This window comes from Ranitomeya imitator, chromosome 6 (genome assembly GCF_032444005.1).
Source record: "Ranitomeya imitator isolate aRanImi1 chromosome 6, aRanImi1.pri, whole genome shotgun sequence".
Taxonomy (NCBI): domain Eukaryota; kingdom Metazoa; phylum Chordata; class Amphibia; order Anura; family Dendrobatidae; genus Ranitomeya; species Ranitomeya imitator.
In genome coordinates, this window is record NC_091287.1 from 146,814,095 (window position 1) to 147,060,062 (window position 245,968).

The window sequence follows — 245,968 nt, forward strand, 5'->3', positions numbered from 1 at the left end:
AATTCCCTTTTCACGAAAGAAAGTGATTTCAGCAAAATCCATTTGTGAAGTGAATCAGTATTCTTGTCTGAGCCAGATTCTTCCACATTTTATTATTCTGCACGCCTCATGCCAGGGGCAGCTTTGTGCACTTATATACTGGCTAGCACTGAATCTAAGTCAAGATTTAAGAGCTCAACAAACTATCAAGGGTTAGGATGTCTAATTCAGTGAAATCCGCTTTGAGGATTACATCTAATGGCAAGTAGTGCTCAGAATAACAACTGACCTGAGCGATCCTAGTTAGTAAGGAAGAGATGGTTAAATACATATGCCACACTGTGGATGATATACTGTAGAAGATAAATTAATATATCAGTCATATGGCAAAAAATATGTATTTTATCTGAGCGAGCTAACTGGTAACTCTACCAACAAAAGGCTACCAATATTCTCAGAAATCCAGCCGTGGAAACTGCGCCGGGCCCTTCAGTTCCTACCCAAAATATCTTCCAGTATGTTCTCACTGAGCAGAAATGCTGTGGATTTTCCAGGCTGAAAATCTTCATAGTATTACAAACAAATGCCCAACGAAAGATTTAAAAAAATGTGACCCAGGGCATGGAGAAGTGAAGACAAAATAATCACTTAAAGCAGGACTGTCAGCACAGTAACCTACAGACAGTGTCAGGTCGGCGCCGTTATACTGATTGAAATTATAACTTGGTTGATGAAATCCATCCTGTGGTTGTTGTTTAATCTTTATTTTCAGTTTTTCTTTAATGATATGCTTGTGTTATTTATGTGGTGCTCTGATTAGGTATTCACCAGTATGGCTTCTGTCAGGTCATAGATCCTTCAGTGAGATGCCTCCTATTTTACATAATGAATATATGGCAACAATTAAGAGACCACCAAATCAAAACCCTGCATGGGCAGCCCAATCTCCAGACCTGAACCCCACTGAAAACCTCTGGAATGTAATCAAGAGGATGATGGATAGTCACAAGCCATCAAACAAGTAAGATCGGCTTACATTTTTGCGCCAGCAGCAGTGTGAAAGTGGTGGAAAGCATGCCAAGATGCATGAAAGCTGTGATTATAAATCATGGTTATTCCACAAAATATTGATTTCTGAACTCTTCCTGAGTTAAAACATTAGTATTGTTGTTTCCAAATGATTATGAATTATTTTTAATTTTAACCATTTCTCCTTTTCAGAAACAAATACAAAATGTATTGCTTGGAAACTCGGAGACAAGTTTTATAGAATAAAAGAACAAATTTACATTTTACTCAAAAATATACCTATTAGTGATGACCGAATATACTCGTTGCTCCGGTGTCCTCCGAGTATTTGTAAGTACTTGGAGATTTAGTTTTCAGCTCCCCAGCTGGATGATTTACATCTGATAGCCAGCATAAGTACATGTGGGGGTTGTCTGGTTGCTAGAGAATCCCCACATGTAACCAAGCTGGCTAACCGATGTAAATCATTCAGCTGTGGCGCTGAAAACTAAATCTCCAAGCACTTACAAATACTCGGAGGTCACCCGAGCATGCTTGAGAAATCTCGAGTACCGTATTCATTTTTGAGGTAGCTTAGACATGTTATGTGCTAATAATACATTTAACAATTATCACTTATTGGTTGAGATTTTATTGAGCATCATATGATCTGTCCTGATGGGTTGTTGAGTATTGCAAACCATCCTATCATCACCTTCTCCAACGTGCCGTGATGAAGCATGGCGAAACACACATTGGAGTGGAGAGACACATGGCCTAACCTTCATTTATTACCACAACTTGTAATTACTACTATTAGGCGACATTCACACATTTAATATTTGGTCTGTATTTTTACATCAGTATTTGTAAGCCAAAACAAGGAGAGGACCAATCATAGGAAAAGTATAATAGAAACACGTCACCACTTCTGTATTTACCACCCACTCTTGGTTTTAGCTTACAAATACTAAGGTAAAACACTGACTAAATTCTGAATATGTGTACTTGGCCTTATGACAACGATACTATCTGTACTCTATACTTTATCACTATTCATATAATAAAACATGTGTATAATGCTTTAATGTTCACTGTTTTAAAAGATGAGGACTACACAGATCTTGCCATTTGCTCTGTTGATATGCTTGATATGTTTGAGTATGTTGTGGAGACACGGGGGGTGGCCCACTCCGCAAGTGGAAACATGTGGACCAGGGATCGTTCCACTGAATGCCTGCTCTCCTTTTACCATGGGCGTAATGCTACTCAGACAACACAGAATGAGAGTAAAACAGTGTGGCAATGCTTTATTGAACCATAAACCAGGCAGATAACATGTAGAACAGTCCCAGCACAGTATGTCTATGTAGTTTTCCATTTGGCAAGGCTCTGTGTGCTTTCAGTTGTCTTTATACCTCTTTGTATATTTAATACAATCATTTTTTAAGGGATTCTGTTGTCTTTACTTCTCTATACCCTGGGCCGAGCCTCTCTGACCTTTCCTGGCGCCTGCGCACTGCAGTACTTTGCCCTGCCCTCAACATGACAGACAAAGTACGCCTGCGCCGTGGCAGGAAGACCAGAAGAGGACATCATCGTATGAAGATAGGAGGCGCCGGACTGGATCGCGACGCCCATCGGACCGGACTGCAGCGGGAAAGCCCCTGGATGAGTATAATATAACCTGTTTTTCTTACCTTTCAGGTTACATCGGGGGCATATCTACAGCATTACAGAATGCTGCAGATAAGCCCCTGATGCCGGTGGCCTTATCTCATTTACGATTTTTGGGGTGACAGATTCCCTTTAATAATTATGGTAATCCTAATTGTCCTAAATCAGGAAAGGTTTAATCTGATTTCATGTCTGCTATTGAGAAAAACATGCATATGTGTCTTTTTATATAATGTATGTAAACTTCTGGTTTCAACTGTACATCTCTTTGTTGTGTCTTAAAAGTGTACAATACACTTCATGTGTGATCTGTAAGTGTGCCCCCCATACTGCCCTATTAAGATCCATGCTTGGATCATCTGATCATACATGAATTCTGCACTTTCGAGAGGATTGGATGCTGACCAACAACCGTGGCAGGACATCTCTTCCAGGGAACAAAGGGGCATTTTAAAATCCAACATGGCTGACCCATTTTTCCCAACCAGATGGCTGCTATATGACATTCGGAAAGAATAGGGATGAGGGTTTCTTCTGTATTTAGCTTTTATATCAATCACTGCACACGTCAAACCAGTCTTTAAAATAAATGAAATCACTAAACCTCTACACACAAACAATCAAGATATTAGATTTCTCTTTTGTAGGGGAGCAATACTACATATGAATTGTGAACATCTCTACACTACTCCCTCTAGTGGTTGAAGTGAAGATCTGTAATTTTTCCTCAATCAGGCGCAAACACACCTTCCTATGTAGATGGTCCATTCTTCAGCAAGATCTTTACTACAGCACCAATTCTGGTTATCAGATAAACAGTTCAAAGGCAACCTGTCCGCTGATTCGTGTTGCTTAAACCATGGGTAGCATGAATGAAAGACTGACTCTGTTATTGCCGCCAGGTATATCTCACTCAAACACTGCATCGTTTTAGAGAAAACATCTGAAAAGGGAGGGCAGTTTTTTACTTTAATTTTTTTGCGCTGCTCCTCTAAATATCCAGTTTTTTACTTATTCATTTTAAATCCACCATACGGTTCCAGAGATATGGGCTTTTATTTAGTCCTAATTTTTATGGTCTTTGTCAAGAGGGTGTGGCTTCCTGGATTCTCTGTGGGCGCACAAGAGGTTGCAAAAAAAATGGCCAGAGCTTCCAAACAGAGAAAAGCCAATGTGAACAGGCGCAAGCTGCTACACAGTCCTGCTCATCGTCATTGGCACCTCTTCATTTGTTTAATAGACTGTACAATATCTTCAGAAATAAATGGAAATGTACCAGAGTTCTATTCACAGGATTTTGTAATTAGTGGTCCAAAGTAACACAACAATAAAACATTGTTTTTCAACTTACATGTTGCAATTTCAAAGAAGAAACAGAACAAACAGCATGTGCAGCAATAAAGGCCCCCCAATTAACACTTGGTTGCACACCCTTTGGCATTTATGACAGTCTCCGTCTCTAGTAGCCATCTATAAGCTTCTTGCACTTCTCAGCTGGTATTTTCTCCCACTCTTCCTTCATAGTTTGTTCAAGCTCTTGAATGTTTGCAGGGTTCTTTTTCCCAATGGCAGATTTCAGCTCACCCCTAAAATTCTCAATAGGAATTTGGTCAGGACTAAGGTTGATCGAATAGCTTAGGATAAATGCTTATCCAAATAGCTATAGGGTTTACTGAATAGCTGCCACGGATACCTGGAGTGCTCCCGATAATCAGCTGTTCGGCGCCGCAGCTGCATTTGTCGATGCTGTGAGTCACAACACATGCATGGAGAGCCCAACAAACAGGCAGCTATTTGGTGAGCGATATAGCTATTCAGATAAGTAATTATCTGACACTATTCGATCAACCCTAGTCGGGACTCATTGTTGGCCATTTTAAAACAGTCCATTTTTTCTTTTTTAAGCATTCCCCTGTACTTTTGGATGTGTGCTTTGGGTCATTATTTTGCTGGAGGACCCATGATCTTCGACTTAAACCAAGTTTTCTTACACTGGGTAGGACACATCGCTTTAAAATCTATTACTAATTATCTCATTGCATGATTCCTGTGATACAGTCAAGGTCTCCAGTACCAGACACAGAAAAGCAACCCCACAGGATTATGGATTCTCCATCATGCTTAACTGTTAGTATGGCGTTGCTTTCCTTATAAGCTTCATTGCGCTGTCTGTAAACAACCTGCTGCTTTGCATGGCAAAAAATCTCAATTTTTGTTTCATGTGTCCACAGAACATTTTCCCAGAAAGATTGTGGTTTGTCAACGTACTCTTTGGCAAAGATCAATAGTTCCTTTTTATGTCTTTTCTTCAGCAATGGTTTCTTCCTTGTCCTTCACCCGTAAAGCTCTGCTTGGTTTAGTGTGTGGCATATGGTAATTATTGATACCATGACCCCACACTGTTCCAGGTTGGCCTTCAGGTCTTTGGATGTTTGACGTGGTGTTTTTTCCATTTGCACCAACCTTTGAAGACATCTCATCAGTTTTCTTCTTTCCCCAACATCCAGGGAGGTTCTTGATGGTTCCATGCTTGGCAAACATCTTAAGAACATTGCGCACTTTTGAAACTGGGATACCAAACTCTTTGGAGATGGCCTTATACTCTGAAAGTCTTGTGTTTGCAAATAATAGCATGATGTCCTCAGACAGCTCCGTTGTCTTTACCATTGTGACAAAGGAACAGGGCCTACCATGTGGCTTTTTAAAACACTGAAGTCATCATTCATTGGCTAATTCATGTCACATGGGCACCAACAATTAATCACAGGTGATTCTCATTTGTGATATACCATAGGCGAGTCAAAATGTGTTTCCATACTAATTTACTATTTTTACTGTAAAGGGTGCCAATACCAGTGTCACAGCAAGCTTTTCTATTTTTCAATAACAATGAGCAGGACTGTAACTGCATAATATACAAACCAAAGAATACAGCAGCCTCTATAAGGCAGGGGTCACATTTGCGTTCGGGGGCTTTGTGGAGGGCTGCTTACTTCCTCCATTAAGCTCCACCTACTTCCGCATACTTCTGTATGCATCCCGCGTACCTATCTTTAACATTGGGTACGCAGGACATGCGGATGTATGCGGATGCATTGTTTTGACACGCCCGCCGACTAAACAAGACGCAACTTGTTGCATTCCCCGTGTTGTCGGCGGGCGAGTTAAAATGCATCCGCATACATCTGCATGTCCTGCGTACCCAATGTTAAAGATAGGTACGCAGATGCATGCAGAAGTATGGGGAAGTAGGTGGAGCTTAATGGAGGAAGTACAAAGCCCTCCACAAAGCCCCCAAACGCAGATGTGAACTTAGCCTAAGTGATAAGATGTATGCAAAAATTGAATATAGCATTACTGCTATATATATATAGAATATACTTAGAAAAATGAAGGTACATAGCACATAAATTTTCCACTTCACCAGAGCTAATCACCACGAAAAGGTCTCCTTCCTTTGACATTTTTAATTAATTCTGGATCCTACCTTCTCTTTAAATTTGTAGGCTCTTAGGGTGGTTTCACACTTGCGTTTTTGTCTGCAGCGTTTTTTGCACAAAAAAAGCATGCATTTTTCCCCCTATATTTAACATTGAAAACGCATGCGTTTTTTTGTGTACGCGTTTGGTCGCGTTTTCAATCGCATGCGTTTTTTTACTGCATGCGTTCATTTTCAAAAATGCAACTTGTAGTATTTTTGAGAGGCGTTTTTTGGACACAAAAAAACGCATGCTTTTTTTGGGTAAAAAAGCACATTGGAGTCAATGGGAACGCATGCGTTTTTTTGTGCATGCGTTAAAAATGCATGCGTTTTTAAAAAAAAAAAACATAAAAACACACTGATAAACCACCCCACCCCATAAAATTGATAAAAGGGATCCTACCCCTAACCCTACCCCTAATCCCTTTAAGGGTAGGGTTAGGGGTAGGGTTAGGATCCCTTTAGGGTTAAGGTTAGGATCCCTTTAGGGTTAGGATCCCTTTAGGGTTAGGGTTAGGATCCCTACCCCTAACTCTTTCTGTTTATAGTGGGTTTTTTACTTTATTTTGATGATTGGCAGCTGTCACAAATTTATCTGCATGCGTTTAAAAAACGCAAACGCATGAAAAAACGCATGAAAAAACGCATGTAAACACATCAAAACGCCGCTTTTTTTCACCACATGCAAAAACGCATGCGTCAAAAAAACGCAGCGTTTGCACGCGTTTACATGCGTTTTTTCACCATGCGTTTTTTTTTTAAAACGCATGTGTTTTGAAATGCAAGTGTGAAACCAGCCTTAGCTACAAATAAAAATTAGATTTAGGATCTCAAAGAAAGGCCACCTTGCAATAGCTGATTAGCTTTCATGAATTGGCCAATTTATGCGCTCAGTACCTTCATTTTTATAAGTACATTTTATACAGCAGGAATGCAGTTCAAATTTCACATATTCAATGTTTGCATATATCTTGCAAGAGACTGGTCCTCAGTGGCTTCGCCCTACTATCTTGTCTCCGTGGACACACACTTAGAAGCACTGCCTCTTGGACTACTAATTATAATTGCATAATACCCGGCCTGCTTTTTAAAGTACGCTTTCTCTGAAATGTTTTAGAGTACGGCCGGAACTAAACAGGAACATTAATTGTGGTATATGTTGTGTGACCAAAGTAGACTAGGTGTCGCTGCTGAATACAAGTGAATGGGGTCGTGTTGCGGACTCCTGGCTACTGAGTATGCGACAAAGAAGTAGGATTTCGTGTTGCAATTTCAGTGACCTTGGGGTCGCAACTCAACTCACTTTTATAGCACTGTGATGCAGCAGCCACTCCCAGCAAACTTTGGCCATGACACGTATTGCGCTGTCAATGTCGCCATGTAGTCCCAGCTTAAAACACACATGACTACATGCCTATGGTTTGAGCTATATGTTTCAGATGACAGGTTACGGTTAAGGCTACTCAGTAACTCATTGTTAAAAAGAAATAAATCAAAGACACATTTGGTTGTCTTTTTTTAGTGTATGTATTTTTCTTTTTCTATGGCATATAAATGTAAATTTCCGCAAATTTGTGGCCCGATTTATATAAAAAATACCCCAAATAAATATATCATTTGCATTAAGTAGTACACAAACTTAAATTAAAAAGGATCTTTACCTTTACACCATTGCTTTTTCTTTTCTTCCCCAGAGAGGTATTGAAAGATGCCTTGTGAATAAATAAGTGCACTTCCCTGCTATGAAGTGACTCCTGAAGGAAACGTTTCCAAAATAGGCAATGTCCAGTTAGAAATCAGCAAACATTGCTTAAGGCAGAAAACTGTTCCAACGTTCCTAATACCCATTTCAGGAAAGGAAAAACTACTTAAAAAACTCCCCAAAAAACTGTTTTCTGAACCAGTTTCTGTATGAAATATTGTGTTTTTTGAACACCTCAAAAAACTTTGCATGAGCAAACCCCTAAAGGTCTCCATGAAGGATCATTTTCAGCCCTAGAAGCAACACGGTACCATAACAGGCAGAGAAACTACCTGAAACTGTGAAGGAAGACAATACTGTAAGGACAACCCATAGCAAACTACTTTATGTGCGTTGTCTGTGTGATACAGATTCCGAATAAGATCATGGACCTTGTACAAAAATCCATTGAAAATGTATGGCAACCCAAGAGAAAGCAATATATTTATACTGAACATCAGACGCTGGAAAGAAAATAGGTGTGGATTGGTAATTGTCATGATTTTCTCTTCAAATCTATTGATCTTCATTTTTGTTAAACTACAATAAACTTTTAATTTGGATTATTTCTTATTATTTGATGCATTTCCTTAATACAAAACACTGATCCTCCATCAGACATACTTGTGAAAAGCTTTGCGCTATCTTCCATGTCTGTATGATCCAATCCAAGTCTATCAATATGAATTGGGCCCTACTAATGGCAGAAAATGGCCTCCAAGTTTCTTACAAATATATATGTGCCGAATCAGTCATATTTAAGGAGTTGTTAAAATAATACCTTTATATTCCTTAAAAAATTATATAAAATGCACTAATCTACCGTATTTTTCGGACTATAAGACTCATTGGACCACAAGACACACCTAGGTTTTAGAGGAGGAAATTAGAAAAAAAATTCCTGGTATATATAGTCCCCCTCATTCCTATCCTGGTATGCATGGCCTCCTCGGTCCTCTCCTGGTAGGCATGGCAGCCTTATCACTATCCTGGTAGGCATGGTCTCCTCATCCCTATCCTGGTAAGCATGGTCCTCCATCTCCATCCTGGTAGTCATAGCCCCCATAAAAAACATAAAAAAAACCCATAAACCATTATACTTGCCTTCCCTGAATTCCCTCGCAGCGTCTTGTTCCGATGCCAGCAGCTGATTGGCTTGTAAGCAGTGCATGGCAGTGACATCATGTGCTTCTTACATGCCAAGGACAGCTGCTAGAATACTCACTGCTACCCATGCAGGGACTATGTGCCTGGAGAGCAGTGACTATTCATTTCTCTTTAATTGCGAGCACAGTGTTAGCTGCAGATGCTGGCTTCCTGCAGCTGCCGAGCTTTCACATGTGCCCGCTACTAAAGTGAATGAATACTCACTGCATTCTACTCCTATGGGAGTAGAGAGCAGTGAATATTCATTCTGTTAAGTATGGGAAACACGTGATTGTCCAGTCACTGTGAGAATCCGACTGCTGAAGCTAACAACATGACCGCAATTAAAGAGAAATTAATATTTACTGCTTTCATTCATTTCTCTTTAGCAACAGGCAGTTAGCCTCAGCCGCCGGCCCCTGCCTCCTGTGACTCACTGCGCTGCCGCTTCCACACATCCCCACCACAACCAGAGCAGGTACATCTGGACTATAAGACACCCCCCCTTCATTTTCCTCCACATTACAGGTGAAAAAAAAAGTGCGTCTTATAGTACTAAAAATACGGCAATTTTATTTCCAGACGTGGTTTGTCATCAGCTATCAGTGCAGACCCTGGTCCTGGCAGCACCACAGCTCCGACAAATTACAGGCACAGTAACGTCTGCTGTGTCACAAACTAGGCCGGAAATTGGGCTACTCACCCAAGGATCAATAGGATCGATGGTTCCCTGCAGCCATTCAGTGGCCACTTCACTGTCCCCTCCTTCAGACATATCACAAACATCTGGAGGAAGTTAAAGAGTATCAGCTCTCATGTCCTACTGATGTAAGGCCTGGTTCACATTAGCGTTTGAGTCTGCAGCGTGGTGCTGTGGACTTCTTTCCTTAAGCTCAGCCTACTTCCACATGCGTCCTGTGTACCTATCTGTAACATTGGGTACGCAGGGACATGCGTTGTATGCGGATGCGTCCATGTGCGTCGTTTTGATGTGCCTGCCGAACGCAACATGTTGCATTTTCTTGCGTTCAGCGGGCATGTCAAACGACGCTTGTGGACGCATCCGCATACAATGCATGTCCCTGCGTACCCAATGTTAAAGATAGGTACGCAGGACGCATACGGAAGTAGGCGGAGCTTAAGGAAAGAAGACCGCAGCACCATGCTGCGGACTCAAACGCTAATGTGAACTTAGCCTAAGTCATTTGTCTGAAGGTGGGGGACAGTGAAGCCAGCGAGCACACTGCTGGAACGACACTGGCACTGGAGGCGAGTAATTATTTTAATGGGGGGCAAACATATAAACTGTGAAAGATTTGTAAAGGCCGAAGTCTGATTGTGCCTGGACAAGGTCTGCACATACCACAGTTACAGGGCAGGGGAGGAAACAAAATAGTATACATACAGGAGAGCATGGGATCGCAGCTGCTGCTTTCTGTGAGGTAAAACATATGTGTTTTTTAAGCAATCAGGGAAATGTTTTACCTGACAAAAAGAATCAGCTGTGATACTGTACTGTCCTGTCTGTATACTCTCGTTTCCACCCCTGCCCAGGAGATCTGCTATGATCAGACCATGTCCCTGTACGGTTAGACAGACATTACACAGTACATAGCAGGGTCACATTGATTATTTCAGCCCAGGAACATTTTTTTAAGCATCCAATTGTGGAACTTATTTTTATCCTGAGATCTATTCATTAAAATGTATTTTCATCATAGAAAATCCCCTTTAAGCCTAAATATAGCATTCAAATCATGAAGGTGTTTTTGCTAGTTTTCTGATATAAAACACTATCAAAGGTCAAACATATTGCACAATTTTTAGTTGATTAAGAATTTTGCACCTTTTGATGTAATTACGCCAGTCCAGGCCAGCTTTGACAAAGTGGGCAGAGTTGGTAAAGGACTTTGAGAGTCCTGCACAACGAACGCATCAAAATTGACACCATCAAATATCCCCAGAACGATACTCCAAACCTTGGTGGCTGTTGCAAAATATGTCTAATTTCTTAAAGTGGCGTGGGCCTCTTAATGAATTAGGGGCATCTTACACAAGCAGTCACGGTAACTAAGATGCACATACAAAACACCAGTCTTGATACATCTGGCTCAAAGGTTTTAAATCAAGCTAATATATTAGATGGGATATTAACAGTGGCTTGCAAAAGTATTCACCCCTTGGCTATTTTTTACCATTTTGTTACATTACAACCTTTGTTTAAATATTTTTGTTATCCGATTTGTGTGTGATGCATTAGCACTAAATAATCTAGGTTGGTTAAGTGAAGTGAGAAAAATATAGGCATAAATTAAATTTATGGGATCAAAAAACTAAAAATTGGCATGTGCATATGTATTCACCCCTTTTGCTAAGAAGCCCTTAACATTTTCTGCAGCAAGCAATTACCTTAAGTCACATCCTTAGTGAAAGGAAGTCCTCCTGTGTGCAATCTGTGAGTCACATGGTCTGTCAGTATATACACACCTTTTCTGAAAGGCAACAGAAGCTGTAACACCATTAAGCAAGAGGCACCACTAACCAAACACCATGAAGGCCAAGGAGTTCTCCAAACAAGTCAGGGACAAAGTTGTTGAGAAGCACAAGTCAGGGTTGGATTATAAAAAAAATATTCCAATCTTTGATGATCACCTGGAGCACCATCAGATCAATTTTCAAATGGAAAGAACATGGTACCACAACAAGCCTGCCAAGAGAGGGCCACCCACCAAACTCTCAACTCGGGGAAGGAGTGCATTAATCAGAGAGGCAACACAAGACCAAAGGTAATCCTGAAAGAGCTGCAGAGTTCCCAGGCAGAGACTGGAGTATATGTCCATAATAAGCTGTACACTCCATAAAGTTGGCCTTTATGAAAAATTGGGCAGAAAAAAAGCCTTTACTTACACACAAAAACTGTAAGGCTCATTTTGAGTTTGCCAAAAGACATGTGGGAGACTCCCCAAATGTATGAACGAATGTGCTCTGGTCAAATGAGACCAAAATTTAACATTTTGGCCACCACAGGGAAATGCTATTTCTGGCACCAAAAAACACAGCTCATTACACCAAGAACACCATCCCCATAACGAAACATGGTGGTGGCACCATCATGCTATGGTGATATTTTTCAGCAGCAGGGACAGGTAAAATAGTCCAAATTGAAGGGAAGATGGATGGTGCGAAATACAGAGACATTCTTGAGTATTAGTCTGTGATTTGAGACTGGGACGGATATTTACCTAAAGCATACTGCTAAAGCAACACTCGAGTGGTTTAAGGAGAAACGTGTAAATGTTTTGGATTGGCCTTGTTAAGGCCCAGACCTTAATCAAATTGAGAATCAGCGGTTAGACTTGGAGATTACTGTTCACTAGAGGAAACCATCTATCTTGAAGGAGCTGGAGCAGTTTTGCCTTGAGGAATGGGCAAAAATTCCAGTGGCAAGAGGTGGAAAGCTCATAGAGACGTATCCAAAGCGACTTACAGCTGTAACTACAGCAAAAGGAGGCTCTGCAAAGTACTGACTTGAGGGGGTGAATAGTTTTTCACACTGAAGTTTTCAGTTATTTTGTCCGATTTGTTTTTTGTTTCACAAAAATAAGAAAACAAAAAAAACAAAAAAAAAAAAAATCAAATTCCAGGTTGTGAATTGCCAACGAGAGTGAATACTTCTGCAAGCCAATGGAAGAACAAAAAATTAGGAACTCGTCCTGAGACATTACACAGTCATCTTATAATTTTTTTTTTCTAAATTTGTTTTCCAAATACTTTGTACAATAAAAAACTTAAGTTGGTTTGTATGACACAACACAAATTGTTCTTAATCTCCTTTTGTGTAATTTGTCCTTTTTTCCCATAGCGAACCATTCCATTTTATTTGAATAAAAAAAAATTAGGAACTTCTCGGGTAATACAAAGATGATACAGACTAAGCACTTTTTTTGCAAACATTTATTTGGTTAAATCTCTGCCAAACGTAATCACCCGTAAAATGCATTGTTTTGAAAAGATGAATTTTCCCACATGGACTTTTAGGCACAAAGAGGTTAATTGGCTTATGTATTATAAATTACCACCTCAGACTATATCCATCAAGAGTTTTCTACCTCAGTTATTTCTAATTCTCTTATTTTATTAATCTACAGAAGTTCAATGAGCCTTAAACACCCTACCGAGCATGCTGGGTCGGCGTGCTCCATTAGGCCATTACTTACATATCGCTGAATCATTTCCTCCCAGCGCTCTATGAATCCTTTAATACAACTGAAAAATTAAATTATACTTCACCAGCTAGAACTAGTCTACAAGATGCCATCAAACAGAGCACAAAACATGTATTGCGGCAGATCTCTCGACTATGTACAAAACCCCAGGCCACTTCACTGCTGACAGAAAATCGGAGAAAGCCGAGCTTCAAGTGCCAAAGCCTAATTTTGTGCGAGCTGAGTGGCGAAGTGTGCGGAAAGTCACAGCTTTTACTTTGTGGGCTACAAAGACTAAACAGCAATACAAAGCACTTTAGAAATAGCAGAGGTAATGAAAATCTTGGGTTAAGAGACGTTCAACCTTTGCCATGTAGATCTGAAATTATATTGCACTGCACCACCATGAGAGAACATAAAAACTTGTTCTCAGTTGTGGCATTAGTTCGATAAAATAATCACTAGTTGCCAGCAAAATTTAAAAAAAAAAATTCACCTTGTTAAAAGAGTAAATAAATGTATGATTATTTTGCGTTTTTCAGTCAAACTATTCAGAATTAGGAAGGATTCCCTGCAGTATCCTAAAGAAATTCATCCATCCCAATAATACACTCAGAAACACAATTGTACTATGGATTTCAAGCCAGCAAGAAAACAAATCTGAAAAATCTCCCCATTTTAGGTCTCATAATAATGTTGCCTGGGTCATTTTTTGTGTCAATTACATTTGTTTTCCGTTTTTGACTATAAAGAATAGTAAGAGTAAAATTATATGAACAGCGATGCGTTCTGTAGCTGTAAAACCATCCATTACGGTGGAAGGTCCAACATATTTCCTTCACTGTAAGGCTACGTTCACACTAGCGTTATGCTAGTGTGCGTCGGGTTAGCGTCGGGCGACGCAGCGGCGATGCACGCGTCATGCGCCCCTATATTTATCATGGGGGACGCATGCGTTTTTGTTTGTTGCGTTGTGCGACACATGCGTCTTTTTTGCCGCAAGCGTCGGACCAAGAAAACGCAACAAGTTGCATTTTTCTTGTGTCCGATTTTCGGCAAAAAACGACGCATGCGTCGCAAAACGCAGCGTTTTTGCATGCGTTTTGCCGCGTTTTTGCGTGCGTTCTGCGTTGCGTCGCCGACGCAGCGGCGCACAACGCTAGTGTGAACGTAGCCTAATTCTTCCTCAAAAAATCAACCATAGGTAAAACGTATGGCAAACTCATCTCTTTTAAGCATAAAGGATTAGAGCTTTTTTTTATGGGTTTTCTTCAAACATTCGCTATAATTTTTTGTTTTTACATACAACTTTTGAAATATTTTGGCTACAAATCCCAATCTAGGGTTCTATGGACACAAACTACAATCAATTTTCTGAAATTTTGTTGAGATTGGGATAATAGATCAGCCTTAAGGCTCCTTTTCACTTGCGAGAAATACGTGCGAGTCTCGCATGTTAAAACCAAGTTCTGGTGCCGGCACTCCAGAGCGGAGCGTGCGGCTCCATGTATTGCTATGCAGCCGCACGCTCCGCTCCTAAGTGCCGGCGCCAGAGCTTGGTTTTAACATGCGAGACACGCACGTATTTCTCGCAAATGAAAAGGAGCCCTTAGAGTTGGGATGGTTAGCTGTCATTCTCGCATTATGCAAGGGTTAATCTGACTTTAGGGCTCGTGCACAAAGCCACAGTACAGTGCCGTTTTGAAAGGAACCATAAGGGGCCATGGGAGCTCCTTGAGGCTTCTACTGTGGGCTTGATTTCATACTAAAGCAAATGAGGTTTCTTTTATGGTAGGATCTGTAATAATCAGTCAGAACAATTTATGCTATATGACAAAGGACTACAGATGTATGGTGGCTTTAGGAAGAACATCTCCATAAACATGACGCCTCATAGAACATGAGTACTTGGGTTGTAATCTTGGGTTTACGATCTGCAAACACGATATAAGGCTTTACTATATACTTACTGTGAAAGCAAGCAAGATGCTTGACAAGGTAAACATTATGGTCTCGATTTATTATTGAATATGAGCCTTTTTGTCCTCTCCACCTGTTTTTTTTATCTGGTTCATTTCATACGGGTCTGTTTTGGGTTCTTTTACTGGTGGACATTATAGGCACGATTCTCGTTTTTCAAATGTTTAAGGCTAACTCATTGAAAAAGTCACATTTTTTTGACCAAACGTACTTCAGTCCCTCTCTGGAGTAATTTCATATACACCTGAAATTTTTGAGCAAATTTTTCAAACTTTTTGTTGCTACACACAGGTGATTTGATCATCGCCTACGTAGAGCAGAGGCAATCAGGTTATTGTAGCTTCTGGTCTCCCATAGAGACTATTGAAGCAAGTGAAAAGTTAAAAAAAATGTTTTTAAAAATATAATAAAAATATATAAAAGTTCAACTCACCCCCATTCAAAATAAAATTGTAAAAAAATAAATAAAATACACATATTTGGCATCACCGCGTTCAGAATCACCCGATTTATCAAGCTATAAAAATAATCAGTTCAGTAAACAGCATAGCGAAAAAAAAGTTAAAACGCCAGAATTACGTTTTTTGGTCGCTGCAAGATTGAATTAAAATGCAATAACGGGCGAACAAAACATCGTATCCACACCAAAATGGTATCATTAAAAACGTCAGCTTGGCACACAAAAAATAAGCCCTCACCCGACCCAAGATCACAAAAAATGGAGACCCTACAGATCTCGGAATATGATTAAGTGTTTTTTTTTTTTTTAAAACAAACTTTGGAAATTTTTTTCACCATTTAAATAAAAAACCTATACATGTTTGGACTCTCTGAACTCGTAATGACATGGAGAATCATAATAGGTCAGTTTTAGCATTTGGTGAACATGGTAAAAAAAAATTCCCAAAAACAGATGTGGAATTGCACTGTTTTTCATTTTTTTGCAATTTCACCGCACTTGGAATTTTTTTTTCCCATTTTCGAGTACATGATATGGTAAAATCAATGGTGTCGTTCAAAAGTACAACTTGTCCCCCAGAAAAGAAGCCCTCCCATGGCCATATTGGCGGAAAAATAAAAGAGTTATGGCTCTGGGAAAGAGGGGAGCGAAAAACAAACACGAGTTAGGCTGCCGTCACACTAGCAGTATTTGGTCAGTATTTTACATCAGTATTTATAAGCCAAAACCAGGAGTGGAACAATCAGTGGAAAAGTATAATAGAAACATATGCACCACTTCTGCATTTATCACCCACTCCTGGTTTTGGCTTACAAATACTGATGTAAAATACTGACCAAATACTGAGAGTGTGACGGCAGCCTTACTGGGATTTGCTGCTGGAGGTCAGTCCTGACAATATTGCTTTATCTTTTCGGCCAAATCAATGCAATGTAGGATGCGCGTCTTCTCCACCGTGAGCTCCTCCTGGGATACTTGGCCCAGAAGTTTTTTTGCAAACAGGTTCTGATCCTGCATAAACGGCCCGACAGCAGCACGAGGGGCTGGAGGCAAGGTGTCCATCATACCAGACTTAAATGAAAATTTGACTTTTTTCTCACGCTTCAAGCCTGGAGCCCTTTCTTCAATCCATGTGAGTGGTCTGCAGAAACCAACAGAGCATTTTATTAACGCAAAAGACTTTATATATGCATATATACATACACACACAGACTCCTTTCCCCTGCAATAAGTTTATTGAATATCTACATATTTTTATAGATCGGGCCTCCCTATTTATTAAAGAGAACCTGTCACTTGATACATGCAGGCTGGTCTGTGGACAGCACAGTTTAGAGAAGAAGTAGCTGAGCGGAGTAATAATGTACAGTTAGGGCCAGAAATATTTGGACAGTGACACAAGTTTTGTTATTTTAGCTGTTTACAAAAACATGTTCAGAAATACAATTATATATATAATATGGGCTGAAAGTGCACACTCCCAGCTGCAATATGATAGTTTCCACATCCAAATCGGAGAAAGGGTTTAGGAATCATAGCTCTGTAATGCATAGCGTCCTCTTTTTCAAGGGACCAAAAGTAATTGGACAATGGACTCTAAGGGCTGCAATTAACTCTGAAGGCGTCTCCCTCGTTAACCTGTAATCAATGAAGTAGTTAAAAGGTCAGGGGTGGATTCCAGGTGTGTGGTTTTGCATTTGGAAGCTGTTGCTGTGAGCAGACAACATGCGGTCAAAGGAACTCTCAATTGAGGTGAAGCAGAACATCCTGAGGCTGAAAAAAAAGAAAAAATCCATCAGAGAGATAGCAGACATGCTTGGAGTAGCAAAATCAACAGTTGGGTACATTCTGAGAAAAAAGGAATTGACTGGTGAGCCTGGGAACTCAAAAAGGCCTGGGCGTCCACGGATGACAACAGTGGTGGATGATCGCCGCATACTTAATTTGGTGAAGAAGAACCCGTTCACAACATCAACTGAAGTCCAGAACACTCTCAGTGAAGTAGGTGTATCTGTCTCTAAGTCAACAGTAAAGAGAAGACTCCATGACAGTAAATACAAAGGGTTCACATCTAGATGCAAACCATTCATCAATAACAAAAATAGACAGGCCAGAGTTAAATTTGCAGAAAAACACCTCAAGAAGCCAGCTCAGTTCTGGAAAAGTATTCTATGGACAGATGAGACAAAGATCAACCTGTACCAGAATGATGGGAAGAAAAAAGTTTGGAGAAGAAAGGGAACGGCACATGATCCAAGGCACACCACATCCTCTGTAAAACATGGTGGAGGCAACGTGATGGCATGGGCATGCATGGCTTTCAATGGCACTGGGTCACTTGTGTTTATTGATGACATAAGAGCAGACAAGAGTAGCCGGATGAATTCTGAAGTGTACCGGGATATACTTTCAGCCCAGATTCAGCCAAATGCTGCAAAGTTGATTGGACGGCGCTTCATAGTACAGATGGACAATGACCCCAAGCATACAGCCAAAGCTACCCAGGAGTTCATGAGTGCCAAAAAGTGGAACATTCTGCAATGGCCAAGTCAATCTCCAGATCTAAACCCAATTGAGCATGCATTTCACTTGCTCAAATCCAGACTTAAGACGGAAAGACCCAAAAACAAGCAAGACCTGAAGGCTGCGGCTGTAAAGGTCTGGCAAAGCATTAAGAAGGAGGAAACCCAGCGTTTGGTGATGTCCATGGGTTCCAGACTTAAGGCAGTGATTGCCTCCAAAGGATTTGCAACAAAATATTGAAAATAAAAAAATTTTGTTTGGGTTATGTTTATTTGTCCAATTACTTTTGACCTCCTAAAATGTGGAGTGTTTGTAAAGAAATGTGTACAATTCCTACATTTTCTATCAGATATTTTTGTTCAACCCTTCAAATTAAACGTTACAATCTGCACTTGAATTCTGTTGTAGAGGTTTCATTTCAAATCCAATGTGGTGGCATGCAGAGCCCAACTCGCGAAAATTGTGTCACTGTCCAAATATTTCTGGCCCTAACTGTATATAGGTTTGTTTTAAAAGATTCAGCATAACTTGTACTGTAGGTAGGACCACCCACTGCACTCTTCTGCATACAAACAACAGGGACTTCAATGAATGAAAAAAAAAAATCTCACAAAAGTATATACCAATTTGATCAGCTCCTCCTGCCTTATAATATCTGGCCTGCAAATCAGATACCATTCACCAACATGAAATTTTACATTGATGCCCTATCCTAAGTATAGGGCATCTGTGTGTCATCGGCCGGGGTCCGGCACTCAATCAGCTGTTATCAGTGCCAGCGTACCATATTTTTCGGACTAGTAAAAAACTGGAAGAAAATAAAAGCGCAATAGGGTCTTATCTACTATATAATTGTCTAAGGGTCACTTCCGTCTGTCTGTCTGTCTTTCTGTCTGTCACGGATATTCATTTGTCGCGGCCTCTGTCTGTCATGGAAATGCAAGTCGCTGATTGGTCGTGGCAAAACGCCCATGACCATTGCCACGACCAATCAGCGACGGCCATAGTCTGGCAGTGAAATGGCCGCTGCTTTACTGCCCTGCAGTCAGCGCTGAGCGATCACACAACAGGGTTAATGGACCGCGGTGTAACGCACTTCATTAACACAGCTATTAACCCTGTGTGACCAACTTTTCACTATTGATGCTGCGTATGCAGCATCAATAGTAAAAAGAGCTAATGTTACAAATAATAATAATAAAAGGTTATTCTCACCCTCCGACGTTCCGGTGCCAAGGATGCTATGCGAGAAGGACCTGCCATGACGTCATGGTCATGTGACCGCGACGTCATCACAGGTCCTGCGCTCATACCAACGCTGGAACCGGAAGCTGCCGCGTGACCGCACACAGGCGCCAGGACTTCAAGGGCCCTTCGGAAGGTGAGTATATGTTTTTTTTTTTATTTTAAGTTTTTTTTTAACCACGCATATAGTGCCCACATTGCTATATACTACGTGGGCTGTGTTACATACTGCGTGGGCTGTGTTATATACTACATCTCTGCTATATTCTATATAGCTGTGCAATATACAACGTGACTGTGCAATATACTACGTGCTGTGTTATATACTACGTAGCTGTGCAATATACTATGTGGCTGTGTTGGTTCTGTTATATACTAAGTCAACTGTGCAATATACTACGTGGCTCTGTTATATACTACGTGGCTGTGTAATATACTACGTAGCTATGCAATATACTACGTGCCTCTACAATATACTACGTGGCTATGTTATATACTACGTGGCTCTGCTATATACTATGTGCCTGTGCAATATACTACGTGGCTCTACAATATACTACGTGGCTATGTTATATACTACGTGGCTATGTTATATACTACGTGGCTTACCAATATACTACATACAGTGGGGCAAAAAAGTATTTAGTCAGTCAGCAATAGTGCAAGTTCCACCACTTAAAAAGATGAGAGGCGTATGTAATTTACATCATAGGTAGACCTCAACTATGGGAGACAAACTGAGAAAAAAAAATCCAGAAAATCACATTGTCTGTTTTTTTAACATTTTATTTGCATGTTATGGTGGAAAATAAGTATTTGGTCAGAAACAAAATTTCATCTCAATACTTTGTAATATATCCTTTGTTGGCAATGACAGAGGTCAAACGTTTTCTGTAAGTCTTCACAAGGTTGCCACACACTGTTGTTGGTATGTTGGCCCATTCCTCCATGCAGATCTCCTCTAGAGCAGTGATGTTTTTGGCTTTTCGCTTGGCAACACGGACTTTCAACTCCCTCCAAAGGTTTTCTATAGGGTTGAGATCTGGAGACTGGCTAGGCCACTCAGGGACCTTGAAATGCTTCTTACGAAGCCACTCCTTCGTTGCCCTGGCGGTGTGCTTTGGATCATTGTCATGTTGAAAGACCCAGCCACGTTTCATCTTCAATGCCTTTGCTGATGGAAGGAGGTTTGCACTCAAAATCTCACGATACATGGCCCCATTCATTCTTTCATGTACCCGGATCAGTCGTCCTGGCCCCTTTGCAGAGAAACAGCCCCAAAGCATGATGTTTCCACCACCATGCTTTACAGTAGGTATGGTGTTTGATGGATGCAACTCAGTATTCTTTTTCCTCCAAACACGACAAGTTGTGTTTCTACCAAACAGTTCCAGTTTGGTTTCATCAGACCATAGGACATTCTCCCAAAACTCCTCTGGATCATCCAAATGCTCTCTAGCAAACTTCAGACGGGCCCGGACATGTACTGGCTTAAGCAGTGGGACACGTCTGGCACTGCAGGATCTGAGTCCATGGTGGCGTAGTGTGTTACTTATGGTAGGCCTTGTTACATTGGTCCCAGCTCTCTGCAGTTCATTCACTAGGTCCCCCCGCGTGGTTCTGGGATTTTTGCTCACCGTTCTTGTGATCATTCTGACCCCACGGGGTGGGATTTTGCGTGGAGCCACAGATCGAGGGAGATTATCAGTGGTCTTGTATGTCTTCCATTTTCTAATTATTGCTCCCACTGTTGATTTCTTCACTCCAAGCTGGTTGGCTATTGCAGATTCAGTCTTCCCAGCCTGGTGCAGGGCTACAATTTTGTTTCTGGTGTCCTTTGACAGTTTTTTGGTCTTCACCATAGTGGAGTTTGAAGTCAGACTGTTTGAGGGTGTGCACAGGTGTCTTTTAATACTGATAACAAGTTTAAACAGGTGCCATTACTACAGGTAATGAGTGGAGGAAAGAGGAGACTCTTAAAGAAGAAGTTACAGGTCTGTGAGAGCCAGAAATCTTGATTGTTTGTTTCTGACCAAATACTTATTTTCCACCATAATATGCAAAAAAAATGATAAAAAAACAGACAATGTGATTTTCTGGATTTTTTTTTCTCAGTTTGTCTCCCATAGTTGAGGTCTACCTATGATGTAAATTACAGACGCCTCTCATCTTTTTAAGTGGTGGAACTTGCACTATTGCTGACTGACTAAATACTTTTTTGCCCCACTGTACCTGTGCAATACACTATGTGGCTCTGTTATATACTACGTGGCTGTGTTATATACTACGTAGCTCTGCTATATACTACGTACGCTGTGTTACATACTACATAGCTCTGTTATAAACTACGTAGCTATGTTAGATACTACGTCGGTTGTGTTATATACTACATCACTGTGCAATATAGTACGTAGCCTGTGCTGTATACTACCTACATATTCTAGAATACCCGATACGTTAGAATCGGGCCACCATCTAGTCTGGGTATAAGGAGATAAATTCTATTCAAATTTACTCACTAGATCGAGCCCTTACACAGGCTCATAGTAATGTAAGCTGCTGCAGATCTACCAGTCTCCTCGTGACCAACCAAAGTGAAAAAAATGGGATGAAAGGGTAGATTCTTCTCTGCGCTGCTTAACAGATAGAAAATCCAAAAAATAGGTAATTCAATGAAAGAGTGGCTTTATTCAACGCACTTCGAAACAACAAGGCTCCTTCATCAGGATGCCACACGGAATGTACCTAGTTCCGTGTGGTATCCTGATGAAGGAGCCTTGTTGCTCCAAAACGCGTTGAATAAAGCCACTCTTTCATTGAATTACCTATTTTTGGATTTTCTATCTGTTAAGTGGCACAAAAAACAATCTACCCTTTCATCCCATATTTTTTTTATATTTTTCGGACTATAAGATGCACCTTGGTTTTAAGAGGGGGAAATTAGAAAAAAAAGATTGAAGCAAAAAATGTGGTCAATTCTATACTAATATCCCTTATCCTGGTATGCATGGCCCACTCATCCCCTATCCTGGTATACATGACCCCCTCCTCCCCCCCTATCCTGGTATGCACGACCCCCTAGTACAAATGGCCCCCTCATCCCGATCCTGCTATCCTGGTAAGCATGGTCCCCCTCATCCTTATCCTGATATGCATGGCCTCCTCATCCCTATCCTGGAATATATGGTCCCCTCATCCCTTTCCTGGTATGCATGGCCTCCTCTTCCCTATCTTAGTATGCACGACCCCCTCATCCCTATCCTAGTACGCATGGCCCCCTCATCCCGATCCTGCTATCCTGGAAAGCATGGTCCCCCTCATCCCTATCCTGATATGCATGGCCTCCTCATCCCTATTCTGGAATATATGGTCCCCTCATCCCTTTCCTGGTATGCTTGGCCCCCTCATCCCTATCCTGGTATGCACGGCCTCCTCATCCCCATCCTGGTATGCACGGCCTCCTCATCCCCATCCTGGTATGCATGGCCTCCTCATCCCTATCCTGGAAAATATGGCCACCTCATCCCTATCGTGGTATGCATGGCCTCCTCATCTCTATCCTGGAATGCATGGCCTCCTCATCCCCATCCTGGTAGGCATGGCCCCCTCATCCCCATCCTGGTAGGCATGGCCCCCTCATCCCCATCCTGGTAGGCATCGCCCCCTCATCCCCATCCTGGCAGGCATGGCCCCTTCATCCCCATCCTGGCAGGCATGGCCCCCTCATCCCCATCCTGGCAGGCATGGCCCCCTCATCCCCTATCCTGGTAGGCATGGCCCCCTCATCCCCATCCTGGTAGGCATGGCCCCCTCATCCCCATCCTGGTAGGCATGGCCCCCTCATCCCCATCCTGGCAGGCATGGCCCCCTCATCCCCATCCTGGCAGGCATGGCCCCCTCATCCCCATCCTGGTATGCATGGCCCCCTCATCCCCTATCTTGGTATGCATGGCCCCCTCATCCCCATCCTGGTAGGCATGGCCCCCTCATCCCCATCCTGGCAGGCATGGCCCCCTCATCCCCATCCTGGCAGGCATGGCCCCCTCATCCCCATCCTGGTATGCATGGCCCCCTCATCCCCTATCTTGGTATGCATGGCCCCCTCATCCCCATCCTGGTAGGCATGGCCCCCTCATCCCCATCCTGGTAGGCATGGCCCCCTCATCCCCATCCTGGTAGGCATGGCCCCCTCATCCCCATCCTGGTAGGCATGGCCCCCTCATCCCCATCCTGGTAGGCATGGCCCCCTCATCCCCATCCTGGTAGGCATGGCCTCCTCATCCCCATTCTGCTAGGCATGGCCCCCTCATTCCTATCCTGGTAGGCATGACCCCCTCATCCCTATCCTGGTATGCAGTGCCCCCATCTCCGTTCTGGTATGATTGGCTACAACAGCCTAAAAAACAGCAGAAATGACCCACACTATTCATTGCCCCAAAATATGTGTAACTTCCACTATGCTATGGAGTCAAGAAGACGCACGCACTGTTCCAATTAGTGGCACACAAAGAGGCGCCCATTCCAGCATAGGGATGAAGGACTGGCACTAGGCAATAAGTGAAACAAGTCATACAATGACTGGACACTCACCGATTATCTGCAGTAGTGAAATTTGCAGTCAGCTTGGAGTAGTTTTCCTCTTTATTCTCTTCTTTCTTGGCTGATGTAACAGATAAAGGTCCAAAAAGATCAACCAGCCATGTTATCCTGGCAATGCCACTGAAGGAGGGGAACCCAAACTTCTGTTCATCTAGATGCGCGCCTAAACAGAGGAAAAGTGATGGTCAAAAACACTTTATTAAGGGGAGAGAAAATCCTTTTTAACTTTTTGAGATCCATATTAAATAATTACATCCTGTAAGTCTACAGTAAGCCATGTACTGTATGCAGCATGAAGGGATGGAGCATGGTGGGCTTTTATAACATTGCAGCAATGATATGGTCACACTGAGCACTAATGCACATTTTCTCTAATTTCCCCTTAAACAGAAATCACCTATCACGTAAAAGTGGCCATTATTTGCTCTTGTTTTATTCACACCGTTCTCATGAATATTCACCTTTTATTATTTTTTTACCTGCCATATGGTTCCAGAGATCTGGGTCTCTTTATGCTAATGTTTATGGTCTTCACAAAGGGGCCTGGTTCACAGGGTAATTATGCAAAGGAGCCAAAAGACACCCCCCCCCCAGGAAATCCAATGAGCCATGACCCCTTGTACAGACCATAAAAATTATCACTAAAAAATAGAACCATATCTCTGACACCATATGGCAGATTAGAACAGAAAAAAGCTGAATACTCAGGGGCGCAATGGTAGTCAAGTAAGAGCGAAAGCTGGCCACTTTGAACCTGACAGATCCCCCCTTAAAGTATTTGACCTTAAAAAAATATGTTTTTTTCTAACAATAAAATAACATTCTTTTATTTTTATGATGAAAAAGACCAAAAAGGTCAGAAACTGCCTTGAACAGTACTGAACGAGATCAGATAGGCTGTTTCTAATTGAGTCCTTGTATAAAATCGGCAGAGAATCTTTCCCTTGCTTTTAAAAAAAAGATTTTATTTTCCCAGGCCAGCTATCATAAAATCTGGGGTAGATAAATCGAGTACCCCCCGACTGCCTAGACTACATTTCCTTCAGATTGGCCCTTTATCATCTCAAATCCATTTCTTGGGGGCCTCGGACACTCGACAGGATCACAGTAGAAGCAGCTGATTTTTTCCTCTTGTGCTATTATTGGATTTGTTTGCACTTAGATCTGTTTAATTTACGACCTCATTGTACAAAACTTCTGTGCACTGCATATGATACGTTAACAGTACGGTGGCTCAGTGGTTAGCATTGCAGTATTGCAGTGCTGGAGTCTTGGGTTCAAATCCCACCAAGGACAACATCTGCCAGGAGTTTGTATGTTCTCCCCGTGTTTGCGTGGGTTTCCTCCGGTCACTCCAGTTTCCTCCTACCTTCCAAAGACATACTGATAGGGAATTTAGATTGTGAGCTCCATCGGGGACAGCAATGATAATGTATGTAAAGTACTGTGGAATATGTTAGTGCTATATAAATAAAGAGATTATTATTATTATCCTTCTACATTATTTCAAAACACTGTTTTTCGGTGATTCCTTTGTATCTCCGTTCATACTGCACCCACACAAATGATACACCATTTGAAAGGTAAACTTTCCCCCTTCAGCAAGAAAATAGCCAAACAAACCACACATCCACGATGTTATCATAAAATACATTTTAAACATTCATTTTCATAAAACTGCAGTAAGGAAAAATGACCTGCAGGTGGCACCACACTACCCCAAAGCACAATACCACAAGGCTGAAACAAACCCTAACATTTGCCTTGGGGGGGCTTTTCAGCTTGCCGAACTCTTTGCCCAGCAGATTTCAGGTAGGTACATATAAAATATTTGCTACATATGTGGAAGTAGAATAAAAGTAAAACTTTACCTGTTTAAGACTTCAGCTTTAAAACTGAAGATATAAATGAATGCAACCTAAAAGGGACCGGACAGGTTCTGAACCATCAGATTTTCCGTATTATTGGACGGTCATTGAAAAGTCTATCTTCCTTCTAAGGTTGCAGTTTATTGGTGACCTGGAGTCACCTCTGGTTCCAAGTTAAAAAAAAACTGCAGCGTTGACATAACTCAGATTGTACATTGTTTCCCGATGGGAGAGATTGGTGGAAACAACCTTGCAAAAATTGGAAAAAAAATCCAACCGTAGGGAGAAAAAAAAAAAAAAGGTAAAATAATCTGCAGATATTACTTTTTTTTTTTTTAGAGGGATATTCCCAATTATTATACAATGGTGTAAATAACCTCAGTGGGGTCAATACTCCATCATTTTTACTGTCAAAGTGGCACTGCTGTACAGGGAGCTGCTCCATTCACATACATGGGGCTGTGTTGCACTTCCCTACACTGCAGATAGATGGCAGTGCTGCTGTGGAGGGGGAAAAAATGCTGCTGCCCCTGTTCTTTTGCAAGGTCCTGACAATCAGACCCCTTCTGATCAGTAAGTAAAATACCATTATGTTTAATGTTGGGGGATCTCCTTTAGGCTGGAGTCACACACAACGTATGAAAAAATCAGTCCGTTTTACACGGACGAGAATTGCAGAAATGTTCCCTGAACAGTGATCCGTATGTTATCCATCTGCATTTTCTCGCATGTAAGCAAGATTATCTCGCCGGCTTCCAAAATGGACATATAATGGATCCATGGGCTCAAATATTCATGAAAACACATTATATATATATATATATATATATATATATATATATATATATATATATATATATATATATATATACACATACAGGGTGGAGCGCGGTAATTTGCTGATTTGGGAATGAAATTAAAAAATTATGATCATTAGAAAAATGTATTTTATATTTTAATTATACTGAACAGTAATGGAATTTTTAAATTACATGGTTTTAAATAGTGTATCTGGCAAATGTCGACCTTCGCTATACACACTGCTGCATACGTTTTCTGAAGTTTTCATGAACTCTAACAAGCATGTCCACTGGTATTCTGCCAATTTCAGCTTCAATATTGTTCCTTAGGTCTTCCAAGGTGTTGGGACGGTTGATATACACCTTAGACTTCAGGTAACCCCAAAGGAAAAAAATCGCATGGGGCTAAATCTGGTGAGCGTGCTGGCCAGTTCACATCTCCCCTCAAAGAGATAAGCCGTCCAGGAAACATTTGCCTCAAACAATTCATGGTAACCCTCGCTGTGTGTGCAGTGGCACCATCCTGTTGGAACCATGTATCCTCTAGTTCCATTGCCTCAAGAGCCGGCTGAAAATAATCCTGTATCATAGACAAATACCGTTCGGAGTTCACAGCTATGGCACGACCATTATCCTGAAAAAAGTAAGGACCAATGATGCAACGTCTTGAAATGCCAAGAGCAAATGATTGCTTCCGAGCAGAGCGTTTCGGAGATTGCAGTACTGCTGCTCTAACTCTCTCGATGTTTTGTGGTGTTGTAATCCTTCTCTCAGGTCCTCTTCGTACACATGACACATTCCCTGCTGTTCTGAATGCATTCACCCAATTTACAATTGATTGCCGTCCAGGAACACGTCCGCGTGGAGGAACAGCGAATTGTAAACGAAAAGCACGCTGCACTGCAATGATCGAGTGGGCATTTGAAAAATACGCTTCAACACAAAATGACCTCTCCTCACGTGTCCACTGCATGATGGCAACTGAAAGGCAGAGGAATACAAATCTCCCATCAGCCACTGTAAGCCACACCCACTCTCCCCTCTCTTCGACCGACAGTGCCGCCACAGCATGCAGTGCAAAAAAGCAAATTACCGCGCTCCACCCTGTATATGTATATGTATATGTATATATATATATATATATATATATATATACATATATACATATATACATATATACATATACACACACACACTAGATGGTGACCCGATTCTAACACATCGGGTATCCTAGAATATATATGTAGTTCCTTTATGAAGTTTTCAGGATAATGCAATTTATTCACAGGATTCAGCCGGCCGGCCGCGACCAATTAGCGAAGCGTGGTTCAAATTTGGCGCCAATTCGCGGGCGGACTGCGCCTGTCGCTGATTGTTCGCGGCCGGGCGTGACGAATCAGTGAAGCCAGGGCCGGCTCCAGGTTTTTGAGTTCCCCGGGCTAAAGAGTCTCAGTGGGCCCTCCTCTTTAACACATATAGCGTATAGTACAGCCACGTAGTATATAGCACAGCCACGTAGAATATAACACAGCCACGTAATATATTGCCCAGCCACGTAGTATATAGCACAGCCCAGGTTTTTGAGGGCCCCAGGTGAAAGAGTCTCAGTGGACCCTCCTCTTTAACACATACCACGATTCATGATGCACAGATACAGCAGAGAAATATAGCACAGCCAAGTAGCGTATAACACAGCCCACATAGTATATAGCACAGCCCACGTAGTATATAGCACAACCACGTAGTATATAACACAGCCATGTAGTATATTGCCCAGCCACGTAGTATATAGCACAGCCCACGTAGTAAATAACAGACATGTAGTATATTGCCCAGCCACGTAGTATATTGCCCAGCCACGTAGTATATTGCCCAGCCATGTAGTATATTGCCCAGCCACGTAGTATATAGCACAGAGCCACGTAGTATATAGCACAGAGCCACGTAGTATATAGCACAGAGCCACGTAGTATATTGCCCAGCCACGTAGTATATTGCCCAGCCACGTAGTATATTGCCTAGCCACGTAGTATATTGCCCAGCCACGTAGTATATAGCAGGCACGTAGATTATTGCCCAGCCACGTAGTATATTGCCCAGCCACGTAGTATATTGCCCAGCCACGTAGTATATTGCCCAGCCATGTAGTATATTGCCCAGCCACGTAGTATATAGCACAGAGCCACGTAGTATATAGCACAGAGCCACGTAGTATATTGCCCAGCCACGTAGTATATTGCCCAGCCACGTAGTATATTGCCCAGCCATGTAGTATATTGCCCAGCCACGTAGTATATAGCACAGAGCCACGTAGTATATAGCACAGAGCCACGTAGTATATAGCACAGAGCCACGTAGTATATTGCCCAGCCACGTAGTATATAGCAGGCACGTAGATTATTGCCCAGCCACGTAGTATATTGCCCAGCCACGTAGTATATTGCCCAGCCATGTAGTATATTGCCCAGCCACGTAGTATATAGCACAGAGCCACGTAGTATATAGCACAGAGCCACGTAGTATATAGCACAGAGCCACGTAGTATATTGCCCAGCCACGTAGTATATTGCCCAGCCACGTAGTATATTGCCTAGCCACGTAGTATATTGCCCAGCCACGTAGTATATAGCAGGCACGTAGATTATTGCCCAGCCACGTAGTATATTGCCCAGCCACGTAATATATAGCACAGTCACGTCGTATATAGCACAGAGACGTAGTATATAACACTGCCCATGCAGTATATAACCCAGGCAACGTAGTATAGAGCACAGCAATGTAGTATATTGCCCAGCCACGTAATATATACCACAGCCACATAATATATAGCACAGCCACGTAGTACATAGCACAGCCCACATAGAATACAGCACAGAGATGTAGTATATAACACAGCCTACGCAGTATCTAACACAGCCCACATAGTATATAGCAATGTGGCACCATATCCCTGTTAAAAAAAGAATTAAAATAAAAAATAATTGTATACTCACCCTCAGTCGGTCCCAGCCCAGGCATTTACCGATGCTCCTCGCGACGTTCTGGTCCCAAGAGTGCATTGCGGTCTCGCGAGATGATGACGTAGCAGTCTCGTGAGACCGCTACGTCATCATCTCGTGAGACCGCAATGCATGGACCGGTCACCGGAGAGTCGCGAGGAGCGGGAAAGGCGACGGAAGGTGAGAATATAATGATTTTTTATTTTTTTTATTATTTTTAACATTAGATCTTTTTACTATTGATGCTGCATAGGCAGCATCAATAGTAAAAAGTTGGTCACACAGGGTTAATAGCAGCGTTAACGGAGTGCGTTACACCACGGCCCGTTAACGCTGCCATTAACCCTGTGTGAACGCTGACTGGAGGGGAGTATGGAGCGGGCACTGACGGCAGGGGAGTAGGGAGCGGCCATTTTGCCGCCAGACTGTGCCCGTTGCTGATTGGTCGTGGCCGTTTTGCCGCGACCAATCAGCGACTTGGGATTTCCGTTACAGACGGACAGACAGACAAACAGAAAGACGGAAGTGACCCTTAGATAATTATTTAGTAGATAGATAGAGATATATATATATATATATATATATATATATATATATATATATCTCCCTCGATATATGTCAGTGACACACATACAGTACCTCTCTGTGTTCATCGTCTCATTAAATACATTTATATTTGCCAAGCTTGATTTTCCTGAAATTGCCTGCGTCCTCGACAACCAATGTGCGAAAATTTTGCACGGGCCAACTAGTTTTTAATATTATTATCTTCTTTGTATGCTGATCTATCCTAGAGATTCACTGTATATGATGTCTCCTTCAGAGTGCCATGTAAAAGTTTGGGCACCCCTGGTCAAAATTACCGTACTGTTATTGCGAACAGTTCATCAAGTTGAACATGAAATGATCTCTAAAAGCCTTGCAGCGCTGGAGTCTTGGGTTCAAATCCCACCAAGGACAACATCTGCAAGGAGTTTGTATGTTCTCCCCGTGTTTGCGTGGGTTTCCTCCGGGTTTCTCCAGTTTCCTCCCACACTCGAACGACATACTGATAGGGAATTTGGATTGTGAGCCCTACTGGGGACAGTGATGATAATGTATGTAAAGGACTGTAAATAAGATCATCCTATATAAGCAGGGCATAATAAATAAATAATAAATAAAAGGTCTCAAATTAAAGTAGAAAACCAAAAAACTGACACAAGACCTAAAACAATGAATTTTTAATATAATAATTAAAAAGTAAAAAATATATCATAAAGACCAGTAGGAAGGATCCTACGGAAAAAACAGGGTCTCTGGTATCAATGAAAAAATGCCAGAATAATGCAATGCAAATATACAGGAAAAGACTAGAATTACACAGAAGCACAACAAAATACAGCATAATCAAGATTATCTGTTGCTGACCAAAAAGAAAGGACTAAATAAACGGACTAGTCGCTAGCAAAATATACCATGCCCCCTGAAGAAGGAGTTTGGCCGAAACGCGCGTTGGGGTAGGCGTTTGACCCCGGGAGGAGTCTGTACACTGCGCTCTACTTAGAGGTAACATATTATCTGGTGCCTATGTCTTCTCTTATGTTCTAGCGCCACTTGTTTATTATACACAGGGCTCTGATAGCTATACTCTATTTATACTGTGGATCTGTGTCCCTGTGTATAGATGGCGCCTATATGTATTGCCATATGACATTAGGCTCAGATTTATAATATTGTCAGCTGTTTGGATATTTTTATGACTCCGTCCCGGTTTCATACGCCTGTGTAACATCTTAGTCGGTGCAGCGTTCCCGTACACCGGGTTGCACCTTTGTCTTACCTGTTCCATGATTGTCCCACTATGATGTTTTATCATTAATAAAGATTTTTCATATTTTGTATCACATGGATTTTAAGGTTGTTTTTTCGGGCCCTTGTGACCCATGTTCAGGAAAAGACTAGGGAAGATAGACGTGCCTGTCCCTCAAAAATTCCCTTCCTGACAGCGGAGGTTGGCACCCTGGGATACGATGTGGCGCCCCCGCTCAACGTCGACTGACCCTGCAATCCCTAAAAGGGGATCCCTCAAAAAAAGCCACCACCAACAATAACACCACAAAAAAAGAAAAACACAACAAGTGAAAAAGTGAAAAATAAAATACCTGTGCTGCTATAGGCTGACTGAAAGAGCGCTGATAGCTCAATAAGGTTGATATATATAGACTCTGGCATATAATGTGAGCTAAAGATGTACACTGAGAGGAGAGGAAAAAAAACAAAAAAAAATACAGTGCTATGTAAAGATATTTGAACACTGTAGAACCTCTCAAAAACATGTAATGGTGATACTACAGCAGTAGCAGTAATATAAGGGTATCCATAACCGGTCCTTCCACAGTTTCAGGATATACCGACAAAAGGTCACTGCTATAGAGTAAAACAGTATCGCTCAAGTACAGGACACCAAATACAGAGGGTCAGAAAAAGGCAGCCTCTAAAATTGTTGGTATTCTTGCCGTGCCCATAGAGTTCTTATAAAGCCAAATCAATAATGTAGTGGCTCTTATTCACTCAGTTTAAACATAACGTTCTTCTAGAGCATAACAAATAGTGCAATAGCTCTTTATTAGCTCAATATGGACACAGTAGGTGCTTAGATGAAAGTGGAAGTAAGTAAATTATAAATAAATATTTAACCTAGTGGCATCACCGCCAGAAACAAACAAAAAGGATACATAAGGAGATGTTATTAGCTTACTCCCAATGGGGTGACAATACTCAATAATATCACCAGCAGACCTATGAGTGTCGAGAGGTAGAGATATTCTCGTATCTCGTTTTAGAGAGCACACCTTGTCAGCCTCAAATCAATTGTGCTGTATGTTCAGATGTATATCGGTATTCAGGAGTTACGGATACAGTTTAAGCATATCTTATAGTACGATCACTCTTACCCGACTTAATTGAGTGGTGTCAGGTACTTATATGGATGTATATGTAAATATCACAGATACAGATTTAATGAACTGCTGGCATTACCGCCAAACAAGATATAGATATAAAGAAGTTGGTACAATTACCATACTTTTCAAAGCTCATATAGAACATCCCTCTTCCAGAGTTAGGCAAATCCCTTAGATACAATATACAGGTTTATTAAGCCACATATAACATAGTAACATAGTTAGTAAGGCCGAAAAAAGACATTTGTCCATCCAGTTCAGCCTATATTCCATCATAATAAATCCCCAGATCTACGTCCTTCTACAGAACCTAATTGTATGATACAATATTGTTCTGCTCCAGGAAGACATCCAGGCCTCTCTTGAACCCCTTGACTGAGTTCACCATCACCACCTCCTCAGGCAAGCAATTCCAGATTCTCACTGCCCTAACAGTAAAGAATCCTCTTCTATGTTGGTGGAAAAACCTTCTCTCCTCCAGACGCAAAGAATGCCCCCTTGTGCCCGTCACCTTCCTTGGTATAAACAGATCCTCAGCGAGATATTTGTATTGTCCCCTTATATACTTATACATGGTTATTAGATCGCCCCTCAGTCGTCTTTTTTCTAGAATAAATAATCCTAATTTCGCTAATTTATCTGGGTATTGTAGTTCTCCCATTCCCTTTATTAATTTTGTTGCCCTCCTTTGTACTCTCTCTAGTTCCATTATATCCTTCCTGAGCACCGGTGCCCAAAACTGGACACAGTACTCCATGTGCGGTCTAACTAGGGATTTGTACAGAGGCAGTATAATGCTCTCATCATGTGTATCCAGACCTCTTTTAATGCACCCCATGATCCTGTTTGCCTTGGCAGCTGCTGCCTGGCACTGGCTGCTCCAGGTAAGTTTATCATTAACTAGGATCCCCAAGTCCTTCTCCCTATGAGCGTCATTATAGAGGGAGACGTCCTTGCCAGAGTGCAGGATAGGGCATAAAGACCAGAAATAAACACGCACAGAGGAATATTTACTGTGTCAAAGAAGAGCGCCCTAAACAGATAGAGCTATACATATACCCCCAACAAACATGATCGCCACAAGCCCCACAGTAAGATACACAGTGGTCAGGCGCTGTTGGGGCACTGTTAAAACAATGTGAGCGCCGCACGCGGTCCGGATAAGGCCTTATCCGGACCGCGTGCGGCGCTCACATTGTCTGCTGCCTCCGTGCCCATTGATGGCAGTCCCCTGATGAGCCCCTTTGGACAGCCTTATGGGGCGAAACGCGTAGGGATGAGACATCTGTCTCCACGAGATAAGTGTTTGTTCATTTATACCTTTGTGCTGCGAGGCTGATGGAGTGTGTACTCCCCTTCTTTTTTGTTACTTGCACAGGATATGGGCTACTAGACACAATGTTTTAACAGTGCCCCAACAGCGCCTGACCACTGTGTATCTTACTGTGGGGCTTGTGGCGATCATGTTTGTTGGGGTATATGTATAGCTCTATCTGTTTAGGGCGCTCTTCTTTGACACAGTAAATATTCCTCTGTGCGTGTTTATTTCTGGTCTTTATGCCCTATCCTGCACTCTGGCAAGGACGTCTCCCTCTATAATGACGCTCATATGTGGCTATTAATAAACCTGTATATTGTATCTCAGGGCTTTGCCTAACTCTGGAAGAGGGACGTTCTATATGAGCTTTGAAAAGTATGGTAATTGTACCAACTTCTTTATATCTATATCTTGTTTGGCGGTAATGCCAGCAGTTCATTAAATCTGTATCTGTGATATTTACATATACATCCATATAAGTACCTGACACCACTCAATTAAGTCGGGTAAGAGTGATCGTACTATAAGATATGCTTAAACTGTATCCGTAACTCCTGAATACCGATATACATCTGAACATACAGCACAATTGATTTGAGGCTGACAAGGTGTGCTCTCTAAAACGAGATACGAGAATATCTCTACCTCTCGACACTCATAGGTCTGCTGGTGATATTATTGAGTATTGTCACCCCATTGGGAGTAAGCTAATAACATCTCCTTATGTATCCTTTTTGTTTGTTTCTGGCGGTGATGCCACTAGGTTAAATATTTATTTATAATTTACTTACTTCCACTTTCATCTAAGCACCTACTGTGTCCATATTGAGCTAATAAAGAGCTATTGCACTATTTGTTATGCTCTAGAAGAACGTTATGTTTAAACTGAGTGAATAAGAGCCACTACATTATTGATTTGGCTTTATAAGAACTCTATGGGCACGGCAAGAATACCAACAATTTTAGAGGCTGCCTTTTTCTGACCCTCTGTATTTGGTGTCCTGTACTTGAGCGATACTGTTTTACTCTATAGCAGTGACCTTTTGTCGGTATATCCTGAAACTGTGGAAGGACCGGTTATGGATACCCTTATATTACTGCTACTGCTGTAGTATCACCATTACATGTTTTTGAGAGGTTCTACAGTGTTCAAATATCTTTACATAGCACTGTATTTTTTTTTGTTTTTTTTCCTCTCCTCTCAGTGTACATCTTTAGCTCACATTATATGCCAGAGTCTATATATATCAACCTTATTGAGCTATCAGCGCTCTTTCAGTCAGCCTATAGCAGCACAGGTATTTTATTTTTCACTTTTTCACTTGTTGTGTTTTTCTTTTTTTGTGGTGTTATTGTTGGTGGTGGCTTTTTTTGAGGGATCCCCTTTTAGGGATTGCAGGGTCAGTCGACGTTGAGCGGGGGCGCCACATCGTATCCCAGGGTGCCAACCTCCGCTGTCAGGAAGGGAATTTTTGAGGGACAGGCACGTCTATCTTCCCTAGTCTTTTCCTGTATATTTGCATTGCATTATTCTGGCATTTTTTCATTGATACCAGAGACCCTGTTTTTTCCGTAGGATCCTTCCTACTGGTCTTTATGATATATTTTTTACTTTTTAATTATTATATAAAAAATTCATTGTTTTAGGTCTTGTGTCAGTTTTTTGGTTTTCTTTCTTAATAATAGACCTTGGTTATTGCTATTTTGGTTTTTTCTCAAATTAAAGTAGACAAACATCCTTTGTATGTTAGGTGGAAAAAAATATTGTCATCTTTTACATTTGAAAAATTACAAAAATAAAAATGGGCCAATGCAAAAGTTTGAGCACCCTTGGAAATTTGTTTGCTCACATAACTTTGATCAAGGTTTTAGACCTCAATTAGCCTGTTAGGGATATAGCTTGTTCGCCATCATAGTTAGGAAACGCCATGTGATGCAAACTTCCCAGCTTTATAAAAATCCAACCTCCTCTAACCTTGTGCCAAAAAATAGCAGCCATGGGTTCTTCTAAGCAGCTGCCTAGCACTATGAAAATGAAAAGAGTAGAGGCCCACAAAGCAGGGGAAGGCTGTAAGAAGATAGCAAAGAATTGTCAAGTTGCCCTTCCCTCAGTTTAAAATGTAATTAAGAAATGGCAGCTAACAGGAACAGTGGAGGTCAAGATAAAGTCTGTAATACCAAGAAAAATGTCTGTGATGGCTGCTCGCATGAGTGCTAGAGAGGCAAATCAGAACCCCCGCTTGACTGCAAAAGACCCTCAGAAAGATTTAGCAGACTCTGGAGTTGTGGTACATTGTTCTACTGGTCAGAGACACCTGCACAAATATGGCCTTCACGGTAGTCATCAGTATGGAAAACATCTAAACAAAAGCTGATGCATTTTGGAAACATGTCCTGTGGACCGATGAGGTTAAAATAGAGCATTTGAACACAATGATCATAAGGTATGTGTGAGAAAAAAGGGCACAGAATTTCAGAAAAAGAACATCTCGCCAACCATTAAGCATGGGGGTGGAGCAATCATGCACTGGGGTTGTGTTGCAACCAAAGACACGGGGAACATTTCACGGGTAAAGGGAACAATGGATTCACTGAAGCTTCAACAAATTCTTGATGTACGGTAAATGTAACAGCAGCTGTAAAAAAAAAGTTGAAGTTGAAAATAGGAAGGCCTCAACATATGGATAATGACCGTAAGCACATGTCAAAATCCACAATAGACTACCTAAAAAGGTGCAAGCTGAAAATTTTACAATGGCCCTCACAGTCCCCTGATCTAAACACTATTGAAAATCTGTTGATAGACCTCAAAATAGCAGTGCATGCAAGACGACCCAGGAATCTCACACAACTGGAAGAATGTTCCAAGGAATAATGAATGAAAATCCCTCAAACAAGAATTGATAAACTCTTGGCTGGCTAAAAAAAAAAAAAAACATTTGCAAGCTGCAATACTTTCAAAAGGGGGTGCTACTAGGTACTAACCATGAAGACACAAAAGAGAATAGTAAAACCAAAAACACTCAGTTTGAAAAAATGTTGCAGTAATCCGCAAGTGCTAGTAAAAGATGTAAAAAACAGGGTATTTGGTTGATACGTTTTTTGCAAAAAATGTATACTAAGCTGCTCTACCAATCTTCACGGTATACCCTTATCAGAGCAGTCCTAACTAATGTATGCAATCCCTATCTGATGTATTTAAAAACCTGATCATCTGTATATAACCTGTGTGAACAGGGTTCAGAGAGGAAAAATCCATGTGTGCATACAGGGTAGAACAGCTTTTGTGCAGATAGCCCAAGAGGAGTGTGGAACTCCCCAGTCTTGTAGACACAAGAGAACAATTATGGAAACAGGAACACATGGGCTACTTGCACAGTGAACAAGTCTGTATGATCATGTTCACACACCACCAAGAAACCTGAAGACACAAAAGAGAATAGTAAAACCAAAAACACTCAGTTTGAAAAAATGTTGCAGTAATCCGCAAGTGCTAGTAAAAGATGTAAAAAACAGGGTATTTGGTTGATAAGTTTTTTGCAAAAAATGTATACTAAGCTGCTCCACCAAACGTCAAGGTATACCCTGTTGTGAATTCTGTGGTCAAGCTCCCTCCTGTGGTCACAAGTGGTACTTCGGCTGATTCTGTCTTTGGGCTTCCGTTGGTGGATGTGAGTGGTACTGCGGCTTCTGAGTTTCCTTCCTCAGGTGATGAGGTTAAGTCGTTAGGTGCTGCTCTATTTAACTCCACCTAGTGCTTTGATCCTGGCCTCCAGTCAATGTTCTAGTATTGGTCTTGCTTCCTCCTGGATCGTTCCTGTGGCCTGTCTGCTCAGCATAAGCTAAGTTCTGCTTGTGTTCTTTTGTTTGCTATATTTTCTGTCCAGCTTGCTATATTGGTTTTTCTTGCTTGCTGGAAGCTCTGAGACGCAGAGGGAGCACCTCCGTACCGTTAGTCGGTGCGGAGGGTCTTTTTGCCCCTCTGTGTGGTTGTTTGTAGGTTTTTGTGTTGACCGCAAAGCTATCTTTCCTATCTATTCAGTAAGTCGGGCCTCACTTTGCTAAATCTATTTCATCTCTGTGTTTGTATTTTCATCTTACTCACAGTCATTATATGTGGGGGGCTGCCTTTTCCTTTGGGGAATTTCTCTGAGGCAAGGTAGGCTTATTTTTCTATCTTCAGGTATACCGTGAAGATTGGTAGAGCAGCTTAGTATACATTTTTTGCAAAAAACGTATCAACCAAATACCCTGTTTTTTACATCTTTTACTAGCACTTGCGGATTACTGCAACATTTTTTCAAACTGAGTGTTTTTGGTTTTACTATTCTCTTTTGTGTCTTCAGGTTTCTTGGTGGTGTGTGAACATGATCATACAGACTTGTTCACTGTGCAAGTAGCCCATGTGTTCCTGTTTCCATAATTGTTCTCTTGTGTCTACAAGACTGGGGAGTTCCACACTCCTCTTGGGCTATCTGCACAAAAGCTGTTCTACCCTGTATGCACACATGGATTTTTCCTCTCTGAACCCTGTTCACACAGGTTATATACAGATGATCAGGTTTTTAAATACATCAGATAGGGATTGCATACATTAGTTAGGACTGCTCTGATAAGGGTATACCGTGAAGATTGGTAGAGCAGCTTAGTATACATTTTTTGCAAAAAACGTATCAACCAAATACCCTGTTTTTTACATCTTTTACTAGCACTTGCGGATTACTGCAACATTTTTTCAAACTGAGTGTTTTTGGTTTTACTATTCTCTTTTGTGTCTTCAGGTTTCTTGGTGGTGTGTGAACATGATCATACAAACTTGTTCACTGTGCAAGTAGCCCATGTGTTCCTGTCTAGGTACTAACCATGCAGGGTGCCAAACCTTTTGCATTGACCCATATTCCTTTTTGTAATTTTTACAATTTGAAAAATTACAATTTTTTTTGGCCTAAAATAGAAAGGAAATGTGTCATATTCAACTTTAAGGGTATGTTCACACGTTCCTGATTTCCATCCTTTTTTTTTTCAGGACTGTTTTTTAAAAAAAACTGCAGCTCTTGGCAGAAAACGCAGGTCCTTTTTTTGTCCTTTTTTGATGCGTTTTTTGATCCTTTTTTTATGCAGTTTTCTATGCAGTTAAAATGGCTGAAAATACCCTAACCCTACCCCTAACCGTACCCCTAACCCTACCCCTATTCTAACCTTAGTGGAAAAAAAAAAAAAAAAATTCTTAATTTTTTTTAATTGTCCCTACCTATGGGGGTGACAAAGGGGGAAGGGGGGGTGTCATTTACTATTTTTTTTTATTTTGATCACTGAGATAGGTTATATCTCAGTGATCAAAATGCACTTTGGAACGAATCTGCCGGCCGGCAGATTCGGCGGGCGCACTGCGCATGCGCCCGCCATTTTGCAAGATGGCGGCGCCCAGGGAGAAGACAGCCGGACGGACACCGGGACGCCGGGTAAGTATAAGGGGGGGAGATTAGGGCACGGGGGGGGCATCGGAGCACTAGGGGGGGCATCGGAGCACGGGGCGGTGGGATTGGAGCACGGGGGGGCGGCCACACTCCGCCCACGCACTTCCGCCCGCTTCCCCGCACTTCCTGCTGCAGCGGTTCTGCACCACAAACCGCAGTAAAACCCGCAGATATTTGTTTCATCTGCGGGTTTTACTGCGGGTTTGACCTCACAATGGAGGTCAATGGGTGCAGAACCGCTGCGGCTCCGAAAAAAGAAGTGACATGGTACTTCTTTTTTCCCGCAGCTATTCAGCGCGGTTTTTTTTTTTAATTTTCCGCATTGTCGGCACAGCAGTTCCTGTTTTCCATAGGGTACAATGTAATGTACCCTGCATGGAAAACAGCTGCGGACCCGCAGCGGGAAAATCGCGGCAATTCCGCATGAAAAAAAGGATCGTGTGAACATGGCCTTAGCCTTTTAGACATCATTTCATCTTCAACTTGTTTAAGTTTTCACAACAGTTAATCTGACCAGGGGTGCCCAAACTTTTACATGCCACTGTATGTGTTGTAGTGTAAGCGTATTTCATCCTTCTTCATCATGTAATTTCCTAATAAACTTTATTTCTGAATAAAAAAAAACAAAAGCTAAGGTAATGCATCCACACATCTTACACCTCACAAATCATTTAAAATCCCTTAGAGATGGGCAGAAACCAGGTTATTTCCTTAAAGCGAACCTATCACCAGGTTTAGCCGATATAAGATACGGCCACTGCCTTTCAGGGCTTATCTACAGCATTCTATAATGATAAACCCCCGATCCGAGCTGAAAGATAAGAAAAATAAGTTTAAATATACTCACCGGGGGCGGTCCGGTCCGATGGGTGTCGCAGGTCTGGCGCCTCCCATCTTCTTGCGATGCCGTCCTCCTGCTTGCGTCATGGCTCCCCGGCACCGCGCTCCTGCGCAGGCGTACTTATCTGCCCTGTTGGGGGCAGAGAAAAGTACTGCAGTGTGCAGGTGCCGGGAAAGGTCAGAAAGGCCAAGCGCCTGCGCACTGAAGTACTTTGCTCTGCCCTCAGCAGGGCAGATAAGTACACCTGCGCAGGAGCACGGTGTCGGGGAGAGACAAAGCAAGCATGATGGAGTCATCGCAAGAAGATGGAAGGCGTTGGACGTGGACCTGCAACACCCATCGGACCGGACCGCCCTGCAGGTGAGTATAATAAAAGTTATTTTCCTTATCTTTCAGGTCGGATCGGGGGCTTATCTATAGCATTAGAGAATGCTGTAGATAACCCCTGAAAGGCAGTGGCCGTATCTTATATTGGCCAAACCTGGTGACAGGTGTGCTTTATTATAGGCCTCAACACTTCTAGCATAAATCTTAGCCTAACGCTTGATCTCTGAGCTGGGCACAATAATGCATAAAGATCAAGTAGGTTTCGCACCCCATAGACAAGCTTCAAATAATATACAAAAGGTTTCTCATCTTTTGTACTATGAAAAAAACACTAATTAGATGCAATGTTTTTGTTTCTTGACATTAAAAAAAGCCTTTGAATCATCTCATGGACCTACCGTACTTAATTGCGGTGCTGCAGAGATGGAACTGCCCTGAACATTTCCAATAGTGGATTTACGCCCTATACAGTCACCCCAACAGCTCAGATGCACTATAACTGTTTTTAAGAATGCCTTTTCCATCAAGAGCGGCACACGCCAAGGTTGTCCCTTCTCCCCACTACTCTTCCTACTTGTAATTGAACCCAACAGTCAGCCTTCGCCTCAACCCAAATATCCAAGGAATAGAAATTGCATTAATCTCTCATAAACTAATATCTTCAGACGACATTATGCTTTTACTCACCTCTCCTCAAACTTCCTGTCCTACTTCAAACTATCTAGCTTCGAACAAATATCTGGCCTAGAGGTTAACCAATCAAAATCTCAAGCCCTGAATATCTCCCGCCCGCTCTTATAATAGCACAATTAACAAAACACTATTTTCCGGTGATCCACAAATCAACTTTATTACCTTGGTGTAACCTTGAATCCCTCTTCACAGCAATTTACTCTCAAGCTGCTGCGTAAAGTCCCCTCACGTCTTCAAATGTGGGGAAATCTGGACCAAATATTCACAATTCCTTATCTTTTTCTGTACGAAGCCGGGATGGCCGGCGTCTGCGCAGTGTGGCACCGAAGTCAGCGCGTGTGCATACATAGGGTCTTTACCAAAATGGAGCAGGATATCACGTGTGGACTCCGGCACCACTTTATTGAAGAATTCTACTACAACGTCAGCGTAGCAATGCGCACTCGGCGGACATCGCCATTATCTCTATGGCCGACGCATGTTCCCTGCTATGTTAACGTTGTAATAGGTTACTTCCAGAAAATGTAGTCAGCGAGTGTGCATACCGTGATCTAAGGCGTCATTTTCTTGAAAACATTGTTTATGGAACTTTGTAGACACAGTCCTAAAAAAAAATGGCACCGGATAGCGCAGTATTGGCACGTGCTGACTTCGGCGACATTTTATCGAAGTATTGTACTACATAATTAAACATACTGTAGTACTGAGCACGCCTACACTCTGGCGCAATTTTAATTCTAATACGCCAGGAGAGGAATACATAGACAACACCCGACCTACAAAGTCCAGGCACGGTGCGACAAAATTACAAATAAAAGGGGGGAAAGCACCCAGGGGAGTAAGACATGCATAAGACCCCTATCACAAACTCCCGCAGAAACAACCGCTACAGAATAACACCAAAAATGGGATTTGCAAAAAAGTTTTTGCACACTAAAAAATAATGTTTTCAGCTAATACTTTAATAAAATTTAAAAAATGCTCACCACCTGGGTGTAGAATGGGTTCAATAGCTAGTTTCTTTGATATTCCTAGCGACTAAGCAAACTATAACCTCAGCTTGGAGAAAAAGGGACTAGACTTCACGGAAGTTAAAAGGCGATTAGCTATAATTACAGATAATGTATCTAAATTCAAGAGAATCTGGTTACCTTGGTCAGTATATTCCAACTGCAGGCTTCCATCAATCCTGATTCCAGTTAATAAATGCTCATCTAAAAAACTGAACTGGTGTCCCCATCAGACTTCACCTCCCTCATCTCACCTCCCTTCTATCTCGCATCCGGCATTCTCCCCTACTGTTCTATTCTCCGTGTTTTTACTCAGTCTTCTATATTGTTATATACTTAAGTATTAAGTGACTTAATTTTGTTGAATCAAAAAAAAAAAAAGATAATCATATAAAGGCAGACCTAACCTTTAGTATTTTATTCTGCACCATATAGACGGAACATATAACTTACGGGTGTGCTCCCTCCTATCTACTGTTCTGCCTCTGTAAGTACATGAAGCACGGTATGAACAGTACCATTTGTCACTCCCAAATCGGACATTTCTAGTTCTGATTACCAGTGAAATGCAGGACGCCCTCCACCAGTTCTTTGCCTTCTACTTCTCTTTTTAGCTGCTTGAATTCTTCGGTAAGAAGCTCAATATGTTCCACATGTAAGACTTTACCTGCAGGACACAGGAAAGGAAAAAACACAGTTAATCCTAATCCCACATTAAAACTAAATATCAGACCTGTTATATGAAAAAGCAGATTCAATTCTTAGCAATTTAATAAAACTGTATGAGTCCACTCCAGAGAGGCCCTTCTCAATAAGACTCCCTGCCCAGTTGGGTGCGTTATTGCTCAGACACCACCAAGTCTGCGAAACAGCAACCACAGGGGATGACACCCTACAGTGACTTTTACAACAAGACCCAGGTCTGTGTATGGGATCTGTTTGGAGACAGAAGTCTATTTTATCGGCCCACTTGCATGCAGTGTAGTGTGGCATTCTATATAGATGTGGTGCTTATGGGGGTCAGGGCCACTGGGGTTTAGCCTTACAACAGGGGTACTGATCGGCTTCTTCCCCTGTTGGAGCTGTGTTATAGTGGTTAGAATAGATGCCTGATCTAGTGCCAAATTTCAAGCAGTCATGTCTCTGTGGTCAAAGATCCTTACATTGCACTGACCTGGAGGCTTGGTCTAGCAGCATGATGGGGATCTGTGGTCCCGTTCGGTCAGGTCACGGGGCTAATAATTGGACAAGCATGGAGTTACAATGTCTGAGTGCCCATAAGCCAGGTATATACAGAATTATACACTAGAATACCTGTCTTCTTCCCATAATAGAATGTGAAGTCCATTAATAATCCAGAAATATAGGAAATGCTCCACTACTAGGACAGCCCCTTCTTAAACTAAATATTTGACTGCGAGAAAATCAACCTATACTAGCCTCTCGTGCAGGCTATATTCCAGTTGTGTCAGCACTCGCGGTCCCAGGATTTGATGCGGTGCAATGACATGTGGGTCCCGGTGCCCAATCAGTGCTGGCGCCACTGTCTCCACCTTAGTACGAACTGAACATGAAGAGGACGTCCAGGCTGCAGCTGATCTCGACTTCCTCTTCACATTCATTTCGACAGGAGATGAGCACAGTGACGCCAGCGCTTATACAGGGCATGGCATCATGTGTCATTCCACCATATCACAGTCCTGGGACCGCGAGTGCAGACACCGCTGGAACAGAGCCAAAACGGGAGGAGAGTATAGGTTTGTATATTTTATCGGGTCCGAACATTTAGTATAAGAAGTGAGTTGCAGTTGTTCTAGTAGTGGACAATCCCCTTACATAATGAAATGTTGGCATGCCCTACAATACATAGTAACAACAGAAACAATAGGATTAAAGAAACAATACTAAAATATTTATCTCATGTCTAATGAAACTGCAAAAGAATGAATGTATGTATGAATGTATGTAAGAATGTATGAAGGACAGCGAGCACTGTTACACTAATCCACCGATTACCTTTCTGCTCGGCCAACTGCCACAACTCATGAGCCGCTTGTGCAGACAGGGCCATGGGATACTCCACAAGAACATGCTTGCCGGCCTCCAGGAAACTCCTTCAAAAAGTAAAAATGAAACAAAATTACTGTTAAGTAATAAATATATCGCCTTGCTTTTCTGTAGTGCCATCATGAGTGAGATGAAACACGCAATGATAATTACAATATAAAAACTTTTAATAAAAAAACACATAAAATATCTACTATACAAATCCAAATCAACGCTCTATTGAAAATTAGATTTATCTGCAAAAATTTACAAACTTTTTGCTACTTGCAATAAAACAATGAAAAAAGAACAATTTAATAAACAATATAATAAATGGTTTCTCCAAAATTTACCACAAAATGCCACTGGGGAAGCAGATTGTCAAAAACTCTTGAGTGACTGCAAATTACCTGCCACAAGATCTGGTGGTGGTAAGCACTGAGCTTTTAGTTTGCACAGTAAGATACCTACTAACTAACTAATTATTCTGTAGATCTCCATGGCTGGACTCCTTCGTATACACCTGTACTGACCAAAAATAGAAAGCTCTGCTCTAAGTCACCTCTATCATGCTCAAAACCATATAAACAAGCCACAGATGTTTGGGAATTGTGCTGGTTGGAACTATTCAGGCATATACCGTAGATTAGTGGTATGTCTTGAGGAGGAAAAGTCAAACCTTTGGCAGAAAAAAACCCACTGTTCCTACAGTGAAGCATGGTGGTGTCTCAGTGATGTCTGGGGCTGCTTTGCTTCCTCCTGTAGCATGTGATGGCAAATGGATTACATTATCAGGAAATCCTAAAAAAATGTAATTCCTTCTGTGAGGAAGCAATAGCTTTGGTGTCATTGGACCTTCCAACAGTTCAATGACCAAACATATCTCAAAGTCTGTCAAGTTTTGCTCTCAGAAGTCCTGGGAGATTCTAGAGTGGTCGTCAATCGCCTGACTAGAACCCCACAGAAAATCAATTATGGGATTTGAAGAATATTTGTGAACCCAAAAATATTAGGGAATGCCATTGCCCATAAGGAAATGCCTCAGAAAAGTTGCCAGAAGCTAGTGTCTACTTTGAGAAAGAGCTATGTGCGTGTAACAGCCGTAGGCACATTACCTGCTGAGTGGGGTTCTTTTTGTATACATCTAGAACCTTGCAAAGAAAAACAGTTTTATCATACTATGTGATAAGAGCCAATCTACCTCATGTCACATTTGAACGCTTTCATACATTGTGAACCACACGTGTGAATACCGTCTCTATTCCAGAAGAGGTTCATCCTGTCTTTGGTAATGCAGAACTTATTTTCGACTATATGGACTTTCTGAAGCTGGTGTCTAGCATCACGTTTACCACAGGTAACAACAGCCAATGGGGCTTTATGAAGTACAGACGCTTCTCACGAAGGGGTTGAATCATTCTGAGACTGCAGTAGTAACAGTGGCATTTTGTGTTGAGTTTGAAGAAACCTCTTGTGATATCAGTTGTGTTGAGCAGTAAAATTGCCCTTATATCATTGGTTTACTGCAAACAGCAGAAAGATTGGACATTTTGCAAGGAAACCTAATTTGCAATGGCGGTTGCATCGTTTTGGTGCAACTTTTTGTAGCAATAAATAATGTAATTTACTTTTAGAACCAATATCTGACATTTTCTTCCATTTTTTAACCAGCTGACCACATTAATCAGAAGCGTTGTCATAGATCTGTAAATTAATGTATTTGACCTCCAGATGCCACTGCCTTGTGCTGCCAAGTACAAAGTGGGGGCAAATAACTGCACAATTTTTCAGGCTACTCCTCAGTATTACCACCAACTTGTGTGCATGTTCGCTCTCACTGGGGAACAAGACTTTAACCAAAGTGGTACCAGCATTATGGATCCCTGCCACAAGTCCTAAGCAGTATTATTAATACACACACTTGTTATTAATCTGTAAGCCAAAATCACTAGTGGAACAATACTGATGTAAAATACTGAACGTGTGAATGTGGCCTTACTAGTATACCTTGTTTTACCGAATAGAAAAGGGCGGATTGCTGCGTCTTCCTACAGAGCAGTGCGTCATGGTATACATTGTACGTGGGACCCATACCCATAGCCACGCACTATATGTATACCATGTATGCTACTGTGAATAGGCACGGAGTGAATACATTTCACCAACACTTATACACAGTACAGCAAACTATCAGGACCTAAGAGATTTGTGCCATTGATGTATGTAATCATTAAAGAGCACTGAGGCTATAAAAATACTTTGTCCCCTATTCTATAAAAATAATCTTTTATTAGATCAGTCTTCAACCATGTTCACAAAGAATGGACGTTTGATAGCCTGGAAGGACAGAAAGTGTAAGTGCACACTGAATAGCAGTAATCTATGTACCGCCTGGCTGTTACATTGTGCGGTATTCAGTGGTTTATGCAATGTCAGTATTGAATATAGATGCCGAGGAGCCAATACTTGGCAAGAACATCAAGGGCCAATGACCAGTGCTCAGTCTGCAGTGCAGCCAGCAGATGAAGCCTCATTAGACCCGTGGATAAAAAGAAACAGAAGCTCAGCTGCCGACTGATGGGGGTCCGATTCCTGGGACACCCCTCCCCCCCCACTGACTGCACAAAATACCGCTCTACAGAGCACAGTTGTTTTATGCAGTGGTGAATGAGCTTAATACTAAGTCTATGGGTCCGTCACTCCATCTCACAGGGCGGTGAATGGACTTAGACTTACTATTGAGCCCATACACCGCTCTGTGAGCATGCTGCATGCCAAAGCTGTGTTCTGAGTCATCAGTGGGGGTCTCTGGATCTGGACCCTCACCGACCCTTGTAGTGACTATTTTATACATAAAAAAATAGTATGACACTCACACCTTAAACAGATGTTATAACCAGTGGCTTTCCTGCTTTGTGCACTGCAGGCATCCAGCATTAATCAATGACTCATCTGAGTAATGCTGGCCATATTCAGTAGGTGGCTATCGGCCAAACCCACGCTCAGCGGAAGGCTCTCACTCTCCGACCTCTTATAAACGTGCACTCTTGGTTCAGCTGAAAGTAAATGTGTTTCAGCAGAAAGAAGGAAGAAAACTGCTGCCAGAGTCCATTATGGATGGCTTATCTCTACAGGAACAAAAGGACAGGGCAGCTTCATATCCTCAAACCCTATACCGATAGGCTGAAAAAGGGGGTACCATATAGCAAACAAAACCAAAGAGAAAAACACCCCTAAAAAATACTTTTATTAATGATAATTACACACCAATATATGTTAAATACATCCAATTGGAGATACAGTAATAACTAGGGAATCAAGGTAGTGGTCTTCTGAGGGGTGGAGGATGAAAAACGATGAAAAAAATAGGTGAAATAATATACCTAAAACTCCCCCTAGTAGGCCCTAGAATCTGATGGCCTACCTAACAGCAGAGGTTGGCACCCTAATATTGCGATGTGGCGCCCCCGCTCAACGACGGCTCTTCCTTCAATCCCTATTCTATACAAAGGACATGCAAAGCAGAATAACAGAAGTACACTTGGGTTCAGATGGATCCAGTGCATCTGGGTCAGGTTAAGCTCATCTAGCCTCTATACCAGGGGTGAGGAATCTTTTTTCTACCAAGGGCCATTTGGATATTCATACCATCCTTCGGGGGCCGTACAAACTCTGCCCACAAAGTACATCCTGACTGTGGCACTGGTTTCAGTAGGTAATCTTTCACTGCATGCCCTTCAGTGTTCAGTAGTGAACACTGCGTGTGTGTGCTAACAGAACAAGAAGAAATTAATGAGCTGGTTGTAATCTAAATACACCTCCCTGCACAAGAATGCGGTCCCTGAGAATCTGCCCGGGGGCCTGATAAAAGGTCATCGAGAGCCGTAAATGGCCCTGGGGCATGAGGTTCCCCACCCCTGCTCTAGACATATGGGTCTCTATTGATAGTTACACACAGCCTAGGTCTCCGCTAGTGTGGCCTAGTTGAATGAAGAATCTTGGCTTGTTTAATAAATGACAGCCTGTAATACAGACGAACAATCTACTAGTACTAGTCTGACAATCAATATAAAAAGAACCACTGTTGCATGGAGGTCAAAATTTCAATGTAGCAAAAAGGCTATATTCTCAGCCTACTCAGATAATGCTTATAAGGAGGCAAAAAAGCACAGACAAGTAGGATAATACCCCATCAGATAAAGTGCAGATGTGCTCAAAACAGTTCATAGCTCAAAAGCTAAAGGAGGATTTAGCTTTTCTGTGCGCAGCGTATGATCCACATAGATCCGTATGCGTACATATCTTTAACATGGGGACATGCGTTTGCATGCATTCGTTTGATCAAGATGAATCCCTTATCCCAGCTATAGAAATAAACTCATCCTGGACCCGACGCATTTCTCCCCCATCCGTATTACCTTGGGGGTTCATCAGGAGACTTGCATGGTGAAGACACCTAAATAGGTATGAATGCTGAGGACAGGTATCTGTCTGCCCACCCCAGGATGATTCCGTTGCTTCGGGTGTCAGGTCCCGGAATTCTTAAATAACAGGGAACCTGTGCTGATTACCCACCTGATAGAACCCGGTGTGTCAAGACGCTCCAAGCAAGTCAGTGTACCAAACACCTTCGGTCTGACAAAACAGCCAGCCGAAAAATGAAGAGATCCAGGTTAAGTCTGTAGCTTGATGTTCAAATAGTTTATCCTCTGAACATATCCTCTTGAGATGCAAGGATTGCCCAATGGGGATTCCCCTAATAGTTGATTTGAGGTGGGACGAATCCTCTTGTAACAGTGCATTAGTAGCCATGGGCTTCCTGAATACATCGGTACATCGGTATCAATAGAGACCCATATGTCTAGAGGCTAGATGAGCTTAACCTGACACAGATGCACTGGATCCATCTGGACCCAAGTGTACTTCTGTTATTCTGTTTTCTGTGTCCTCTGTATAGAATAGTGATTGCTAGGGATTGAAGGGAGAGCGTCTGCTGTTAGGTAGGCCATCAGATCTTAGGGCCTACCAGGGGGAGCGTTGGGTATATTATTTGCACCCATTTTTCATCCTCCACCCTTCATAAGACCGCTACCTTAATTCCCTAGTCATTATCTGTAATCGGATGTTTTTAACATATATTGGTGTGTAATTATCATTAATAAAAGTATTGCTTAGGGGTGTTTTTCTCTTTGGTTTAGTCAGCTTCTTAGCTTCAGCAGCAGGAGAATGGTGTACATCTCTGTGTGCACATTGCCACTACTTTAGTAGTTGCTGGAGTAAGATTTGTCGCTCGTCATGAATTTGGCAAGTAGTCATCGCCATGCCCGTGCCACCCCAGCTCAAACCATTTTGGCAAAGCTGAGAGAAACTGGAATAAAAATGCCAAAAGTCATAAGTTGTCGGTGCAATAATGAATTGTGCCTAAAATTTGAAACTTTTCAAAGCTTTTATGCCAGATGAAATGCCAAAATGCTAAACTACTTTTTCTCTTCAGTATTTACACAAGAAAATCCCATGACAGACGACATGATCAGGGGTGCTAGGAATTATCCAATAAATGTCACCTGCTCAACCCAGCAGGAAGTACAGCACCGCCTCAAAATCACTAAATTTGACAAACATCCGGGGCTCGGATGGTATCACTCCTAAGTACTGCAAGAATTAAGTACAGTTGTAGACAGACGATTATTTTTGATATTCACAAATTCTATAATATCAAGGTCTGTACCACAGGACTGGCGTATAGCAAATGTGGTGCCAATATTCAAAAAGGGACAAAATCTGAGCCTGGAAAGCTTAACCTCTACTGTGGGTAAAATCCTGGAGGGTATTCTAAGGGACGCTATGCTGGAGTATCTCAAAGACAATAGCCTCATGACCCAATATCAACATGAGTTTATGGAGGATCTGTCTTGTCAAACTAATCTGATCAGCTTTTACGAGGAGGTAAGTTTAAGGCTGGACCAGTGGACTTTGTCTACATGGACTTTTCAAAGATAGTGTGCCACACAAAAGGTTGGCTTAAAAAATGAAAAAAATGGGACTTTGGCAAAATGTGTAACTGGGTTAACAACTATCTCAGTGTTGGCATCTGCACGAAATTGCAACTTGTTGCGTTCGGCGCAGGTCGTCGCACCATCAAAACGACGCATGCGGCGGCATCCGCATACAGCGGCATGGCCTGTGTACCCAATGTTAAAGATAGGGTGCGTACGCCGCATGCAGCCATAGGCGGAGCTGAAGGAAGAGGTGCGGCAGTGGGCAGAGCTTCAAGGAGGATGTCCGCATCCCTCCGCAGCCAGGCTAAACGCTAGTGTGAAACTAGCCTAAGAAGGATATAGCTGAACTAGGAAGCAGAGAAAAGCAACCATGGTTATTATGGGAATGGGTGGGCCTCACGGCCCCCGACAGATCAAGTTTTCAGGATTTCCTTAGTATTGCACAGGTGAGAGATTGTGTGGCAATGTGTGATTCCTTAAGAATTCCATCACCTGTGTAATACTAATGAAGTCCTGAAAACACTATGTGTGGTGGGCCGACAGGACTGGAGTTTTGAAAACACTGGTCTGGATCAACATGTTCGGCTATAGGTTGAAGGTGATGGACTGAAGTCCACCTTCAACCTTAAGGCCGGCGTCACACTTGCGAGTTTTACGGACGTAAGAGCGCAGAAACTACGTCCGTAAAACTCGCAAAAAATATGGCACAATTATTCTCTATGCCCCTGCTCCTATCTGCCGTATTTTACTGATCAGTATTATATGGCTTTCTACGGCCGTAGAAAATCGCAGCATGCTGCGCTTGTCACCGTATTGCGCAAATAAAACGTCAATGAAAGTCTATGGAAGCCCCAAAAATACAGATTACACACGGACCAGCAGTGTGACTTGCGAGAAATACGCAGCGCTGTTAGAGAGAAAAGCCGGCAATTCAGTGCGGTGTACAGTAAAATCACACTGACAGCTGACATTAGAATAGGTAGAATAAATGTGTACACATAGAATAGGAATATATATATATACACACAGTTAGGGCCAGAAATATTTGGACAGTGACACAAGTTTTGTTATTTTAGCTGTTTACAAAAACATGTTCAGAAATACAATTATATATATAATATGGGCTGAAAGTGCACACTCCCAGCTGCAATATGATAGTTTCCACATCCAAATCGGAGAAAGGGTTTAGGAATCATAGCTCTGTAATGCATAGCGTCCTCTTTTTCAAGGGACCAAAAGTAATTGGACAATGGACTCTAAGGGCTGCAATTAACTCTGAAGGCGTCTCCCTCGTTAACCTGTAATCAATGAAGTAGTTAAAAGGTCAGGGGTGGATTCCAGGTGTGTGGTTTTGCATTTGGAAGCTGTTGCTGTGAGCAGACAACATGCGGTCAAAGGAACTCTCAATTGAGGTGAAGCAGAACATCCTGAGGCTGAAAAAAAAGAAAAAATCCATCAGAGAGATAGCAGACATGCTTGGAGTAGCAAAATCAACAGTTGGGTACATTCTGAGAAAAAAGGAATTGACTGGTGAGCTTGGGAACTCAAAAAGGCCTGGGCGTCCACGGATGACAACAGTGGTGGATGATCGCCGCATACTTAATTTGGTGAAGAGGAACCCGTTCACAACATCAATTGAAGTCCAGAACACTCTCAGTGAAGTAGGTGTATCTGTCTCTAAGTCAACAGTAAAGAGAAGACTCCATGACAGTAAATACAAAGGGTTCACATCTAGATGCAAACCATTCATCAATACCAAAAATAGACAGGCCAGAGTTAAATTTGCAGAAAAACACCTCAAGAAGCCAGCTCAGTTCTGGAAAAGTATTCTATGGACAGATGAGACAAAGATCAACCTGTACCAGAATGATGGGAAGAAAAAAGTTTGGAGAAGAAAGGGAACGGCACATGATCCAAGGCACACCACATCCTCTGTAAAACATGGTGGAGGCAACGTGATGGCATGGGCATGCATGGCTTTCAATGGCACTGGGTCACTTGTGTTTATTGATGACATAAGAGCAGACAAGAGTAGCCGGATGAATTCTGAAGTGTACCGGGATATACTTTCAGCCCAGATTCAGCCAAATGCTGCAAAGTTGATTGGACGGCGCTTCATAGTACAGATGGACAATGACCCCAAGCATACAGCCAAAGCTACCCAGGAGTTCATGAGTGCCAAAAAGTGGAACATTCTGCAATGGCCAAGTCAATCTCCAGATCTAAACCCAATTGAGCATGCATTTCACTTGCTCAAATCCAGACTTAAGACGGAAAGACCCACAAACAAGCAAGACCTGAAGGCTGCGGCTGTAAAGGCCTGGCAAAGCATTAAGAAGGAGGAAACCCAGCGTTTGGTGATGTCCATGGGTTCCAGACTTAAGGCAGTGATTGCCTCCAAAGGATTTGCAACAAAATATTGAAAATAAAAATATTTTGTTTGGGTTATGTTTATTTGTCCAATTACTTTTGACCTCCTAAAATGTGGAGTGTTTGTAAAGAAATGTGTACAATTCCTACATTTTCTATCAGATATTTTTGTTCAACCCTTCAAATTAAACGTTACAATCTGCACTTGAATTCTGTTGTAGAGGTTTCATTTCAAATCCAATGTGGTGGCATGCAGAGCCCAACTCGCGAAAATTGTGTCACTGTCCAAATATTTCTGGCCCTAACTGTATATATATATATATATATGTCAGTGAGACACATATATGTATATATATTATTATTTCATCCAGCGCGATATAGCAGAAAGCCGGTAATTCAATTACCGGCTTTTGCTATCTCCTTCCTAAACCCGACATGATATGAGACATGGTTTACATACAGTAAACCATCTCATATCCCAATTTTTTTTGCATATTCCACACTACTAATGTCAGTAGTGTGTCTATGCAAAATTTGGCCGTTCTAGCTAGTAAATTAAGGGGTTAAATGGCGGAAAAAATTGGCGTGGGCTCTCGCACTATTTTCTCCGCCAGAGTAGCAAAGCCAGTGACTGAGGGCAGATATTAATAGCCTGGAGAGGGTCCATGGTTATTGGCCCCCCCCTGGCTAAAAACACCTGCCCCCAGCCACCCCAGAAAAGGCACATCTGGAAGATGCACCGATTCTGGCACTTGGCCACTCTCTTCCCATTCCCGTGTAGCTGTGGGATATGGGGTAATGAAGGGTTAATGCCACCTTGCTATTGTAAGGTGACATTAAGCCAAATTAATAATGGAGAGGCGTCAATTATGACACCTATCCATTATTAATCCAATACTAGTAAAGGGTTAAAAAAAAAAACACACACACATTATTAAAAATTAATTTAATGAAAAAATCACAAAGGTTGTTGTATTAATTTATTCTACTCTCAATCCACTCACTGAAGACCCTCGATCTGTAAATCAAAAAAAAAATAATAAACCAAGAATATATATACCTTCCTAGGATCTGTAAGGTCTAACGATGTAAATCCATCTGAAGGGGTTCAAATATTTTGCAGGCAGGAGTTCGGCTAATGCAATGCTACTCCTGCCTGCAAAACCCCAGCGAATGAAGGTAAAGTAGGTCAATGACCTATATTTAGCTTCATTTGCGGTGAGGCGCCCTCTGCTGGCTGTTCCTAGATCGTGGGAACTTTCCTAGAAAGCTCCCTGGCTCGAGTTCATATGAGGACAACCAGCAGAGGGCGCCTCTTATGATCTCGAGCCTGGGTGACTGCTGATAGAGGAAGAGGCTGCGGCACCGAAGACAGCTGTGACAGGCAGAGGGAGCCGAACGTCGGGACCAGGTAAGTATGTAATATTCACCTGTCCGCGTTCCAGCCGCCGCTCCATCTTCCCGGCGCCGCTCCATCTTCCCGGCATCTGCGCTCTGACTGTTCAGGTCAGAGGGCGCGATGACGCATATAGTGTGCGCGGCGCCCTCTGCCTGATCAGTCAGAGCGGAGAGAGACGCCGGGACCGGACGCTGGGAGCTGCAATCAAGAAAGGTGAGTATGTGTTTTTTTTTTTTTATTGCAGCAGCGGCGGCACAGATTTATACCGAGCATCTATGGGGCAGTATGGACGGTGCAGAGCACTATATGGGGCAGATATGGAGCAATATGAACGGTGCAGAGCACTATATGGGCCGGATATGGGGCAATATGAACAGTGCAGAGCACTATATGGGGCAGATATGGGGCAATATGAACGGTGCAGAGCACTATATGGGGCAGATATGGGGCAATATGAACGGTGCAGAGCACTATATGGGGCAGATATGGGGCAATATGAACAGTGCAGAGCACTATATGGGGCAGATATGGGGCAATATGGACAGTGCAGAGCACTATATGGGGCAGATATGGGGCAATATGAACGGTGCAGAGCACTATATGGGGCAGATATGGGGCAATATGAACAGTGCAGAGCACGATATGGGGCAATATGAACAGTGCAGAGCACTATATGGGGCAGATATGGGGCAATAATGATCTATTTTTATTTTTGAAATTCACCGGTAAATGCTGCATTTCCACCCTAGGCTTATACTCGAGTCAATAAGTTTTCCCAGTTTTTTGTGGCAAAATTAGGGGGGTCGGCTTATACTCGAGTATATACGGTGTGTATATATATATATATATATATATATATATATATATATATATATATATATATATATATATATATATATATATATACATACAGTATATATGTTTTTTTTTTTTTTTACACATGGATCCCTTGTATAGCCGTATGTCGGTTTTGCAAGCCTGCGATAAAAACACGCATTACGGCTGCCATACGGATTACATACGGAGGATGCCATGCGCAAAAAACGGTGACACACCCTGCCTACGGAGGAGATACGGACCACTATTTTCGGGACTTTGCAGCGTATTACGGCCGTAATATACGGACCGTATTTTCATACGCTGTGTGTGACGCCGGCCTAAAACTATGAATACTTGATGAATCGGGCTCTTAGCCTAAGCCAGCCATAGGCTAGCATAGATTTGTACTAGAATTTCCACTTTCTGGAGTGGACTGTAGTAAATTTTCTGGGCCATGCATGCCCCCTCCTTCTACTAAGCTCCAACTAATTTTTAGAAAATTGCCAGAAGAAGTGGTAAAATACTAAGAAGTCATAAATTATACTGTAAATATGGTCCGCACCATAATTTGAATCTTTATGGCAGAAAACTGGGGCAGAGGCAATGATAAATTCCCTTCATTTTATTTGTATCTGTTGTTCATTGCATGCCATAATAAAAAAAAAAAAAAAACAAGGTCCTTTTTTTTTTAACACGATTTTGATGTTGTTCTGACGGAACGGAGGTAACAAAATGTAGCCAAGCAAACTGCACCATTTCATTTATCCCAAGCAACTGTGGCTGCCACAAATAGACAGCCATTCCATCTCAACTATGACTGGGAAGACCCTCGGGGAGCTTTCACAATGTGTTCTGTGTCCCCATCGGGGCATAGGTCAGAACTCCTCTGCAAAACGGGGTCCGACGTATGCACCGAAGGGCCATAGACTGTAATGATGCAGACAGAGTGAACGTGCACCCTGAAGTGCATAATTTTCATGTATATGCCTACAGGAGGTGGACACACAGGTGTAGCAGACTGCGTCTGAGTGTCCCCCTCCTGTAGGCATACAGTCCCAAAAATGATGCACGTCAGAGCCACATTCGCTTTGTCTGCATCATTACAGTCTATGGCCCTGTTGATGGATACGTCTGGACCCTGTTTTGCAGGGGGGTTCGGACATATGCCCTGACGGGGACAACACAATGTGAAGGCTCAACCATTTGCTGGCTTTCTGTAAAAGCCAGCTCTAATCTGGATCGTCGATTCTGGCTATATGTAGAACAGTTAATCTGATTACCTGATGCTTTGCTCATGGTTCTTATTGTCAGTACAAATAAACGCAGCATCAACCTCATTGCTCTGCAGCGCCTCCTCCAGGCTGACTTGCTTCACACCATTGAAGTGACCAAGATCCCTCCTGAGGGAGGAAGAAAATAATCATTAAAGCATATTGTAAGGCCCCTTTCACACATCAGTTTTTTGCCGTCAGTCACAATCCATTGGCTCAACAGATCCGACGCAGATTGTGAAAAACTGATGCGACGGATTCGTTTTTTGGACTCATCTGACTAGCGGATGTGGCTGATTGGATCGGAGCATGCTCAGTTAGAAAAAAATGGAATCCGTTGCCGGATTCCGTCATTTGATTGATCCGGCGCCATAGGCTTCCATTCTAGCAAACGACGGACGGCGACGGATCCGTCGCTGTCCATTTTTTCGACGGACGCAAAAAACTTTACTTTGTCCGTTGTCTCCGGCCACCGGACAAACAATTTTCGACGGATGAAACGTGAGGCCATCCGTCGCAAATACAAGTCTTACGAGAAAAAAACAAATCCGGCGGCATCAGTCGCTGGATTCGTTTTTTTTTTTCAAAATTCGTCGGATTGCGACTGATGACAAAAAAAGATATGTGAAAAGGGCCTAAGCTAAAACATATTACTGCCTAGACAAGGGCTGCTGCAGTACATAGGATCCGGCACTAGCAATTACTATACTCACCGAGACACAAAGCCTTGAAGTTTCAGACTTTCTGAATGGCTGGACTGCAGAGGGCTTAGGAGGTCCCTGACCCTCACAGAGCCGGCAATGCCAATTCCGACAACTACTGCACCAAACATTGCAACGGTCTAAAAAAAATAAAAATAATAATGTCAGTCACAATATATTGTTCTCCCCAAATATTCTGCAATGCAGATAAATAAATGATCTGTCTTTTAATCTATGTCTTATGTGTAGATTTAAATATACACACAAATATATAAGGACATACACTTATTGGGCAGCAAGGTGGCTCAGTAGTTAGCTTTGCAGCACTGGGGTCCTGGGTTCAAATCCCACCAAGGACAACATCTGCAAGGAGTTTGTATGTTCTCCCCGTGTTTGCGAGGGTTTCCTCTGGGTTCCTCCTACACTTCAAACACATGATAGGGAATCTAGATTGTGAGCCCCAATGGGGACAGTGCTGATAATGTCTGAAAAGCATTATAGAATATGATGGAGCTCTAATAAATAAAAAAAATTACAATGTAACAGAAGTGACCTAGGCACCAATAGTTTTCTCCTCTAGATGGCGCTCTCGCTCTTCCAATGTACTGCAGCCCTGCCTATAATATTCTGTCTGAATACAACTAGGATCTTACCAAAATGATAGGTGCTACATAAGAAAATAACATTTGGATGACAATAGACAACTAGAGCAATCGAAAAACGGGATTCATTCCATAATAACAGGAGGTAGAAGGGCTGTTCTCAGCAGAAAGGTTTCTGAGATAATGTCAAACTTCCTAATTTCACTTTTATTTATCACGTGATGGATGGCAACCGGTCAACTAGTGCAAACTCCGGGACTGATTCACATTCAGGACCAAGAGATTAGATACAACAGCAACGTTATTAGCAGCTGGGGGTTCAACCTCTTGGGGCAATACCGATCCTGAATACGGGGGTGAGCCTGCACAGCGGCCCCTCGGGCACCCAGATATGTGGGACAAGTGCAACAAAGCACCATTCAAGTGAAGAGTTAATGCCAGTGCTGCTGTGAGGGGAAAAGAAGCGGGCAGATAAGTGTTGGTCCCAGTTCAGACAGTCGTGTTTCACGGTCTCCTGATAGGGTATGTGTCCACGGTCAGGATTGCATCAGGATTTGGTTAGGGTCTTACGCAGGTAAAATCTGCACCAAATCTGCACCTGAGGTCACTGGCAGGTCACCTGCGTTTTTCATGCGTTGTTTGAGCATTGTAAGGACATGCTGCGTTCTCAAAAGACGCGCCCATGTCCATTTACGTGGGTCTGCCTCAGGCGTCTTTTAACGCATAGTGGAGACGGGATTTCATGAAATCTCCTCCACTATGCTGTAACATCTGAACGCTGCGTGGTTAACGCTGCGGCTCTACGCAGCATCAAACACACAGCGTTTCCTGAACGTGGAAACATACCCTTACATACATGATCTTGAAAGTTGGGGTGAGGAGATATGGGGTCAGTCAGGTCTTTGCAGTCAATATGTGGACTGAAATATGGTCATCGGAACCTGGCCCTAGTCCAAGAGGTCCCACACCGATCATAAAGTGAGGTCATCACTGGATAAAAGGAGAAAGCACTTATTACAGCATTTTCGGGAACTGCGGTTCTATGGATGTATAGAGATGTATTTCTCGCTCTTCATGAAGCTAGCAGACATTTCTCATTGAACCACCTATTTGCACTTGATAAGTACGAGCACATAAAGGACATGTTTTGCTGGTTACCTCTGAAGACAGCCTACAAGCTTGTCTACACAGATTCCTGACCACTAAGACTTAGGCTACTTTCACACTTGCGTTTTTAGCAATCCGCCGCAATCCGTCATTTTGGGCAAAAAAAACAGATCCTGCAAATGTGCCCGCAGGATGCATTTTTTGCCCATAGACTTATATTGCCATGTTTTGGCGGACCGTCGGCACGAAAAAACAATCAATGTAACGTTTTTTCGTACGTCGCATCTGCCATTTTCTACCTTGCATGCGCGGCCGGAACTCCGCCCCCTCCTCCCCGGACTTTAGAATGCGCAGCGGATGCTTCGAAAAACTGCATCCGCTGCCCAAGTCGTGGCACATTTTCACAATGTGCATCTTGTACGTCGGCCCAACGCTTAGCGACGGACCCGTACCGACGCTAGTGTGAAATTAGCTTAAGCTCCTTTTAAAAAAGTTTCAGAGCACCAGAACAAGTCAGCTGTTAAAAGAAAAAAAAAAGGGGGGTTCGGTATCATTAGCCAGTTTCTCTCAGTGGGAAATGGCTAACAAAAAAAAAACTTCCAAGACTTCTTAGGTCTCTTCCTTTGTTATACCATGCCCCCTTAGTAACCATCAGACCCACGCAATGTGAATTGCGAGTCCCAATGGTTACGATGGTACCCTGAGGTCATGTGATGACCCCAGGGTACGGTGGCCTGTGAGATCCAGCAAAAAGCTGACTCTTAGGCCATGTTCACACGTCACGGTTTTTACCGCAGATCCGCAGCGTTTTTGACGCTGCGGATCTGCAGCAGTTTCCCATGCGGTTTACAATACCATGTAAACCTATGGAAAACCAAATCCGCAGTGCACATGCTGTGGAAAAAAACGCGCTGAAACGCAGCGTTGTTTTTTCCGCAGCATGTAAATTCTTTGTGCAGATCTGCAGCGTTTATGCACCCATTGACTTGTATTGAGTCGGGCACATCCACAGCAAAACCGCAGATGTAAAAAAGATCTGCAGTTTTGCTGCGGGTGAAACGCTGCAGATCGGGAGGGGGAGTGTGTGGGCGGAGACTGTGCGTGTCTGTGTGTGCGGGTGGGGTCTGTGCGGGCTGTCGGGGGTCTGTGCGGGCTTGTCGTGGGTCTCTGCGGGCCTCTCGGGGGTCTGTGCGGGCTGTCGGGGGTCTGTGCGGGCCTGTCGGGGTCTGTGCGGGCCTCTCGGCGGTCTGTGCGGGCCTCTCGGCGGTTTGTGCGGGCCTGCCGGGGGTCTGTGCGGGCCTCTCGGGAGTCTGTGCGGGGCTCTAGGGGGGTCTGTGTGTGCGTGTGCAGGCATCGTCCGATGGGACTACAAGTCCCATCGGGCTATGCCTGCTACAGTGACAGTGATTGACACATTAGCTAATGATGGGACAGTAGTAGTCCCATCATCCGGCTAATGTGTTGAATGTAAAAAAAAAAACACAAACATATAACATACAACATATAACAGAACATACAACATATAACAGAACATATAACATATCACAGAACATACAACATATAACATACAACATATAACAAAACATACAACAGATAATATATAACATACAACATATAACAGAACATACAACATATAACAGAACATATAACATCACAGAACATACAACATATAACAGAACATACAACATATAACATACAACATATAACAAAACATACAACAGATAATATATAACATACAACATATAACAGAACATACAACATATAACAGAACATACAACATAACATACAACATACAATACATACATACAGTACATTCATACATTACATACAATACACACATATAGACATACAGTACATACAACATAGACTACCTACTCACCATCACCTTGATCCCCAAAGCCACTGTCACCTGTAAAAAATATTAAAATAATAAACAAACAAAATACTCCCTGATCTGCAGAAATCCAATTAAAACGAGTGCCCCACGATCTCCCGTGGAAAACAGCAGCATCAGCTGATGTGACCGCTCTCCAGGGGCTCCAGGAACACAATGACGGGAGGTATCCTTCTGCATTGTATTCCTCTGCCATTGTAGAAAATAGTCCCTAGTCTCACTTGTGGCACTGCTGTGTGAGAAAGTTCCCACGCAGCATTGCCATAAAGTGAGAGAGTGAACTAAGGTAACCTCAGTGATGCACTGCAGGAGCCATTGTGTCCTGTCAGTGTGTCACTGGAAGCCTATAGAACAGTGACATCACCCGATGTCACTGTTCTATAGGGGAGATCGTCGTGGGACACTCGTAATTAAATTGGACTGCGGCGGACAGGGAGTATATGGTTTATTTATTTTTAATTTTTTACAGGCAATCGAGTATGGTAAGTATGGTTAAATTAAGAATATTAAAATACTTTTTTCTGGCTGTGTCTTTATTTTGTTTTTAACTCTTTCACTACTCTAGGATTAATAATGGATAGGTGTCTTATTGACGCATCTCCATTATTAACCGGGCTTAATGTCACCTTACAATTGCAAGGTGACATTAACCCCTTATTACCCTATATCCCAACGCTACTCGGGAGTGGGAAGAGAGGGGCTAAGTGACGGAATTGGCGCTCACACATGTGCCATTTCTGGGGCGGCTGCGGGCTGGTATTTGTAGCTGGGGAGGGCCAATATCCATGGCCCCTCTTTAGGCTATGAATATCAGCCTGCAGCTGTCTGCGTAGCCTTTCTGGCTATAAAATATAGGGGACCCCACGTAATTTTTTTTGGGGGGTCCCCCTATTTTAATAGCCAGTAAAGGCTACGCAGACAGCTGCGGGCTGATATTCATAGCCTGGGAGGGGTCATGGGTATTAACCCCTTCCAAGGCTACAAATATTGGCCCCCGGCCGTCGGCTTTCCCCCTCTGGCGCAGAAAATTGCGTGGGAGCCCACGCCATTTTTCCCCGCTTTTTTTTAATTAAACGTTCATTAAGAAACATAGGCCTTGCTATTATATATCTATGGATATATCCATAGATAAATCTATCTAAACATGGATATCTATGGATATATGTATAGATAGATAACTATGGCTATATCTATAGATATAACTATGGCTATATCGATCTATAGATATATTCATAGATATATCTCTAGATACATAGATATATCTATCTGGCTACTTTCACACATCAGGTTTTTGCTGTCAGGCACAATCCGTCGGATCCGTTTTTTCTCATAGAGTTGTATTAGCGCCGGATTGCACCTGATGGCCTCAAGTGCATTTTTCCATTGAAATCATGCACATCTTCCATTCTCTCTCTCAAAAAAAAAAAATGATCAGTTGCATCAGTTTTTCACTATTTGCAACGGATCAGTTTTTCAAAAATTTGCCGGATCCTGCCTGATGGATAGATGTAGATAGATATATTGATAGTTAGGCTACTTTCACACATCAGTTTGTTTCCGTCAGGCAGGAACGGGCGAATTTTTGAAAAAACGGATCCGTTGCAAATAGTGAAAAACTGATCCGTTTTTATTGTTTTTTTTAAAGAGAGAGCGAGAGAGAGAACGGAAAATGTGCATGATTTCAATGGAAAAAATGCATGAGAAACCGGATTCGGAGGCCGGATTCATCATTTCACATCTCAGTATCATACGTTTTTCGCCGGATCCGTCGCTATGCGTTTTTTCGCTGGACAGAAAAAAACTTTCCTCTGCACGTTTTCTCCGTCCGCCGGAAACAGTGTTTTTTTATGGATCCGGTAAAAAACAGATGAAGCGTGTGACCATCAGGCGCTAATACAACTCTATGAGAAAAAAAATGGATCTGTTTTTTTCAAAACTCGCCGGATTATGCCTGACGGCAAACACCTGATGTGTGAAAGTAGCTTAACTATCCATATATCTATCTACATCTATCCATAGATATATCTACATCTATCTATCTATCTACATCTATCTACATCTATCTATGTGTATAATGGAGTGTGGGTTGGACAAATGTAAAAGAGGAGGTTGGACAAGACATGACAAATCTTTTTTTTTTCTGTTCAATAATACACCTTTATTTAGCTTTCAAAAAACGCATACAAAACCGCATTAAAACCGCGCAAAAAACGCACCTGCGTTTTCTGCCAAGAGCTGCGGATTTCGTGCAGAAAAATCCGCAGGCAAATCTGCAACATGTACACATACCCTTACAGGCTGAGTCACTGACTGTCCGTGAGACACTGACAGTATCATACAATGCTGTACATGTGTACAGTGTATGAGACCAGTGATCAAAGTAGAAATTATGCATGTCCCACATGGAAAAAGTGAAAAAAAAAAAAAAAGGAAAATAAAATATGTAAAAGAAACACAAAAATGTACACACAAAAAAAGAAATCAGTTTCGCCACTGAAAACACAGCATTTCTGATAAAAAAAAAAAAAGAAAAAAAAAAATGTACACATAGTTGGTATCACCGAGACCAAAACAACCAGCTCTATAAAACGGGCATGTTATTTATTCCATTTGGCGAACGCGGTAAAAAATAAAATAAAAAAAAAGCCAAAAATGATGCTTTTTCCATCATAGTGATTCACAAAAAAGTGAATAAAAAGCAATCAAGTTATATGTGAAAAAAATGATACAAATGAAAACTCCAAACCATCCTGCAAAAAACAAGCACTAATATGGCTCATTCGGCAAAAAAATTAAGTGACAGCTCTCTATAAGACGTGAAAACAAATTAATTTTGCTAAAATATTGTTTTTAGTGTGTAAAAATGGCAAATCATAAAAAAAACTATATACGGTAAATCTGGTATCGCTGTAATCGCACCAACCCAACAAATAAATTGGTCTTATCACTTCTACAGCGCCAAAACAAAAACAATAACTGAATTGCTGGTTTTTGTTCATTATGTCTGAAAAATCTGAATTAAAAGCGATTAAAAAAATATTATGCACCCCAATCTGGTACCATAAAAATCTGCAATTCGTCCTACAAAAAATAAGCCCTCCTATAGCAGTATTCACCAAAAAAAAAAGTTACAGCTCACAGAATATGGCAACATGAAAAAACACTTTTTAATTAAAAAAAAAAACAAGAAAAAGATTGGAGCGCACTTACCCAGGCAAAATAGTCACCACTTTATTAGGACTTTGTACAAAAAGCAGGGAAGGGGGTGGACAAAGATCGGACGACGGCCGTTTCGTGCAAAGTGGCACTTCAACGGGTCCCCACTTTATTAGGACTTTGTACAAAAAGCAGGGAAGGGGGTGGACAAAGATCGGACGACGGCCGTTTCGTGCAAAGTGGCACTTCAACGGGTCCTCCTGGACCCGTTGAAGTGCCACTTTGCACGAAACGGCCGTCGTCCGATCTTTGTCCACCCCCTTCCCTGCTTTTTGTACAAAGTCCTAATAAAGTGGTGACTATTTTACCTGGGTAAGTGCGCTCCAATCTTTTTCTTGTTTTTTTCTTCATGAACTCTGTATGCTTTTGTTGGATGCAGCACCCCGTTGGTAATGTTAAAGGATATTATCAGCCATACATGCCCAGTATATGTGGTTTAAGGTGTTGTGCACTTTGGGGTCAGCTAATCGCAGCAGTGCGGAAGTAGAACTTTCTTTTACTTCAAGACTTTTTAATTAAAAAAAGCATTTTTATTGTGATAGCAGCAAAACCTATAAAAAACACTATATAAATCTGATATCTCTGTAATCGCACTAACCCAAAGAATAAATCCGGCTCATCACTTATAGCGCACTGTGAGCCAAAATAAAAATAAGAACTATTCTTGTACTTCTGTCTATTTGTTCATTCTACCTCCCAAAAATCAGAATAAGGCTCGACTCACATTTATCCTGCGCTCTCCGCTTACGTCGGGGTTTCCGTGTAAATTCCCCAATAACGCAATTCATACAAAACTAAATACGGAACCACCCACTTATGAGGCAGATGGAGTCAGTTTGGTCCAGCGGTGTCCCAACATTTTAGGCGTCTTTTTAGCGCACAAGTGTGGGCGATCACCGATCTGTCTGTGCAAGACTAAAAAGATGGAGACTAAGGCTACTTTCACACTAGCGTTGTGTGACGTACGTCGCAATGCGTCGTTTTGGAGAAAAAACGCATCCTGAAAATTTGCCCGCAGGATGCGTTTTTCTCCATAGAATTGCATTAGCGACGCATTGCGACGTATGCCCACACGTCGCATCCGTTGTGCGACGGATGCGTCGTGTTTTGGCAGACTGTCGGCACAAAAAAAGTTACATGTAACTTTTTTTGTGCGACGTGTCCGCCATTTCTGACCGCGCATGCGCGGCCGGATCTAGGCCCCCTCCTCCCCGGACATTACAATGGGGCAGCGGATGCGTTGAAAAACTGCATCCGCTGCCCCCTTTGTTCATTTTTTCACAACGTGCGTCGGTACGTCGGCCCGACGCATTGCGATGGGCCCGTACCGACGCAAGTGTGAAAGTAGCCGAACAGAGCAGATGCTAAATGGACTCCAAAGTGTTCATCTATCTCATGGTGGGTGGTTCCCTCGGAGGTTTCATCCAAATCACAGTTGTGTGGTATTTACATGGAAACCCCCACATAAGTGCTCAGCGTAGAACACAAGATTGTCATCCAGCCTTATACTGGAAGCGATCAAATAAATATAATTTATCCCAAAATGTTACCAATAAAACCCCTAATTTATCCTGCACAACACCAGCCTCCACTCAAGTTCGTCATCAGTCACTGGAACTATAAGGGATCCCACGTTAATGGTAGAACAAAGGCTCTGGAAAAGCAACATGGCTCCTGCCCCCTCAAATAAAATCCAGTAAATTTTGTGCTCCCAAATCCAAATGCCACCTCCTGAGCCCCACTGTGCCTAAACTACAGTAATCGCCACGTTTGGCATTATTGTAATGGAGAAAAGGCACTTAATTTACATGAACGTATTGCCAGAAGCACTGGGCACAATGTGGCACTACACTGTATTGGGCACAATATGTGGGTACTAGACTGGCAGATTTGCAGTTCTCCAGAATAAAGCTCAGAGTAGATGTTACAAAATGGTCATTGCAGCCATAGATGAATTCATTGAGAGTTGAAGTGTCTACAATGGGGTCACTTTTATTTTTTTTCCTGCTGTTCTGGCACCTTCGGGTCTCTGCAAATGTCGCCCTCAAACTATTCTAGAAAAATCTGTGCTCCAAAATCCAAATAGCGCTCCTTCCTTCTCAGTAATTTCTGACAACATATTGTATATACAGTGGGGCAAAAAAGTATTTAGTCAGTCAGCAATAGTGCAAGTTCCACCACTTAAAAAGATGAGAGGCGTCTGTAATTTACATCATAGGTAGACCTCAACTATGGGAGACAAACTGAGAAAAAAAAATCCAGAAAATCACATTGTCTGTTTTTTTAACATTTTATTTGCATATTATGGTGGAAAATAAGTATTTGGTCAGAAACAAAATTTCATCTCAATACTTTGTAATATATCCTTTGTTGGCAATGACAGAGGTCAAACGTTTTCTGTAAGTCTTCACAAGGTTGCCAAACACTGTTGTTGGTATGTTGGCCCATTCCTCCATGCAGATCTCCTCTAGAGCAGTGATGTTTTTGGCTTTTCGCTTGGCAACACGGACTTTCAACTCCCTCCAAAGGTTTTCTAAAGGGTTGAGATCTGGAGACTGGCTAGGCTACTCCAGGACCTTGAAATGCTTCTTACGAAGCCACTCCTTCGTTGCCCTGGCGGTGTGCTTTGGATCATTGTCATGTTGAAAGACCCAGCCACATTTCATCTTCAATGCCCTTGCTGATGGAAGGAGGTATGCACTCAAAATCTCACGATACATGGCCCCATTCATTCTTTCATGTACCCTGATCAGTCGTCCTGGCCCCTTTGCAGAGAAACAGCCCCAAAGCATGATGTTTCCACCACCATGCTTTACAGTAGGTATGGTGTTTGATGGATGCAATTCAGTATTCTTTTTCCTCCAAACACGACAAGTTGTGTTTCTACCAAACAGTTCCAGTTTGGTTTCATCAGACCATAGGACATTCTCCCAAAACTCCTCTGGATCATCCAAATGCTCTCTAGCAATCTTCAGACGGGCCCGGACATGTACTGGCTTAAGCAGTGGGACACGTCTGGCACTGCAGGATCTGAGTCCATGGTGGCGTAGTGTGTTACTTATGGTAGGCCTTGTTACATTGGTCCCAGCTCTCTGCAGTTCATTCACTAGGTCCCCCCGCGTGGTTCTGGGATTTTTGCTCACCGTTCTTGTGATCATTCTGACCCCACGGGGTGGGATTTTGCGTGGAGCCCCAGATCGAGGGAGATTATCAGTGGTCTTGTATGTCTTCCATTTTCTAATTATTGCTCCCACTGTTGATTTCTTCACTCCAAGCTGGTTGGCTATTGCAGATTCAGTCTTCCCGGCCTGGTGCAGGGCTACAATTTTGTTTCTGGTGTCCTTTGACAGCTCTTTGGTCTTCACCATAGTGGAGTTTGGAGTCAGACTGTTTGAGGGTGTGCACAGGTGTCTTTTTATACTGATAACAAGTTTAAACAGGTGCCATTACTACAGGTAATGAGTGGAGGAAAGAGGAGACTCTTAAAGAAGAAGTTACAGATCTGTGAGAGCCAGAAATCTTGATTGTTTGTTTCTGACCAAATACTTATTTTCCACCATAATATGCAAAAAAAATGATAAAAAAACAGACAATGTGATTTTCTGGATTTTTTTTTTCTCAGTTTGTCTCCCATAGTTGAGGTCTACCTATGATGTAAATTACAGACGCCTCTCATCTTTTTAAGTGGTGGAACTTGCACTATTGCTGACTGACTAAATACTTTTTTGCCCCACTGTATATACACGCTATATACAATCAGGTGCATCATTACATCTCTTGCCTCCTTTGTGTAGTGGGCCCATCCATCTATTGGATGACATTTTCATTGACCTAATAAAGTTATGAATTTTTACATTATTGGTTCCTTATGTACAATTTTTTTCTCAGTGTATTTATAAAGTTATTTAACTTCTTATGCAGCTATATTCTACATATATGGAGCTGAATTATGAAAACTTTTATGCCAGAAAAGTGGACGGGACTTGCGCAAAAAAGTTGCAGCTTTTGGGTTGAGCTGTGGAGGAGCCGGATCATGGCCATGTCTGCCCATCAAAGATGACAATGCTTTGTATGCCAGAAATGCTAGCTTGGTCTAGGTTTGGAGTGCACAGAGGCGCAAGCCACTCAGGAGGGGTGACAAATTCATTAATTGGCATGTGCCTTTTAATGAATTTGGCGCTATGCCAGTCTTCTGAATCTTCTGTATTAATCCCAATCCAATAACATACTCCACACCCCATCAGTATTTTGAACCAGTGTTTTTATCATGGGGGTCTGCTGCATCCTTCAGTATATTAGAATAGTGATTAGGTATTTATAAGGGACTCACAAGATAATGAGGACCCCCTCCAACCACCGTCAGAGCTCTTGTCCATGGCGCACAGTTGTCCACTTTTCTCCTAGATTATTGGTCAGCAGGGATGTACAGTGGAGCAGAGGATCAGGTGATGTCAAAGGGAAACGTGGAAACAATCATGCACGAGTCTCTATGGAATTATATACAGCTAGTGGGTGAAAATGAAAGCACCATGTACCAAAACTGCCGACATAGGCTCTTTTTTTAATCAGCAACTGAGTGATGACCAAAACAACATGGCTGGTGAAGATAAAGAAAAGTATTCGACACACCCTGAAACATATCGCTTTAACCTTATCCATTTAGTTTTCACATCTTAAACCTAGAAGTGCACAAGGTGTTCATACACTTAAAGAACACACATTTGGCATATTCACTTTCATGCTGTATTAAAGGCATGTGTTCTAGATATCTATTAAGCCTGGCCATTAATTTCTGTAAGTTCTTTATATGCAAGTTTTCAGCCTGGAGGATGTGGGATAAGAACTTATAGGGTTGCCTAAAGGGCAAAATTACCCGGAAGTTGGATTTTTCTGGTTTTGTGAAGGAGTATCCATTTTAATTTAATAAATCAATAGTAAAAATTAAAAATAGGCAACTTTATAATGTGGCTTATCAGAGAAATTTGCTTATTTCACCTCCAGATTAATTTTTCACTGAATTCATGGGGGAAATATGTAGAATGTATATTCAGTGAAGACAGATTTTTAATATTACTGAGATAGGAGATTACGACTGGTGCTTTTAAAATTCTATGGAGCGGAGGAGGAGCTAGAGACAGATACAGACATTCTCCTGCAAGTTCTCCAGAAACAACAGTTACAGTTCTCCATAGAACCTTAGGAGCACCAACTACCATCTACTACGTCAGTTAAGGGAAAATAAGTGTTCACTCAAAAGACTTTGCCTGTCAATTGAGATTGATTGTTTAGCCCAGGATGATAGAGGCACATTTGTCTCATAAGAATATTTCAGCTTCTTATTTTCACGTGTTATATCGATTTATGAAAAAAAAAGTGGCAGTGCTGCAGATCTGCTCGATGGAGGCAATGGCCCTTGCGGCCCAGGAGACCAACATGGCTCTTGTGGAGTGAGCACTAAACTTCTCTAGAGGTCAATATGCTTCACAAATAGGTTTCTTAATCCAGTTGGTTATGGTACTCTTCAAATACTTTCTTCAGTTGTTTTGTCCACAATATTGGATAAAGAGATTCTTTCCTCCCGCACTGTGTCTGTTGGAGATGATGAAGAATAGTTCTCCATACGTCTAACAAATGAAATTCATTTTCTCTGTAGTTTGCTGGATCCTGGAGGGAAAATTATATCCCGAGTAGAGATCTGATGTCACTTTTGGTAAAAAAAAAAATAAAAAAAAATATGGGTCTAAATGGAACACAATTCCATCTTCTGGGATCCTCAGACATGGTTTTCTGATTGATAGAGCCTGTAGTTCACTAACTGTTCTTGCTGTTATGGCTACGTGAAAAGCTGCCTTCCAGGATAGCTTATTTAAATTCACTGAGGCTATTGGCTCAAAAGAAGGCAGAGTTAGACCCTTGAGAACAATATTTAGGTCCCAAGATGGGATTTTGTTAGCCCTTCTTGGGTGTTTCCAGGAAGCTGTGGTCGTGCATCTTTTTATTCACCAATGATTTGCTAAATTCTGATGAAAAAAAAAAAACTTAAGGCTGACACCTGAACTTTGAGGGTACCCGGTTTTAAGCCTCTTTCCAGACCATCCTGTAAGAAATCCAACATTCTTGCTATGTCTGAATGAAACAGATCTGGAGAAAAAAAAAGCCATAACAGGAAATAAAAAGTCTTCCATATTTTCCCATTAGTTATCGGTTTTCTGCTCTTCTACAGAGGGACAGTGGATCTTATGAATTCCATCTTGAATCTTCTATAGGCGATATACTTATCCTCTAGTCTCCTCTGGGTTTCTTTATTAGAAATAAGAGAAAATAATGACCTTTGCCGTGCTCCATCTCTGGCACTTGTGAGAGAACGCCTGACATCTGAAGATCTTGAAGTCCGTATATCAGAACCTCTTGTAACGAGATGTAGGGGAGATTATTCTTAAATTATGTGGAGAGTAGGCAGAGAACTCGATATTTACTCCTTCCCTGATGAATTCCAGGATTATTTGGTCTGAGGAAATTATCTGTCACTGCAAAACAATTTGAGATTCTGCCCCGAACATGCCTGTTGTCATTGTCTATCTTGGCGGTAGCTTTGAAAAATGTTCTTACCACTTCCTCCTTTGGGGTAGCTCCAGCATACAGTCTTCCCCTTCCCTCTGTACTGCAGAGTTTGGGCCTGTGGTGGACGAAAGGATCTTTGCCTCAGGACCTTCGGCTCAAGCAGTGATGTCTTTTTATGAGAGATGCCTTTTCAAATAGTTCATCTAGAGCAGAACTTCCCCTGACGAAGCGGTCTGCTGTACCGCGATACGCGTTGGGATCTCCTTCCTTTCGATCCCGTTCCAGATCTGGCTGCTGGGTTACCATCCTCATTATAGGTGATTTACGGGTAACCGGGTACTTACTGCTCCCCTCTTGCGGGTGCTGCGGCGCACTAGGCTCTTCTGGCATTTAGGTTTGCCTGCGGGCAGTATGGGGGTTGCAGGCATATCAGGCCTGTTTTGGTTATTGTGCTAGTATCTGTACCTTATCAATTCTTTGGCAGAGATTGTAACCTATTTTTCCCACCCCATTTTGGGGTAGTGTGCTGTGCATCCTGTTTCTAGCATCATTACGTGCATCCATACTTTGCCTGGCCTCCGCGGCAGTCACATTCATATTAGGCTATTTATAGCTGGTGGGGTACCCTTCTTGTTTATGCAGCCATTATCTGTACACATGTATATACATTTCGGACGGGTCTGATGGGGGAGATGTTGTTTTTTGTATTTTTTAAATGTTTTTAATTATTGTGTCACCAATAAAGTTGTTCTTTTTTTGATATCTACTATGGGTGGTGTGCAGAATGTTCTTTAGTGGCTTCTTTTTCTTTTGTTGGTACCATATTGCTGTTAGCCACTTCTTTTGCACCCCCACTATTTTATATATTGATGTTTATATAGTGTAGTGCGCCAGCCTTTTTGGGTTAACATCTAGAGCAGACCTGAACATGTATTCACCTTGAAAGGGAATGCAGCAAAGTTTGGCTTTGGATACATCTTCATTGGACATTTTCAGTCAAAGGGCCCGTTTTGTTGTGTTTGATAAGACCAAGTTCCTAGCAGCTACCCTGACCGACTCTTGAGGCATCTGTTAGGAACGCCGTAGCCTTCTGAAGGAGAGGTAAAGACACTAGTACATCTTCTCTGGGAGTGCCCATGCTCTGGTGACTGAAGTTGATTCAACAATCTGAACAAATATCTTGCCACACAGGTGGATGCTACATTTGTTAATTATGCCACCGACGGTTCCCAAGTTTTCTCTCAAAGGGCAATCCATCTTCCGATCCATTTGGTCTTTCAGTACGGAAGAATCCTCAAATGGAGTTGTTTTTCTAGCCACAGTAGCAACGTGGATATCCATCTTGGGAATTTTAGACCAAGCTAGCTCTTCTAACGAAAATCTTCCTTTTAGTCCACCCAGATTAACCAAACGCTTTTCTGGGAACTCCCATTCATTTAAAATTAAATTTTGTATATTGTCATGAACTAGGAACACCATCTTTTTTTATTTCAATCCCCCAAACATTTCACTTGGACTGTTAGGGGCATCTCTTCCTTGACTTCCATTGTATTTCTTACTGCTGTCAGGAGTTCCTCCATGTCTTCAGCAGAAAAATATTTTTTGTTCCCCTGGTCAAAGCTTTGTTGTGTTTAATTTTTCATTCTTCCTCCAGCCAAGCTTCAGAGATGGATGCATAAGTTTCTTCAGAGTCTGAACTCTTCTCTAAACTGATCTTTCTCTTTTTGGTCACAGGAGGTGTGTTATGAATAGGTAATTCAGAACCACAATGGACCTTGAAGTTCAGAGCACACAAGTGACCTGACAAAAACCACAAAACATAGGACGAGCTCTGAGACGTGGGAACTCTGCTGACCGCAATCCCTAAACCTATCAAACCACACTAGAGGTAGCCGTGGATTGCGCCTAATGCTCCCTATGCAACTCGGCACAGCCTGAGAAACTAGCTAGCCTGAAGATAGAAAAATAAGCCTACCTTGCCTCAGAGAAATTCCCCAAAGGAAAAGGCAGCCCCCCACATATAATGACTGTGAGTTAAGATGAAAATACAAACACAGAGATGAAATAGATTTAGCAAAGTGAGGCCCGACTTACTGAATAGACCGAGGATAGGAAAGATAGCTTTGCGGTCAACACAAAAACCTACAAACAACCACGCAGAGGGGCAAAAAGACCCTCCGCACCGACTAACGGTACGGAGGTGCTCCCTCTGCGTCTCAGAGCTTCCAGCAAGCAAGCAAAACCAAAAAAGCAAGCTGGACAGAAAATATAGCAACAAAAGTAACACAAGCAGAACTTAGCTTATGCTGAGCAGACAGGCCACAGGAACGATCCAGGAGGAAGCAAGACCAATACTAGAACATTGACTGGATGCCAGGATCAAAGCACTAGGTGGAGTTAAATAGAGCAGCACCTAACGACTTAACCTCATCACCTGAGGAAGGAAACTCAGAAGCCGCAGTACCACTCGTGACCACAGGAGGGAGCTTGATCACAGAATTCACAACAGAGTTGCTAGAGAACCCGATTGAGAGAAGGTGGTTAGAGAAGCCTGAATTTCGTGACGTACCATCCCCTTAACTCGTGTATTAGAAATGTTTTTTCATCCCTCACAATCTTTTCTGTGCATTCCTAACACAATTCCATTTTATGAGTGCTTTTTATTACAAATGGAACATCTACGGCTCAAAGTTTTAGATCTCGGTTTGGGTGTAGGATCCTTGTCCTCCTGATAGGTAAGAAGGCGGTAATAACCAAATTCTACTGCCCAAAATGAGGCACCTGCCCCAGGATTACTTACTGGGTCCACCCTCGGCTCAGCAGATGCAGATCCTAGAGAAGATGCACCCTCCATGGATATAAGAGATTGATCTTACCTTACCTTCTTGTCAGGGTCACTTACAGGGAAGTGACAGTTACCCAGTGTGTTAGCTATCCTTCGGTTGTGACTCCTTCCCTTCCTGAAGAATCCCCAGCTGATTCCAATGTGGAGGACTCCCTGAACGCATTGGTATCTTCCCGCTGATTCACTGTTTTTCCTGCCAGGAAGGCTGGAAAACGGTCTGCGTTCCACGGTGTAACGCAACCGGAAGTGACATCAATTGAAGGGGACCGGAATGACAAGGAAGTAGGACAGAGGCTGGGGAGCTACGGAAAGATCCCAGCCCACCTCCGATCAGTATTACCCAGAGGCGCAGGAGAACAGAGGGGTCTAGATCCTAGCAACACAGAAGCAGATGAAGAGGAAGGCAGCACAATCAACCTCACTGCTCAGCAGGTATTCTTTGCGCCCCAAAGTCTGCTGACCGCAGAACACCAGGATGAGGATAGGAGGTGGGGAAAGGATATTTAACCTTGGTGTTTCCTGTCTCTATTAGGGCAGGTAGACAATGTCCATAATGTTGTACTGTCGTGGAGGGTGAGGGGAGGAGAAAAAAACAAAAACACAGTAAATAGAGTCATACTCAACTGCATCTGGAAATAAAAATACAACTGACTAAGAATAAAAAAAAAAAAAAAGTCAATGCTACAGAGAAATGTTTACTAAAGAGATCACCCCAGCTTTCTGATCTAATATTGGAAACACCAGGGATGCTGGGGTAGGATGTGGATGCTCATATTGCTGTTCAGCCGGTTTTTCTGATGCAATATGGAGACACCAGCAGTGCTAAGGTAAGAAGAGGCTGCTCACACTGCTGGCCACCCTGTCTTTCTGATCAAATACTGGAGACACCGGCAGTGCTGAGGTAAGAAGAGGCTGCTAACACTGCTGGCCACCCTGTCTTTATGATCCAATACTAGGACAGGGTCCTGTCAGTGTCACAATATGTGGCGATATTAATTCTATAGTGGTTACCTCCCTAGACAAGACAAAATGTGATTAGCCAATTAAAAGTATTTAGAAATGAATTCAATATGAGTTATTTTTTTACTATTCCCAGAGTATCTACTATATAATTGTCTAAGGGTCACTTCCGTTCTTCTGTCTGTCACGGATATTCATTGGTCGCGGCCTCTGTCTGTCATGGAAATCCAAGTCGCTGATTGGTCATGGCAAAACGCCCACAACCATTGCCACGACCAATCAGCGACGGGCACAGTCCACCGGCAAAATGGCTGCTCCTTCCTCCCCGCAGTCAGTGCCCGCTCCATACTCCCCTCCAGTCAGCCCTCACACAGGGTTAATGGCAGCGTTAATGGACCGCAGTGTAACGCACTCCATTAACGCAGCTATCAACCCTGTGTGACCAAATTTTTACTATGGATGCTGCGTATGCAGCATCCATAGTAAAACGATCTAATGTTAAAAATAATAATAAAATAAAAGGTTATTCTCACCCTCCGACGTGCGTGCTGTCCTTGGCAGTGCAAGCGGCAGGTTCCGGTTCCAAAGATGCTATGCGAGAAGGACCTTCCATGACGTCACGGGCATGTGACCGCGACGTCATCACAGGTCCTGCGCTCATACCAACCCTGCGACCGGAAGCTGCCGCGTGCACCGCACACCGGCGCCAGGATTTCAATTGGCCTTCGGATGGTGAGTATATGTTTATTTTTTATTTTAAGTCTTTTTTTAACCACTCATATAGTGCCCACATTGCTATATACTACATGGGCTGTGTTACATACTGCGTGGGCTGCGTTATATACTACATGGCTGCTATGTACTACATGGGCAGTGTTACATACTATGTGGGCAATGTTATATACTTTGTGGGCTGCGTTGTATACTGCATGGCTGCTATATACTACGTGGGCAGTGTTATATACTATGTGGGCAGTGTTATATACTGCTATATACTACGTGGGCAGTGTTATATACTATGTGGGCAATGTTATATACTGCGTGGGCTGTGTTATATACTGTTTGGGCTGTGTTATATACTGCGTGGCCACTGTTATATACTGCGTGGCCTGTATTAACGCATCGGGTATTCAAGAATATGTTGTGGCCTGTGCTATATACTATGTGGCTGCTATATACATAGATATTCTAGAATACCCGATGCGTTAGAATCGGGCCACCATCTAGTACCATTATAATGTTCAAAGATGATAATGGTATACATTGAGAAACACATTGGAAAACTCACACTAAAAAAAAAAAAAAATCTCTCAATGAATATTCTCCATTGTGACAGTAAATTTGCATGTCATATGCAAAGGTCTCTAGTTAGACTGCAGCTGGGGAACTTCTGTAAGGAGAAGTGTACAAATGTGTCCTTAACTCACATACACAGTGGGCAGGGACCCAGCACCAACTACCAACACAACAGGTTCAACAGATAATCACAAGTGGAATGAATCCAATCATGTGGTGCAAGGTGCAGCGTAATAGCAAATACCACATGGTCCTTCCTCGAGGGGTTAAAGAATATTTTATTACTTATGCCTATTTTAAGTGTGCTTAGCAAAGATCTATGTTGTATGAGTTTACTGGAATCCTTGGGCATAACTTATGCTATGAAAAACAGCTGTAGGGCCAAAAGTCAGAAAGACCTCATATGCATTCATTTCTTTTTGCAGATGATCATCCTATTGGTGTTCTTCTGATTTAAAGCCACATTTAATAAGAAGATATGATTTCAGTATAGCATACCGCCATCCGTTCTCTATACCTTTGGAAGCTAATGTAGAATTTGTTTTTTGATGGGTTGCTTAACAGTGCTTGCTTGTAACGTACAGAGATAATTGGTCACCTAGGATTTTTTTTCTGTAATAAAATAATGGTGGGACTTCCAGGGTTAGGAAAGTTGACTCGCTGAAGAGGACGTTCAGGTATGCCTTCTTTATGTTGTATTTCTTAAGATCACACTACAAACGCTCCCTTAGCTCAGTCACTTACTTTTTCACACTCTTTTCATCCAGTATATCTAACTCATTCATAATGTTCATACATCCACACAGTAGCGTAACTTGAAACTGATGGACCCCAATGCGAAAGCTCCAGCGGGGCCCCCAAATATTTTAAATCTTTAAAAGCAATAGTTTTCTATAGGCCAAAGGGACTTTTAGGGCCCCCTAGCTCCAGGGCCCGGGTGCGATTGCAACCCCTGCACCTGTTGTAGTTACTCCCCTGCATCCACAGACAAGTATAGTTATGTATCGTCTCAAGAGTTGGTCATGCAGCCATTATCCGATAAATGCTGGCCAAGGTATGAGCAGTATGTCTTCATTGTCAGGTTCACTTTAAATGGGTATTTGCTAGCATTTTCAATCACTTTGTGATCAATTGGACCCCTTGTTCTGGATCCCTAGCGTCACTCACTTATCCATTTCCCCGTCATACGTCATCCCACAGCTGGAGTACATAAGTAAATAATTTATGCCATGAAGTGCTCAGTTTGGCATGTTTTTCCTCTGCCTTTTTCTTTTTTTCTTTACTTTTCAAAACCTGATGAAATAGATTTAGTAGTGCTAAAGTGTATTAGTAGGATCAGGAAATTTTTCTGAATAGGCTGGTATGTGAGTGTATGAGAAAAAACATTATTTCCGGCCATTATAGAATGACCAAAAATGTATTTTGCATTTTTCCCCTGTGCAGGCTCTCTCTCAAATCAGTGGAGGAAAAAGAACTATATCAGCACATCCATCCAGAATATAAATAAAATCTCTCTCGAATCAGCTCACTCTGATGTAGTGTGAGAATACCTGATATTATGTCTCTTATCCACGGCACAGACAGACACATTTCTGCTCTTCTTTCTCTGTAGAACACAGACAGAAGCAGCATGGAGGACAATACACTGCAGTACTGAGCTGCGCGGCTGTGGATCCAGAGCTGAAGCTCAATCTGCCTGTGTCTGACCATGCTAAATGCTCCATACACCAGCGGGGGCGTGCCATTCAATGTTGCTATCAGAGTACCACTGACAATGGCACTGGTTCAGATAGTGATGATTCTAGATTAACTGATACGTGACAGGAAGATAGCAGGTCCAAGTACTAGTTCAAACTAGGCAGGTTCAGGAAGGCAGAAGAGGTTCAGGTTTTTGGAAACAGGACAGGTGCAGGAACAGGGACTCGACGACCTAAGCAGCTTGCAGACTAACTAAACACTAATGTTGCTCAGGCACCTTTCAACAGGTGAAGGTGCCTTAAGTACTAAGGGTTTCACAGATATTGGCTGGAGACATTAGATGCGTGTGCACTGTCTCTTTTAGAGTCAGTGAGCATGAGAGGCTGGGAGGACATGCGTATGTCAGTGTCCCAGTAGGGGGGAGGGTAGGGGGAAGCAGGGTGCAGTAGGGCCAGCATTACACATGGGTAGCCTTTATCACCCTGTGTAGTTTGTTCCATTTACGGCATATTGCACAAATACAAAAATATAGTTATAGGTGGCTCATCCTTAATCTATCCTCAGTAGGTAATGTAGGATGTAATATGAATGTAGAAAGCATTAATTTGACATTTAATGAATTACGGTATATACTATACTAAACGTAGCAGGGTTATTCCCAAGTGATCACAGGGGGTCAGTGGGTTGTCATGACGGCTGGGGTCTGCTGATGACCCCCGATGCCTGTCATTATGATCCTCTTGTGAACGCCGACCCGTTCAATACCATAAAAAAAAAAAAAAAGAGAAAAAAAAAAGTTTTTAAGAATATGAAACCCCCTCCCTCCCACAAAACTTCAAGTCATCCCCCTTTTTCCCCATTAGAAATAAAACAATTTTTAAAAATTACCCATACTTGGTATCACTGTGTTTGTAAAACTCAGATCAAAAAATAAAATCAATCTGATTGGTAAACAGCATAAGACAAAAAAAAAATTGTCAGAATTACCGTATGTTCTTTTGTCAGCCGCAACATTGCAATAAAATGCGATAAGAGGGGTATGTACCCTGAAATTGTATAAATAAAAAATGTCTACTCAAAAAGAAGTCCTCACACAATCGCATAGATCCTAAAAACTTAAAATGTTAAGGGTCTCAAAAAATGGTGACACAAGTAAATTATTTGGCATCTGCACAACTCGTATAGACCTGGAGAATCTTCATGCCCTCTCAGTTTTACCGTAGGGTTTCTCGCTTTCCAGCGCATCACAGGATAAAATGAAGGAAGTCATTCCAGAGTGGATGGAAAGATAGAAATAATATGGCTCTTGGAAGAAAGGGAGGGAAAAAAAGGAAAAACAAACAAAAGAAAAATAGTAAGGTCGTGAAGGGGTTAAAATTTCTTTTCAGCGATTGTACTACTGATTTATGAAGTTTATTGAAACAGTGAAAATTAAAAAAAAAAAAATTGCTAATCACCATGTATTCTATTTTTATCATAGATGTTTTGTGTATTTTGCTCAGCAAACCTCCCCGAAGTTTAGCAGCAGTTTTGAGCACGGACTGTCTCCATAGGTCACCTACCCACATGCCCAGGCGGCAGCGCAGCTCTCCATTACTGAGGTCATATTACTCCAGGGCAGAACACACAGAACAGGATATCTGGATTTACTGGATTATCTGCAGCTCTATGACCCGCAGCAGCTGGAACGTGGAAAACACGGATTCTGCACACAAATGTTTACAACGTCCCCAAATAAAATGGAATTATAATAACTTCCTATTTTCAATCGTAACATTTAAAACAGATAATCTCATTTTCTTCGGGACAGTATGGAAGTGGCTACTGCTTCTCTTCTCAGGCTGGTGAGGAAGATATAGAAGGGTATTTTTTCTTTGCATTGCACCTCCTGCCATATACCAAGTGTGGTGTGAACGCCGCCCACTACAAAATGCCCTTCAATATGGCACAATGTGAGATTTTCCCCATTCTTCTCATCTGTCCACATAGTTAGTGTGGCAGACCCCGGACTCGTCTGCAGGCTGATGAGGGGAAGATGGGAACATTCCCCAGTTTCGGTGGTGGGCTGTGCTGGGGAGCAGGCTCAGTCTGCATGAGTGTTGGACCATGAACAATTACTGTTTAATCATTTATGGGCACTATCGCTATCAGTCCCATAAATTAATAAATTGTGGGGTAGTGGGCATGTGTGACAAACGCTCCACTTCGGGAGGAGACATGGGAGAATTACTCTTGTGATTGGTCACGTTCCCAGCAGCGGTCTAATCCTTAAGTGAAGTAGAAAGCAGGACTTATCATCAGCCCCTTGGTGGTAAAATAGCAACGTGTAACAGACCTTGCACCTTCCCTTACACCAAATGCCTCACTGTCTCTTCTGCCCCGTATCACATGCCTCACTGTCCCTGCTGCCTCCTCCCTGCACCCGGTGCCTCACCATCCCTGCCGCCTCCTCCCTGCACCCGATGCCTCACCGTCCCTGCCGCCTCTTCCCTGCACCCGATGCCTCACTGTCCCTGCTGCCTCTTCCCTGCACCCGATGCCTCACCGTCCCTGCCGCCTCTTCCCTGCACCCGATGCCTCACTATCCCTGCTGCCTCTTCCCTGCACCCGATGCCTCACCGTCCCTGCCGCCTCCTCCCTGCACCCGGTGCCTCACCGTCCCTGCCGCCTCCTCCCTGCACCCGATGCCTCACCGTCCCTGCCGCCTCTTCCCTGCACCCGATGCCTCACTGTCCCTGCTGCCTCTTCCCTGCACCCGATGCCTCACCGTCCCTGCACCCGATGCCTCACTGTCCCTGCCGCATCTTCCCTGCACCCGATGCCTCACTGTCCCTGCCGCCTCCTCCCTGCACCCGATGCCTCACTGTCCCTGCTGTCTACTCCCTGCACCGGGTGCCTCACTGTCCCTGCTGCCTCCTCCCTGCACCAGGTGCCTCACTGTCCCTGCTGCCTCCTCCCTGCACCCGATGCCTCACTGTCCCTGCTGTCTACTCCCTGCACCGGGTGCCTCACTGTCCCTGCTGCCTACTCCCTGCACCCGGTGCCTCACCGTCCTGCCGCCTCCTCCCTGCACCCGGTGCCTCACTGTCCCTGCTGCCTACTCCCAGCATCCGGTGCCTCACTGTCCCTGCTGTCTCCTCCCTGCACCCAGTGCCTCACTGTCCCTGCTGCCTACTCCCTGCACCCGGTGCCTCACTGTCCCTGCTGCCTACTCCCTGCACCCGGTGCCTCACTGTCCCTGCTGCCTACTCCCTGCACCCGGTGCCTCACTGTCCCTGCTGCCTACTCCCTGCACCCGGTGCCTCACTGTCCCTGCTGCCTACTCCCTGCACTCGGTGCCTCACTGTCTCTTCTGCCCCCGTATCAGATGCATCACTGTCCCCGCTGCCTCCTCCCAGCATCTGCTGCCTCACCCCTTCCCCAGGTGCCCACACAATGTAAGGGGGGCAGAATCTACTATATACTACGGGCTATGGAATCTCCATGTGCCGTCACCTGGTGCCTCCATACTGCAGCTTATTACAAACCATTCTTCCATTAGAGTAATGCTTCTAGTGGAAAGTAGCTCCAGGTTTGTGCCGATGCAGGAAGAAATCTGTGTATAATGGGAAATATAGAGAGAAGGAATTGATCAGAGTGGGGCTGATTTACTGACGTGATCTAATGTTTGCTGCACCCTGAAACCAGCCTAGGAGCGAGGACCGTGCCCGCCAGGCCTGAGGTTACAGAAGGCAGCAGTGGTGCCCGTCTCTATGCCAATCTCAGGCCACGTTCCCACCATTCTGATGTTGCAGAATTTCTGCACCTATTAAGTACAGATTAGATAACTTTTTGTTTTTCATTTGAGTAATTTTATAGTATTTTTTGTATCTTTTTTCTTGGTTTGTCGTGTTTTATATGAAGCCGTTTTGTTTTTTATACAGACGTGTAAATTACATGGGTTTGCGATGTGTTTCTGCGTTTAGTGGAAGTCTCTGGGGAAAATCGCGGGTAGGTCAGTTTATGCTGAGGAAAAAAACAAGCGCGGTGGCAGCGGATTCCTAGAAATTCACTTTGATGGAACTATTTGACACAGAAAATAGACAAATGTCCAAAACTCACCTAAAGCCCAATACCGGGGGCGCGGAGCATGTAATGCCCGGACACGGAGGGTGAGGAATCAGCCACTGGGGACGGGGAGTGTGGCACCGAGAACATGGGGGAGAAAGCTGCAGAACAGGTCTGACACTGGGGCCAAACCCTCAGCCCCTGGAGAAATCCCACCGTGTGACCCCTCAGTGCTCAGCCCCACCCCGGTACCGGGCAGCAGGTCCCGCCTGTGCCGCCGTCCGAGCAGCGCTCACCTCCCTGCACCATCAGCAGCCGCTGTCCAGATAAAGTTCTCGGATGACACTCGGGAGCGCGCACTGGAAGCCAATCCCGTGCATACAGTGCGCGTTCCCGCCAGTCATGTCAGCCCCCAGCTGAGCGACACCAGCACACAAGGAGGGAGAGCTGTGATTGGATAAAGGCGCAATGTCGTCATCACACTGCGCGCACCCAGCCGCCATTTTTCTTTTGGGACGGATAGCGCATAACTTGTTAGTTATACGTCATGTGTTTATCATCTTCGGCATAGAGACGTCTAATAGTGAATCCAGGCTCTGGGATGTGTGAAATCTTCCTGTAGTAGCTAAGGGCGTTGTCGGGAGTGTTGGGAGTGGGCGCTGCCCTGGCATATGCCCTTATCAGCGATGGCCGAGCTGTATTACGTGTAAATAAAGTTGCGACCTTCAAAGAAGCGCCGGGAGCAGCAGCAGCAGAAGCAGCAGCACACAGTGAGTGGCCGTGCGAGGTGCGGCCGGCTATGGGTCCATGCAGCAATGCGGTGTTTCTGCCGCAAATGGCACTTAGGCCGGAGTCACACACACAACAAAAATACGGTCCGTTTTTGATGGCCGAGATACGCAGAAAATCTCCTGAACAGGGATCCGTATTCAATGCGAGGATGAGATTTTTACTCCAAAAATTATCCGTGTGTCATCCGTACGGCAAGATTTTCTCGCCGACTTCCAAATAGGACATACAATGGATCCATGGCCTCAAATATTCATAAAAACACATATACAGTCTATATATATCACATATATATATATATATATATATATATATATATATATATATATATATACACACACATATATTTATATTTCATACAGAGCTAGATAGCAGAAAAGCTGGTAATTCAATTACCGGCTTTTCCTATCTCCTTCACAAACCCGACATGATATGAGACATGTTATAAAGGCACAGATGATTGGCCTCGGGAAGACCAAAACATCCAACACTGCGGAGACACCATCACGTGTTTCTCAACGCAGTGATTCCAGAACACTGCCCCCATCCCTTATGGGAAATATGCAGATGCATGTAAAGAAGCTGCGGAGACACCATCACGTGTTTCTCGACGCAAGCAGTGAATAGCCAGGCCTTTCCCCGGGAAGGAACAACCACGGGAAGGGCAGCATCCTATGAAGGAAAGCCACCTATGCCAAGCATGGTATCCATCCACAGACAGCTGTTTCGGGGTTTTTGCCCCTCATCAGTGTGGCGTAGGAATCTGGCTATTAGGAGCAGTGCCTAGTAAAAAGGCTTTAAAGGCACAGATGATTGGCCTCGGGGAGACCAAAACATCCAACACTGCGGAGACACCATCACGTGTTTCTCAACGCAGTGATTCCAGAACACTGCCCCCATCCCTTATGGGAAATATGCAGATGCATGTAAAGAAGCTGCGGAGACACCATCACGTGTTTCTCGACGCAAGCAGTGAATAGCCAGGCCTTTCCCCGGGAAGGAACAACCACGGGAAGGGCAGCATCCTATGAAGGAAAGCCACCTATGCCAAGCATGGTATCCATCCACAGACAGCTGTTTCGGGGTTTTTGCCCCTCATCAGTGTGGCGTAGGAATCTGGCTATTAGGAGCAGTGCCTAGTAAAAAGGCTTTAAAGGCACAGATGATTGGCCTCGGGGAGACCAAAACATCCAACACTGCGGAGACACCATCACGTGTTTCTCAACGCAGTGATTCCAGAACACTGCCCCCATCCCTTATGGGAAATATGCAGATGCATGTAAAGAAGCTGCGGAGACACCATCACGTGTTTCTCGACGCAAGCAGTGAATAGCCAGGCCTTTCCCCGGGAAGGAACAACCACGGGAAGGGCAGCATCCTATGAAGGAAAGCCACCTATGCCAAGCATGGTATCCATCCACAGACAGCTGTTTCGGGGTTTTTGCCCCTCATCAGTGTGGAGTAGGAATCTGGCTATTAGGAGCAGTGCCTAGTAAAAAGGCTATAAAGGCACAGATGATTGGCCTCGGGGAGACCAAAACATCCAACACTGCGGAGACACCATCACGTGTTTCTCAACGCAGTGATTCCAGAACACTGCCCCCATCCCTTATGGGAAATATGCAGATGCATGTAAAGAAGCTGCGGAGACACCATCACGTGTTTCTCGACGCAAGCAGTGAATAGCCAGGCCTTTCCCCGGGAAGGAATAACCACGGGAAGGGCAGCATCCTATGAAGGAAAGCCACCTATGCCAAGCATGGTATCCATCCACAGACAGCTGTTTCGGGGTTTTTGCCCCTCATCAGTGTGGAGTAGGAATCTGGCTATTAGGAGCAGTGCCTAGTAAAAAGGCTATAAAGGCACAGATGATTGGCCTCGGGGAGACCAAAACATCCAACACTGCGGAGACACCATCACGTGTTTCTCAACGCAGTGATTCCAGAACACTGCCCCCATCCCTTATGGGAAATATGCAGATACATGTAAAGAAGCTGCGGAGACACCATCACGTGTTTCTCGACGCAAGCAGTGAATAGCCAGGCCTTTCCCCGGGAAGGAACAACCACGGGAAGGGCAGCATCCTATGAAGGAAAGCCACCTATGCCAAGCATGGTATCCATCCACAGACAGCTGTTTCGGGGTTTTTGCCCCTCATCAGTGTGGAGTAGGAATCTGGCTATTAGGAGCAGTGCCTAGTAAAAAGGCTATAAAGGCACAGATGATTGGCCTCGGGGAGACCAAAACATCCAACACTGCGGAGACACCATCACGTGTTTCTCAACGCAGTGATTCCAGAACACTGCCCCCATCCCTTATGGGAAATATGCAGATGCATGTAAAGAAGCTGCGGAGACACCATCACGTGTTTCTCGACGCAAGCAGTGAATAGCCAGGCCTTTCCCCGGGAAGGAATAACCACGGGAAGGGCAGCATCCTATGAAGGAAAGCCACCTATGCCAAGCATGGTATCCATCCACAGACAGCTGTTTCGGGGTTTTTGCCCCTCATCAGTGTGGAGTAGGAATCTGGCTATTAGGAGCAGTGCCTAGTAAAAAGGCTATAAAGGCACAGATGATTGGCCTCGGGGAGACCAAAACATCCAACACTGCGGAGACACCATCACATGTTTCTCAACGCAGTGATTCCAGAACACTGCCCCCATCCCTTATGGGAAATATGCAGATGCATGTAAAGAAGCTGCGGAGACACCATCACGTGTTTCTCGACGCAAGCAGTGAATAGCCAGGCCTTTCCCCGGGAAGGAACAACCACGGGAAGGGCAGCATCCTATGAAGGAAAGCCACCTATGCCAAGCATGGTATCCATCCACAGACAGTTGTTTCGGGGTTTTTGCCCCTCATCAGTGTGGAGTAGAAATCTGGCTATTAGGAGCAGTGCCTAGTAAAAAGGCTATAAAGGCACAGATGATTGGCCTCGGGGAGACCAAAACATCCAACACTGCGCAGACACCATCACGTGTTTCTCAACGCAGTGATTCCAGAACACTGCCCCCATCCCTTATGGGAAATATGCAGATGCATGTAAAGAAGCTGCGGAGACACCATCACGTGTTTCTCGACGCAAGCAGTGAATAGCCAGGCCTTTCACCGGGAAGGAACAACCACGGGAAGGGCAGCATCCTATGAAGGAAAGCCACCTATGCCAAGCATGGTATCCATCCACAGACAGCTGTTTCGGGGTTTTTGCCCCTCATCAGTGTGGAGTAGAAATCTGGCTATTAGGAGCAGTGCCTAGTAAAAAGGCTATAAAGGCACAGATGATTGGCCTCGGGGAGACCAAAACATCCAACACTGCGGAGACACCTGTTATGGCTGGCAATCAGGCAACACAGCGTGCAGTAATCAGCGCACATACAGAGATCTGGCAATAACCAAAAACAATAGGACAAGCTCTGAGACGTGGAATCTCTGTAGACTGCAGTACCTAATCTATCCTCACACAACTATAAGCAGCAGTGGATTGCGCCTAACAACTACCTATGCAACTCGGCACTGCCTGAGGAGCTGACTAGCCTGAAGATAGAAATACAAGCCTGACTTACCTCAGAGAAATACCCCAAAGGAATAGGCAGCCCCCCACATATAATGACTGTTAGCAAGATGAAAAGACAAACGTAGGAATGAAATAGATTCAGCAAAGTGAGGCCCGATATTCTAGACAGAGCGAGGATAGCAAAGAGAACTATGCAGTCTACAAAAAACCCTAAAACGAAAACCACGCAAAGGGGCAAAAAGACCCACCGTGCCGAACTAACAGCACGGCGGTGCACCCCTTTGCTTCTCAGAGCTTCCAGCAAAAGTTAATAGCAAGCTGGACAGAAAAAACAGAAAACAAACTAGAAGCACTTATCTAGCAGAGCAGCAGGCCCAAGGAAAGATGCAGTAGCTCAGATCCAACACTGGAACATTGACAAGGAGCAAGGAAGACAGACTCAGGTGGAGCTAAATAGCAAGGCAGCCAACGAGCTCACCAAAACACCTGAGGGAGGAAGCCCAGAGACTGCAATACCACTTGTGACCACAGAAGTGAACTCATCCACAGAATTCACAACAGTACCCCCCCCTTGAGGAGGGGTCACCGAACCCTCACCAGAACCCCCAGGCCGACCAGGATGAGCCACATGAAAGGCACGAACAAGATCTGGGGCATGGACATCAGAGGCAAAAACCCAGGAATTATCTTCCTGAGCATAACCCTTCCATTTGACCAGATACTGGAGTTTCCGTCTAGAGACACGAGAATCCAAAATCTTCTCCACAATATACTCCAATTCCCCCTCCACCAAAACAGGGGCAGGAGGCTCCACAGATGGAACCATAGGTGCCACGTATCTCCTCAACAACGACCTATGGAATACATTATGTATGGAAAAGGAGTCTGGGAGGGTCAGACGAAAAGACACCGGATTGAGAATCTCAGAAATCCTATACGGACCAATAAAACGAGGTTTAAATTTAGGAGAGGAAACCTTCATAGGAATATGACGAGAAGATAACCAAACCAGATCCCCAACACGAAGTCGGGGTCCCACACGGCGTCTGCGATTAGCGAAAAGCTGAGCCTTCTCCTGGGACAAGGTCAAATTGTCCACCACCTGAATCCAGATCTGCTGCAACCTGTCCACCACAGAATCCACACCAGGACAGTCCGAAGACTCAACCTGTCCTGAAGAGAAACGAGGATGGAACCCAGAATTGCAGAAAAATGGAGAGACCAAGGTAGCCGAGCTGGCCCGATTATTAAGGGCGAACTCAGCCAACGGCAAAAATGACACCCAATCATCCTGGTCAGCGGAAACAAAACATCTCAGATATGTTTCCAAGGTCTGATTGGTTCGTTCGGTCTGGCCATTAGTCTGAGGATGGAAGGCCGAGGAGAAAGATAGGTCAATGCCCATCCTACCACAAAAGGCTCGCCAGAACCTCGAGACAAACTGGGAACCTCTGTCAGAAACAATATTCTCAGGAATGCCATGTAAACGAACCACATGCTGGAAGAACAAAGGCACCAAATCAGAGGAGGAAGGCAATTTAACCAAGGGCACCAGATGGACCATTTTAGAAAAGCGATCACAGACCACCCAAATGACCGACATTTTTTGAGAAACGGGAAGGTCAGAAATGAAATCCATCGAAATATGTGTCCAAGGCCTCTTCGGGACCGGCAAGGGCAAAAGCAACCCACTGGCACGTGAACAGCAGGGCTTAGCCCTAGCACAAATTCCACAGGACTGCACAAAAGCACGCACATCCCGTGACAGAGATGGCCACCAGAAGGATCTAGCAACCAACTCCCTGGTACCAAAGATTCCTGGATGACCGGCCAGCACCGAACAATGAAGTTCAGAGATAACTTTACTAGTCCACCTATCAGGGACGAACAGTTTCTCGGCCGGACAACGATCAGGTTTATTAGCCTGAAATTTCTGCAACACTCTCCGCAAATCAGGGGAGATGGCAGACACAATGACTCCTTCCTTGAGGATACTCGCCGGCTCAGATAACCCCGGAGAGTCGGGCACAAAACTCCTAGACAGAGCATCCGCCTTCACATTTTTAGAGCCCGGAAGGTATGAAACCACAAAATCAAAACGAGCAAAAAATAACGACCAACGGGCCTGTCTAGGATTCAAGCGCTTGGCAGACTCAAGATAAGTAAGGTTCTTATGATCAGTCAAAACCACCACGCGATGCTTAGCACCCTCAAGCCAATGACGCCACTCCTCGAATGCCCACTTCATGGCCAGCAACTCTCGGTTGCCCACATCATAATTACGCTCAGCAGCAGAAAATTTCCTGGAAAAGAAAGCACATGGTTTGAACACTGAGCAACCAGAACCTCTCTGTGACAAAACCGCCCCTGCACCAATCTCAGAAGCATCAACCTCGACCTGGAACGGAAGAGAAACATCAGGTTGACACAACACAGGGGCACAGCAGAAACGACGCTTCAACTCCTGAAAAGCTTCCACGGCAGCAGAAGACCAATTAACCAAATCAGCACCCTTCTTGGTCAAATCGGTCAATGGTCTGGCAATGCTAGAAAAATTACAGATGAAGCGACGATAAAAATTAGCAAAGCCCAGGAATTTCTGCAGACTTTTTAGAGATGTCGGCTGAGTCCAATCCTGGATGGCCTGAACCTTAACCGGATCCATCTCGATAGTAGAAGGGGAAAAGATGAACCCCAAAAATGAAACTTTCTGCACACCGAAGAGACACTTTGATCCCTTCACGAACAAGGAATTAGCACGCAGTACCTGGAAAACCATTCTGACTTGCTTCACATGAGACTCCCAATCATCAGAGAAGATCAAAATGTCATCCAAGTAAACAATCAAGAATTTATCCAGATACTCACGGAAAATGTCATGCATAAAAGACTGAAAAACAGATGGAGCATTGGCAAGTCCAAACGGCATCACCAGATACTCAAAATGAGCCTCGGGCGTATTAAATGCCGTTTTCCATTCATCTCCTTGCCTGATTCTCACCAGATTATACGCACCACGAAGATCTATCTTGGTGAACCAACTAGCCCCCTTAATCCGAGCAAACAAGTCAGAAATCAATGGCAAGGGATACTGAAACTTAACAGTGATCTTATTAAGAAGGCGGTAATCAATACACGGTCTTAGCGAACCATCCTTCTTGGCTACAAAAAAGAACCCTGCTCCCAATGGTGACGACGATGGGCGAATATGTCCCTTCTCCAGGGACTCCTTCACATAACTGCGCATAGCGGTGTGTTCAGGTACGGACAAATTAAATAAACGACCCTTAGGGAATTTACTACCAGGAATCAAATCGATAGCACAATCACAATTCCTATGCGGAGGTAGGGCATCAGACTTGGACTCTTCAAATACATCCTGAAAGTCCGACAAGAACTCTGGGATGTCAGAAGGAATGGATGACGAAATAGACAAAAATGGAACATCACCATGTACTCCCTGACAACCCCAGCTGGTTACCGACATAGAGTTCCAATCCAATACTGGATTATGGGTTTGTAGCCATGGCAACCCCAACACGACCACATCATGCAAATTATGCAGTACCAGAAAGCGAATAACTTCCTGATGTGCAGGAGCCATGCACATGGTCAGCTGGGCCCAGTACTGAGGCTTATTCTTGGCCAAAGGTGTAGCATCAATTCCTCTCAACGGAATAGGACACCGCAAAGGCTCCAAGAAAAATCCACAACGTTTAGCATAATCTAAATCCATCAGATTCAGGGCAGCGCCTGAATCCACAAACGCCATGACAGAATACGATGACAAAGAGCACATTAAGGTAATGGACAAAAGGAATTTGGACTGTACAGTACCAATAACGGCAGAGCTATCGAACCGCCTAGTGCGTTTAGGACAATTAGAAATAGCATGAGTAGAATCACCACAATAGAAACACAGTCTGTTCAGACGTCTGTGTTCTTGCCGTTCTACTTTAGTCATAGTCCTATCGCACTGCATAGGCTCAGGTTTACTCTCAGACAATACCGCCAGATGGTGCACAGATTTACGCTCGCGCAAGCGACGACCGATCTGAATGGCCAAGGACATGGACTCATTCAAACCAGCAGGCATAGGAAATCCCACCATTACATCCTTAAGAGCTTCAGAGAGACCCTTTCTGAACAATGCCGCTAGTGCAGATTCATTCCACAGAGTGAGTACTGACCACTTTCTAAATTTCTGACAATATACTTCTATATCATCCTGACCCTGGCATAAAGCCAGCAGATTTTTCTCAGCCTGATCCACTGAATTAGGCTCATCGTAAAGCAATCCGAGCGCCAGGAAAAACGCATCGACACTACTCAATGCAGGGTCTCCTGGCGCAAGAGAAAACGCCCAGTCCTGTGGGTCGCCGCGCAAAAAAGAAATAATAATCAAAACCTGTTGAGAAGGATTACCAGAAGAATGAGGTTTCAAGGCCAAAAATAGCTTACAATTATTTCTGAAGCTCAGGAACTTAGTTCTGTCACCAAAAAACAAATCAGGAATCGGAATTCTTGGTTCTAGCATCGATTTCTGATCAATAGTATCTTGAATCTTTTGTACATTTACAACGAGATTATCCATTGAGGAGCACAGAGCCTGAATATCCATGTCCACAGCTGTGTCCTGAAGCACTCTAATGTCTAGGGGAAAAAAAAGACTGAAGACAGAGCTAAGAAAAAAAAATGATGTCAGGATTTCTTTTTTCCCTCTATTGGGAATCATTGGTATGGCTCCTTGTACTGTTATGGCTGGCAATCAGGCAACATAGCGTGCAGTAATCAGCGCACATACAGAGATCTGGCAATAACCAAAAACAATAGGACAAGCTCTGAGACGTGGAATCTCTGTAGACTGCAGTACCTAATCTATCCTCACACAACTATAAGCAGCAGTGGATTGCGCCTAACAACTACCTATGCAACTCGGCACTGCCTGAGGAGCTGACTAGCCTGAAGATAGAAATACAAGCCTGACTTACCTCAGAGAAATACCCCAAAGGAATAGGCAGCCCCCCACATATAATGACTGTTAGCAAGATGAAAAGACAAACGTAGGAATGAAATAGATTCAGCAAAGTGAGGCCCGATATTCTAGACAGAGCGAGGATAGCAAAGAGAACTATGCAGTCTACAAAAAACCCTAAAACGAAAACCACGCAAAGGGGCAAAAAGACCCACCGTGCCGAACTAACAGCACGGCGGTGCACCCCTTTGCTTCTCAGAGCTTCCAGCAAAAGTTAATAGCAAGCTGGACAGAAAAAACAGAAAACAAACTAGAAGCACTTATCTAGCAGAGCAGCAGGCCCAAGGAAAGATGCAGTAGCTCAGATCCAACACTGGAACATTGACAAGGAGCAAGGAAGACAGACTCAGGTGGAGCTAAATAGCAAGGCAGCCAACGAGCTCACCAAAACACCTGAGGGAGGAAGCCCAGAGACTGCAATACCACTTGTGACCACAGAAGTGAACTCATCCACAGAATTCACAACAGACACCATCACGTGTTTCTCAACGCAGTGATTCCAGAACACTGCCCCCATCCCTTATGGGAAATATGCAGATGCATGTAAAGAAGCTGCGGAGACACCATCACGTGTTTCTCGACGCAAGCAGTGAATAGCCAGGCCTTTCCCCCGGAAGGAACAACCACGGGAAGGGCAGCATCCTATGAAGGAAAGCCACCTATGCCAAGCATGGTATCCATCCACAGACAGCTGTTTCGGGGTTTTTGCCCCTCATCAGTGTGGCGTAGGAATCTGGCTATTAGGAGCAGTGCCTAGTAAAAAGGCTTTAAAGGCACAGATGATTGGCCTCGGGGAGACCAAAACATCCAACACTGCGGAGACACCATCACATACAGTAAACCATCTCATATCCCTTTTTTTTTTTTTTACATATTCCGCACTACAAATGTTAGAAGTGTCTGTGCAAAATTTGGGGGCTCTAGGTGTTAAAATAAAGGGTTAAATCGCGGAAAAAACTGGCATGCGCTCCCGCGCAATTTTCTTCGCCAGAGTGGTAAAGCCAGTGACTGAGGGCAGATATTAATAGCCTGGAGAGGGTCCACGGTTATTGCCCCCCTCCCCCCCGGCTAAAAACATCTGCCCCCAGCCACCCCAGAAAAGGCACATCTGGAAGATGCGCCTATCCTGGCACTTAGCCTCTCTCTTCCCACTCCCCTGTAGCAGTGGGATATGGGGTAACGAAGGGTTAATGTCACCTTGCTATTGTAAGGTGACATTAAGCCAGGTTAATAATGGAGAGGCGTCAATAAGACATCTATCCATTATTAATCCTATGTTCTTAAAGGGTTAAAGAAAACCCACACACATTAGGAAAAATAATTAAAAAAAAATAAAGACACAGGGTGTTGTAATAGTTTATTAAACGCTCAATCCATTTGAAGACCCTTGTCACCCGAAACAAAGTTAAAATAAAAAGACAACAATATCCCATACCTCTCCAGCATTACAGTCAAGTCCCATCAGAAGGTGTTAATTAATTTTACAAGCAGAAGCTCTGCTAATGCAGCTGTGCTCCTAACTGTAAAAACTGGGGAATGAATGGACTACAGGGGAACGTAGCGACCTAGACTCGCGGTGCTGCGCCCCCTGCTAATATAAACTCATATGAACTTGAGCGTGGGAATTTTTCTGAATATTTTGTGAATGTTCCCACGGTGTTTATTCAGGTTTTCACGCAGCTGAATTTTCACATGAATCCCGCACCTCAGCTCACTTGCATTTTTACCGCATGCTTTTTTGTCTCTTTGATTTGTTATTAGATGTGAAAAGATACAGATAAATGGATATGGAGTAGATAAATATCCTTGATATATATAATTAGTGCCGTGCATTTGTAGTTTACTGTACATGGATTAACCAAATAGATAGTTTAAGAAAATTACATGGGTTCTCCCTATTTTTTATAACCAGCAAAGGTAAAGCAGACAGGTACGGTTTATATTAGGCTGGGAAGGTCCCTGGTTATTGGACCCTTCCCAGCCTAAAAATACAACTCTGCAGCTGCCCCAGAATTGGCTCATCACATTAGATGTGCCAATTCTGGTGCTTTCCCTGGCTCTTCCCGACCCGATTGCCCTTACAATGGGGTTAATGGTTGTTGGGCTTGATGACAGCTGTAATTTGTCAAAAATCAAATCAGCCCTCGACCCCTGGGGTTAGTATTGGATAGGAGTCTATCAGACACCTTCATTACTATCCCTGTAATAAAAAAAAATTAAAACCACAAAAAAAAAAAATTGCTGGTCCGAAGTAATTCCAATGAATTTGAAGTAGTCCTGAAACTGATACCTGAAAAACATAGAAAGACAGAAATAAAGACTACTTCCTCGCTCACCAATTTATTACCCAAAATGTTGACATGCAAGTCCAATGTAGTCACGTTCCTTGATGTCTCCGATGCTAGTGTAAACAGGTGCCAACCAAAAAACGTATAACTGGAAAAACTATAAGGTTGCACCATGAATTACCAAGAATGATTACTCTAGAACATTGAAACTGCATTACTGCCATAGAAAATGGGGAAAAAAGGAAAAAAACGCTAGATAATGTATATATGAAATATTCATCTGTAAAATTGCTATGAAAAATACCGGAAAAAAAGAAGGTACTTAGCGCATAGATTGACTAATATATGTGAGCCCAACTGCCACGTCGAGGCGTCTTTCAAAGTTGGGTCCCTGTCCCTGATATGTCATATCTGAACTTTGAAGGACGCCTTGACATGGCAGTTGGGCTCACATATATTAGCCAATCTATGCGCTAAGTACCTTCTTTTTTACTGTATTTTTCATAGCAATTTTGCAGATGAATATTTCATATATATTGTACATTATAAAGCGTTTTTTTTCCTTTTTCCCATTTTCTTTGGCAGTACATGACGTCAAGCTAAGGGGTTAGTAATGGAGAGGCATCTATAAGACGCAAAAATAGCACACTGAGAGAAGTCCTTCATTTGTACAAAGCACTCCCCCGCCCTTTTTTATCTATTTATTACCTTTAACACATCAAATATTCCACTGTAAATCCATCCCACATTGAACTCCCAACTCTGCTACATCTGGATGGTGTGTTGAGTGGTGACATGAGTGACTGCTCAGCAAGCCAGCCTGAACACAGTGACAGTAGCATGAGAGCACGCCTGCAGTGAAGGGTGGCGACGTCTGTAAGGTGACCGGAGTTCATCGGCTATGAACTACGGTAACCTTACTGATGTCACCGCTGGCAGCATTGAGAAATTTCTTCTGGATCTAGGCAGAGGAGGAGAGCAAAGCCTGATCTGAGCTTAGTCATGTGTGGTGCAGACTGACGGTCACTTCAGCTGACAAGCCCTGTGATACGCTTCCTAATGATCAGCACATCCCAGCATTTGTCAGCTGATGGGACGGCGCTCCAAAGCATCTGCAGGATCCAGCCAGAGAAGAAGAGTATGATCTGAGCATGCTCAGACTGGTGTCACTCACTGAGAAGTAGTCGCACCCCCACCGATCGGAAGTAGCAGTGGCTGCATCATAACAGAGGATTATATGACCCACACAGATGAGTTTACAGGAGCAGGGCAGGTAATAGCAGTATGTTAGAAAACCTATTATTAGGAAGAGTTAGGACACATGAAAGGAGATTAAATTAGTAGTGGAAAACCCCTTTAAGTAATTAACATTGACTTTCCTATTTATTCACAGGCCAAAGTGTACAAAGAGTTAATGCTGGAAAAACTTTAAAACTATTCCTCAGGTAGGTAAAATTTTCAGACCACCCTGTTAATTCTGAAATACTTTGGGTCCGATTCATCATTTGTATTTGTTTAAGTCATTTTTCTATTTTGACTTGTGATTTTCTCTGACTTTTTTGCGACACATTCATCAACTTGGTGCACGCGATTCCTGAATTTTACGCAAAGTCCAAAATGTCTTTAACTAGTTTTATCATGAAAACATTGCAAAAAAAAATGCTCCACAAAAAGCTGACGTGCAAAAAATCACTCCAAAGAGAGGGGATGGAGTAGATTTGTTCCAATTTTTGTGACTTTTAAAAAAAAAAAAAAAAGTTTAATTTCAGGAATTAGTATAAAACGTCTAGAAAAGCCACATTGACGTATAAACCAAAAAACTAAACCACAAAAGAAAACTTGAAAAAAGGCATAAATAAAAAAAGATCACTAATTAAGAGGTATTTACTAGTGATGAGCGAATGTGCTCCTTGCTCGGGTTTTCCCGAGCACTCGTGGGTTTTCTCTGAGTATTTGTGAGTGCTCGGAGATTTAGTTTTTTTTGACTCAGCTGCATGATTTACAGCTGCTAGCCAGGCTGAGTACATGTGGGGGTTGCCTGGCTACTAGGGAATCCCCACATGTAATCAAGCTGTCTAGTAGCTGTAAATCATGTAGCTGCGGCAAGGAAAACTAAATCTCTGAGCATTCACAAATACTCGGAGACCACCCGAGCGTGCTCGGCGAAACCCGAACAACGAGTACACTCGCTCATAATAATAATAATCTTTATTTTTATATAGCGCTAACATATTCTGCAGTGCTTTACAGTTTTGTACACATTATCATCACTGTCCCCCGTTGGGGCTCACAATCTAGAATCCCTATCAGTATGTCTTTTGGAATGTGGGAGGAAACCGGAGTGCCCGGAGGAAACCCACGCAAACACGGAGAGAACATACAAACTCTTTGCAGATGTTGTCCTGGGTGGGATTAGAACCCAGGACCCCAGCGCTGCAAGGCTGCAGTGCTAACCACTGCGCCACTGTGCTGCCCGTGCTCATCACTAGTATTCACGCCAAAAAACTGATGCAAATGCAGTGATGAATCAGACTTTTTTTCTCTAAGTGACTTTGCACCAGGTGTCGCCTTAATGCCCGGCTCATAGTGCTCCCCACTACACAGTGTGGGGGCAGAGCGGACTAAGCTCTCCACTTCCACAAGAGGCCAATTACCGCACAATTGTGTAACTACATCATGCAGCAGTTGGCCATCATAGACAGAAATTTGGCCATACCATCTGGTCCTACCCTTAGGTTGCGCTCACATGTAGCAGTCATGCTGCAGCGTTTACCCAACAAATATCCAACACATTTGGAAATATTTGTGACCCATTCACAGTCGAGGTGGGCCGCAGCGAAAAAGTGGAAAGGCCGCAGCGTTTTATACCATGCTGGGGGGTAAAAACCAGATAAGATGAATAAAAAATGATCCTTTTGTAACCCTTTAACAAGCACCCCCTACCTTAGTGCCCCTGTTCCCTGTGTGTTTAGTGCAGCAGGTTCCTCACACCATTATTCCCCTGCTTCAGACCTCTTCATATAAGTTCCACCTACTGCAATTGTTCCCCATTCTTAGACCTCATTCAGCCAGACAGGTTTTCTATACATGTTTTTCCATAGGTAGAACATGCACCCGTTATGGGTTTATATGAACTCGTTTTTTTTTTACGTATATAGACTGCGGTCCCGATTCATCAAGACCGGCATTTTTCCCGCCGTTCATGAGGTAGAGGTGTGCTGGATCATTACAGTCAATGGCCCGTCATTGTCTGCACGCCAAGCCCTTTTTCCACGGCTTCAGATGTAAGTCCTTACAGAGCCACTGACATGACGGTAAAATGCAATGCGAACTTGGACTGAGACTTTTAATAACTAAGCGGATGTTGTGTCCATTCTGAAGATGCCATTACGTCATAGTGAAGAATATGTTTTTTTATATTTGCCTATGTATATATGGCTGTGATTCCAGGTAATTAAAGGGTAAACTCTGCAGCAATAGTTAATAAATTATCCTTGAAATGAGGCATACTTTATATGAGAAAAAAAATGTACAATGGGTACGGAAAGTATTCAGACCCCTGTACATTTTTCACTCTTTGTTTCATTGCAGCCATTTGGTAAATTCAAAAAAGTTCATTTTTTTCTCATTAATGTACACTCTGCACCCCATCTTGACTGAAAAAAACCCAGAAATGTAGAAGTTTTTACAAATTTATTAAAAAAGAAAAGCTGAAATATCACATGGTCATAAGTATTATTATGTAAGTCACATGCTGACCATTTCCTTGTGATCCTCCTTGAGATGGTTCTACTCCTTCATTGAAGTCCAGCTGTGTTTAATTAAACTGATAGGACATGATTTAGGAAGGCACACACATCTATATAAGACCTCACAGCTCACAGTGCATGTCAGACCAAATGAGAATCATGAGGTCAAAGGAGCTGGCCAAGGAGCTCAGAGACAGAATTGTGGTAAGGAACAGATCTGGCCAAGGTTATAACAGAATTTCTGCAGTACTCAAGGTTCCTAAGAGCACAGTGGCCTCCATAATCCTTAAATGGAAGAAGTTTGGGACCACAAGAAGTCTTCCTAGACCTGGCCGTCCAGCCAAACTGAGGAATTGTGGGAGAAGAGCCTTGGTGAGAGAGGTAAAGAAGAATCCAGAGATGCAGTAGGGAGATGGGAGAAAGTTCCACAAAGTCAACTATCACTGCAGCCTTCCACCAGTCGGGCCTTTATGGCAGAGTGGCCCAACAGAAGCCTCTCATCAGTACAAGACATATGAAAGCCCGCATAGAGTTTGCTAAAATAACACATGAAGGACTCCCAGACTATGAGAAATAAGATTCTCTGGTCTGATGAGACGAAGATAGACCTTTTTGGTGATAATTCTAAGCTGTATGTGTGGAGAAAACCAGGAACTGCTCATCCTCTACCCACCCTACCCAATACAATCTCAACAGTGAAACATGGTGATGGCAGCATCATGCTATGGGGGTGTTTTCCAGCTGCAGGGACAGGACGACTGGTTGTCATTGAAGGAAACATGAATGCGGCCAAGTACAGAGTTATCCTGGAAGAAAACCTCTTCCAGAGTTCTCTGGACCTCAGACTTAGCTGAAAGTTCACCTTCCAACAAGACAATGACCCTAAGAACACAGCTAACATAACAAAGGAGTGGCTTCAGAACAACTCTGTGACCATTCTTGACTGGCACAGCCAGAGCCCTGATCTAAACCCATTTGAGTATCTCTGGAGAGACCTGAAAATGGCTGCCCACCAACATTCACCATCCAACCTGATGGAACTGGAGAGGATCTGCAAGGGAGAATAGTAGAGGATCCCCAAATCCAGTTGTGACAACTTGTTGCATCATTCCCAAGAAGGCTCATGACTGTACTAGCTCAAAGGGTGCTTCTACTCAATACTGAGCAAAGGGTCTGAATACTTATGACCATGTGATATTTCAGTATTTCTTTTTTAATAAATTTGCAAACATTTCTACATTTCTTTTTTTTAGTCAAGATGGGGTGCAGAGTGTACATTAACCCCTTAGTGACAGAGCCAATTTGGTACTTAATGACCGAGCCAATTTTTGCAATTCTGACCACTGTCACTTTATGAGGTTATAACTCTGGAACGCTTCAATGGATCCCGTTGATTCTGAGATTGTTTTTTCGTGACATATTGTACTTCATGTTAGTGGTAACATTTCTTCGATATTACTTGCGATTATTTATGATAAAAACGGAAATATGGCGAAAATTTTTAAAATTTTGCAATTTTCAAACTTTGTATTTTTATGCCCTTAAATCAGAGAGATATGTCACAAAAAATAGTTAATAAATAACATTTCCCACATGTCTACTTTACATCAGCACAATTTTGGAACCAAATTTTTTTTTTTGTTAGGGAGTTATAAGGGTTAAAAGTTGACCAGCAATTTCTCATTTTTACAACACCTTTTTTTTTTAGGGACCACATCACATTTGAAGTCATTTTGAGGAGTCTATATGATAGAAAATAACCAAGTGTGACACCATTCTAAAAACTACACCCCTCAAGGTTCTCAAAACCACATTCAAGAAGTTTATTAACCCTTTACGTGCTTCACAGGAACTGAAACAATGTGGAAGGAAAAAAATGAACATTTAACTTTTTTTGCAAACATTTTAATTCAGAACCATTTTTTTTATTTTCACATGTGTAAAAACAGAAATGTAACCATAAATTTTGTTATGCAATTTCTCCTGAATACGCCAATACCCCATATGTGGGGGTAAACCACTGTTTGGGCGCACCGCAGAACTTGGAAGTGAAGGAGCGCCGTTTGACTTTTTCAATGCAGAATTGGCTGGAATTGAGATCGGACGCCATGTCACGTTTAGAGAGCCCCTGATGTGCCTAAACAGTGGAAACCCCCCACAAGTGACACCATTTTGTAAACTAGACCCCTTAAGGAACTTATCTAGATGTGTGGTGAGCACTTTGAACCCCCAAGAGCTTCACAGAAGTTTATAACGTAGAGCCGTGAAAATAAAAAATCGCATTTGTTTACACAAAAATGATCTTTTCGCCCACAAATTCTTATTTTCACAAGGGTAACAGGAGAAATTAGACCACAAAAGTTGTTGTGCGATTTCTCCTGAATACGTCGATACCCCATATGTGGGGGTAAACGACTGTTCGGGCGCACCGCAGAGCTTGGAAGTGAAGGAGCGTCGTTTTACTTTTTCAATGTAGAATTGTCAGGAATTGAGATTGGACGCCATGTTTCGTTTGGAGAGCCCCTGATGTGCCTAAACAGTGGAAACCCCCCACAAGTGACCCCATTTTGGAAACTAGACCCCTTAAGGAACTTATCTAGATGTGTGGTGAGCACTTTGAACCCCCATGTGCTTCAGAGAAGTTTATAACGTTGAGCCGTGAAAATAAAAAATTGCATTTTTTCTACAAAAATGATCTTTTTGCCCCCAAATTTTTATTTTCACAAGGGTAACAGGAGAAATTAGACCACAAAAGTTGTAGTGCAATTTCTCCTGAGTACGTCGATACCCAATATGTGGGGGTAAAGCACTGTTTGGGCGCACTGCAGAGCTTGGAAGAGAAGGAGTGCCGTTTTACTTTTTCAATGTAGAATAGTCTGGAATTGAGATTGGACGCCATGTCGCGTTTGGAGAGCCCCTGATGTGCCTAAACAGTGGAAACCCCCACAAGTGACCCAATTTTGGAAACTAGACCCCCCATGGAACTTATCTAGATGTGTGGTGAGAACTTTGAATGCCCAAGTGCTTCACAAAAGTTTAGAATGCAGAGTCGTGAAAATAAAAAATAATTTTTTTTTCCACAAAAAACATTTTTTAGCCCCCAATTTTTTATTTTCGCATGGGTAACAAGAGAAATCGGACACCAAAAGTTGTTGTCCAATTTGTCCTGAGTAGGCTGGTACCCCATATATGGGGGTAAACCACTGTTTGGGCGCACGGCAGAGCTCGGAAGGAAGGAGCGCCGTTTTGGACTGTAGACTTTGATAGAATGGTCTGTGGGCGTTATGTTGCGTTTGCAGAGCCCCTGATGTACCTAAACAGTAGTAACCCCCCACAAGTGACCCCATTTTGGAAACTAGAACCCCCAAGGAACTTATCTAGATGTGTGGTGAGAACTTTGAATGCCCAAGTGCTTCACAGAAGTTTAGAATGCAGAGTCGTGAAAATAAAAAAATATTTTTTTTTCCACAAAAAAGATTTTTTAGCCCCCAAGTTTTTATTTTCACAAGGGTAACAGGAGAAATTGGACCCCAAAAGTTGTTGTCCAATTTATCCCGAGTACACTGATGCCCCATATGTGGGGGTAACCCACTGTTTGGGCGCACGGCAGAGCTCAGAAGGGAGGGAGCACCATTTGACTTTTTGAGCGCAAAATTGGCTGTCGTGTTTGGAGACCCCCTGATGTAACTAAACAGTGGAAACCCCCTAATTCTAGCTCCAACCCTAACCCCAACACACCCCTAACCCTAATCCCAACCCAATCCATAATCCTAATCACTAACCCTAACGATAATCACAACCCTTACCCCAAAACAACCCTAATGTCAACCCTAACCATAACCCTAATCAAAACCCTAAATCCAACACACCCCTAATCCTAATCTCAACCCTAACCTCAAACCTAACCCTAATCCCAATACACCCCTAATCACAACCCTAACCTTAACCCTAATCCCAAACCTAACCCTAATCCCAAGCGTAACCCTAATGCCAACCCTAACCCTAATACCAACTCTAATCCAAACCCTAACCCTAATCCCAAATCTAACCCTAACTTTAGCCCCAACCCTAGCCCTAACTTTAGCCCCAACCCTAACCCTAAAGCTACTTTCACACTTGCGTCGTTTGGCATCCGTCGCAATCCGTCGTTTTGGACAAAAAACGGATCCTCCAAATGTGCCCGCAGGATGCGTTTTTTGCCCATAGACTTGTATTGCCGACGGATTGTGACGGATGGCCACACGTCGCGTCCGTCGTGCACTGGATCAGTTGTGTTTTGGCGGACCGTCGGCACAAAAAACGTTCAATGTAACGTTTTTTTGTATGTCGCGTCCGCCATTTCTGACCGCACGTGCGTGGCCGTAACTCCGTCCCATCCTCCCCAGGACATAGATTGGGCAGCGGATGCGTTGAAAAACTACATCCGCTGCCCACGTTGTGCACAATTTTCACAACGTGCGTCGGTATGTCGGGCCGACGCATTGCGACGGCCCCGTACCGACGTAAGTGTGAAAGAACCCTAACCCTGAATTTAGCCCCAACCCTAACCCTAGTCCTAGCCTTAGCCCTAACCCTAGCCCTAACCCTAGCCCTAACCCTAGCCCTAACCCTAGCCCTAATTTTAGCCCCAACTGCTGTTCTCCTGCCGGCCGGCAGATGGAGACAGATGGCGGGCGCACTGCGCATGCGCCCGCCATTTTCTTTTGCCGGCGGCCAGGAGGAGCAGCAGGAGGACCCAGGGACACAGGTGAGTATGGCAGGGTCCCTGAATCCCCCTATTTCTCTGTCCTCTGATGTGCGATCACATCAGAGGACAGAGAATTACACTTTAATTTTTTTTTTTTTTTTTGCGGTCGCCGGTAAACAGTTAATTACCGGCGATCGCAAAACAGTGGTCGGTAAAACCGACCCTGATCATGCTCTTTGGGGTCTCGGCTACCCCCGGCAGCCGAGACCCCAAAGATTCTCCCGGGGCGGACTCCGTTAAAAGGCGTATCGGCGGTCGCTAAGGGGTTAATGAGAAAAAATGAACTTTTTTGAATTTACCAAATGGCTGCAATGAAACAAAGAGTGAAAAATGTAAAGGAGTCTGAATACTTTCCGTACCCACTGTATATATATAGAGAGATAGAAAAATAGGCATCTAATGTGTATTGCCAACCCATTATGGAGACCTACTCTTGTTGCCAAACACGTAACATTTTCTATTGCCAGCACAAGACCTCATTCACATTACGTTATGGTCGGAATTCTGTCGGCAGCTCCTGTTAAAACACTTGGAAAACGCTATTCAGACTTTCTCTAGAAGTCACTGGCGGACACAGACAGAAGAGGACTTCTGTACAAGAACAATATATGGGCCTTTGCAGTCCAGTAGCTCATCATAATGCACCGTTCCATTTACTGTGGAGGTTGAAATGGGCCCCCTTACCTCCTGGGCCCCTGTGCGGCTGCACAGGTTCCACCATTGATGTGTCTGCCCCTGCTATAAGTAGCTTTTTAAGAGAATGAGGCCGAAGGAGACTCAAATATGAAATATTGGACTGACTTTGACCTCAGTTCCATTGCTGACCTTCTGTACAGTGAGCAGTGACTGAAGCTGCACCCCAAACCCTGAAAGCCGGAGTAATAAAGCTCATTTCCTCCGGGTGCCAATCTTTCAGTGTAGCGGCCACGTGGCTTTACAACTCTTAACCCGGAGCTTTTTTTGGTTTTGCGTTTTCGTTTTTCGCTCCCTTCCTTCCCAGAGCCATAACTTTTTAATTTTCCATCAATATGGTCAACTGAGGCCTTATTTTTTGCAGGACGAGTTGTACTTCTGAACGACACCATTGGTTTTACCATGTCATGTACTAGAAAACGGGGAAACAATTCCAAGTGCGGTGAAATTGCAAATACAGTTTTTTTGTTTGGCTTTTTTGCTAGGTTCACTAAATGCTAAAACTGACCTGCCGTTATGATTCTCCATGTCAATACGAGTTTGTAGACACCAAACATGTCTAGGTTCTCTTTTATCTAAGTGGTGAAAAAATATTCCAAACTTTGCTAAAAAAAAAAAAAATTGCGCAATTTTGTGATACCTGTAGCGTCTCCATTTTTCGTGATCTGGGGTTGAGTGATGGCTCATTTTTTGCGTGCTGAGCTGACATTTTTAATGATACCATTTTGGTGCAGATATGTTCTTTTAATCGCTCGTTATTGCATTTTAATGCAATGTCACGGCCACCAAAAAAATGTAGTTCTAGCGTTTTGACTTTTTTTCTCGCTACGCCGTTTAGCGATCATGTTAATCTTTCTTTTTATTGATAGATCAGGCGATTCTGAAGGCGGCCATACCAAATATGTGTATGTTTAATTTTTTTTTTTAATCGTTTTATTTTGAATGGGGCAAAAGGGGGGTGATTTGAACTTTTATATTTTTTTATTTTTTTCATATTTTAACCCCTTTCTGACCTCGGACGGGATAGTACGTCCGAGGTCAGAAGCCCCGCTTTGATGCGGGCTCCGGCGGTGAGCCCGCATCAAAGCCGGGACATGTCAGCTGTTTTGAACAGCTGACATGTGCCCGTAATAGGCGCGGGCAGAATCGCGATCTGCCCGCGCCTATTAACTAGTTAAATGCCTCTGTCAAACGCAGACAGCGGCATTTAACTACCGCATCCGGCCAGGCGGCCGGAAATGACGGCATCGCCAACCCCCGTCACATGATTGGAGGTCGGCGATGCTTGTACATTGTAACCCTAGAGGTCCTTGAGACCTCTATGGTTACTGATCACCGGTAGCTGTGAGCGCCACCCTGTGGTCGGCGCTCACAGCACACCTGATTTTCTGCTACATCGCTAGATCGCTGCTATGTAGCAGAGCCGATCGTGCTGTGCCTGCTTCTAGCCTCCCATGGAGGCTATTGAAGCATGGCAAAAGTTAAAAAAAAAAAAAGTTAAAAAAAATGAAAAAAATATAAAAGTTTAAATCACCCCCCTTTCGCCCCAATCAAAATAAATCAATAAAAAAAATCAAATCTACACATATTTGGTATTGCCGCGTTCAGAATCGCCCGATCTATCAATTAAAAAAAAGCATTAACCTGATCGCTAAACGGCGTAGCGAGAAAAAAAATCGAAACGCCAGAATTACGCTTTTTTGGTCGCAGCGACATTACATTAAAATGCAATAACAGGCGATCAAAAGAATGTATCTGCACCAAAATGCTATAATTAAAAACGTCAGCTCGGCACGCAAAAAATAAGCCCCAACCGACCCCAGATCATGAAAAATGGAGACGCTACGAGTATCGGAAAATGGTGCAATATTGTTTTTTAGCAAAGTTTGGAATTTTTTTTCACCACTTAGGTAAAAAATAACCTAGTCATGTTAGGTGTCTATGAACTCGTACTGACCTGGAGAATCATAATGTCAGGTCAGTTTTAGCATTTAGTGAACCTAGCAAAAAAGCCAAACAAAAAACAAGTGTGGGACTGCACTTTTTTTGCAATTTCACCGCGCTTGGAATTTTTTTCCCGTTTTCTAGTACACGACATGGTAAAACCAATGATGTCGTTCAAAAGTACAACTCGTCCCGCAAAAAATAAGCCCTCACATGGCCAAATTGACGGAAAAATAAAAAAGTTATGGCTCTGGGAAGGAGGGGAGTGAAAAACGAACACGGAAAAACGGAAAATCCCAAGGTCATGAAGGGGTTAAAAAACTTTTTTTACTTTTGGCATGCTTCAATAATCTCCATCGGAGGCTAGAAGCTGACACAACTTTATCGGCTACATATCGGCTCTGTTACACAGAGACCATGCTCAGATCGCCTCTATGTAGCAGAATTACAGACTTGCTATGAGGGCCGACCACAGCGTGTTGTTCATAGCATTCCTGCATCAATAACCATAGAGGTCTCAAGGAGACCTCTGTTTGTCCTGACGACGCACCGATGACCCCCCCAATCATTTAATCGCTTATTAAATGCTGCTGTCAGAGTATGACTTGTATTAACTAGTTAATAGGTGCAAGTGGATCGCAATTCCACCCGCGCCTATTGCGGGTACATGTCGGCTGTTCAAAACAGCTGACATGTCCCGGGTTTGATGCGGGCTCACCAACAGAGACCACATCAAAGCAGGGGATACTGCCGTCGGACGTACTATTCCAGGGTTTAAAAGCAGACTAAACCCATATATGTAGGTTACTAGCATTTGGGGACATGACGGTTCCCCTGTTCCCTTTAAGGCTATGTTCACACTATGGTTTATGGCCTCCATTTAATGGGAATCTGTCAACACATTTGACCTATCTACACAGTCCTCCCTGTGTGTCTTATCAGATGCCTTCTGGATAAATGATCTTTTATCAGTTAATATAAATAATCTTTTCCCGGCTGTGGAAGATAACTCGGCTTCCAGATGTTATTATACATGAAGGGGAGTTACCAGTGTGATGTGTAATGGCCACTCTCTGGTCTCCTGCTCTCACTGCAGAGCTGAGAGAGTAGCTTAACATGTGTTTGCAAGAAGACAAGTTTAATTTCTCCTGTTCTGTGTTAGTTACTTGTCTCACACTGGTAACTCTCCCTTCATGTAAAATAATCTCTGGAGGCAGAGTTGTTCCAGGCACCATCCTCCTCATAGCCTGGAAGAGGTCACATAGGGAGGTATGTTTTCAGCTGTCTATAACCTGTGTGTCCATATTAATAGTATAGGTAGGTCAAATGTGGTGACAGATTCCCTTCAACCCCTTAACCCCCAGGCCATTTTCCGTTTTTGTGTTTTCGTTTTTTGTCTCCTTCCCAGAGCCATAACTTTTTTATTTTTCGGTCAATATGGCCATGTGAGGGCTTGTTTTCTGCGGGACGAGTTGTACTTTTGAACAACACCATTGTTTTTAGCATATCATGTACTTGAAAGCGGAAAAAAATTCCAAGTGCGGTGAAATTCAATAAAGTGCAATTCCACAGTTGTTTATTCTTGTCTTTTTTTTCATCATGTTCACCAAATGCTAAAACTGACCTGCCATTATGATTCTCCAGGTCATTGCGAGTTCATATACACCAAACATGTCTAGGTTCATTTTTATTTAAGTGGTGAAAAAAAATCCAAATTTAGTAAAAAAAAAAAAAGCGCCATTTTCTGAGACTTAGGCTATGTTCACACGTTCCTGATTTCCCTCCTTTTTTTTCAGGACTAAAAACCGCAGCTCTTGGCAGAAAACGCAGGTCCTTTTTTTGGTGCTTTTTTGGTGCGTTTTTTGATGCGTTTTTTGATGCGTTTTTTTATGCAGTTTTCTATGCAGAGTCTGTGTGTTTTCTAGGAAGTTTTTTAGGGTTAAAATGGCTGAAAATACCCTAACCCTAACCCTACCCCTAACCCTAACCCTATTCTAACCTTAGTGGAAAAAATAAAAATTCTTAATTTTTTTATTGTCCCTACCTATGGGGGTGACAAAGGGGGGGGGGGGGGGGTCATTTACTATTTTTTTTATTTTGATCACTGAGATATAACCTATCTCAGTGATCAAAATGCACTTTGGAACGAATCTGCCGGCCGGCAGATTCGGCGGGCGCACTGCGCATGCGCCCGCCATTTTGCAAGATGGCAGCGCCCAGGGAGAAGACGGCCGGACGGACACCGGGAGGCCGGGTAAGTATAAGGGGGGGAGATGAGGGCACGGGGGGGGCATCGGAGCATGGGGGGGTGGCATCGGAGCATGGGGGGGTGGGATTGGAGAACGGGGGGGCAGCCACACTGCAGCGGTTCTGCACCACAAACCGCAGTAAAACCCGCAGATATATTTTTCATCTGCGGGTTTTACTGCGGGTTTGACCTCACAATGGAGGTCTATGGGTGCAGAACCGCTGCAGTTCCGCAAAAAGAAGTGACATGGTACTTCTTTTTTACCGCGGCTATTCAGCGCGGCTTTTTCCGCGATTTTCCGCAATGTGGGCACAGCAGTTCCTGTTTTCCATAGGGTACATTGTAATGTACCCTGCATGGAAAACAGCTGTGGACCCGCAGCGGGAAAATCGCGGCGATTCCGCATGAAAAAAAGGATGGTGTGAACATGGCCTTATAGCGTCTCCATTTTTCGTGATCTCGGTTTGGGTGAAGGCTTATTTTTTTGCACACTGAGCTGGCGTTTTTATTGATACAATTTTGGTGTAGATACGATCTTTTGATCACCCGTTATTGCTTTTTATTGCAATGTAGCGGTGATCAAAAACGTAATTCTGGCGTTTTAATTTTTTTTTGTTACGCCATTGAGCGATCAGGTTAATTTTTTATATTGATAGATTGGGCAATTCTGAATACGGCGATACCATATATGTGTATGTTTAATTTTTTTTTATTGCTTTATTTTGAATGGGGTGAAAGGGGGGTGATTTGAACTTTTATATATATTTATATATTTTTTTAAAGACTCTTTTTGTACTTTTTCTCCATGGGAGACTAGAAGCTGCAGTACTTTGATCGCCTCTGCTACACACAGGCGATGATCAGATCACCTGTGTGTAGCAGAAATGCTCACTTGTTATGAGCTCCGACCGTGGGGAAATTGCAATCTGGAAATTGACAACCACAGAGGTCTGCTGCAGACCTCTGGTTGTCATGCCGACCCATCGTCGACCCTCGATCATGTTACGGAGTCACTGATGCATGGTGTCAGTGACATCATTCCTGTAAGCGCAAGTTGAATGCCGCTGTCTGAGATTGACAGTGGCATTTAACTAATTAACAGCCGCGAGTGGATCCACCCGTGGCTGTTGCGGGCACATATCAGCTGTATAGGTCAGCTGTCATGTGCTGGAAAGGTGCGGACTCAGCGCCGGAGCCTACAACAAACGGGGAATATGACGTGTGTATTATTACAGCACATGTCGGAAAGGGGTTAAAGGGAACCTGTCAGCAGGATTGTGCACAGTAACCTACAGACAGTGTCCGGTCGGCTCCGTTATACTGATTAAAATGATATCTGGGGTGATGAAATCTGTCTTGTGGTTGTTGTTTAATCTTTATTTTCAGTTTTGAATTAATGATATGCTCATTCTCCGGGGCGGCCTGTGGGGGGTCTTTACCCTTGTTACCCTTTTGCTCTTTACTATATGTGAAATGGAGGCTATGGCGGACTCTGGCATCCATAGACTTCCTTGCTTGAAAACTTTAGCTGTTTAACAAATCATTTTTTCTTACTTAATCCTGCAGGATAGAAGATCATAGTCTCCGGTGACAAACTTCCCTTTTTTATGATTTTTGTGTACTGTCCACTAGATGTCAGTAGTCACCTCGTTTTTCTACCTCCTGGATTTTGTAATTCTATGCAAAGAATGCAGGATGCGATATCATTGGGGAGTTTCATGTATAGGGGTCTGGGGGAGTCTATTTAATGTATAGTAAATGATAGATCTCAATTATGTAACTTATGCAGAGATTACTGACTCCAGTCATTTATGTAGAATTGTCATTTTCTGCCATTTATCCATCAGGTTGTTTGGGCTCTGAACTCTTACCGTAGAGAACGTTAGAATTGTGATACAATGCTGAGGAGGACTGATTCTAGATGTAACTGGCTTATATTAGGGATGGTAACATTCTAGTAATGATGTCACCAGGAGTCACTGCCTCCACTGGTGCTATAGCACTGCAAGCAATGCGACAGGTCATTGCACTTCTACTAACCAGCGTTCCTAGGATAATCTTTCAGTCTAATCAGGCTGTTGATCACCTGATGAACAAGCAAAACACTCATTCCTTAGGTGAAATGAGCTCATAGTTTTCCCAAAAGATCATCGCTCTCGGCAGCGCATTGTCCGCATTGTCCTCTGGAAACAAGACTTATGCTGCTGAGAACAATAAGTATTTGCTGCATTTCTTTGTGATTTTTTTTCTGCACAGTTTTGTCACAAAAAATGAAGCATTGTGTAGTACCTGCAAAAAGGGAATGAGATTCCTGAAACCTCATCCACACATTTCTTAATTTTTCCCAGATTTGAGCAAGATGTGCTGCCGAGAACAATAATCTTTTTGTACACAGCAAAAGATAATTTCACCTGATAAACAAGTGTTTTGCTCTATTCATCATGTGATCGACAGCCTGTTTAGACTAAACGATTATTGTGAGATGAACGTACACTTAGTAGACTACGTCTCGATGCCCACCTCCAATAGGCGTACACTAATGAAAATGATGAATGGGACCCACAGTGTGAAAAGAGTCTCATTAGGGTTTTCCAGCCTTATGATATTGATGTTTTATTAGGATAGGTGACCAGTATTAGATCGGTAGCGGCCTCACACCCATCACCCTCCACTGATCAATCTGACCATATAGAAATAACAGTCGGATCTGCTTAGTGTGGCACCCCTAGGGGTATTTGCCACAAAAATAGTTACTGACAGTAAATACAAATACTAAAGTAGCAAGACTGCACTACCACCTCCGGCCAGAAGGGGGAGCTCCAGAGACTCCCCTTGATCCATTCTGGTCTGAGAGAAGAAATGGCAGTTGGGCTAAGGAGCTGAAAGTGAGAGGTCATACAGTTGAATCTCTAACAGCCCTGTGACTGTTACCAGGCCTAAATCACCGGCCTGAGGAGAAGAGGGATAGAGAAAAAGGACATTGTGAGAACCGGGTAGCATTAATCACTACCCAGAACAGGCGCAAAGACGGATACCGGATCCGTGGCTGCATTCATTACATATAATACAGCAACCGGAAAAACGTGAGGTGATATCAGCTTCACTAGGGTCGGACGCAGCAACAGACACAGAGTTCAGCGGTACTCCTGGAGGGGGTAAGCCGATAAAAGGACTCGAGTTGCCCATCGAACCAGGACAGAGACGGAGGGGACAGATTGGGCCGGCAGCCAGTTCACATACAGCAGCAGGGCCACACAGATATTGCGTACAATAAGAGGCGAAGACCCCGGCAGGGTCAAAGTAACTCAGAGTTCCCATACAGACTCCGGTGACAGGACTGGTTGTAAATCCTTTTTTGTTAAAGTAAACTGGTTAAACGTTTCAGTGCCTCAGTCTTTCATTTGGACAATAGCCATCTATCCAGGATTGGGATCATCACCGCTGGGAGAACCTGCTGCTGATCAAGTAAGTGCCTGTTCCCTCACGATACCCTTTACACTGTGCATTGCCTGAGGCCACAGCACCGGGTCAAGCCACCCGTGACACCCCCCTCAACAGACAGACCCCATTGGTCCGGTGCTGGGTACCCCGGTCTCTTGGGCGTCACAATTGGCGTCACGAACAGGATCTAGCCAGCCCGTATACCGGGTATTGTGTGCCGTGATTGGAGCCCAAAACTGTGAAAACTTGGATGAAAAATCTTGAAAATTGACTTTATTAAAGAAAAATCAATTTTCCATTGAAAACTATTGAAAGTGACTTTTCCCCATTGGTTATAATGGAGTAAAGATGGCCGCCATCCCCTGAGGTAATCACTTCATAACCGTTAGGCACGAGACTGTTAATTGAGCTACGCCATCACCTGAGCCCCAGTCTAACTGAAAAACTTCAGAATCCGCCATTACAGAGCGCGGTGGGTGGGAGCAGCAGGGGGCGTGTCATTGTGGGCGGCACCAAGCTGAGCGCTCTGACATCAGAGCAAGGGGAAAATCGATCCTGCTGCACAGCGGAACGAATCTACACTATCCCGACGGAAGCGGAGGACCGGAAGGGTCCGGATTAACTAAGGGGGCACAGTATGTCGCAGCACGGAGACGCCGCAGCACCCGGCGACGCTAATGCAGCTGAAAGACAGAGTGTCGATAGAGAGTCCGGTAGCGCAGCGGTGCAAGGAGTGGCGCCCATCATGCCGGTGCTGATGCCATATACCCCGGGTGGCCCATGGCTTCCAATGTATGAAGGTGAGCCTAATACCCTTGACGATTTCAGAGAAAAGATGCTGGCCCATTTTGACATGTTCCCTGTGGGTGAAGTTCAGCGTGTTAGTCTCCTGATGATGCAGTTAAGTGGCCATGCTAAGCGAGAAGTCACAGCATGGGCAGCTGATCTAAAAGGCACTGTTGAACGCATATTTGCTGGATTAAAAGCTACATTTGAAACCACTGCCAGCAGCAAAGCTAAAGTACGATTCTTTAATTGCAAACAAAAAGTTAATGAGGGCGTGAGAGACTTTGCCTTAAACCTGCAGGAAGCCCTTAAATCACTTACACTGGCTGAACTCATTTTTAACACCGGAGCGGATAAACTGCTAAGAGATCAATTTATTGAGGGACTCTACACCCCTTCTCACCGGGGGCATGTGAGCATGCTTGTTTTTAAGAACCCTGAATTGACATTTGCCCAATTAAAGGAGAGCGTTATACGTCTCCAGCTGGCAGAGGCACCTCGGGATCAGGATCCTGCGCAACTCATGGCAGAGGCTCCTCAACAACATGGAGTACCAGTGACATCAGCTATGTCCGGGGCCATTGCTAAGCCCCTGGGGCCCAGTACTAATGAGGCTCTTCAACAAAAGCTTGACTCTTTAACTGATGTTGTTGCTTCAATGGCTAAAACCATGCAGGAGATGAGAGGACCCAAGATGGAGTTGTCAAACCGTAGAGAAGGTGTTCCATGGATGAGACCCCGGAGATACCCGACATGGAGAGGACGACCCCGCGACCGCTACCAACCGGATGGACAGCCCATTTGCCGCCGTTGCCAGCAGCCAGGCCACTTTGCACGAGATTGTGATTTAAACGGGAATCCCCTGGGAATGCGGGCCGCTTCGCAGGAATGAACTTTCAAGGCCCAACACCCTGGCACGACAGGTACATCGGAGGACGACCCATTATCCCTATCGTGCTGGACGGAATGCCCCTCAACGCTTTGCTGGACACAGGTTCCCAGATTTCATCTATACCGTATATCCTTTATAAGAGGTACTGGGCTGATGCAGATATTGATAAAGGGCCCTCTGATGTTGAACTAGATATATGGGCCAGTAATGGTAAGTTGGTACCGAAACTAGGATTCAGGGAGATGACCATAAAGATTGGTAAAGTAGAATTGAAGAAACAGGGTATAATTGTTGTTGATGTTGACCGGCGGAACTGTGAACCAACTGTATTGATAGGAATGAATGTGTTAGAGAACTGCTTTTCCGAAGTCATTTCTGTCTTACAGCAAATTGCTGAAACTGCCCAATCCTGCCAGCAGAGAGTTCTCCGGAGGGAAATAAAAGTATTGATGTTAAGGCAACAGGTAGAAGTTGCAGGTGGAGAAATCGGCAGTGTGAGGGTAAGTGATCCAACATCTATTGTAATCCCACCAAAAACAGAAATGCTGGTATGGTGTAGAGCAGCCATTGGTACTAAGGGACGAGATTATCAAGCCTTAATAGAACCAGTGTACACCGACAGCAGGCCCACTATACTCACAGCACGAGGGATAGTCGAGGTACACCGGGGACGAGTGCCGGTACGACTTTTGAACTGTGGAGAGGAAGAGGTCACTTTGCCAAGGTATGCTACAATGGCAAAGCTATATACTGTTGACAACAATGCCATCACAACCATTGAGCCCTTAGAACCAACCTGTCAGGTGGAAGGCAATGGCTCAGATGGAGAAATGGAGGATTGGTGCCAACAGCTACACGTGGGCATAAATTCAACACCTACCCATCAAAAACAAGGGGTGTATAGGCTAGTGACGGAATATGAACAAGTCTTCAGTAAACACCCATTGGACTTCGGACGGATAGAAGGGGTAGAACACACAATCCCCACCAGTGACCATCCCCCAATAAAAGAAAGATATAGACCCATACCGCCCGCTCACTATCAATGTGCAAAAGATATGCTGAGGGAGATGAAACAGGCCGGGGTAATAAGAGACAGCTGTAGCCCCTGGGCGGCCCCTCTAGTGATTGTCAAAAAAAAGGACGGAACCATGAGAATGTGCGTAGACTACCGGAAGATTAATAACATCACCCATAAAGACGCCTACCCCTTGCCTAGGATAGAAGAGTCCTTAACTGCTTTGAAATCTGCTAATTATTTTTCCACCTTAGACTTAACAAGCGGGTATTGGCAAGTCCCTGTGGCTGAGCGAGATAAGGAAAAGACGGCATTCACCACACCAATGGGTCTATGTGAATTTAATCGCATGCCGTTCGGACTCTGCAACGCATCCGGTACCTTCCAGCGGCTGATGGAATGCTGCCTCGGACACAAGAACTTCGAGACCGTCCTCCTGTACCTAGATGATGTGATCGTCTACTCAAAGACTTACGAACAACACTTAATAGACCTGGCAGAAGTGTGAAAGGCATGAAAGTCAAGCCATCCAAATGTCACCTTCTCAAGCCAAAGGTACAGTACCTGGGACACATCGTGAGTTCGGAGGGAGTAGCACCAGATCCCGAGAAAATAAGCGCCATAAGGGATTGGCCAAGACCTACCAGCGCAAAAGAAGTGAGACAATTCCTGGGATTGGTGGGTTACTATCGCAGATTTATAAAAGGATTTACCAAGTTGGCAGCACCCTTGCAAGACACCTTGGTAGGGCAGACGAAGAAACCTTCAAACCGAAACCCTCCTTTTCAGTGGAACGACGAAAGGGAAGACTCCTTTGAACAACTAAAGAAGGCACTAACCGGAGAAGAGGTTCTGGCATACCCAGATTACCATCAACCTTTCATCCTCTACACCGATGCCAGTAATGTGGGACTAGGAGCGGTGCTGTCACAAAAGCAAGAAGGTCGGGAGAAAGTCATCGCCTTTGCAAGTAGAAAGCTCCGGCCTACTGAAAGAAATTCAGAAAATTACAGCTCCTTTAAATTGGAACTACTGGCAGTAGTTTGGGCTGTGACTGAACGTTTCAAACACTATCTGGCCGCTGCAGAATTTATTGTCTATACTGACAAGAATCCGGTGACCCACCTGGACACAGCCAAATTAGGTGCGTTAGAACAGCGATGGATAGCCCGGTTATCTAATTACAACTTCAAGATCAAGTATCGAGCAGGTCGCAAGAATGGAAATGCCGATGCCCTATCCCGGATGCCACACTTGAGAGATGTAGAAGAAGAAATGGGGGAGCTTGAAGAAATTGAACTACCAGCCTTCCATCATCCCAAGGCAAAACATCATCAGTCAAGTACCTATCAGAAACAACAAGAGGTGAATTTAAATCCGTTAGCACACCATAGATGGGCTGACACCCAAGACAGCAATCCGGCTGTGAAGTTGGTGAAGGAACTGTTAACTGAGCAAAGTGCATATCCCGATGAGGATGCCCCAGAAGAGACGCATCAACTCTGGAAAGAGAGAGGCAAAATGTTCCTGTATCAAGGGAAGCTCTGTAGAAGGTACACCAATCCGAAAACACATGAATTGGTTTGGCAGATTATCGTGCCTAAACAAGATGTCAAGATGGTCCTCGAAGCTTACCATAATGGTGCTGGTCACTTTGGTTGGAAAAAGTTAGAAGTACTTCTAAGAGAAAGATTTTATTGGGTCGGGATGAGAAAATCAATCGAACAGTGGTGCAGAAATTGTGGCCCGTGCAACCTCAGAAGAAACGATCAAAAGAACCAAAGAGCACCACTGCAGCCCATAATCACCAAACAACCACTTGAACTTGTAGCCATGGACCACGTGAAGTTGACACCAAGCCGGTCTGGCTATGTCTATGCCTTGACCATCGTGGACCATTATTCACGCTTCTTGGTAGTAGTACCCGTAAAAGATCTGACAGCAAAAACAGCAGCCAAAGCGTTCCAAACGTACTTTTGTAGACCCCATGGATATCCAGAACAGGTTCTCACCGACCAAGGTACAGCCTTTGAATCAGAGATCTTCAGAGAATTCTGTAATATGTATGGTTGCAAAAAGATCCGGACGACGGCCTATCATCCACAAACAAACGGCTTATGCGAGAAGATGAACCATATTGTAATAGAACTACTAAAGACTTTACCTGAGGCAGAAAGGAATCAATGGCCAGAGAAATTGCCTGACTTGGTGGATCTGTATAATCATGTCCCGGTGAGTTCCACCAATTGCACCCCAGCTTACCTTATGCGTGCAAGACCCGGCCAATTACCAATCGATCTAGAAATGGGAATTCTGAAACCAGACGCAGAAGTCCAAGACTACAATTGGGATATCATACGGCAAAAGCAGTATCGCCAAGTGCAAGAGAGTGTGGAAAGAAGCCTTCAGCAAACTAGAGAAAGACAAGAGCGAACTTTCAACCAGAATGCTCTAGCGACCCCATTAAGACCAGGTGACCAAGTGCTCAAGAGAAATCGTCGAACCAATAAACTGGACAATCAGTGGGAAGCCGTACCCTACACAGTTTTACCAACAAGAGTGGATAATCCTAAAATGTGTCTCATTAGCAAAAATGGAGGCTTAACATCTGTACTAGTGTCAAGAGACAATCTTAAATTATGTCCGGAAGCATTGAAAGAGCCAGACGTTGTCCAGCCAGAACCAGAAGTTATTCAACTCATACAGGTTCAACCAGTAAAGGAAAAAGAAGAGGAAGTGTATCACACCTGTATAGGAGACTTTCCCAAAACCCTACTAACATACCATGGTGCAGTAGTGGTTCCCATGGTGGCCTTTTACCCAACACCAAACCCAATACCAGAAGTCCCAAGACAGGAAGAGGCTGACCCCGTACTACAGGAGGTTCCAGGCCAGGAAGAACAGATTCCTGGTCAGAGTAATCCCATTCACGGTGGACTTGCCAACTCCATAGTCGTGGAATTATCTTTAGCAGAGCGGGCAGATACTACATCCGCAGTAGACAGTAGTACACCACATGAAGAGACACCGCTATTACGTAGATCACAGCGTAGTACCCAGGGTCAATTACCGGCCAGGTATGCAGATTACCAACTATAAAGCTCATAATGTGAATTGTATATATGTTATGCCGTATATAGTTAAACAGAAAATGTAGTATAGTCATTGTTATCAGTCTGCAACGTTTAAGCCCAGTGCCTACAGAGACTTGTCTGTATGAACTTCTTGCATATTCTGGAACTTTTTATCAGCCCGGAGGCACTAAATCAAAGCTCCGGAAAGACTGCTTTTTGAACTTTGCTTTTTGCTCTTTTTGAACTTTCTTTAGACTTTATATTGATAACTCCGTTGGAAAAATGGTACTAAATTCCTGGACACTAAGTACAGTGCCTTTCCTAATACCTTCAAGAATAGAACTGTATTAATGGACGCTATTTGAAGTGACTTTTTACAGAACTCTATTTTTGTTTCCTTGAGTGGTTTTTGTAACTTTTCCTTTTTAAGACTCTGTACATATTAATTGTTATTTCAAAATGTTATTGTCCCACAGTCCCGGAGTACTGTTCTTAACTAAGGGGGAATGTGGCACCCCTAGGGGTATTTGCCACAAAAATAGTTACTGACAGTAAATACAAATACTAAAGTAGCAAGACTGCACTACCACCTCCGGCCAGAAGGGGGAGCTCCAGAGACTCCCCTTGATCCATTCTGGTCTGAGAGAAGAAATGGCAGTTGGGCTGAGGAGCTGAAAGTGAGAGGTCATACAGTTGAATCTCTAACAGCCCTGTGACTGTTACCAGGCCTAAATCACCGGCCTGAGGAGAAGAGGGATAGAGAAAAAGGACATTGTGAGAACCGGGTAGCATTAATCACTACCCAGAACAGGCGCAAAGACGGATACCGGATCCGTGGCTGCATTCATTACATATAATACAGCAACCGGAAAAACGTGAGGTGATATCAGCTTCACTAGGGTCGGACGCAGCAACAGACACAGAGTTCAGCGGTACTCCTGGAGGGGGTAAGCCGATAAAAGGACTCGAGTTGCCCGTCGAACAAGGACCCGGAGGGGACAGATTGGGCCGGCAGCCAGTTCACATACAGCAGCAGGGCCACACAGATATTGCGTACAATAAGAGGCGAAGACCCCGGCAGGGTCAAAGTAACTCAGAGTTCCCATACAGACTCCGGTGACACGACTGGTTGTAAATCCTTTTTTGTTAAAGTAAACTGGTTAAACGTTTCAGTGCCTCAGTCTTTCATTTGGACAATAGCCATCTATCCAGGATTGGGATCATCACCGCTGGGAGAACCTGCTGCTGATCAAGTAAGTGCCTGTTCCCTCACGATACCCTTTACACTGTGCATTGCCTGAGGCCACAGCACTGGGTCAAGCCACCCATGACACCCCCCTCAACAGACAGACCCCATTGGTCCGGTGCTGGGTACCCCGGTCTCTTGGGCGTCACATTAGTGTGATCCACTTCTCTCAAAAGAGAAAATCATAGCACAAGTGAGGAGAAGATGGAGAACAAAATTTCTCCATCCTGTGAGTCCATTCTAATTGAACTGCACTTGAATGTCATTCGAGTGCAGTCCTATTTTTTCCACGCACCCATAGCATTGAATGGGTGAGTGTGATCAGATTTGCACAGCAACTCACAGCAGGCTGCAAACTTTTTCTCGTGCCGAGTCCACATGAGAAAAAAAATCTGATCAGCACTGCACTGCATTAGTGTCCCCAAACTAGGTGGCCCACTTATATGGGCCATCTATAACTTATGTCATCGCTAGCGCCATGCTTATCTCAAGCATGTGCGAGGCTTCTTCCCCTCACATCATTGATCCCCTGAAGCTGGGTGTAGGCATGCCGGCTTCAAAGAGACGCACTGCGCATGATCTTAAGAGCGGAAGACTTCATAGACTTCTGTGTGATGCCATAGGCCTTATAATAGTGAGTGACTTCATCAGAGCTTCCGTCGGCATTATGTTTTCAAGGATCCCAATGGAAACCCCAACAAAGCATTCAGCAGTTGTGACCAAAAATGCACAGTGACTACAAGCTTTTTCCAATAGAGCTGGTAAGATCTGCTCTGAAGCTGGCCCAGGTTGCTGGAGCACAATGTTAGCTTCCAATCCAGCTTCCTTCAGTCCATCTCTGGAGAGTGCACAGTACCAGTGGCAAGAAACTGGGAGGCACGGAATGGATATCTCCTGCAGAAGATGAGAACAACCTTTTAAATAAAAAAAAAAGTATATAGTGGTTAGCATACTTTTTTGCTATGTAATCCGAGAGCAGCATGATATTTTAGGCTGTGTGTTGCATCAATAAAATAAGTGCTTTATCAGCAGCAGATTATTATTACAGGACTAGACTAGAGTTCTTATGCCTGAAGACACAAAAGAGAATAGTAAAACCAAAAACACTCAGTTTGAAAAAATGTTGCAGTAATCCGCAAGTGCTAGTAAAAGATGTAAAAAACAGGGTATTTGGTTGATACGTTTTTTGCAAAAAATGTATACTAAGCTGCTCTACCAATCTTCACGGTATACCCTTATCAGAGCAGTCCTAACTAATGTATGCAATCCCTATCTGATGTATTTAAAAACCTGATCATCTGTATATAACCTGTGTGAACAGGGTTCAGAGAGGAAAAATCCATGTGTGCATACAGGGTAGAACAGCTTTTGTGCAGATAGCCCAAGAGGAGTGGTGGAACTCCCCAGTCTTGTAGACACAAGAGAACAATTATGGAAACAGGAACACATGGGCTACTTGCACAGTGAACAAGTCTGTATGATCATGTTCACACACCACCAAGAAACCTGAAGACACAAAAGAGAATAGTAAAACCAAAAACACTCAGTTTGAAAAAATGTTGCAGTAATCCGCAAGTGCTAGTAAAAGATGTAAAAAACAGGGTATTTGGTTGATACGTTTTTTGCAAAAAATGTATACTAAGCTGCTCTACCAATCTTCACGGTATACCCTTATCAGTGCAGTCCTAACTAATGTATGCAATCCCTATCTGATGTATTTAAAAACCTGATCATCTGTATATAACCTGTGTGAACAGGGTTCAGAGAGGAAAAATCCATGTGTGCATACAGGGTAGAACAGCTTTTGTGCAGATAGCCCAAGAGGAGTGGTGGAACTCCCCAGTCTTGTAGACACAAGAGAACTATTATGGAAACAGGAACACATGGGCTACTTGCACAGTGAACAAGTCTGTATGATCATGTTCACACACCACCAAGAAACCTGAAGACACAAAAGAGAATAGTAAAACCAAAAACACTCAGTTTGAAAAAATGTTGCAGTAATCCGCAAGTGCTAGTAAAAGATGTAAAAAACAGGGTATTTGGTTGATACGTTTTTTGCAAAAAATGTATACTAAGCTGCTCTACCAATCTTCACGGTATACCCTTATCAGAGCAGTCCTAACTAATGTATGCAATCCCTATCTGATGTATTTAAAAACCTGATCATCTGTATATAACCTGTGTGAACAGGGTTCAGAGAGGAAAAATCCATGTGTGCATACAGGGTAGAACAGCTTTTGTGCAGATAGCCCAAGAGGAGTGGTGGAACCACTTATGCCACCTAGTCCTCCACCTCTGTTTATCCCGCCTGTACCACTGATAGTCAGTTTTCTGCTTACGTACAGTGAAAGCTGCCAATCAGTGGGTTGGGCGTTGTTATACAGGGCTCAGCATTCAGAGAACTGCTAGAGCAACAACAGAGAAAACAGGGATTTTATCAAAAGTGCACCAAGCAGCCCAGTAAGTGATACATCGCTGTAATCAGAATCTCTGAAAACATGCTAAATCTGGTGATAGAATGATTCCCTTTAACAACCTACACTAGGAGTGTATGATGGCGGTCTGCTCCCTAAGCTATGATGTACATTCCCTTTATAGTGATGATGTGCTTATTGCCTGTTCATCCGCAAGATCAGGTGGAGGAGTCGGTCTGCATGACACAAACTACACTGCTCAAAAAAATAAAGGGAACACTAAAATCCCACATCCTAGATATCACTGAATGAAATATTCCAGTTGTAAATCTTTACTCATTACGTAGTGGAATGTGTTGAGAACAATAAAACCTAAAAATGATCAGCGTAAATCCCAACTAATATCCCACGGAGGTCTGGAGTTGGAATGATGATCAAAATCAAAGTGGAAAATGAAGTTACAGGCTGATCCAACTACAGACAAAATACCTCAGTAGTGTGGGTGGCCTCCATGTGCCTGTATGACCTCCCTACAATGCCTGGGCATGCTCCTGATGAGGCAGCGCATGGTCTCCTGAGGGATCTCCTCCCAGACCTGGACTAAAGCCTCCGCCAACTCCTGGAGAGTCTGTCGTGCAACGTGGCGTTGGTGGATGGTGCGAGACATGATGTCCCAGATGTGTTCAATCGGATTCAGGTCTGGGGAACGGGAGGGCCAGTCCATAGCTTCAATTCCTTCATCTTGCAGGAACTGCTGACACACTCAAGCCTCATGAGGTCTGGCTTTGTCCTTCAGGGCCAACCGCACCAGCATATGGTCTCACAAGGGGTCTGAGGATCTCATCTCGGTACCTAATAGCAGTCAGGCTACCTCTGGCGAGCACATGGAGGGCTGTGCGGCCCTCCAAACAAATGCCACGCCTACACCATTACTGCCAAACCGGTCATGCTGAAGGATGTTGCAGACAGCAGGTCGCTCTCCATGGCATCTCCAGACTCTGTCACGTCTGTCACATGTGCTCAGTGTGAACCTGCTTTCATCTGTGAAGAGCACAGGGCACCAGTGGTGAATTTGCCAATCCTGGTATTCTGTGGCAAATGGCAAGCATCCTGCACGGTGTTGGGCTGTGAGCACAACCCCCATCTGTGGACAACGGGCACTCAGACCATCCTCATGGAGTCGGTTTCTAACCGTTTGTGCAGACACATGCACATTTGTGGCCTGCTGGAGGTCATTTTGCAGGGCTCTGGCAGTGCTCCTCCTGTTTCTCCTTGCATAAAGGCTGAGGTAGCGGTCCTGTTGCTGGGTTATTGCCCTCCTACGGCCCCCTCCACATCTTTTGGTGTGCTGGCATGTCTCCTGGTAGCACCTCTATCCTCTGGACACTACGCTGACAGACATAGCAAACCTTCTTGCCCCAGCTTGCATTGATGTGCCATCTTGGATGAGCTGCACTACCTGAGCCACTTGTGTGGGTTGTAGAGTCTGTCTCATGCTACCGCGAGTGTGAAAGCGCAACCAACATTCAAAAGTGACCAAAACATCAGCCAGAAAGCATTGGTACTGAGATGTGGTCTGTGGTCCCCACCTGCAGAACCACTCCTTTATTGAGTGTGTCTTGATAATTGCCAATAATTTCCATCTGTTGTCTATTTCATTTGCACAACAGCATGTGAAATTGATTGTCAAACAGTGTGGCTTCCTAAGTGGACAGTTTGATTTCACAGAAATTTGACTTACTTGGAGTTATATTCTGCTGAAGCGTTCCCTTTATTTTTCTGAGCAGTGTATTTTTGCTGCAACAGTGTAATATCGGCAGACAGTAATGCTTTGGAAATCTTCCAGTGAGATTTAAAAAAAATGTTACATTTAGTTTAATATAACAATAATAATTACTATTTGGCATGGCCACTATCATAACAACCTATAAAATAAGATTGATGACTTTTATTGACTCCTCATGATGCAAAAAACTCCAAAAATATTAAAGTAGAAAATGTACTGTCCTAGCTCGTCGTATGCCATGTACATGTGCCGTGTTACCATGCAAGTACTGTCACTGCCACAGGCATCTTTGATTTCACCTAATTTTTGATTACGCTGCCACAGTAAAGGACAATTACAGAAAAGACAACAAGTGGTTGACACTGGTTTAACCTGTTTGTGTGAATCTTACTGTAAGGCTTATCTCAGGAGACATGATGTTCTCGTGAGCGTCTAATGACATCATTGGTAGAATTACTTGCTGAAAGATCTGTTTAGTTCTGTATTATGGTACTTGGTATAAGTCTACATGCTAGCATTTGGAAACCACTTTCTTTTTGTCATAAGAAGGCCTGCCTATAGTAGGCTGAGGTTAGAAAATGTTCTGAAAATAGTACAAGCTTTCCATCTTCATTGTGATGCTGCTGGATGGTATTGGACATGTAAAAGCCCAATTATATTTAGATATTATGGTACTCACAATTTCTAATCTTATGTAATTGGGAACAGCACAGACATAGGGCCCTCCATGTTTAGACTCTCCTTGTTGCCCATAGTAACTGATCAAAACTCAGTTTAGGAAATGAAAGCTGATGGTTGTATGAGCAATAAAGACAGCCAGCAGCCAACTGTTCTAGGGCATCATTTATAGTGTGGTAGAGCGGCTCACTCGGCCGGACACAGAGGTATAACCAGAACACTGTCTCTTTAAGGAAAAAATGCTTGGTTTGTTGAAAACAGCATAAACCAAGCTTGGGAAAATAAAGATGGCCCTCTGGGCAAAACAAAGAAACAAAAAGAAACAGTCTTTCCTAGCGGGGATCAGCCCGCTCACAGGCAGCAATGTCCACGGTTCAGATTTAGCACCTACTTTCCTGGAATGCTCCGTCTACAGGAACACATTGAACACTGAACGCTTTGCCAGTCAGCCATTTAAGCCCAAAACCATGTGACTCCTTCATCATGTGACTGACCATATGATCTCGATATCACACAGGTCCTGTCAGGACTCTGCAGGTGGAGATAATTTGGACATACTCTCACCTGCTCTATGAATGTCCACTAAAACCAGCCCATAATATAACTTTCATTTAACCCTCCCAACACGTAGTATGCTGGAGGAAACTATTCTGGTTTTACATCACTGACAACTTTATGCGCAGTGACACATACAGTACATGCTTCCGGCTACATTCCTACTATACATGCTTGGCCTCACTCAGTACATTTGTATTGAGCGAGGTAGATCATGTCTAGTCGGCATGTATGCAAATCGTATATTGGTGGTAAATATGACCACTGCTGTCACCAGCAACACCGAAGAATCGTTGCAGTGTCTGGTGCACGCCCTGTAAGGATTCAGAAGTCTGCAGTCACATAGAGTGACTGCAGACCTTTATCACAACACTAGATCTCAGATGGTACAACCTATTTGATGTCCCAGAAAATCCATATAAAACATAATAGAATCCTGAAAGTGCAAAGAAATAAAACAGAAACCTATCACTACAAGTTCTCCAAAACCAGGCCTTGTATAATGTCATAGCTAAGTTGATTGTTGACTGTCTTTGTTACTCACAGCAACCACAAGAGGGCAGCTTTAACTTCATAATCTGGAAAGAAGTGATAGTTGAGCTTTACTCAGTTGCTATGGGCAACAAAGATAGTCTTTACTGTTAGTCTTAGGTGCAGTGTATCTGCTGTTCCCAATTACACAATGGTAAAGGTGTTGAGCACAGTAATTACTAAGGACACATGAGCTTGTACATGTCAGTTACCATCCAGATACACCACAATGGAGATTGATGGAAAGCTATTACAATTCTCAACATCTTATCTGCAGGTCTATTCAGACGAAGAAAAATGTGCTTTCTAAATTCCAAAATGTGTAAGTACAGTCAATATGATCTTTCCACAACATAATGATGACATCAGACGTGTAAAAGAACATCTTGTCTCCATCTATAAGCCTTAAACTTCAAATTGCAAAAACAGGTTAAACTAGTGACACCCACCTGTCGCCTTTTCTATCATTTCTCTATATTATGGGGCCTGCATTCATCCAACATTTATGGCATACCCTGTCAATGTCCCCGATGGGACAACCCCTTTAATATAGATAGCCTATCCTGTATGGTGGTGATAGACCCTAAAATTTTCCTTAAAATGTATCGACAATATGGAAACCCACTGGTGAGAGAATTTAAAGAGGAGCTGTCATTATTAGGTCAAAAGTGGGCGGCTTTTTCCTTTATTTTAACCCCTCTGATCTCTCGTTTCTTGTGTGTTTTTGAATTCTTCCATATTGTTCCAGAGATATGGGTCCCGAGGCATTATTGCATTTGCACTCTTTTTTTTGGCTCTTTTTCGTATTTTGTGTCTTTTTTGTTTTCACCAAATTCACCTTTTCATTTGCCTTTTTTCCTTTTTTTAATTCTATTGGATTATTAAATTCTATACCACTGCATTGTTGGATACAGTGGTATAGTGCGGTAAGGAAAGGGTGCTGTAACCCACCCTGCGCCCAACGAGCACCGTTTCACTGATATGCTTCTTCTTGTTGGGCGCAGGTTCGGTTACAGCACCCTTTCCTTACCGCACTATACCACTGCATCCAACAATACCTACTCCAGGTATAACTTACTAATACAAGTTTTCTCCTTTTTTTCTTTTGTTGTGTTTGCTGCACATTGTTCCCTTGGATTTGGACGCAATAGGAGGTATTTGGACATTCAGTCATTAGGATTACTCTTCCATTATACATTTGGTCCTCTTTAAGTATCTCATGAGGCATTCACTTTTTCCTCTTATCAGAAGGTTACAGTCATGGCCAAAAGTATTGAGACCCCTGCAATTCTGTCAGATAATACTCATTTTCTTCCTGAAAATGATTGCAAACACAAATAATTTGGTATTATTATCTTAATTTAATTTGTCTTACATGATAAAAACACAAAAAGAATTGTCCTAAAGCCAAATTGGATATAATTCCACACCAAACATAAAAAGGGGGTGGACAAAAGTATTGGCACTGTTGGAAAAATCATGTGATGCTTCTCTAATTTGTGTAATTAACAACACCTGTAACTTACCTGGGGCACCTAACAGGTGTTGGCAATAACTAAATCACACTTGCAGCCAGTTGACATGGATTAAAGTTGACTCAACCTCTGTCCTGTGTCCTTGTGTGTACCACATTGAGCATGGAGAAAAGAAAGAAGACAAAATAACTGTCTGAGGACTTGAGAAACCAAATTGTGAGGAAGCATGAGCAATCTCAAGGCTACAAGTCCATCTCCAAAGACCTGAATGTTCCTGTGTCTATCGTTCGCAGTGTCATCAAGAAGTTTAAAGCCCATGGCACTGTGGCTAACCTCCCTAGATGTGGACGGAAAAGAAAAATTGACAAGAGATTTCAACGCAAGATTGTGCGGATGTTGGATAAAGAACCTCAACTAACATCCAAACAAGTTCAAGCTGCCGTGCATTCCGAGGGTACAACAGTGTCAACCCGTACTATCCGTCGGCGTCTGAATGAAAAGGGACTGTATGGTAGGAGACCCAGGAAGACCCCACTTCTTACCCCGACACATAAAAAAAGCCAAAACTTACCTGAAAAGCCTAAAACGTTTTGGAAGAATGTTCTCTGGTCAGATGAGACAAAAGTAGAGCCTTTTGGGCAAAGGCATCAACATAGAGTTTACAGGAGAAAAAAAGAGCCATTCAAAGAAAAGACCATGGTCCCTACAGTCAAACATGGTGGAGGTTCCCTGATGTTTTGGGGTTGTTTTGCTGCCTCTGGCACTGGACTGCTTGACCGTATGGCACATCCAACAAAGGTAGAAACTTCAGCTCCAATAAAAACTTGAAAACTTTAATAATCCAAATGGTTAAAATCGACAATCCTTACATGCGATGGACCAAACAGGTGTTAGTAAAGAATAAGGCTACGCGTTTCGACCTGGATCGGTCTTACTCATGCCTGAGTAAGACCGATCCAGGTCGAAACGCGTAGCCTTATTCTTTACTAACACCTGTTTGGTCCATCGCATGTAAGGATTGTCGATTTTAACCATTTGGATTATTAAAGTTTTCAAGTTTTTATTGGAGCTGAAGTTTCTACCTTTGTTGGATGTGCTGCTGCTTAAACGTTTGGGTCAAGACGGACTTTCGTGCTCCATGACTGCTGGTCTGGTCGGTGAGCTGGCTTAGGCTTTTTTAGCCGTTTTTCTCTATATATCTGCTGGACCGTGTGCATGGCATTATGAAGTCTGAAGACTACCAACAAATTTTGCAGCATAATGTAGGGCCCAGTGTGAGAAAGCTGGGTCTCCCTCAGAGGTCATGGGTCTTCCAGCAGTACAATGACCCCAAACACACTTCAAAAAGCACTAGAAACTGGTTTGAGAGAAAGCACTGGAGACTTCTAAGGTGGCCAGCAATGGGTCCAGACCTGAATCCCATAGAACACCTGTGGAGAGATCTAAAAATGGCAGTTTGGAGAAGGCATCCTTCAAATATCAGGGACCTGGAGCAGTTTGCCAAAGAAGAATGGTCTAAAATTCCAGCAGAGCATTGTAAGAAACTCATTGATGGTTACCGGAAGCGGTTGGTCGCAGATATTTTAGCTAAAGGTTGTGCAACCAAGTATTAGGCTGAGGGTGCCAATACTTTTGTCTGGCCCATTTTTTGGAGTTTTGTGTGAAATGATCAATGTTTTGCTTTTTGCTTCATTCTCTTTTGTGTTTTTTTCATTTAAGACAAATTAAATGAAGATAATACCAAATAATTTCTGTTTGCAATCATTTTCAGGAAGAAACTGAGTATTATCTGACAGAATTGCAGGGGTGTTAATACTTTTGGCCATGACTATATATATATATCCAATTACCTTTTGGTTTATAGTGCAGGAGTTTTTCATTATTGGTGATTTGCTGTGCCTTTTCCTTTGAATTATTTTGGAGGTTTCATTCCCCTGTCCCCTGTCTTTTTAATTGTATTTGAATTTAAATTTTTGGTATTTAATAAAGAATTAATTTTATTTCACTTCACCTTTTCAGTCACTTTGTACTGCTATGATTTCCTACCAAAGCAGTTTGTCGTGTTATTTTTCAAAAAGTGGCAATATTTGTCGCCAATATACTCCAATCCTATCCTGGTGGTTACTAAGCAAGTCAGCAACCTTTTGGCGACAATGTTGCAAAACGTACAACTTTTTACACTAATAAGTTGCAAAAAAATTATTAAAAAGACCATTTTTTTTCTCTGTGCCAAATTCATGAACCTCATGTGCCATGTTGCTGAATTTGGCGCTAAAAAACATCAGCGAATACCACGAGACAATAATCCCTCGGAATGATGAATCCGTCCCATGGCTTTTTTATTCTGTGCTAAATTTTACGCTCCGCTCACAGCTAATAACGCAGCGCAGCCCCCCGAGAATCCAGTGCGCCAACCCCCTTTGGAAAAGACTATAAGAATCAGCTCTAAATAAAAAGGTGAATATCTCTGCAATTGTATGACGGATTTAGATAAGAGCAGAAAACAGAACACTCCCAGGAGCAGCAGAAAACATTATCATTTTTTATTCCCAAATATATGCATTTATGTAGTGAAAAATGGTCCCTGAATTTGTCCATTCCAGATTTCCCGAGCCCTCGTTGCATTGACATGCGTGACTTTGACATGAGTACTATACAATGAAGGACAGGCCTGTAATGCCGTGCTTTCTTGCGTAGAAGCAAATAGCAGCATGTTTGCGTTCTGATATTCTCCTTTTCATGTAATTGATCATCTGCAAGAACCGAAAAGAATAGCAGGCGCTGGGTAATCCCAAAGCCATGTGCACACTCCATTTAATCTCAATAAGCGGAGAATGAATTCCAAGCAGCATTGTGCGGAAGGCAAAGCCCGAGGCTTGTAGTCACCTATACAGACACACACCTTGGGCTTATTGTTAAGGATAATGCCTGCTTTGCACACTTTTGGGACTAAATTAAGTGTGCATTTATCATCTACAGTCTTTTCCATAAAAGTATTTGGGTGCGTTCACTTTTATGCTTGGGAAATCATGCCTGGAGATTTCCCTGATCCAGCCAGACAGAATTACAAGGCTTAGGTCTGGAAACAGAAAAAGCAAAGTCAATTGACTAAAGCACAGAAATATATTATACTTCATAATCCTCAATACGGCTGCTGATCTCATGTCTGCTTTGTACTATTCTTTTCTGTGTATTCCCGATCAGTGATTTCTAAACCAGCCTGTCAGACTCATTAATGTACGAAATGTCTAAAAGCTGCAAAACTGAGACACCGTTCTACCAGAATCACAGTCACCAGCAATCTCAGAGATTCTCTTGGCCTACTCAGTTTGGCTCATGGCAAAGTCTTGGGATAAGAAGATGAACCCCAAGACTACCAAATATGTATTATTAGATGGCTGTCGGCCCAGTGATACTTCAGCTGACTGTCATCTCAGCCGACTCACCCCATATATAGGAGCGCCCGCTTAGGCCTCTTTCACACTTCCGTCGGGACTCTCGCGTCCTGCTGCATCGCCGAGGCGTAGCGACGGACGTGTGTCAAAACGTATGTGATGGGTGCACTGGGCCAGTCTTTCTGATGGACCCCTCGAGGCTATATGCACCTGTTGTGTATGCGTCTTCGCAGCGGTTTTCCACTGCGAAAACGCATACACAACACAAACCAGGTTAAAAATAATTAAAAAAAAAAATTGCAATATTCTCACCTACCGGCGTCCCGCGCAGCGTTACCGATGCTCCCGGCAGCTAGCGTTCCTGGTAATACATTGCGAAATCTCGCGAGAAGTCGCGGTCCTGGCAGTTGTGGACTAAACGTTTGTTTGTCTACCTGACCGTGACTTTGTTTATACAGAGCCCCTGATTTTCCATTTATTAATCACAGTTTGAACACTGCTGACTGGCATTATCAATTTCTTGGATATCTGTCACGATCCATGTTTGGATCTGTGGCAGATCTGGTTTCCCTCAGATTAAAACCTTTTTCCTTTCAGGTCATTGGGGGTTAATGCAGTAATTACATTCCTGCTTGTTCTGCTGATCTGGGTGGTGACCACTCCCACCTTCCTTTAAAAGGTCACCTGGTGCATCAGCTGACTGTTGGTTATACAGATGCAGGTCCTTTGGTTACAACCTGGCTGGAAAAGGAGCTTGCTGAGTGTGGTTGTTCTTCAGCTGAATTCTCAGACTTGGTGCATTACTCTGCTGTACGGTGCATTGCAGTAGAGAAAGCTAAGTGTGGTGTTATTGTTTCTTTGTCCCCTTGTTGTGTAACTTTCCCTGTGTTGTATTAGTGCAGTGGTGGGACCAGTGCTCTCACCTGCCAATTCCCTACCCAGGGATAGGTGCAGGGCGAGTGAGAGCTAAGGTATCCAGCTCGGCGACAGGTTGTAAGAACCTGTATAGGGACATCAGGAAGATTAGGGCACATCTTTAGGAGAGTGCAGGAGGTGTCCATTTCCGCGTTCCCTATCGCAGGGCCCACCGTTGTTAAAGTGTCCCCGGTGTACCCTTGTGTGTTCTGCTGTTTTGTGACCAACCTTTTGTCGGGTCGGGTCACGCTAGGACAGTCACTTCGTGACAATATCTTTTTGTATCCCTTTCCTGTTTAATACAGTTCAACCACCTTTTCCCTTAGAACCATTGACAATTCTTTTACTTTACCTATGACTCTCAATCCAGAAACGTCAGTGGCTGGATGAAAGATGCAAGAGTCTGTCTAGATCCCAGAAACTCACTCAGCTTTTATGCACACAATGATTACAAGAAACAGGTCACAGGTGAGGATGTTTCCTTTAGTAGCCAAAACCCATTTGTGTCAACTTCTGTGCATGTGTTCAGGCCAAAATCACCAGGTTATGTAAATTTTTGATCAGGGTCATTTGGTTGTTTTGGGTTGTCATTAAGATATAAAAAGAGAAAACACGGTAGTTTGACAATAAATGGCTTCACCCAACCACTATCCATGAGTGGAGAAAATGTTTGGTGTTATCATTAGTGTTGAGCGATACCGTCCGATACTTGAAAGTATCGGTATCGGATAGTATCGGCCGATACCCGAAAAATATCGGATATCGCCGATACCGATATCCGATACCAATACAAGTCAATGGGACATCAAGTATCGGAAGGTATTCTCATGGTTCCCAGGGTCTGAAGGAGAGGAAACTCTCCTTCAGGCCCTGGGATCCATAGGGATGTGTAAAATAAAGAATTAAAATAAAAAATATTGATATGCTCACCTCTCCGGCGGCCCCTGGACTTCACACTGCTAACCGGGAGGCTTCTTTGTTTAAAAAGCGCGCCTTTCGGACCTGTGAATGACGTCCCGGCTTCTGATTGGTCGTGTGCCGCCCATGTGACCGGCACGCGACCAATCAGAGGCCGCGACGTCATTCGCTGGTCCTCAATTCCTATAATTAGCAGTTTTGTGAATGAGAATGACGTCGCGGCTTCTGATTGGTCGCGTGCCGGTCACATGGGCGGCACGCGACCAATCAGAAGCCGGGACGTCATTCACAGGTCCGAAAGGCGCGCTTTTTAAACAAAGAAGCCTCCCGGTTAGCAGTGTGAAGTCCAGGGGCCGCCGGAGAGGTGAGCATATCAATATTTTTTATTTTAATTCTTTATTTTCCACATCCCTATTGATTCGATACCGATACCCGATATCACAAAAATATCGGATCTCGGTATCGGAATTCCGATACCGCAAATATCGGCCGATACCCGATACTTGCGGTATCGGAATGCTCAACACTAGTTATCATTCATATTCTCTGAAAAAAGGCCAAGAAAGCACAAATTCTGCCGGGGTATGTAAACTTTTGAGTACAACTGTATATAGTTTATACAATGTGATTTTCTGGATTTTATTTTTGATATTCTATCTCTTAATGTTGAAATTAACCTACCCTTAAAATTATAGACTGTTCATGTCTTTGTCAGTGGGAAAACTTACAAAATCAGCAAGGGATGAAATACCGTACTTATGTCCCCCACTGTAAGTATTCTTGTTCCCTCTGAAAGCGACCTCTTTGTGTGTTGTGCATGTTTACATTGAAAAGACATGCATCCTTATATTAGGTGGTAATTCTAGAACTGAGGTACTATACGCACATCGGTAAAGGCCAGTATATGATTGCTGTATAAATCGGGGCCTACTTGGACTATAGAGCCAATACAGTTTTGAATTCTTTGAGCTCACATGGTATCTACTTAATGTGTATTTCTGTCGGTACCGAGCAGGTCTACTTAATTGTAGGCCATTCCTCATATGGTTCTCAGATCCAGCACTCCATTATGTCTATAAAGGGAACTGGTTGGGTTCTGTAATAGGACCATATCACAGCAGGAAACCTGTTAATAGACTATCACCCTACCAGTATAGGGTACGATACTGGTAATCTGCTACTTTTTTACTGTTATCGATGCACAACACTTTCGGCACGTTTGCACTTTATATGTCTTGTGTTTTTTGTGGTTTAAGCCTTTTTTATTAAAATTACTCAATAAAACTTAATTTTTAATATATCCCAAGTTGCTATTACTGGATTGTCATGTTAGACCGGACAACTCCTTTAAGACACTATTTTTAGGGCACTTTCAGATGGTTTTATGTGATGGGACCCGGTCTCCCTGCTGTTCTACCTTTTGTTCCTTTGATTATAGTATTGTGGTAACTCTGGAAGGGTTACTTTCGGCCCTCATACCTTTGTTGAGCACATCAGTGCCTTATATTACTAGGCTTCACTTTATTTATTACAGCTCAGGCAAAAATTAAAAGACCACTGCATCAAAGCCCTTTCATGGTTTGCCCAATCTCCAGACCTGAACCCCATTGAAAAGCTCTGGAATGTAAACAAGAGGAGGATGGATAGTCACAAGCCATCAAACAAAGAACTGCTTACATTTTTGCATCAGAAGCAGCGTGAAACACTGGTGGAAAGCATGCCAAGATACATGAAAGCTGTGATTAAAAATCATGGTTATTCCACAAAATATTGATTTCTGAACTCTTCCGGAGTTAAAACATTAGTATTGTTGTTTCTAAATGATTCTGGACTTGTTTTCTTTGCATTATTTGAGGTCTGAAAGCACTGTTTTTTTTTTGTTGTTTTTTTTTTTAACATTTTTCCTTGTCAGAAAAAAAATACAAAATTTATTGCTTGGAAATTCGGAGACATGTTGTCAGAAGTTTATAGAATGAAAGAACAATTTGTATTTTACTCAAAAATATACCTATAAAGAGAAAAATCAGACAAACTGAAAATTTTGCAGTGGTCTCTTAATTTTTGCCAGAGCTGTATATAGTTTCTTTTACCTTACTCAAATGTGTTTTTTTAGTTGGACGGCACCATCTTGTGGTAGACATGGATATTGCAGGGTGAATGTTCTTGTCCAGGTGTTTTCCCAACCCTCTTGTCTGTATTGTTGTGATATTGGCTTGTCCCTATACAATTACCATCTAGGTATTTCAGTTTTGGCACTTTCATTAAAATATGGTACTTGTACTTCTTGCTTTTGGCATGTGTTGCCTTTAAGGTACCGTGGTAGATCAGCTCACTCGGCTGCACATGGAGGTAGACATGGGTACACTGCGGCTTTAAAGGGAATCTGTCACCCCAAAAATCGTATCTGAGCTAAGCCCACTGGCATCAGGGGCTTATCTACAGCATTCTGTAATGCTGTAGATAAGCCCCCGATGTAACCTGAAAGATGAGAAATAAAGGTTAGATTATACTCACCCAGGGGCGGTCCCGGTGCGGTCCAGTCCGATGGGCGGCATCATGGCAGGCAAAATACACCTTCGCCGGAGCCGCTGCAAGAAGACAAGAAGAGGACGTCATCGAATAATGATAGGAGGCGCCGGACTCGGACCGCGACGCCCATCGGACCAGACCACAGCAAGACTGCCCCTGGGTGAGTATAATCTAACCTTTATTTCTCATCTTTCAGGTTACATCGGGGGCTTATCTACAGCATTACAGAATGCTGTAGATAAGCCCCTCATGCCGGTGAGCTTAACGCAGATACAATTTTTGGTGTGACAGACTCCCTTTAAGAACTTTCTTTGGTTTATTGTAGGCAGCATAAACTAAGGTGTAGTAAAGAAAATACAGCCCTCTGGGCAAAACAAGAAAACAAAACAAAATGGTGGCAGAACAAACAGTCGTTCCATAAGCAGGGTTCCTCCCGCTCATGGCTGGCAGAACACACACTGTTCAGGTTTACAAGTCTCATCCACACTTTCCTGGAGTGCTCCCTCTCCAGGCACATAATGAACACTGAAAGCTCTGGCCTTCAGCCATTTAAGCAAAGACCTTGTGACTCCTCCATCATTGACTGATCACTTGATCTTGACATCCTACAGGTCCTGTCAGGACTCTGCATGTGAAGATACGGTGGTTCCCCTCCCACCCGATCTAGGGAGGTCAACTAGAGCCAGCCCATAATATAACTCTCATTTCTTCCTCTCAATACGTAGTATGCTGGAGGAAGCGACTCTGGATTTACATCACTGACGCCATCATGTGCAGTGACACGTATCTCACCTCTAGCACTTCACCAGGAACGCTGTCACAGTACTATAGGCTAGACCATATGGGTATATATTATAAGTGTCTTATTAAATATCTAGGTGCAGTAATGTGCATGTAAACTTTTTTTATGGATAATTTCTGAAAGTCCTAAGTCGGGTTTCTGGGGTCCAGGGAATTTTCTGGATGTACTGATAATACACCCCTTCCTCTAAATATATAGTTTGTAAGCCTATTACAGACATAAAATGGTTTATTTCACCCCCACCACACACTGTTGGGGACTGTCTTGCATTGTTATGTAGAACTAAGAATTATCTTTTCCAGTCAGTACATCGACCCATGTAAACAGAGGACGTGGGGTAACGACAATGTAAATGAATGATCATTCCTTGTATCCCATTGACATTATAGACTGACCACCTGTTTACACTGCTGCATATGCTGCCAAACAACTATGATTTGTAGTTCAGGTTGAAAGATGATGGGGGAACTTGTTTACTCTGGGCATTGATCAGGATCGATCGTTTCGGCGATCATTGTCCTGTGTAAAAGGCACTCAAAAGGGTATTCTGAAGTTTCAAAGTTATCATCTATCTATTGAGGGAATAGGGGATAACCTCCTGACCTTTTGGACCTCCACCAATCCCAAGAACCTGGGCTCTGATGAGCCCCGTATGAATATAGCGCCTGTCCATCATGTACACTACTTTGTTATTCATTTTTATGTAAGTGTATTGTGTTGATATCTCTGGCGATCCCATTATGAATGAATGGAACGACAGAGCGCATGATTGCCCATCACTCCATTCACAAGGGACTCTTTAGAACCCCGGTTCTCTGGATCAGTGGTGGTCCCAGCAGTTGGATCTATAAAAGTTGGGAAGTTATCTCTTCCATGGATAGGTGATGACTTCCAGCTTGACAATACCCCTTTAATAAGCAGCTAGTATTGTAGCCTCTTCAATTTATGCAGTTATTGGTGCATACTTTGCTTGTCACTCATTGCTGTAGTATGGAACAGCATTGAAGTACCCTAGCAATGTTCAGTGGGTGCAGTAGCCCCTTTATACTTTTACCAGCTCTCTTTTAGACATTCTGTATAACCCCTCTAAGACCGTAAGTTGTTCAAGATGTGTTGCGCAATGAACGCTTCATGTCACAGGTTTACCGCGGCAGAGAGTAGTCGGAAGACTGCAGCGTCTGATTTCTCCTACTCCTGCACTTCACCTTCATATTAAATGTTGTAAATTTCTTTTAGCCATGAAGAGGTTAATCTGCTCAGGTGAGAGCTCCAGGGGCTCTCAGCTGTGCACTGTTAGCCACTCCCATCTCCTATATAAACTGGGCCCTTGCTAGCACTCATTGTCAGAGTCAGCTTATGCTGCATAACTGGAGGTTGTTGTTGGTTACTATAGGACTAGGTGTTTGGTGGGTTTATTGTGACTGTTGCTAGGTTTTGAGTGTGTGATATTCCCTTTTTTTTCTCCTACTTTAGTTTAACCCCATCTTCCACTCCCTGATCATCCCTCTGTTAGTTGTGTGTGTATATTTGTATGTTTGGTATTTTTCGTTACCCCTGTTCAGGTTATGTTAGTCTGGTTGGTGTATTACAATATACTGCTACTCTCCTCTTCCCTGGATGGGGGAAGCGTACAGACTGAGGGCGGATTCAGGAGCTAAGGCAAGGTTTGCGGCCCAGCATCTTCACCATCAGAAGTAATCCAGGAAACAGGGCGAGCTAGGGCACCTCTAGCATTAGGGACAGGGAAGGAGCCCCTGATCCCAGGACACCCCACAACAGAGTCGTAACACTGCACCTACAATAGACATAGTTATAAGTGCCCTTCTTATATTCCTGTGGAGCCTAATGTGTAGTAGATGGAAAGATCTGATGGACGGTATATAATCACAGGGATGATATAAGCGCTTGTGTGTCACACAGTGTTCCATCTTATAGCTCTTGCTTTTTGTGCCTAGAGGCTGTAATTGGGTGTTGCATGTGGCGATCTAATTCTGACCATTTTTAGAAGGAAGTGAGAAAGCTTGTCAGGGTAAGTGATACGCTCCATATCAGCACATAAATCTGCTATTAGTCACATTGGGATGGAAGCTGTCTTCATCCAGGCAGGGGAAGTGGTCTCTTGTGACTCACCTCTGGTTTTCATGACTCGAATATTTTATGCCCAATATGACATACTCTGTATATTTGGCCATCTACATTCTTGTGTAAGTGCTCGCTAGCTTATGTTCAGAATCGGAGACGGCTGTGGTTTACATTCTGTTTGAGATGCCAATAATGTAGAGACTAGCTGTAGCCTGCAGACCGCAGCTATGAGCAGGAAGCTGTTCGGAGGGTTTCTACTAGAAACCCATCATTTTGCCTTCAGAATGAGATATTAATGTGCTTTTATCGACACTCCTTGTTTGATGGTCTAACATGACTGTTTTGTAGCCTGATATGATTTAGTTAACAATAATAAAAAAGTCCTGTCACTAAAATTAAAAGCAAAGCCACAAAAAGAGGAATAAAAAAAATCCTCCTAGTGATAGGACTCACAAGTGTGAAGACCCTTGTATATCTTGGCCAAAATATCAACCAATACCTCATATATTATGATTTTTTTACACTTCATTTTTCAGAGTGCAGACAAGCCATTTTAGGCCTTGTAAACTAGGGTGTCTGTTCTCATGGGATGCACTTGGATAGTGCTGAGCAGACCACCTAATCTAATAGGATGGGTGTCACTAATAAGCTGTAAACCAGACACTGCATTACCTGTGTGTGACCAGCGCCCCTTACAATCCGCTTCTGTGCAATCATATACTGAGCAATCAACCCCTCCATGAATTGGTAGGTTGTCCCGGAGCTTTGCACCTTTCTTGTCCCAAGCTTTACTCCAAGGGTTTGCTCCCTCCTGAGAGTGCATTAGTTCGGAGACCTGGGCAGGTAAGCACTGCTGCCCTTTTTTTGCTGTATTAGTTCTTGAATTTTTGGAGGGTTTTTCAGTCCTCTTTTTGTGGGTTTGCTGTCCATTTTAAGGACCAGAATAATGCGTGCAATGTAAATCCAGCTCCTCCACACGTCTGCACACGAGCACATGGAGCTATCTGTAATTTGCAGACACAACTGATAACATTTTGAATATGACTTTCTGAACATGGCCTATGCTTCCACATGGTCAGTCTTTCATCTGAATCGCTGCCGTATATCTGCACATGTGCAGACGGACAAGATGTCTGAAGAGGTCTGATCTCTGTGACTGCTGCATTTACACAGGGGGTTTTCATGGTAAAATAACCTTTGTAATCACTATCAGTCATTAAAATATTCCAATTATTGTAAAAGTGACCGCATTGTGTCTGCGATATCGCCAGACTATTAGGACAATTAACACTTTGAGGTTTTCAGGAAATAATTAAACAGTAATGCTCGGATGCAGACGTTATGTTTGTGTACCACTTGGCAATATCGGACATCTGCAATACTAATGTACATGGGTATATAGGTGCCTGCACACAAACAGGAAGCGCGTCAAGCGCGCTGACCACAGCTTCCTTAAATCTACACTTACAGGATGTGGCAAAATGCAGACTCATATGAAAATCTCCAGAATTACACTAAGAAACCACATACAGCCATGTCTACATGAAAATATGCTGTAATGTCAAACAAAAACTGGGCAACACCACCAGCATGAGAGCCACACTAAACACGTCTTGTGAACGGAACCAGATGCTATGTATTACCGAAAATACTCAACAGTTCCCTGCTTGCCAGAGTTTGGAAGATGTAGAAAGGCATATGTGGCTAGCTGGTCCACACATTGGCACTGCCGGCCAGTGTGTCCCCATGAGTTTAGTCCTTCATGGAGGCGGTTATATGGTCTGCATACCTCACTGGACAATGTCCAGACCCACATAGTGGCCTACACCAGCGTGGTCCTCAGCATCTACAATGCAAATACACGCCTCTGACATAGAGTACCTGCTATAGACTATATGCAATGGTGATGCCAGGGCATGGACAAGTTAAGCAAGAGTTTATTATGACAGCAAGAGATAATCGGAGACCCGTGAGGAGCACAGTGCGTGCATCAGTTGGACACGACTTCTTTTACTATAAGGACACAGAAGTCTAGAAAACTGTGAGAAATAAAAATGAAGAAGTATGTAAGAAAATTGAAGAAGTTTATTATGCAAGAAATACTGGGCAGTTAACTTACAGGGTTACAGTCTGTTTAGAAAGGATCGTAAAAATCGGAGAGGAGGAGGGGTTTGTCTCTATGTAAAGTCTTGTCTAAAGTCCACTTTAAGGGAGGATATTAGCGAAGGAAATGAGGATGTCGAGTCCATATGGGTCGAAATTCATGGAGGGAAAAATGGTAACAAAATTCTCATTGGGGTCTGTTACAAACCCCCAAATATAACAGAAACCATGGAAAGTCTACTTCTAAAGCAGATAGATGAAGCTGCAACCCATAATGAGGTCCTGGTTATGGGGGACTTTAACTACCCGGATATTAACTGGGAAACAGAAACCTGTGAAACCCATAAAGGCAACAGGTTTCTGCTAATAACCAAGAAAAATTATCTTTCACAATTGTTGCAGAATCCAACCAGAGGAGCAGCACTTTTAGACCTAATACTATCTAATAGACCTGACAGAATAACAAATCTGCAGGTGGTCGGGCATCTAGGAAATAGCGACCACAATATTGTACAGTTTCACCTGTCTTTCACTAGGGGGACTTGTCAGGGAGTCACAAAAACACTGAACTTTAGGAAGGCAAAGTTTGACCAGCTTAGAGATGCCCTTAATCTGGTAGACTGGGACAATATCCTCAGAAATAAGAATACAGATAAATGGGAAATGTTTAAGAACATCCTAAATAGGCAGTGTAAGCGGTTTATACCTTGTGGGAATAAAAGGACTAGAAATAGGAAAAACCCAATGTGGCTAAACAAAGAAGTAAGACAGGCAATTAACAGTAAAAAGAAAGCATTTGCACTACTAAAGCAGGATGGCACCATTGAAGCTCTAAAAAACTATAGGGAGAAAAATACTTTATCTAAAAAACTAATTAAAGCTCCCAAAAAGGAAACAGAGAAGCACATTGCTAAGGAGAGTAAAACTAATCCCAAACTGTTCTTCAACTATATCAATAGTAAAAGAATAAAAACTGAAAATGTAGGCCCCTTAAAAAATAGTGAGGAAAGAATGGTTGTAGATGACGAGGAAAAAGCTAACATAAAAACACTTTCTTCTCCACGGTATTCACGGTGGAAAATGAAATGCTAGGTGAAATCCCAAGAAACAATGAAAACCCTATATTAAGGGTCACCAATCTAACCCAAGAAGAGATGCGAAACCGGCTAAATAAGATTAAAATAGATAAATCTCCGGGTCCGGATGGCATACACCCACGAGTACTAAGAGAACTAAGTAATGTAATAGATAAGCCATTATTTCTTATTTTTAGGGACTCTATAGCGACTGGGTCTGTTCCGCAGGATTGGCGCATAGCAAATGTGGTGCCAATATTCAAAAAGGGCTCTAAAGGTGAACCTAGAAATTATAGGCCAGTAAGTCTAACCTCTATTGTTGGTAAAATATTTGAAGGGTTTCTGAGGGATGTTATTCTGGATTATCTCAATGAGAATAACTGTTTAACTCCATATCAGCATGGGTTTATGAGAAATCGCTCCTGTTAAACCAATCTAATCAGTTTTTATGAAGAGGTAAGCTATAGGCTGGACCACGGTGAGTCATTGGACGTGGTATATCTCGATTTTTCCAAAGCGTTTGATACCGTGCCGCACAAGAGGTTGGTACACAAAATGAGAATGCTTGGTCTGGGGGAAAATGTGTGTAAATGGGTTAGTAACTGGCTTAGTGATAGAAAGCAGAGGGTGGTTATAAATGGTATAGTCTCTAACTGGGTCGCTGTGACCAGTGGGGTACCGCAGGGGTCAGTATTGGGACCTGTTCTCTTCAACATATTCATTAATGATCTGGTAGAAGGTTTACACAGTAAAATATCGATATTTGCAGATGATACAAAACTATGTAAAGCAGTTAATACAAGAGAAGATAGTATTCTGCTACAGATGGATCTGGATAAGTTGGAAACTTGGGCTGAAAGGTGGCAGATGAGGTTTAACAATGATAAATGTAAGGTTATACACATGGGAAGAAGGAATCAATATCACCATTACACACTGAATGGGAAACCACTGGGTAAATCTGACAGGGAGAAGGACTTGGGGATCCTAGTTAATGATAAACTTACCTGGAGCAGCCAGTGCCAGGCAGCAGCTGCCAAGGCAAACAGGATCATGGGGTGCGTTAAAAGAGGTCTGGATACACATGAAGAGAGCATTATACTGCCTCTGTACAAATCCCTAGTTAGACCGCACATGGAGTACTGTGTCCAGTTTGGGCACCGGTGCTCAGGAAGGATATAATGGAACTAGAGAGAGTACAAAGGAGGGCAACAAAATTAATAAAGGGGATGGGAGAACTACAATACCCAGATAGATTAGCGAAATTAGGATTATTTAGTCTAGAAAAAAGACGACTGAGGGGCGATCTAATAACCATGTATAAGTATATAAGGGGACAATACAAATATCTCGCTGAGGATCTGTTTATACCAAGGAAGGTGACGGGCACAAGGGGGCATTCTTTGCGTCTGGAGGAGAGAAGGTTTTTCCACCAACATAGAAGAGGATTCTTTACTGTTAGGGCAGTGAGAATCTGGAATTGCTTGCCTGAGGAGGTGGTGATGGCGAACTCAGTCGAGGGGTTCAAGAGAGGCCTGGATGTCTTCCTGGAGCAGAACAATAGTGTATCATACAATTAGGTTCTGTAGAAGGACGTAGATCTGGGGATTTATTATAATGGAATATAGGCTGAACTGGATGGACAAATGTCTTTTTTTGGCCTTACTAACTATGTTACTATGTTACATAAAACAGAAGCACTCTCCCCCTTGGAAAGCCAAGATTTCAGATATTTGGTTCCATGTTAGCAGGTGGAGTGATTGAAAATGTAGGCAGGATGTTGGAGATCCTCCAAGTTCTGTAGCCTCTGCCGATGCTGAGGCACAATGGAGCAGATATACTAATCCTGTATATAGGCAGTTTATCCGTTCTCTTTATGACTTGCTTGGGCACTTTTGTCTTTCACAATGTGCTGGTAGTCTCAGTTGTAGACCATTATTTTACTGACATTACGATGCATGTTGGCACATCTTCAAGGAGTTGTCCACTACTTGGACAACTCATTCTTAAATGCTGTAGTCTACCATGTAAAATAGAAAAATAGAAAAAAACCATATGCTCACTTAAGAGTTCTCTGTTACAGCGATGTTGGCGTTGGGTCTCACAGCACTTGCACGGAGCACAGAGTGATACCTATTTTTTCCTCCTTGGACTTTGTATGACGATGATCGTTTCAGGTGTTGCATCTGGGATTTTGCAAGCCAAACACTGCTGGTCCGCCGAGTAAGGCTAGTTTCACATTTGCGGTCGGGAGGGCTGAGGATGGCAGCGTACTTCCTCCCTTCTTCCTCCTTGAAGCCCCGCCTATGCTCCGCCTATTTCTCCATGCGTCCTGATAGGTACCCAGGGCAACGCAGGACGCATGGAGAAGTAGGCGGGGCTTCAAGGAGGAGGAAGGGAGGAAGTACGCTGCCATCCGCAGCCCTCCCGACTGCAAATGTTAAACTAGCCTAAGCTTGAAAAGGTATGTTTTAAGTTGTTTGGTGCTGGTTTTTCTCATTTTCCACATTTATAAGATTATCTCAGCACAGTTGTGGAACATAGTAATATTTCAAGATCTATTGATTAAAATGTATTTTAATCATTGGAAAACCCCTTTAAGGTTCTTACTAACAATGAACCAAGCACATGAAGTAGAGAGGAAACCAGGACAAGCTCATAAGAAGACCGAAAGGAAAAAAAACACTGCTTTAAAGCATTTGAAGGAGTCATGAGATTATAAATGCAGAACATACTTTTGGTACATTCTGTTACCAATCTGATAATGAGACAGACTGTGTACCTTACTCTTCTTGACATAACCCTTGTTCAGCACTTTAAGCAGCCAGATTCTTTGCTGAAATCTGCTAAGTGTTTACCAGTGTCCTTTCTGTTGAATAAGCCCGCACGTAAGAAACTGGTTCCTTCTGTTTCCCAGAGACATTAGAACAAGCATCATTTGCACTTCTTTTCCTCATTAAAAGAGCGGGTCTGATTTTCTTGTTGCCAGCATTGGTTCACTGCTTACAAGGCTCTTCACACGCATCTTTTCTGCACGTTTTATGGAGCTTCAGTGCCATCCATTGTGCAGAATTTCTAAAGCTTCAATGAGAATCAGCGAAAATAGTCAAGAATTGTTTTTGAGTTCTTGGTCCAGAAACGGAAAACAGATTTGTGTGTAGAGGTAAGAATAATAAGCTGTGGGCCACTTTGTTCAATCTCTTTTTGTTAGAACCGTCCTCTGTTGATGAGGCTGATCATAGACCATTGTATCACTGGGACCCTCAGCGAGTTCTGTTTCCTTACAGCATAAAGAATAGCACTGTTCCCATGAAAGTATTTGGGCGGCTCATTGCTCCACATACCACGTCTGGTTGACATGCTTAGCGATCTCGCAATCTGGAGCAAGTTGTGCTCCTCCTAAGAAATCTGCACTTAAACACGGGTCCCTTGGCTGGAGCCACAGAGTCAGCTGCTGGCCGGTGGTGCAGGCTGGCAGGCTAATGATAGGGAAATAAGGCAGTCCTGTTTGGTGCAGGTGCTCGGAAAGGGTCCCATTCCCTATAGATCAATTATTAGAGAAATCTGGCACTCAGAAGTGAGTATGATGCAAAAATATGAGCTTTTGATGATCCACAAGGCAATGTGCATACAGAACATGACTTTTTGGTCATTCACCGACCTTTCTCAAACATATACATTTGGTTCTGACCATAATAAGGATAGATGTACAAATAAGGACAGAGACCGCTCTGCAGTTTAGTCAGGCAAGCAGTTCCCCAGCGGCTTGTTCCTGCCCGCTGCCCTGGATTGACAGGTCTCTGCCTATGTGCGCATATTCCCTGAGACCTATTAATCCAGGCCAGCGGTCAGGGAGAAGCCGCTGGGGACCCGCCTGTCCAACTAGACTCCCGTGTGGCTCGGTTCCCTATGGCTATCAGAATGCAATTTTCTCTGAAATGCCACAGGGTGTCGTCAGCATAGTGCCTCTTGAGCCTCTCAGATGAGGTGAAGTTGGGGAATAAGATTTCTCAATCTTCTCCATTCTGTGAGAGCATGGAAATCGGACTGCACTCCGATATCATCCGAAGGCAGTCCAATGTTTTCCACGCACTCATTGACTTGAATGGCTAACAGATCAAACTTGGGCATGCAGTGACTGTTTCTTCGGACACTTTCTGTTCGAGGAAAAAAATTGGACATGTACACGGCCCCATAGACTTACATTAGTCTAAGCGTGAGCCAATGTTTTGCTGATTTGCACCTGCCCTAATAAGTGGGCTTTGGGATATGTAAGACCAAATGTAGAGAAGTCTTTCACTAACTGGAAATGTACTATTAAGTTAAGTTATCATTTCACTACAAACAGGGTTACACCAAAATATCTTGCTCCACTACATATCTCATAGATGACATTTCCAGGCCAATCAAAAAAGCATTTTGTATCCTTGCTTGTAAAAAAAAAAAAAACTGGCGCATTAGCCTGTTGTCTACATTTTGATTAGTGTCTAAGAGGCTTACTGGCAGGTAGAACAGCTGAAAAGTGAATCTTCTAAATCTACTGAAAATCCGCCAGCTTTTAACCTGCTCTGCCATTCATTTTACAGTTTTGTCTGGAGTTCATTTCAATGAGTACATTACTTCTAAATATACAATTAATAAAGGCTAGGTGTGTCCTGCTAGTCTGTATATCTGCACAAATTGAGCAGCTGCAGAACTCCATAGATCTGGAAATTAGTTTTTGTCTTACAAATTGTATTAATTGTTATTCAAATGAACATTAAATAGGCTCTCCAGTGGATGAAGAAGACTTTTAAATAGCCTCAGACACCTACCAAAATGATGCTTAATTATTTTCTGCTGATTTCTAATTGCTGGTCTCATCTCAACACGCTGGAAATGAGAGAAAATGCCAACTCACTGGCTAAGGTTGGTCACCACTGCAGCCATTGGTTGGGTGAGCTGGCAATTCTGGACATTTTTGGTGTGCCACAATGGAATCAGCAAGTTGTGTGACAAAATCATGGGCAAAGTGCTGGAGTGGAGATACGATTCACTGGGGCTATTAGTTTCAGTGAATTGAAATCCAGAAGTTTGCTCCAGTACACTATGTGTTGGGAGGAGATAATCGGCAATTTTATGGGCTGGGTTTTTGTGGTAAACCATAGAGTGGACGGTAGGTTGTCCACCTTATTTCCACCCCAGGCTGTTGTCTGGGGTTTAAATAGTTGGCCTCCTGAGGCATTCAGTGTTCAGTGTGTCTGGAGAGGCTAACTCCAGAAAGGGGCTCGTGTTTGTGCTAACCTGAACTGTGCAGTTTCCTAACCCTTAGCAGGCGGATCCCCGCTACCACAAGGGCTATGTTTTGTGCTACCACTTTGTTTTGTTTTCCTGTTTTTGCCCAAAGGGCCATGTTCATTTTTACTTCACTATGATTTATACCACATATGTAATAAACCAGTGAAGATCTTAAAGAGACAGTGTTCCTGTGTTTATCTCCGTGTACATCTGAGTGAGCCAGTCTACCACAGTTGAGACAGGCAGGTGGTGCCGAATAAGCATCAAAATGTTTCTTTTAGTGTCACCCTTAAATTTGGAATTCTTAAAAATGTAAAGACTTCTAATGTCACCATATATAGTGGATATAAAACGTCTACACACTCCTGTTACAATGCCAAGTTTTTGTCATAAAAAAAATCATACTAAGAAGAATAATTTCAGAACTTTTCCTTACAGAATACAGATCTGCTCCATTGAACATCACAGAACCCATAGATTTGTTTGGGGAAGTCAGGATTTGGACTCACCGGTCACCTAAGCCCCGTGGATACATTTAGAAAAGCCAGGATTGGGACTCACCAGTCACCTGGCTCCATTGAGATGTTCTGAGAAGCCGGGTTATGACCATCAGGTCACCTGGCCTCGTCACTCAATGGACTGTCAGCTTCCTAAGCTTGTTGTTACTTCCACTCTGTGCGTGTCACAAGTGGGGATAGTCGGTCCTGGAAATGTGATTTATTAACTATTTTGTGTGACATAACGCTATGGTTTAAGGGCACAAGAATTAAAAGTTTGAAAATTGCAAAATTTTCTCCAAATTTTACCACTATCATGAAGTACAATATGTCACGAATGAACAGTCTCAGAATCAGTGGGAACCATTGAAGCGTTCCAGAGTTATTACCACCTATAGTGATACAGGTCATAATTGTAAACTTTGGCCTGGTCGTGAATGTGAAAACAGATTTGGGGGTGAAAGGGTTAAAGTGAACCTGACTGCTGATACATGCTGTCCAATCCCAGGGCAGCATGTGTTAGTCACTGGCCGTATAATATTTGGCCAGGTATATTTGACTTTGAAGCGCTTTTCATGGAAAAACATACTGTAAAAGTTGCTTGGAACCAAGTCGTGGTGGAGACTTGTTGGAGAAGGTGCTCCATGGTAGCTTTTACCCCTCGCTGCCCTGGATTGACATGTCTCTGCCAATAACCATTGTTCGACTAACATCTATCCAAAATGTATGGTGGGGTTTAAGAAGTCTCTAGTCGAAACAGGGCTTACCTTGGCAAGAACTCACGTTAGCTACTCATAAACTTTTATTTGTTGTAATTGAGGACATTGAGCAGCACATTGGTAAACCATGTCATTAATGCTCAAAGCAAGGTATCCAGGCAGCTAAGGCTCAGAGAGCTGACTTGAATGGTATAATAATTTTAAGTGACTTAGAATACAATTGCAGGTGAGTGTTTTTAGTCTTTTAGGGGAATATGTCACTGGGCGTACAATAATGGTGGTATCGCTAAGCGTTATTGCACATTTCGCAGCAGATCAGCCAACAAAAAACAGAGAAACGCAACTGTGTATGACAGCTTACAAAGGAACACGAGTTTTGCCAGCTCACCAGATGGATGGCTCCAGTCCCCAGGCACAAACTGCACTTCCTAGCAGTGATAACTTTGAAGAGAAAGACTGAATGTAGCTTAAAGGGACACTGTCACCCCTCTCCAGCCGTTATAAACTAAAAGAGCCACCTTGTGCAGCAGTAATGCTGCATTCTAACAAGGTGGCTCTTTTAGTTTTGTGTTCATGTATTACTAAAATAAAGCGCTTTGAAACTTTTCAAAAATACCTATCTTTGTCCATGGAGGCGGGTCTGAAGCCTCCTCTGTGAAGCCCAACTGCCATCACTCATCTCTTCTGGGGCGATGGTCGCCGCCCTCTGCGCGCTGTTTATCTTAAATCCGGCGCCTGCGCTATGCGTGCCTGCCTGGGGCAGGCGCATTGAGAATTAGCAGTCATAGCTCAGATGCCGGGTTCCTGACTGCGCCTGTGCGGGCAGTGCGGCCACCCTGTTACTGAATCCCCGCCCCGCACTGTGTTATGCATTATGCACAGTGCGGGGCTGGGATTCCTGGGCAGATTCCTGCACAGACCGACGCTGGAAGGCCGGGAACCTGGGGGAGCGTCTGACAAGCGCAGTGCGCATGCCCAGGAATCTCAGCCCCGCACTGTGCATAATGCATAACGCATTCCGTTACCGCCGCTATTAACCCTGTGTGTCCCCAACCTTTTACTATTGATGCTGCCTATGCGGCATCAATAGTAAAAAAAAGTAATGTTAAAAATAGTAAAAAAAAAACAAAAAACCTGCTATACTCACCCTCCGTTGTCCGCTGAGGCGCTCGCACCTGCCGCCATCTTCCTTTCCCAGCGATGCTTTGTGAAATTACCCAGAAGACCTAGCGGTCTCGCGAGACCGCTAAGTCATATGGGTAATCTTGCAAAGCATCCTGGGAACGCAAGATGGCGGCAGCCGCGCGCCCATCTGCACAGCTCCATTGGATCCCAAGAGGCGGAGAGACGGGACGCTGAGGAGCAGCGACCAGAATGGTGAGTATGTTAAACTACAAGGGGCCCTCGGATCGTTAGGTGAGTATGTTTATTTTTTATTTTTTTAACCTGTGACATACGTGGCTCGGTAATATACTACGTCACTGGGCAATATACTACGTGGCTCTGTGCTGTATACTACAAGGCTGGGCAATATACTACGTCGCTGTGCAATATACTACGTGGCTCTGTGCTGTATACTATGTGGCTGGACAATATACTACCTCGCTGTGCAATATACTACGTGGCTCTGTGCTGTATACTACGTCGCTGTGCAATATACTACGTGGCTCTGTGCTGTATACTACGTGGCTCTGTGCTGTATACTATGTGGCTGGGCAATATACTACGTGGCTGGCCAATATACTATGTCGCTGTGCAATATACTACGTGGCTCTGTGCTGTATACTTCGTGGCTGGGCAATATACTACGTAAATGGGCAATATACTACGTAACTGGGCAATATACTACGTGGCTGGGCAATATACTTCGTCGCTGGGCAATATACTACGTCGATGGGCAATATACTACGTGGGTGGGCAATATACTACGTGGACATGCATATTCTAGAATACCCAATGCGTTAGAATCGGGCCACCATCTAGTATATATATAATTAGGGTGCCAAGGAAAAATGAACTTTGCAAATTGTTAATCTTACCCCTCAGATTTGTTGTTCCTTTTGGCATAAGGATTCACTATGTAAAATATATTGACATTAAATTTAGATTTACCACTTGCTCAAGGTGTGTGTATGTATTTATACAGTGGGGCAAAAAAGTATTTAGTCAGTCAGCAATAGTGCAAGATCCACCACTTAAAAAGATGAGAGGCGTCTGTAATTTACATCATAGGTAGACCTCAACTATGGGAGACAAACTGAGAAAAAAAAAAAACAGAAAATCACATTGTCTGTTTTTTTATCATTTTATTTGCATATTATGTTGGAAAATAAGTATTTGGTCAGAAACAAACAATCAAGATTTCTGGCTCTCACAGACCTGTAACTTCTTCTTTAAGAGTCTCCTCTTTCCTCCACTCATTACCTGTAGTAATGGCACCTGTTTAAACTTGTTATCAGTATAAAAAGACACCTGTGCACACCCTCAAACAGTCTGACTCCAAACTCCACTATGGTGAAGACCAAAGAGCTGTCAAAGGACACCAGAAACAAAATTGTAGCCCTGCACCAGGCTGGGAAGACTGAATCTGCAATAGCCAACCAGCTTGGAGTGAAGAAATCAACAGTGGGAGCAATAATTAGAAAATGGAAGACATACAAGACCACTGATAATCTCCCTCGATCTGGGGCTCCACGCAAAATCCCACCCCCTGGGGTCAGAATGATCACAAGAACGGTGAGCAAAAATCCCAGAACCACGCGGGGGGACCTAGTGAATGAACTGCAGAGAGCTGGGACAAATGTAACAAGGCCTACCATAAGTAACACACTACGCCACCATGGACTCAGATCCTGCAGTGCCAGACGTGTCCCACTGTTTAAGCCAGTACATGTCCGGGCCCGTCTGAAGTTTGCTAGAGAGCATTTGGATGATCCAGAGGAGTTTTGGGAGAATGTCCTATAGTCTGATGAAACCAAACTGGAACTGTTTGGTAGAAACACAACTTGTCGTGTTTGGAGGAAAAAGAATACTGAGTTGCATCCATCAAACACCATACCTACTGTAAAGCATGGTGGTGGAAACATCATGCTTTGGGGCTGTTTCTCTGCAAAGGGGCCAGGACGACTGATCGGGGTACATGAAATAATGAATGGGGTCATGTATCGTGAGATTTTGAGTGCAAACCTCCTTCCATCAGCAAGGTCATTGAAGATGAAACGTGGCTGGGTCTTTCAACATGACAATGATCCAAAGCACACCGCCAGGGCAACGAAGGAGTGGCTTCGTAAGAAGCATTTCAAGGTCCTGGAGTGGCCTAGCCAGTCTCCAGATCTCAACCCTATAGAAAACCTTTGGAGGGAGTTGAAAGTCCGTGTTGCCAAGCGAAAAGCCAAAAACATCACTGCTCTAGAGGAGATCTGCATGGAGGAATGGGCCAACATACCAACAACAGTGTGTGGCAACCTTGTGAAGACTTACAGAAAATGTTTGACCTCTGTCATTGCCAACAAAGGATATATTACAAAGTATTGAGATGAAATTTTGTTTCTGACCAAACACTTATTTTCCACCATAATATGCAAATAAAATGATAAAAAAACAGACAATGTGATTTTCTGGGGTTTTTTTTCTCAGTTTGTCTCCCATAGTTGAGGTCTACCTATGATGTAAATTACAGACGCCTCTCATCTTTTTAAGTGGTGGAACTTGCACTATTGCTGACTGACTAAATACTTTTTTGCCCCACTGTATATGCATGTCCACGTAGTATATTGCCCAGCCACGTAGTATATTGCCCAGTGACGTAGTATATTGCCCAGTCACGTAGTATATTGCCCAGCGACATAGTATATTGTCCAGCCACGTAGTATATTGCACAGCAATGTAGTATATTGCCCAGTGACATAGTATATTGCCCAGTGACGTAGTATATTGCCCAGCCACGTAGTATATTGCCCAGCCACGTAGTATATTGCCCAGCCACGTAGTATATTGCCCAGCCACGTAGTATATTGCCCAGCCACGTAGTATATTGCCCAGCCACGTAGTATATTGCCAAGCCACGTAGTATATTGTCCAGCCACGTAGTATATTGCCCAGCAACGTAGTATATTGCCCAGCCATGTAGTATATTGCCCAGCGATGTAGTATATTGCCCAGTCACGTATTGCCCAGCCACATAGTATATACCACAGCCCACGTAGTATGGTATATTGCCCAGCCACATAGTATATAGCAGAGCCACGTAGTATATTGCCCAGTCACGTAGTATATTGCCCAGCACAGAGGCACGTAGTATAGAGACTTAAAAAAAATAAATAAACATATACTCACCTATAGCCCGTTGTAGTCCTGCTATACTTACCCTCCGCTGCCTTTCTCGCTCCTCGCCACGCTCCCGAGATCGCTCCATTGCAAGCGGCAGCTTGCGGTCCCGTCCCAGGGCTGGTGTGAGCAGGACCTATGATGACGTCGCGGTCACATGACTGACCGTGACATCACGGCAGGCCCTTGTCGCACACCAGCCCTGGGATGGGAGCGGAAGCTGCCGCTTGCAATGGAGTGGTCCCGGGAGCGTGGAGAGGAGCGAGAAAGGCGGCGGAGGGTGAGTATAGCAGGTTTTTTGTTTTTTTTAATTATTTTTAACATGACATATTTTTTACTATTAATGCCGCATTGGCAGCATCAATAGTAAATAGTTGGGGACACACAGGGTTAATAGCAGCGGTAACTGAGTGCGTTACACCGCGGGCCGTTACCGCTGCCATTAACCCTGTGTGAGCGGTGAGTGGAGGGGATTACGGAGCGGGCGCCGGGCAGTGAGTGCAGGGGAGTAGGGGAGGGACTAATCGGACTGTGGCCGTTGCTGATTGGTCGCGGCAGCCATGACAGGCAGCTGCCGAGACCAATCAGCCAACGAATAACCGTGACAGAAGGACAGACAGATGGAAGTACCCCTTAGACAATTATGTATATAGATATACACACACACATTTGGTATCGCCGCGTTCAGAAACCCCCGATCTATCAAAATATAAAATGAATTACTCTGATCGGTAAACGGCATAACATACCATACATAACGCGGGATATGCATCACGATAAATAATAAACAAACATTTAAAACTGCAATATGACGTGCCATTGAACAACCAGTAAATGATAACTAATCTTAAAAAAAGTAAATTATAAAATATCTATGACCAAAAAGGAACAAAATTAGGAGTAGAGATGAGTGGTGTTCGAGTCGAAATGTTAGCCAATTTCAAATTCGAGCTGTTTTGGGCGATGTTTGAGTCGTTCGATGAACCCGAACAATTTGCCTAAAATTTGGCTGTTCGAGTTTCTGTTCGATAACTGTTTGTTCACCAAAAGCCTAGCTTGATTTGCACATTAAAACTGTTTATCATTATTAATAGACTGTTTCAGTGTATAGGGGGCGGGGGATAGATCTGTGCTGAAATAACGCCGATCTCCATTTTTTTTTCTTTCCCGCATTTACAGTGGGGCGGTGCAGTCTCTCAGCCTATCAGCAGTGCGCACACACACAGCAATGTGCATGTGATGCACACAAGCAAGGGCATGTGTCATTGGCTGTGTATGTCACATGTCCTCCTTGCCCTATAAGAACCAGCCATTTGCCCCATCGCCACCATTTCCTCACTGCTGCAGCTTAGTGTTAGACGGCACCGCTGCTGCTGTGGGCGCTATACAGACTAAGAGTGTTTTTTTGAAGCGAATTGTCAGAGAGATAGGTTAAGGCTACGTTCACATTTGCGTTGTTGTGTGTTGCGTCGGCGACGCAACGCAAAACGCATGCAAAAACGCATTGTTTTGTGACGCATGCGTCCATTTTTGGCCGATTTTGGACGCAAAAAAAATGCAACTTGCTGCGTCCTCTGCGCCCTGACGCTTGCGCCAAAAAAGACGCATGCATCACAAAACGCAAGACAACGCATGTCCATGCGCCCCCATGTTAAATATAGGGGCGCATGACGCATGTGTCGCCGCGGTTGCGCCCGACGCACCGCAAATGTGAACGTAGCCTTAAGAAGTCGGGAGGAGTCTGGACTAGTTGTAATATCAGCCCTTTTCAGGGTAGGTTACAGCAGTTGATAGCACTGTTTGCCAGGCAGGTCTGTGCCAGTGCTGTGCAAGTGTTTGTCACAGCATTTGGTGTAATCTAGCTCAGCCAATCCTTTTGGGCTAGTAGCATTGTCTGATAGTCATCTGAGTAGCCCGCCTGTGAAGCTAGCTACACCGCCTGTGTATCTCAATTTTTACTGCATCTAATCCAGTTAATAGTTTAGGGCCTAGGAGCAGTGTCTGCACGTCAGCAGAGTAGCCCGCCTGTGAAACTAACTACACCGCCTGTGTATCTCAATTTTCACTGCACCTAATCCAGTTAATAGTTTAGGGCCTAGGAGCAGTGTCTGCACGTCAGCAGAGTAGCCCGCCTGTGAAACAAACTACACCGCCTGTGTATCTCTATTTTCACTGCATCTAATCCTGTTAATAGTTTAGGGCCTAGGAGCAGTGTCTGCACGTCAGCAGAGTAGCCCACCTGTGAAACAAACTATACCGCCTGTGTATCTCAATTTTCACTGCATCTAGTTTTGGGCCTAGTACCACAGTTTGGCCACTCAGTTTTCATCCAACGGTTGTTGGGCCAACAACTACAGATACAGAGTTGCCAATTGATTAAGCACTAAAATGAGTGGCAAAAGGCCTGCTGCTGGTGGAAAGGGGAATAGGTGTGTTGGAAAGGGAAAAAAAGGTTGTGTCCGTGGGGTAGGTGGTAAAGCAACAGTAACATCTGCAGAAGAAAGACCATCTTCCAGCCAAAGTAAAATGTCTACTTCTTTTCATGGACAATCTGATATGATCCCTTTCTTACGACCATCGCTACAAGCATCGCCAAAAATTCCAGATGAGGCACAAATACAGCAGGTGCTTGAACGGATATCAAGTGCTCGTTCAAGTGGGCTCTCCTCCATGTCAACTTCAACATCACAACTACTCCAGTCCTCAGAGTTGTCAGCCCAATCGCACTTGGTTCCTTACAGCTCCCAAGTCTCCAGCTGTCCGTCTGAGCATGGGGTAACACACATGGTTGAGTCTGTAGAGCTGTTTACGCATACTATAGCCTGGGAATCAGAGGTCTGCTCCAGATCTTCTGTGAATCCAGACGAGGAAATGATCTGCACTGATGCCCAGAATCTTTGTGAGTCGGATCCAGGCCCAGGTGAAGAAGGTTCTGAGCATAATGTAGACCCTTGTTCCCAAACTGTAACTCCTGTTGGTGGAGACAATGAGGAAGATGATGATGAGACTGAGATACCTGATTGGAACGAAAACTTGACTTTTCAGTCGGGGCAGGAAGCGGCTGGCTCTGATGACGACGGGTGTGAGAACACACAGGATGATGATGGCGAGGTTGTAGACCCCACTCACTGTCAACCCCCAGTCCGCCAGTCCATGAGGTCAGCAGAGGAGGTGGAGGAGGATGCTAGAGACGAGTCTGACGACGAGGTAACGGTGCGCCTTCCTGGACAGAGACGGAGTACTGGAGGCACGTCAACAACTGCATCCTCAACCCTAACTGTGCCTCAGACCAGAAGTCGTGGTGGCTCTTCAGGTCGCACGGGCTCTAAGCGTTGCATAGCCTGGGCATTTTTTGACATCGCAAAGGATGACCCAACTCATGTTGTCTGTAAGATTTGTCAACAAAATCTCAGTAGAGGCCAAAAAATCACTAGCGTGAGTACTTCATGCATGAACCGTCACATGGATATGCGGCATAAGTTGCAGTGGGACGCTCACTGTGCTACAATGCGGCCTAGTGGGCCGGTTCAACCACCGTCTGCCCCATCAAGAGTGCATCCGCGTCCTCTTCATCCTCTGTGACTGTGGGGACAGCAGTCACACATGGTTTTGGATGGAGACCTTCCACCTCTTTACCCGCAACAGCCAGTGTGATTGGCAGGTCGTCAGGACATTTGCAAGTGGAAACACCTGCTGGTGTTGAGCACTCTCCGACATCGACACCACATTTTGATCAAGGCAACATAACATCTCCGCCTGCACCTTACTCACAGACCAGCAGTTTGCCGGGGACACCCTACTCAACTCCGTCTAAGCACGGCAGCCAGCCCTCAGTCCCTCAGATGTGGACAAGTAAAAGACCATTTCCTCCTAGCCATGACAAAGCTAAGAGGTTGAACTTCTCCATCTGCAAGCTGTTGGCTACAGAAATGCTGCCTTTCCGCCTGGTGGACACAGAGGATTTTCAAGACCTTATGTCCGTCGCAGTGCCCCAGTACCAGATGCCCAATCGCCACTACTTCTCAAAGAAAGCTGTGCCTGTGCTACACCAGCATGTCGCACACATCACCGCTTCCTTGAGAAACTCTCTGTGTGACAGGGTGCATTTCACCACAGACACTTGGACAAGTAGACATGGACAGGGGCGTTACATGTCAGTGACTTGGCACTGGGTAACTACGGCGACAGCAGGAGAAGGGGCTGCTGCCCAAGTCTTGCCGTCGTCACGAGTTGCTCGTCGATCCTCTGTATCTAGAAGTTCCTCCACTGCTTCTGCCTCCTCAACCTCCTCCCGGTCCTCCACCTGCACCCAAAGCCTGTCTGGTAATGCCACCCACGTTGTAACTGCGCAGAAGGAATCCTGCACACCTCCTCACTATGCTGTCACCAGGGCTCAACGGCATCAGGCAGTGTTTACATTGAAATGTCTGGGAAATGTGAGTCACACAGCTGAGGAGTTGTGGTCATCTCTGGAGACCGAGTTCCATCAATTGTTGTCTCCACTCAATTGTCTCCACTCAACCTGCAGCCAGGGAAGGCTGTGTGCGACAATGCTGCAAACCTGGGTGCGGCCCTTCGCCGGAGCAATGTCACACACGTGCCTTGTATGGCTCACGTTTTTAACCTGGTTGTCCAGCAATTTTTATCCCACTATCCCGGACTAGATGGGCTTCTGCAGAGGGCACGGTCGCTGTTTGCTCACTTCCGCCGTTCGCATCCCGCAGCTCGACGACTTGCATCTCTACAGAAGTCGTTGGGCCTGCCAGTTCATTGGCTGAAATGCGATGTGTCCACACGGTAGAATTCAACTCTGCACATGTTGCAGCGACTGTGGCAGCACCGACGAGCCCTGGTGCAATACATTATGACGTATAGCCTGGGCGAACGAGATCAAGAGGTGGGGCAAATCACGCTGCAGGAGTGGTCTCAGATCAGGGACCTATGCACCCTTCTGCACAGTTTTGAAATAGCGACGAAGATGTTTAGTGCTGACGATGCCATTATCAGCATGACCATTCCAGTGATTTACATGCTGGAGCACACCTTACAAAGTGTTCGGAGTCAGGTGGTGGAACAAGAGGAGGAGGAGGAGGAGGAGGAACAGGAGGAGTCGTATGCGGAAGGGATCATATCTCCAAGGTCAAGAAGGTTGGCAGCACCAAGGCGGCTGGCATTGGAGGCTGGGGGAGAGGGATTACCGAGGGCGCATGGTAGCAGCCAAACTGTTGAGGAAGGTGCAGGAGGCGAGGAAGAAGTGGAGGACGAACTGGCACTGGGCATGGAAGACTCATCAGATGAGGGAGACCTTGATCAAATTTCTGTTGTGCGAGGTTGGGGGGAGAGAGCTGACGAAAGAAGCATGATTTTCACCTCGCCACCACCAAGACAACAAGGACTTGATCCTTCTGGATGCGAAAGACACATGAGTGCCTTCTTGCTGCACTACCTGCAACATGACCCTCGGATTGTCAGAATTCGAAGTAATGCCGACTACTGGGTTGCCACACTCTTAGATCCCCGGTACAAAAGCAAATTTGGCGAAATAATTCCTGCCATAGAAAGGGATTCACGCATGCAGGAGTATCAGCAGAGACTGTTACAGAATCTAACATCTGCTTTTCCACAAAACACCAGTGGTGCACATAGTGAATCTCTGAGTTCTAACTTGCCAACCGTGGGACTATCGAGTCATCACTCAAACCGTAACAGTAACATCGTATCTGGTGGTAACAGGAATTTTTTCCAATCGTTTCAAAAAATTTTTAGACCATCCTTTGCAAGGCCACAGGAGACAAGAAGTCTGACACACAGCCAACGCCTAGAGAGGATGGTACAAGAGTATCTCCAAGTTAACATCGATGCCATGACTGTGGAACTGGACCCTTGCTCATTTTGGGCTTCCAATCTTGAAAAATGGCCTGAGTTCGCCACTCACGCCTTGGAGATCTTGTCGTGCTCCGCAGCCAGCGTTCTCTCTGAACGTGTGTTCAACGCTGCTGGTGGTGTGCTGACAGATAAGCGCACGCGGCTGTCCAGTGACAATGTAGACAGACTAACGTTCATCAAGATGAACAAATCCTGGATCCGCAAGGACTTTTCTACCCCTGTGTCATCTTGAGGAGACTAAAAGCTTGATGATTTTTGAAAATCACCTCACCAACCACTTAAGTGGCGAAATTGATGCCACTTAAGTGGTGTCTGTGGCCGAATTTTTGGAAAAAATGGACTCTTTTATTAATCCCCTTGCTGAGTTTTACATGACGTTGCTATCGTCAGTTCCAGGTGGGTGGGGTCGTCTGCAGAGTTGTTTCCTCATACTATGACCTGGGATTCAGAGGTCTGCTCCAAAGCTTCAGTGTCTGCTAGTCAGCAGAGTAGCCCAGCCACCCACCGCCTGTTTACCTAAGTACTATTTTTTTTTTAACGGCATCTAGCCCAGGAAAACCTTTTGGGCCTAGTAGAATTTGGTGCTACTCAGCAGCGTACCCCACCCATGAAGCAAGCTACACCGCCTGTTCACCTAACTACTATTTTGTAACGGCATCTAGCCCAGGAAATCCTTTTGGGCCTAATAGAATTTGGTGCTACTCAGCAGCGTACTTCACCCATGAAGCAAGCTACACCGCCTGTTCACCTAACTACTATTTTGTAACGGCAGGAACACATGGGCTACTTGCACAGTGAACAAGTCTGTATGATCATGTTCACACACCACCAAGAAACCTGAAGACACAAAAGAGAATAGTAAAACCAAAAACACTCAGTTTGAAAAAATGTTGCAGTAATCCGCAAGTGCTAGTAAAAGATGTAAAAAACAGGGTATTTGGTTGATACGTTTTTTGCAAAAAATGTATACTAAGCTGCTCTACCAATCTTCACGGTATACCCTTATCAGAGCAGAGAAGATTGTGTCTTCATATTTTGTAACGGCATCTAGCCCAGGAAATCCTTTTGGGCCTAGTAGAATTTGGTGCAACTCAGCAGCGTACCCCACTCGTGAAGCAAGCTACACCGCCTGTTTACCTAAGTACTATTTTTTAACGCCATTTGGCCCAGGAAATCCTTTTGGACCTAGTAGCAATTTCTTGCTACTCAGCAGAGTACACCGCCTTCTTTCTTTCTTAATCTAACCCCTCGGCTCTGAGGTGTCCACTCTCCCTCCAGCTCTCTCCTTCTCACAGGTGGACTACTGCGTGTTTTCACACTGTGGCGAATCTTTTGGGCCCAGGCATAAGAAGTTGTCGAGGTAATGGATAATATGTGCCGCCTTACAAACGTGCATGACGACACATTCGAGGAAGCAACTAAACGCCTCAAATAGTGAGCAGGATATGGAGCACCCCATGGGCAAACAGTGATCTATGGGAGGACACTATTCGGAGGCACAGGTAGTAACCGGAACGCCCCCTCAATGTCTGTTTTGGCCATTAGGGTGCCCCTTACCAACTTCTTGACCCGCCTGATTGCCTCGTCAAAGGAGGTACAGTACATAGTACTGTACTTGGTTCCGCGTTGATGTTGTCGTTTACTGACCTGCCCCTTGGATATGACAAATGGTGGATTAGTCTGAATGTATTGGGTTCATTTTTTGGCACAACGGGGGTACCACTACGTCTTCTAAGGAAAGTGTTCTGAATGGACCCGCAGCCATTCTACCTAAAGATACTTCTTTTTTTATTTTTTTTGTCAAGACGTCTGGGTGTTGGTACAGTGAGTTTAGATCTTTACTCCAGCCTTTCTTGATTTTATAAGCGCATGACATGCCTATATCTGTGTCTCCTCCTCCTTTTACTCCTCCACCTCTTTTCTTTTCGCATGACTATATGTAGTTGTGACTTTTCCATGTGTTTGTTGTGTCTTCTGAGTAGTTTGTCTGCTTTTGGACACCTTTTAAGGTGTTTTCTATGTGTTTTCCATGTGTTTGTATGTGTTTGTGTTTGCCTGCCATTGGTTTCAATGGGGTTCGACGGTGTTCGTCGGACGTTAAAAATGGGTTGTGTCTGGGTTTTCCAGCAAGATAATGACCCAAAACATACAGCCAATGCAACAAAGGAGTGACTCAAAAAGAAGCACATTAAGGTTGTAGAGTGGCCTAGCCAGTCTCCAGACCTTAATCCCACAGAAAACTTATGGAGGGAGTTGCGAAGCGACAGCCTCAAAATCATAATGATTTAGAGATGATCTGCAAAGAGAAGTGAACCAAAATTCCTCCTGACATGTGTGCAAACCCCATCATCAACTACAAAAAACATCTGTCTGCTGTGAAGGGTTTTGCCACCAAGTATTAAGTCTTGTTTGCCAGAAGGATCAAATACTTATTTCTCACTGCAAAATGCAAATAAATTTATATAATTTATACAATGTGACTTTCTGGAATTTATTTTTTGATATTCTATTTCACAAAGTTGAAAAGAGGATGGCTTCTACAAATGGATAATGATCCGAAACACACGTTAAAATCCACAATAAACTACCTCAAATGACACAAGTTGAAGGTTTTTCAGTGACCCTCACTGTCCCCTGATCTGAACATCATTGAAAATCTGTGTCTAGACTTCAAAATAGCAGTGCATGCAAGATAACCCAAGAATATCACAAAACTGGAAGAATATTCTAAGGAAAAATTGATGTAAACCCCTCACACCATAATTGAAAGACTCTTGGCTGGCTACAAGCTGTGATACTTTCAAAAGGGGGGTGCTACTAGGTACTAGCCATGCAGGTTGCCGAAACTTTTTCATCAGACAATTTTCCCTTTTGTAATTTTTAAAATGTAAAAGATGAAAATATATATATATATTTATTGCCTAAAATATAAAGGAAATGTGTCATCTTTAACTTTAGGCCTTTTAGATATCATTTAATCTTCAACTTACCTTAACTGTTTACAATAACAGTCATTTTGACCACGGTGCCCAAACGTTTACATGCCACTGTATGGCTCAGCATTTGAGTTCTGCTAGATCTGCAGCAGAGAAAACAGTGATTGTATTAAAATGACAGCATGCAGACCAGCAAGTAACACATTGCTGGAATTAGGGTCTCAACCCTGCTGAGCCTCATGATGTCTTAGATTGCATAGCAGAAACCCGCTCATTGGCTGCAACTGACACATGACACAACATTGTTATATCACCACCAGGAATAGTGGTGCCAACATCGTTGTGGCACAGTAAATATAAATAGTTTGTTTTGTTTTTTTTTGCCTTTTTTTCATTTGGGCCCTGAATCGATTAAATTGGGGTTGTTAAGGAGAGGACAACCGTTAAATGAACTCTTCCTGACTGCTTCATATACACATGTACTAGGGTAAGCTTCTTCCAAAGCCAATCACCCAATCAATATACACAATAAGGTGTCTTTATAAAATTATAGTAAGGAAAGTATGAAATGGAATGAAAACCCAATAAATGTTTGCACAATACATTCAGAACTTGCCTATGAACATGAAGAACATATTGCAGACAGTTTACACGGCTTACTTTTATTGTCATGACCATGGGTCTAGGAATGAACTATGCTGACCATCCCTGTCATAAAGCAAATTTGTGATGTTATTCATACATGTGTCTCTTTTAGTAGTCTAAAATTAGGTTGCATGGCTTTATGTGAGCGCTTTGATCTTCGCTCATTACAAGCATATTCCCAGTTTATTGCAACCACTTTCATACGGCATGTGTGGGAGTGACATTCATTAGTTTTATTAATGTGTTTATTTTACGCTGCATTCCGGACTGTATTACTCGTGATCTCCTTAGCTTACAGGGTGAAACACTAGTACAGAACCTATTGAGGTGTAAGGACACACAACAGGAAGCCCGAGAACGTGTCAAGTTTCTGGTAATTAAGCAAAATAACCTGCATTCATAACATGGATACATGCATGCTTATCAAAAATCATATGTGTATACACCGTATCGGTCATGCGATGGTTTTCTATGTTCTTTTAGGAATGTGTACATTGTAGATTCAAAATGAAGGGAGCATAACAACTGCGACGCTCCTTCATGTTGTCCCCTTCTCCCGCTATGCAGGGACACCAGCTTACTCACTGCCCCGGCCCCCGGTGCGGTCCCCAGCATGGTCTGTGCGTGTGCGCTACAGCTCTTGGTGGCGCACCTAGTGCGCACGTGCGCTCCCCCGCACTTGAAATGGCAGCATGCTCCTTTTGCTAAATGCCCTCAGCCTGTTGCTGAGAGGCATATGTCATAATGTGTAAACCTCATTTCATGGTTCCTGAGCAGTCAGTGCCTGAACCTCATTTCCTGGTTCTTGAGCGTTCAGTGCCTGAACCTCATTTCCTGGTTCCTGAGCGGTCAGTGCCTGAACCTCATTTCCTGGTTCCTGAGCGGTCAGTGCCTGAACCTCATTCCCTGGTTCCTGAGCGGCCAGTGCCTGAACCTCATTCCCTGGTTCCAGAGCGGCCAGTGCCTGAACCCCTTTCCCTGGTTTTTGAGCGGCCAGTGCCTGAACCTCATTCTCTGGTTCCTGAGCGGCCAGTGCCTGAACCTCATTCTCTGGTTCCTGAGCGGCCAGTACCTGAACCTCATTCTCTGGTTCCTGAGCGGCCAGTGCCTGAACCTCATTCTCTGGTTCCTGAGCGGACAGTGCCTGTACCTCATTCTCTGGTTCCTGAGCGGTCAGTGCCCGAACCTCATTCCCTGGTTCCTGAGCGGCCAGTGCCTGAGCCTCATTCTCTGATTCCTGAGCGGCCAGTGCCTGAACCTCATTCTCTGGTTCCTGAGCGGACAGTGCCTGTACCTCATTCTCTGGTTCCTGAGCGGTCAGTGCCTATACCTCATTCTCTGGTTCCTGAGCTGCCAGTGCCTGAATCTCATTCCCTGATCCCAGTGCGAACAGTGCCTCAACCTCGTACTCTGGTCCCAGAGTGGCAAGGTCTTGAACATTTTCCCACGGTCCATGTGTGGCCAAACCCTGATCCAGTATCCTAGACCTGCATATCTGAACCAAGCCCAAATCCGTGTCAGTAACTGTTCTATAGAGGTGCCAGAATTTTCTAGTCTGAACAGAGATCTAGCCCTAACCACTGTCCGCAAACCTAGCAGCTGCAACATCAGGATCTGCCTAGGAGTGGTACCTGGCAGCTACCTGCTGCCCAGTCTGTCTTCACCATCCACTTAGTTGCACCCCTTACTAGCCAGGCCCGGCCCTGTGACACAGTGGTTCCACAAATCGACATGCTCCACCGTTGGGCACAACTAGAATATAGGAACACATATGGAAACAAGGACAAGTGTGTGAAACAAGAATGTGTGTGACCTTGGATTCCTCAAAGTACCCCCCTTTTACTCTGATGACAGCTTTTAGTGCTTGTGCACACATTGCAGATTTGGTGTGTTTTGGGTGTGTTTTTGCCATGCAGATTTGCGATCAAAACCTGAAGAAATCCTGATGCCAGCAAAGTAAATGAGAAACCTGAAGTGTGATGCACACACTGAGTATTTTTGACTTGCAGATTTGGTGCAGAAAATAATCAGCAGCATGTCAATTCTCTGTGCGTTTTTGCATGCATTTTTCATCATTGACCTCACTCAAATCAGTCAGAAAACGCAGGGCAAAAACACATAAAAAAACGTATGTTTTTGCAGCTGCATTTTTCCTGCAAAGAGATGCGGACATGGTGCATAAATTTCTGCATTCATTTACTCAATGTGCGCACATAGCCTTACCTACCCTCTGGTATCTGTAAAGCAGCGTCATCAGGTCTTCAACTGGATGGCTTTCCAATAGTCTTGAAGGCGTTCCCAGAGGTTCTGAGCACTTGTCATTCTGCAAACTAACTAGCCCAAAACTCTCAATTGTGTTGAAGTTTGTGATTGTAGATGCCATGTCATCTGCGTGTACTCCATCCCTCCATCCCCTTCTTCAGGTATCTTTCCCTCCTCATTTAAACATGCAATCATGACCCTTTACTTAAAAAGCCATTCCTGGACCAGAACTGCACGGCTAACTACAGACCTGTCTCTAACCTTACCTTCATCTCTAAACTCTTGGAATGCTTGGTCCACTCCCGTCTAATCCGCTATCTCTCAGATAACTCTCTTCTTGACCCCTTACAATCTGGTTTCCGCTCTTTACACTCCACTGAAACTGCCCTCACTAAAGTCTCTAATGATCTAGTAACAGCTAAATCCAAAGGTCATTGTTCTCTGCTGATTCTCCTGGATCTCTCTGCCGCATTTGACACTTGTGGATCACCAACTCCTCCTCACTATGCTCTGCTCTATAGGCCTCAAGGACACAGCCCTCTCCTGGTTCTCCTCCTACCTCTCTGACCGCTCCTTCACTGTATCTTTTGCCGCCTCCTTGCTATCGGGGTTCCGCAGGGCTCAGTCCTAGGCCCCCTCCTCTTCTCTCTATACACTGCCCCTATTGGACAAACAATCAGCAGATTTGGGTTCCAGAATCATCTCTATGCTGACGACAACCAATTATACACTTCTTCCCCTGACATCACTCCTACCCTAATTCAAAATACCAAGGATTGTCTGTCTGCTGTCTCTAACATCATGTCCTCCCTCTACCTGAAACTAAATCTCTCCAAAACTGAACTTCTTGTGTTTCTCCCCTCTACTAACCTCACTCTACCTAACATTGAAATAACCCTGGAGAGTTCAACCATAACTCCCAAGCAGCATACCCGCTGTCTTGAGGTCATATTCGACACCGGACTTTCCTTTACTCCCTATATCCGATCACTCACTCGCTCCTGTCACCTGCATCTTAAAAACATCTCCAGAATCCGACCATTTCTGCTAAGACTCTTACTGTCGCTCTTATTCATTCTCGTCTGGACTACTGCAACTCTCTTCTGATCGGTCTCCCTCTTACCAAACTTTCTCATCTCCAATCCATCTTGACTGCAGCAGCCAGGGTCATATTTCTGTCCAGCCGCTTCACCGATGCCTCCATCTTGTGCCAGTCATTACACTGGCTACCCATTCGCTACAGGGTCCAGTATAAACTCATCTCTCTCACCCACAAAGCTCTCCACAGTTCTGCACAGCCTTATATCTCCTCTCTCATCTCCGTCTATCGCCCTACACGTGCCCTCCGTTCTACAAATGACCTAAGACTAACATCCCCCGTAATCCGTACCTCGCACCTCTGTCTCCAAGACTTCTCTCGTGCTGCGCCAGCTCTCTGGAATGCACTTCCCCAGACGATCAGACTGATACCTAGCCCCGACCTATTCAAGCGAGCTTTAAAGGGCCACTGTCACCCCCCTCCAGCCGTTATAAACTAAAAGAGCCACCTTGTGCAGCAGTAATGCTGCAGTCTAACAAGGTGACTCTATTAGTTTTTGTTGCTGATATTCCCACAATAAAGGTATTTATAATTTTGCTCAAATACCTGTCTTTGTACCTGGAGGCGGGTCTTAATCTCCCCTCTTTGAAGCGCCCAACTGCCGTCAGTCATCTCTTCTGGGGCGATTGTCGCCGCCCCCTCAGCACTGTTATTGTCCGAAATCCGGCGCCTGCGATCTGCTCTTCTGCCTGAAGATGTACTGTAAGTCTTTTCATGTACCATCACCTCTTTTTGATCATGCCCCTCTATACTTCCTCCAAGACCTCTAATTGTCTGTTTGGGTGCCACCAAAGCCTCCTGAGACCCGCTTTTTGGGATGTTTCAGGAAATTGCAATGATGATCTAATTATCTGCCACCTCATGTGGATATATCACCTAAAGATGAGTATAAAGTACTCATAGACCACTATGAACACTCAAGATATAAAATCAATATAGTTTATTGAAAAACTATCTTAAAAACACATACCGTAACTTGTGAGGTTCTCAGAAGACTATACCAAGCCAAAGTCCATGTAAAGCAGTGGTAACACGTCAACACATATCACATAGCATTGTATAATATGGAAAAAATATACATATCTCAGTCCCATATAAAGTTCACAGCACACCCTATGAGGTCACAATCATACATATATACATATACCCGGATATGTATGCTTCTAGCCGGTAGTATTTATTTATGCTGTTGGAAACTTTATTTTTTCACCTCATGTGGATGCCTGGAAGGTCTCAATTTTTTTTTTTTTTTTTTTTTTTTGGGGGGGGAGTCTCCACTTTTTCTGTAAGCCCCCCAAACATGTACAAAAGTTAATAATTATGAGATCTTTGACTTAAAAGTAAAGAATGAAATTTAGAGTTGAAATTTTAAAAAAAATTCACGTTGTCTGAAATGATATCCAAGGCAAAAAGTATGTAATAGGCAAAAACAACACTGGGATATCTTATGGACATAATGTCAGCATTAAATAAGCAGTAATGTTTATTTCTGTCAGATGCCAATGGGATGGTGTCATGCACATTTCAACTGAATTTACAAAAAATATTTTGTCATACGAGGGATATAAAAAAATGAATCAGCGAAAAAGAAAAATAAGATTGAAAATAGCAATGAACAATTTACTTATAGCTGTGAAAGTAATCTGTAAATTTAGGGCCGGGACACAGGAGGGTATTTCACAGTCCACATATGGATTGTAATGCCCGGACTGACTGCAGGTCTCCCAAACTGAACCTACACCCGAGGCAGTAAGTGGAAAGATGTGGTCCATACCCGGACCATGAACTACTCTTGTATGAACCAGCGGGTGTACACAATCAGTCTTATTTATTACCCCCTCTCTCCCCTAATTGTTGCACCTCAGCTTTGTAATACACTTTAATTGCTGTAAGGGGCTCATTCTCGGTCTCATGGTGCGCAATAACATGACCCGTTGAGATCACTGGGGGGCTTTCTAGGCCTCCAGTCTTGCCCCCTTGATGGGTCATAATTATTGACCAGTTTTGGGACAGTTCTATATGTAAGGCACATACTCCGAAAAAGTAGCTTTTTCTCTGTATGCAGTTTATGCATACAGCTCATCATTGATGACGTGCTATCGAAAGGGCTGTAATCCTGTGAAGATTTCACAGTCATGTGAGCTGTTGACGAGATGTAATCATGGCCGGATCACAACAGGAGAGTACTAGTCAGGTGATCACTATCCGTAAGACTGGAAAGAAGCTACTTACAATCTTGTAAGTATACTACATAGTTATAGGGGGCTACTAAATGAGTTGATCTACTTTAATCATACTTACCAGAATTTTTTAACATAACCGCACCTTTTTATAGACCATAATCTCTTTTTCATGGAGTCTCCTGGATGTCCTGGGACAGTTTACAAGTTTGATTTTAATATGGTCCTTCGGCAGAAGCCTTCCTCATTATACCTTTATCTTCACAAATCCATCTGTGCTCTGTATCAGCCACAAATCTCTTCATAGTACAATGATCACGCTTAATTTTTCATGAAATATCTAATGTTTTCATACCTTGTCCAAGGCGTTGCACTATTTGTCGCTTTTTAGCAGCAGAGAGATCCTTTTTCTTTCCCATATTGCTTGAATCCTGTGGACTGCTTAATAACATGGAAAGTCCTTCTTAAGTAGGTTTCCTTTAGCTGGGCTTACCTGGTAAACTAATCATCACAGACATTGATTTCAGTGATAGGTTTTCCTTGTTCCTTTGTACCTTAACTTTCCTTCATATCAGACCAAGTAGTTGGATAACAAGAGGTATAAAAGTCTCCAGAAATGCTTGCCACATCTCAAACCACATTATTGTCATTATGCTTATTCATTTAGTAGATCTTACCCTTCACAAACAACAAATAAATGGATAAAGAAGCCATTCATAGACCTGATGAAGTGGCCTTTAGTGCAGCTGATCATATCAGGGGTTGGCTTTATACCTTAATGTCATTTATTGAGAATAAGAAACACAAGACTTTTTGATACTGACTATATTTAATAGTCAAATACAGTAAATCAAATAATATATTTCCGCGGAAAGAATTTGTTTTACTTATGTATTGGTAAATCCATAGATGTGACCACAGTGGTTGCTGCTAACACCCTCAGGCTCCAAAACTGCATGTGATCTTATAAGCAAATTATTATCCAAACTCATGACTGCTAGGCCCTCCTGTAGCACCCCCACTCACTCTGACAGTACCCGCAAGGAGCAGTTGGCACAGCAGTGATGAGGGAAGGGTTCAAACTGGGTGGCACTGCAGGAGGGCCTTGATTAAAAATGATATTTGCTCCTGTAGGAAGGTAAAAACACATTGTTCCTATACAGTCATTAAGCATGGTGCAATGCCAAAATATGGTTATTATTAAATCAATCACTTAGGGTGTTTATATTCTGGAAGATTTCTTACGAAGAGACAATTAAAAGTGGCATTCACATCTGATAATATTATGATCGGTGGTGATGTGAGCTGTAGGCAGAGTGACATGGTGTGCCGGTGTGAGGGGAACTACAATAAGGGTCTACTCCATTGCTCTGCTAGCCTCACTGTAACAAAGATTCATAGCTTAGTTGTTATCTCTGAAGTGATTGCTTATCCTAGTAATATACCATCACTGACTACAGTAGGGAGACTTTTTCAGCAACAGGTAAAGATCCTTAAGTTGTAAGATTAATATATGACTTGTTCATCCCATGGATGCTTGATCAGATTGAAAATGACGGAATATGGAGGCCAAGTTATCACCGAAAATACATTCCTCAAACTATTACTGAACAGTACACCCCTTCTCAACACTATTGCCATGTAGAGGTGTAACAATGCTTAGGTAGGTGGTTCAAGATCCACATGAATGTCAGTACCCAAGGTTTCCGAGCAGAACATTGTCCGGAGCATCACTCTGCCGCCACTTTTGTGTTCTTCCCACAGTGTATCCTGGTGCCATCTCTTCCAAAGGTAACTAGTGCAAACATATCCACCCATCCACAAGAAAGTACATTATTCATCAGATCAAGCAACCCTTGTTCCATTGTTCTGTGGTCCAGTTATGATGCTTTTGTGTCTATTGCCAGCAATCTCAGCAGTAGACACAGGTCAGTATGGTTTTTCTGACGAACTTGTTGCTTTGTAGCACATAACACAGCAAGCTGTAAAAGCCCTATGTCGCTGTGACATTTTTGTGTAACTTTGTTCACAGTGGCTCAGTTGTGTACTGCCAGGAGAAGGATGGTTTCCTCAAAGATGGAAGCATACAGATCTCTAAAATGTCGTAAAACATTCCCCTTCACTTGAAATAGGAGGCTTAGGACCTCCTATGGTTTCTGAGGTTTCATTTTTTATCATGTTTTAAAGTTTTTTGTAATAAATAGTACATTTTATTCTCCTGTTGGACGTGCCAGTGGATTTCCCTTTACTTTTTTCTTTTGCTTGTGCTCATCAATGGGTGCGGCACCCTCAGGATGGATCCCGGCTGACATATGGACTTGAAATTGGCAACGTGGTGAGCTTTCTACACTTCCCCTCCCTCCTATGTTATTCTTTGGGTATAATGGCAGTGTAAGATGCCCAAGCGAGGTAGTCGAGGGTGAGTTCTGGTCCCCACTTGCTCTGGCATCCTACAGACAAGGTGCCTCTCAGTCCTGGTGTGCTCCTGTGTATGTGGTACTTTCCACTTACTTGTGGTCAGCAGGCCTGTTCTGAGTCCAGGAATCCCTCTTCTGGAACCAGGGCAACAAACAGTCCAGGAGACACATAGTTCATAAAAAACAAACTTTTACTGAGAGAATGGCAGTCTGTACAATATTTACAAGCAGGTTTAAAGGAACCGGATACAACTTTAGCCCTGGTACTCGGGATAGGTGGAATATCCCCCTTTCTGGCTTTCCTAGCCCTATGGGATCTTCCTCACCTCTAGCAGCATTTCTGGATTCCGCCACATGTAGTCTGAGTCCATCTTTCTATCAAGCTTCGCAAGCTGAGTGTGCCCTCTCGCCCCCGACGTCCATCTCGAGATTGCCCTTGGCAATCTTAGGCTGGTTTCACATTTGCGTTTTTTGCCGCTGCGTTTTTGCGCAAAAAAACGCATGCGTTTTTTTCCCTATACTTAACATTAAAAACGCATGCGTTTTTTTGCATGCGTTTTGCCCCTTTTTGCAGCCGCATGCGTCTTTTCTATGCATGCGTTGTGTTGCAGAAATGCAACATGTAGTAATTTTTAGCGGCGTTTTTTTGCCGCAAAAAAACCTATTGCTGTCTATGTAAACGCATGTGTTTTTAAGCACATGCGTTTGGTTGTGTTAAAAATGCATGCGTTTTTATAGAAAAAAAAAAACAGAAAACACACTGATATGCCACCCCCCACCATAAAGGTGATAAAGGGATCCTAACCCTAACCCTAAAGGGATCCTAACCCTAACCCAAAAGGGATCCTAACCCTAACCCTAACCCTAGGGATCCTAACCCTACCCCTAACCCTACCCCTAATACTAACCCTAAGGGTTAGGGTTAGGATCCCTTTAGGGGTAGGGTTAGGGTTAGGATCCCTAGGTGTAGGGTTAGGGTTAGGATCCCTTTAGGGTTAGGATCCCTACCCCTAACCCTAGCTATTTCTGTTTATAGTGGGTTTTTTACTTGATTTTGATGATTGGCAGCTGTCACACACTTCTCATCATGCGTTTAAAAAACGCAAACGCATGAAAAAACGCATGTAAACGCGTCAAAACGCCGCGTATTTTTCACCACATGCAAAAACGTATGCATCTAAAAAATGCAGCGTTTGCACGCGTTTACATGCGTTTTTTCAGCATGCTTTTTTTTTTTTAAACGCATACGTTTTAAAACGCAAGTGTAAAACCAGCCTTAAATGGAATCACATGAAATTTATTTACGGCAATCTGCTGTCCTGAATATTGAGCTTGCATCGTCCTTAGCAGCCTACTATCCCTGCTGCATCTGCACTCCTGCCCTCACATTAACTGACTGTCACTTCCTGCCTCTAACACTCAGTTTCCCCCTTCCCATCTGGGTTGGTCACTACAGTTAACCCTTTCCCAGCTAACTGCAGCCCATGGGGATATTTTACCTGTACCACATACAAGTACATAAACACATTTAACCCTCGGAGGTGGAGGGTTGCTTTACCTGGGCAAGTCCAGCTCTGTATTGTCGCAGCCTGTGAGGTGCTTCTGGCATAAGGCAAATCATCTGCTATTTTCTGTGGCAGGAGATGTTTGACATAACTTAATCACAATACATAATTGAATGCTGCAAGATGATGTGTCTGTCTGTGAATTAATTTGTATCATATCTTGTAATAGGATGATGAACGTTTTTTTTTGTTTTTTTTATCAAATGAGCTTTTGTGCCAGTTCAGAGTGTAGCTTCATAAAAGGAGGTAACACTGCTCAATATGATTTATATAATCAGATTTCACATTTATTACATTAGAAAACATAGTCAGGAAGCAGAGGCTCTCCTTCGCCCATGGCAAAGACTTACCTCACTGCACCAGTGCTGTACCCTCGTACCTCAGATCAGGGCAGATTGCCTTAATGGCTCACAGCAGCCCTTTTAAATACAATTATTAATTATTGCCTACACTATGTTTCAGTCACTTTCTGTGTATAAAAAAAATTGTATCTGGAAATAGATCCTGAAAAATTACCCTGTGCCAAAATGTGTTTTTACTATTCTATTCTATTTCCTGTTATTTCATTAGCAGCATAGGGCCATCTACTATATAATTGTCTAAGGGTCACTTCCGTCTTTCTGTCTGTCCTTCTGTCTGTAACGGAAATCCCAAGTCGCTGATTGGTCACGGCAAAAAAGCCACGACCAGCCACGACCAATCAGCAACGGGCACAGTCCGGCGGCAAAATGGCTGCTCCTTACTCCCCGCAGTCAGTGCCTGCTCCATACTCCCCCCAGTCAGTGCTCAAACAGGGTTAATGGCAGCTTTAACGGACCGCGTTATGCCGCGGTGTAACGCACTCCGTTAACGCTGCTATTAACCCTGTGTGACCAACATTTTACTATTGATGCTGCCTATGTGGCATCAATAGTAAAATGATCTAATGTTAAAAATAATAAAAAAAAATAAAAAATCATTATATACTCACCTTCTGTGGGCCCCTGGATCCAGCCGAGGCCTTTCCCGATCCTCGCGACGTTCCGGTGACCGGTCCATGCACTGCGGTCTCACGAGATGATCATCACCGTCATCATCTCGCGAGACCGCAATGCACTCTTGGGACCGGAGCGTCGCTAGGAGCATCGGTAAATGCCTGGGCTGGATCCGGGGGCCGACGGATGGTGAGTATATCACTATTTTTTATTTTAATTCTTTTTTTTTTAACAGGGATATGGTGCCCAGATTGCTATATACTAAGTGGGCTCTGTTAGATACTGCGTGGGCTGTGTTATATACTGCATCTCCGTGCTATATACTATTTGGGCTGTGCTATATACTACGTGGCTGTGGTATATTTTACGTGGCTGTGCTATATACTACATCGCGTGCTCTATACTACGTGGCCTGGGTTATATACTACGTGGGCTGTGTTATATGCTACGTCTCTGTGCTATATACTACGTGGTTGTGCTATATACGTGGCTGTGCAATATACTACGTGTCTGTGCTATATACTACGTGGCTGTTCAATATACTACATGGCTGGGCAATATACTACGTGGCTGAGCTATATACTACGTGGCTGGGCAATATACTACGTGGCTGTGCTATATGCTACGTGGCTGTAAACTACATACATATTCTAGAATACCCGATGCGTTAGAATTGGGCCACCATCTAGTACTGTATAAATGAGAGGAAACCTTGCCGATCGGCTTCTGTAATGCTATATACACATGACTGGGGCATAACAAATCTAGTGGTCACATCGGGGGGCTACACTGCATAAGAAGAGTCAAGAGCTCAGAACAGCAGATTGCAAGTTGTGTATTTTGTTTAATGCGGCCTATTAATCCGCAGGTTTAATGGAGTTGTCCAGGATTAGAAAAACATGGCTACCTCTGTCTGCAAACAGCTCCACGTCTGTTGTAGGTTATCTGTGTTATGAATGGAATAAAGCAGCAATACCACACATATACCACACACAGCTTGTTGGTAGGTATGGCACTGTTTTTGGAAGACGTACAACTTGTTTTTCTAATCTTGGGTAACCCTATCAAAATAACACCTCCATGGTTGTATGTTAGCAAGAAAACATTCACATCAGTCTTGATGAGGGGGCGCGTTGGAGTCAAACGCACCTAATTCTGATTTATCCCCCTGTCCCCAGAACCACCAGCATTTTGTGTCTGCATATATATATTCCTTGCCTAACAGTCCCTTTATTACATTATATACATAAACAGATCTTTAGAAAAAAGTATTTCTAAAGTCCGTTTAGGATATGTAAATGAGGCCTTTAACTAGTCGATGGGGCATTAGTCCCCAGACTAATCAGCCCATTTAGATGTTATCATACCCTTGTGGGCATGATAACATGACTTACAAGGTCCAGCATCATCGCCAGTGCTATACAAACCTCTGAAACCGGGTGTATGGGGGAAAGTAATGGATAGCACTCAGGTGCCATCCTTGTGTCATCTATGTCCTGGCTGTTTTTTGTATTGTTAATTGCTATTAAAGCTTGGAAACTTTGTTTAGTTTTTTACATAAAAATGTGTCCATTTGTGGTAAAAATGGACACATGCCAAACACGGATGAAATTCAGATGCGGCACACTAATGAAAAACCGAATATATTTTTCTCGTACTGAAAGAGTTTGGAGCCTAATGGTGAAATAAAATTTAAAGTACCGTACTTTAATGTTACATCAATATTCTAAATGGTAATTATCGGGTACAGCTTACAGAGCTGATTTCCACTTTTTCTTGATCATAGTATTTATATAAAGGGCAAGAGCAGCAAAATCAACCTTTGCCTCGGTTGATAGAGAGTATAACTATGGCTTTGAGTCACTGAACACTATAAAAACCTCACTTTGGGAGTAAAAACAAATATAAAATCTTAGCACAAAGTGTATGATTACAACCGGATTCTAGTCTGAGTAAAATATGGTCTATAGGATACACACAGCTTTCTGAAGCGATCCCAGTGAAGGCAACAGCACTGAGGCCCACTGGTCCCTATTCCAGCATAGATTCTTCCTGGCCCATGCATGACGATGGTGGTGTGGTCAGGTACCCTTGTAGGTCATCTAGCACGCAGGCCACCCTGATGTGAATGGTCTGACTTGACATTTGGGTGCCTCTCACCTCTCTTAAATACGCCTGGAGTTGTGTGGCATTTATCATCCTGTTCTGAAGGGCATTGTTCACAATGAAGCGGCCATCAATGTGGGAAAAGGACGTCCACTTCTCTGCCTTTCTCTGACTCTTCCGGTCTCTCTCTGTTCCTCTGTTGCAACCTGCTGATGACTCTGTGACACTCTTAGCTCAGTGGCCACTTCTGTCTGAGAACATCCTGCTTGAAGCCTCGCAATGCCGAGGTAGTGTTCATCAATTGTTAAGTGTAGTCTTGGTCTCATGAAGTCAAAATGTGAACACCATGATGTGGTAGACTGTTTAAATACCAATTCTTATTGAACCCCAAAATTTGTTGGGTGATTTGTGGATCAAACACCTGTTGTGAATTTTGCCATTAAGTTCCTTGTTGGAAAACCGCAAGTTGTGCAAAAAGTACTGAAACTTTGAACAAGTGGACATGTGCATTCAAAAGTTTAGAGATGGTCATGTTAAGTTCACCTAAAAAGGTTAAAGAGCATTTTAGGGTCATCCTGAAATTTCAACCCAAAGCCAGATATCCCTAACTTTTTGTGAGTAGTGAATGCAGTACCTGCAGATCATGCACATATCACTTTTATTCCGTCTTTTTTCGTGTTTTTAATATTGTGTGTTCGCCTGCCTCTTACACTGCCACCTCACATCAGCCTGTGTTCTCAATATAGGTTTTTCTATTTTAATAACATGTTTTCATTACTAGACCAATTTGTTCGGATTTTCTTCATTGGTTTGTGTATTTTCCCAAATGGATTGGGTATATATCCAAGAGATATATGCATAGGTGTTATCATACGTGTCATTACTACTCATATGCACCTACTTTCTTTACTCACACACATATACATATATTATCTTCATAGTCCTTTTCTTGTTTCCTATGTATGAGTTAATAATACACCTAAACGTCCACACAAATTATACCATGCATTTAGCATGCTAGATTATTATTTAGGATCACATGTTTTTCTTTCATGTCTTCCTTCCCTGCAGCCACAGTGCTGAAGACACAAACAATTAAGCCAATTGGTATTTCTAGGAAGGTGTCAGCGGATGGTCCCACTTACAGGGTAACAGTAGACATCCTGTGTGCCGCAGGCTGCATGGACCGGCCTCATTTCCCATTTGTTGCACAGTGACACCTCTGCACTTGGAGTGTTTTCTGAGTCGCAGGCAATGTTATGTATGTGTGACGCCCCAGGGCACTGGTTGTCACAGTGTCAATGCTTTCCTCACGGGGTGAGTGATGTCACACTTGGAAGCGATGGAGGATTCCTTTTGACAGGTAATTAGCACATACAACACCCTTCTGACTCCAGGCCAGAAGGGGGATCTCTGCACCCGACTTCAGGGGAGCTGCTCTCTCTGGTCGGGAGGAGGAGGAGTTAGTTGCTAGGCAGTTTCCAGGCAGTTTCTAGGCAGTTAGGGAGATTTAGACAGTTGATGCTGGATTGAAGACTGGAGCAGTCTGAGGCAGAAGGACGGGTGAGGGGCCGTACAGCCTGAGGTGCTGTAGCTCCTAGATAGCGAGATACAGAAGGAAGAACAGTCTTTAGCTAACGTGCCAGAGAGCAAAGCACAGGAGAGTGACAACAAGGGAGAATAGCTGCGACAAGGCTACCTCCCTGATAGAGCGCAGATACTGGTAACCGGAAAACCGAGGTTGCGTCATACTCTAGGAGGCACAGCAGAAACCGGTAGGATAGCTAGACTACACGTAACCTGTCCGCCCTAATGCCCAGGAGACACAGTGACACATAGAGCTCAGGTCATGATAGAGACCCTGTAAAAAGGCTCAAGTCACCTGTCATATGGGTTTGTGTCCCACTTCAATAAAGGACAGAGATAGCTGAGAGGACCTTGCTAAAAAGCCATAGGCAGTAAGGAACTACACCACAGCACTAGAAGGAAGGCTTTTAACTCCACCTGGTAAAGCTGAACTCTGAACTCGTTTCCAAGCCGGCCGGACCCTGCCTGTACCTGTGATCTGGTGCCCTGGACTGTGGCTACTTGCTACCATCAGTAAACCAGGTAAAAAGACTGCACAACTGTGTCCTTCGTTCTTTACTGCACCACTCACCATTCTCCAACTATTCACCGGGAGCCCTGGGGACCTACTTCACCTGTAGGAAGAGATACCATCTGGCTGCCATAACATCACCCCAGACGACTCCTTTAAGCAGTGTTAGTCATCCCTGACCGAATACCAAAGGTGGCGTCACAAACATTTATTATTTTACAAATCCCTTTAAAGACCGTCCCTTTAACATGGGTGCCCAGGGCCATGGACCGGGTCGCGGCCACCGTGACACGTCCCTTTAAGTACCGAACCAGGTACCGAGTACCCCTCAGCCCTGGCGGGCGTTTCAAATGGGATGTGGGTAATTCATAATCCCCAGCTTTAATTCTCAACCTGTGTCTCTCACACACTGTGTTTGGCATGCATGTTAACGTCTCTTCTACTCCTACAAAAATCGCACCTGTCAACGTTGCTTGTCATCACACAGCGCAGCAAACTAGGAATTGAATGGCCACTGTCATGACAATGTGCTTCATGAATAAATGTGCTGAATATACAACATGTTACAAAGAAGTAGTTATAGTTATAGCTTGTCCCCACTATAATGGGGTTGTCCGAGACATATATAATCTGGCAGAAAATATCTAATATATAATTGCCTAGAATACTACTTCCTGCAATTTGTGCCAACTTCCGTGGCTTTGTCCGGAGCTAATGTCCGGAGATAAGTGACGTCAACAGTGTCCAGTGTCTGATTGGTTGCCGCCTGCTGCGAGCGACCAATCAGAAACGTGCCGTACTGTGACACACTCCGCCCGCCATTTTGGTGTGATTTTTGAATTTTTACCTCACAGCAAGTTTCTACTGCGTGGAGGCGGGCCCAGTGACGTTGCTCTTCAAGCTCCTGCCGAATTTCGTCAAAAAAATGATAATACCATTTACCAAAACTATATATATTTAGTTGTGAAGTGGTTCAGTGACATTTTCACACCAATTTTGAACTTTTGTTTGGTGTTTTCTCCATATACTGCCTATTATTTTTGTTCTTTCTTACTATTATTTATTAATTGTATTATTCTTACATTTGAATAAAGTATATATGGATTCTAGACTCCCGATTCTTTAGAATCGGGCTGCCATCTAGTCTAATATATAATTGCCTAGAATACTACTTCCTGCAATTTGTGCCAACTTCCTGTCCGGAGCTAATGTCCGGAGCTAATGTCCGGAGCTAATGTCCGGAGATAAGTGACGTCAACAGTGTCCAGTGTCTGATTGGTTGCCGCCTGCTGCGAGCGACCAATCAGAAACGTGCCGTACTGTGACACACTCCGCCCGCCATTTTGGTGTGATTTTTGAATTTTTACCTCACAGCAAGTTTCTACTGCGTGGAGGCGGGCCCAGTGACTTTGCTCTTCAAGCTCCTGCCGAATTTCGTCAAAAAAATGATAATACCATTTACCAAAACTATATATATTTAGTTGTGAAGTGGTTCAGTGACATTTTCACACCAATTTTGAACTTTTGTTTGGTGTTTTCTCCATATACTGCCTATTATTTTTGTTCTTTCTTACTATTATTTATTAATTGTATTATTCTTACATTTGAATAAATAAAGTATATATGGATTCTAGACTCCCGATTCTTTAGAATCGGGCTGCCATCTAGTGTTAACATAATAAAATAATCATGACCTATTCAAAGCACCACCACTCATGTGATCTCCGCTGGTCCTGCAATGCCAGTCCTGCAACGATGACCCTGATTCATGTGACCACTGTAGCCAGTCACTGACCTCGACCATGACTCTTGTATAACTGCTCAGGCCTGTGAGCTGTAGCGGTCCATCTTCAATCGACACAGACTATAGGATCTACAGTTGTGTGAAAAAGTGTTTGCCTCCTTCCTGCTTTCCTATTCTTTTGCATGTTTGTCACACTTAAATGTTTCAGATCACCAAACAAATTTAAATATTAGATAAAGATAACACAAGTAATCACAAAATGCAGTTTATAAATAAAGATCTTTATTATTAAGGGAAAAATAAATCCAAACTGCCAAGGACCTGTGTGAAAAAGTGATTGCCCCTAAACCTAATAGCTGGCTGGGCCACCCCTAGCAGCCACAAATGCAATCAAGCATTTGCCATAACTGGCAATGAGTCCTTTGCAACGCTTCACACCGCACTGCTCTAGTTGGTTGACTGGATGCTAAAAACTGATTTCCATATACATTATTGGGGGATTTTGAGTTATTAGTTAGGGGTCCCCACTTCATAATCTTCTTCTACAAACAGCATCTCTCACTATGGAAAACATGTCTTATTCTGTATTAAATTAGCAACTCATTGATTTAATTTGACAGTGTTAGTGTGTAATGCTTAATTATCTTTGAAGTGGCACTGAAGTGAAATTAAACCTCTACTACCTGATTTGCCAACATTTTATAGCTGATAACTAGATGTCTCAGCAAAAGGATACTTATGTTTAGTTTAATGTCAGTGGACTTTTCTGACTGGTAGGCAAAGTACAAAGTGGAAAACTCCTTGAGGATATGTGCACATTCCGTCTTCTGGAATCACTCCTGATAAAGCACCGCAAATAAAATGAACATAATGCACAGCAATATAAAAACTACATTGCTGTGCACATGTTCAGATTTTTGATACTTTTATACTACTATAGTGCAAAATATTGAGAAAAGACACTGGTTTTACCTGGAAAAACTGGGCAGCTCAGCCGGCGGAACCAAGTTATCGTGTGCACATACACTGAAAAAGGATTTCCACAATATTTTAGTTGAAAGTCAGTGTTATAGAGTCTTGCTACTGATTAGTGATGGGCTAACCTGAACCGGTGGCTCTGTTTGAAAGTAAGATTATTACCGCCGGTCAGAGAGCCAGCAGCTGTGACCTGAGGAAAAAGTTTTCCTCCGGTCACAGAGGCATCGGCCCATGAGAGACTACTACTCCCATCAGGGTACGCTTGCTGCCGCTAATAACAGGAAGAGCAGGCGCCACTGATGTGAGTATTCATCAGTCAGCGCCTGTGCTATAAATAAATACATTTTGTAAAAAAAAAAATGACTTGGGGTCTTTTTATTTTTGATAACCAGCATGGCACAAATGACAGCTACGGGCTGCATCCCTCAGCTATCAGCTTTATCATGGCTATTTATCAAGAATAGAGGGGTGCCCCACTCCCTTTTTTGACAACCAGACAAGCTAAAGCAGACAGCCGGGGGCTGGTATTCTCAGGCTGGTAAGGGGCCATGGATATCACCCCCAACCTAAAAATAGCAGCGCACAGCCGCCCCAGAAAAGGCGTATATATTAGTTTTCCTAATTCTGGCGCTTTGCCCTGCTCTTCCCACTTGCCCTGTGGCAGCAAGTGGGGTTCATATGTGTGGGGTTGATGTCACCTTTTGTATTTTCAGGTGACATCAAACCCAGCAGTTAGTAATAGAGAGGTGTCTATAAGATGCCTGTCCATTACTAACCTCATAGTCATATTGTCAGTAAAAAATACAAATTTATTAAAAATTAAAAAATAGCAAACAAAGTTATACTCATGGTACACCCATTCCATTGAAGCCCTGGTCACCTGTAAAAAGAGAAAAAACAATGTCCCAACATACTGTCCCGTGTCATAATCCATGTCTCCGATAATTGGTTTTCAATCTTGATTGTGCCAAGATGCGACCATCCAGGCTAAAAACTACAGTAGAATGAGCTGCTGCGAGGGCCACCTCAGTGACTAGCGGTGACGTCATTGAGGTTACTGCAGATCACTGAGGCTGCTTTCCCAGCTCACTTCAGTGTTCGCCGGGCCGGTAAACTATAGTGACCTCAGTGAGATCACCGCAGTTCACCATAAGAAATCGGAACATTATTTAAATAATTTGAAAAAACGTTGTGGGGACCCCTCTGTTTTTCATAACCAGCCATGATAAAGCTGACAGCTGAGGGTTACAGCCCACAGCTGTCCGTTTTACCTGTGCTGGTTATGAAAAATAGACTCCCACATCATTTTTTTTTAAATGTATTTATTTATAGCGTAGGCGCTGGCTGATGAATACTCCCATCAGCCGCTCCTGCTCTCGCTATTATTAGCGGCAGCAGGCTTAGGCTGATGGGAGTAGTACTATCTCATCATCCGATGACCTCTGTTTACCTCTGTGACCGGAGGTAAACGTTTTACCTACAGTCACAGCTTCTGAATCATGCTGTCACCGCAGCTCTCTCACTGGCGTAATGATCTTAGAGGCAGTGTTTGTCACACTGTCATGCAGATGGCAGCATGGCAAACACCGAATGTTCAGGCCCCCATTCATCTGAATGGGGTCCAGGTTCGGGTACTGTTCTGTTAACCGAACCAAACTTTTTAACTCGTTGGACCCGAACATCCAGGAGTTCACCCATCACTACTACTTATATTTTCTTTCTTTCAGAGATATTAGCATTTTTTAGATTGAGCTGACATCTGCCTGGTCTAAGGCTATTCATTTCCAGTGAAGTTCTAGCCCCAACATAGCCAACATGATGATGACTATAGCTAGTGCCATTCAGAGGCACTCAAGGTCAATCACTTCAGCAAAAGTTTTAACAAATTGGCTTTGAAAAATGAACAATTATTCAGCTGCACAGTCCCTTTGACACAATTAAAGGATTTTGCTCAACTTTCACTCATTGGAAGTCTTCCAACGCAACAAATTAGCTTGTATATGTCAGACACCCTTTTTTCATTTTCTCCATAATACAAAAAAATTAAAAATGATTAATACAGTAATCCTTCATACAATACAAAATAGACAAAGAAAACAAAGTCATAGATGACACTCCCAAGACATTGCCAATACTTGTCTTGTATGAAAATTGTTTATCCATGTGTTTTCCATGGTTGGAATGATGAGATCCCTGTCAGTTTATCTAGAAATGGTAATTATATGTCTGTTCTGTTGTAATCAAAATAAGGAAGAATTTATTCATTGTCACTACTGCTGTATCATTATTAATCATCCACTGTGAAATTTAATTACAGAAGTAAATCCTAAAAAAAATGCCTTGGAAATTATACAGTTGCACGACACGATAACCGTGAGAGCCATATTTTGAGATATAGCCAGTAAACGCTCTTGACACACCTCACACATGTCTGATAGCTATTCCACCAAACTAGTAGTCCGGTCCAAGATATCGATACCATCTCCCAAGATTTGTAAGAGGATTGTACAGTATGTAGTTGACAATCTTAGTTGAGACTTGACTCCATCCTCTGCTCTTTTCTGTTTTTGATCTATACTAGAATTCTGACAAGACACCTAACTTCCGATACATGCACCTATATGGAAATATAGTAATTTTTGGAAGACTACCGCTCAAATGGTTGCAAAACAAATACACCCATTTCTTATTTGAAGGGGTTGTCCATGTTCGGGATGAATGATGTGACTGCAGACTTTTGAATCCTGACAACATGTGGTGTGCGCGCTGTGAGTATTCACAAGTCTTACATAGTAACAAAGTAAGGCCGAAAAAATACATTTGTCCATCCAGTTCAGCCTATATTCTGTCAGAATAAATCCCCAGATTTACGTCCTTCTAAAGAGCCTAATAACTGTAAGATACAATATTGTTACGCTCCAGAAAAACATCCAGGCCTCTCTTGAACCCCTCGACTGAGTTCGCCATCACCACCTTCTCAGGCAAGGAATTCCAGATTCTCACTGCCCTAACAGTAAAGAATCCTCTGCTATGTTGGTGGAAAAACCTCCAGACGCAGAGAATGCCACCTTGTGACCGTCACATTCCTTGGTATAAACAGATCCTCGGAGAGATATTTATATTGTCCCCTTATATACGTATACATGGTTATTAAATCGCCACTCAGTCAGTTTTTTTGCTTATCTCTCTGGATATTGTAGTTCCCCCATCTCCTTTATTAATTTTGTTGCCCTCCTTTGTACGCGCTCTAGTTCTGATATCCATCCTGAGCACCGGTGCCCAAAACTGTACACAGTACTCCATGTGCAGTCTAACCAGGGATTTGTACAGAGGCAGTATAATGCTCTCATCATGTGTATCCAGACCTCTTTTAATGCATGTGCGGGTAGAGCGCGCAGTTGTGGCTGTTACAGTGCATGCGCGGGAATAGCGGTGACATGAATGTCACCTGTGCAGGTGCAGTTCGTGGCCTTGCAGCCACGAACTTTGCATGCGCAAGTGATACTGCAGCAGTGCCTTATGGGATTCTGGGACAGCGGCTGGAAGTCCCAACTGGCGATTATATTATTATATTAGATTCTTATTTCTGAGGACATTGTCCCAGTCAAGCCAGATTAAGGGCATCTCTAAACTGGTCAAACTTTGCCTTCCTAAAGTTCAGTGTTTTTGTGACTCCCTGACAAGGCCCCCTAGCGAAAGACAAGTGAAACTGTACAATATTGTGGTCGCTATTTCCTAGATGCCCAACGACCTGCAGATTTGTTATTTTGTCAGGTTTATTAGATAGTATTAGGTCTAAAAGTGCTGCTCCTCTGGTTGGGTTCTGCACCAATTCTGAAAGATATTTTTTCTTGGCTATTAGGAGAAACCTGTTGCCTTTATGGGTTTCGTAGGTCTCTGTTTCCCAGTTAATATCCGGGTAGTTAAACTCCCCCATAACAAGGACCTCATTATGGGTTGCAGCTTCATCTATCTGCCTTAGTAGTAGACTTTCCATGATTTCTTTGTATTTGGGGGTTTGTAACAGACCCCCAATGAGAATTTTGTTACTATTTTTCCTTCCATGTATTTCAACCCATATGGACTTGACATCCTCATTCCCTTCGCTAATATCCTCCCTTAAAGTGGACTTTAGACAAGACTTTACATAAAGACAAACCCCTCCTCCTCTCCGATTTTTACGATCCTTTCTAAATAGACTGTAACCCTGTAAGTTAACTGCCCAGTCATAGCTTTCATCTAACCATGTCTCGGTTATTCCCACTATGTCATAGTTACCGGTAGATATTTCTGCTTCTAGTTCTTCTATCTTGTTTGTCGGGCTTCTGACGTTTGCGAGCATGCAGTTTAGAGGATTTTGTTTTGTTCCAGTCTACCCCCTGTGGATTGTTTTAGAAATTTTCTTACCTCCCTTCCGAGTATGTTGTCTTGAGTCTTCCTTGCTGCACCTCATATCCTTTATCAGTATATTTTCTGGCTTCATGTTCTTGTCTAATGTTTTTCTTCCCATCCCCTCTTCTTCTAGTTTAACGCCCTCTTGATGAGTGTAGCGAGTCTTCTGGCGAATGTGTTTCTCAGGTTTGTTGAGGTGTAGTCCGTCTCTGGCAAAGAGTCTGTCGTATAGATAATTCACTCCGTGGTCCAGAAATCCGAATCCTTGTTGTCTGCACCATTGTCTTAGCCAGTTGTTCGCATCAAGGATCCTATTCCATCTCCTGGTGCCATGCCAGTCTACTGGAAGGATAGAAGAAAAAAACTTCCTGTGCATCCAGCTCCTTTACTTTCTTCCCCAACTCTTCAAAGTCTTTGCAGATTGTCAGTAGGTCCTTCCTTGCCGTGTCATTGGTGCCAACATGTATCAGAAGAAATGGGTGGATGTCCTTGGAACTGATGAGCTTTGGTATCCTATTGGTCACATCCTTATTTTTGCGCGTTTAAGACAGCATACTTCTCTTGCAGTTATGTCCGGTATGTAGATGGCTGCTTCTGTGCCTCTCAGTAGTGAGTCTCCCACCACTACCACTTTTCTTCGCTTCTTGGCTGTACTTTTTGTTGTCACTTCTGGATGTTGCTGTGTGCCCTTTTCTTCTTTGCTTGCTGGTAGTGCCTCATCCTTAGGTGTGCCATCTTCGTCCTCCACAAGACCTTGGTATCGACTTCTCAGTTGTGTGTTTGGTGATGTCTCCATGTTCTTCTTGCTTCTTTTGGTCACATGCTTCCACTCGTCTGCTTTTGGAGGTTCTCTGACACTTTTTTCACCTTCTGTGACCAGTAGAGATGCTTCTGTTCTGTCTAGAAATTCTTCATTTTCTTTGATGAGTTTCAAAGTTGCAATTCTTTCTTCCAGACCCTGCACCTTTTCTTCTAAAAGGGCCAGTAGTCTACACTTCTGGCAGGTAAAGTTGGATTCTTCTTCTGGTCGATCTGTGAACTTGTAGCACATGTTGCAGCTCACCATGTAGGTTGTCACATCTGCCATGCTGATCCTAGATTCTGCTGACTTGCTGTGACTTGTCTTCATTCACATAGAGTGACTGACTGCAGACACCAAACCTTTATAACCCCTTTAAGCTCCCACCTAACTAAATATTTAAATAAGCAAAAAAATAAATCAGCACCTCCTAGTGTGAACACGTGCAAGCTGCGAGGACTGCGTTATATAGACAAAAAAAGAACACAGCAGCACATGTGCATGAATCTAGGCCATGTGAAAACACAGAAAAACATGTTTGTCCAAAGTTGTAGGCTCGTGGCCCAGATGTGGCTTATACTGTAGAGCAGGGTCCCATCAGAGGGAGGTCACCTTGTCTTGGTTGATGGGCATACATGAATTGGCCAATTTATGCGCTAAGAACCTTCATTTTCATCTATTACTGTAAGTTTAAAGAAAAAACATTTTTTACATTTTTAAAAAAAATATTTTTGAGAAGTATAATCTAAATTGTATGTTTTTCTGTGTTTTCACATGGCCTAGATTCATGCTCATTGCTGCTGTGTTCTTTTTTGTCTAACTAAAAATTTAATTACCGTATTTAGATTCTAGAATTTGCGGTACCATTGAAAGAATGGTACAGGATAGCTATGAAAACATATAGAGAACCTGTCACTTGATTGATGCTGCCCAAACAACAGGCAGCATGAATCGAAGCCTGGCTGCACTATTGTATATTTTTTTTTAAAACGCACTGTCTTCTCAGAGAAAACATAGTTCAGGCCAGATGAGACGAAATGAGATCAATGCAGCTTTGTCCCGCTCTAGTTGACTGACAAGTCTCTTCTGTGCTGTATATAGGAAGAGACTTATCAATAACCTAGAGCAGGGAGGCGAGAAGCCGTATCGGACTCTTCTCGTATCTCCTGCCTCATCTTTAAACCTTACTTTTTCTGAAACAACAGAGAGAGAAAAATGTACCTGACTGCAAACCATGCAGTCTTAGGCTGGTTTCACACTTGCGTTTGGCTGGTCTGCGTATGGCTGCGTACGTCCTACCTTAAGCTCCGCCTACTTCCGTATGCGCCCTGCGTCGTCCTGCGTACCTATCTCTAACATTGGGTACGTAGGTACATGCGTTGTCAAAACGCCGCATGCGGATACATCCGCATACAACGCATGTCCCTGCGTACCCAATGTTAAAGATAGGTACGCAGGGCGCATTGGGAAGTAGGCGGAGGTTAACAGAGGATGTTCACAGCCATATGCAGACCAGCCAAACGCTAGTGTAAAACCAGCCTTACTCAGATTCATGGTATCTACATTTTGGGTAGAATGATCCTAGTGACAGTTCCCTTTAAAGACCTCCATGAACTCTTGCTTTAAATTACTTTGTCTGTTATTGCTATCCTTTTATGATAGTGGATGAGTAATACTGAAAAGATAATTTCACTATTTTGAAAAAAATGTTAATCCAACAAGGGCAGCTTCAGAGAAGTATTGTTGATGTGTATGGTAGAAAGTTGGGTGTGATGATTGTAACTTTAGGTCAAACAAGCATAGAAATCAGTTAGTGTTTCCCAAAAATGTCAGTTGTGCATGTGTGTGTGTGTGTGTGTGTGTGTGTGTGTGTGTGTGTGTGTGTGTGTGTGTGTGTTGTTGAGGGGGAGGCAATGGTTCAAACTAGACATTAGTCTTAATCCATAGAAGGTATGTGCATTAGACTTTAAGCTGGCTACGAACATCTACTATATAATTGTCTAAAGGTCACTTCTGTCTTTCTGTCTGTCTGTCTTTCTGTCACAGATATTCATTGGTCGCGGCCTCTGTCTGTCATGGAATGCAAGTCGCTGACTGGTCTCGCCAGCTGCATGTCATGGCTGCCGCGACCAATCAGCGATGGCCAAAGTCCGATTAGTCCCTCCCTACTCCCCTGCAGTCAGGTGCCCGGCGCCCGCTCCATACTCCCCGCAGTCACCGCTCACACAGTTAACTTTTTAATTCCAAGTGGGCATTAGCTGATAGATTTCACTGAAGGCATGTACTTCCTTTATCTGACTCGGACCAGTCATATGAAGGCTGAAACACACTAGGTAAAAGAAGAACAGGCATTTAGCTTAGATCAGACTCCGTGTGAGATAGGTATTGACAGACACGCTCCCCTCCTCACTTTAGAGTGATGACATGTGCTGAGCACTGCAAACCTGAGTGTGATTAATTAATTGACAGCTTTCAGCTTTTATTTCCAGAAATTAGTGAATTAGTGTGTGGGGGAAGTGCAGTACTGCAGAAGTTGGGTTTAATGACAAAAACTTCTAGTAGCTCTACTCTCAAATTCAAACTCATGTGACCTTTATTGGCAGGATCAAATAAACATGAGCATTGCCATAGCAAGTGTAGTGGTGACAACCGTTCTGTACTGCTCCTCCCACACACTGAACACTGAATATGAAAGCTGTTAATCACACTCATGTCTGCTGTGTTCTGCACATGCAATCTCTCTGCAGTGAGGAGAACGGACTGTGTCATTATGTCTTACACATAGCTTACAAATGAGGATGTATGCTTATGATTGACAGAACTATGAGAGGAGAGATACTACAAGTTGTTGTAATGAGACTCAACTGTGCAGTACTGCCCCTCCCCCACACTGTGTGCTGGACGTGAGACCTGAAAGCTTTTAGTTAATCACACTGCCATACTGTAACTGTAGAAAGGACATGAACAGTGCATCCAAAAATTATACACTGATCTAATGCAGCCAGGCGAAAATGTGAGTGCACCATCAGATGAAGGGACCTAGTGCCCCACAGCACCTATGCTGCAGGTAAAGCCCCCATGGCTCCAGGCCACACCATCCCACAGGCACAGCAGCAATGGCCACCACACAGCACCAACACCAAGTGAATAGATCTAAAAGAATATTCACCTTCCACAAGCTCTCAGACTGTGAGCTGAGAGCAAAAATAGGGAGAATCCCTATTGTAGTCTCCTGTTAAATGTTAGACTGTGTCATGACCAGACATTCTCCTTCAGGATTTTTTGGTAGACAGCAGAATTCATGGTTCCATTTACTACAGCAAGCCTTCCAGGTGCTAAAACAGCCCCAGACCATCACACTACCGCCACCATATTTTACTGTCGGTATGATGTTCCTTTTCTGAAATGCTGTGTTACTTCTATGCAGATGTATTGGGGCATACACGTTCGAAAAAGTTCAACTTTTGCCTTGTCAGTCCAGAGAGTCAAGACGTTTTCTGGCAAATCTGAGACAAGCCTTTATGGTCTTATTGCTCAGCAGTGGTTTTCAGCTTGGAAGGCTGCCATGCAGGCCTTTTTTGCCCAGTCTCTTCCGTATGGTGGAGTCATGAACACTGACGTTAACTGAGGCAAGTGAGGCCTGCAGTTCTTTTGATGTTGTTATGCAGTCTTTTGTGACCTCTTGGATGAGTTGTCCCTGTTTTTTTTTGTTGCCATTTGTGCATAATGGCTCTCACTGTGGACCGCTGGAAGTCCCAAAGCTTGAAAAGTGGCATTATAACCTTTTTTAGACTGATAGCTCTCAATTGCGTTGTTTCTCATTAGTTCCAAAATTTCTTTGAATCGTAGCATGATGTTTCGCTTTTAAGGATTTTTTGGTGTACTTCACTCTGTCAGGTGGGTCCTTTCTAAGTGATTTCTTGATTGAGAACAGTCGTGCAGTAATCAGGCCTGCACGTGGTTAGGGAATTTGACTCGGCTTCCCAAGATGTGGTAGGCCACAGGTTATTTTTGTTTTAAGGGGGGGGGGGGTGAATGTGCACTCACTTTTTCACACAGGGTCCTGTAGGATTGGATTTCTTTTTCCCTTAAAGGGAACCTGTCAGCAGGATTGTGCACAGTAATCTACAGAAAGTGTCAGGTTGGCGCCATTTTACTGATTAAAATGATACCTTGGTTGATGAAATCTGTCCTGTGGTTGCTGTTTAATTTTTATTTTCAGTTTTGTCTTAATTATATGCTCGTGCTTCGGCGCAGCCTGTGGGGGGTCTTTATGTGGTGCTCTTATTAGGTATTCATCATGAAGACTGCTGAAAGGTCACTGATTCCTCAGTGACCTGCCCCATAGTGTGCATAATGAATACTTCTACATACTGAAGAAAAAAATATCCTTCTGCAGGTAGGTGCCAGCCATGGCATCTGTGCTGCAGCATAATCACATGTTTAGTGTCCTAGTAATCACTATTCTTGATGTTATTGAGCAAGTACAAAAAAAACAATTTGAAAATGACACCCGCCGCGCCTGTGCAGTAGCAGCTATCCGTGTGTATAGATATCCGATAGCTGCTATTGCGCATACGCCGTTGGCGCCATCTTGCTGGAGAACAAAAAAAATGTCCTTCTCCAAGATGGCGCCGCCCACGCCTGCACAATAGCAGCTATCGTATTTCTATACACACATCAAGAGCTGATACTGCGCAGGCGCGGTTGGGTGCCAATTTCAAATTGATTTTTTTTGTACTTGCTCAATGACATCTAGAATAGCTATTACTAGGACACTAAACGTGATTATGTTGCAGTGCACCTTCCTGCAGAAGGGTTTTTTTTCTTCAGTATGTACAGGTATTCATTATGCAAACTAGGGGGCAGGTCAATGAGGGATCAGTGACCTGTCAGCAGTCTGCATTATGAATATCTAATCAGAGCACAACATAAAAACCTCCCCATAGGCCGCCCAGGAGAACGAGCATATAATTAACTCAAAACTGGAAGTAAAGATTAAACAACAACCACAGGACAGATGTCATCAACAAAAGTATCATTGTAATCAGCAGAACGGCGCCAACGTGCCACTGTCTGTAGGTTACTGTGCATCTGCTGACAGGTTCCCTTTAATAATAAAGACCTTCATTTAAAAACTGCACTTTGTATTTACTTGTGTTATCTTTGTCTAAATTTATTTCGTGATCTGAAACATTTCAGTGTGACAGACATGCAAAAGAATAACAATTCAGGAAGGGGCAAACACTTTTTCACACAACTGTATATGGGCTACTCTGGAGGCACTGTTTTATTGTGTGTTCAGCACAACGTGAAAAATTTGATGGAGAGTCCCTTTTATTTACATAGAACCCAAAAACTCCTTTAAAAAGTCAAAGTTATTCACATGGCTGCCCTTGTGCTGTTACTCAAAATTCCATGTGCTTTGTTATTACATTTGCTCCTGTACCCACTTGTAACAACTAGCTACAGTCGTTTATTGCTTGAAGGCATTAAGCTTCACAAATGGCCGTGCACATGATCTCAGGCTCAAATAGATAATGTTTGTTTTTGAATGTACTTCTGCATATAAGTATGCTGTAATTTAGTAATGGGGCATGTGGCGTGGAGTTCTTTCCAAGCCCAAAATATACTACACTGTGATCTTACTCATATAATCACGATTATGGCAAGCAAGGAGTCTGTGTCATATGTTGCTTATTCCATTAAATTCAGTTTTCTTCTCAGATAGATAGATAGATAGATATGGGGTATATACAGTTGTGCTCAAAAGTTTACATACCCCGGCAGAATTTTTGCTTTCTTGGCCTTTTTTTCAGAGAATATGAATGATAACACCAAAACTTTTTCTCCACTCATGGTTAGTGGTTGGGTGAAGCTATTTATTGTCAAACTGTTTTTCTCTTTTTAAATCATAATCACAACCCAAAACATCCAAATGACCCTCATCAAAAGTTCACACACCCTGGTGATTTTGGCCTGATAACATGCACAGAAGTTGACACAAATGGGTTTTCCTGGCTACTAAAGGTAACATCCTCACCTGTGACCTGTTTGCTTGTCGTCAGTGTGTGCATAAAAGCTGAGTGAGTTTCTGGGATCCAGACAGACTCTTGCATCTTTCATCTAGCCACTGACATTCCTGGATTGTAGTCATGGGGAAAGCAAAAGAATTGTCAACAGATCTACGGGAAAAGGTAGTTGATCTGTATAAAACAGGGAAGGGATACAAAAAGATATCCAAGGAATTGATAATGCGAGTCAGCAGCATTCAAACTGTGATATAACAAATGGAAAATCAGGAGCTCTATAAAAACAAAACCACGGTCAGGTAGACTAATAAAAATTTTGCCCACAACTGCCAGGAAAATTGTTCGGGATGCAAAGAAAAACCCACAAATAACATCAGCTGAAATACTGGACTCTGTGAAAACTAGCGGTGTGGCTGTTTCAAGAGGCAAAATAAGGAGGCACTTGAATAAAAATGGGCCGCATGGTCGAGTCGCCAGAAGAAAGCCATTACTGCGCAAATGCCACAAAGTATCTCACCTTCAATATGCAAAACAGCACAGAGAAAAGCATCAAAACGTCTGGAACAAGACGTAATTTGGAGTGATGAGACCAAAATTGAACTTTTTGACCACAACCATAAATGTTACATTTGGAGAGAGGTCAACAAGGCCTATGATGAAAGGAACACCATTCCTACTCTAAAGCACAAGGCAACTTGGTCAAAATTGAAGGAAAGATGAATGCAGCACGTTATCAGCAAATACTGGAGGCAAATTTTCAATCTTTAGCACGGAAGCTGCACATGGGACGCACTTGGACACTCCAACATGACAACTGTTGTGAATTCTGTTGTCGGGCTCCCTCCTGTGGTCATGAATGGTACTTCGGCTGGTTCTGTCCATGGACTTCCTCTGGTGGGTGTTTCTGAGTTTCCTTCCACAGGTGACGAGGTTAATTCGTTAGCTGGCTGCTCCATTTAACTCCACTTAGATCTTTGCTCCATGCCACCTGTCAATGTTCCAGTATTGGTCTAGTTCACTCCTGGATCGTTCTTGTGACATGTCTTCCCAGCAGAAGCTAAGTTCCAGCTTGTATTTCTTTGGTTTGCTATTTTTCTGTCCAGCTTTCTATTTTTATTGTTGTCTTGCCTGCTGGAAGCTCTGGGACGCAGAGGGAGCGCCTCCGCACCGTGAGTCGGTGCGGAGGGTCTTTTTTGCGCCCTCTGCGTGGTCTTTTTGTAGGTTTTTGTGCTGACCGCAAAGTAACTTTTCCTATCCTCGGTCTGTTCAGTAAGTCGGGCCTCACTTTGCTAAATCTATTTCATCTCTGTGTTTGTATTTTCATCTTTTCTCACCGTCATTATATGTGGGGGGCTGCCTTTTCCTTTGGGGAATTTCTCTGAGGCAAGGTAGGCTTTATTTTTTTATCTTCAGGGCTAGCTAGTTCCTTAGGCTGTGCCGAGTTGCATAGGGAGCGTTAGGCGCAATCCACGGCTATTTCTAGTGTGTTTGATAGGATTAGGGATTGCGGTCAGCAGAGTTCCCACGTCCCAGAGCTCGTCCTTTATTATCAGTAACTATCAGGTCATTCCGTGTGCTCTTAACCACCAGGTCCATTATTGTCCTGACCACCAGGTCATAACAGACAACGATCCAAAACACAAGGCCAAGTCGACCTGTCATTGGCTACAGCAGGACCAAGTGAAGGCTCTGGAGTGGCCCTCTCAGTCTCTTGACCACAATATTATTGAGCCACAATATTTATACCAACACAAAGTAGCAAGTATTTGTAAAGTGTAGTAAATGATACATGGTTTTGTAAATATTTTATAATTTATAAATCTGAAAACTGTAATCTGTTTGTATTCAGCCCCCTGTAGTCTGGTACCTCGGAATAAAATCCAGAGAGACCAATTGCTTCAAGAAGTCACATAACTAATAAAATTGATTTTAAAAAAATCATACGGTAACGCCAGCATCTAACAATCTATGATTTATTTGTGTCAATATTTATAGACAATAGTTTAGACTCATCATTGCCTTTCTGCTTGTTTTGTCTAGTTTTGTGTGTTTTTGCTCCTTTTTTTGTTTGCACTCTATTCATTTTTGTATTTGGTCCTTTTTTGAAGCCTATTTTATATGTGCTAGCTTTTTGTTTTGGTGTTTGCTTTCTGGGCTGAGTTTAGCGATATCAGATGTTGTCGCCTGATTCATCAATTGCAACTTTTTAAAAAGTCACAGACTTTGGCGCAGCTCCAATCCAGTTATCAAGTTATGACCAGTGTGCGCCATTTTGATTAATTTGGTGCAATAAATGTCAGCACATGGCAAAAAAAAGTGACTTAAAAAAAAAGTAAATGATGAATCGCGGTCCATGTGTCAGTCCACACGAGGACCATTCTCACGATAACGTTGCATCCTTAGAAGGTCACAGTCGTGGATTCCTTCTGCCCAGCGTTTGTTCCTTGAACTTCCATCAGATTCTCACTGATTCTGTTCCCCATGTATTTATTGGGACTTTCATATAACTTGTGATCACATATGGTCCTTAGTAGAAATGCCCAACGTTCTATGTGTTTATGCAGTCATGGCTATTTTACATTATTTGCAGCATTTATTATACCATAGATTGAAGAAATATCTCCCATCTTACAAGAATGATAACATTTTTGACATTGCAATAGTGGCTTCCTGTAGTTAGTGATTGATGGAGCTGTAGACTCCACCCTGATGACTGTGCATTGTAATGTTTCTGTAACCCATTGGGTAAAATGCTAAAAAAAAGATGTCAATGCAGATAGAAAGAAGCTATCAACACAAGGTTGAAACTGCAGGCTGGATGTTGATAAACGTGTATGGTTGGCCCACCCCACCCTCTTGCGTGCTGACTTTTTCAGGTTAATTAAACATGACTAATCCTAATTAGTTTCTTGTAGTGATCTATAACAGTCTCATCTGAATGTATATCTTATCCAGTAATTGCACTGGAAGTTCCGTGGTTTCGGTGTAGGATAGTCAAACGCTGTGGAGACATATTATAGAGGATGGTAGATGTACTATGGCTGCTATGGCACAAACAGGAGGCAAGGGAGAACAATCCCAAATCTTCTAGGCTAATAGGGAAGCCATCTTTTCAATTGTATAATCACTAATCCCCTTCTGAATTTCGGAGAGGTAATGTTTTCTGTTTCATTTGCTTATTGTTTAGCCCCTCAAATTCCCTAGGTTTTTGTGGAAAGGGGTTCACAACAGTGAACAGTAATTCACTGATGACTAAGGCCTCATTCAGATCTCCGATTTTCTCATGATTGAGGAAAACAGACAGGTTATTTTCAGCAGACTGTGGTCTGAGAATTATCAGTTTTTCTAGTATGTGTGGGGAAAAAAAACAAGTTTCTCCACCTTTTCATTTCTGACAGTCTGTGAAAATCAAACCGCATTCTGATGTCATCTAAGTGAGATCCGATTTTTTTCCTGAACCCATTGACTTTTGATCCATGATTTTTTGCAGACCTCTTGTCATGTATCTGCTTTCGAACCCTTGAGAAGTGTTTTTTGGTAATCTTCTCTATCAGCTAATCTGCAGGTTTAATAGCATTATTATGCTGCCTGGTGCCTGCAGGCAGCTTAATGCAGTGGGGAGAAAATTAACTTTATTCTCCCCGCCAGCATTCAGTTTCAGTCATGGGGGTGGTGCCGATTTGGTCACCGCTCTGAGTCTACAGAGCGGCCGCTGTAACCTCGCCACCAACGCTGGCTCTACTTTGAGGCCGGCTGCCAGTCAGGGTCGGGGACTCGGTTACAACAGCCGCTCTGTTCACTAAGAGCAATGACTGAACCGGCGCCGCTTCCGCCTTCATGCATTCCGTTATCTCCGGTGCAACACTATTCCTCCAACCTCATCCTTGTCTATTAATGCTGGATGTGTCCTTCTGACTCCGGCCACACTGAGCAGGCACAGTGCACAGGCACAGTCTATACTGGCTTCAGACAGCAGTACGCATCCAGCATTATATCATAGATATACTGTATATATGTATGTCTACTGATCCGGTGCATGAATACCCTTAGAATGAAAACAGTGACATACAAGGATTGTGCATAGTAGCCTACAGACCGTGTCAGGTCGGAGTCGTTATACTGATTACAATGATACCTTGCTTGATGAAATTCGTCTTGTGATTGTTGTTTAATCTATATTTTCAGTTTTAAGTTAATAATATGCTCGTGCTCCGGGGCGGCCTGTGGGGGTCTTCATATGGTGCTCTGATAAGGTATTCATAATGCAGACTGCCGATAGGTCACTGGTGCCTTAGTATCCTACCCCCTATTTTACATACTGTATATAATATGTTTTGGAGAAAAAACACTCACATTCAGCAGGCAGGTGGTGGCCCTGCAGCATGATCATATCTATAATGTGCTGTTAATTATTCTATTTGCTGATAAAAGTTTATTCAGAGAAAAACAAATTCTCTCAAAATCGCGCCTGCGCAGTAGCATCTATCAACAATCCAATAGATGCTACTGTGCAGGCACCGCCGACGCCACTTCGCTAGAGGAAAAAAATCTCCACGAAGTTGGCGCTGACGGCGCCTGCGCAGTAGCATCTATCGGATCGGATGGGGTATGAATACTTTTTCAAGGCACTGTATATATCTGTGTGTGTATATATATATCTATATATAGATATATAGATATACACTGCTCAAAAAAATAAAAGGACTGCTTAAACAAAAGAATATAACTCCAAGTAAATCAAACTTCTGTGAAATCAAACTGTCCACTTAGGAAGCAACACTGTTTGACAATCAATTTCACATGCTGTTGTGCAAATGGAATAGACAGCAGATGGAAATTATTGACAATTATCAAGACCCACTCAATAAAGGAGTGGTTCTGCAGGTGGGGACCACAGACCACATCTCAGTACCAATGCTTTCTGGCAGATGTTTTGGTCACTTTTCAATGTTGGTTGTGCTTTCACACTCGTCGTAGCATGAGACGGACTCTACAACCCACACAAGTGGCTCAAGTAGTGTAGCTCATTCAGGATGGCACATCAATGCGAGCTGTGACAAGAAGGTTTGCTGTGTCTGTCAGCGTAGTGTCCAGAGGTTGGAGGCGCTACCCGGAGACAAGCCAGTACACCAGGAGACGTGGAGGTAGCCGTAGGAGGGCAACAACCCAGCAGCAGGACCACTACCTCAGCCTTTGTGCAAGGAGGAACAGGAGGAGCACTGCCAGAGCCCTGCAAAATGACCTCCAGAAGGCCACAAATGTGCATGTGTCTGCACAAATGGTTAGAAACCCACTCCATGAGGATGGTCTGAGTGCCCGACATCCACAGATGGGGGCTGTGCTCACAGCCCAACACCATTCATTACGCTTGGCATTTGCCACAGAACACCAGGATTGGCAAATTCGCCACTGGCGCCCTATGCTCTTCACAGATGAAAGCAGGTTCACACTGAGCACATGTGACAGACGTGAGAGTCTGGAGATGCCGTGGAGAGCGATCTGCTGCATGCAACATCCTTCGGCATGACCGGTTTGGCAGTGGGTTAGTAATGGTGTAGGGGTGGCATTTCTTTGGAGGGCTGCACAGCCCTCCATGTGCTCACCAGAGGTAGCCTGACTGCCATTAGGTACCGAGATGAGATCCTCAGACCCCTTGTGAGACCATATGCTGGTGCGGTTGGCCCTGGGTTCCTCCTAATGCAGGACAATGCCAGACCTCATGTGGCTGGAGTATGTCCGCAGTTCCTGCAAGATGAAGGCATTAAAGCTATGGACTGGCCCGTCCATTCCCCAGACCTGAATCTGATTGAACACATCTGGGACATCATGTCTCGCACCATCCACCAACGTCACGTTGCACCACAGACTGTCCAGGAGTTGGCGAATGCTTTAGTCCAGGTCTGGGAGGAGATCCCTCAGGAGATCATCCGCCGCCTCATCAGGAGCATGCCCAGGTGTTGTAAGGAGATCATACAGGCACATGGAGGCCACACACACTGCTGAGCATCATTTCCTTGTCTTGAGGCATTTCCACTGAAATTAGATCAGCCTGTAACTTCATTTTCCACTTTGATTTTGAGCATCATTCCAATTCCAGACCTCCATGGGGTATTAGTTGTGATTTACATTGATCAATTTTAGGTTTTATTGTTCTCAACACATTTAACTATGTAATGAATAAAGATTTATAACTGAAATATTTCATTCAGTGATATCTAGGATGTGGGATTTTAGTGTTCCCTTTATTTTTTTGAGCAGTGTATATTAAGTGTATGTTCAGGGTGAGTGATTACATTCTGCAATTTATTTTATTGTGTTTACATTTTCTGCTGTTCACGATTATCCCTACAAAGCTAAAGAGTTCCCAAAAGGTCAACGCTTTATCTTTGAGTGCAATTACTGGTGAAGACGTGTAAATTAGTGTAGATTTTGCTAATCCCGTCAAGTGGATTAAAGATTCTGGAACCAACTTGTGTGACATAGAAAATCCTTCATAGTTTATCTTCCACAGCTTGTGTATGTCACTTCGGCATTGCCACTAGCCATAGATATTTTATAAATACATAATTCTACCTTTTTGAGTTATATATATATATATATATATATATATATATAATTCACAAAAGTAGAATTATTTATTTATAATACGGCTATGCATAATGCCGGTTATTGTATTATGCCACCCCCACAACATAATTCCAGGAGAAGGACCAGTGTGATGTTTCCATCTGAAGGCCTCTTCATGGTGTTGCCCACTTGGTCTTCAGACCAATCTCCAACTATGATTGTATCAAGACAAAAGAGGGACTCATTACTGAAGAGGATAAACCTTGAATCCAGCCTCCATTGCTGTCTTGGTCTGCACCATTGCAGTGGTATGGAGTCAGTGGAGCCCCTGTAGCTGGACTTTGATTCATAGCACAATGTTGTGCAAACGCCCTTTGATGGTTTGTCCAGGTCCGTCCCCCATCCTCTGGAATTCCACACCTCAACACATCCGATTATCCACCACCCTCGGATCCTTCAGACGGAACCTGAAAACCCATCTCTTCAGGAAAGCTTACGGCCTGCACTGACCCCGCTGCCTCTAGAAACAAATAGAAAAGAAGCCACTACACAAATGTTCGCACACCACCTGATACGTATCAAAAGAGAACAACTTTAATGGGTAACACAGCAATAAAAACAGTTAAAACCAATACAACAAAACTCCCCCCGTCAGGTCCAAAATGCTCACAAATGTATATGTAAATATGCTGCATAAAACATATGACAATAGAACCGGCTGTGTTCACAATAAGGCACCATGTAATGTCACCTGGGATAGCATCATAAAGAACCGGGCATCCAGAGGGTCAGTGCCCCAATGCCCCGCACGATAAACTCAGAGGGGGGAGGGAGAAGGAGGACGACGAACCCCAACCCCGTAAATGAAACCCCCTAAAGAGTCCAAACTACTGAAACGTAGAGTATGTAAACGCTAAAGGCATCTAATAATGCTGTGGAATGTAAACAGGGATCATAATGCCTGGACACATGCTCTGAGCAGACCCCTAGGCTACCATGCTAGGTGCCTCACTAGCCATATAGTCACCTTCGGTAAGAACACACAGCCGCAAGTGGAGCAGGACCGACACGGGGGAGGACCCAACGCGTGTCGCGGTTACTCAGACCGCTTCGTCAGGGGAAAGTGCTTACCCTGTAGAAACCTGTGTCCTTATATGCAGCTGCCGGTGGTCAGAAGGCGCCCGCACGTGTGCGCCGCCATGGACCGGAAGTGGCGTGTCAAGAGAGGAAAGACAGCCCGCGCCTGCGCAGACGATAGAAATGATGATGGAAGGGCAGACGTCTCTGCCCACGGAGTTCCAATGCGCACGCGCCGGAAATAACCAGCGGTTCGCATCGCAACCTCAGCAGGGCCCCCCCCGGGGACGCGAGAGAGGGCGAACTGTGGCGTCACTGGTAGATAGGCGGTACATGTGAAAGGCGTGAGATACTCTATGCGCCGAGTGGAATCGGCATGTGGATACTTACCACCCGCTCCTACCAAGCTGTACGGAGGAAAAACAATGATTTAGACTTAGTAAGTAAACAGTAACAAAATTATTATGCTATACACAGTTCAAAAAATGCCCAAGTGAGCACACCCATAGTCCATATGTGGCACAGTCTCAGGCAAGCCGCAGCCATGCCCGTGAATCCCATCCTCCAGATGACACGCCATCAGCGGCTCTTGATCCATCCAATCCTGATCAGGGATATAAATCGTCCATTTGACCCCTCCTGAGCAGTGTCTATAATACCTTGTATAGCCCAAAGAGAAAATAACGCGTCAGCCGCCAGCTTAGTGTCCTGGAGACCTAATCTCCACACGACCCCCACTGCCCAGGAGATCCAATGAAAGCCCTAATCAATCACCAAATTAAGTGTCCTGGAGAACTGTACTCCTAATGACCACCTCAGCCCAGGAAGCCCGTGAAATGCAGGTCCTCATTGATACCGTGGGGTGCTGTGGAATTGAGTAGATAAATCCACCGTGACTCGACTTGTAAAAGCCGCTTGTGTAGGGAGCCACCTCTGCCCGAAGATCTGATCTGCTCCAAGCCTACCATCCTGATGTTGGCACAACTGCCACCATGATGGTGCAAAAAATGTGCGGCAACCGTGCTCAGCGTCTTGCCTTTTCTGACGTCCACAGATGCCGTGTTGATGGTGGATAAATGGCTCTGCATCCTTCGTCGCAATTCTTGCGAGGTTTGACCTACATAAATGCAAGGACACGGGCAGATCAGAGCATATACCACATGAGCAGATTTGCAATTAATGTAAGCCCTTAACTTATACTCCTTTCGATCCACAGGATTGCAAAATGAGTCCCGGACAGGGCGCATATAGGGGCAGATACTGCAGTCGCCACACGGGAAGGAACCCCTCAAGACCATACCCCGATTGAGCCTCCTAGTGGGTCTCCTATAGTGACTCCGGGTCAATAAGTCCTTGAAATTAGGGGCCCTTTTGGCCGTGATGAGAGGTCGAACACTAATAACCTGAGAGGTAAGTGGATCAGAGGCCAGGATCCTCCAGTGACTATTTAAGATCTTACTCATCTCTGGCCAATGGGTATGATACCCCGTGATGAACCGCACGTATTTGTCTGGTACTCTCCTATTGGCCACCAATAGAGAGTCTTGTGACTGTCCACTGGCCCTCTGATAGGCCCGTGAAATACATTTTTTGGGGTAATACCTGGACTTGAATTTAGCCGTAAGGTCCTTCGCTTCCCTCTTGAAATCCGAGTCCTGAGTACAGTTACGTCTGGCCCTGAGGAATTGGCCAGTCGGAACCCCCTCTCTTGTGTGTTTGGGGTGAAAGCTCCGATAGTCCAAAAACCCCGTGACAGCTGTGGGCTTCCGATAGAGACGTGTGGAGATCAAGCCTCCCCGGCAGCTAACCTCCAGGTCCAGAAAATTCACTGCAATAGAAGAGAACTGGTAGGTCAAGAAAATATTACACGAGTTGTTGTTGAGGAACCCCATAAACTGGGAAAGTTCCTCAGGGGAACCTGACCAAATGAAAAAAACATCATCAATAAAGCGTGACCACCGTCGCACTCTGTTCTTAAACAAGTCAGAGACGAACACAAACGTAGCTTCCCACCACCCCAAAAAAAGATTTGCAAACGAGGGGGCGCAACGAGCCCCCATGGCCACACCCGAGGTCTGTAAATAAAACACCCGGTCAAATAAGAAAAAATTGTGCCTCAATACAAAATCTAGCAAATCAATAATAAAGGAGTCGTGTAATCTATCCGAGTCTATCTGCTGGTCAATGAAGGAGAGGACGGCCCGCATCCCATCATCATGGTTAATATTGGAATAGAGTGACTCTACATCACAGGTGACCATAAGGTCACCTGGATCCAGTGCCACCCCTTTATAGACATTGATGAAGTGTGAAGAGTCTCTAATGTAAGATGGAAGCGCCGTTACCAGGGGTTGCAAAAAAAAGTCGATATACCCACATGCCCTTTCGCACATACTGCCCCTACTGGAAACTATTGGGCGACCCGGGGGTTTAGTGGTACTCTTGTGGATCTTAGGTACCATATAGAACGTTGGTGTAATGGGTTGATCCACCCAGATAAAATCCCTCTCATGATAATTAATAATTCCGAGCTCAAAAGTCTTGTCAAGTAACGCTCTCAACTTGACAGAAAACACCCCAGTAGGGTCAGAGGGCAGTTTGCGATAGAAGTGGGAATTGTTTAGCTGCCCGTGTGCTTCCTCAAGATACATCTGATGGGGCCAAAGGACGATGTTACATAGTAACATAGTAACATAGTTAGTAAGGCCGAAAAAAGACATTTGTCCATCCAGTTCAGCCTATATTCCATCATAATAAATCCCCAGATCTACGTCCTTCTACAGAACCTAATAATTGTATGATACAATATTGTTCTGCTCCAGGAAGACATCCAGGCCTCTCTTGAACCCCTCGACTGAGTTCGCCATCACCACCTCCTCAGGCAAGCAATTCCAGATTCTCACTGCCCTAACAGTAAAGAATCCTCTTCTATGTTGGTGGAAAAACCTTCTCTCCTCCAGACGCAAAGAATGCCCCCTTGTGCCCGTCACCTTCCTTGGTATAAACAGATCCTCAGCGAGATATTTGTATTGTCCCCTTATATACTTATACATGGTTATTAGATCGCCCCTCAGTCGTCTTTTTTCTAGACTAAATAATCCTAATTTCGCTAATCTATCTGGGTATTGTAGTTCTCCCATCCCCTTTATTAATTTTGTTGCCCTCCTTTGTACTCTCTCTAGTTCCATTATATCCTTCCTGAGCACCGGTGCCCAAAACTGGACACAGTACTCCATGTGCGGTCTAACTAGGGATTTGTACAGAGGCAGTATAATGCTCTCATCATGTGTATCCAGACCTCTTTTAATGCACCCCATGATCCTGTTTGCCTTGGCAGCTGCTGCCTGGCACTGGCTGCTCCAGGTAAGTTTATCATTAACTAGGATCCCCAAGTCCTTCTCCCTGTCAGATTTACCCAGTGGTTTCCCGTTCAGTGTGTAATGGTGATATTGATTCCCTCTTCCCATGTGTATAACCTTACATTTATCATTGTTAAACCTCATCTGCCACCTTTCAGCCCAAGTTTCCAACTTATCCAGATCCATCTGTAGCAGAATACTATCTTCTCTTGTATTAACTGCTTTACATAGTTTTGTATCATCTGCAAATATCGATATTTTACTGTGTAAACCTTCTACCAGATCATTAATGAATATGTTGAAGAGAACAGGTCCCAATACTGACCCCTGCGGTACCCCACTGGTCACAGCGACCCAGTTAGAGACTATACCATTTATAACCACCCTCTGCTTTCTATCACTAAGCCAGTTACTAACCCATTTACACACATTTTCCCCCAGACCAAGCATTCTCATTTTGTGTACCAACCTCTTGTGCGGCACGGTATCAAACGCTTTGGAAAAATCGAGATATACCACGTCCAATGACTCACCGTGGTCCAGTCTATAGCTTACCTCTTCATAAAAACTGATTAGATTGGTTTGACAGGAGCGATTTCTCATAAACCCATGCTGATATGGAGTTAAACAGTTATTCTCATTGAGATAATCCAGAATAACATCCCTCAGAAACCCTTCAAATATTTTACCAACAATAGAGGTTAGACTTACTGGCCTATAATTTCCAGGTTCACTTTTAGAGCCCTTTTTGAATATTGGCACCACATTTGCTATGCGCCAGTCCTGCGGAACAGACCCTGTCGCTATAGAGTCCCTAAAAATAAGAAATAATGGTTTATCTATTACATTACTTAGTTCTCTTAGTACTCGTGGGTGTATGCCATCCGGACCCGGAGATTTATCTATTTTAATCTTATTTAGCCGGTTTCGCACCTCTTCTTGGGTTAGATTGGTGACCCTTAATATAGGGTTTTCATTGTTTCTTGGGATTTCACCTAGCATTTCATTTTCCACCGTGAATACCGTGGAGAAGAAGGTGTTTAATATGTTAGCTTTTTCCTCGTCATCTACAACCATTCTTTCCTCACTATTTTTTAAGGGGCCTACATTTTCAGTTTTTATTCTTTTACTATTGATATAGTTGAAGAACAGTTTGGGATTAGTTTTACTCTCCTTAGCAATGTGCTTCTCTGTTTCCTTTTTGGCAGCTTTAATTAGTTTTTTAGATAAAGTATTTTTCTCCCTATAGTTTTTTAGAGCTTCAATGGTGCCATCCTGCTTTAGTAGTGCAAATGCTTTCTTTTTACTGTTAATTGCCTGTCTTACTTCTTTGTTTAGCCACATTGGGTTTTTCCTATTTCTAGTCCTTTTATTCCCACAAGGTATAAACCGCTTACACTGCCTATTTAGGATGTTCTTAAACATTTCCCATTTATTATCTGTATTCTCATTTCTGAGGATATTGTCCCAGTCTACCAGATTAAGGGCATCTCTAAGCTGTTCAAACTTTGCCTTCCTAAAGTTCAATGTTTTTGTGACTCCCTGACAAGTCCCCCTAGTGAAAGACAGGTGAAACTGCACAATATTGTGGTCGCTATTTCCTAAATGCCCAACCACCTGCAGATTTGTTATTCTGTCAGGTCTATTAGATAGTATTAGGTCTAAAAGTGCTGCTCCTCTGGTTGGATTCTGCACCAATTGTGAAAGATAATTTTTCTTGGTTATTAGCAGAAACCTGTTGCCTTTATGGGTTTCACAGGTTTCTGTTTCCCAGTTAATATCCGGGTAGTTAAAGTCCCCCATAACCAGGACCTCATTATGGGTTGCAGCTTCATCTATCTGCTTTAGAAGTAGACTTTCCATGCTTTCTGTTATATTTGGGGGTTTGTAACAGACCCCAATGAGAATTTTGTTACCATTTTTCCCTCCATGAATTTCAACCCATATGGACTCGACATCCTCATTCCCTTCGCTAATATCCTCCCTTAAAGTGGACTTTAGACAAGACTTTACATAGAGACAAACCCCTCCTCCTCTCCGATTTTTACGATCCTTTCTAAACAGACTGTAACCCTGTAAGTTAACTGCCCAGTCATAGCTTTCATCTAACCATGTCTCGGTTATTCCCACTATGTCAAAGTTACCTGTAGATATTTCTGCTTCTAGTTCTTCCATCTTGTTTGTAAGGCTTCTGGCGTTTGCGAGCATGCAGTTTAGAGGATTTTGTTTTGTTCCAATCTCCTCACTGTGGATTGTTTTAGAAATGTTCTTACCTCCCTTCTGAGTATGTTTTCCTGGGTCGTCTTTGTTCGAGTCTAATGTTTTTCTTCCCGTCCCCTCTTCTTCTAGTTTAACGCCCTCCTGATGAGTGTAGCGAGTCTTCTGGCGAATGTGTGTTTCCCAGGTTTGTTGAGGTGTAGTCCGTCTCTGGCGAGGAGTCCATCATACCAGTAATTCACACCGTGGTCCAGGAATCCAAATCCTTGTTGTCTGCACCATCGTCTTAGCCAGTTGTTTGCATCAAGGATCCTGTTCCATCTCCTGGTGCCATGCCCATCTACTGGAAGGATAGAAGAAAAAACTACCTGTGCATCCAGTTCCTTTACTTTCTTCCCCAACTCTTCAAAGTCCTTGCAGATTGTCGGTAGGTCCTTCCTTGCCGTGTCATTGGTGCCAACATGTATCAGAAGAAATGGGTGGACGTCCTTGGAGCTGAAGAGCTTTGGTATCCTATCGGTCACATCCTTGATCATCGCACCTGGAAGGCAGCATACTTCTCTTGCAGTTATGTCCGGTCTGCAGATGGCTGCTTCTGTGCCTCTCAGTAGTGAGTCTCCCACCACCACCACTCTTCGTTGCTTCTTGGCTGTACTTTTTGCTGTCACTTGTTGCTGTGTGCCCTTTTCTTTTTTGCTTGCTGGTATTGCTTCATTCTTAGGTGTGCCATCTTCATCCTCTACAAAGATTTGATATCGGTTCTTCAGTTGTGTGGTTGGTGATTTCTCCATGGTCTTCTTGCTTCTTTTGGTCACATGCTTCCACTCATCTGCTTTTGGAGGTTCTCTGACACTTTTTGCACCTTCTGTGACCAGTAGAGATGCTTCTGTTCTGTCTAGAAAGTCTTCATTCTCTTTGATGAGTTTCAAAGTTGCTATTCTTTCTTCCAGACCCCGCACCTTTTCTTCTAAAAGGGCCACTAGTCTACACTTCTGACAGGTGAAATTGGATTCTTCTTCTGGTCGATCTGTGAACATGTAGCACATGCTGCAGCTCACCATGTAGGTTGTAACATCTGCCATGTTGCTCCTAGATCCTGCTGACTTGCTGTGTGTTTTCCTTCTTGTGTAATCTACTCAGCCAAGCTCTCTTGCAATAATGTCCTACAGGCAAAAATTCTGGAATATGCAAATTAGCCTCCTGAAGCTTGAATCCCTGGTTTGGTGATGCTTTCGAAGCAGCTGGTCCCGGCTGTACCCAACGATCTTCTAGCTTAGGGAGACTTCGCTTCTCCCAGAAGGCACCTGGAATATGCAAATTAGCCTCCTGAAGCTTGAATCCCTGGTTTGGTGATGCTTTCGAAGCAGCTGGTCCCGGCTGTACCCAACGATCTTCTAGCTTAGGGAGACTTCGCTTCTCCCAGAAGGCACCTGGAATATGCAAATTAGCCTCCTGAAGCTTGAATCCCTGGTTTGGTGATGCTTTCGAAGCAGCTGGTCCCGGCTGTACCCAACGATCTTCTAGCTTAGGGAGACTTCGCTTCTCCCAGAAGGCACCTGGAATATGCAAATTAGCCTCCTGAAGCTTGAATCCCTGGTTTGGTGATGCTTTCGAAGCAGCTGGTCCCGGCTGTACCCAACGATCTTCTAGCTTAGGGAGACTTCGCTTCTCCCAGAAGGCACCTGGAATATGCAAATTAGCCTCCTGAAGCTTGAATCCCTGGTTTGGTGATGCTTTCGAAGCAGCTGGTCCCGGCTGTACCCAACGATCTTCTAGCTTAGGGAGACTTCGCTTCTCCCAGAAGGCACCTGGAATATGCAAATTAGCCTCCTGAAGCTTGAATCCCTGGTTTGGTGATGCTTTCGAAGCAGCTGGTCCCGGCTGTACCCAACGATCTTCTAGCTTAGGGAGACTTCGCTTCTCCCAGAAGGCACCTGGAATATGCAAATTAGCCTCCTGAAGCTTGAATCCCTGGTTTGGTGATGCTTTCGAAGCAGCTGGTCCCGGCTGTACCCAACGATCTTCTAGCTTAGGGAGACTTCGCTTCTCCCAGAAGGCACCTGGAATATGCAAATTAGCCTCCTGAAGCTTGAATCCCTGGTTTGGTGATGCTTTCGAAGCAGCTGGTCCCGGCTGTACCCAACGATCTTCTAGCTTAGGGAGACTTCGCTTCTCCCAGAAGGCACCTGGAATATGCAAATTAGCCTCCTGAAGCTTGAATCCCTGGTTTGGTGATGCTTTCGAAGCAGCTGGTCCCGGCTGTACCCAACGATCTTCTAGCTTAGGGAGACTTCGCTTCTCCCAGAAGGCACCTGGAATATGCAAATTAGCCTCCTGAAGCTTGAATCCCTGGTTTGGTGATGCTTTCGAAGCAGCTGGTCCCGGCTGTACCCAACGATCTTCTAGCTTAGGGAGACTTCGCTTCTCCCAGAAGGCACCTGGAATATGCAAATTAGCCTCCTGAAGCTTGAATCCCTGGTTTGGTGATGCTTTCGAAGCAGCTGGTCCCGGCTGTACCCAACGATCTTCTAGCTTAGGGAGACTTCGCTTCTCCCAGAAGGCACCTGGAATATGCAAATTAGCCTCCTGAAGCTTGAATCCCTGGTTTGGTGATGCTTTCGAAGCAGCTGGTCCCGGCTGTACCCAACGATCTTCTAGCTTAGGGAGACTTCGCTTCTCCCAGAAGGCACCTGGAATATGCAAATTAGCCTCCTGAAGCTTGAATCCCTGGTTTGGTGATGCTTTCGAAGCAGCTGGTCCCGGCTGTACCCAACGATCTTCTAGCTTAGGGAGACTTCGCTTCTCCCAGAAGGCACCTGGAATATGCAAATTAGCCTCCTGAAGCTTGAATCCCTGGTTTGGTGATGCTTTCGAAGCAGCTGGTCCCGGCTGTACCCAACGATCTTCTAGCTTAGGGAGACTTCGCTTCTCCCAGAAGGCACCTGGAATATGCAAATTAGCCTCCTGAAGCTTGAATCCCTGGTTTGGTGATGCTTTCGAAGCAGCTGGTCCCGGCTGTACCCAACGATCTTCTAGCTTAGGGAGACTTCGCTTCTCCCAGAAGGCACCTGGAATATGCAAATTAGCCTCCTGAAGCTTGAATCCCTGGTTTGGTGATGCTTTCGAAGCAGCTGGTCCCGGCTGTACCCAACGATCTTCTAGCTTAGGGAGACTTCGCTTCTCCCAGAAGGCACCTGGAATATGCAAATTAGCCTCCTGAAGCTTGAATCCCTGGTTTGGTGATGCTTTCGAAGCAGCTGGTCCCGGCTGTACCCAACGATCTTCTAGCTTAGGGAGACTTCGCTTCTCCCAGAAGGCACCTGGAATATGCAAATTAGCCTCCTGAAGCTTGAATCCCTGGTTTGGTGATGCTTTCGAAGCAGCTGGTCCCGGCTGTACCCAACGATCTTCTAGCTTAGGGAGACTTCGCTTCTCCCAGAAGGCACCTGGAATATGCAAATTAGCCTCCTGAAGCTTGAATCCCTGGTTTGGTGATGCTTTCGAAGCAGCTGGTCCCGGCTGTACCCAACGATCTTCTAGCTTAGGGAGACTTCGCTTCTCCCAGAAGGCACCTGGAATATGCAAATTAGCCTCCTGAAGCTTGAATCCCTGGTTTGGTGATGCTTTCGAAGCAGCTGGTCCCGGCTGTACCCAACGATCTTCTAGCTTAGGGAGACTTCGCTTCTCCCAGAAGGCACCTGGAATATGCAAATTAGCCTCCTGAAGCTTGAATCCCTGGTTTGGTGATGCTTTCGAAGCAGCTGGTCCCGGCTGTACCCAACGATCTTCTAGCTTAGGGAGACTTCGCTTCTCCCAGAAGGCACCTGGAATATGCAAATTAGCCTCCTGAAGCTTGAATCCCTGGTTTGGTGATGCTTTCGAAGCAGCTGGTCCCGGCTGTACCCAACGATCTTCTAGCTTAGGGAGACTTCGCTTCTCCCAGAAGGCACCTGGAATATGCAAATTAGCCTCCTGAAGCTTGAATCCCTGGTTTGGTGATGCTTTCGAAGCAGCTGGTCCCGGCTGTACCCAACGATCTTCTAGCTTAGGGAGACTTCGCTTCTCCCAGAAGGCACCTGGAATATGCAAATTAGCCTCCTGAAGCTTGAATCCCTGGTTTGGTGATGCTTTCGAAGCAGCTGGTCCCGGCTGTACCCAACGATCTTCTAGCTTAGGGAGACTTCGCTTCTCCCAGAAGGCACCTGGAATATGCAAATTAGCCTCCTGAAGCTTGAATCCCTGGTTTGGTGATGCTTTCGAAGCAGCTGGTCCCGGCTGTACCCAACGATCTTCTAGCTTAGGGAGACTTCGCTTCTCCCAGAAGGCACCTGGAATATGCAAATTAGCCTCCTGAAGCTTGAATCCCTGGTTTGGTGATGCTTTCGAAGCAGCTGGTCCCGGCTGTACCCAACGATCTTCTAGCTTAGGGAGACTTCGCTTCTCCCAGAAGGCACCTGGAATATGCAAATTAGCCTCCTGAAGCTTGAATCCCTGGTTTGGTGATGCTTTCGAAGCAGCTGGTCCCGGCTGTACCCAACGATCTTCTAGCTTAGGGAGACTTCGCTTCTCCCAGAAGGCACCTGGAATATGCAAATTAGCCTCCTGAAGCTTGAATCCCTGGTTTGGTGATGCTTTCGAAGCAGCTGGTCCCGGCTGTACCCAACGATCTTCTAGCTTAGGGAGACTTCGCTTCTCCCAGAAGGCACCTGGAATATGCAAATTAGCCTCCTGAAGCTTGAATCCCTGGTTTGGTGATGCTTTCGAAGCAGCTGGTCCCGGCTGTACCCAACGATCTTCTAGCTTAGGGAGACTTCGCTTCTCCCAGAAGGCACCTGGAATATGCAAATTAGCCTCCTGAAGCTTGAATCCCTGGTTTGGTGATGCTTTCGAAGCAGCTGGTCCCGGCTGTACCCAACGATCTTCTAGCTTAGGGAGACTTCGCTTCTCCCAGAAGGCACCTGGAATATGCAAATTAGCCTCCTGAAGCTTGAATCCCTGGTTTGGTGATGCTTTCGAAGCAGCTGGTCCCGGCTGTACCCAACGATCTTCTAGCTTAGGGAGACTTCGCTTCTCCCAGAAGGCACCTGGAATATGCAAATTAGCCTCCTGAAGCTTGAATCCCTGGTTTGGTGATGCTTTCGAAGCAGCTGGTCCCGGCTGTACCCAACGATCTTCTAGCTTAGGGAGACTTCGCTTCTCCCAGAAGGCACCTGGAATATGCAAATTAGCCTCCTGAAGCTTGAATCCCTGGTTTGGTGATGCTTTCGAAGCAGCTGGTCCCGGCTGTACCCAACGATCTTCTAGCTTAGGGAGACTTCGCTTCTCCCAGAAGGCACCTGGAATATGCAAATTAGCCTCCTGAAGCTTGAATCCCTGGTTTGGTGATGCTTTCGAAGCAGCTGGTCCCGGCTGTACCCAACGATCTTCTAGCTTAGGGAGACTTCGCTTCTCCCAGAAGGCACCTGGAATATGCAAATTAGCCTCCTGAAGCTTGAATCCCTGGTTTGGTGATGCTTTCGAAGCAGCTGGTCCCGGCTGTACCCAACGATCTTCTAGCTTAGGGAGACTTCGCTTCTCCCAGAAGGCACCTGGAATATGCAAATTAGCCTCCTGAAGCTTGAATCCCTGGTTTGGTGATGCTTTCGAAGCAGCTGGTCCCGGCTGTACCCAACGATCTTCTAGCTTAGGGAGACTTCGCTTCTCCCAGAAGGCACCTGGAATATGCAAATTAGCCTCCTGAAGCTTGAATCCCTGGTTTGGTGATGCTTTCGAAGCAGCTGGATGTTGCCCCCCTTGTCTGCCTCTCTGATGAGAAACTCATCATTGTTGCTGAGACCCAGTAAGACCTTGTGCTCCTGGCTGGTCAAATTGACGCCAACCACCGGTCTGCCAGATAACGCCTCTATATCCTGCTTGACCAGCTCGAAAAAAATCTTGACCGCAGGAATAGTGGAGAGAGAAGGACAAACCATGGACCTATTTCTGTGGGGAAACCGTGGCCTACCTCTGGGAGAATCACCTTCATCCAATAAGTCCAGAAGGTCCCGAAACACTTCCTGCTCAATACGATCAGGACCTGACGAGGAGTTAGGTTGATTGTGTAGGACCTGTAGCGTGATTTTCCTACAAAAGAGAAACAAATCCTTGATCAACGTAAACTTGTCCATCTTCTGGGATGGCGAAAAGGTCAGACCCCTTTTAAGAACCGACAACTCAATGGTACTGAGAGGATAACTGGACAGATTAATGATTTGGAGAGAATCGTTAGTAGTAGAGCTATCATACTCACGGGCTTCACTGGTGAACTGTGTGGTCATTAGTGATTCTTCCTCCGTTGGTTGTAAGACATTGGCCTGCGGTTCCTGTTCCTGGTGATCCGCGTGAACAGGCCTACGTCTCCTCCGCCCACGCCTGGTCCTGAGCCTGTGTCTGGCTCGCTTTCCGCGGAGGATAAAAAATCACTAGACAAGTGACCATCAGGGGATGAAGAATTCTGCACCGGTTTACTGGCACGGGGTTTGACATTTCTGTCCCGTCGCTGATTTCCCTGATGTCTCCAATGAAAAACTGCCTTGCGCTCAAAATCAGATTTATCCCTTAGAAATTTAGACCTCTTCTTGTCCATAATTTCTCTGTCGAATTTGTCAAGGACCTCTTTGAGTTTGGCCCTGAAGGGTTGGATTTGAGATGCCTCATCAAATTTGCTAAGGTCATTCTCAAGTCTTCTAATCTCCAATTTTACCTGGTTGAGCAGATCTCTATCATGTGTGATCAGGAGATTAATCAGTATCTGCGAACACCGCAAAAGGCCCCCCTCCCAAGTGATTCGGAAACTGTCCGAGGGTTCCCAGGCGGGAAAGATGGAGACCCTCAGACCCCTGGGTACCAAATTCAATTTGAGGTACTCCTCCAAGCACCTGATGTTCCATAATAATTTGATCCCCTGTTTCTGGGCCGCCATGAGCTGTGTAGTAACCCGCGTGAATTCAGATTCCGGACCACTGGGGGTGTGATCCGTGAAGGCGGCGGAGGCAGCGACCCTCCACGCAGCCTCTCTGGCTTCCCAATCCATAGCACGCCACCGGAACACGCGTCCACCTGACCACCGGAATAAAAAAGACCGTAAAGAATCAATAAGTAAAAAAGAGTCACTATAGACCGTGTGCTGCCAAGCCCAAGAAAGACATCAAATGATGCCTAGAAACAAGCAACATAACATAGCACAACAGCTGGCGCACTCCTGAATATATGTAAATGTAACTTGGGGGTGGGGGTGCAGAACCAGTGGCTGGAAAGTACTACTAGAAACAAATAGAAAAGAAGCCACTACACAAATGTTCGCACACCACCTGATACGTATCAAAAGAGAACAACTTTAATGGGTAACACAGCAATAAAAACAGTTAAAACCAATACAACAAAACTCCCCCCGTCAGGTCCAAAATGCTCACAAATGTATATGTAAATATGCTGCATAAAACATATGACAATAGAACCGGCTGTGTTCACAATAAGGCACCATGTAATGTCACCTGGGATAGCATCATAAAGAACCGGGCATCCAGAGGGTCAGTGCCCCAATGCCCCGCACGATAAACTCAGAGGGGGGAGGGAGAAGGAGGACGACGAACCCCAACCCCGTAAATGAAACCCCCTAAAGAGTCCAAACTACTGAAACGTAGAGTATGTAAACGCTAAAGGCATCTAATAATGCTGTGGAATGTAAACAGGGATCATAATGCCTGGACACATGCTCTGAGCAGACCCCTAGGCTACCATGCTAGGTGCCTCACTAGCCATATAGTCACCTTCGGTAAGAACACACAGCCGCAAGTGGAGCAGGACCGACACGGGGGAGGACCCAACGCGTGTCGCGGTTACTCAGACCGCTTCGTCAGGGGAAAGTGCTTACCCTGTAGAAACCTGTGTCCTTATATGCAGCTGCCGGTGGTCAGAAGGCGCCCGCACGTGTGCGCCGCCATGGACCGGAAGTGGCGTGTCAAGAGAGGAAAGACAGCCCGCGCCTGCGCAGACGATAGAAATGATGATGGAAGGGCAGACGTCTCTGCCCACGGAGTTCCAATGCGCACGCGCCGGAAATAACCAGCGGTTCGCATCGCAACCTCAGCAGGGCCCCCCCGGGGACGCGAGAGAGGGCGAACTGTGGCGTCACTGGTAGATAGGCGGTACATGTGAAAGGCGTGAGATACTCTATGCGCCGAGTGGAATCGGCATGTGGATACTTACCACCCGCTCCTACCAAGCTGTACGGAGGAAAAACAATGATTTAGACTTAGTAAGTAAACAGTAACAAAATTATTATGCTATACACAGTTCAAAAAATGCCCAAGTGAGCACACCCATAGTCCATATGTGGCACAGTCTCAGGCAAGCCGCAGCCATGCCTGTGAATCCCATCCTCCAGATGACACGCCATCAGCGGCTCTTGATCCATCCAATCCTGATCAGGGATATAAATCGTCCATTTGACCCCTCCTGAGCAGTGTCTATAATACCTTGTATAGCCCAAAGAGAAAATAACGCGTCAGCCGCCAGCTTAGTGTCCTGGAGACCTAATCTCCACACGACCCCCACTGCCCAGGAGATCCAATGAAAGCCCTAATCAATCACCAAATTAAGTGTCCTGGAGAACTGTACTCCTAATGACCACCTCAGCCCAGGAAGCCCGTGAAATGCAGGTCCTCATTGATACCGTGGGGTGCTGTGGAATTGAGTAGATAAATCCACCGTGACTCGACTTGTAAAAGCCGCTAGTGTAGGGAGCCACCTCTGCCCGAAGATCTGATCTGCTCCAAGCCTACCATCCTGATGTTGGCACAACTGCCACCATGATGGTGCAAAAAATGTGCGGCAACCGTGCTCAGCGTCTTGCCTTTTCTGACAATTGCCTTTTCTGACATTTACGGGGTTGGGGTTCGTCGTCCTCCTTCTCCCTCCCCCCTCTGAGTTTATCGTGCGGGGCATTGGGGCACTGACCCTCTGGATGCCCGGTTCTTTATGATGCTATCCCAGGTGACATTACATGGTGCCTTATTGTGAACACAGCCGGTTCTATTGTCATATGTTTTATGCAGCATATTTACATATACATTTGTGAGCATTTTGGACCTGACGGGGGGAGTTTTGTTGTATTGGTTTTAACTGTTTTTATTGCTGTGTTACCCATTAAAGTTGTTCTCTTTTGATACGTATCAGGTGGTGTGCGAACATTTGTGTAGTGGCTTCTTTTCTATTTGTTTCTAGTAGTACTTTCCAGCCACTGGTTCTGCACCCCCACCCCCAAGTTACATTTACATATATTCAGGAGTGCGCCAGCTGTTGTGCTATGTTATGACCCCGCTGCCTCCTCACCACCGCCAGATCTGCCGCACCCCCGACCTTCTGTCTCTTCCCATTATCCCATAGAATGTAAGTCTGCAAGGGCAGGGTCCTCTCCTCTCTGTACCAGTCTGTCATCATAAATTTGTTTACTGTAAACGATATCTATAACTCTGTATGTAACCCCTTTCTCATGTACAACACCATGGAATTAATGGTGATATATAAATAAATAATAATAATTCTGTTTGATGCTTTAAGTTTGGTATGTAATTCCTAACTTCCCTTTAAGTGCCGAATGGCATTGAGGAAGAAACGTAACTTCAGTCCTACTCCTTGGTAGTGGTATATATACATGAACTGGACCCCTCTAATCTACATTATTGGTGCAATAACAGTTCGATGTTACATTGGAAAAATGGCCAAACCACTGGTTCCATGACCAAATCAAAATGTCCCAGGAGCCATTTTTCAATACAATTTCAAGCCGCATGTTGCAGTTGCTCTTATGAGCAGCCTGTGTGGTCTAAATGTGCTACCATTGACTGCAGTGTCTCTGGATTTGTCTCCCATTAGGCCCATATTGGACATAGTTTGTCAGCAATTGCAAAGAGAGCTGCCAGCAGCGGATGTTGATGATTTGAGTGCCAAAGTGCATTCAGCATGGCAGAACTTTCCTCAGTCAACCATTAATAGCCTCATTGATAGCAGCCAAGGCATATCTCTGTGTATATTTCTACTCGTGGTACTCACACTCGATACTGAATAGTTTTTACATTTTGTTTATATTTTTTCATCATTAGCATATCATTAAAATGTCTATCCTGTGATTTCCAGAATTGCACAACTTTTCATTTCTGTATATGTATTTGAGTGTGTGCCTGTGCATACATACTGTGAACCTAGAACCTAGAATATAAGACATAATTTCAGTTGTTTCACACTTTTTGGTTAAGTATATAATTCCACATGTGTTAATTCATAGTCTTGATGCCTTCAATGTGAATGTACAACTTTCATAGTCATGAAAATACAGAAAAATCTTTAAATGAGAAGGTGTGTCCAAACTTTTGGTCTGTACTGTATGTATGTATATATATATATATATATATATATATATATATATATATACACATACACACACACACACGGGAAAACATGTATTTAGTCAGCCACCAATTGTGCAAGTTCTCCCACTTAAAAAGATGAGAGACTCCTGTAATTTACATCGTAGGTAGACATCAACTATGAGAGTCAAAATGAGAAAACGAATCCAGAAAATCACATTGTCTGATTTGGCAAGATTTATTTAGCAAATTATGCTGAAAAATAAGTATTTGGTCATTAAAAGAAGTTAATCTCAATATTTTGTTATATATCCTTTGTTGGCAATGACAGAGGTCAAACGTTTTCTGTAAGTCTTCACAAGGTTGGCACACACTGTCGGTGGTATGTTGACCCATTACTCCATGCAGATCTCTTCTAGAGCAGTGATGCTTTGGGCCTGCACTGCGCAAAACGGACTTTCAACTCCCTCCAAAGGTTTTCTATGGAGTTGAGATCTGGAGACTGGCTAGACCACTCCAGGACCTTCATATGCTTCTTATGAAGGCACTCCTTCGTTGCTCTGGTGGTGTGCTTGGGATTATTATCATGCTGAAAGACCCATCCATATTTCATCCTCAGTGTCCTTGCTGATGGAAGGTTTGCACTCAAAATCTCATGATACATGGCCCCATTCATTCTTTCATGTACACGGATCAGTCGTCCTGGTCCCTTTTTCAAAGCTACAGCTCCAAAGCATGATGTTACCACCCCCATGCTTCACAGTAGGTATGGTGTTCTTTGGATGCAACTGAGCATTATGTCTCCTCCAAACACGACATGTTTTGTTTCTACCAAACATTTCTACTTATGTTTCATCAGACCATATGACATTCTCCCAATACTCTTCTGGATAATCCAAATGCTCTCTAGCAAACTTGAGGCGGGCCCGGACATGTACTGACTTAAGCAGGGGGACCCGTCTGGCACTGCAGGATCTGAGTCCCTGGCGACGTAGTACGTTACTGATGGTAGCCTTTGTTACGGTGGTCCCAGCTGTATGCAGGTCATTCACTAGGTCCCCCCGTCTGGTTCTGGGATTTTTGCTCACCGTTCTTGTGATCATTTTGACCCCGCGAGGTGAGATCTTGCATGGTGCCCCAGATCGAGGGAGATTTTCATTCATCTTGTATGTCTTCCATTTTCTTAATATTGCTCCCCCAGTTGATTTAATCACACTAACCTGCTTGCTTATTGCAGATTCAGTCTTCCCAGCCTGGTGCAGGGCTACAATTTTGTTTCTGGTGTCCTTCAACAGCTCTTTGGTCTTCACCATAGTGGAGTTTGGAGTGTGACTGTTTGAGGTTGTGGACAGGTGTCTTTTATAATGATAACAAGTTCAAACAGGTGCCATTACTACAGGTAATGAGTGGAGGACAGAGGAGCCTCTTAAAGAAAAAGTTACAAGTCTGTGAGAGCCAGAAATCTTGCATGTTTTTAGGTGACCAAATACTTATTTTCCACCATATTTTGCAAAAATAAATCTTGCCAAATCACAGAAGGTGATTTTCGGGATTTGCTTTCTCATTTTGAATCTCATAGTTGTGGTCTACCTATGATGTCAATTACAGGCATCTCTCACCTTTTTAAGTGGGAGAACTTGCACAGTTGGTGGCTGACTAAATACAGTACAGACCAACAATAATTTGAACACAGCTTCTCACTTAAAGATTTTTCTGTATTTTCATGACTATGAAAATTGTAAATTCACACTGAAGGCATCAAAACTATGAATTAACACATGTGGAATTATATACTTAACAAAAAAGTGTGAAACAACTGAAAATGTCTTATATTCTAGGTTCTTCAAAGTAGCCACCTTTTGCTTTGATGACTGCTTTGCACACTCTTGTCATTCTCTTGATGAGCTTCGAGAGGTAGTCTCCGGAAATGGTCTTCTATTAATCTTGAAGGAGTTCCCAGAGATGCTTAGCACTTGTTGGCCTTTTGCCTTCACTCTGCAGTCCAGCTCACCCCAAACCATCTCGATTGGGTTCAGGTCTGGTGACTGTGGAGGCCAGGTCATCTGGCGTAGCACCCCATCACTCTCCTTCTTGGTCAAATAGCCCTTACACAGCCTGAAGGTGTGTTTGGGGTCATTGTCCTGTTGAAAAATAAATGATGGTCCAACTAAATGCAAATCGGATGGAATAGCATGCCGCTGCAAGATTCTGTGGCAGCCATGCTGGTTCAGTATGCCTTCAATTTTGAATAAATCCCCAACAGTGTCACCAGCAAGCACTCTCACACCATCACACCTCCTCCTCCATGCTTCACGGTGGGAACCAGGCACGTAGAGTCCATCCATTCACCTTTTCTGCATCGCACAAAGACACGGTGGTTGGAACCTAAGATCTCAAATTTGGACTCATCAGGCCAAAGCACAGATTTCCACTGGTCTAATGTCCATTCCCTGTGTTCTTTAGCCCAAACAAGTCTCTTCTGCTTGTTGCCTGTCCTTAGCAGTGGTTTCCTAGCAGTTATTTTACCATGAAGGCCTGCTGCACAAAGTCTCCTCTTAACAGTTGTAGAGATGTGTCTGCTACTACAACTCTGTGTGGTATTGACCTGGTCTCTAATCTGAGCTATTGTTAACCTGCGATTTCTGAGGCTGGTGACTCGGATAAACTTATCATCAGAAGCAGAGGTGACTCTTGGTCTTCCTTTCCTGGGGCGGTCCTCATGTGAGCCAATTTCTTTGTAGCGCTTGATGGTTTTTGCAACTGCACTTGGGGACACTTTCAATGTTTTCCCAATTTTTTGGACTGACCTTCATTTCTTAAAGTAATGATGGCCCCTTGTTTTTCTTTACTTAGCTGCTTTTTTCTTGCCATAATGCTAATTCTAACAGTCTAGTCGGTGGACTATCAGCTGTATATCCACCAGACTTCTGCACAACACAACTGATGACCCAACACCATTGAAGGCAAGAAATCCCACTTATTAACCCTGACAGGGCACACCTGTGAAGTGAAAACCATTCCCGGTGACTACCTCTTGAAGCTCATGAAGAGAATGCCAAGAGTGTGCAAAGCAGTCATCAAAGCAAAAGGTGGCTACTTTGAAGAACCTAGAATATAAGACATATTTTCAGTTGTTTCACACTTTTTTGTTAAGTATATAATTCCACATGTGTTAATTCATAGTTTTGATGCCTTCAGTGTGAATTTACAATTTTCAAAGTCATGAAAATACAGAAAAATCTTTAAATGAGAAGGTGTGCCCAAACTTTTGATCTGTACTGTATGTGTATATATATATATATATATATATATATATAAATATATATATATATATATATATATATTTACAGTATATATATATATATATATATATATGTATATATACTTTTATATATAATAAAAGGATACAGAGCAAATATATTTTAGTAAATCTATGACTTCTCTTAGCAGGTAAGGTGTTGGCACCCATCCTAAATACTAGCTGGATCTTTGTATTGTTTGGCATTTAATAACCATAAGTTATAAATGGAAAGACTGTGAAAAGGTTTGTGTAGCTATAAATATGAAATAAGACACAGAGGATTAAACAAACGCTGTCCTACCTACACACAGGTGTCTTTGTCTTTACTATTCAAGGTGGAATACTGTGATCCTTCAACATTTCTGCAAAAATGACAAAGCAAAAACTTTAGGTGGACAGATTGTACACCCAAGACTTCTTGAGAATGACAGAACATCTGTGTTTGTTTCTACAGGAAGGATGCCAGTGCCTTTGCGGAACCTTCAACAAATGGCCATTTATTTGGGTGTAGTGTCAGGAGGAGGATGTGCCATGATGTATTATTTGATTCAGAGTAAGTGGACTATGCTGCTCACACAGTATTTGATAGTTCTCTTCCGTTCTTGTATGCTCCAGATTTTTACATTGTCTGCTTATTTGTAGACACATTGATCAATTCAAAGTTTAAATCTTTATTTCCTTTCGGGAAGTTACTGTGTTGTCTACTGCTTGATACATAGTAAAATCTAACAGATGGTTATTTTGCTGTTTAATAGCCTATTGTGTCATATTCCTCTGCCTCCTCCCCCCACCATTACACCCACCCAAGGTGGTTCCACTTATTAAATATTTGTCATATATTGCATGATTGTCATAGGGAACACTAGTGATCACAAACCATAGTCTTACTGAATAATGCATTTATTACTGTAACACAATATCCAATACACATGTGGGAAAGTATACTGTACCTTTAGGACAGGAACGTCTAACAGTTGATTGTTGCAGGCCTGGCAGCAGAAACCCATGGAGATCAGCTGGTTTCACCAGGGAAAGCATCTGCCAGCTGCACACTTCTCCTGCTGCTCCACTAGTTGTAGAAATGTGGTATCACATGGTGTTTGTTCCTAGGGCATAAGTGCAGGGATTACCTTTATGAGTCCACCCCTTAGAAGTAACTAAACTTTTTTTAAAGATTTGATATGTTATGGCGACCATTGAGTAGTTTTGTGGATGTCAAAAACATAGCATCTTACAGTTTCAGCAAAGTAGAAAGGATTTATAGAAATCTCACGCCCACTGTGGTTTTTTCTTAACTCTGCATGAACTGACCTGAGGTGTGTATATCAAATCCACAACATGTCAATGTCTCTTGCGGGTACGCTGAGTTTTATCTTCAGATTTTCCCCATAGATTTGCTTTAGATGCGGAAAATCCACGGGTGAAAAACGCACCAGCGCTTGCAAAAAAATTATCAAAGCCAAATACTATAAAGTATCAAAAAGCAGGCAGCTTTGTTTAAATCATGACACACCAACAAGAGACAAAAACGCATTCAACAATGTGATGAAGAAAGAAAACGCAAGTAGCTTAATTTACAAGATAGGTGCAGAAATGATGCAACAATAAAAGCTCATCATGAGAACATGGCCTAACTATGCAAGGAGCAGTTCTGATCAATTTCGTTAACTTGCAGCTGGTTTCATGTAGGATAGGATGCACTGATGCTTTAAAACTAGTGATGAGCGAATATACTCGTTACTCGAGATTTCTCAAGCACGCTCGGGGGTCCTCCGAGTATTTTTTAGTGCTCGGAATTTTAGTTTTTCTTACCGCAGCTGAATGATTTACATCTGTTAGCCAGCATAAGTACATGTGGGGGTTGCCTGGTTGCTAGCCCAGCCGAATAGTATATTGCCCAGCGACGTAGTATATTGCCCAGCTTTTTGAAACGCCATACACTCTGTGCAGAATTATTAGGCAAGTTGTATTTTAGAGGATTATTTTTAGTACTAGACGGTGGCCCGATTCTAACGCATCGGGTATTCTAGAATATGCATGTCCACGTAGTATATTGCCCAGCCACGTAGTATATTGCCCCGACACGTAGTATATTGCCAAGTAACGTAGTATATTGCCTACAACAACAAGAAAGAAATGTCACACTATATACAATGGGGATCACCAATTAAATAGTGTATAAATTGCTTTTAAATCCTTTATTTTGTCAGCCTAGAAAAACACAAAACAGCACATCACACTTAAAAACATTTAAAAACAAAATAAGACATCAAAGAGGCTCCTAATAAGGAAAACCTCCCCCTTGACATGTAGCACAATAGGTATAATAGGATATCACATATTACAGATGGTATAAATATCAGAGGTACATAGTTACAATAAGGTCATGTATAATATATAGTTTTGCTGGTAATTTATAACAATAAAACAGTATATAGTCAAGAAACTAAACAAATTGTCTCTAACCCAGCTAGCAGCACTTTAGAAGAGAGTATATCTATTGCAATAATGTCATGTAAAATTATACTAGTAATTGTAACAACAACAATAAATCAGTATATAGTCAGGGAACTAGTCCAATAACTATCTGACCCAGCTCGCAGAACTTGGAAAGAGTATACCCATGAAATAACACATACACCTGCTACGAGTAGATACCTAGAAAACTGTGGCCAATTTGATGGTAATAGTAGTGACCAAGATACAGAAAGAATAATAAATGTCAGATATTACCTAGGTAGACATAGCTATTCATAATGAGTCCCCTCAAAAAGAGGGGGGAACCACATCTGATGTAAAATAACAAACCAAACGTAATGAACCTATAATACCAAAATATACTATCAAAAATCAAAAGGGCAACCTCAGAGCGATATGCATTATTTCAAATATACTTTGCCCCATATACAGAGTGGGTGTTCCAGAGGTATAATAAGACCCCTTGCCAGTATACAAGGTTCCCTCACAACCAGGTATACACCCAAGTGTTAAGCTGAGTATATGTTAGAGATGAAAAAAAGAAGGAAAACCTCCCTCAGCTATGCATAGCAAAAAATGCTGCCACGCTAGTAAGAATGGAAATAGTGCTGCAAACAAAACCTGACCATGATACCTATTGCTACAGCGGTACAAGGGGCCAAAGCCTACCCACATAGTACAGTTAGGGCCAGAAATATTTGGACAGTGACACAATTTTCGCGAGTTGGGCTCTGCATGCCACCACATTGGATTTGAAATGAAACCTCTACAACAGAATTCAAGTGCAGATTGTAACGTTTAATTTGAAGGGTTGAACAAAAATATCTGATAGAAAATGTAGAAATTGTACACATTTCTTTACAAACACTCCACATTTTAGGAGGTCAAAAGTAATTGGACAAATAAACATAACCCAAACAAAATATTTTTATTTTCAATATTTTGTTGCAAATCCTTTGGAGGCAATCACTGCCTTAAGTCTGGAACCCATGGACATCACCAAACGCTGGGTTTCCTCCTTCTTAATGCTTTGCCAGGCCTTTACAGCTGCAGCCTTCAGGTCTTGCTTGTTTGTGGGTCTTTCCGTCTTAAGTCTGGATTTGAGCAAGTGAAATGCATGCTCAATTGGGTTTAGATCTGGAGATTGACTTGGCCATTGCAGAATGTTCCACTTTTTGGCACTCATGAACTCCTGGGTAGCTTTGGATGTATGCTTGGGGTAATTGTCCATCTGTACTATGAAGCGCCGTCCAATCAACTTTGCAGCATTTGGCTGAATCTGGGCTGAAAGTATATCCCGGTACACTTCAGAATTCATCCGGCTACTCTTGTCTGCTCTTATGTCATCAATAAACACAAGTGACCCAGTGCCATTGAAAGCCACGCATGCCCATGCCATCACGTTGCCTCCACCATGTTTTACAGAGGATGTGGTGTGCCTTGGATCATGTGCCGTTCCCTTTCTTCTCCAAACTTTTTTCTTCCCATCATTCTGGTACAGGTTGATCTTTGTCTCATCTGTCCATAGAATACTTTTCCAGAACTGAGCTGGCTTCTTGAGGTGTTTTTCGGCAAATTTAACTCTGGCCTGTCTATTTTTGGTATTGATGAATGGTTTGCATCTAGATGTGAACCCTTTGTATTTACTGTCATGGAGTCTTCTCTTTACTGTTGACTTAGAGACAGATACACCTTCACTGAGAGTGTTCTGGACTTCAGTTGATGTTGTGAACGGGTTCTTCTTCACCAAATTAAGTATGCGGCGATCATCCACCACTGTTGTCATCCGTGGACGCCCAGGCCTTTTTGAGTTCCCAAGCTCACCAGTCAATTCCTTTTTTCTCAGAATGTACCCAACTGTTGATTTTGCTACTCCAAGCATGTCTGCTATCTCTCTGATGGATTTTTTCTTTTTTTTCAGCCTCAGGATGTTCTGCTTCACCTCAATTGAGAGTTCCTTTGACCGCATGTTGTCTGCTCACAGCAACAGCTTCCAAATGCAAAACCACACACCTGGAATCCACCCCTGACCTTTTAACTACTTTATTGATTACAGGTTAACGAGGGAGACGCCTTCAGAGTTAATTGCAGCCCTTAGAGTCCATTGTCCAATTACTTTTGGTCCCTTGAAAAAGAGGACGCTATGCATTACAGAGCTATGATTCCTAAACCCTTTCTCCGATTTGGATGTGGAAACTATCATATTGCAGCTGGGAGTGTGCACTTTCAGCCCATATTATATATATAATTGTATTTCTGAACATGTTTTTGTAAACAGCTAAAATAACAAAACTTGTGTCACTGTCCAAATATTTCTGGCCCTAACTATATATTCCCCAGCTATGTAGTATATTGTCCAGCCACGTAGTATATTGCCCAGCCACGTAGTATATTGCCCAGCCACGTAGTATATTGCCCAGCCACGTAGTATATTGCCCAGTGACGTAGTATATTGCCCAGCTACGTAGTATATTGCCCAGCCACGTAGTATATTGCCCAGCCGCGTAGTATATTGCCCAGCTACGTAGTATATTGCCCAGCGACGTAGTATATTGCACAGCGACATAGTATATTGCCCAGCTACGTAGTATATTGCCCAGCCACGTAGTATATTGCCCAGCCGCGTAGTATATTACCCAGTGACGTAGTATATTGCACAGCGACGTAGTATACAGCACAGAGCCACGTGGTATATTGCCCAGCCACGTAGTATATTGCCCAGCTACGTAGTATATTGCCCAGCGACTTAGTATATTGCCCAGCCGCGTAGTATATTGCCCAGCTATGTAGTATATTGCCCAGTGACGTAGTATATTGCCCAGCTACGTAGTATATTGCACAGCGACTTAGTATACAGCACAGAGCCACGTAGTATATTGCCCAGTGACGTAGTATATTGCCCAGCCACGTAGTATATTGCCCAGTGGCGTAGTATACAGCACAGAGCCACGTAGTATATTGCCCAGTCACATAGTATATTGCCCAGCCACGTAGTATATTGCCCAGTGACGTAGTATACAGTACAGAGCCACGTAGTATATTGCCCAGTCACATAGTATATTGCTCAGCCACGTAGTATATTGCCCAGTGACGTAGTATACAGCACAGAGCCACGTAGTATATTGCCCAGTCACGTAGTATATTGCCCAGCCATGTAGTATATTGCACAGCGGCGTAGTATATTGCCCAGTGACGTAGTATATTGCCCAGCCACGTAGTATATTGCCCAGTGGCGTAGTATACAGCACAGAGCCATGTAGTATATTGCCCAGTCACATAGTATATTGCCCAGCCACGTAGTATATTGCCCAGTGACGTAGTATACCGAACACAGCCACGTAGTATATTGCCCAGTCACATAGTATATTGCCCAGCCACGTAGTATATTGCACAGCGGCGTAGTATATTGCCCAGTGACGTAGTATATTGCACAGCGACGTAGTATATTGCCCAGTGACGTAGTATATTGCCCAGTCACGTATATTGCCCAGCTACATAGTGTATTGCCCAGTCACGTAGTATATTGCCCAGCTACGTAGTATATTGCCCAGCCACGTAGTATATTGCCAAGCTACGTAGTATATTGCCCAGCCACATGTCACAGGTTAAAAAATAAACATACTCACCTTCGGATCCGAGGGCCCCTTGTAGCGCGCAGCTGCTGCCATCTTCCGTTCCCAGGATGCATTGCGAAATTACCCAGATGACTTAGCGGTCTCGTGAGGCCGCTAAGTCTTCTGGGTAATTTCGCAATGCATCGATGGGAAAGGAAGATGGCGGCCGGCTCTGCGGACAACGGAGGGTGATTATAGCAGGTTTTTTGTTTTTTTATTATTTTTAACATTAAATTTTTTACTATTGATGCCGCATAGGCAGCATCAATAGTAAAAAGTTGGGGACACACAGGGTTAATAGCGGCGGTAACGGAGTGCGTTACCCGCGGTATAACGCGGTCCGTTACCGCCGGCATTAATCCTGTGTTAGCGGTGGCTGGAGGGGAGTATGCGGGCGCCGAGCAGTGACTGCGGGGAGTAACGAGCGGCCATTTTCTTCCGGACTGTGCCCGTCGCTGATGGTCATGGCTGTTTTGCCGCGACCAATCAGCGACTTGGATTTCCTTGAGAGACAGAGGCCGCGACCAATGAATATCCGTGACAGACAGACAGAATGATAGAAAGACGGAAGTGACCCTTAGACAATTATATAGTAGATTGATCAACAACTATGTTCTCAATCAACCCAAAAGACTGATAAATATCAAAGCTTAATATTTTTGGAAGTTGGAGTTGTTGTTTTTTTAGATTTGGCTATCTTAGGAGGATATCTGTTTGTGCAGGTAACTATTACTGTGCAGAATTATTAGGCAACTTAGTAAAAACCAAATATATTCCCATCTCACGTGTTTATTTTCACCAGGTAAACCAATTTAATTGCACAAGATTTAGAAATAAATATTTCTGACATGCAAAAACAAAACCCCCAAAAATTAGTGACCAATAAAGCCACCTTTCCTTATGATGACACTAACAGCCTCCATCCATAGATTCTGTCAGTTGCTTGATCTGTTTACGATCAACATTGTGTGCAGCAGCCACCACAGCCTCCCAGACACTGTTCCGAGAGGTGTACTGTTTTCCCTCCCTGTAGATCTCACATTTTATGAGGAACCACAGGTTCTCTATGGGGTTCAGATCAGGTGAACAAGGGGGCCATGTCATTATTTTTTCTTCTTTGAGACCTTTACTGGCCAGCCCCGCTGTGGAGTAGTTGTAGGCATGTGATAGAGCATTGTCCTGCATGAAAATCATGTTTTTCTTGAACGATACCGACTTTTTCCTGTACCACTGCTTGAAGAAGTTGTCTTCCAGAAACTGGCAGTAGGTCTGGGAGTTGAGCTTCACTCCATCCTCAACCCGAAAAGGTCCCACAAGTTTTGATACCAGCCCATACCAGTACCTCACCTCCACCTTGCTGGCGTCTGAGTCGGAGTGGAGCTCTCTGCCCTTTACTGATCCAGCCTCTGGCCCATCAAGAGTCACTCTCATTTCATCAGTCCATAAAACGTTTGAAGATATTTCTTGGCCCAGTCTTGATGTTTTATCTTATGTTTCTTGTTCAAAGGTGGTTGTTTTCAGCCTTCCTTACCTTGGCTATGTCCCTGAGTATCGCACACCTTGTGCTTTTTGTTACTCCAGTAACGTTGCAGCTCTGAAATATGGTAAAACTGGTGGCAAATGGCATCTTGGCAGCTTCACACTTGATTTTCCTCAATTCATGGCCAGTTATTTTGCGCCTTTTTTGCCCAACACACTTCTTGCGACCCTGTTGGCTATTTGCCATGAAACGCTTGATTGTTCTTTGATCATTCTTCAAAAGTTTGTCAATTTCAAGACTGCTGCATGCCTGCATCCCTCTGCAAGACATCTCACAATTTTGGACTTTTCAGAGCCCGTCAAATCTCTCTTCTGACCCATTTTGCCAAAGGAAAGGAAGTTGCCTAATAATTAAGCACACCTTATATAGGGTTTTGATGTCATTAGGCAACACCCCTCCTCATTTCAGAGATGCACATCACCTGATTTATTTAATTGGTAGTTGGCTCTCAAGCCTGAACAGCTTAGAGTAGGACAACATGTATAAAAAGTATCATATGATCAAAATACAACTTGCCTAATAATTCTGAACACAGTGTAGAGGCTGCAACACCATTAATCAAGAGGCACCACTAACCAAACAAGATCATGAAGACCAACGTTATCTCCAAACAAGACAGTTGTTGAGAAGAACAAGTCAGGGTTGGGTTATAAAAAAAAAATCCCAATCTCTGATGATCCCCCGAAGCATTATCAAATCCATTATCATCAAATGGAAAGAACATGTTACCACAACAAACCTGCCAAGAGATGACCGCCCACCAAAACTCTCAGCCCGGGCAAGGAGGGCATTAATGAGAGAGGCAGCCCAGAGACTGTTATGAAAGGCAATTCAGTACTACAATGGACATAGCGGTCAGAGCACATACAGTGATCTGACAATAACCCAAAATCATAGAACGAGCTCTGAGACGTGGGAACTCTGCAGACCGCAATCCCTAATCCTCTCCAAACAACACTAGAGGCAGCCGTGGATTGCGCCTAACTCTGCCTATGCAACTCGGCACAGCCTGAGAAACTAACTAGCCTGAAGATAGAAAAGCCTACCTTGCCTCAGAGAAATACCCCAAAGGAAAAGGCAGCCCCCCACATATAATGACTGTGAGTTAAGATGAAAAGACAAACGTAGAGATGAAATAGATTCAGCAAAGTGAGGCCCGACTTTAACAGATAGAGGATAGAAAAGGTAACTTTGCGGTCTACACAAAACCCTAAAGAAAACCACGCAAAGGGGGCAAAAAGACCCTCCGTACCGAACTAACGGCACGGAGGTACACCCTTTGTGTCCCAGAGCTTCCAGCAACAAATTAGACAAGCTGGTCAGAAAAAATAGCAAACAAATAGCAAAGAAGAACTTAGCTATGCAGAGCAGCAGGCCACAGGAATGATCCAGGGAAAAGCAAGTCCAACACTGGAACATTGACAGGAAGCCAGGATCAAAGCATTAGGTGGAGTTAAGTAGAGAAGCACCTAACGACCTCACCAGATCACCTGAGGGAGGAAACTCAGAAGCCGCAGTACCACTTCCCTCCACCAACAGAAGCTCACAGAGAGAATCAGCCGAAGTACCACTTGTGACCACAGGAGGGAGCTCTGCCACAGAATTCACAACAAGAGACCAAAGGAAACCCTAAAGGAGCTGCAGAGTTCCCAAGAAGAGACTGGAACATCTGTCAATATGACCACAATAAGCCGTACACTCAGAAGAGGTGGCTTTTATGGAAGAGTAGGCAGAAAAAGCCTTTACTTGCACACAAAAATTGTAAGGCTCAGGAGTGGACATACCATTGGTGCAACCTGTTCAGCTGCATACCGAACCAAGATGTAAGGGGCCCACCTTCACCTCCAAAGCTGGTGGAATTGTGCATTACGAAGAGCTATTGCACTTGCAAAAGGCCCATTTATTGCCCTTGCACAAGGGTTCTCTTTTCGTCCACTAAGGTATATTCTATGTCTGGCACCAAACCAACACAGCTCATCGCTCCAAGAACACCATGCCCACAGTAAAACATAGTGGTGGCAGCATCATGCTGTGGGGGTGTTTTTCAGCAGCAGGGACTGGGGAAATGGTCTGAGTCGAGGGGAAGATGGATGGTGCGAAATACAGGGATATTCTTGAGCAAAAACCTGTTTGTCTGTCAGTGATTTGAGACTGGGACTGATGTTCACCTTCCAACAAGACAGTACTGACTTGAGGGAGTTGAATACATATGCACATGACAATTTTTAGTTATTTGATCCCATGAATTTTATTTTATGCCTATGTTTTAGTGCTGATGCATCACACACAAATTGGATTACAAAAATATTTACACACTGGTTTCAATGTAACAAAATAGGGAAAAACCCAAGGAGATTGAATACTTTGGCAAGTCACTGTAGGTAGTTTTCTTTCCTACCTTATAACCAAACTAATGAAATCTGCCCAGATCTTCTCTTCCATGTATTCATCCAGTAAATTTCACAGGAAAAAGAATTAGTATTCACTTTTAAAGCATTATTTCTATTGGTTTCTATCTGCTCTCCAGAAAGGATTTTACTCACATACAGGTGCTTCTCACAAAATTAGAGTATCATCAAAAAGTTCATTTATTTCAGTTCTTCGATACAAAAAGTGAAACTCTTCATTATATAGTCATTACAGAGTGAACTATTTCAAGTGTTTATTTCTGTTTATGTTGATGATTATGGCTTACAGCCAATAAAAACATAAAAGTCATTGTCTCAGTAATTTAGAATACTTTATAACACCAGCTTGAAAAATTATTTTAAAATCTGAAATGTTGGCCTACTGAAATATAGGTTCAGTAAATGCACTCAGTACTTGGTCGGGACTCCTTTTGCATCAAATACCGCATCAATGAGGCGTGGCATTGATGTGATCAGCCTGTGGCACTGCTGAGGTGCTATGGAAGCCCAGGTTGCTTTGATAGCAGCCTTCAGCTCGTCCACATTGTTGGGTCCGGTGTCTCTCATCTTCCTCTTGACAATACCACATAGATTCTCTATGGGGTTACGGTCAGGCGAGTTTGCTGGCCAATCAAGCACAGTGATACTGTTGTTTTTAAACAAGGAATTGGTACTTTTGGCAGTGTGGACAGGTGCCAAGTCCTGCTAGAGAATGAAATTTCCATCTCCAAAAAGCTTGTCAGCAGAGGGAAGTATGAAGTGCTCTAAAATGTCCTGGTAGATGGCTGCGCTGACTTTGTTCTTGATAAAACACAGTGGACCTACACCAGCAGATGACATAGCTCCCCAAACTATCACTGATTGTGCAAACTTTACACTAGACCTCAAGCAGCTTGGATTGTGTGCTGCTCCACTCTTCCTCCAGACTCTGGGACCTTGATCTCCAAATGAAATGCAAAATTTACTTTTATCTGAAAAGAACACCTTGGCCCAGTTAAGATGCTTCTGGCATTGTCTATTGGTCATGAGTGGCTTGACACAAGGAATGCGAAACAATCCTTTCAAGGCTGCAGTTATCCTGGTTGCTTGTGCTCCTTTTTCTACCACACTTTTTCCTTCCATTCAACTTTCAGTTAATAAGCTTTGGTACAGCACTCTGTGAACAGACATCTTCTGTAACAATGTCCTTTTGTGGTTTACCCTCCTTGTGGAGTGTGTCAGTGACTGCCTTCTGGACATCTGTCAAGTCAGTAGTCTTCCCCATGATTGTGGAACCTACTGAAACAGACTAAGGCTAGTTTCACACTAGCGTTTGGCAGGGCTGTAAATGAAATCCTTTTTCCTCCGTTATGCCCCGCCCACTGCCACACCTCTTCCTTCAGTTCCGCCTATGTCTGCATTGTGGAACCTACTGAAACAGACTAAGGCTAGTTTCACACTAGCGTTCGGCAGGGCTGCAAATGAAATCCTTCATCCTCCGTTAAGCCCCGCCCACTGCCACACCTCTTCCTTCAGTTCCGCCTATGTCTGCATGTGTCTTGCGTACCCTATCTTTTACATTGGGTACGCAGGCCATGCGGATGTATGCGGATGCGTCCGCATGCGTCGTTTTGACCCTGCACCGACTGCAACAAAATGCAATATGTTGCATACAACGCAGGTCAGTGCAGCGTCAAGACGATGCATTCAGAGGCATCCGCATACATCTGCATGGCCTGCGTACCCAATGTTAAAGATAGGGGTACACAGGGCGCATGCAGATGTAGGCGGAGCTGAAGGAAGAGGCGCTGCACTGGGCGGGGCTTAACGGAGGAAGAAGTATTTCATCCGCAGCCCTGCCGAACGCTAGTGTGAAACTAGCCTAAGGGACCTTTTTAAACGCTTAGGAAGCCTTTGCAGGTGTTTTTTGTTAATTATTCTAATTTACTGAGATAATGACTTTTGGGTTTTCATTGGCTTTAAGCTATAAGCATCAGCATGAACAGAAATAAACACTTGAAATAGATCACTCTGTTTATGATGACTCTACCTAATATATGAGTTTCACTTCTTGTATTGAAGAACTAAAATAAATTAAGTTTATGTGAAAAAAAAATTATGGGTATTGAACAAGTGGATATTATCATATTCATTCTGTTTTTCTGAATGGCAGACATTGGTGGACAATCTGCCAGGAACATATGAATAAAAAAGGCCTTCTAACCATTTCCAGAAATGTTATATTACTTTATAGCGTTTTCCATGTTTTCTGGAATTTTACTTGGTGGTGGCATAGTGTATTATGGAAATTATGTGGTTCAATGTGAAGGATTTTTGAGTTTATGTAAAAACATGCTTTTTATTTACATACATTTGGTTTTTGGCTTGTGTTTTTACGAAAAAAGACTTTTGCTCCATCTAGATGGAGTAAATGTGATATTATGTTTCTCAAAATTTCAGAATCCTTTGCACAGAAAGAATATTACTTGGATGCGCTGCAGAAACTTCAGTCCCAGTCTAATGTGTTAGAGATGTTGGGAGCACCACCTCTTAAGGTCCACAATCTTCGGCTTACAGACAGATACAACCATGTTGATAAGACAACAGCCCAGGTAGGTTCGTTATAGGATCTGCTGAGACATCAAAGTGCAGCACGCATTAGATTATGACAACTTGTGCCGGGTCAAGTTAGAAGAAATGAATGGCGCTCACCGAAAATAGATATTCTTCTTATCGGTAGAAATCCACGAAAAAAGTGGACACCGATAAAAGGGAGTGAGACACACTACAGGCAAGGACTATTTTTTGCAATAAAAAGGGTCTTTCAGTGTGTGACGGCTGCCAATCATAAAAATCCGCTAAAAAACTCGCTATAAAAGTAAATCAAACCCCCCTTCATCACCCCCTTAGTTAGGGAAAAATTAAAAAAATGTATTTATTTCCATTTTCCCATTAGGGCTAGGGTTAGGGCTAGGGTTAGGGTTAGGGCTAGGGTTAGGGCTAGGGTTAGGGTTGGGGCTACAGTTAGGGTTGGGGCTAAAGTTAGGGTTAGGGTTTAGGTTACATTTACAGTTGGCAATAGGGTTGGGATTAGGGTTAGGGGTGTGTCAGGGTTAGAGGTGTGGTTAGGGTTACCGTTGGAATTAGGGTTAGGGGTGTGTTTGGATTAGGGTTTCAGTTATAATTGGGGGGTTTCCACTGTTTAGGCACATCAGGGGCTCTCCAAACACGACATGGCGTCCGATCTCAATTCCAGCCAATTCTGCGTTGAAAAAGTAAAACAGTGCTCCTTCCCTTCCGAGCTCTCCCGTGTGCCCAAACAGGGGTTTACCCCAACATATGGGGTATCAGCGTACTCAGGACAAATAGGACAGCAACTTTTGGGGTCCAATTTTTCCTAATACCCTTGGGAAAATACAAAACTGGGGGCTAAAAAATAATTTTTGTGGGCAAAAAAAAGATTTTTTATTTTCACGGCTCTGCATTATGAACTGTAGTGAAACACTTGGGGGTTCAAAGTTCTCACAACACATCTAGATGAGTTCCCTGGGGGGTCTAGTTTCCAATATGGGGTCACTTGTGGGGGTTTCTACTGTTTAGGTACATTAGGGGCTCTGCAAACGCAATGTGACACCTGCAGACCATTCCATCTAGGTCTGCATTCCAAATGGCGCTCCTTCCCTTCCGAGCCCTCCCATGCGCCCAAACAGTGGTTCCCCCCCCCCCACTTATGGGGTATCAGCGCACTCAGGACAAATTGGACAACAAATTTTGGGGTCCAATTTCTCCTGTTACCCTCGGGAAAATACAAAACTGGGGGCTAAAAAATAATTTTTTGTGGGAAAATTTTTTTTTTTGTTATGGCTCTGCATTATAAACTTTTGTGAAGCCCTTGGTGGGTCAAAGCGCTCACCACACATCTAGATAAGTTCCTTAGGGGTCTACTTTCCAAAATGGTGTCACTTGTGGGGGGTTTCTACTGTTTAGGTACATTAGGGGCTCTGTAAACGCAATGTGACACCTGCAGACCATTCCATCTAAGTCTGCATTCCAAATGGCGCTCCTTCCCTTCCGAGCCCTCCCATGCGCCCAAACAGTGGTTCCCCCCTACTTATGGGGTATCAGCGCACTCAGGACAAATTGGACAACAAATTTTGGGGTCCAATTTCTCCTGTTACCCTCGGGAAAATACAAAACTGGGGGCTAAAAAATAATTTTTTGTGGGAAAAAATTTTTGTTTTATTTTTATGGCTCTGCATTATAAACTTCTGTGAATCCCTTGGTGGGTCAAAGCGCTCACCACACATCTAGATAAGTTCCTTAGGGGGTCTACTTTCCAAAATGGTGTCACTTGTGGGGGGTTTCTACTGTTTAGGTACATTAGGGGCTCTGCAAACGCAATGTGACACCTGCAGACCATTCCATCTAAGTCTGCATTCCAAATGGCGCTCCTTCCCTTCCGAGCCCTCCCATGCGCCCAAACAGTGGTTCCCCCCCACTTATGGGGTATCAGCGCACTCAGGACAAATTGGGCAACAAATTTTGGGGTCTAATTTCTCCTGTTACCCTTGGGAAAATACAAAACTGGGGGCTAAAAAAAATAATTTTTGTGGGAAAAAATTTTTGTTTTATTTTTACGGCTCTGCATTATAAAGTTCTGTGAAGCCCTTGGTGGGTCAAAGCGCTCAAAACACATCTAGATAAGTTCCTTAGGGGGCCTACTTTCCAAAATGGTGTCACTTGTGGGGGGTTTCAATGTTTAGGCACATCAGTGGCTCTCTAAACGCAACATGGCGTCCCATCTCAATTCCTGTCAATTTTGCTTTGAAAAGTCAAACGGCGCTCCTTCCCTTCCGAGCTCTGCCATGCGCCCAAACAGTGGTTTACCCCCACATATGGGGTATCAGCGTACTCAGGACAAATTGTACAACAACTTTTGGGGTCCAATTTCTTCTCTTACCCTTGGGAAAATAAAATATTGGTGGCGAAAAGATAATTTTTGTGAAAAAATATGATTTTTCATTTTTACGCTTCTGCATTATAAACTTCTGTGAAGCACTTGATGGGTCAAAGTGCTCACCACACCTCTAGATAAGTTCCTTAGGGGGTCTACTTTCCAAAATGGTGTCACGTGGGGGGTTTCAATGTTTAGGCACATCAGTGGCTCTCTAAACGCAACATGGGGTCCCGTCTCAATTCCTGTCAATTTTGCATTGAAAAGTCAAACGGCGCTCCTTCCCTTCCGAGCTCTCCCATGCGCCCAAACAGTGATTTACCCCCATATATGGGGTATCCGCGTACTCAGGACAAATTGTACAACAACTTTTGGGGTCCAATTTCTTCTCTTACCCGTGGGAAAATAAAACATTGGGGGCGAAAAGATAATTTTTGTGAAAAAATATGATTTTTTATTTTTACGGTTCTGCATTATAAACTTCTGTGAAGCACTTGGTGGGTCAAAGTGCTCACCACACCTCTAGATAAGTTCCTTAGGGGGTCTACTTTCCAAAATGGTGTCACTTGTGGGGGGTTTCAAACGCAACTTGGTGTCCCATCTCAATTCCAGCCAATTTTGCATTGAAAAGTCAAACGGCGCTCCTTCGCTTCCGAGCTCTGTCATGCGCCCAAACAGTGGTTTACCCCCACATATGAGGTATCGGTGTACTCAGGACAAATTGTACAACTTTTGGGGTCCATTTTCTCCTGTTACCCTTGGTAAAATAAAACAAATTGGAGCTGAAGTAAATTTTTTGTGAAAAAAAGTTAAATGTTCATTTTTATTTAAACATTTCAAAAATTCCTGTGAAGCACCAGAAGGGTTAATAAACTTCTTGAATATGGTTTTGAGCACCTTGAGAGGTGCAGTTTTTAGAATGGTGTCACACTTGGTTATTTTCTTTCATATAGACCCCTCAAATGACTTCAAATGAGATGTGGTCCCTAAAAAAAAATGGTGTTGTAAAAATGGGAAATTGCTGGTCAACTTTTAACCCTTATAACTCCCTAACAAAAAAAAAATTTGGTTCCAAAATTGTGCTGATGTAAAGTAGACATGTGGGAAATGTTACTTATTAACCCCTTTCTGACCTTGGACGGGATAGTACGTCCGAGGTCAGATCCCCTGCTTTGATTCAGGGCTTCGCGGTGAGCCCGCATCAAAGCCGGGACATGTCAGCTGTTTTGAACAGCTGACATGTGCCCGTAATAGGCGCGGGCAGAATCGCGATCTGCCCGCACCTATTAACTAGTTAAATGCCGCTGTCAAACGCAGACAGCGGCATTTAACTACCGCATCCGGCCGGGCGGCCGGAAATGACGTCATCGCCGACCCCCGTCACATGATCGGGGGTTGGCGATGCGTCTCCATTGTAACCATAGAGGTCCTTGTGACCTCTATGGTTACTGAACGCCGGTGGCTGTGAGCGCCACCCTGCGGACGGCGCTCACAGCACACCTGCATTTCTGCTACATAACAGCGATCAGCAGATCGCTGCTATGTAGCAGAGCCGATCGTGCTATGCCTGCTTCTAGCCTCCCATGGAGGCTATTGAAGCATGGCAAAAGTTAAAAAAAAAAAGTTGAAAAAAATGTTAAAAAAATAAAAATAATATAAAAGTTTAAATCACCCCCCTTTCGCAATTTTCAAAATAAATAAATTAAAAAAATATAAAATCTACACATATTTGGTATCGCCGCGCTCAGAATCGCCCGATCTATCAACTAAAAAAAAGCATTAACCTGAATTCAAAACGCCAGAATTACGTTTTTTTTGGTCGCCGCGACATTGCATTAAAATGCAATAACGGGCGATCAAAAGAACGTATCTGCACCGAAATGCTATCATTAAAAACGTCATCTTGGCATGCAAAAAATAAGCCCTCAACCGACCCCAGATCACGAAAAATGGAGACGCTACGGGTATCGGAATATGGCGCAATTATTATTTTATTTTTATTTTTTTAGCAAAGTTTGGAATTTTTTTTCACCACTTAGATAAAAAATAACCTAGTCATGTTTGGTGTCTATGAACTCGTACTGACCTGGAGAATCATAATGGCAAGTCAGTTTTAGCATTTAGTGAACCTAGCAAAAAAGCCAAACAAAAAACAAGTGTGGGATTGCACTTTTTTTGCAATTTCACCGCACTTGGAATTTTTTTCCCGTTTTACATAGTAACATAGTAAGGCCGAAAAAAGACATTTGTCCATCCAGTTCAGCCTATATTCCATCATAGTAAATCCCCAGATCTACGTCCTTCTACAGAACCTAACAATTGTATGATACAATATTGTTCTGCTCCAGGAAGACATCCAGGCCTCTCTTGAACCCCTCGACTGAGTTCGCCATCACCACCTCCTCAGGCAAGCAATTCCAGATTCTCACTGCCCTAACAGTAAAGAATCCTCTTCTATGTTGGTGGAAAAATCTTCTCTCCTCCAGACGCAAAGAATGCCCCCTTGTGCCCGTCACCTTCCTTGGTATAAACAGATCCTCAGCGAGATATTTGTATTGTCCCCTTATATACTTATACATGGTTATTAGATCGCCCCTCAGTCGTCTTTTTTCTAGACTAAATAATCCTAATTTTGCTAATCTATCTGGGTATTGTAGTTCTCCCATCCCCTTTATTAATTTTGTTGCCCTCCTTTGTACTCTCTCTAGTTCCATTATATCCTTCCTGAGCACCGGTGCCCAAAACTGGACACAGTACTCCATGTGCGATCTAACTAGGGATTTGTACAGAGGCAGTATAATGCTCTCATCATGTGTATCCAGACCTCTTTTCTGGATTCTGGTTTCATGTCGTGTTTTCTAGTGCACGACATGCTAAAACCAATGATGTTGTTCAAAAGTACAACTCGTCCCGCAAAAAATAAGCCCTCACATGGCCAAATTGACGGAAAAATAAAAAAGTTATGGCTCTGGGAAGGAGGGGAGGGAAAAACGAACACGGAAAAACGAAAAATCCCAAGGTCATGAAGGGGTTAAGTATTTTGTGTGACATATCTCTGTGATTTAATTGCATAAAAATTCAAATTTGGAAAATTGCGAAATTTTCATAATTTTCGCAAAATTTCCGTTTTTTTCACAAATAAACGCAGGTAATATCAAAGAAATGTTACCACTGTCATGAAGTACAATATGTCACGAGAAAACAATGTCAGAATCAATGGGATCCGTTGAAGCGTTCCAGAGTTATAACCTCATAAAGGGACAGTGGTCAGAATTGTAAAAATTGGCCCGGTCATTAACGTGCAAACCACCCTTGGGGGTAAAGGGGTTAATCTACTCACGGTGAGTGCCACCCATTTTTTCTGATTTTACCCACTACAGACTCTTCTTGCATACAGATAGAGCACCATCTTATAGTAATATGCAATGATATTTATGGAGAAATAAGGATTTCCTGACATAGTTTTGTTTATATGGGAATGGAGGTTATACCAAGTCTTTTTGACAATTGGCGCTATTGTTCTAAGCCAGCACAACGCTAGTTATTTCGTCTCTTTAGAAAGTTATTCATCATTTTATGCAACTCCTCACTGTGAAATGTTGAAATGGGAGTTTTCTCTACGTCCCATTAGGACACGACTTGCTTGTGTGGTGAGTCACCTGAAGCACATGTACGTACGAGTGTCTCCTAACCGCCTTACAGGCTACCGTGACAGTATTAGCTGATGTCACTCTTTGGGAATTCGAGTACTGCCTTCAAGCCTTTTTGTATTACTGTTTTCATGTGCTTCCAGATCAAGATACCAGTGTCGGGAACCACAATGGGGGGGTATCTCTACAGCACAGCTGTCAAAGACCAGTTCAGCCGAAGGTGTGTATGGGCCGGAGAGGCTGTGTATTCGGTTTGATTATTCTCCTCTTCTTGTGTCGTCTAATTCTATCCTAATCAGTTAAGGTACCGTCACACATAACGATATTGTTAACGATATCGTTGCTTTTTGTGACGTAGCAACGATATCGTTAAGGAAATCGTTATGTGTGACAGCGACCAACGATCAGGCCCCTGCTGGGAGATCGTTGGTCGCTGAGGAAAGTCCAGAACTTTATTTCGTCGCTGGATCTCCCGCTGACATCACTGGATCGGCGTGTGTGACGCCGATCCAGCGATGTCTTCACTGGTAACCAGGGTAAACATCGGGTTACTAAGCGCAGGGCCGCGCTTAGTAACCCGATGTTTACCCTGGTTACCAGCGTAAACGTTAGAAAAACAAACACTACATACTTACCTTCAGCTGTCTGTCCCCGGCGCTGTGCTTCTCTGCACTCCTCCTGCATCCTGTGTCAGCGCCGGACAGCCGGAAAGCACAGCGGTGACGTCACCGCTCTGCTTTCCGGCTGACTGGCGCTGACAGTGCAGAGGAAAGCAGAGCGCTGGAGGACAGACAGCTGAAGGTAAGTATGTAGTGTTTGTTTTTTTAACGTTTACGCTGGTAACCATGGTAAACATTGGGTTACTAAGCGCGGCCCTGCGCTTAGTAACCCGATGTTTACCCTGGTTACCGGGGACCTCGGGATCGTTGGTCGCTGGAGAGCTGTCTGTGTGACAGCTCTCCAGCGACCAAACACCGACGCTGCAGCGATCGACATCGTTGTCGGTATCGCTGCAGCGTCGCTTAGTGTGACGGTACCCTTAGGTAAGGTCAGCAAGGTCTATCACGACATATAAAGGGTTGTTGCCATCTTTATAGATGGGTATCGTTGGATAGTACTTGTAAAAACAAGCACTTTTGCAATTGTTCTTAAAATGTTAACCTTTTTTTTGTTTACTGATGGTTGCCTATGAGACTGACCACTCCTGCGGTCTAGCTTTTAAACACTGCACTGAAGCTGGCCTGGATTATTAGGTTACAGGGCGCTCCACTGATCATCACCAGCTTCAGCGCACTGCTTACATGCTCAGTAGAAAAGAGTTTGTACCGGGCATATTCTGCTTGTCTAGCAGCAGTGGTCGGGCTCCAAGACAACAAACTAAACAAAAAAAAAGTATTAATATCTCAAGAACGGCTGAAAATGTTAATAAGCAGAAACATTTGTAAAATTGCTTGTATTTACAAACCCAAAATTAATTAAAGCAGATGTGTATAACCCTTTAAAACTTTTTTTGTTTATTCTTTAGGTGGAATTTACAAGATGTCATGCTAAAACTGAATAATGGTGAAAGCGTTCCAATTTACCACTCCGATGTCTGTCCTGATGAGGCGGAAGACATAAGCAGTCATGTACCTTAAATGTACACATTAAACACTAATATGTTTTAGATTTCTTCTCACATTTTCTTTGGAGGTGAAGAATGTGAAATTATGGAAAATAAATCTTATATTTGCACCATTTTTTCCAAGAGATTAAAAGGGTAAGCCAAAAAATATAAAGACAACGGTTGGTCTTGCTGTTGGTACACCCCCTCTGCTGATGGGTTTTGGTCTCTAAATTTTAATTTATCTTGTGTAAAAATTGTTGTCTATTTTTTCTCCATGTGCTGGGGACATGATTTTGTGGCACTTACTAAAAAAAAACTCTGCACATAGGAAAACTGGTCTTCAATTAGAGGAGGCTTTTGGACAGATCTGGTCATATGCTCCTTCATGAGCAACCATATGTGAGAAGAGAATGTGTGAGGAAGGCTGCGCTAACAAGTGGCCTTCAAACAACACCATAGTTAATAATGGGAATGCACTTCAAAAAGGAGAACCTGTAATACTTATATATTAGTAAGTGCCACATATTCATGTCTCAACACATTTATTAAAATAAAGTGGCCAGAACTACAAAAACAGATCTAAGAATTGTTTTTCTGAAAATTTCAGTAATTTTCATAAACGCAAGTCATATCAAACTAAACTTACACCCTTGCGGTGTAAAGTGGAGAGGTCATTATCACTAATTTCAGTGCTCATGGGTAGATATGGAGGTAATAGATTTGTTTTTACTATTTTTCTGCAATGTGTAGTATAAACACAGCTCTGCTACATACATACGCACAGCTCTGCTACATATGCACATACATACGCACAGCTCTGCTACACAGGCACATATAGAAACACAGGTCTGTTACATACAACCCCTGGCAAAAATTATGGAATCACCGGCCTTGGAGGATGTTCATTCAGTTGTTTAATTTTGTAGAAAAAAAGATGATCACAGACATGGCACAAAACTAAAGTCATTTTGAATAGCAACTTTCTGGCTTTACGAAACACTAAAAGAAATCAAGAACAAAAAATGTGGTAGTCAGTAATGGTTACTTTTTTTTTTAACAAAGCATAGGGGAAAAATTATGGAGTCACTCAATTCTGAGGAAAAAAATATGGAATCATGAAAAACAAAAAAACACTCCATCACTAGTATTTTGTTGCACCACCTCTGGCTTTTATTACAGCTTGCAGTCTCTGAGGCATGGACTTAATGAGTGCCAAACAGTACTCTCCATCAATATGGCTCCAACTTTCTCTGCTGTTGCCAGATCAGCTTTGCAGGTTGGAGCCTTGTCATGGACCATTTTCTTCAACTTCCACCAAAGATTTTCAATTGGATTGAGATCTGGACTATTTGCACGCCAAGACATTGACCTTATGTGTCTTTTTTCAAGGAATGTTTTCACAGTTTTTGCTTTATGGCAGGATGCATTGTCATCTTGAAAAATGATTTCATTATCCCCAAACATCATTTCAATTGATGGGATAAGAAAAGTGTCCAAAATATCAACATAAACTTGTGCATTTATTGAAGATGAAATGACAGCCATCTCCCCAGTGCCTTTACCTGACATGCAGCCCCATATCATCATTGGAACGGCACCAAACAAACGTTCCAGCATCATCACCTTGCCCAATGCAGATTTGCGATTCATCACTGAATATGACTTTCATCCAGTCATCCACAGCCCACGATTGCTTTTCCTTAGCCCATTGTAACCTTGTTTTTTTCTGTTCAGGTGTTAATGATGTCTCTGGTTATAATAATAATAATAATAATTTTTATTTATATAGCGCCAACATATTCCGCAGCGCTTTACAAATTATAGAGGGGACTTGTACATACAATAGACATTACAGCATAACAGAAATACAGTTCAAAACAGATACCAAGAGGAGTGAGGGCCCTGCTCGTAAGCTTACAAACTATGAGGAAAAGGGGAGACACGAGAGGTGGATGGTAACAATTGCTATAGTTATTCGGACCAGCCATAGTGTAAGGCTTGGGTGTTCATGTAAAGCTGCATGAACCAGTTAATTAATTTTTTTTTTTTTTTAATATAGGCCACACAGGGATCGTTAGGTTAATGCATTGAGGCGGTAGGCCAGTCTGAACAAATGAGTTTTTAGGGCACGCTTAAAACTGTGGGGATTGGGGATTAATCGTATTATCCTAGGTAGTGCATTCCAAAGAATCGGCGCAGCACGTGTAAAGTCTTGGAGACGGGAGTGGGAGGTTCTGATTATTGAGGATGCTAACCTGAGGTCATCAGCGGAGCGGAGGGCACGGGTAGGGTGGTAGACTGAGACCAGAGAGGAGATGTAGGGTGGTGCTGAGCCATGGAGTGCTTTGTGGATGAGGGTAGTAGTTTTGTACTGGATTCTTGAGTGGATGGGTAACCAGTGTAATGACTGGCACAAGGTAGAGGCATCGGTGTAACGGTTGGTGAGGAATATGATCCTGGCAGCAGCATTCAGGACAGATTGGAGCGGGGAGAGTTTGGTAAGAGGGAGGCCGATTAGTAGAGAGTTACAATAGTCCAGACGAGAATGAATAAGTGAAACAGTAAGAGTTTTTGCAGAGTCGAAAGTAAGAAAAGGGCGAATTCTAGAAATGTTTTTGAGATGCAGGTAAGAAGAGCGAGCCAGTGATCGGATGTGGGGGGTGAATGAAAGGTCAGAATCAAGGATGACCCCAAGGCAGCGGGCATGTTGCTTTGGAGTAATGGTGGAACCGCAAACGGAGATGGCAATGTCAGGCAAAGGTAGGTTAGTAGAGGGAGAAAACACGAGGAGTTCAGTTTTTGACAGGTTTAGTTTCAGATAGAGGGAGGACATGATGCTAGAGACAGCGGTAAGACAATCACTGGTGTTTTCTAATAAGGCAGGCGTGAGATCAGGAGAAGAAGTGTATAGTTGGGTGTCGTCAGCATAGAGATGGTACTGGAAGCCAAATCTACTGATTGTTTGTCCAATAAGGGCAGTATACAAAGAGAAGAGGAGGGGGCCTAGGACTGATCCTTGAGGAACCCCAACAGTAAGGGGAAGGTGAGAGGAGGAGGAACCAGCAAAACATACAGTGAAGGATCGGTCAGAGAGATAGGAGGAGAACCAGGAGAGAACGGTGTCCTTGAGGCCGATGGAGCGGAGCATAGTGAGGAGGAGCTGATGATCCACAGTATCAAATGCTGCAGAGAGATCCAAGAGAATTAGCATGGAGTAGTGACCATTAGATTTAGCTGTTAGTAGGTCATTAGAGACTTTAGTGAGGGCAGTTTCAGTAGAGTGTAAAGAGCGGAAACCAGATTGAAGAGGGTCGAGAAGAGAGTTATCTGAGAGATAGCGGGTAAGACGGGAGTGGACCAGGCGTTCGAGGAGTTTAGAGATGAAGGGAAGATTAGAGACAGGTCTATAATTAGCGGCACAGTTTTGGTCGAGGGATGGTTTTTTAAGTAATGGATGTATGATGGCATGCTTAAATGAGGAGGGAAAAATACCGGAAGTGAGGGAAAGGTTGAATATTTTTGTTAGGTGAGAGGTGACAGCCGGGGAAAGGGACTGGAGGAAATGTGACGGAATGGGGTCACTGGTGCAAGTGGTCGGGCGAGAAGATGCAAGGAGCCTGCTTACTTCTTCTTCTGTAACTGGTTCAAAGTCAGAGAGTGAACTAGATGCAGTGGGGGAGGGAGGACAGTGCATGGTATGAAGAGATTGGGAGATGATTTCCTGTCGAATATGGTCAATTTTTTCTTTGAAGTAATTGGCCAGATTGTCAGCACGGAGATCCGTGGTTGGGGCCTGCGCTCTTGGGTTGAGTAGGGACTGGAACGTGTCAAAGAGACGTTTAGGGTTATTGGACAGGGAGGTGATGAGGGTGTTGAAGTAGGTTTGTTTGGAGAGGTGAAGGGCAGAATTGTATGTCTTTAGCATGAACTTATAATGGATGAAATCTTCGGGTAGATTAGATTTTCTCCACAGACGTTCTGCGCACCTGGAGCACCGCTGCAGGAAACGTGTTTGCAGCGTGTGCCACGGTTGTTGCCGTCTGTGCCGAGTTGTTTTATGTATAGGAGGAGCAGCTTCATCCAGAGCACTTTGCAGGGTTTCATTGTAATGCTTCAATGCAGAATCAGGACATGAGATGGAGGAGATTGGGGCCAATGAGGACTGCAAGTTCTTCATAAGTTCCTGGGTGTTAATGGCCTGTATGTTTCTATAAGTGTGGAAAGTGGGGGTGACCTGAGCGGGATGGCAGTTCTTGATAGAGAATGAAAGAAGGTGGTGGTCAGAGAGTGGGAGAGGGGAGTTTGTGAAATCATCCACTGAGCAAAGCCGGGAGAAGACCAAGTCAAGGGAGTTTCCATCTTCATGTGTTGGCGAGTTAGTATGCTGCGAGAGGCCGAAAGAGGAGGTTAGAGCCAAAAGGTGAGAAGCAGATGGGGAGAGGGGAGAGGCAATAGGGATGTTGAAATCACCCATGATAAGGGTGGGGGTGTCACAGGAAAGAAAGTGTGGAAGCCAGGTGGCAAAGTGATCCAGGAACTGATGAGAGGGGCCGGGAGGACGATACACCACCACCACTCGCATGGAGAAGGGGACGTAGAGTCTGACCACATGGACCTCAAAGGAAGGGAAGACAAGTGAGGGTACTTGGGGGATAACTTGGAAAGTACATTTTGGTGAAAGGAGCAGACCAACGCCTCCACCTGCTCTGTTGTCCGATCTTGGGGTATGAGAAAAGTGTAGTCCACCATATGAAAGAGCAGCAGCAGCGGTGGTGTCTGACTGCTGGATCCAGGTTTCAGTAAGAGCCAGGAGATTAAGAGAATTAGAAAGGAAGAAGTCATGGATGAAAGGAGAGTTTATTACACACAGAGCGAGAATTCCAAAGGGCACAATTCAAAGAGACAGAAGGCATGCAGGGAATCTTAATAAGGTTAGAGGGGTTTCTGGGTGTAGCAATTGGGAGGTTTGACTGGCTATAACATGGGGGGCCGGGGTTTGGAGAGATGTCTCCAGCAACTAGGAGGAGGAGGATCGAAAGAGTGAGCAGATGGTTAAGTGATTTGTGAGAGCGTCTCTTGTGTTGGATGGTGGGACTGAATGGATCTGCGCTGCTAAGCAATGTGAACAGAGCATGAGTGCTATACATAGGAGAGGCAAGGACAGAGGGGCCGATATGGATGGAGTGTAGAGAGTTAATGCAAGGGCGGTGAATGTGAGTGAATGCAGCAGCCAGGATATAGAATATGCAAATAAATATGGTGAGTATTTGTGTTGTTTCAAGTGAATAGGGAATAGATTTAGATTGTCTTACCTGTCTCCTGCCCTGTCTAACTGCCATGTTATAACTGCCGAGTACTTAGAAAAAAAAGTACTTTGAATAAAAATACACGAATACAAGTGCACGAATGCACCCCTGCATGAATGCTTCCCCAAGCTAAGTCTACATTTATAGAAGGCTAGCCCTTAGATCTTCCTATTTTTTTTTTTTTTTTTTTTTTTTTGTGTTAAAGCTCGTTAGCAATCAATCAAACTCAGTTGAGACAACAGGACACAATAAATGTCTGGTTTAACTTTTCTATAGGTGAAGAACATTTCCTTTAGGCGATTTCTTACAGCTCGGTCACAGACGTTGACTCCAGTTTCCACCCATTCGTTCCTCATTGTTTTGTTGTGCATTTCCGGTTTTGGAGACATATTGCTTTAAGTTTCCGGTCTTGATGCTTTGATGTCTTCCTTGGTCTACCAGTATGTTTGCCTTTAACAACCTTCCTATGTTGTTTGTATTTGGTCCAGATTTTAGACACAGCTGACTGTGAACAACCAACATCTTTTGCAATATTGTGTGATGATTTACCCTCTTTTAAGAGTTTGGTAATCTTCTCCTTTGTTTCAATTGACATCTCTCGTGTTGGAGCCATGATTCATGTCAGTCCACTTGGTGCAACAGCTCTCCAAGGTGTGATCACTCCTTTTTAGATGCAGACTAACGAGCAGATCTAATTTCATGCAGGTGTTATTTTTGGGTATGAAAATTTACAGGGTGATTCCATAATTTTTTCCTCAGAATTGAGTGACTCCATAATTTTTCCCCTATGCTTGGTTAAAAAAAGTAACCATTACTGACTACCACATTTTTTGTTCTTGATTTCATTTAGTGTTTCTTAAAGCCAGAAAGTTGCCATTTGAAATTACTTTAGTTTTGTGCCATGTCTGTGATCTGCTTTTTTTCTACAAAATTAAACAACTGAATGAGCATCCTCCAAAGCCGGTGATTCCATAATTTTTTGCCAGGGGTTGTATGCATATTGACACAACAGCTCTACATGCAGTTACATACACCCTATACAATACATGTTGCAGTTCCTTCAAGTCATGTGACTGATCATATGACCTGAAAGGTCCTGGAGCCAGCCCAGAGAAGGTCCTTCAGCTGCTCAGCTCCTAGCAGTTTCCTCTGCACCAATCACATAGATCAGTGTCAGGCAAGAGGACAGAGGGCAGCTCTGTGATCAGGGTCTAGTGTCTGCGTTCTTCATCACAGAAAGCTGCTTCCAGACTATAAAATCAAATATACCAACACTATGGAAATGCTAGCGCATGGTTGTCACCTTATATACCGTATATTAAATGAGGAAGAGCACAGTGCAAAGCTATGGGAAAAGAAGCTCCAGGATTATTTCTAGGGAATTACAGCTATTTATTAGAACATATTAGTCAGTAAACATTTTTCGTTGCTTTAAAGATTTGGTGGCACCAGAAAAATATGTTCCAAAGATGCTAAAAACTGTACATGTTAAATATACAATAAAACAAAAAAAACACCTGTGGTCCACTTCGCTCAGGTATCTTACATGCGATACACTGGTGTAATTTCTAGATGCCTTCATGCAAAATTCTTAAAAAAAACCTAGTTTTTTCATCATTACCAGCCATAAGACAAACTTTTTTGGTTACAAGACTTGCTGGCTGAATTTTTATAACCGAAATGCAGCCTCCTTTCAGCAGACACAGTGGGGCTGATTTACTAAGCTGCTTCCTCCAGACATTTGGCTTCATTTGTGAGGGAAAATAAGTCTTTCATATCTTGAACCACATTCTCTGTGGGTTTCAGACACGATTTTGACATGTCTAGGACCTTGAGGTGCTATCCTTTCATATTTCCTTTGCTAGCGCTCAGACACATGGTGTACTGGACACAAATCAGTTACCCGCTGTTCATGTTCAACAAGGGCGTGTGGTCTATAAAAGAGGCTGGAGATCTGGCATAACCTAAATAGTGATGCCCAAAGTAAGCCAACTTATAGATGTGGGGCATGGAGAGTGCAGTGCTAGGTCTAGACCACATCTTCCCTCCCACCCAGCAGAGGTAAGGCGGGGGAGGGGTGATTGAAACGTAACACTGTCGGCCAATCTGAGTAGGAGGCAATTGGTGGGCAGCAGAGTATATATTTCTCATGTAAAGTCAGTCACTTTTCAGTCCTTCTAAACTACAACTGCAAATTTCAAGGAGGAAGTTGGAGTATACTAGAAGCTTGTTTTGATTATTTAACATTGCTTTCAGATTGGATCTTAAAAATTCATGGCATAGAAAATGGTCACAAAAAACAAAGGTCATCACTCCAGTATTTCCAATCAATAAATTTAAACTCTTTTCTTCCCATATATCGTGGTTGGTATGAAGATGGCATTCACTGGTGGTAGATACTGCAAGTGGCCTTAAGATTCAGAAGATGGGCAGTTGCCTGTCTAGACAGCTTTAAAAAAAAAAATTGCTTTATATGTAAAGCCTTTGCACATCTTTGCAGTTTTTATTGTTTATTTACTGACTAAATGCAACTTTCTAACCAATAACCTTGTTATAGCAATTTGCTGCCGCAGAGTGTCTTTAAAGGGGTATTCTTAAATTGTCTCTTGAGCTGCTTATACAGTGCCTACAAGTAGTATTCAACCCCCTGCAGATTTAGCAGGTTTAATAAGATGCAAATAAGTTAGAGCCTTCAAACTTCAAACAAGAGCAGGATTTATTAACAGATGCATAAATCTTACAAACCAAAAAGTTTTGTTGCTCAGTTAAATTTTTATAAATTTTAAACATAAAACTGTGGGTCAATTATTATTCAACCCCTAGGTTTAATATTTTGTGGAATAACCTTTGTTTGCAATTACAGCTAATAATCGTCTTTTATAAGACCTGATCAGGCCGGCACAGGTCTCTGGAGTTATCTTGGCCCACTCCTCCATGCAGATCTTCTCCAAGTTATCTAGGTTCTTTGGGTGTCTCATGTGGACTTTAATCTTGAGCTCCTTCCACAAGTTTTCAATTGGGTTAAGGTCAGGAGACTGACTAGGCCACTGCAACACCTTGATTTTTTGCCTCTTGAACCAGGCCTTGGTTTTCTTGGCTGTGTGCTTTCGGTCGTTGTCTTGTTGGAAGATGAAATGACGACCCATCTTAAGATCCTTGATGGAGGAGCGGAGGTTCTTGGCCAAAATCTCCAGGTAGGCCGTGCTATCCATCTTCCCATGGATGCGGACCAGATGGCCAGGCCCCTTGGCTGAGAAACAGCCCCACAGCATGATGCTGCCACCACCATGCTTGACTGTAGGGATGGTATTCTTGGGGTCTTATGCAGTGCCATCCAGTCTCCAAACGTCACGTGTGGTTGGCACCAAAGATCTCGATCTTGGTCTCATCAAACCAGAGAACCTTGAACCAGTCAGTCTCAGAGTCCTCTAAGTGATCATGAGCAAACTGTAGACGAGCCTTGACATGACGCTTTGAAAGTAAAGGTACCTTACGGGCTCGTCTGGAACGGAGACCATTGCGGTGGAGTATGTTACTTATGGTATTGACTGAAATCAATGTCCCCACTGCCATGAGATCTTCCCGGAGCTCCTTCCTTGTTGTCCTTGGGTTAGCCTTGACTCTTCGGACAAGCCTGGCCTCGGCACGGGAGGAAACTTTCAAAGGCTGTCCAGGCCGTGGAAGGCTAACAGTAGTTCCATAAGCCTTCCACTTCCGGATGATGCTCCCAACAGTGGAGACAGGTAGGCCCAACTCCTTGGAAAGGGTTTTGTACCCCTTGCCAGCCTTGTGACCCTCCACGATCTTGTCTCTGATGGCCTTGGAATGCTCCTTTGTCTTTCCCATGTTGACCATGTATGAGTGCTGTCCACAAGTTTGGGGAGGGTCTTAAATAGTCAGAAAAGGCTGGAAAGAGATAATTAATCCAAACATGTGAAGCTCATTGTTCTTTGTGCCTGAACTACTTCTTAATACTTTAGGGGAACCAAACAGCATTCTGGTGGGTTGAGGGGTTGAATAATAAATGACCCTCTGAAAAGACTTTTCACAATTTAAAAAATGTCACAATGCCAAGTTAATTCCAAATGTGTAAACCTGCTAAATCTGCAGGGGGTTGAATACTACTTGTAGGCACTGTAGCTCTGCAGTCCCCCAACTTCCTGGTGGCTTGGGTGCATGCGAGCGAGTGCTCCTCCTCGAGTGAAAGTTCTGATGAGTAGCTTCATTCTGCTACTGCACATTATCAGTTTATCAATGTTTGTTCTATGTCTACACTATTATCACTCTAATTACATATAGAAACAACAGGGACTTTGAACAACCACACGGCTCTGGAAAGTAAAGGTACCTTTACACTAAACGACTTACCAACGATCACGACCAGCGATACGACCTGGCCGTGATCGTTGGCAAGTCGTTGTGTGGTCGCTGGGGAGCTGTTACACAGACAGCTCTCTCCAGCGACCAACGATCAGGGGAAAGACTTCGGCATCGTTGAAACTGTCTTCAACGATGCCGAAGTCCCCGGGTAACCAGGGTAAACATCGGGTTACTAAGTGCAGGGCCGCGCTTAGTAACCCGATATTTACCCTGGTTACCATTGTAAAAGTAAAAAAAAAAAAAACACTACATACATTCTGATGTCTGTCACATCCCCCGCTGGCGTCCACAGGGTTAAAACTGCGTTTGGCAGGAGCGCTGCTAATGCACGCGCTGCTGCCGAGAGTTTCCCTGCACTGACTGTGTCAGCGCCGGCCGTAAAGCAGAGCACAGCGGTGACTTCACCGCTGTGCTCTGCTTTACGGCCGGCGCTGACACAGTGGACGCCGGGGGATGTGACAGACATCAGAATGTGATTATATAGTGGGGTTTTTTTTTTACTTTTACAATGGTAACCAGGGTAAATATCGGGTTACTAAGCGCGGCCCTGCGCTTAGTAACCCGATATTTACCCTGGTTACAAGTGAACACATCGCTGGATCGGCGTCACACACGCTGATCCAGCGATGACAGCGGGTGATCAGCGACCAAAAAATGGTCCTGATCATTCCCCAACGACCTCCCAGCAGGGGCCTGATCGTTGGTCGGTGTCACACATAACGAGATCTTTAGCGGGATCGTTGCTACGTCACCAAAAGCGTGACGTGGTGACGATATCGTTATGACGGTACCTTAAGAGCAATGATTACGAGATCTGCCCTGGAAACTGGTGATGCCAAGTATCAAGGGGAGGTAGACCGCTCCATTCACATGTGACAGAGGCCCAGTTCCTTGCGATTGGTGGTTTATGGATAGGGAATAACTTCCAAACTTTGTCCCTTTTAAAATAGCAGAAAGTCACAATGCTTTTAAGAAGGTATTCTGGTATCTAAACATTTAGGAGTTATCCTTTGATGTCCCCCATGCTTGTTCTCAGACCAGGTGCAGACATATCACTGGTGCAACCAGTGGAGTAACTACAAAGTTACGGGCCCCAGTGTGAACTTTCAAAGGGAGGCCCACCATGCCAAAATATTTTCCACCCAAATTCACATTTTCCCTATTCATTTTGCACACTATAGCTTTATAATGCATTCCCCATAGGCAGCCAGTACAGAAAAATGCACCCCCATTAGGCAGCCTGTATAGTATAATGCACCCGATAAAAAATAAAACTTGTTCCCGCGGTGCTTCGAGCGCTCGCTCATCTCCTGATAGTGGGCACCGGGTATTGACGTCATCGCTACTCCGTCAGTGTCGGGGGGATGATGGGAGAAGGAGCGTAAGGCCGGGGTCACACTAGCGTATTGCATCAGATGCGAGAGCATCGGATGCAATATGCTAATGACACTCGGCTCCTGCTCGCAGCAGAGCAGGAGCCAAGTGTCATGCGTCTGTGCTCCGATTCGCTCGCACAGGGAGGATCGGAGCACAGCTGCGGAGGAGGCGGAGAAATGAATTTCTCCATCTCCTCCATTGCTGGTGTCCGCTTATAGCGCACATCACTCAGATGATATCCGAGTGGTGTGCGCTGTCTCACTCGCACCCATAGGCTTATATGGGTGCAAGTGAGCCAAGAGTTTTCCTCGGTCCGAGACAATCGCAGCATGCTGCGATTGTCTCGGACCGAGGAAAACGGCCGACAAAAAGTCGGCTGGTGGGAACTGCCCCACATGGTAACATTGGTCCGAGTGCAATGCGATTTTTTATCGCATTGCACTCGGCCGTATTACGGTCTAGTGTGACCCGGGCCCAACGCTACCGCTCTCTCAAGCTGACCCTGCGATTACTGGCGGGGGGCCCACTGCTGGCACAGGGCCCCCGAACCGCCTCCTCAGGCCGCAAAGTGGCAGAGCAGGGAGATAGTGTCTCTCTGCTCTGCCACAGAATGTAACCGTATCGGCACGCTGTGCACGCCGATACAGTAGCATAGCTCTGGGTGGCCCCCTCAGAGCACGGGGCCCTGGGCCACCACCCCCTCGATAGCTACACTACTGCTTGGAGGGTGGGTCTGTGTTGCTGTGCGGGAGGAATCTCCTGCACAGCTACAGATTTTGGCGTGCATCTGATCCGCGGATCCCTGGTCCGCCGGGCCCGATCGCAGTGGCGACCGCGATAATTACGCCCCTGGGTGCAACCATACAGGGGCAAAAGCGGTAAAGGGCCCAATTTCACCTCCAAAGCGGTTGAAATTGGATATTATGATGAGCTATT

At 43.6% G+C, this 245,968-nt stretch overlaps 2 protein-coding genes across 8 annotated transcripts; one reads left to right on the top strand and one right to left on the bottom strand.

Annotated features, from left to right (window-relative positions):
- Window positions 1-12,948: 12,948 nt before the first annotated feature.
- On the bottom strand, window positions 12,949-81,565 carry BLVRA (biliverdin reductase A). Of its 5 annotated transcripts, none has more exons than XM_069730177.1 (8): window positions 81,450-81,518; window positions 60,516-60,545; window positions 56,940-57,067; window positions 56,236-56,355; window positions 44,339-44,436; window positions 42,882-42,989; window positions 24,036-24,207; window positions 12,949-16,818 (listed from the first exon to the last, which is right to left on the bottom strand). In XM_069730177.1, exons 2-8 carry the CDS (start codon window positions 60,516-60,518, stop codon window positions 16,563-16,565), a joined length of 885 nt encoding a protein of 294 aa, XP_069586278.1. In that variant the 5' UTR covers window positions 60,519-60,545; window positions 81,450-81,518; the 3' UTR covers window positions 12,949-16,562. The 5 variants fall into 5 exon arrangements, with proteins under 5 accessions (XP_069586278.1, XP_069586277.1, XP_069586279.1 ...); XM_069730176.1 differs by lacking the exon at window positions 60,516-60,545 and adding an exon at window positions 78,325-78,411; XM_069730181.1 differs by lacking the exons at window positions 12,949-16,818; window positions 60,516-60,545 and adding exons at window positions 16,902-17,450; window positions 78,325-78,411 and having other exon boundaries at window positions 81,450-81,521.
- Window positions 81,566-81,761: 196 nt separating this feature from the next.
- COA1 (cytochrome c oxidase assembly factor 1) lies at window positions 81,762-234,100 on the top strand. Of its 3 annotated transcripts, none has more exons than XM_069730184.1 (7): window positions 81,773-81,923; window positions 94,175-94,226; window positions 95,940-96,065; window positions 214,195-214,293; window positions 226,220-226,371; window positions 232,507-232,583; window positions 233,889-234,100. In XM_069730184.1, exons 4-7 carry the CDS (start codon window positions 214,200-214,202, stop codon window positions 233,998-234,000), a joined length of 435 nt encoding a protein of 144 aa, XP_069586285.1. In that variant the 5' UTR covers window positions 81,773-81,923; window positions 94,175-94,226; window positions 95,940-96,065; window positions 214,195-214,199; the 3' UTR covers window positions 234,001-234,100. The 3 variants fall into 3 exon arrangements, with proteins under 3 accessions (XP_069586286.1, XP_069586285.1, XP_069586284.1); XM_069730183.1 differs by lacking the exon at window positions 95,940-96,065 and adding an exon at window positions 158,459-158,540; XM_069730185.1 differs by lacking the exon at window positions 95,940-96,065 and having other exon boundaries at window positions 81,762-81,923.
- The last annotated feature ends 11,868 nt before the right edge of the window (window positions 234,101-245,968 follow it).

Coding starts and splice junctions, on each gene's coding strand:
- COA1 (XM_069730185.1), top strand. CDS start 214,200: ATGCCAGTGCCTTTGCGGAACCTTCAACAAATGGCCATTTATTTGGGT. Junction 226,372..232,506: donor TTGATAAGACAACAGCCCAG/GTAGGTTCGTTA, acceptor ATGTGCTTCCAG/ATCAAGATACCAGTGTCGGG. Junction 232,584..233,888: donor AAAGACCAGTTCAGCCGAAG/GTGTGTATGGGC, acceptor TTTATTCTTTAG/GTGGAATTTACAAGATGTCA.
- BLVRA (XM_069730176.1), bottom strand. CDS start 78,351: ATGCGCTGGAAAGCGAGAAACCCTACG. Junction 44,437..56,235: donor AACCATGAGCAAAGCATCAG/GTAATCAGATTA, acceptor TACTTTTTGAAG/GAGTTTCCTGGAGGCCGGCA. Junction 16,819..24,035: donor TTCACTACTGCAGATAATCG/GTGAGTGTCCAG, acceptor TGGTTTCTGCAG/ACCACTCACATGGATTGAAG.